Consider the following 238,540-nt stretch of genomic DNA (forward strand, 5'->3'; position numbering starts at 1 on the left):
CTTAGCTAATTACAGCTTTCATCTGCCCATCTCTATCAATATGTATAAAGGCCGGTTGCTTTCCGAAATCTGCTTTGTAATATTTTATGGGCAACTCTCATCCCTTCACGTTAACCTAAATATCATTTTCTCATTGCATGCAACATCTATATAATTGTTTTTAACTATTTTAAATTATTTTATTATTATTTATAAATAATTTATTATTATTTATTAGAATTAATCTTCGCATCAGCCCACTGTTTGCATCAGCCATAACACTTGACGTGTAGATCAGGTTCACTAACTAGTGGACCAGTTTTTTCAATTTTTCACTTCGCATCTCTCAGCCCTCATATTCGAATTCTCCCAACCCCCAAATTCGAATTCCCCCTCCCAAACCTCCTTATCCCTTCATCTTCTTCGATCTCAATCCTTGAAGCTAAGCAACCACCGACCTCAGCCCTTCCCACCATGACCTCAGCCCTCCCAAGGAGATCAGTCCCCAAGTCCTCGGTCCCTAAGTCCACCAACGTGAAGCCCTCGGTCCATTCGACGTGAAGTCACCCTTAGTCCACCGACACGAAACCTTCAAATCTGCAGGAGGGTAAATAATTTGTGATTCTAGGGTTTGGGCATATATATTTTTTTCTCTGTTTACTCTATTTGCTAGAAACTAATGGTGCGAAGCTGTAGATGTTGCCAATGTTGCCTCTCATGGCATACATTTCTCTTTTTTCTCGCTACGACAACTAGTGTTAAATTATTTATCTAGCATGTCAATGATAACCTAGGTTCTTCTGACAGCATTTTCTTTTCAAGAATTACAAATGCTTCAAACAGAATAAAAAGGAAGAATTTATTACCCGCCATCCAGGTTATTAGTTCAAGCTCCTTCATCACATACTGGAATTCTTAGGTTAGGCTTGATATTTGAAGTTTCTTAGATTCATATGTAATTCATGATAAACTGTTACTTCATTAATAAAATACAAGCACATATGGCACTTGATATGTGTAATTCTCATATATCATAATGTTTCATTTTTTTTGTCTAATTTCTAATTGTTCTTTTAGAATACGTCTTAGATCTCTGTTATGGTAGTTCTATGTTTTAATTTTTTTAGGGTTATTAGTTTGCTCATTCTCGTGGACAAAAACAGGAAAAAAAAAAAAAAAAGCTCAATCTCATTGATTACTTCTTTGTAGTACTTGATTTGGTTTTAAAAGTAAAACAAATGCATATTTGGCTAATATGTAAACTTAATTGCGATACTTTGTTTTAGCTTAACCCAAGAGTTGAACTCAAAATCCAACTATTTTCCTACACTTGCTGCTTGTCCTTTGGTAGTATGCTAGGATCCCTTTAACTATAACTTTTCTGGACTTGAATTTTGATTAGCTATTGGAATTCTACCAACTTTTGGATCTGACTAGTTTTGGTTTGCATATGTTTCGAAATTAAGTAGCACAGTTCTTGCTAAAATCATATGTATTTTTTTTTATTCTACACATACTGTCAACCCATTAATAAAAATTAGTGATAATAATGTTTAGTTTCTAATTTTGGTAAGATCAAATTTTAAAATAAAGCTCTTACATTTTGTTTTTTGTGACACTTTTGTCAAGGTAAAGTCCTTTGGGGGGTTTAGAGAAAGATTGGAAAATTTTTGAGTCTCCCTATTTTTTTTTCTTGAAAAGAGAACTGAGCTTTCAACCCAATGGTGTTTTAACAATATTTACGAATATCAAAATATAGAAATGATGTTTGATTTTATCTTTGAATTGCTTCTTAGATTATCTCTTTGATAATTAATTGCTTCTGTGATTTTTAATTGTGTATGTTTACATACTTGGTTATCATGCTCTATGCATTTTGTTCCAGTCGAGGTATAGAAAGTTGACTTTGCTTTTACTTCTTATAGCTGAAAAATGTCGGCAGCTGGTTAGGTAAGAAGCTGCTCTATGTAGCTTTGCCAGTTAATGACGAGAAGTCATATTTTCTCCATAAGTTTGTAACAATCTATTGGAAAAAGGGACTAAATTCCGAGATGAATTAGAAGTAATATATATTTGGCTTATAGTCTATACATTAATTGCTTTGTTCATCTTATCTTATCTATTACAATATAGGTCGTTGAATTTCCATGCTTATTTCTTGGTAGAATATGGTCTTCCGAGAAGAAATGACAGTACCTCGATGATGTGTGAATAGAATATGACAATAGAATAGCCTGCATTGAATTGTGTGTGTGAGTGTGTGTGGTGAAATAGATGTTGATTTTAATGTTTCTGATTTTGTTTCTATATACACATTCTATGGTTTTTTTATAATCACGAATGGCGTCATCCCAATTATCATCTTTAGTTAATGATTTTGTTATGGAATTACTAACTTGTTAGTGTGGTTTGGAAACACTACTAAAGACGTCTCACACTAAGAAAAATCTTGGAATGAGATTTTTTGCTTACCCAAAGTATCATACGGTAAAATGACTTTATATTTGTTATATTTACATATCGATTTGTAGCTTGCGGGGTGTACTTTATCATGTTAATTGGGAGTTCATACTGTGTGTAGGGAGATGCGAGATGTGAATTCTTCGTATGGACGGATATACTTCAGTTGCTAGAGGATAACTTTTTCTTAAGAGAAAATAAGGCTTAGAAGATATGGGATGATGTATTACAGCGCGAGTATGACGTTCGGAAAAAGCGAAGATAAAGTGAGAGAGAAATTGAAGAATATGAAAAAGGAAAAGCGAAAATTATTGTGTTTGTACTGAGTAATGATCTTTTATAATAGTGTTTGCTTGGTTCGGATAAATTCTATATAAAAAGCACTTTGTATGGATTATATGAGTTTTGAATGGAAATAGGTTGTGCACATGGTTTGATAAACACGTAGTATGTAAATTGTATTTTGAGGAAGCAACCTGTGTAATTAAAAGAGCATGTGCACTTCAATTGACTTTGGAATCCACGTGTTGAAATTACCACATGAAACCTCTCAAGTTCCTCCAGACAAGCAAATCACAGAACAACACCAGAACGTAGTGGTAGAATATTTTTTTGTTATAGAGTTGTTACAATGAACTGAAAAGACATATTCCTTTTTAGTTATTCTTTATTATTCTTTTATAAGGTTAAGCTTTTGTCTATATATGGCAAAGCACTTGTACATCCATGACGTGAATATACAGAATCTGCATTTCCTCATCTGCACTCTATCATTCTATTAGTGCATTGTTCACTGGCATTTTCTATTTTCTGCACCATTTCCATTATGGTATCAGAGATATGAGTCAAGATAGTCCCAAAACCAATTCAAACATGTCAAATCCTGAGAGTAATCCTCATTATCCAACAAGCCTATATTTCATTCAACCTGGTGAGGGTGCCTCTTCTCTCCTGGTTTCCGAGCTCCTAACAACAGAAAATTATGTCACCTGGGAAAGAATTATGAGACGTGTCCTCAACATAAAAAACAAGCTTGGTTTTATTGATGGTAAAGTTTCTAAACCCATTACTTCATCTAATCCTCTCTTTACTCCATGGGAACGCTGCAATGACATGATAATAGCTTGGATCCAACACTCTGTTGGTCCTGAGCATCGATCCACCATCGCTCATGCCGACGCTGTTGCTGATGTTTGGAATGACCTCCGTGAGCATTTTTCTATTCAAAATGCTCCTCACATTTTTCGACTCATGAAGGCCATTTCTTCTTTAGTTCAAGATGCTGACTCTGTAAGCATCCCCTATGCACTTGTGGCTCGGTGAAGACCCTGATGGACTATCATCATCGTGGCAAAGTGATGCAATTCTTGATGGGACTCCAGGATTCTTATGACTCTATTCAAGCATAGATCCTTCTACATGATCCACTCCCTACTTTGAATCGTGTCTTGTCTCTAATTCAACAAGAAGAACGACGCCGACAACTGCTCTCCATTCCAGCACCAATAACAATGGCCACAAGAGGACCTGACCAGCGGAACCTTCCTTCATCTCGCAAAGACAGATTGTATTGCTCTCACTGCAATATTTTTGGTCATTCCGTGGAACGATGCTTTAAAGCTAATCCGAATCTTCCTATTTGTTCTCATTGTCGAATCCCTGGTCACACCAAAGAAAAATGCTACAAATTACATAGTTTCCCTCTTGGACACAAAAACAATTTCAAAAATAAATCCCATGCTAACAATATTTTTCTTGAGCAGGTACAAGTCACCAATGGCTCACCTATCACTCATGAGTAGTACAACCAACTTCTTGCCTTGCTCAAGCCAACACCAAGTGACAACACCTCTGCTGCAGTTAAGCAACTTCAAGTCATCCAACCTGATCCAAGCACTAATCCCATGACTGGTAAAATCGTTTGTTTATCAGCACTCACACATAGCACCACTCATTCTCCATCATGGATCATAGACACAAGAGTTACAGATCACATGGTTTGTAGCCCTAAGTTCTTCACACATAATATTACCCAAGTCACTCATATGGTCAAGCTGCCCAATGGCACCAACACTGCTGCTACTCACATTGGTGATATTCACCTTTCACCTCATTTAGTCCTAACAAAAGTGCTTTGTGTTTCCTAATTTCTCTTTCAATCTTATTTCTGCAAAATCTTTAACTGCACACTCAAATTGTTGTCTAATTTTCTTCTCGGATTCTTGTTACATACATGACCTTTCCTCTTGGATGACGACTAGACAGGGTAAAGTGCACGATGGCTTGTATCATTTGCAACTCCAGAGACCTATCCCAATTGCTCTACATTCTTTTTTTATACTTTATTTCCTTCGAAATCTATCAATACTGCTGTTGTTACAAAGTTTGATGAATTTACTTTATGGCACTATCGGCTTGGACACAGCTCCATGACCCAACATGTTTTAAATGAAATTAACAAAGACTATGTTAGACCTTCGGCTATTGCAAATCTGCCCTGTGATATTTGCCCCCTTGCCAAACAACACAAACTACCTTTTCCACAATCTGTCACCAAAGCTTTTCAACTTATAGCAGTTGACATACGGGGTCCTAATTCAACGCAAGCTCATGATGGCTCAAAATACTTTCTCACCATCGTTGACCAGTTCACTAGGTGCACATGGATTTATTTGTTAAAAGCTAAGTCTGAAGCTAGAGGTTCTCTTCAAAACTTTTGTTCTCTTGTTGAAAACCAATTTGAAACTCATGTTAAAATTATTTGAACTGACAAAGGAGCAGAATTTCAAATGCCTCATTTTTATCAAAACAAAGGCATTTTCCATCAACTTACATGTGTTGCAACACCACAACAAAATGCCTTAGTCGAAAGGAAACATCAGCATATTTAAACGTGGCAAGAGCTTTAAAATTTCAATCCGGTCTTTCCATGAAGTATTGTACAGATTTTGTACAAACAATAGTTTATTTAATTAACCGAACACCAACCCCAACTCTTGATTACAAGTCACCTTTTGAAGTCCTATATCATACCAAACCCCCATATTCACATTTACGTGTATTTGGGAGTCTTTGTTTTGCATCCACTCTTAGTCATGCTCGAACAAAATTTGATCCACGAGCTCATCATTGTTTATTTCTGGGTTATCCATATGGTGTCAAAAGGATACAAACTACTAGATTTAGCCACTTATCAAATTTTCCTTTCTCGAGATGTTGTGTTCCATGAGAACATTTTCCCCTTAAAACAATCCACCAACACTACATCAGATTCTAACCAACCATTTTCTTCATCACCACATGAAATACTTCCCACTACTTTCATACCACAGATGCCTCAAGAGTGTTTTCACATTCCAATTTCACCCATAGAAAATTCCATGAACACCATTGATACCACAAACACCACCGAGACACCCCTCACCAATGACCCCTCCTCTAACATTACTCCTTCCCAAACACTTCCACGAAGATCAACCAGGACCAGAAAGATCCCTTCCTATTTAAATGACTTTCATCATGAACAAGCTGCTGCGCTAACATCCTTCCAGTTGACATCCAAGCCACAAGGTCCATTTCCTCTTTCCACCAGAAATTCACAAGTTCTTTTCCCTCTCTCTTCATCTATTTCTTATAATTTTCTTTCACCTACATTTAAAGCTTTCACTACTTCCATATCACTGCCCTGAGCCCACCTCTTATACTCAAGCAATCCAAGACCCAATTTGGAGTGAAGCAATGAGGCAAGAGCTTGCTACCCTTGAGCTTAATAGGACTTGGATCGTTGTCGACTTACCTCCTGAAAAGAAAACAGTTGATTGTAAGTGGATTTATAAATACAAGTTCAAAGCGGATGGAACAATAGAACGAGCTAAAGCTCGTTTAGTTGCAAAAGGCTATACGCAGCGTGAAGGTATCGATTTTCATGATACTTTTTCTCCTGTAGCTAAGTTGGTATCTATTCGATGTCTCCTTGCAGTAGCAGCTGTCAAAGGATGGGATCTTCAGCAGCTTGATGTGAATAACGCCTTCCTCTATGGTGAACTCGACGAAGAGATTTACATGAGATCACCCCCGAGTCATCCCTCAGCAAAGACCAACCAAGTGTGTCGATTGCAGAAAAGTATCTATGGTCTGCGACAAGCCTCACGGCAGTGGAATGCAAAATTATCATCTTCTTTGGTTGAGTTTGGATTCATCCAGTCCAAAGCTGATTACAGCTTGTTCACCAAGTCCACAACAACCTCATTTACAGCATTACTCGTGGATGATATAGTCCTGCTAAGCTCGATGCTACCTCCACTGCAACTGTAAAAGAATTTTTGGAGACCAAATTTTTAAAATCAAGGATCTCGGTAGCTTGAAATTTTTTCTTGGAATGGAGGTGGGGCGTTCAAAAACAGGAATACAACTCTCTCAAAGGAAGTACGCACTGGATATACTTGCGGAAACAGGGCTGCTGGCGTCCAAGCCATCTCACCTACCTATGGAACCCAACCTCAAACTCAGAAAAGATGAAGGAGAAATTTTCAATGATCCTTCTATGTACTGTAAATTGGTTGGCAAGCTCCTTTACCACACAAATACTCGATCAGATTTGAGCCAAAGCATGCATCTACTAAGTCAATTCATGGAAGCACCTCGCGTTCCTCACTACAATGCAGTTCTTAAAATTATAAGGTACATGAAAGGGACTCCAGGGCAGGGACTTTTCTTTCCTGTCGATTCCAAATTAGAGCTTAATGCCTACTGTGATGCAAGCTGGGCAAGTTGCCCAGACACTCGACGTTCAACTACTGGGTTTTGTGTCATTATAGGTAATTCTCTTGTTTCTTGGAAGTCAAAAAAACAAACCACAGTGTCAAGATCATCTGCAGAATCTGAGTATAGAGCAATGGCAGTCGTGGTTTGTGAACTTACGTGGCTTCGATATTTCCTCACTGACTTACGCATCATTATTTCGAAGCCAGCAACTTTGTATTGTGATAATTTAGCCACTATCCACATGGCTGCAAATCCCGTCTTCCACGAATGGACGAAGCATATTGAACTAGATTGCCATCTAGTTATTGATAAAATCTTAGACGGACAAGTAGCCACAGCTTACGTTCCTTCAAGTCTTCAATTAGCAGACCTACTAACCAAGCCTTTGCATTCTCCTGCATTCACTCAACTACTGTCCAAGATGGGAGTTATTAACATATACTCTCCATCTTGCGGGGGATGTTGAAATTACCACATGAAACCTTTCAAGTTCCTCTGGTTCCTCCAGACAAGCAAATCACATAACAAATGTCACACGACACCAGAACATAATGGTAGAATATTTTTCTGTTATAGAGTTGTTACAATGGACTGTAAAGACATATTCCTTTTTAGTTATTCTTTATTATTCTTTTGTACGGTTAAGCTTTTGTCTATATATGGCAGAGCACTTGTGCATCCAAGACGTGAATATACAGAATCTGCATTTCCTCATCTGCACTCTGTCATTCTGTTAGTGCATTGTTCACGGGCATTTTCTATTTTCTGCACCATTTCCATTAACATGAGCCAATTCGATAGTGCCTTCGGTGGTGCGGTACTGTACGTGGATCAGAGGGCTGTGAATTTGGTGGGAGAGGCGTGTACTTGGGACGGAGAAAACTATGAAAATGACAGAAAAGAAAGAACAGTAGAGACGAAGGGAGGGAAAGAGATGATCGGTTTTAGAGATCAGGATAGCCCTCTGACGAGAAGCCGTGGGAGGGAGAGAGTTTTTTTTCTTTTTTTTTTTAAAAGAGAGAAACTGGGGTGCGGGAGTTTATTCAGTACTAGGTATGACTGCCAAACAAAATCTCGATATATTTTGGTATTTGTTTCATTCTACTTTGACAGTTATACCTTGATTCATGAACTCCAAACTTCTTCGACTAATTCCCTCGGAACTCGAAATATTATTCCTTCAAGCAAAAATTGAAAAGAGAAGAAGAAGGAGGAAACAGGAAAAACTACGATTAATACCCAGTTCTTTCTTTGAACTTGGCCGCTTTTGAGACATCACGCAAGAGCGTGCTTGTCTTGGCTTGGCTGATCCATACGAAACAGGAGATGATCCAGGATAATTGACCACATTTGATACTTGCAATAAATTAACTAACTCCGCATACTTTGCAGAATAGCTGTTCTGATTGCCTGCCCAGTTTGCAATCCATCAGGAACTTTAACCACAACGTCTTGAACCATCAGCCCTTTGATGCTTGAGATGCTAGCATGACGGATTTGAAACTCAAGGTCTCTGAGTGCATCCATCAATCTTGCATGCGGGTAGTTCACGTCCGGACATTGTATTCGGATCAAGGCTTCTGATCCAACAATCTTCACCTCCACGTAAATCGCAGCTGCAGTAAAACTAGATGATGATAGCCTTGTGTGATCAACAGTGGAGGTTATGCTTCGACTGTCATACATGCCACTCAAATTACTCATGTTGGCCTCTCGGGGTTGTGCTTCAAGTTTCACCTCCAAGTTATCAATTTTGGCCTTGAGCTCATTGATGTACACGACTGCATCCGCGAGTAAAGATGCCTTGTCCATCTTTGAAACATTGGGAACCACCGAGCGGAGAGCGTAGAACCGATGGTTAAGCTTCTCTCGGCGCTGCCTCTCTGCTTCCACGTGGTTTACCGGGGAATCTCGCCCGGTCGTGGCCTTTCTCCCTCTTTTCTTCAGCAGAATGTTCTGAGTATTTTCAGAGGCAAAATTACCATCAGAATCAGAATGCCCTGAATCAGATGAGGAACGGCCAAGACCATCGCCTTGATCTTTAATTTTATCAACTTCCGGTTGCTTCTCCAGCAAGGTGCACTCCTTTTGAGCTTGTGGAAGCATTCCGATATCTAGAAAATTAGGAATATCGCGTTTGGCGGAAATTGATGGTTGACCCTGATGGCTTCCCAGCTCCCTCAACACCTGAGAACTCGCATTTCCGGCCCCAAAAAGGGACTTAACTTGTTGCACCAAGCCCCAGTCTTCTCTAATTGACTCCGAAGAACCCAGTTCCACCACCCCACGTGAAGTTGCAACACAAATTAGAGTCTGAATCCCATGCAATCGAGCTTCTCTAGCTCTGTCGCACTCATAGAATTGGAGCTCTAGATCACCTGCCAACCAAATGTACTCCCCGCAGCTATATGCTCGGCCGAGAACACCATCGCGTACAGCAAATGATCGTGTCACTGAGACGGCGTAAAACCATTCGGAGTCGGTGACCTGACCATCCAATGTTACTCCGTCTACGTCCAAGTCTTCAGCAAAAAGAGATTGGAGTACTCCTTTACTCACCCTCGTTCTGTCCAAACCGAACCCGTATCTGGGTTGGTCATCGCCTTTGTCGTTGCTCACTTTGGACACGAAGTCTCTGCTGCCACGAAAATGGCCATCGCCCCATGACAGAACAACTTGGCCATTGCTGTCTTTGGACGTCTGCCAGAAGATGGAGTAGATCCACCATTCAGGCCGGCTTTGAATAATGAACTGGAGACGTTGATGAATCGTGGGTGAGGAGGCCTCATGATAAGCGTTAACAAGAGAAGAGGAAGAAGAGGAAGAGATAATCTCGTCCATTTGCTTGATCACTTTGTTGCTTTTGATGATCTGATTGATCTTGTTAGCGTCTTTGACTAATTGATAATTAAAGCTAGCCAAGGATAGTAGTAATGAGAATGAGAAACCGCAAGGAAAAAAGATTGTGACGATGCTTTGGAATTCTTTTTTTTTTTGAAATAAACCTCAAAAACTTCATTAATCAAACTTTATGATTCTGAGCATTAAAATGCGGCCTATGAATGTGCTATAAATATTGGGTTTCCTCCACTAGTAATTTGTACGGTCAAAATGCATGTGATAAACACCTTACAGTACGTACTTTGATGCCCCAAATACAGGGGACCTTATTTTGTGGAACGCAAATCCTTTCTAGAAAGCTCTCGGTTCCGGCCGGCCATCTTTTCGGGAATTCGTAATTCTCTTTTTCCAATTACGTACAGGGACATCGCGATTAATTGGTATTTTTTTTTTTTACCTCTTTTTCATGTTGATCTTCTTCAACTAATTTGTTCTATATTTTATAATTCATTGATCCGTACGTGCTTTATTCCATGGTCGACTCACTGTCACAGAGTCCTACGTTAATACGGCCTTTTGCCTTTATGGTTGAGGATTTTTAACGTTAAAGACGAGCTACTTTTATCATAAGGCTATACTATAGGATACATGCACTACTTACCCCTGCACGTGGCGGGGTCCTCGATAAGCAGGCTAGCTGTGCCCATTGAAATCGACCATGCATGGATGTAGCTAGGCTGCTTGTAGTACCATGGTCCATGTAATTGTGTAAGTGGGATGAATTTAGGTTTAATATTTTATCATAAGGCTGTATATTGGATGCATGCACTACTTTATACCCCTGCAGTACGTCGGACCGGGGGGTCCTCGATAAGTAGGCTAGCTGTGCGCATTGAAATCGACCATGCATGTATGTAGCTAGCTGATAGGCTCAAGGCTGCTTGTAGTACCATGGTCCATGTAAAATTGTGTAAGTGGGATTAATTTAGGTTTAATATTTATATTGGAATTAAATTTCTTGGAGTTCTTACTTCTTAGGTTAGGGCATATTATATATATAGCGTGTAAGAAAGATAAATACACATGAAAGTGGATCCTATATTAATACTTATAATTGTGTCCATGGAATTTTCAGACAACATTAAATATTTAATAAATTATAATATTGTCCATGCCGTTCATGCATTTCTCTCTTTTTCACTCCATACTCTAAATTCTAAAAGGATATGATCGAATTCATTAAACATTGAAAAAAGAAAAAAAGTAACAAACAAAAGAACATGCATGATGTTGAATATGTTTCAACAAAAATACTGATCTTAAGAAACAAATTGTAATTTCTAGATCTTAAGGACCTTTGGTCGTTCTTCCTGTTCAAAGAAGAAAAAACGAGGAACAAACTGAAGTACTACATTCCCCAAGAACATGTTGTAGCTATGATTTTGATCTTGACAATTTCTTTTAAGATGATCTTGTCCTGATACGGCGCAATTTATTGATCTTATGATCTGAGAAGCTAGGGTCGATCATCACTCATCAGGATGGATTTGGACCTTTGTACGTGCATGCGTCATGTCCCACATCGTCTTCGTTTCGGATCAATTGTAAATAAGGAGTAAATAATCGGACGTACATGTTTGAATTCGATCAAAATCAGGGAGCTCCCTGATTTTATGGGACGTACATTTTAATTTCCAAGTCATGATCATCACGATCAATCATGACTAGTTAGCTTTCAGCATTAACGCGTATCGATCCTTGCTTTCGACAGACCCACATGAAACATATGCCTCTTAACGAGGAGATCAGGTTAGGATCGAACTCGTTCGTACAAGGAAGGGGACGTGAATCTCGACTTGCGAAAAACATTTTAAGAACTTGCTTTTAATTTTGCAGATCATTTTGTCTCTCCATGCAGCTGGTTGGAGATGGGGAAGTTGCTTACGGAAACCAAAATTTTTTGAAAGAAATTAGAAAGTTGCCAGGCCTGCGCGTGATTCTCTAGTATGTCATGTTTGACCCGGCTAAATTATTTTTTCCGTACAATAATTCATCCATACTGTTTTATTCATGACTTAACAGTATAAATTCCATTATTTTCACTTTTTTTTTTCCTTTTTTCAATGCTATTTTGATACTATATACTTATAATATAATATATCAATCAAAATTCAACGGGACGAATTCTTTTAATTACAAGCTAGCTAGTATGAACAATTGAATTCTTTTAATTCAACGACGTATTGCTTAGAATGACATTTTTTTTATGGTGATGATTTTTAAGGAGGGTGATGATTGAGGAAGTCATGTCAAGAAACACGACATTTTGATTTAATTAAAATGTTGCGTCACTTGTTAATAATTATGTCATTTGTCAACCATTTTATTATCAATAATTGTGCCTTTTGCCGATCAGTATTTCATGACAGTCATTGGTGTCCAATGAAGTCACTTAATTTCTTTTGTTCATACCAACTTGTGGGATAAATATTTTCATGGAAGGATCACTATATTGTCAAGTTTCCGGCTCATTCATAATTTTTGTTCTTCTTAATTTACTGTTTCCGAACATGGATGGATTGTAAGAGCAACAAAATGAACTTTGGACAAGAAGAGGTGCAACTTGCTCAGATACATGATCCCATCCAGCTTTGTCCTCTTGAGGGGAGCCGTTTAAACTATATATTATATTAATCATGTTGTATTATATATATTTCCACATGACTTCTCTATTTCCGGAGACACAAAGGCCGCAAGCACACGCATTACAATAAATAAATAACATTACGAATTATTTATAATAAAAATAATTATTTGTGACGAGAATAAAATAATAAATTTATTTTGATAAAAAATAATTATTTTTTTCAATAATAACTAGTAGCAAATAATTACAATTTTCTTATAGTTACGTACGTAGACTAGTACTACAGTACTACTATAAATGCCATTCAATGCCCCATTTCTGAATCACCTTACGTTTTTTAGTTTGAATTAAACTTCAAATCTATTTGTCACACATTCCACATGGTTAAGTATTATTTTGCTTTAAACCGAAAAATTGGAAAAATACTCCACCTTGGATTGTTCATAACTAGCTGTTTCATAAAGTAGGCCTAAAGCAATTTGCATGTGGACTTCGATCTAGGCCGAAAATTTAAGATATATATTATATATGCAAGAGTAATTTTTTCCAAAACATCACGCACCGCGTGGATCTACTTATAAGATTTGACAATATAGATTATATCGATGACGATTGCACTACTACTAGAACAATAATTTGTATTTCGTAGATCACTTTAACAACTATATCACTACAAGAAATCAGGCATTTTCCAGCGATTTTAAAATCGCCACAAAAAAATCGCTGCAAATAGATATTATTTTCGGCGATTTTAAAGTCGCCGCTCAATTTCGTATGTGAAGTTAGGAAATACAGGAATATAATTTTGGCTTGACTTTTTGCAGCGACTTTTTTATCTTTTGCAGTGACTTTTCTCGCCGTAAAAAAAGTTTTGCCTCTGTTGCGTGTTGATTTTCCATCGAAATGAAAAAATCGCTGTAATTAATGGATTTTGCGGCGAAAATTGTCGCCGTAATAAAATATGCTGCAAGTAGAACTTATTAGCGGCGAATAAAATTCGCCGAAAAAAGAACATAAATTTAAATGCCACGGGTTAGGTTTTTCTTCATTTCTTTCCCTCGCCAAACTCTCCCCGCCCCCCTGCCCCCCTCTCCCCACGTTCTTTTCCTTCAAGCCTCCGCCACGCACAGTCGCCACGCCACCGCCACCTCACCTCGACAGCCAACCGCTCCTTTTCCCCCAGCCCCCGCGCCGATCTTTTGCCTTTTCCCCAAATCTAGCCTCACCTCTCTCTCTCAGATTTCTCTATATCGCCGCCGTTGGGGGCGCTGTTCGCCACCACCCACATCTCGGCGCCGTCGACAGTCCTCCGTCGGAGCCCCCTTCTCCTCCACGCCTAGCCGAGCAGCTCGAGCCCCTCCCTCTCTCCCTTGCTCTGTTCGCAACCCACAACCACTAGCTCTCCTCAGCGCCGCCGTGCTCCTCCCGAGCCACCACTCCACGCCAAGCTACCACCCCTGGTATGGGTTTTCAAGTTAATCTTCAAGTTAATCATGATTTCAGCTTATTGTTTTATTAAAGTATATAATTTTAAAAAGTAAATTTCCTGTTTCATCTTGTAGGTTTTTGATGATTTTCTATTTGTTGTAATTTTCTTTCCATTTTGTGAATGTTGTATGATCTCTCATAGGGTGATGCCACTCTGTTAATTAATATCATATGTGTATGTATATTATGTTTATGCACACACACTTACTTTGTTCTGGGTAAAGAGAGTAAGGAATGGAAGACCAGAGCCTGGGTTAATACCTTCTATGGATGTGATGATAGTAATATCTTATACTTGTTGGGCAGTCTCTTAAGAGGGACCTAGACGATAGGGGCCAGAAGGGTTCTCTCAAAACTAGATCTATAACTTGATCTCAACACCACCAAGAATAAAATGGAACTAAATCAATAGACAGAAATAATGAACACGGTTCCATTAATCAATATATGATTGCCACCTATGACAGATTTGTCAAATCTTCTGTCACATATTAAGGCTTTACAAGTCAGAAAACTTCCCAACTTATTCTTAATAATTTCTTTTAAGCAACTAATCCTAAATTTTATTTTTACTATCTTGATTTTGTTTTCTAAGTATTAATCCTTAATGTAGATGGAACTGTATGGCTAATGTTAAGTGGAACTTCTGTTTTGGTCACTAGATTAGCTACACTATGGTCCATAGAAGTTGGGTACATATTTCTTATGTTATAAGGTTCTCCTGAGCTAGTCGTCATCTGGCTATGGTACATACTTAAAAACTGAATGAAATCTTAAGATGCCTTGATAATTCTCAATAAATTTTAACCAACTTATCATCATATTCATCACACTCTTTTGATGCCAATTTACCTTTTGATGCCAATTTTAACCAGCTTGTGTTTTGTGCATTCTACTAGCCTTTGTGACTGCATGCACTACAAACTTCATTTGTTATGTGTGGTTCTGTTTTAGTGCAGTGATGTTTTGGTGTAGTGGTATTTAATATTTTGTTTGTCTTTTTCGATTTTTTTAATCTTTATTTGCAGCATTTAATATAATTATAGAGAAAAAACAAGCTTGGTGGTTGAACATTGCCTTCTCATAGTCATGAACATTGCCTTCTCATACTCATACTCAATGTTTTAGGAATATATAGTTATCAATATGTTTTCTATATAATATTCAAGTATAAAACTGTGCTAATTAATGTATGAAGAGTTATATATAATTTGAAAAATGGAAAAAGTTTTATCATATGGTTATAAGTAGTTACTTATAAAAATAAGACATATCCTAATCTTACACTTTTCTTGCTTGCAGGTAGAACCTGCTTTTGCTGATAGGTAGAGCTCTACATGTGTTTAACATGTAGGTGATTTTAGTGCAGTGATAGGTAGAGTATGTAAATGTGGTTCATGTCATTTGTTATGTGCTTCTATTTTAGTGCAGCCATGTTTTTTAGTGCAGTGGCATTTTAGTGTAGAAGACAATTGTGGTTCCTTTTTTGTGCAGTGGCATTTTAGATCAATAGGTTTTTTTTAGGCTTCATGCCAATTTTGGTCATATTACTAGCTCAGACTTTGGATCTTTTTTGAGTATGTAAAAAGAATATTAGGGCAATCCATAGTGTAATATCTTTTTTGTAAAAATGCACAAAACTATACTGTTTTGTGTATTTTTTTTTAATTTTCTGAAACATCTTTTCCGGCGATTTTTGATCGCCGAAAATAATTTTTTATAGCAGAAATATATTTATGGCGACATGAAATCGCCAAAAATGCTTTTTGGCGGCGAAATTTACCCTTTGGAAATACTTCATAGTGGCGATGATCTTAAATCGTTGCGAAAATAATAAGCTATTTGCGGCGATTTATTAAGTTTTTGTGACGACACATATCGCCGCAAATAGTAGTTCTCAGCGATTTTAAAAGCCAATCGGAAGGTCATTTCTGTCGATTTTTTGAACATTTCCGGCAGACTAAAATCACCGGAAATAGTAAATTTTGTGACGATTTTTGCCAAATGCCGAAATTGATCAAAAATGGCTTTAGGATTGTGGCGAACCTGCAGCGATCTATAAATCGTCGAAAATGCTCAAATGCAGTGATTCTGAAAGGTATTTACGACGATTTTGAGCGCTGGGAAAGGCCAGATTTCTTGTAGTGTATTAATCTGAATGCATGGTTAATATTTTCACACTGTCTGCATAAACACGTTCTATCCTATATATAAAATCTATAATATAAGATATATCAATTATTGTAATAATATTAGAAATATGATCTATTGTCCCCCCTCCGCTTAGGCGGTGATGATGGGGTTGGTTCTCCATACTCCAATTAGTCGGGTATGGAGTTTTGTTACTTGGTTACTGTTATTTCTGTCATGAATAAAGTTGTGCAATCTCTTAGACTTAGGTTTTTAGAGATTTGTCGTCTGGATCGGACTAAACCTTGTCAATTACAAAAGTGTACTGGAAAACTACTAACGTTTGTAATTGGCTTATTTTAAGTCAACTTTATATGTCCTCTGTTAATGAATGAAATGCGATCTGTTGTAAAAAAAAAAATTAGAAGAAGAAGAAGAAAGAAGAGAGATAAAATATTTTACCTTCTATCGTTTGTTCAAATAAAGTGATCTAAAAACATGTTTGTTTTATAAAATGAATTAATGATCTCTAAGATATTCAATGGAAGGACAAAGGATACTATGCTACTTGTTTTGTATGATCAAATCCAACAAGGACGTCAATTAGTCAATATATATATATATGTGTGTGTGTGTAGATCCATGTTCATACAATAATATGCGACTAAATAAGTTGACAAGCAGCACCTGAATGATCTGTCACGTGATCGAAGTAAGTCAAGGCGCTACAATATTGATCAAGTTAATTTTCCGCTGTAAATAATTACGAGAAATGATAAGCTACGTATTTTATGAATAGTAATAATAAAATAATAATAATAGAATATTAAATAATAGTGAAGAATAATAAAAAATAAGTAAAATAATAATAATAAGAATACTCACTTATTACCAAATTATTACGGTGCCCTCTCATTCAAATCATCGGTCATGCTCCTTAGCGAGCTAGCTTGGAGAAAGTAGTTGCGGCTGGCTACTTGGTCAAATGTGGGATATTTTAATCATGTCTTACCAAAATGATTCAAATATTCCCTACTTTATATTAATTAAATAAATATTGAGGAGATCCCGATCTACTCATTCGTACCATTGTTGCAAGAGTAATTATGATGTCACGTTTGCCTCTAAAATGTAATGTCCTGTCCGTAATTCTTGTGACAGAAAAGACAGACACTAAACACGAGGTTAATTAAGCTTAATTAACAAGCTTATGATTCATTAGGTTAGTTAAACTGTCGGTACGTGCAGCTGGGGTTGGAATTTTGGTAGCAGCCACTCCCCATTATTAATTTATTAGAAAGGGTCAATTTCTAATATATAATATTATATATGAGATTTAGTCTGAATTACGGGAATATTGTTGAAATATTAAAATATGAGATCCGTTTGAATAGTAAAAATATTTTATTTTATTTTATCGTTATAATTTTTTTAAATTTTTATATAAAATATAATAAATAATTTAACTTTTTTAATTTTTAAATTTTAAATAATAATAATATTAAAAAATAATATTTTATTTTATTTTTATTTAAAATAATTTTATATCATTCATTATCATCTGAAACATATTTCCCCGACCACGACCAAGATTTTCCAGAGTCCAACCCAACATTCTCCGGCCCATTATCTTCTGGCACGAAGACTATTATTTTATTCATCAATATTTTCGTATTATTATGAAGTATATGTAAGTCCATACAGCAGAGCAGACACTGTTAATTGGAGGATACAAAATATAATTCCTAGAATTCTACAAACTCGATCAATAAGACATGATTACTGTTCCGCATTAACTTCTTTGAAATTATTTTGGATTTATTTTAATTTGCTTTGTTTTATTATTTTCTTTTGTTGTTTTCTGTTTTAGATACTTTGGGATTTTGAAGTCTTTTATTTCATAATTTCATTTGTTTTTTCTAGTACGCTTTCCATATTTTTTTCATCCATTGTATATTACTTTTTTTATATATATATATTTTTTAATTTTTTTAATAAGTCACATGACAACTCCAACTATATATACTTAGGCAGCGGGGTAGCATTTCTGGTTTAATATTCAAGTCATAGGCTAAACAATCGATGTCGCAAGTTGCGACATTTTACTTTCGATTGTTTAGCCTAGATTCGTTAGAGAATTCTTCGACGGAACTCAAGAGTCAAAATATATATGATTTGATCATGCACAGCTTGAAGCAATTGATATTCTTGAAAGAGATTGATCAATAAGAAGGAAAGAAAAACAAAAACTGAGCTTTTGATCAGACATGGATCGATCGTAATTAATTAAGCTTAATTGTCGAATTAGCTAGCTACATACGAATTAATAGGATATGATGCAGGGTGATTAAGTACCCCATGATAACAATGAATTAACTCCGCATGATCACCTGATCAAGAATAGCTATTCTCATTTCCTCGCCACTTTGTGATCCATGATCAGGAACTTTTACCACAAGGTCTTGAAGCATCAGCCCCTTCACGCTTGAGATGCTAGCATGATGAATTTGAAACTCAAGGTCTCTGACTGCATCCATCAATCTTGCATGCGGGTAGTTCACGTCCGGGCATTGTACTCGGATCAAGGCTTCTGATCCAACAATTGTCACCTCCACGTCCATCGTAGTTGCAGTATAACTTGATGATGATAGCCTTTTTTTATCAACTGTGGAGGTAGTTATGCTTCTATTCATGCCATACATACCACTCAAATTACTAATGTTGGCCTTTCGGGATTGTGCTTTGAGTTTCGCCTCCAAGTCATCAATTTTGACCTTGAGCTCATTGATGTACACGACTGCATCAGCGAGTAAAGATGCCTTGTCCATCTTTGAAACATTGGGAACCACCGAGCGGAGCTCGTAGAACCGATGGTTAAGCTTCTCTCGGCGCTTCCTCTCTGCTTCCAGGTTGTTTACCGAGCAATCTCGCCGGCTCGTTTGCGTTCTCCTTCCCTTCTTAGGCCGAATGTTCTCAGTATTTTCAGAGGCAAAATCACCTTTAGAATCAGAAGGTCCTGAGTAAGATGACGAACGGCCAAGACCAGCTGCCCCTTCATCTTCAAATATTGCATAAACTTCTGGTTGCTTGATGATCTCTTGCAAGGTGCACGCCTTTTGAGCTTGTAAAAACATTCCGATATCTAGAAAAGGAAGATCCCGCCTGGCAATTGGTGGCTGACCCTGATGGCTTCCCAGCTGCCTTAACTCCTCACGAGAACTAGCATTTCCAACACCGAAAAGGGACTTTAATTGTTGCACCAAACCCCAGTAATCTTCTTGAATTGAGTCGGAAGAACCCAGTTCAACCACCCCACTTGAAGTTGCAACACAAACTAAAGTCTGGATCCCATGCATACGAGCTTCTCTAACTCTCTCGTACTTATGGAATTGAAGCTCTTGATCACCTGACAACCAAATGTGTGCCCCGCTGCTATATGCGCGGCCAAGAACGTCACCATCGCTTACAGAAAATGATCGTGTAAATGAGACGGAGTAAAACCATTCGGAGTCGGTGACATCGTGACCATCCATTGCTTCTTTGTCTATGTCCAAGTCCTGATCGGCAAAAAGAACTTGGGCTCCTTTGCTCACGTTGAGTTTTTCCGAACTGAACCCATCTTTGTGTTGGTCATGATCATTGCTCGCTTTGGACAGAAAGTTCCTGGTGCCACGAAAATGACCATCACCCCATGATAGAACTGCATGGCCATTATTGTCTGTGGACTTTTGCCAGAAGATGGAGTAGACCCACCATTCAGGCCGGCTTTGAACTATGAACTGTAGAAGTTCCTGAATCGTTGGTGAGGTCTCATGACAAACGGGAACAAGCGGAGACGAAGAAGGGGAACAGATAATTATCTCCTCCATTTGCTTCTCTCTCCGGCCTTGCTCTTGATCTCTTTTTAAGTTAGCGTCTTTGATAAAGCTGTGATAATTAGAATGAATGAAAAGTGGCAACGAGAAAGAGAAATATCGGCATAGAAGGAAATATTGAGCGATGATGCTATAAATAGTTTTATTGTTGGCCAAAGCAATTTTGGGTAAGGTTACGTACGTACGACTGCATAGCCTGCAAGTGGTAATTTGGAAAAAAAGTTGTATCTATTATTATTATTACGTCCCTATGTCCCAGAGTCAATTTGTTTCGACGTGGGGGCTAAAAAAGGGAATCCAATCAATTTATTTCGATCTAGAAAAATAAGCTCACGAATTTAGTCTTATTTCATCAAAAATAGTACATTTTAAATTTGCACAAATAATTTTCAAAGTGTAATAAAATTTGGAGTTTTTCTTTTTACTACTCACTACAACACAAATGGTCTTTTGCATCTAAAATTTTTTTGTCGGCTCAAATTGATGCTAAAAAATATCATTTGCGGCAAAATTAAATTTAACACTAAATTTCGTTGCAAATTGTGCCATTCGGAGATTCCAATATATATATAGCATATTTTTTTATTGCAGTGAAATTTTAAGTTTTTGCGACATTTTTTTCTTGCTGCAAAATTATTACAAGAAAAATAGCTTTTTTGTGACCAATTCTTTTGTGACAATTTTAATTTGATTGAAAAAAGTCAATTTTTTCATTCCTGTCGTTTTATTTCCAACAAGTAAAAATTCATCACAAAAAATAACTTTTTGCGACCAAATTGAAATTATCGTCTCAAATAATTTAGACGAAAAAAACTAATTCCGACACCTTGATTTATTTTACGACAATAGTAATTTGCTACTAAATGGTCTATGTGGTATTTAGCTATTTGCGACGACTATTTAACTATGTGCAACGATATTATAATGCTGCAAAATGTTGATTTTAAAAACTAAAAGACGAAAGTCTTTTCTTTTTTCCCCCCGCCCCAAAGTCTGGGTCTCTATTTCTTTTTTCTCTCTCCCCCATTCTATCATTCAAATTTCATCCCGACACACACACACACACACACACACACACACACACACACACACACACACACACACACACACACACACACTCTCTCTCTCTCTCTCTCTCTCTCTCCGTCCGTGTCTCTCTTGCTCTTTCTCGATCTCTCCCCGTTTTGTGTCGCAGCTTGTCGCTGTCGCCCCCAAGCCTTGCACCACAAGCACGTCACGGTCGGTAAATTGCTCTTCATCAATGTATGTTCCTTGATTTCTCTCTTTTGAGTTCTCTCTCTCTCTCTCAGATTCGATTTTGGTTCCTTGGTTGCTCTATAATATTTGTGGTCGAGAAATTGTAGTTTGTGTACATGATTAATTTAGAGCATGGTATTTAAGTTTTAATTTTTTGTGTAGAGCATGGTTTGATTCTTAATTTTTGTGTTGCTCTATTGAGCCTTGCATTATGGTGTTATCATTGATGGGGCTTATATGGTTTGACTATTGAGGTCTTTGGTGTTCTTTTGATTTTTTATAAGTTTTCTGATAATGATAAGGTTACTACTTTGAAAAATAATTTACACACAACACTTTACACAACTATGTTTTAAATTATGGATATTTTTATAAATTACCTTATAAAAATAACATTATTTTACAAAAATACCCTCATTTTATAACATTGTTGTACAATGTGTTGTGCAATGTGTTGTGTATATATCATTATTCTACTATTTTATCGAGCTCTATTGACATGGGTCATTGGTGAATGGGTCACATATATCTTGCACGTTTACCTTAATTTAGCTTGGCCTTTTTTTCCCATTCATATCCTTGCAAGAAGGAATTAGTTCATTGATTGGAATGATTGTCATGCATAACATAGATGAGAAGTAAATTCCACTTATTTGCCAAATTCTTTGAAAAAATCTATCATTAGAAACTTTAAAAAAAAAAAAAAATCCTTATAATAAGGATCATGGGAACTTCTTTAGGGATGTGTTTGGATTTTTGTAATAGAAATTTTCAAGTATGAGTTGAATTCGAAATTGTGGTTGTTAGAACTTGAAGGTTGTAATTTTTTGGATGATTATAAAATTTTGATACAGCTGTAAAGTTCCTTAATTTCACATAAGCACATGAACTTAGAAAGTGTTATCGTTGTTACAACTGGCAAAAGTGTTATCCTTAATTTTAATTTTGGAGCAATTTGGATGTTCTAATTTGATGTTATTCGGCAAAAGATTGGCAATGCTACAAGATGTTTTGTAGGGATTGACAGAGAGCATTTTTTGAAGTTGAAAAAGTGGGTTGTCTTGAGACTCAAATCTATTTTTTAATAACTTTTGATGGAATAGGACTTATGTGTGTCTTATTTTGGATGTAGATGGAGTATGACTTAGGTTGGCCTTTTTAGTTTGTTCAAAGGTGCCAATGGACTTGAAGATTGGTAAAGTAAGAGAAGGTAAACACCATTTTTCTAGTTATAATTTATATTGATATCAACTTACAAAAAAAAATTATATTGATATCAACGTTGATTTTTTTTTCCTCCAACATCTCAATAACTGCTACTAGTCAGCATTGGTTAGAACATTATGTATATTATCTCTTAGAAATTTTTCTGGCTTTAGTTCTACATTATTTATATGGTTTACCAAACTGAAATTATGTTATGTTATCAGCATAGTTCTACATTTACTTTAGTATTATTTGTTATTTTCGGTTTATTGGACAAATTTGGGAGCAGACCACTTATAATGGTATATTGTATTATAACATTATCTATTTTCTAGACGTGCTAATTTCATTTAGTAACCTCTTTTGACATTTTGTAATCTAGTGAAGCAGATGCCATGTGCTGAGCCAGTAAAAAGTTATGTACTTTTAAATTTTCTCCATTCTCATGAGGTAAAATATTTGTTAGCTTTTTTTTCACTTTTTAAATTTATCTTCATCTATTGCGACAACAATACATGAGCTTGTGAATATTAAGCTTGGTTTGGTAATTTTTAATTCCCCAAACCTGTTGAAAGCACCACTTTGATTCTTGTATGAAACTATTCACAAATCATTTTTGCTACATTTGCTTTGAATTTGGGATGAAAAAAAATATACTACAACTGTGTACAATTAGTCTTAAAGATGATGGGGGTGTAGGAGAGTGCGTGATGATTTTCAATGACTAAACACACAAACTCTGTTGAGAACCATAAATATTTACATGTATCTCTCTTTCTTGTGCCAGGAGCATTAATTTATGCTTTGCCTTAAACTCCACAACTGTTTAAGCAAATGTTAATGGTCTTTGGTTTAATTTTTTAGCAATATTCAATGAAGTTTGTGATTCAAGGTTTTATCTCATCTCTACAGATGTTCTTGAAATGAAGTTTTCACACATCTAGATATTGAATTAATGGCTTTCACTCCTTTGGAGGACAAGATTTATGCAAGTATGTTGGACTTGATGTGTTTTGTACTTTGATGTGCCTTAAGAAGTCTAAAGTTGCACACAAATATAATGTAATTGCTTTATGCATTGTAATATAATGTAATTGCTTAGAATATAAAGCAAGCACTTTGTGTACATAATTGCTTTATGGATTGAAATACAATGTAAGATGAGTAATTTTTTTTTATGTATTTTGCGACAATAGGTTTGGAGTCGGCAATATATTTTTCCTAGCAAACTGTCTATATTTGCGACACTACTAGTTAGTCATAAATGTACTTTTTGCGTCACAAGAATAAGATATTTGAAAAGACGTCACAAATATTAAATACTTCCGGTGATACATATTTGTGACACTAAAAAATAGCTCAAGAATAATCCTTTTTTACAATGATATATTTCAATTGTGGCACAAAAATATTGGTTGTGTTTTTTTTTACCGTCAACTCACTGATGTTTTACGTCTAAATTGAAACACGTTTGTGTCGACAGAATTCGCTACAAATATTAGAGCTATTTGTGACCCACACTAGTGTCATTGCCATAAACCTTTTGAGACGCTCTAGTTGCGTTCACTTTCCGTCGATTGGATTTGGAATGAATTAATTATTTGCGGCAATTTTTGGTATTTTCGCCGCTATTTCATTTGATGCAAAAAGTCATTTCTGTTGTAGTAACTTTTGAGTATATAAGAATTTTGAGAAAACATAAGTGAAATCGTTGGAATTAAAATGTTTTATTGGGTTTTAGGAGAGGAAAGAGAAAAAAGTTAAATAAAAATATTGAAAAATTAAAATATACTTTTGACTTTATTTTTTTTTTTAATTTTGAAAAATTAGTGTTGCTTTTTGTGTTTTGTAAGACATTTTAGGTATTTATTTAAGGTGATGATGCGCATCTAGCTAGGAAGTGAAAGTTTCGTACAAATTAACTTATTCATGAAAAATAGAGACTAGCTATTAAGAATTGGATCTTTTTAATTGCTTCATTTTTTTTTTTATGAGTAGTACTATTTAATTAAAGACTTTTACACAACACACAATCCACATGATATATTTTGATTTGTAAAATCGAAATTTTAAAATTTATGTTTTAAATTAAATTATGTCACGTGGATGATATTTGGTGTAAAGGCTTTTAAATATAATTATTATTTATTTTTTATAAGCTAGTGAATCAATCAGGTGGTGTTGCCGGCCAGAAATTATTGTATTGATCAGTACTTATGGCCGTATGTATGGGACCTATTATATATGTATATTGACTAATTCCTGTGGTACTAATTGAAAGGTTTGAAAACGATTTCTAATTCAGTTAAGAGAGGAAAAACCTAAGATTCTTTAGTTTCATTGGTGGAAATTGTTGGCATCGACGTGCACCACTTCATCAAGACCAATCAGGTGCAAACACGTTTCACAATTACTGCACGTGCAATTGGATTTGGAACAATGCATGCGTGTATCATGTGTATCATGTTGTCCCCGAGAATTATTCTAATTTCAAAAGGATGAGTGTGTATTTCAAACACGCATGCATTTGCGTGTGACTGATTGTTTGTGTGTGTATATATATATACACATGAAGTGAAAAATCATTAGTGTGATCTGTGTCGTCTCAGAGAATTTTCGTTCCATTTTGACAAAACTTGAACCGATGATCATGATCAACCGGCCACGCTTTTGATATTCTAGCTAGTGGTAAGTCCGCGTAAACAAACCTGGCCTCCATATCGTTAATACAACAAGGTTTGATGTATTAAAAAAAAAAAATTTAATTTAATTAAAAGTAATACTACATACAGTTATAAAGTGCGCAACCGCCTCGCAGTCATTTTGAAAAAGTAAGGTCTACTATTATAAAATTATTATTTTTTATGTGAGTCTCATATTTACTTATTTTTTCTTAAGAAATTACGAGAAATCTCTTACAAATCAAGTCTTATCATGTTAAATATGACATAAAAGGTATGTTTTACATATCGGCCGCTTATAAGTAGAAGAACTTAATACATATTTACTAGAGGATCATTATGAAGCTTTTTTTTTTTGTCAGGAAGACCAATTTTTTTTAAAAATGTCAAATTTTCAAGACCATATCAATAATTTTCTCAACAGGGAATTAATTGATTAGGTACTTAATTAGTTAATTTAGATGACTAATGAATAACGAGGGCATGCACACAAGAAATTGGTTTTGTTTTCTTATTATTCGAAAGTGTAAACACGAACCCTTGCTACCTTGACCTTGTGATTATAAGCGTAACAGCATATATACAAGAAAGCATGCATATTGAAGGCCAATTAGGAGAAACATATCAAAGCTGGAAGTTAGGAACAGACAGCAGACAGCTTTCTGTCCTTGTTGCGTGCCAATGGATTTCGAACGTGAAAAGTGCACTCATTTTTTAGTAATGTTACATAACTTTTCATCTTTTATATATTATATTTTTAAATTTTTTTTTTAAATTAATTTAATTTTTCTATTTATAATTTATATATTTAATATTTAATAAAAAATAAAATAAAAAATATATAGTGTGTGAAAATGATATGAATAATAAAAAGTTATATAAATTTTTTGATATTTTTTCACCCCAAGACGAATGGGGGGTAGGGATGAATGATTTAATGCTAAGTCGTCGATAGTACCATGCATGTAGGGTCGCTGCCACTTGTTTCTGTCTGATAGATGTTTTCGGGGCCTCGATCCCCACCCTATGGACTACATATGCACGCGTATTTGAGTCGAGAATTTCGACCGACCGAGCATAAAATCATAATAATGACAAAAGCTTTCATATTTATTATTTCTACGCATCATACACTATATATTTTATTTTTTTATTTTTTTAATTAATTAAATTATTTTATTCATTATCTATATATCACATATTTAATAAAATTAAAAAATATAATACGTAATATATAGAAATAATGAATAGAATCTTTCTAATCACAAACAAAGATTGCATCCCCAATAAATCAAGTCTCCACATATTGAATAAGGATAATATTATTTAGTCTCATGATTTTGTACCTTCATTTTGATCGTTCGTGTGTTTTATTTTCATAATAATTAAGGAAATAATTACTAGTGAATTTGCGTAATTTTTTTAAATGTTTAAATATGTTTAAAAAATATTTAAAAGAAAAAAGGAAAAAAAAAGTTCAATTATACTGATAATAATTTTGAGGGAGCTAATTCATTAGACTGAGTAGCCAGCCCAAATAAAGAAATCGAACCTCATAGGTGGAGGAATTATTGATGAGATGGTGTTGAGTTGATCGATCTGTCATGAAGAAGGCAAACAGTCTACGAATGTTAATGATTATCATTTATTTAATAAAATATCAAAATGGAAGTTGTTTGCTCAAAATGAAGTACTAACGATCGAGAAAGTCAGTAACAAATGATGAGTACGAGATGATTAAGTTATGAACATCCCAAGTGGGCTTAGAGCCTCAGCTAGTCTTTAGGACTCAGGCCTTCGAGTTAGCTACATTCGGGCTCTGATCTTGAGGTCCACTCCCAATTATGTTGTGGGCCACGTACAATAGCCGCACGGGTGTTGGAAGGGACTGGGTTCACATCTCTTCCCCCGTGCAGACTGCTTAAAATGCATATTCCCGATTTGATTTAAGCTATGTTTGGTTGTTAAAGTATGTTTAATTCATCTCTAATTAATTATTGATAAAAATTAAATTCATCTCAACTAATTTTATATATTTAAATATATATTTCAATAACCTATTTACATTCAAACAGATATAAATGAGATTCATAAAACACAACTCTTCATAGATCAGATCATTTGAGATCACCTCAACCTCCAAATGCAGCCGATTCAGTTTTCCAAGAAAGGTATAGAAAACAGCACACGACTAGACATACCCACAAAAAAGAAAGCCGCAGTTTATTCCATCTCACTAACGTATTTTGAGTAACTGTGGTTTAGGTGGTGGATCATATACATGCGTTGGACAGCTTTCCAACGCATTTTAAGTTACAAAAGTTAAAATGAAAGGCAGTATTTGCTTTAAAGAAAGTTACTATATATACATTGAGCATGAAAACCATTGAATATGCAGCTGGTTCTAAATTTGTCTATATACTGTGAGATATTTTTGCCTACCTGGGAGGTTATGTCCAGATCAATGACTTCTCAAATTTGGAATTGGTTAACAATACAAGAAAAGTTCACACAAACACATATACTCACCAACATGATATTGAAACAAAACAACCTTGTATGTTTTTAAGCCAATCAATAGGTTTTATAGCACGACAGGTCAACAAGAATGCATTCCAAATATCCAATTTTCACAAGATTGAGCATCTTTACAGTTCCTTTCAACAAGATATATACCGTATACAGAAGTTGGCTAATGAAATGCATGACATCTAATTGGATAGCTCTTAAATAAACTTACAATAATAATAATAATAATAATAATAATAATAATAATAATACTTGGCTTTATTTAATTTTTGAGCAGCTTTTTGATCTAGACGAGTTAAGGAGACAGGACATCATGTGTTGGGAGGAGTAACACTAAGCTGACATCTTTTTTCTGTACTAGATTCCTAACAAGTAATTGAAATACTAAACAATGGGGGAATCCATGTTGTAACTGCTGATGTTGACCCAACTGCATTATGGTAAATGATTCAGAAGAGATAAGGAGTCAGGCCATTAAAGGCATTGATCAGTGTTTTCGTAAGCACTCAGCTTCAGAAATTGATGACCGAATGATGCACAACACTCCACCCAACGCCACAAAGCACTAATTAAGAGAGTAGAGACCCATCACGGACGTTGTCTTCTAATTCGGTGAAGCTTCTCTCCTTCATCTTTCAAATCACTTCATGATCTTCTCTTTCCTTTTTTATATTTCCCTCTATACAAGAAAGAGCAAATCCATCATGAAAACCGTAAGAAAACACTTGTTCATGTAACCCAGTAGTTTACTCTTTATGATCAGCACCTCAGTTTTGAAGAGAAATATTACTGTTGCGAAGAGACGTCGAAGATGTAATGTTTGTCATGACATTACATCCCACCTTTCCGGCCTCCTGTCCCGTGTCGGATCTCGTTGAAATTTGAACAAATAATTCTCGAAATTAACCATAAATACTTCAAACTTGAAATCCCAATACAGTCTAGGAAGCATAAATGATGGACTTGATATAGTAAGACTTGTAGAATACTACGCAAAAGAAGGATTGCAGAATATATACAGGGCATTCAGAAAACCAGATCTTGCTGTGTTCTTGGTCGAAGAACATGATGAACAGCTAGCTAGTAGCTACCCGTTCACAACATCTAGTTTTTAGAACATATCTTCCTCCTCTCACAGATTGCAGAATGTGGGGTTTCATTTCTAAGAAGAAAAAACAAAGAAAGAAGTTACTGTTCTGAACTGTGACATGCTCATACATAGCCACATAAATATGACAAGACTAGAAGGTCCAAGCAAAATCAGACATCCAATCTATCACATCATTGTTTTTCCTTTTCTTCTCTATTTTGTGTAAATATTACTACATCTCACCATTCGCGTTCCCATCGCTCTCAAATCTGATAAAACACCCTAGATGAAAGAAGTAGTGCAAATAATAGAGTGCTCTTGCAAATAACAAGTGGGTTGCTTCTCGAACACAACCTACTCGCACATCTGTCAGCCTTGAGAAATTATTCTTCCACCTTTCTTGAAGCAATGGATTAAGTGGTGTCAAACACACGCATTATAAAAGCTAATAACATCTTTGGATCGAAACTTGCGAAAAACATTGAGTTAAAATGATCAATGGAGATAGTAACCTAAGCATACCTCCAAAGAAACCGAGTGCTTTTGCCGTCTCTTCATCCGTGAAAAAAGCATCAAGTGACCAGACTCAGAGGTCCAAACAAAAGAAAAGCCAACAATCCACCCATCTCAGTATAACTTGCATACAAAAGATGAAACCAGATATACCCACAGAATGATATTTCGAAAACCATGATAATAATACATACAGTTTTACAAGCATGCATATTGATATCAACTATTATTATAACCATTATATATGAAAGTCCATTTGTGAAAAAACTTGCAAATAAACACAGTAAAGGAGATCTGGACTTCTCTCGGCATGAACACTGCAGTACGAATCCATCGGAGGAAAACCCTAAGCAAAAGTACCGTTTTGGTGTTGAGGCTAGGAATGGAAGTTCGAGAAGAAGCCAACTACGAAGTAGATCAGGGAAAGGGCAGAAACGGACAGAGAAGATTCTTGCGAAGCCATCATGAAAGAACCAGCCCAATGATGAACCTGAGAGTTAGAAAGACTGACAGGGAAAAACACAAGCCTGCCCGATCCATGAAATTTAGAGAAAAAAATAAAAGAGTAATGATGATCCGTTCACTCTTCTTCAGTCAGTAAAAAGGGTGGAAAAAAGCAGTCAAAATCCATCATCATTACTCCAATCTGCTCTTGCCCAACGACCATAATTTCTCTAATTACAAAAAAGCCATAGTAATATATCATGTCTATATAAAAAGATAAAAAAAAGTCCCAAAAGCTGATAAGAATATACCAATACATGGGAGAAAATCACATGAAAAAGAGGCAAGAATGCTCACCAGTAGATCAAGACAAAAAAATGAAGAACAAATTAGAGGAGATTGTGATCAGATTGAATAGAAGCAATAATTGGGGGGAATGAAGCCTGGTCCGACGTCATAAACTCACGATCACTGATATGAGCATCTCTGTCAACTGGGGATACCAAAGATCTAATTTGGAAAATCGGTGAAATTGAGATAATATCATAGATCTAGTTGGTGGCCTCGAGCCAGACAACATTCCCCTCAAAACAAAACGCTTCCTTTATCGTCTTCTTCCTTACCCTCTATTTCACAGACCCAGATATTCTAAGAAACTCTCAGGCTAGAGTATGGAGAGAGATAGAGCTGAGAGATACTGGAAGCGGAAGAGATGGGTCTGCCGTCTGTGTGATCACGATGGAATGAGATGGGTGAGTGACAACTTAAGAAGGAAGGGAGAGATAAAAAGGCCAGAAGAAGAGACGAGAGGTGAAAAGGACAAACGTAGTAATAAAAGTACGGTAAGCACATTTTGCAACCTTCCACTAGAAATTCCCTAATTCTCTTTTATAATTTGTAATTTTTAACTATTGGCAGATATATTATATAGATAACTGGTCGGGACATAATATATATATATATATGTAAAGTAAATTTATAAATTTACGTAATTTTATGAAATTTATTAGATAAAATAATAAAAATAATTTTATAATCAAACATATTATATCAAATCATATTAATTTGTGAGTTTATTTTTATGTAATATTTTTATAATTAAAATATTTTTCTAATATATATATATCATTTATCATAAAAAGTTATATCTTTTATTATATGGGGTCATATTTTAACTGACTTTCTACTAAATAATTATCTATAAAATTACCTAAAATATATCAATAAAAATAATAATTAAATATAATAAATATCGCATTATATTCATTATTCAAACAGATTCATTGGGATCTAAAATGGTACACCTTTTAACTTTCCAAAAAGTTTACAATATTATCCATCTAGGTGGGTGGAACTTGTATTAATTTTTTTAATTTACCAATCATTTTAACCGTCACATTATAATTAAAAAAAAATAATGCAAATAAATATTTAATTAGGGTTTTCCATAAAATAACATACTTACTTCTTGGGGATTATATCTCCTCAAGAATTTGAATTAATATTATCTTGATTTAATTTTTATAATTATCAAATCACTATAATATGATATTATTTTAACTTAATGTTCATAATAATTAAAATATTTACCTGATCTCATCTCTGTAATTATATATAGGGATCTATATATTCAATTATAATAAAAAAAATAACAAAGATATAACCCTAAAAAAGTCTCTCTTTTGCTCTCTCTTCTCCAACTTCAATTTGTATTATATTATATTTTCTTCTCATAGCTTTACACTCGATTATTTTTATTAATTGTGAGCCTATTTTATTGGATTTTGGTTTGAGTACTGTTTGAAATCTCATACCCATTTTTGGCCTTTTAAGTTTGATACTACAATTTACCAATGTCATATATAGTCCATTGTTGACTAAATCTTTCAGTCTAAGTGTTTGTTGGCTTTAGCCTATTATCAACTCATTATTGACCACAACTTAGATTTGATATTCTAGCTAGCAGCCACATCATTACTAACATTAATTTCTTCATTTCATTGACTATCAATCAACGTGTGTGTATATATATATGAGAAGGTAGACTCAAATTTCAAAGTTGATTTAAAGGAAGATGTCGGAGATAATATCAAATTATCGGTTCACTTTGATTTGATTTTTATAAGGAATAAAACGTTTAACTTGTTTTATCTCAATACAATTTTTTTATAAATAAAAATCTATAACTTGCATTCTATTATAATTAAAAATAACAAAAATATATCAACATCTTTCCGTTCCTCTCTCTTCTCCATCTTCAATTTTTATTATATTATATTTTCTATTATTTACGACCACATTTCTCCCTCTATTTTTCTTTAGTCTGTCTCAGTCACTTCTATCATTCATGATCTATCTAGTCGTTTCTGCCATATACTATATATATATATATATGAAATTCAGCTCCTCTTCATCTTTCTCTCACGCGCATGCAGGCTAGTTCTTTTTTTTTTTTTTTTTTTTTAATCTCTACACGTACGTTCATGTAAAACTTTAACTCATGTCGAGAGCGCCAGATCATCAATAATTCATGACCTAATCACACCATGATCACCTACATGTTTTATCCAGAATAACCCATTATATATATATCTCAACAATTCCAAAAACCCTTATCATTTACAGTGTATATATATATATATATATATATATATATATGTTTAAGTAATGCTATTACTTACAATTTTATTTATATTTTTATTTATAAGATTCATTTTATTAGTTTTTTTTTAAATTTAAATTTTATGATTTTTAACATTTTAATAACTAAAATGTGGAGAGTTAAAAAATTTTTTTCAAATATATTTAGTATTTTTCTATATGTTTTATCCCAAATAACCCTAGCAGACGTGATGATGTTGTCGATGAGGCTCAAAACGTGTGAAGTACCAAAGATGATTAGGTTGTGTTTGGATGTTAAAGTGAGTTGAGTTGAGTTGAGTTGAGATGATAAAATATTGTTAGAATATTATTTTTTAATATTATTATTATTTTAGAATTTGAAAAAGTTGAATTATTTATTATATTTTGTGTTGGGATTTAAAAAAGTTGTAATGATGAGTTGAGATGAGTTGAGAGTGGTTTAAGTTCCAAACGCACCCTTAAGACATACTGATTAAAACAATTTATTACGGACAATGTATTATTACAGGAAATTTACTTCTCTCTCTCTCTGATGCCTGTTATTTTCTTCGTAATATGCCTAAAGCCTGCATGGTACAAAAGCCTAATTTTTACGTTTTTAAGGGTACTGTAAAATTGGGTAAAGTTATAAATAATTTACGTGAAAAAAAAAAAAAAAAAAAAGGAAAACCCGTCCTCGTTCAGTGCAGCTTCACTTATTTTATTAAGGTCGCGGGGGGTTCGAGATGACGACGACAGACACATGACAGACATAAAAGAGCAGAGTCGTCAGCGACTCAGCTTATATATTTATATATATATTACTGATCTATGTTCTGTCGCTGCTGATCTCCAGTACTTAAAAAACTCAAACCCAATTCAATTCTTAACATGATCTTCCTGATCGATCTATATGTATTTTTATTCCATTAATTATGGCCACCAATAGCATAAATTTATTACTGTCTTATTTATTCTCTAATTAATTCTTTACTTTCCCAAGTTAGTTACTTTGCAGAATTTCTTATACAGAAAGGAGATCACTGTGCAGTTCAGGAATTAAATTCTGTGGGATTCTAAGCCAATTAATTCGAAGAAAATATATTGAGCCAATGTTGGAGACCGGAGTACTAAATGCTACACATAAAAAGTAGCTATATATCAATTAAATTAACTAAAAGGAAATATATTGAGCCAATGTTGTAATGTCTGACAATATATATCAATTTGTAATGTTCTCCTTAATTTGTTTTTAATGAATAAAAGATTAAGTTCAATTTTAAAACAATTTGTGGCTAAAATATTTTTTTAATAATAATAATAAGATGAGGATATTATTAGTTGGATATAGAAGATTTGAGTAATGATGCATATAAGATTTTTTTTTTTTTTTTCTATTGTGTTGCTTTTTAAATGACTATCAGTTACGTAAAATATTTGTAAATTTAAATAAAAAATAATGTTATATATAATTATAGGATGTATAAGTTTTGTGTGTGTGTTTTTTTTTTTTTTTTAAGTGAGATCTTAATCTCTCTATGACTTTGCGAAGAGAATGGTTGATTTGACTGACGGACTACGTGGGAAATACGAGATCTAGGCAAGTCGCTACTACATGTACTCCCCTCATCCTTGAACGATAGAAGAACTACTTATTTTCTCTTAGATAGAGGTCAATCGGTTCGCATCTATGGTCAATCAATAGGTCTGCCGATCTATTTTTGGTTTTCTCCCACTGATTAATTAGGTTACTTAAAATAGTTTTTCATATAAATTTTATGTTTACGTATTTTTTAAAATAGAATATATATGGTGTACACAATTTATAATTATAAAATATAATATTTTCTTAAATATAAAAAAATTTAATATTTTTTATGATTAGACATTAATTTTATATCAAAAACCCTTATCTCAAAGATTTAGCGCGCTGATGAGATGTTTAGAACCTTTTACCATGAAAGAAAACAAAAAAAAAATCCAGAAAACAAGATCAGTACTACGTAACAAGAGTAATATATTATTCTAATAGGGAAACATACCGGCACATGATGATGCTGTATGGCACAAGAATACTTTCATGACTAAAGCCATACACTAGCGCTAGTTTGTCGAGAAAAGCTTTTACCATAAAAGAAAAAAAAAAAAAAGGCATAAAACAAGTTGACCTATTTTTCGTGGTACTACAAATGCCAAAAAAGATGTGCTAGTATGTTTGCTTGTTACTTTATTCCCCTATTTTATATGATCACTTTGTTAAGAGGAGTAAAAGATAGAACTAGGAAAGATATAATGGTCAAATCTATTGCCAACCACCAATTCAATGGTGCCATGCACGTTGTAAAAGCTTTAATTTTTTTATGATTGAGATAGACCCATAATATATTATGTGTTTAATTAAAAGAAAATTTTAACAAACCCATAAAAATAAAATGGAATAAACGATAAATTCACAATTTTCTATTTATGAATGGGATCGAATGTTAAATATTATGAGATCCACATGATATATATTATATCTATCTCATTGTATATAGTTATTTATGATTTTGTCCACATAAAATTGATGAAGAGAAGAGAATCTGATCTATTGATCTCAAATGATCAGTCAAGTTTTAATGTGAGTTGGATATATATATATATATATAATATATATATCACGAATGCCAATGAACTTTATATTCTAGACGACAGTATCAAATGGAGAGATTGGAACCATGCAAACAAACAAAAATGACTGTTGAATCCGATGCGCTCCCATTGACCTCAAGTCACCCCTTTGATGACCCAAAACTTGTGAAATTAAAGCATTTCAGATTGATATCACTTTTCAAAGCAAGCAAGCGCCCTAATTTCTTGGTCATTGACCTAAGCACCTAGCTAAACCCATATCCAGACACCAAAAGATTCTCGTTCTTTCCCAACTCCCACCATAAACTTGACGGCATTGTCTCCTCTTTTTCTTAAAATTTTGGAATTCTTTAGTAAACAACGTTTCCTTTTGAAAAATATCATGTATATCATTCCATGAACAATTTATCTGCATGTCAGAGCCCCATTTCTACTGTTGATCCGTGAACCCATGCATGCAAGAGTTCATGATATATTTTATGCATGATTAATGAGTCCAGACTCCACATGCATTTCAAATTCTAAAAAAGTTTTTAAATCAGAGAATTTTATGAAATGATATTTTATCGAACTTCGGCCTTATTTTGATCAGAGTAATGCCACGTCTCGCGTGATGATCAAATTAAATTTCATCAGATAAAATTTTTACACCTTTTTTGTGGTGGGATTCCCTTTTTTAAAAAGAGTATGCGCGATCGATGCTTATATATTTAAGATTTGTACAAATCAATGCTCCTTTGATCTAATCATGATAAGATAATTCGTGAATGATCGTTTGTGACAGACAGCAAGTAATTATGATGCAAAAGCCTAAAAGATGTAAATATACTTTAATTCCTTTTAAAATAGTGAAAAGTCTTCAATATCAACCAAAGATCCCGCCCTCTTTCTCATGCAAATTACCAGCTTTAGGAAAGGAACGTGCAAGAGTGGTTGAAAAGTGAAAAAGGTTAGGAGCCAGCTTTTGTATGTATAAGTATAGGCCTTGAATCTTGATTGAGAAAATTAACAAAGATTAATTCTTTGCAAACCAGACAAACGTAGAAAAACAGAACCAAAGCTGCTAGTTTTGGTGTGTGTGTGTGTGTGTGTTTTTTTTAACTCCTCTAGTCTTTGGAAACCAAACCACGAACTCAAATATGCATAAAACGACACATTGAGTTTCGTTTCAAGTATTTGAATATGAATAGTACTGGAAAATCGTGAGGAGCAGGTCATGTGGGGGACTGTATTTTACTGGAAATATGATGAATATTATATAATATAATAATCTTTTAATTAAATCTAACAACCAGTCATGCATATTTCATTGTGTAGCTAGTAAAACAACCAGTCCAATGATTAGTTTATATATTTATATAGGAAAATATACTAGTCACAAATGGATTATACAAAAATAATTTCAAAAACTGATGCGGCATGATGTGTTTCATCAGATTGAAAAGTTATTTTTATTGTAAAATAGATTTAACGAATTACATAAAACTACATCAGTTTGTAATATTATTATTGTATAATCTCTTTATGGCTATAGCAGTACTCATTTATATATATATATATATATAAATACATATTAGTCATCGATCGAACCAGGCTTGAGGAAAACAGATCATAAACTCTGGGCTTATCAATAAGGCCCAATGTGCTTCTTAATGTACTTACGATCAAGGCTCAAAATACAATTGGGAGTGGACCTGATTAAGCAGGACGTCACCAACTTTTGTTGGGGAGGCCCGAAGCTAAAAGAGGGCCCTATTGGCTTCATTTGAGCCGAGCCCTTAAGCCCAATGAATATATATATATATATATATATATGTAGTTTATTCTTTTTGGAACTTTTGCTTTTTCAGGGGTATTTTTCTTTTTATTTTTTTAAAAGAGAAATGATACTTGTAGTTATGAGTGTGTAAATGTCATACAATCGCTTTAAAAAAATAAATAAATATAAAATTTATATAAAAAAAAATTAATTTTTTAATAATAAATTTTAATTTTTTTTAAACAATTACACAATATTTATATTTGTATATAATATTACTTGTGGAAGGGATTATCTTTTTAGCTCACGTTTCCAAATGAACTCGTGGTACATTGATGCCACGTTATGGCAGAGAGAACAAAAGTTTTTGAAGATAAAACCACGTGTGATGGACTCATGGGTAGACCATAAGCCTGGTGGTGCAATTGTATTGGTCAGGAGACTTTGTCCCAAAGGGTCATATTTCAGAAAGTGACACTTTAAGAGCAACGTGGCAATGAAACCTTGCTAGAGCAAAAGAGGACAAAGATTTTTTTTCCTTCCAAGCAGGTATTGCATTGACATGATACCCATCTTTGCTTATGTAAATATACAATGCACTCGCTAATTCTATTCTTCATATTTTCAACATGGGACAATGATTAGGGGTTATGATGGTTTCCTTGTTCTTAACCCTAATAATATTAGGTTGTTATAATTAATTGCAAAGAAATAATACTTTAATATTATTACAAGATATAATATTATTAAATATATGTATGTAATTATCATTTTTATGATACCGTAAAAGTATCGTATGTTTGAATTTTAAAATAAAAAGTATTACGATCACAAAAGTAAATCTTCATACGGGTATGATTTATTACGTTATATTATATCCATTTTATAATTTATATCTATTTTACAAATGAATTATGAATTAATTTTTGTATGATCACTAAAGCATTTTTTAAGTAATTATTTTTATTATTTTGATTTTGATCATATTTTGTCTGACTCGATCAATCAAAATCATTTTTTTTTTCAAAGATTTACATATACATTGAATTGTTGGGATGAAAATGAAAAAGCGGTCAAGGATATCATGACCCCTTTTACTCAACAAGCGTACGAACGAAGAAGCAAGTACTGAACAGCTCCTCCTCTTCCAGCGAGTACAAGGGATATTTCTCCTAGCCAGAGGCCCACAGATTCTCACACGCCTTCCCCTGCTATAAGTCCTAGAACTCTTCCTTCATTTCACACTCCCTCAAAAGACACAAATCCTCATGACTTCATTATAAGCAGTGAATGTTGGAAAAGAGCCAAAGAGTGTGAGCATCAGCAGCAGTGGTAGAGAGAGTTCTTTTTAATTTTCATGCCAGAATCTGAACTGCACAATCTCATATGTTCGAGGAAGAACAAGAACATGCGAAGGTTCAATGAAGAACAAACCAAGTCGCTGGAAGTTATGTTCGAAGCAGAGTCGAGACCAGAGGCTCAAGTAAAACAGCAGCTGGCTAACGAGCTTGGACTGCGGCCTCGCCAGGTTGCTATATGGTTCCAGAATCGGAGAGCTAGATTGAAAACTAGGCAGATTGAGCGAGAATACTGCATGTTAAAAGCAAGTTATGACAATCTGGCTTCCAATTTTGTGTCACTAAAAAGAGAGAATCATCAACTCCTGATTCAGGTACCATTTACCCTAGTAGACTAAAGATATTGAGAAAGAAGTTCAGCTAAGTTTGTTTTTGTGATTTTCAACAGTTACAGAAACTGAAAAACCTGCTGGGTAAGCAGCATGGGAACGAAAAAGGAAGTAGCAGTGCTGGCGAATCAGAGAAAGGAGATCCTATATTTGAAGCAAAAGATAAACCCAGCATGAGCATTCTACCAGAAGGTGACGACCAGAAAACAAACATGCTTCCTGGGGCTGGGGATACTAACTGCGGGAATGCTCAGTGCTCTGAGGAAGAAACTGGGATTCTAAAGACAGCACAACCAATAATAGATCATGGTTCCCAAACGTCATCAGATGATTGGTGCAATTGTTTTCCAGACGATTCAAGTGGGAATTCACAGTGGTGGGAGTTATGGTCTTCATCAATTGCACACCCATTACAATTAACATGAAGCGCTCCACACAGAAATATGATCATCATAAGAATCACCAAGTCCAGGATCTTAATAGTTCTCAGTACTGTAACTGTTGCTGCTCCACCTTACGTCCAGTTTGTGTATTTCAGTCTAAAATATTGGTTTGAAACAGAAAAATAAATAAAAAAAAGGTATTGTTTTTATGCCAAGGGAACTCGAAAGAAATTGTAGAAATAGGAAGAAACGGGATAATGGCAGATGGCAGATATGTGCTTCCATGCACGTGCTGTGAATGCACAGAGGAATGACTAGCATTGAACGTTGAAACAAACATAAATTCAAAAAAATGGAGTAAAAATCCAACTCTATCAAACATGTGGGAGAAGACGACTCCTTACTGATAATTAAGCTGGGTTAAAGCCGTAAAGAACTTCATAATTTTTAGTAGGGGAAAGTAGATTCAGATCTCTCCCCTAATGGAATTTCTTTCGATTAGATGAAGCTGTTCGGATGGATTCAGAAATGCCATACAGAACAGTCTTATTTATGGGCTCTCCTTTGGAAATGTTTCTTCTACTGCGGCCGTCCAAATACACCCCTAAATTAGGATTCCCTCGTATTGCAACAAGAATTAACAATTACTACCACGTGCTATGGCCACTGAATTTGTTGTTTCTAATAAAATCGGTAACACCAACTAAAAACCTCGGACAACATGCATCCCTCATGTATCCCACAATCCTCTCTTCAATTGAAACTATTCACTCAACATGGTGGGAATTGGATACATAACATACAAAAATTAGAAGGGTAATACAAGTTTACGCATGCATTCATGTCACGTGACTAATAAAGATGTTTGTATTTCCCAATTATAAAAAGAAGAGAGAGACAAACATATAAAATGCAAGTACATGTTCTTTACATAACTTTTTTTTCCTTTTCCACAATACATTAGTTAACAACATGTATGGTACATGAACTACTCCAAAAGGAAAAAAAAAAAACAGTATGCATGCTACAATCAAGGAGGAAAGCTGAAGTTTCACATTCCCAAACTTATGATCCTTGATCTACTGTTTTGGATCAAGGTATCCATTAGGCTTTTATCAACAACCATGTGATCACAGACAAGCTACGAGATGAACACTATTGACAAGGGGTAATACTGAAATGGGCACCTAAAGCTCGGACTTAACCTTCACATCTCCATTTGGCAAAGTGGTTTGTGCTTGTGCAAGGCGTTTCAGTTCCTGCATCAGATAAAAGCTTAAACGCTTAGGATTGTAGAAACAAAATAACAGCGCAATACCCTATTTTTGACCAGATAGGTTCCAGCTCTATCTGCTTTAAGTTCTATGCCTTTAATAAGCCAGCAAATAACTTGAATAAATTTCTAACTCAAAATTAAGGTGTCCTAATTTCTCATGCCACGCATTCAGTTAACAATCTCCATTCGATATTATGCGCATAGCATTTCTATTCTGCTTATAAGTGACTAGTGAATTGTCCTAGCTAGGGTCTTATTAAAATCATCAACAACAGAAGTTATTCCTACCGATAAATAACCATCCCTCATGAGTAACTCAAAAACAGAAGTATATGAGATGAACGTCCGGTATATTTAAGGAAGACGTGCTCCACATTCTTTGCAACAACAGGAGATAATAACCACAAAAGATTGACAAATTATGATACAAAGGGAATTGGGAGGAGGGGGTTGGGAAAAAATAAAAATGAATTGAATATAAAAGACCATTCTAAGAAACTAGAAGGCCAATGCAATATAACTTACAGCAGCAGAGGCCGCACGTATTTCTCGGTAAGATTCAACTTCATCAGGAAATGCTTGCTCAAGTTCTTCCAAAAGATGTCTGCGTAAACCCTGAAAAAAAAAATAACCAAGCCCAAAACTCAATAATAAATCTCAAACTTACTCGGAGCAATTAAATGGAAATAAATAACTATATGAATAGTGAATATGCTACATAAGAGTATATTAAGGTGACCTTGAAGGCATCAGTTTTGCCTTTGGTGATCTGATTTTTGGCAATACAGCTGTTTATGACATCCCTTGTGAATTCATCTGGATTTTTCCCATCATCAATCAAACTAACAGCAAAAGTACAGTACCAGCAATCAGAAAACATGGAAAAGCATGAAACAAGTCAGAAAGAAGGATTTGTTTTGAAGAAGCAATCATTGCAACAGACTCACTTAAGAACCTCCATAGGAACCTGAATGTTGCACTTCTCAGCTAATTTAACCATGTTGTCGAGCTCCAAAACAAGAGAATTGCTGCAGAATTGACCCACAGAAATCAAGTTCTTGGAAAAGCAAGTAACAAACAAAAGAATAGATTGTGATAAATAGGCTAGTAAAGCAGTACAGGCATTGAAGAAGAGGAAGCTGAGAGGCAGCATTGAAGGAAGATACAGTTAGGTAGAGCTGGTGAAGGAGGCCCAAAACTTTCTGGATAGAGTTGGTGACCTGGTTCAAGTTCTTCTTTGGATCGTCTACAACAGTTGTTCCCACCATGGCACTGGCCTGAGAGGTCATCATGCCATTACCTCCACCACCAGTCCCTGCTGTTGCTGCACTCTGTGATGAATCCATTGTTGCGTTTGACCTGAAAATACTATTCGAGGCTACAGAATAAGGGGAAATCACGATTTGTCACCAAGGCATCAATATAATAGGCACTGTGATAGATTATAAAGCATGTCACAGAGTAGCGTTTCAGATTGAAATATAAATAAGTAAACAGTAGCTTCCAATAAACCAAGATTTGCAGAGTTGCCCCCAAAAAAGCATTACCAAAATAATGCAAATTCGTGCATGCATGGGAATTCCAAAAGTCAATTCATATTGTACAAATAAGATTTCATGAAAAATCCATCAGAAGGTTAATTCGAAAGCAAAACTGTCCTTCAAAGCCTCTAGTGATGTCACATAAAGCGTATCCAAAATTAACAATAATACCTAAACAAGTCACAAGTGATGGTATCTATTTAATAGACCAGATTTAAAAGGAAGGTAACTGAAAGGATACTAAGCGTACTCCGACATTTCCAATCCACATCCAAGTCACACAGAGCACCTTACTTCCTCCCTATTTTCACACCTTGAGAATAAAACCCCAATCTGGACCCCTTTCTTAATCCTATGAAAACCACTAAACTCAGCTTATGTTTAGTTTAAACAAAGAAAACAATCCTAGCAAACCATATACCGCTTTTGTGGTTTGGTTTTAGCCTCATGAAATAATGATCTTGTTGTTACGCCTAGGATGAAGAATCTGAAACTAAAATGGTTGCAAGCATCAATTAGGGGCACTTAACGAAATGAAACAGTCTTAGGGTGTATTACAAGAAGAAAATTGTCAATTTCAGGAAACCACAAGTAAACTTCCCATAATCATGTTTTGATCACCAAAGACCCTAGAAGATTAGAGGATAAATTCCTACCTAATATTCCGAATACATCCATCTGACACGCCCAGAATTCAATCAACAGAATTGAGGTTAACCTATTCACAATACTTAACAAGTGACCTTCGAAATTCGGTCCCCAAAATCTTTTCCACACACCCAAACCGAAACATAAAGAACCCCAAAACTATCACTTCCTTAGAAAGTCAATCCGGTCAAATCCTTCAATTGCAAAGAAAAATCTGGAAAAATGAGAGAATGACTGAAAATTACCACAGACTCAAATCCGTGGAGACTTGCACCTGTTCTACGTAGGGTAATTCTCCAAATTCAGGCAGATATCGATGGCGCACCGGTGCGGTGGTTTGAGGCAAAATTGCGGGACTGTGGTTTCAACAAAACAGAAATCGAGAGAGAGAGAGAGGTCTCTCGGGTGGAAAATGGAATCGGAGGGAAAGAGAGAATCGGCGGGGGTTGGGCCTTGGCTGTAAAATTGGGCTGAACTGGGCCGAGTTGTTAAACCACTAAAACATATTCGAATGTCAAAACTTTAATTTGAGGTTCTACAAATTATTCCAGTTTCAAGACCGGTTACAAATCCAGGCCCAATATAATGCACATCCACCGACCCAAAGATTGGATTCAAAGAATTTGACACGATACCTAATTTGGGTACTGCGATATTCTCACAATTATTTATTATTTTATTATTATTTTTTATCTATTTTTAAATATTATTTAATATTATATTATTACTTTTTTAATAGTATTCACATAATACCTCACTTTAGCTTACCGAATTAGCTTCATCCCAAATGTTCGAAATTACACATATATATATATATGTAAAATACATTCAACTACATGCTAGACCATGAGCTTTTTATATAATATATATATATATATATATATATATATATGTTAGCAACATGAGTAACATCATGGGGCTGATATCTTTTTCAATTCTCAAAGCTTTATCCAACTTGTGATTAAGCTGGTTTTGTTTGTACATATATTAGAAATGGAGATCACCTAATCAACTTGCAGTGTATAGTACAAAATGATAAAAGCAATGTTCAACTTTACATGCAGTTTTTATTTATTTATTTATTTATTTTTATCAAAATAAAATGATCTCCTTTCCTTTTGGAGAGAGCCAGTTGTTTCCTCCAGCAACAAAATTTCATGATTTTATTTGGATGGGGACCAATATATAGTACCATTAAATACAAAAAACACACAAATAAGATGAATGAATGAACACATGATCAAAGGACGCCTAACTCTCTCTCCAGCGTTTCTCTCTTAGCCGTTTCTCTTCATTGCCTCTCTCAGAAAGATTTTTTGTTCACTAAGGGGAGGGGGGGTTGATGCTTTGGCTCCACCCACCTCCCCTCCTCGCCGGCCATGGCCTTTATTTCCGTTTATCTATGTTTTTTTCTTTTTTTTTTTTAGTTTTCTGGTAGCACTGTTTAACTTTTCCGATCTGCTACTTTTTAGCGACCTAGGGTGGACACGCGCCCTTTCTTCAGCTTCTCCAGGTGCCGATTGTCAAACTGGTGGAAGAAATCCGCCCATCGGTGCAATGCGTTCGCCTCACGCGTGGCTTATGTTGCGCATGATCCTCACACGTCGCCATGCCTCGGAGAGCATTCTGCTACCACGACAGTTTCGGGATCTACGGCTTCGGATCTTCCAGATCCGACTGTTCTCTTCACTCCAACTGTGGCGCGTGGCCTACATGTGCAGCCACCACCAGTAACACCCCCTCGTCGACGACTCATCACAGTTTTCGGTTGCTACACTATATTCCCGATTTCCCTACCCAATGATCGAGTAAAAGTGGATGTGACAATTCCTTCCAGACAATCCAGACCAACTTGTTGTAGCACACCCCTTTGTACTGCAGCTTCTAGCTGCAGTTTTATAGTCTATTCATCAGACTATTTAAAAACCGTCACCAAGCGGTCTCTCCTTGTGAGAATTAGGTGGGAGTCAATCTTTTGGCTCCTATCACCCCTTTTGTTTTTTATTTTTGTATTGTAATGTGTGTTGGAGTTGGGAAGACTGCAGGGGACTCCCACCCAGCCAAACTTGTATATTGTATTCGTTAGTTTATCTATAAATGCTTTACTTGCCGAGAAAAAAAAAAAAGAGAGAATGAATACATGATCATGAGCAGTGTACTATTGCATGCGTTCCTTCTGTGAAGCTTCTCTCTCTCTCTCTCTCTAAAATAACAATGGAAGATTTCAATATCAAGACCATGACCTATTTCTTAATATTCTTAAATTATTGGCTTTTGTTGATTTTATTTCAATTGAATGTATATATATATATATATATATATATTCACTCACGCGTGGAGGATCGTATAGTGTTGTTCCTAATCATTTAAAAGCTGAAGCATATTCTAATATTTTCTGATGATCTGCTTTGTCTTTGGAATTGATTTTGCAAACAGTATAGACCGCACTCTCTCCATTTCTACTCAATCTTTAGAATTGATTTTGCAATCAGTATAGACCGCACTCTCTCCATTAATCAGTATAGACCGCACTCTCTCCATTTCTACTCTATCTTTAGAATTGATTTTGCAATCAGTATAGACCGCACTCTCTCCATTTCTACTCTATCTCCTGCTTCTTTACCAATGTCTAATTACTGGAACCCTAATTAAACAAACAAAAAAACAATAATAAAAAAACCCCCTTTTTTTAACCAATAACCAGTCTTAGAATTGAATATTTTCGAAGAATATTTGAGAACATTTATTCCAAGTGTATGATAAGACCATGCAAATCAAACACAGTAGATAAAGTTCTTGATCACTATTGTGCTATATATACATATCAGATTGGACAATGCATGACCAAGCTTCATTTCTTACATAATATTCTAGATTGATTTATTTATCATGCAAGAAACATAAGGATTTTGGATTACAAGTACCATTATAAATCAATCCTACTTTCCCAAAAAACATTATCAAGATCTTATGCGTTTTGATCGGAAAAAGGCAACCCTAAAAGCAAAAGTTAGAAATACCCAAGAATTTAATTCTTAGAATGGAATATATGCTTCCCAAATTGATGAAAGGTTGAAAACCATAAGAATTTCCCTTGAAATGTAAATGCTTAATTAATTAATTTCTTCATGCGCATGCAACTTCCTTGGGAAAAATCAAGATCGATCATTTTGAAAAGGACGTAATGAATAATATTTAAGTGTTGGATCAAGATCATCATGTCATGTATGCATGCATGCCACACGATTTTTTTAAGGTCCTTTAGGGTCTAACAATGGTAGTTGAGTTGTCGCCATTTTTCTAGATCGTATATGTTTTCACCCTAATGGAAATTTTTTTACTGGCATCCAATATTGACCAAATAATGATTATCCAATTTGAAAAAAGAAAGGAAATATTAAGATAATAAACTAGATAGGCCAATGCATTTTTCATGGCACTAGCTACCCTTAGGGCCTAATGATATCCTTGCTCATTCGTCAAAGGAGTCATTCCAGTTTCCCACAAAGGTAATATCAATCCTCTGGATAGCATTCAATTCGTGGATATATAAATATGTTTATTATTTCTGCCCTTGACCATGGGTCAAAGACAACTTTACAGTGAATTATAAATTGAAAAATTATATATAACATACTACTATCGATTCATTTTCTTTCAACTATATAAGATATGATATATTTATCACCATTAGATGCTTCTTAGTTAGATAATTATTTATCATCCAATAATAATAAATATGTCACATCTTACATAGTAAGATGAAAATGAGATGGTGGTCATGTGGTCATGTATAGTATTAGTACTTTTATAAATTGATCCTTCCTTATATTATATTTTCATCTCACTCTCATCACATTAATTATATATAATATGAATATAAAATTATATATCTATTATTATCAAATCAAAATTCCAATTTTTTTTCAAAATAATTAATACAAAAATTAATGGATAATGTCTCACGATAAGAGCTTCATATATATTGAAAGCTAGCCTTGAGCGATTCGATCACCATCAAAAACCAACTTCATTAATTATCACTTTCATGAATTTAGAAAAAAAGAATCTCGAATTTCTAGTGGTCCTGCAACAAGGAGGAGGAGTACTAGTACTACTGATATGCCATAAGCAAGTTGTTTTGTCACCAAACAATTTAATATGTCGAATTATGAAGAAAATGACACTGGAGAGGAGATAGATGTTAACATTTCATGCATATGGTGGGAAACTTTAACCTTTCAAATTCAACATAATTAAATCAACTGAAACAATCTTTTTCCGAATCAGATCTTTTATAACAAGCATATAAATCCTCATCAATTTGATCGATGTAATTAATTCATCAGACTTAACAATTATTCAAAAAGATAGTGCTCCCCCGTAAATTATTAAGTTAAACATATATATATATATATAGTACTTTCACATGACCAATTAACAACTAATTAATCAAGGTTCCCGATTGAATTTACACCGTACATGTGGCGTGCGATCGACAGTACTATCAAAGTGCGAGAATACCAATTTTTCCAACATATCATATCTCAATCATCAAGAAGGCAAAAGAGGAAAAAGGAAAATCATTCCAAACAGTTCTGATGACGATTCTTTTTCTCTTTGTACCATTTATTCTATAAGCAACATCAAGTAATTAAAAACATTATAAATATCTTGATTCATCTATAATATTGTTATATCATAAGATTTATCCTTTTTTTAAGAGTATATTAATAATAAAAAGTAGAAGATGACGCAACCCCAACAAATTCCATATTAAAATGGTACAACAAGGTTATAAAAACAAGAGACAAATTGGAAAATGGAGTTAAATAAATGTACATTTCATCGCAAATGCAACAATTAAGAATATTACAAATCACATTGATTTGTAGATCGATTGCATGGAGATTAGGGATTAATTAATGCAAGGGTGCGGCAATATGTGAGTAATTAATTTGATGTTCAGGATAAATCATGAAGTACAACATATATATAAATATATATATATATATATATATAAAGAGCATATAAATTCTGCATGCATGGGAGCGTGTTGTATATATATATGGTAGACATCCAAAATGCACGATTGGTTAGTGATCTTCAACAAGAGAACAGAAAAAATAGTATTCTATTTGGAAATTGTAAACCGCACAATTCACGTTATTTAAATGATAATATTTAATTTGTAAGATTTAAATTTAAAAAAAAAAAATTCCAAATCAAATTTTGCTACGTAAATAGTACTTTGTTAGGTATGTTATCAATCTACCCTGAATTGTAAATAGAATTTTCAAAAGAAAAATCATTTAAAAGAAAGTAGCTTTCATGCAATAAAGGAGAAGGCCGGGAAGGTGGGAGAAGGTGGCCGGAGTCATGAATTAAAGAAAGAGCAGTTCCTTTCCTATTAATATTTTTTAAAGGACAGAGTTTTCCTCTTCCCTTTTTAACTCTATCATGATAGGCAACCGACCCGCCCACTACTCCATCAGATTGATTCATTCAAAAAGTAGTGCTCCTTTCTAAACTAATTAATTAAAAGTATATACTTTCACGCCAATTGACAGCTAATTAATCAAGGTTACTAGTTTTTAGAGTCGCATGACATTATTTAATTGTGAAATATCAAAGAGGAGCGAGCATCAAATTGGGCAACGCACAATCCATCAATCAGCAAGCAGATGATGAAATATTAGTCGACCCACGCGCATCCAAGATATATACTTCGAGGACGACCTGCATTATTAATATTGAAACAACACGATACTAATATGATCATAATTATTATCAGTTAAACCAGCAATTTTCTGAATTTCATGTTATATATATATATATATACACACACATATATTGATGAATATAATTATCAATTTGTGCACTGTTTTATGGTTGCTGAAAGATGACGCAGAGTACTAAGGGATTTCTGCAAATTAAATTGCAAGGTCGCCATGAAATTAACAAGAAAGAAAGAATCCGATCGAAGCTTAAAAGAAATATTCCATCATGTTCCAGTACTTTTGAATGGCGTCATGAGTACATGATCAGCTCTTTGATCAAACACTAATTGGTACTGTATAGATATTAGATTCTATGTATGTTTGTGGACGTGGATTTTAGTAGTTTTTAAAACATGCGCGCACCATCGGAATATTATTGTGGGTAGGTATAGCTAGCTAGCTTAGCCTACTGTTTTTTTCCTAATCATCTAATAAACAATTGTGTATTATCTCTTGGAATATTATGTTGTGCCAAGTCGGAGAAATTAAGGCTTATACAAATCATGTTGCTCAACCCACAAAACCAATAATCAAATTTAAAAAACATATGTTTGATTGATCATTCTCTGGTGGCACTAGCTCTTATTTTAGTAAATTAGATCTTTGTCAGTTTCATGCCAGATTTGCTTTCGGGATTCGTCAGTGCTATGTACCTCAATAGAAATTACAAACGTACGTACGTGTTGTTGCAGCTTTATTTTCTTTTGATCTTGAGTCGACTCGTATCGACCTTCGGCCCCTTATGGAAAGGTTCGACCCATATATGCATGCATGCATGCATGCATGCTTTGTGAAAGCTTAATTTGGTGGGCTTACACAACGAGAAAAGGCGGGCGTACGTGTGTACGTAGGCCAGCCATCCGAATTAACATGGTGTCAGCCACCACCAGGAGGGCGCTAGCTAGCTAGCAGCTAGCTCTCGGAGGGAGAATATATACGGATCTAGTATTGTCAAAATTATATATGCATGGGGGCAGGAGACGTTACCATCGATCCGCCATCGTTATTTTGTTGGTGGTCGATCGATGAGAATGGCTTGCCCTTCAATTCCTAATTATATTGGGCTTTTTGGTGGGCAGTCAAAGTCTTATCATGTCAGATCATGTAAAGTTTACCATATCAAGATCGTACCGCCTCATATATTCTCGAGGGATCTCGACATATATGTTGTATCAATTTCAGGTGATTGAAGATAGAGTAGGAGAATCTAATCAACTAAATGTTTTACGGGCATCATTCTATATATAATATATGTCGGAATAGACATAATGACAACAACTTTGAGGCCTTTTCTTCATGGACGGGATCGATGAGGGGCCTTGATCACACAGTGATCGATCTGGTGCAACTCTTGAACAATTCGTACGTTATTCCCCGAGTTTGGAAAGAACCCGAATTATTAGTTTTCTTAGGTCTAATCTCTTGGGAAATGGGAAATTATAAGCCTTCATAGTTCTTCCTAGTTAGTGTAAAAAGAATGAAAAATCTGTGGCCATTTCGGCTGGTCATGAGATACGAAGTCCTCACAGGTCTGTCGTAATTTGAGTCATCATGTAGCAATTAAGGAGCTATTTGAACGACTAACATTGTTGCTGCATAATTATAAGCTAGGAATGATTAAAAACGACCAAGTGCTAATTATATTTTAAAATCAGATTTGTGCCTTGAATCATTTCAAAAATGGATCATAAAGACATTATAATTGATGGAGTATTAGATCAGGCTAGTCCGGGAATTAAGGTCTTCAAGTAGAATCATTTGCAGCACGAACAGAAATAAATAACAAGTACGTACGATGACTTCAGCTGCCAACATGCACAAATTAAAGCATCGGTTTGACTGGATAAGGATCAAGGAATTAGGGCAAGATGTTGGATCAATGATATATGCAATGTGAACCCGGCTTTAACTAATTGAAACATGCGCGAGAACATTATATATATACATAAAGCGTTTATGTTTAATTAAATAGAAACTCTATGATTGATGTATTTGGCCAGGTAGCTATATATATTTGGAGAAAATTACTTGGATTGTACGATGAAAGCTGTAAATTGTGTTCAGGGAGAGTTATTGGACGTCTATCATTGACCTCTATGAAGATAGAATCAGTTGGAGGCCTAAGACGCAGTGGTTTACCCTGCATGTGGCGGGTTTCATCGGTTTGAGTCCATTGATTTCGAACTCATGAACTTAGTTGATACAAAGTTATATGGATTTAAGTCTTTAAAATCACAAAGTTCTATGTTTGGATCATATGTAATTAAATTGAGATTATGTGGACTAAATTTCAAATTAAATAATAATAATAAAAGAGACCCGAGATCATGACATCGATTTGAAATCTTAATTCAAATACAAATACAAATTCAAATTCAAATTCTTTAATCAAAACGCAATCTTAATGACTTAATGCAAAGCTTTTCTAGGGAGGAATACTTATCCTCCTTCAACGCACTAACCTTTGCTAGATCATGTCCATATCCCTCGATCTCTTTCTCCTTTAACTGCTCAAATCTTTCACTCTCCCTTTTCATGATCATGTCCCAACAAAGTCTAGGAGGAATCCACCAATCTTTGGTGATATGAATCCACTTGTTACCACATTTTAGTTTATTCTACTTTGTTGATTATCCTTTCCTGATTACTGTAAACAAGGATATCTTTGTGATCTTTCATATATATAAGAGGAACACAGCCAACTTATTCTTCACTTACTCAATCAACTTACTTTTAGTACCTTATTAATCCATGATTTTCATGTACATGATGAATGCTTTTGGATATATATATATATATATATATACACCATCCATAAACACGCGAATGCTTATTCATGATCGCTTCCGACTTGATCAGTGGATATGATCAAATATCCATGTTTACATTATGCTATTTACATCTCATGCAGTGAATAAATACATTACTAAATCAAAAGGTTTACTAACAGATCTTTTTATTCACGTACGTTCATCTAAAAGGCATTACACCTTTTATCTCAACATATATATATATATATGTATATGATGTTTGATCATATAATTTTTGTTGTTCTTTTTCAATGATGAATCGAACTTTATTTCAGATTGTACGTGTTGTGTGTTTGATTAGTACATATGAAAGATTGTCCTGACAGAAAAACAAAAGAGTAATTATGCAAATAACGTGTCAAATGGCATAAGAATGCGACATGATAACCGATATCCATGACATGATCACGAACGTATAGGACTGGTACTAGTCATGGGATTCCAAAGAGACCCACCTTAATTACAAGAGATAACCAATGGGGACCCAACTTGGATGGGCATCATCCTCAATTTTGGACTATCCTATGGCGTTTTATGTTGTCCTATGATCATGCTATGACAATTATGCCCTAAACACAAAAGGCCACATGATTTAAGACAAGGCTATTCTGAAACGTCAGCCTCTCCACAAATTCGAAGATCTAACCCCCCCAGGAGCTCTGGTCTTGGGAAAAAAAAAAAAAAAAAAAAGATCATTTCACACACATGGAAGGAAAGCAGACAGGCGGGGCCCGCGTGGGATCTCACTCCCTCGCGCTGTGGCCATACTACCTGACGGCTACAATCTGCCAGAAATCCATGCGGGATTTCTAAGTACCGAATGAAGGACACGATAGCATCGCCCCAGGCCCTCTGCCCGGGACGCGTGTGCACATCACACCGAAGTTGGGTCCCGCTCTAATTTTTCTTACTTTCGCTTTAAACTCGTAACGTACGTAAGAAGCAAAGAGAAATTAATTTTAAATTTATAAAGGAGGAAAACAATAAAAAAAAAAAAAAAAAAGAAAGAAAGGCTTCTTGTCTTTTAGAAAAGATTTAGACCACTCTCGAGTTGAAATGCGTGTTTTTCAACTCCCACACGAAGCATATATGATATCAGACAAACCACACATTATCTCTCTCTCTTTTTTCTTTTTCTTTTTTAAATAAAAATACATATATATAATTAATTAAAGAGAAAAAAACTGGTCTACTAGGTCAAGGAGAAAAAGGAAAGGACGCCTCTCCAGCTCCCGCTGGCTGTCCCGCTCCCGGTCCCGCTCAATGCAAAATATAGTGTTTTTTTATTTTATTTTTTTATACATGTATTTTTTTAACACTATAAAATATTTTTAAAAAATATAAAAAAATTATAATATTATTAAAAAACACTTACTTAATCATTAAGTAAAAAAAAAATATATTAAAAAAATTAAAAAAAATGTAGCGGGACCGAGAGCGGGACCAAGAGTGGTGAGAGTAGCATTATTCAAAAGGAAAATAAGTCATATTTCTCTTTCGTGATAAACCTCATCGTAACTAATGTCGCATCGTCGCGAAAATTGTACGTTTCTTTTGACTTATAATTTTGTAATTTATTTGACTTTTTACATATGCAATGTGTTTTTTTGTTCCTTTTCAACGTTTAGCTGAAAAATTAGTTAGAATGCAAACAACACGATGTCGTTATTAACGGTTACAGTAATTATCATTGGTAGTTTGATCTTTCCATTTATATATAACATCCTAGTACATTTTTTTTTTTTTTTGAAAAATAACATCCTAGTACTTGTAAACTTAAATTCAAGTTTTTTTTTTTGTCTATTTTTTCTCAAAACCTAATAGAGATAGTGGTTTCTTAACTTTCAATTAACCTGACTATATATAATTTATTGATTCAATATATGCATCTCACTAAATTGTATTTCGAAATAATATAATATATATGAAGCGTATAATTAAATATGATAAATATACTTTTAAGAAATTAGTTATACAAATATCTCAGCTAGCTACTCTAGGACGTTAATGGTATTGCTGGCATCACCCCCTGTCGTCATCCCCACTAGATGCTATTAAAAATGGGAAATGCTATGCATCAGCCCCACACCGGCACACACTTCACATCACTTTTTTTTTTTTACACTCAATAGATTGAGTGTGTGCCGGTGTGGGACAGATGCAAATATTTTTCCATTAAAAATCTATTTGTATGTTATCTTCTTTATATATATTTTTAAATAAATAATAGTTACAATCATAAGCATGCAAGTGTCACATAATTATTTTAAAAAATAAATAAATACGAGACTTATAAAAAAAAATTTAATAGTAAATTTTATTATTTTTTAAAATGACTACACGATACTTATACACTCTACGACAACATATAACATTATTTATATTTTTATAATCCCTTGCCTGGTTGTGCTACGACTTAATTGACGTGTCGCCTCCCTATTTGTCTAGTTTGGACCTTGTACTTTATAAATAATTAAGATGCTACTTAATTCGAGATTATATATATAATTATTGTATATATTGGCCCTTCCCTCTTAAAAACGATTAAAAAAATAAAAAAAATATTGGCCCTTCCCTCGTTAAAGAGATAAGGTATATGCCACGCGTTTTAAATAAGCGTGAGGGCCAGAGACCACTTCCTTTCCGTTACATATGGCCGAGGCGGCGCACGCCGTTATTTCCATAACCGCCAGCTCTTTTCCGTTATACGGTCAAAAAATACACACAATAAATTTAACGGTTAAAATCCCGAACCACACACTCTCTCTCTATATAAACCAACGCCCACTTCATGGTTTAACCCAAATAAGGAAACCCACACAAATTTTTGGCCCGCTTGTTAGCCTCTGTCTCTAATTTCCACCATGGAAACACAGGTAGATACCTTGTGGGTTTTGGTACTAGCTTGCAAATGCAAAGGTTTCTCTTCTCAAAACACCATTTTTCTCTTCGTTTTTCTCTGCGGGGCTTGGCTGTCCTTGGCTTTGTGGTACTGGGCTTATCCCGGAGGTCCTGCATGGGGGCGGTATTGGTGGAAACTATCAAACAAGACCAAGCCGAAGCCAATACCAGGGCCACGAGGGTTCCCTGTGCTGGGAAGCATGAACCTTATGGCTAACCTGGCTCACCACAAGCTCGCTGCAGCTGCAGCGTGGTTCGGGGCTAAGCGGCTGATGGCTTTTAGTCTCGGTGAAACCCGCTTCATCGTGACGTGCAACCCTGATGTAGCTAAAGAGATTCTCAACAGCTCCGTCTTCGCGGATCGTCCAGTGAAAGAAACTGCGTACAGCTTAATGTTCAATAAAGCGATAGGTTTCGCTCCTTACGGAGTTTACTGGCGAACACTGAGGAGAATCGCCGCCACTCATCTATTCTGCCCCAAACAAATCAACGCTTCTGAGACTCAGAGGTCCAAAATCGCTGCTCAAATGGTGTCCACATGTCGTTCTGGAGAGTTCTCTGTCCGCGATATACTGAAGCGAGCTTCGCTCAACAACATGATGTGCTCGGTGTTTGGACGAAACTATGACCTCGAGCCATCGGACAGAGAAAGCCACGAACTGGGTCAGCTCGTGCAAGAAGGTTACGAGCTGTTAGGAAAACTCAACTGGTCCGACCACCTTCCATGGCTTTCAGGTCTTGACCTTCAGAAAATCAGGTTCAGATGCTCCAAACTGACCCCTAAAGTGAAGCGGTTCGTGAACCGGATTATCCAAGAGCATAGAACCCAAACTGGCCAAAGAATCCATGATTTTGTGGACGTTCTTCTCTCTCTTGAAGGGCCTGATAAATTATCGGACAACGATATGGTCGCCGTGCTGTGGGTAAGCAAAAAACCTATTACAAAAACTAACATGAAACACTCGTATACGACTCTATCTGCACATTTTCTATTCCCTATAAAAAATCATGTTTGGTTTCTGAGAAAAAGAAAAGGAGGATAAACGAATTAATGATCAAATGTTTTGGAATCTACAACAGTGTGGGCCGTGTGGCTCTTTTATACGGAGTACTTTAGATTCACTCACACAGATTAAGAGACATTATAATCTTTTGAATAATATTGCTCATTCATCTTTTTCTTAATTGTGTTTTTCTATATATTAATACAGGAGATGATATTCAGAGGAACAGATACTGTAGCGGTTTTGATAGAGTGGATACTGGCGAGGATGGTACTCCACCCTGATATCCAATCGAAAGTGCAAGATGAGCTCGACCAAGTCGTCGGAAGATCACGCCCGTTGAAGGAATCGGATATTCAATCGATGGTTTACCTGCCGGCGGTGGTGAAGGAAGTTCTGAGGCTCCACCCACCGGGGCCACTCCTATCGTGGGCCCGCCTGGCCATCACGGATACTACAGTCGATGGATATGACGTGCCTCAGGGGACCACAGCGATGGTTAACATGTGGGCCATCACTAGGGACCCACAAGTATGGCAGGACCCACTCGACTTCAAGCCAGAGAGGTTCGTGTGCAAGGATCCAGGTGACGTACTGGAGTTCTCTGTGCTGGGGTCCGACCTCAGGCTGGCGCCATTCGGGTCTGGTCGTAGGATTTGCCCCGGGAAGGCATTGGGTCTGACCACGGTGACCTTCTGGGTGGCAACTTTGTTGCATGAATTCGAGTGGGCGCAATCGGATCGCAACCCGGTGGATCTCTCCGAGGTGCTGAAGCTTTCGTGTGAAATGGCAAACCCTCTTACCGCGCAACTGAAACCAAGGCGCAGATAAAGAAAGCAAAACGCAAACTTTGGACGACAGATCAAAGAAAACTTTATCGTATACATAGCAAAATAATATCTATATTGGAGTTGGTCGTACTGTATTAAATATCTTAAAATCCTAAGCTGCAGCCTCGATGTATGGGTTAGTGATCAGACTTTTGGATGTTGTTTAGTGTGGATGTGTAATCTAGTCTGTTTGCTTTCTAGCTATCAACATGATCGGTACTTCGTTTATATATGTGTGTACTGTGTAATTATCTCCCAGTAAGTTAAGGGCAATAGAAGTTACTTGAAATTAACAACATCGATCTATATATATGGCTGTGAAAGTGCTACTTCATATATAGTACCTTGTCTTGCGTTTTCCTTACTTATTTTCTTCTTTATTTTTATTTTCCCAACAATTTCAAGGCATGCATGCAACGAGTAAAGAGCTTTTATATATATATATATATATATATATATGCAAATTGCAAATATGAGAAATGCCCAACCCCTGGCTACGAAGTTTTAATTAGTGATCAGTGTGTATATAAATTAAGGAATCAACAACTATGATGTGAAGATCTCCGTCAACGAATCAAGCAATATCTGCTCCTTTCTCAGTTGTGGTTTTAAATCACATCCGATTATACTATAAATTTGACTGCAATCAGCTTCTTTTAATAGTTCTCTTCTTCACAGCTTAGTACATGTTTGAGATTGAGATGAAAAATATTCCTCATAATTTTAGGGCTTATAACTTAGTTTAAGTAATACATGTAAATTCTTCTGTGGTTACAGAAACAATAACTTTGTGAAGAGTTTTGAAACTGTGCTCAGAACTCAATATTGGGGAGGCTGTGTTTAAAGGGGATGCTTTGGAGGTTGTTAAGGCTGTAAATTATGCAGATGAAAATTGGGAGTAGAATAGTCAAGTGATAGCAGATTGCAGAGAACTGTTGGTACATAGACCTATGTGGTCAGTTACACACACATATAGAGAAGCAAACAAGATAGCACTTTTTTTAACAAATTATGCATACAATATAAATGAGAATTTAGTATGGATAGAAGATGGTCCAGAAGGCCATTTCAATTTTATACTCCAAGACAATATTGTATTGTCAACTTTTGATGAATAGAAGCAGGAATGTTTGATTTCCAAAAAAAATAAAAAATAAAAGTTAATAAGTTTTACTATTAAAAAATTATTTACTATTTGGTAACTATATATTTAAAACACTTCATAAATTCCAAAGTTTATGTTATATTTTTTTAGAAACAAAATTTTTTTTAAAAAAAACAACAAAAAAAGAACTGTTTTCTTATGTATAAATGACAAATTGACAATCATTTAATTTTTTAAAAATTATAATCATATCCTTAAAAGTTTGAAAGCTATAACTATCTGAAAGTTGTATGTATATTTTCTCTCATTGACAATCTTTTTAAAATTTGAACTACATTCCAGATTATCCAAAAAAATACGTTTGATGTTATTCCTCAAACATGTTTTTTAACTTATTTGAGATTAAAAATTATTTTAATATGTAACACTCAAACAACCTAATTTTCCATTAAAGAGCTTTTAATGTTATTTAAATATTTTTTAAAACTCCTAACCCAACCCCAAACAAGCCCTTAATCAAGAAACATGATTAATAAACAATATGATTATGTTTACTTGTACGTTTAATCCATGGTGAGGACTAACGTAACACTGATCAACATATATATATAGTTTGTAGATTACTTTTGGGAAATTACATTTTATATCTCTAAATAATTACCATTATTACTCTTTCCAATTCATATTAGAAACTACCAAAACAATCAAATAGATAGTCACACACACACACACACACACACACACACACACACACATATATATATATATATATGAAAATGTTTCGATAGTTAAAATGTACGTGATCATGGTTTGAGGGTGAAAAACATATTTTTCCCTTTGTCATTATACATCTTAATTGACAAGTACTATTAAAACGCAATTAATAATGATCCTATGCAATGAATTTATTAATCACTAATGCATGTATATTGAAAATTACAGATTCAGATACTTACAAAATGTAGAATTAAACTCATTTAAAACTAAATCCCAACTAACTTATAAGGAAAATGTGCTACACAATATGCATATGGCATTTTAACTAATTCTATCCAATTAATGCTGGTTAAAATATTATTTGTTTTCACTTATTTCCAGGGTAAAAGTCAGATTAAACTCGGTCAGAATTACTATATTTCTAATGAATGAATGTAGTACTGCAGTACCCATGATATTGACTCGGGTACGTACGATTCATAATGTGGCGGAGTTATAAGTTTTTGAATGTGAGCAATGAGCATGAAACGATCCATTGAAAACATTATGTTCCTTGCACGATGAGAAAGATCGAAAGTGAAGGACATATATATATAACATTACTCTCTAATTTTAATATCAAGATGATCTGTCTTACTCGTAGAATCATTTTCTTGAATGCTTATATATATATATATATATATATATGTATATATATACATATATATATGAGAAAAGATGTTTATAATTGTGAATTATATAACTGTTGCGTAATTGTTTTAAAAAAAATTAATAAAATATAAAATTTACATAAAAATAATAATTTTTTAATAATAGACTCTACTATTTTTCAAAAATATATATACTTAACAACTATTACGAAATTGACAAATTTTAGAAGAAACACTTTAATTAAAAAAATATTAAATATACTTAAGAAAAACTTAAAAAAAAAAAAAAAAAAACTGGCCAGTAAAACGTCATAAAAGAATCCGTAGAATATTCGAGGCATCTATAATACACAGGCCATAACTGATCATGTAACTGTACCTATCGGCTATCGAGAGAGATGGACATGAAATTCATTGTCATTAATTGTGCTAGCTAGCTAGCTAGCTCCACAATATTAAATTCTAATCCTTTCGAGGTTATGGACAAATTAATTATATTAATGCGCCGTTACACTTACATATAGATATATATATCTTATTGGGCACAAAAAAAAAAAATTATTTTTTTATTTAACACAAATTATTTAGCACAAAATTATTATTTTACCAAACATAAATTTCTTAGTTTAAAGTAGTTTAGATGTGTCTGTTGGAGTGTTGCCTCGTGGAATTCATAAAAAAGGCAAATAAAAAATAAATAAATAAATAAATCAGTCTTAGCTCAGCCTTGATCCCCATATTTAAACCTAACTTCGTTCGATCGGCCTGTTGGTCGAGGTTCAAATATTCTAATCAAGCCTCATGTGTGCCTGATTGAGAAATTAATAATATAATAACACCACTTGATTTTATTGTACACGCGTACGTGTACAAGATTTTTCCTCATGGTACTATTAATTAAAAAAGAATTATATATATTTCACCTATTATATATGAAATAAAGAATTATAGAAATATTCGTTAAATAAATGAAGAACAAAAGAAGGAAATAAAGCACGACAAAGATCGTGTTTTCAAGCGTGTGCAGTATGAAATCTAAGAATAATGTTAGAATTGAATGAAAAAGACTCGTTACGATTCGATCCTTATTTGTTTTCAATCACACTCTCGTCTCTCTCAGAACCGTTAAATTATGTACAAAAATGCATTCAATATTCTAAAATATAATTTTAAAAAGATTCTAACAAAAATTGTATCTTATCATTCTTGAGATTAATTTTTCTGACACGGTGATATAAATTTTATGGATAAAAATACACTTACAAGTTATAACTCTTTTACCACCATTAATTTATTATTCTTAGCGTAGTTTTTTTTTTCTTTTTAAGTATTTTTTTAATTTTTTAGTCATTAAATAAAATTTAAAAAATATATATAATTTTATTAATAGTCACTTTCTTAATCATTAAATAAAAGAAAATTAAAAATTAAAAAGAATAATAGGAAGGTAGTAAAAGATCAGTGATAAGACTTATATCATTATTCAAATTTTATAAGATGTTAATCCAACATATTTTCAAGAGAAAATAATCAAAATATAGTATATATATCTATATATATATATATATATATATTTATATATATAATATGACAAACAGCTTTAATGCATGCATGGCTGACACATGAACTAAAAGTTTGTACATATAGTCAAAAAGGAACATATTATTCGAAATATTCTCAAAACAAAATGAAAAGTAAAAAAAAAACCACAGGCAGAGAGATCGAGACTAGCTGCTCGACAAATTAGAGCTGCTAGCACGATCATGGTACGTGCTAGTGTTTGATTGTGGGACGATGGCTGTCTTCTTAAAGATAACTACAGTTGTGAGTTTGGCATTTTCATTTATTTTACAATTATGAGCCTTTCATACTTATCTTCCCATCGATGGAGCTTAGATACGATAATCACTTAACATGAACAAGTAGGTGAAAGAACGTGAAACGCACGTGGATGGAAAGCAACTAATGGTACTTGTAATGAAAACTCCCATACATAAGAATTTTGTCCATCTTCCCCAACATGTATAGATATTTGATCTTGCTGTCTGTTTTTGTAAGAGGCATCTTTGTTGGGTCCAATTCAAATTTCTAGGTCGGAACATTACAGAAGCTAGCTCTTTAATTGGATTCCAATAATCACGTTGTCCTTTTCATGAGCATGCATTTGTCGTAATTGCACCGTCCAATTGCAACCGTGAATCATCAAGTACGCGGTACTCTTTAATTATATAAGTATTAATGTTTCTGTTTATAATGAGATTGAGTAGTACTACTACATGCACGATATATATATACACACACGATCTTCATAGATTATTATCTATATATATTAACGCTAATCATGTTGTGGTTGCAAATTAAGAAAGATTGGTCAAGAATAAAGATACAATACTAAGTCCTATATGAAGAAAAACGTATATTTGTAATCAATTAATACGTACGTACGAAGTAATTAATATATATTATACATGAAATAATTATCATCTATATGCCCTTAATTTGGCTCTTTTTAAACCCGCCTTCTCAATTTTTGACTTTTATTGCCGAAATATACTTGTTAATACTCGAGAATATCTCTTATACTATAAAAAAATCTGATGCAACTATGCTACCATATTTATCTTTCTAATGATAGAGTCGTGCTTATAAAAAATCTGAGCCACACCAATATCTGCATTTGATGTATCTAGAATCGCTTTCTAAGATGTGCTCCCATATCATTGTGGGCCTTCATGCCCACTATGTGACTTTGTGGTTCTTAATGGATTTGGTTCGAATAAGGTTGATTATTAAGAAAAGCATGTTGCCCAAGATATATCTTAGGGATGGGCAGCAAGGCCTCGCCCCCCGTTATCTCGCTCTCGTCTACCCCACCTTGCATGAAACACCCCATGCGGGGATGGGGGGTGAATTGACCCCATAAGTAAGTCTCACACTGTTTAACTATCATTATTGTATTGTCTTGCCCTCCTATATAATGGTTGGCCTAGGAGACCAATGCAATCCAAAATAAAATTAGTCTAATGAGTTTATATTTTTTTAATTTATAAATTTCAATTTATACTTTAAATTATATTATAATTTGAGTCTAAAAAATATTTTTAGACTAAAAAAATTTGTAGACAATGGGTGGAGCGGGGGGCAAGATATGAAACCCCCCCACCCGCATGGTGCGGGGCGGGGGGCGAGGAGGGGGTGCCCCCACCCCCCACCATGCGGGTAGCACCCCTAATATATCCCATACATGGTCATGTGGAGGGAGAGTGCTCCAAAAGAATGTGAACTTTTATGAGGCCGTCTTATTGATTGATCCATATGAGCACTATGTCCTTCTGTATTTTACTTTGAGGTTGAGGTATATTGTTACCCTTTTTGGCTAATTAATTTTTTTCTCTTAAACTACAACTCAGAGGTGTTTCTTTTATATTCTAGTATTCTACATTTATTTTATATCCAAATTGAACAAATAAAAGAAAATAAGAAGTAGTTTTAAATAGACGGTCACTCTCAATTCTGAAAGTGAAAATTGCAATTCAATAATTCAATAAAACCGCATTTTGCAAATAGTTTGTATTGGCTTTAGTGTTTTTAAATTTGTGCTGCTCTAATGTTTGTATTTATTTTATATTTTGTCACTTTGTTTTAGTAACTGATCCGGTTTCTTGGTTTGATCTATGCAACAAGTTTTTAAGGTTTTGCTTTCAAACTTGTGCTACTTTGAGGATTGTATTTAACTGATTTTCTCACTTTGTTCTATTAATTGCTCAAGTTTCTCAATTTGGTCTATGTTCGATCTCTCTTGTTCTAATATAGATGTGTTCTCATTTACAAGATTCTACCTTCTTTTTAGGGGTTTTGTAATATCAATTTTTTGCTTTCCAACCTTGTCAAGAAAATAGATGGCTTCTAAGCTCGTGGAGATTATTGGACCTAATTGTTAATGCCGACAGTTAGTGTTGCTGTCTGTTCTTTGTGTTGGAAAATTAAATTTGTGGTTAGATGGTTTGTTTTATGTTTGGTTGAATTTAACATGGATTGTTAGAGAACTAAATTTTGTGGAGCTACATAACAGGGAGAAATAGATGCACAAAAGTTTTAGTAGGCTTTTTAAAAGTACTAAACTCTGTATGAATATATTGCTATGTTTAAAAATACACATTTCCTACCAGAACATTTGTGTCAACTTGTTGGTATGGTCAATTTCAATCATTGATTTAATGTCATGTTGTGATTCAGGAATAGAAAATAATGAAAATAGATTGGGTATAAAAAAACAAAAAATTGGGGGGTTAAACTCAATAAATTATAGTCAAGATTGCAAATATGGCGTTATATGTGTTTACTCATAATATCAAAGTTTATGTTCACATGTATAGACATAATATTTATCATTTAGAACTTATATTTGTATGTAGGAGATTTATCGAGTTAAAGAGCCGATGATGTCTTTGGATCCATAACAAATGATGTGCAATAAATATAATAAGAAGGATATACCCGGCTAGCTAGGGCATTGCATTTAAGAATTCATTTGCTTCAGTACGTAAAAATGATAACTTGTGCACATGCTTGATTTAGTGTACGTCATTACAAGAAAACTGTTTATTTGTGACCAGTTATTTCTTATGAAAATGAATATTTCCTGTTAAAATGAATTTGTTTTCATCGCAAATAGTCATTCTCGTTGTAAATAATCCGTCATAAATACTCTTTTTTCTTGTAATGTGTATATCTCTAAGTCTGATTAATATATTTTGGTTTTTGATTTTATGTTTTGAACTATTATATTTACACCATGATTTTAGTTTGCCTACAATGATGATGTTCACTGTAGTATAACCCCATATCAAGCATTCTTTTAATTCCTATGATTGATCTACACCAAATATTTTGTTACATGTCTTGCATTGAATGTAACAAAGGAACATGATGAAACATCTATGTTATCATGGCAAGCAAATGAGCAATTCAGAATCGCAGTATGTATCTACTATCTAAATTTTAAACCATAACTACTCACATCACAGCCTTAATATATGGTTTCTATTCACTCAAGGAAAATTACAACCAAATTCATCATTACAAGTGAACTTGAGTGATATGCATTATCTTTTCTTTTTTAATTCATCTTTTCAAAGTCTTAGCTTCTCTTACATATATGTTTGCATCATGACTTTATAGGGTGTTTCAGCTTCTTATTAAATTCAAACATGGTCGTGAGACAACTTCGTTTAGGTTTTTGATGGTCTTATGTACAAGGGTGAATATTTGTTTAAGAAAATATAGATTCTTAAGGAGCTCTTGAAGTTTAAAACTCTTGTGAAATACTGAATCTGATGATTTGGAGTGGTTTTCATAGTTTTATGGTGAACAAAAGAAGAAGCACATAATAAGAAGTGATACAGGGGTGGAAAAGGAGAATGCTGCTTAGAATTTGGTGTTCAAAATAATTTTGAACTGTATAATCTTGTTTGTTTTGGGTGAGTCCTATGCAAACTCATTTTGAACTTACACTTCAATTCACACTGATGTGAGGCTCTATTTTGTTATTCAAACAATTATACTCATTCTAAACTTTTCCTATTTCTTATATTAAAAATATAATTGGAGATGAATTCATGATGAATGTTCCATAATATGTATAGAAATTTGTCTGAAATGAAATAATTTGCTATATTCTAAGCTATTACAACTCTGATACGAATACATTTATGTTGTATGTAATAAATACATTTTTTATCATTTTGTGCTATTATATGCTTCTATATAGAACTTTTATATTTTGAAAATGTTTTTTTCTTCCAACTAGGCAAACGTGCCTGTATGTATGTATGTATGTATATATATGAGAGATTGGACCAAAAGCTTATCATGGCCGACATTGTAACCATGTCCTTTTAGTCACGTCTCTTTCTCCAATTAATATTATAATTACCTGGCCATGCATGTCTTTGATATATTACAACAGAGTTTTTTTTTTTTTTTTTACTTTTGTTGCATAATATTCTCTTAGTAGTCCTGATTTTTGAAGGAAGCAAGCCTGGAATTTAATAGAGATATCCAACAAATCTTAAGATCCAGTACTACTACTGTATATTTTGCCCTGGCCTATTAATTTTCCTGATGTTTGAAGATCATCATGGTCTCCTTTACAGCTAAGTATACTAGTTTTGCACCACTAATTGGCTTGGTCAAAGAGAATATATATTCTATCTCAAAAAAATATGGGTGGAATGGTATTCGTAGATGAATATATAATCATGTCTTCATGAGAACTTCATAATCAACAGATCAGCATCGAGAGGGATCCAGTATTTCCGAACCAAATTAATGTCTGTGAGATTTAACTTTCTTGAAAGGTACAAGCGAATTATATATGCTGCATATAGACACAGATCTAGAGAGAGAGAGAGAGAGAGAGAGAGAGGATGCCTTGATATAAAGATGAAAATGGTGGAATGATTTATTCATGATCGATTTTGATATGCGAATACTAAAAGCTGTGTCTGTCTTATGGGTGACCAATATATTGTATCATGCCCACTTTCAAATGTCAGTCAAAAGGCTAATAGTTATAATTTGGATGGAATATTCAACAGAAATCGTGCTGACCGAATAGCCATTTCAAGAGCAACAGGTTTTTTTTTCCCCCTTTAATTGGAGAATTCGTGAAGATCATGTATTAAAATGGAAAGAGTAATGGAATATACAACAGAAGTTGTATGCTGATCACTGAACGATACGATTCCTAGCTAATAAGACTAATGGATTTCTTTTGTGATGATTTATGTTTCAAAATGGAAAGGAATAAATGCACTACTGATTCTTTTACTTTCGTTTGTTTCAATTTTCTGGTGATCATCTTGGACTCAGTGGAAGAGTCAAGATGCTCTCATTAAGGTGCTTCTGCTTAATTAATTTCTTTAAACCATCAAGTGTTCCTCCACTCCCGGCCGCCCCTCCTCTTCCCTCTTCCCCCCCAAAAAAAAAAAAAAAAATCCCAAACCAAAAACCCTTAACCAAAAATTCAAAATTCTCATTAAGGTTTTTCATGAAAAACCATGCTGGTTAATTACTAATCTTCCATGCATGTACCATAGTGGTCGGTGGCATGTGTTTGTACGTACGAGTTTGAAAGTTGGAAGAGAGATCGACAAGAGAGTGAGGAAAAAACTGCCAGTTATACATTAAAATCCTCACAAATCTTAAACAACATTTGTACACAAGTTGTAACATTAAAGTGATCGTTTGAATACTAAGAATATTTTAGAATATCTGTAAATAATAGTAAAACAATTTATGTATAATAATAAAAAAAATAGTGAATAATTTGTGAAGTGGGCACCATGTCTCGGCCTTCATATGCTCATAGGTTGTGAAGTGACTTAATTAAAGCAACGTCAAGAGCTTTGATGGTTGGCCTTAAAGACCAACAATGGGTTATATTTAGAGGACTGTTATATAGCTCATCCCCCCCATTTGGATGAGGTACTTCAAGCATAAAAGTAAAAATCTCTCTCTCAAATATATTTTTCTTAGTCCTGACATTTAGATTGTGAAAAATATGAGTGTTGTCTTTGATTTTACCACACGATACATTTCACCATCGACGATGATGAATTTTGGCAAACAACAACTGTGAAAAAGTTCATGGAAATATCCAAAATTTACCATTCGAGATAATATCATTTCTGTTGTACTCTGATTTAAAATTTTTAAAACAATTTTTAAGAGATCTTCGATCAAAGAATTAAAAAAATATATATCTATTTATCGAGCATTGCATGTCACGTTTCACAATTCATATGTTAAGATCTTTCTAGTTAATAAAGGGTAACTTGGGTCGTCTGTGACTCGTTTAATAATTGTACTGTTCACTTATAACCAGACGACTGAATAATGGATCATCAGAAATATGTACGAAAAACGCATCAAAATGATCACACGTTTCACACTTTCACTATTAGAGGTTAATTAATGGACTCCCTCTCACGTGAATGGGGACCAAAGACTGACCCAGAATGCTCTCTGGGCATGCATGGGATTCAGATCCTTCAATGTTCACGCATCAGAAATCGTTTTCTTTTTTTTTTCTCCAGCCCAAATTGTCGCAGCCAATTTTCTAGGGGTATGGCCGCGAGTACAACTTGCATGTGAGAATTAGATCCCCATTCATTGGGAACACAGAACATGTTCAGATGGGCCTTCAATTTGCTGAACAAAAATACGATCGGTTGCTCGATATATATGATGGAGAATAGCTTAAAGCCTCCAAGTATACTTTTTCCAGAGCCTCGATATAATATAGTGATTAATATCATGTAAAATCATTACTTGTTTTAAAAATTTAAGATGATAAAAAAATATAGATTTTATTATTTATTTTATATCTTAACTCTAATTCTGATGTGCGGGTTAGACTATTTCTCAATAAGTAAGTCCAATACGTAAAATATTTAATTAAATAAGATTGAATATAGAGTCAATATTTAAATTCAAGACTTCTATTCTAATACTATGTAAAAGTGCCCACAATTTTGATAAAATGCACCATGCAAAATGTGTGCTTGTGTTGTATTTATAAACTATTTACGTACAATATGACAACTATAGATTCTACATAGATACCATTAAGGACTAATCATTACTGAACTTCTGGTGTTGGATTAGGACTCATTGCTATTGGACTTTTATCTTCAATGCAATCTTTATCTTTATCTTGTTTTGGAGGTAGACGTGGACTCGGGTTTAAACTCTATTCTTGCATATCAAGAGGTTGTAGAGATAGATTTGGAGTTGGACTCTCTTGTGCTGTTGATGAATACGGTTCAATAATGCACGATTTAAAACTCTTGGATTCATTTATCCAACTATTTGAAAATTCGAAGTATAGACTTATAAAGAGTTGGAAAATATTCTAGCTATAAAAGGATTACACAAAAGTAATCCTACAAACTGACGTGGCATGATGTGGTTCGTCAGATTATAAAGTTACTTGTATTATAAAGTAGATATAACAGATAAGATAAACCTACGTCAATTTGTGAGAATGTTTTTGTGTAATTTTTTATAAATGTAGCAGTACTCGAAAGAGTTCAAACTCAAACCTGTCTATAATATTCAATTACCAATTTATCCTAAAAGGTTCAACTTAATGAAAATATGAAATTTCGATCAGATTTAATGATTTAGTTTTCATTAATTCCAACAAGCAATAAAATTTAATCAGTAATAAACCTTCTTCAAGATGATGAGGTTTTAGGTTAATTATTCTCAAAACTGAATGAAAATGAATATAGCGCATATGATAACCTGGCCAGTCTTGTTATCAAACTAGCTAACAGTTGTCAGCAATTGTACAAGGCGAGTTTGATCATGTGTTTCATTTGCTGAATAATGCTATTTATTTACTTTTTTTCAAAAGAAGTGCGTCGGGTTTAAACTCATCTCTATAATTACAAATATAATTTCTCTTATATAAATTACACCACCGCGCGCAGACCTTTAACTGCTATCTTTTTATTGCTTTTGAAAATATTTCTTGCGCACAAAAGAAGTTTGGTTACAATAGAACACGATTAATGTAGCACCAGCAGAATATTACAGTGCTGCTTAACATCCACGTACAAGCGAAACAAATAGACTATAAGACTCATGCGCGCAAACATGAACAAACGACGTCCATCAGAACCCTTTAATAATGGAGGAGGGAAGGAGAAAATCATGATCAGTATTTGTTTAAGGAACCCGAGTCCTGCATTCTGGAAAGCGCCTTCTCGAGTTGGCTCCACTTCTGCTCCAATGTCCCAATATACCCAACGGAAATTCTCACCAACCCTGGTGAAATTCCAGCCAGTTCCTTCTCCTGGGTATTCATCTCACTACTGGTACTACTGCCAGAGCAGGACAGGAGGGTTTCGTAGTATCCCAGGCTAACTGCCATGAACCCAAACTGGGTGCTATTCTGCAGGTAGTGCATCAGCCTGTTAGCCTTTTCCTCGGTCTCCATGTCCACGCAGACGAGCCCTCCGTAGCCGTAGTCCTTGTTGGCAAAGGACTTCAAAAGGGTGTGCTGCGGGTGATCTTCAAGCCCAGGGTAGATTACCTTTAGCCCCAGCTTCTTCATCCTGGTGGCGAAAACCAGTGCTCGGTGGCAGTGCTCCTTCATTCTCAGGCCTAAGTGAGGAATTCTCTCGGATAGCTCAAATGCAACCTTGGCGTTCATCGTAGGCCCCAAAATCATCAGGGGCCCTTGGTGGAGGTCCATCATGGAGTTCACGAGGCTTGCTGGCCCACACACAGCTCCTGTTATTTGTCATCGTGGATATTATATTACAGTCGAATATTTAGTGCAACGTCGACACTTCAGGGCCTCAGACCGTGATCAAATTCTTGAAAATAGCATGAAAATATTATCCACAAGACATGCATAAAAAGCTGCCACGTTTCCAAATATATACCAAACCATTTTCGAGAAGACAAATTAACGCTTCAGCCTTCAACCACTTTCATAATTTACGTTATTTAAAGCTATCCAGATATTATAGTTTAACCGACAACGACAAGCGAGGAGGACCCAAAGCTAGCGATATTATAACTCTGGACAGGACACACTCCACCGTGTGATCCTAGTCGTACTGGGGAAAAACGAATGAAGTTCATCTGCCGCATAACACAAGCAATAAAGGTCCAGTGAAAAAAGAACATATAACACGTGGCATGTTTCCAAGGTGGAACTGGTAGTCTAGATTACATCATTCACTACGAGTAAGAATTAGGTTACCTTTGGATAGCTAATATATTTTAATATTTTTTAAATATTTTTATATTTTTAAACATATTTTACATATTAAACGTAATAAATTATCTTCGTATTAAAATCTTTTTAAAAATTAGTATAATATTTATCATTATTATATATAAATAAAAAATAAAATTAATAATATTTATCACTATTATATATAAATAAAAAATAAAATCATTATAATATTTATCATTATTAAATATAAATAAAAAATAAAATCACTATAATATATAAATAAAAAATAAAATTACTATAATATTTATCATTATTATATATAAATAATAAATAAAATCACTATAATATATAAATAAAAAATAACATTACTATAATATTTATCACTATTATATATAAAAAATAAAATCATTATAATATTTATCACTATTATATATAAATAATAAATAAAATCATTATAATATTTATCATTATTATATATAAAAATAAAATAAAAGCATTACAATATTTATTAATATTAAAAAATCACTATAATAAAATCACTATAATATTTATTATTAAAAATAAAATCACTATAATATTTATGGGACCTACGTCTTTTTCAACTACCTATTTAAAAGTCAACAACTTAATATATTTCACACATCTAAACAGTTCAAAATATTCTCAATGAAATCTACAAACTCATTTTAATTTCTACTTATAACTATTCACAAATATTTTCAACACTTCTAAAATATTCTCACTAGTACGCGAATCCAAAGTCTCTCGTGGAGCTAGCAAAATACATGTTTTTGTTATAAAAAAATTTATAAAATTATTTCAAATTATTTAATTTTATATAATATGTTATACCTATTTTACAATATAAATAATTTTATAATATAAAATATTATATTAAATCACGTTATGAACTTATGAATTTAATTTATTAAATTATTTTATAATTAAAGATTTTTTCCAGTAAACTCTTAAATCAATGTCACATTTTTTAACGTGTTTTTATTTTTATTCCAATCCTTTCCTTTCCTTTTCTTTTCTTTTTTAAAAAAAGAAAATACAAAAAAACACGATTACGGTAGAAAAGTTGATAGACGAAAAAATGCTTGCTTGCCTGCAATAATGTCGGCCCCACCGCTGATAAACTTGGAGATACTGTGGACCACGACGTCGACGCCGAGCCGTGCCGGCGAGACCACCATGGGAGCAAAGGTGTTGTCGACGACAACCTTGACACCCTTGTCGTGGGCTATCCGGCAAAGTTCGGGTATGTTGGCCACTTTCAGCGTGGGGTTCGCGATGGACTCGAAGTACAGCACCTTGGTTCGGTCATGGACGATGGCGTTCCTCACCGCCTCCAAATCGTCCACGTCCACGAACGTCGTAGTAATGTTGCATGCCCTGGGGAGGAAGTGGGTCATCAGGGCGTGGGTCCCGCCGTAGAGGGCCGTGGAGGCGACGACGTGGTCCCCACTGCTGACGAGATGGAGGAGAACAGAGGAGATGGCGGCCATGCCGCTGGAGGTGCAGTAGGCAGCCTCAGTGCCCTCGAGAGCCGCCATTTGACGGCTGAGATTCAACACTGTGGGGTTGAAGTGACGGCTATAGATGAAGAAGTCCCGGTCGGGGCCAAGCTCCCCGGCGAACATTCGGCTCAGCGTCTCGGGCTCCATCACTGTGAAGGTTGCCGAGGCCTCAATGGACATGTTCACGCCTCCGTGCTCGCCGAACTCGTGGCGCGCCGCCGCTAACGCTGCTGCCGGGTCCTCCCACGTCGATACCGAGGACAGCATTTGTTTCTTCACGGTGATGAGATTATCGCCGTCCAAGTCATCGGGCTCGGTTCTTTTCTTGTCGGGGAAAGCAAAGCTTTGGGTTTTGGTTTCAGCCATGTGTTCGGGGCTTGGGTGCACAATGCAAATGGCACACGGGTCCGGAGAGATTGAATGGAATGGGGAGGAGGCTTCAGATGTGAAGGTTTAAATAAAGAGAGCGACAAAAGGTTACGGGCCAGAAGTTTGATTTTTTGCTTTAATTGAGACAGATAACCAACGAATAGTAATAAATATTAATGCATAATAAATGTTACATAATAATTTATAATAATATAAATAGATATCGCGTATATAGCTTTATGTCATGTAACAAATAAATAGATAGAGATCAGAGGCTCTGTATTGATCTTGCATACTGAATGTATGTTGCCCACTTAATGGGTATATACAGCATGACTGAGCTTACGCAGAATTGCTACAAGTATGGAAATAACAAACACCACAATCTCAGCTATATATTCCTTTCCTATAATAGAGCAGACAACTAGACTATTGATGATCTTGAGTATCCTGTGTGTTAATGGTGAGTGTTCTGGAATATTGGATGCTAACTCTGTCAAGATCAAGCCCTTTTCAATTCAGCAGGACAAAAGACGCAGATCAGTGGGACGGGTTGATGCCCAGTTGCCCATGACCTATATATATAATATATATATATGATACCAAAACAGCGGAATGAAGCAGAACCAGATTGGAGAAGAAGAAAATAAAGGAATGAAGCAGAACCAGATTGGAGAAGAAGAAAATAAAGCAAAGCAGATAAATATGCACAATTAAAGGCAGGCGGTAGAACCGACCATATGCATGAATGCGATGCAAAATAAAGAAAATAAAACAGATAATAAGAAAATAAACATATTCATAAACTTTACAAAGATTACAAAGTTTATGGCACAAGGTAGAGCAGATTTGCTCTTGATATTTGAGAGTAGAAGGAAAGCAGAAAGCTTACAAGGTTGTTTTTCTAAAATTGTCTCTGCCTAAAATGCAAATGAGGTTCTCCTTTTATAGATGAAGGAGTTCCTGTTTACAAGAGAAATCCGTGAATAACAGCTGTCAAAACTGTTTGGGCACGGGTAAAAGTAAAAGTGAACAGTGTTAGTACTGTTTAACCACGGGTATCATTATTGTGTCTGGCGGCTGGATGCTGCTTTCGGCACAAAACGACAAAGCTTGTTTAAAGGAGACTGGTCAGTGGATCTGTCCATAAGTCTTCTTTGAACTCAAATAGTAGTTTTGACAGAAGTGGATCTTCTGTCTGGTAGCAAGTAGCAATTATTCTTCGTCTGTGTAAAACCCAGAGTTACCAAAGATATTGCTGTAAGAAGCCTCTGATGCAGTATCTGAGTCTTCGTCTTCAGATTTGCTTTGAGATTTTGATAATGATTCTTTTAAGATGTTGATTAAATCCTTTTTATTAAGTCCGTCAAAGATATCAGTTTTCTTTTTAGACTTAGAGGATTTTGAGGATGAACTGCCCTTTCCCCCCCCCCGGATTTTGTTGGAGAAGCAGGGGCCTGAATCAATGGATATTCAGGAGCTTTGGATGGTCCAGCCATGATCTTTGGAAATTCCTTTTTATTGTGCAGGTTGGGTGCAGTCTGAGGAAAATCTTTGATTAATAAATCAACAATCTTTTGATTATGTTCAAATTTATCCCACCATTTGGTGAAATACACTCTTGTCATTACATCACCATTTATTTCATAGTTCCATTTGAAGATCCACGGGAGGTGGTATCTCTTACAGAAATGTAAAGTATGGTGAAATTTTTTGGAGTGTTGATCCAAAGTTGGATCAACGATTTTTGAAAAATGTTGGTAGGCTTTTAAGAGCTCACCAGGAAGATTTTCAGGAATTAATCCGTATTGGTTCCACCATTGAGTGAACCAAAGAGGAAAATTTCCCTTAAATTTTTGATCAAATTTTATGAACCAGGAGTGGCTCATATCAGGGGTTTGGAAGAGCATGAAGCGCTTCCAAGCATCAATATAATCAAAGTAAGAAAAAGCAGTGTCTGTTTGGGCGAGTTTTTTGGAAGTAGATGGGGTGGATCCCCATTCTGCTTGAGTGATAACTCGGTGAATATAGGCACTGTGAAAGATTAATTTATTGGTATCAACCTTGTCATAAATAGGTTTGATAACCAATGAATTTGTTTGAATCAAAATACTGGAATAGAATTGGAGATTTTTTGAAAAATCTTCAGGAATCCAGTGAAAAAGAGTAGGAAAATAGGAAGAAGAAATTTGGAAAACATCTGTATATATCGTGCTGTTGGGCTCGATATGAAACAGATATGAAGCAAAATTTTTTCTCAAATATTCAGATTTTCCTTTTGGGAGGAAAAATTGGGGAGTAATAGGGATGGGTTTTGACTCAATTGCTTTCGCATATGGGTCAAAAGTAGTAGTTACTGCAGATGAAAAGGTCTGCGGTTGAACAGGTTTGCCAAGTGGCTGGAACCTGTTGGCAATGTCTAGTGCTGTAGATACGGCATTAGTGGTAGCAGATCCAGCCTCATTCTTGATGAGGTTTATACTGGGCATTGGTGGTGGTGGATTCACCTTTTTCTCTCTCTCTCTCGGGTTTTCTTTTTGCTGGCCATGATGGGTTTTCTGCAAAAATTCACGGGTGAGAAAGTCAGGGATTGAGTTTTGTGTGCCTTTGATGTATTCAATATCAAAATCAAAAACACTTAAAATAGCTTGCCATCGTGCAAAAATATGTTTTGATGCAATGTTTTTAACATCTTTTTCTAAAACAAATTTTGCAGACATGCAGTCAATTCTGACCAAAAACTTTTGATTTAAAAGGTCAGATTGAAATTTTGATATACATAGTACTATGGCCAAAATTTCTTTTTTGATAGTACTATATTTTTCTTGTGCAGGGTTCCAGGTTCCAGAATGGAAGCGAACAATTTGTTCGGATGAACCTGGTGAAACACATTGTTTCAGAATGCCACCATAACCGATGTCTGATGCATCTGTTTGGACGATTTTGAAAGAATCAGAAGTAGGGATACCAAGGCACGGAAGAGTTTTAACATGTGCTTTGATTTTCCTTACTAGATTTGTATGGATTTCTGTCCAAGGAGGAGGATTGGAAAGAAGCCGTTTAAACAAAGGACGACATTGTTTCCTCATATCCTTGTAGAAATCAGCAATATAATTGAGAGATCCTAAGAAGCTCTGCAATTGTTTTTTATCAAGAATGACATCAGGAAATTTGTCAGCAAATTCAATGGCTCTTTGGATTGGCCTAATTTTGCCTTCAGAGATGTCATAACCAATGAATCTAATATTGGTTTGGAACAATTTGATTTTTGTTGCCGAAACAACAAGACCATTGTATCTAATGATGTCAAGGAACGAATACAAGTGTTTCCAATGTTCATCAATAGATTTGAAAAAAACAAGAACATCGTCGATATAAACGATGGTGAAAGTAGAGAACGAATAAAAAATGTCGTTCATGATATTTTGGAATTCACTAGGAGCATTTTTGAGGCCAAAAGGCATGACGTTCCACTCGAAATGTCCAAAAAGGGTAACAAAAGCAGTCTTGTACCTATCTAACTCGGCTATTTGGATTTGCCAAAAACCGGACTTAAGGTCAAATTTGGAGAAGACCACAGCATCACTCAACCTATGAATTAAGTCTTGTTTATTGGGAATAGGGTACCTAATCCATTCTAAGACTTTGTTCAGGGGTTTGTAATTGATAACTAGACGAGGGGTACCACGTTCTAGTTCTGCATTTTTCTGGACATAAAAAGCAGGACAAGACCAGGGTGACTTGCTATTCCTGATAATGCCTTTATTTTGAAGATCAAGTATCTCCTTTTGACAATATTCCAGCGTCTTTCTATTCATCTGAACAGAATTAACTTTTGTTGGAATATTGGCTTCATTAAACCCTTTAATGTATGAGAGAGAAACTATGTGTTTCTTCCTATACCAAAAAGCATTTGGTAAATCAGAACAAATATCTGAAATCAAACGTTTGTTAAAATTTTCAATTTTTGAAATTAAAATAGAAGAGGATAATTGTTCAGAAATCCTTTTGTATTTAATTTCCTGTTGGAGGAAATTCAAATGTTTTTGTTTTGCTAAAAACAAAGATTTCTTTCCTTTATCCGTATCAATTTCAAAACGAGAGGCAAAATGGAATTTTACTTTTTGACCAAAAGGGTCGGTAGTGATACCGTCTTTCTCAGTCATGAAAGGATATAAAGAAGAGATAAAAGGGATTCCCAAAATCACTTTTTCAGACATGTTTTTGACTAAAACAGAGGGAATCCGAAAACAAATATTATCCTGGCAAACATGAGCATTATTGAGCTTATAATTAATGGTCATCTTTGAGCCATTTGCCGAAAATAATCTTTCGGTTGACTTTTCAAAATACTTGCTAGGAATGAGTCCTTCTTGAATGCAATTCAAGTCTGATCCGGAATCAATCATAGCAACAACAGAAAGTTGGAAATCATGAGCAACAATAATATTAACTCGAGAAAACCAATTGGGAGGAATGGTATGACGAATTAAACAGATCTGGTTGTCGGCAAGTAAATCCTGTTGACTAGAACCAGCCTCGGTCTGCTCATTGTCAGATGGAATGTCTTGATCAAGTTGTTTGTCAATCTTGATTAATAAAAATTATTGTCTTAAAACTTCGTTCTCAGATTTGAGATTATTTATTTCAGATCTGAGATCTAGAATTTCTTTTTTGACAGAATTTATTTCAAATTGTAAATCTGAAACAGAAATATCCTTGGATTTTTTCTTTGAAAATATTTCCAAGGTTTCTTGAAAATTAACCCTTTGATTAGAGGGTTCTGGATCCTTACGAACCATTACCTTCTTTAGCTTTAGAAGATATTCTTCTTTAAGCTCAGGGTTAGTAATTTGAAAAATCAAGGTTAGCAAAAGATTTTCCTGTTCTTCAGCCTTAGTTAAGACATTGATTGTCTTACTGTGAGGCTTACAACAAGTAGAATTATAATTGCAACCTAGCTTTAAGTCAGAGGGATCAGGGGTTGTAGGTTCAGAGTGATAATCTGAATCACTAGAACTATACTCCAGAATCTCCGATGATGAGGATGAATCTGTTTCTAGGAGTCGAAACAATTCTTCTTTATCAAGGGGATTGATATCCATCTGGCTGAGCTTCTTTTTAAAAACTTTGGCTTTTTCGGGACATTTGTTAGCAAAATGTCCAGTCTTGCCACATTTATAACATTTTTCAGAAGAATTATTTTTGAAATCTTTGAAATTCTTTTTCTTGAAAAATGGTTTAGAGGGTTTTTTGTAATTTTTCTTATAAAATTCATCACGGGGTTTTCTCCTGAAGCCACCATGAGGTTTAATATTTTTGTGCTTTCTTTTAGATAGAGCAATACTAGGAAGACCGAATTGTTCACAGAAAGTGCCAATTTCGTATTTGGCCTTCTTACTATTTCTCATCTGTTCACGAAGCATTCTTTGATCATGACACATACTAATACCAAGTTTCTTAACAACACTGAAGATATCACCATAAGTGTAATCCTCATAGTTAAGTAATCCATCAGCACTAGTAAGTTCTTCCTTGACTTTATAGGCAAATAGTCGAGGTAATCCATCAATAAATTTCTCCTTCCAGTAAGGCTTTTGACTGTCGTCACGAAGCATTACTCGAGAAATAAAAACATCTTGATACCATCTATAATTTGACATCTGATGACATCTGAGATTATTCAGCTGGTCGCTCACACGACTGGTTATATTGGATGGTGTACCAATAAAGTGTTTTAAAATAGTATAAATCAAAGTATTAATACCATCAGGATGTGCCATCCCAATAGCTTCATCAAAAATAGGTAAGCCTTCTTTATTGCATTTTACTGCATGTCGAATGGCTTCTCTAGCCTCATTGGTAAGATACTTATCCCACCAATTTCTTAAAACACCGGTAAAACCTTGTGTTAAAATCATAACAATATCTGGCTGTCTAATGTTATTGTTGATATAAGCATTAGCCACCATAGACATTTTACTCATGGTATTGATGATTTCTTGTTCAGAGAATCCATCAATATTCCATTCGTAAACTTTGTCAGCAGAGTAAGAAGATTGGTTTTGAAAAACTTTTTCTTCAAACTGTAAATCAGGAGGTGTGGGTCTGGAATACCAGTTCTTCGTTAGACTCATTGGTTTGGGTCCTTTTGAAGAGAATATGGCTATTTCCATGTTTTGAAAATTCTTTTCAATAAGATCAATATCTTTGTCTTCAGAGGATTCTTCGTTAGAAGTTTCTTCTGAAGTTTCTTCAAGAACATATTCATCACCATTACTGTTAAGAGTACTGGTAGAAGGTTGTTCTTTCTTTAGATCAGCTAACAATTGATCAATTTTTTCTAAATTTGTGGCCTGTGGATTTTTAAAATCTATTTTTGGCCTTTCTTCAGGAAGACTGATCAAAGGTTTTTCAATCTTTTTCTTTGGCTGATCTTTAGGGAAGACCAAAGGATGATCATTTTTAAAAATAGGAGGGGTAGTAAAAATAGATTTTTCAACCTTTTCTTCAATCCGATCTAACTGATCTCCGATCGTTCGAAGAGCAAGATTCGCAAAATTGTTTTGGGAAATAATCTTTTTTGCTTCTTTCAGAATCTTGTCCTTTTCTGGATCTTTTGAAACAGCAGTATCAGATAGTTTAAAAGGGGAAGCAATAACTTCCGATCCTTTAAAGGGAATAACGACTGTCTCCAAAGGAGGATAACTGGATTGAATTACAGTCCTTCATTCTTTCTTGACAAAATCATTTTTAACAACATTTAAAGTATTTTTTGAAACATAGGTGTTTTCTGCAAAATCTAGAAGAGAAATATGCTGTTGAAGCCTATTCATTTCTTCCTTCCATTTGCGTTTAACACGTTGTTTTTCCAAATCTGAAAATTTTTCAACATAGGCTTTTCGCCTTTGTTTGTTTTTAGGTGAAGCAAAATCTTTTAGTAAAGCAGGTAAATCAATTTCAAAAGGTTTGTTCAAAACATTTAAACTGTGGTGAACAGGTGCAACAGGGGCTTGCATATCTGAAACTGTTGGGGACATAGAAGAAATATCTTCATTGTCTGCTTCATCATTTATGTTCTGGTCTTTTGAAGAACCAGCAGCTCCTTGTGCTGTATAGAAAGCAGAAGCAACTTGAGAGGAAGTAGAAACTCCTTTCATCTTTAAACTGCAATAATATATATATATATATATAAATATATATATATATATATATATATTATTGCAGCATACCAGTGCTACATGTCATTGGTCTCAAAGTCCATTTACATGATCTACTTCAAGTCGTTTGTCCTCCATTGATTATACACGTGAAGAAGGACCTAACTAAGATGTCTAGAAGCTTCTATTCTTATTCTTTTATTCTCATTCCTTTTCTGTTATGATGAGTTATATAGTGATTCTTTCATTTTGCCTAGCTGTTAGTCGTGTACCCAGCATATAATATACATTCCTTTGTGTATAGAAATCTTCTCGAACAATGCAATTCACAGTAGAGCAATTTCTCTAATTTCTCTTTGTTGCAAATTGTACCACTTCCTCTTCTTTTCTTGCATGGTATCAAAGCGTAGATTGATCCTCTGATTTCGTATTTCTTTCTTTCCCCTTTGCCATGAAAGAACAATCAGCCAACATTGAGAATGATACTGCTCCAAATCCAAAACCCACTTCCCCTTTTCTCAATTTCTCTAACCCAAACAATCATTATCATGTTGATCATGGAGACAACACCACTGTTACCCTTGTTATTGAACTTCTCACCACCGACAATTATGCAACATGGTCACAAGCTATGTGTCGAGCTCTTAGAGTAAGAAATAAGCTCGATTTTATCAATGGGAGTACTGCCAAACCTACTGGCCCTAAAGACCCTTTACTCGATGCTTGTGAGAGGTGCAATGACATGATTGTATCCTGGATACATAACTCTATCAGTACTTTATGAAATCAAGTGTTGCTTTTGTTGATGATGCATGGGATGTGTGGAATGAACTCAGGGACCGCTTCACCCATGACCTCACATCTTCCAATTGAAATGGAATCTGGCTAGTCTGAGACAAGAACATGATCCAGTGAGTATGTACTATGGTAACTCAAGACTCTATGGGATGAACTTGTTGTTTATGTTCTTATACATGCTTGTACTTGTGGACAATTGACTGTTCTAAATGGTAGACATCAAATGGACAATGTCATTCAATTTCTTATGGGACTAAACGATAGGTACACCAATGCTAGAGACCAAATCATGCTCCTTGACCCTATTCCCCTTGTCAACAAAGTTTTTTCCCTCATTCAACAGCAAGAACAACATCACCAAATCATTTATGCTTCTCCAAACCCCGACATTATGGCCTTGATCACCAACACTTATTATTCCTCTTTCAAACCAAATATGAAAACTTCTATGAGTGGAAAGAAAGATAGACCATACTGCACTCATTGTCGTATACAAGGTCATACTCTTGACAATAGTTTCAAGATAGGGAATGCACAAGCTTCCATTTGCACCCACTGCAATCAGACTAGTCATGTGATTGAAAAGTGTTATAAGTTACATGGTTACCCTCAAGGGCACAAATTTTATAAGGGAAAGAATTTTGGACCATTTGTAAATTAAACCAGCTTATCAATTGATTCTAATCTAGAGGAAATTTGTGAGGATAGAGTGAGTTTTACTAAGGAGCAATATCAGCAGCTCATGAACTTGCTCTAGCATAAGTAGGGATGTAAATTCAAACCAGAAAATCGGAAAAACGGACCGGACCGGACCAGTTTTACCGGTTTTGAACCGGTCTGGTCCGGAATCGGTTTTTAAAACGTAAAAACCGGCCGGTTCCGGTCTGGTTCCGGTTTCAGGATTTTTTGAACTGGACCGGACAGGTTGATTAAAGAAAATAAAAAATAATATTTTGTATATATAAGTTTTATACAAAATATTTTATATATATATTAAATATTAATATATATAAGGTTTATATATAATGTATAATTATAAATTTTTATGTGAAATTTTATATATAACATATATATTCATATATGAAATAATTTCTTATTATAATTTATAAATTATTACATAAAATGTTAATACTAAATCACTAAAAGTTTATAACTAATACTAATATATAACTTATAACTATATCAATAGTCTAATATTAATACTATTATATAGTCTAATATATTAATAAAAGTATAAAACAGCTTTTTTTAAATCAATTTTTCTTTTTATAAACAAAATTTTAATGAAAAATTGTGAAATTTACATTTTAAAAAAACCGGAAAACCGAACCGGACCGGACCGGACCGGAAACCGGTAAAACCGGAAGTACCGATTTAGGAGGGTAACCAGTGCGTAATCGTTTTTGAAAAATACAAAACCGGTACATACCGGTTCGGTCCTAGATTTTATCCAAAATCGAACCGGACCGGTTACACCCCTAAGCATAAGTGTTTTTCAACTGCTTGCCCCTCTGCGAATCATGCACAAGTTGTTCATCAACCTTTTTCCACTAAACCTAAAGCTTCAAAGATATCTGGTATACCTTTTTGCCTTTCTTGTTTTGATTACAAACCTCTGCATTCTTCTAAAACCCCTTGGATAATAGATTCGGGTGCCACGGATCACATCAGCTATAGCACTTCTTTTTTATCATCTATTATTCCAAAAGTCTCTTATTCATTCAAATTGTCTAATGGTACTTCCATTATCATCACTCGCTTAGGCAATGTTCAGGTCACCAAGAACATTCTCCTTAAGAATGCCTTGTGTGTACCATCTTTTTCATTCAATTTGATTTTTGTCAAAAGATCACTTACAGAATCACTCACTTGTTTGTTTTTCTTGTCTAATCATTGCTTCATTCAGGACCTTTCCACGTGAACCACGATTAGGATTGGTAAAGTCAAGAGCAGTGTCTACCATCTCCTGCCAGAGTTGTTCCTCCAAATGCCCTTGTAGCAGTTTTATCATCTATATCAGCTACCTTTTCATCTATCTTTGCTTCTGTCATGAACAATAGCAATGCTTCTAAATTTTGGCATTGTTGCCTTGGTCATAATTCTAATTCTAGGCTTGTTTTAATTGATGATCTTGATGTAAAAGACATTTTCAGTTCTAGTAAAGTTACTCCTTGTTCTATTTGTCCTATTGCTAAGCAACACAAACTTTCTTTTCCTGTTAGTCATCACAAGACTCATGCTATATTTGATATGATCCATTGTGATCTTTGGGGCCCATGTTCTATACCTGTCTATGATGGAAGTAGATTTTGCTTAACCATTGTTGATGATTTTTCACGCACCACTTGGGTTTATTTACTTCATACCAAGTTTGAAACAAGAAAATGCCTTGAGTTCTTCTATAATATGATAAAAACCTAATTTGGCACTAAATTATAGTGCTTCAATGTGATAATGGGGTTGAATTCCAAATGACATAATTTTTTAAGCAAAAATGCATATTCATCAAAGGTCTTGTGTGGAAACCCCTTAACAAAATAGAATAGTTAAGAGAAAACACCAACAGATCATAAATGTAGCTAGAGCCCTATAGTTTCAATCTGGTTTACCTCTGCATTTTTTGAATGATTGCATCCTCACAGATGTCTATCTCATCAACCGAACCCCTACTCCTTTGCTTGACAATAAATCACCTATGAAGCTTTGTTTTCTATCAAACTCACATACACTCACCTTAGAGTCTTTGGATGCCTTTGTTTTGCCACAACAATTTCTCATGATCGCAAGAAATTTGATCTAAGAGACAGGTAGTGTATTTTTCTGGGTTACCCATTTGGAGTTAAGGGCTACAAACTCTTGGATCTTGAAACTCATACCACTTTTGTCTCTATAAATGTTATTTTCCATGAACAATCATTTCCTTTCTTTTTTCTTCACCTCACTGATTCTAACCCACACCATACAGATGCTTCTCTTTCTCTTGTTTTTACTTCTCCCCTACTTGATTTCCTTGATTATCCTCCTCCTACATCTTCTTCATCTTCACCTATATTTTGTCCTTCTAATGACACTCCATCACCTTCTGCCACTATACATGTTGAATCACCTTTTGATAGTGCAATTCCTTCACTTCTTGCACCTCCATCTCCTTCCATTGAGCCTACCCTCCGCAAGTCAACTAGAACTCAAACAGCCCCTCACTATCTTCAAAGACTTGCATTATCAACAGGCTGCTTTGACTCCCATTTCTCAGTCCAAGGTTCAGGTATCTCCTCTTCCTTCTACTTGTTATTTTCCATTGCAAGATTACTTGTTTTATAATAATTTTTCCCCTTCTTTTCAAGTCTTTTCTTCTTTTATTTCTACTATCTTTGAGCCCACTTGCTACAATCAAGCAATGAAAGATCCTGACTGGTGCATAGTCATGGATGCTGAATTGCATGCCTTAGAACAAAACAACACTAGCTTGGGTTCTCACATATTTACCTCCTGGAAAGGAACCTATTGATTGCAAATGTGCGTATAAGGTAAAACACAATTCAGATGGCAGTGTAGAAAGATTAAATGCTCGTTTAGTTGCAAAGGGCTACACCCAACAAAAAGGCATTGATTACACTGAAACTTTCTCACCAATGGCAAAAATTGTGACAGTTAGATGCCGCCTATTATCCATTGCTGCAGTTCGAGGTTGGCATTTGCATCAATTTGATGTCAATAATACATTCCTCCATGGTAACTCAGAAATGGAAATCTATATGACTAAACCACTTGGTTACTCCAGAGGAGGTCCTAATCAAGTTTGCAAATTGTTAAAGAGTCTTTATGGCTTGAAACAAGCATCTAGATAATGGTATGCTAAACTTACCTCCTGTTTATTGGATTTTGGCTTCTCTCAGTCCAATGCCGATTATAGTTTTTTTTGTCAAGACAACTAATGACTCTTTTACAACTCTTCTAATCTATGTTGATGGCATCATTATGGCCAGTGACTCTCATGATTCTATAGCTATCCTCTAAGTCTTCTTGAATGATCACTTCAAAATTAAAAATCTTGGTTCTCTCCGCTACTTTCTTGGTATTGAAATTGTTCGTTTTTCTCAAGTAATTCACATTTGTCAACGCAAATATGCTCTAGACATCCTTGTTGATTCTGGTAGTTTAGGTTCCAAACTTGTCAAGTTGCCAATGGACCAGAATTTGAAATTAAGCAAGGAAACTGGTTCTATGTTGAAGGACCATTCCATTTATCGTCGGTTAATAGGGAGATTATTATATCTCACTATTACTCACCCAGATATAAGTTATGTTGTTCATACATTGAGTCAATTCATGGCCACTCCTACCTCAGCTCACTTGACTGTTGCTCACAAGGTGCTCAGGTACATTAAGACAGCTCCAGCTCAAGGCATTCTATTCTCCATTGCTTCTCCTTTGCAACTCCTTGCTTATTGTGACTTGGATTGGGCTTATTGCCCTGATACTTGTCGATCTGTCACTGGATATTGTGTCCTACTAGGCAGCTCTCTCATTTCTTGGAAGTCTAATAAATAGACTGTGGTTTCACGCTCTTCAGCTGAAGCCAAGTATAAAGCCATGGCAGCAACTTGTTCCGAGCTCACTTGGCTCAGGTTTCTTCTTACTGATCTTCAAGTTCATCACCCTCAAGCTGCTCAACTCTTCTGTGATAACCAAACAGCTCTTCACATTGCTATCAATCCAGTTTTTCATGAATGAACCAAACACATCGAACTAGATTGTCACTTAATTCAAGACAAGATCCTTGATGGTTTTATTTCCACTTCTCATGTTTCTACATATCTGCAACTTGCGGATCTCCTCACTTCCATTCTCCACTCTCATTTACTCAAGATGGGAATAGTAAACTTTTATTCTCCATCTTATGAGGGGGTATTGCAACATACTAGTGCTACAAGTCGTTGTTCTCAAATTCCATCTACATCTACTACAAGTCGTTTACCCTCCACTGATTATACACGTGAAGAAGGACCTGACTAAGATGACTAGAAGCTTCTATTCTTATTCTTTTTTTCTCATTCCTTTTCTGTTATGATGAGCTGTATAGTGATTCTTTCATTTTGGCTAGATGTTAGTCGTGTACCCAGCATATATATATATATATATATATTCTTTTGTGTACAGAAATCTTCTCGATCAATGCAATTCATAGCAGAGCAATTTCTCTCATTTCTCCTTGTTGCAAGATGTTCTTCCGTCATAAGTGAGAGGTAATAAAGTTTGAGGAGGTGTTGCATGTCCTCCTTAATTTCTAATATATATAGAGAGAGAGAGAGAGAGAGAGAGAGAGAGAGAGAGAGAGTTTTGTTGCATGCAGGCTGATCAGTACTACTACTCCTACTAATTATATGGTTCGATGATGTATGATCATCTGCATGATGCATGCACACATCATGGTGATCAGTTTGTGGCTGGGCCGGATGACTCCGATGGCTTATGGGAGTGGCATGCATGTGGAGGTACATGGCTCCAAGTATATATTATATGTATGTGTGTGTGTATTCTAAATGTCATCTATACGTTGTCATCATGAAATGTGCATATCCAAATTGTTCTTATCCAAACGAAGGAATATAATATATACCTGTGAAGACAAGCGCGCTGGTACGTAATTCTAGACTATATATATATAAGCTGAAATGGTAATTAGTACGTATTGGGTTCAAATTCTCTCTTTCACCAATAAGATATATTTATATATATTGGAATTACTATTTAAAAGCCTGATCTTCTAGCTAGTTATAACAAAGTAAAAAGTAAAAAAGAGATCAGAGATGATCTATGGTTGTATTTATCGTATTCTTATTCAAATTAAGACAAATAAACATGCGCATTTATACTTCTTACGTGGGCATGCATTCGAAGCGCCTTATATATCTTGTTTTACGAAATTGACGATATTTAATAATTTTCTGCTCGCAACTAGCTAGTAAAAATATTTGTTAAAATATTGTTGCTAATAATATTGATCATTTTCTTCCTTATCGACCCACAAAACCAAAATTAATAATATATTCAACTTTAATTCGCATTGAAAATCGCCGAGTGGTTTTTGCCATCTGCCATGTATATATAAGAAAGAAAAATGATATATAGTTAATTCCCACTTCCCACTACATTTAGAAGTCATGATCGATATATATATATAGTGGGAAGTCGGAAGTGGGAACTATCATTTTTCTTTCTTTTATATATATATATATATATATATATATATATATATATATATATAGGTTTAATTAATCTTCTAAAGAAGGGAGTTGGGAAGGTGGCGACATGTTTTAATTTTTCTTTCTTATAGCTATCTTTGTACATGACATGGTCCACTATCGATGGGATAATATGCTATTGGGGCCTCCTCCTCCTCTTGTTTTGTCACACACTATTCAATATTATTTACAAATTTCTTATGTCATCTCAACACCCAAACGAGCCGTTAATCTCCCATGCATGATATAATATACATATATATTGGGTCACCCACCCCACGATTGCGTCCCTTTCTCGATTGCCATATGATCAAGGACATAATCTTCATACGTGAAACATGGGTCGACACAAGTGCTAGATGACAATGGCATTGCACATTTTATCTATGTTAAAAGCAGAATAAAGTGAGTAACAATATTCTCGATCCAGTAGTGAACCTGATCATAATTATGGTGGCATTTCCATGCCAGCTGGTTGACAAAAAGAAGATTAAATAACTTAGTGGGATCGATCATCATGAACGTCCGAAGTGTTGCGTGATGATCATCAAATTATAACTTGTGGGAAAGATCGCAACCAGATCGTGCTGATATTGAAAGCTTGTGTTGCGTACGTGTTGTACGTACGTAGATGATGCTTGTGCATGCATGTCCAGTATCATGAACATGTTTCCAAACTTGACGTGGTTTTTTTTTTAAATAATTTTGAACCTGCGCGCGGATATTAATATTGGTCACAAATATTCTTGCATATGCAATTAAATCTATTTTTTTTTTAATTCATTCGTGTTATATATATGCATCGATAATCGTCGACCGTACTCTTCGAGATCTTGCAGGCCGGGTAGAACACCTTTGGGGAACCCTAGCTCTAATTCCAAGAGCTCTATGCAGGAGTGGCGGGAGCACTCTTCCAAGCCATTCATGCACGATCGATCATGGCCCCAACTCGGTCTCGCTCGGCCTCTGGCAGTGATGTGCCGCTCTTCGCGATTTTGCGTTGGCCGAGAACAAATTGATCCGTGGTGATGATCTGTGGCGAAGAATGGAGAACTGTGCAATCAAATCTAGTATCAATGTAAGGAATCATCGAGAACGAATGAAAATAGTAAACTGAACATGCAACTCCTTTTTTTTTTTGGAGCCTTTTTTTTCTTTTTTTTTGAAATCCCTCACTTTTGGCAGAAGAAAAAATCTTATCTTTTTTTTTTATTGAAATCCTTCACTTTTGATGGAAGAAAACCGTAGTAACAAAACACTATGCCTGCAAATTACATTTTTTCATGAATCCAGAACCAGACTAAAAGGCAAAAGGCTATATATAAAAGCAAACCACTATATAACAAAAACAAACCACAACACACCCATGCATGCCAAACCAAAGCCAACAACACCAGTCCAGAGGCGTCTTAAACTAGACGAATATTGGGGAGGCCTGTCTTTTCTAGCCTCAGTATACCTTTAAGTTCCTGGGGAACATTTGTTGGAGACCCCCATTGACCACCACGCCCCTCCACACCCATCCTTGCCAAGAAATCTGCCGAAACATTCCCTTCCCTGTATATATGTGATACTGTTATCTTTAAAGACTTTGTCACCTCCAAGATTTCCTTCCAAAATTTCTCAAGGTACCAGTTTTCACATCTCTGCGCCTTAAACCATTTAACCACCACCAAGGAGTCTAATTCCACATCTAGCTGTTCAAAACCCATTTAACCCATGCAACTCCTACTCATCAATTCGCGTTGAAATTTTATTTTATAACAATAAATCTAAAAGCACTCATGCATGTCACCTTTTTAGTAATCGTACAAGGAATCGTGCAAGAACTTAAAACGAAAGTAATAATTAAGAGAACAGGTACGTACTGATCCTATTCACCCACAGGCCGCATGTGTAATTAAACAACGCTAGCTAACCAACATACACCTCGATCAGTCATTGCATGGTTAATGGTTGTTCGATCCCTTAATAACGTCTATAGTATCAGAGCGACTACCATACCACGGTTCGGAGTATCAGGAGGGCTCCCTATACACAAGTTTTAAAATGTATTGAAGTATGTTATGCATTGTTATATGTATATATATATATATATATATATTAATGCTAAATCATTAAATATATATATATTTATGCTTGTAAATGATCGGTGAAGTCTTTAAAAGAAGATGAGCTAGCTACTATTAATTGGGTCAATAGCGATAGAGTGAATCACTGTGGACGTTGATTCTGAGAGCGTGGTGAAATATTATGATCATAGAAAATAAGAATTCAACTAAATCAGCATTCAATGATCACGAAAGTATTGAAATAATAGTTAGATCCTTAACAAATTGTAATAAAAAGGGATATACAGGAGGATTATATTAGTTATTGGACTTTCTCTTATAAACTTAGTATTAATTAAATATGCAATATGAATGATATGTCATGTTAGGGATCAAGAGAGGCCAGGTACGTAACGGTAACAAGTGAGATTTAACATGTAGCTAATTAGGGAAAAAAAGAGTTGTGTATTTTTTTTTTTTTTAAGATAGATGGGGATAGGGACCAAAACCGAACCAATATGGTTTTCAGGGGACAATACTGGCCGAAACTAGTCAATGAAGGGTGGGAAAACCGGCTGGTGTAGTTTCGGCCAGTTTTCGTCGGTTCATCAGCGTTCCGATCGGTTCCTATCACATACAAATTTCTTGACCAAGTAACCAACAATCAGATTCAAACAATTTCAGTAACCAACAATCAGATCCCCTAACGCCAGAAACAAATTAAACAATACATCGTCATCACATGAGAAAGAGAGAGAGAGAGAGAGAGAGAGAGAGAAAAGGGAGATTATGAGACTTGAGAGGGAGTTGAGAGATCTGAGACCAGAGTCGACTGAGAGGGAGATGCGCGATCTGTGAGGGAGACGAGAAATCTAAAAGGGAGATGAGAGATCTGAGAGCTTGAGAAAGAGATGATAGGGTGATGAGTGGGAGATGATGAGAGAGAGAGAGAGAGAGCTGAGGGAGATGAGAACTGGAGAGTTGCGACAAAAAGAAAAGAATCGTGAAAATGAAGAGGGAAAGGGGGTTGGGGGGTTAGGGTTAAAGCCCTAACCCAAAACAACGTTGTTTGGTGTATTAAACCAAACGACTTCTTTCTTTTTTTTTGTGCAAAATGGGAACTTAAAACGACGTTGTTTCACTTAACTTAAGTGAAATGGCATCATTTATACGCATATAAATATAAAAATATATATATTATATATAACCGGCCAGTTTGCCGGTTTGAGCCGGCAACCGAACTGGCTGATCACGATTTTTGCTAATATCTACCACCGGTTGATCAGTTCCCTACTATTTTCGGCCGGTTCCATGCTCTGGCGGCCGGTCTAAATCGGTGCCAGTCGGTTTTCTCGATTCCTGTATAGCCCTATCTAGGGATCATTACAACCCGTTGGACTTGGAGGATTGACTCTTATAGCCTTCAAAGACCAACAGAGTCTATGGCCCATTCCATACGAGATGGGCCGGGCTGTCATACCTGATGCTCTAGGTGGGTTTAATTTGGTCTCTCTTATTTCCTAGAGTCTAGACCGTTCACTGCATTCCACGTCTTAATTAGGTCTTATTTGGTTAGTGAAATTGTTTCATCTCATCTTATCATCATCATAATTTTTTTAAATTTAAACATAAAATATAATAAACAATTTAATTTTTCTAAATTTCAAAACAATAATAATATTAAAAAAATAATATTTAATTTAATTTTCATCTAAAATCATCTCATTTCATCTCGTTATCCTAAGTACTGCACCTTAGAGTTAGCCTGAATTTTAGATATATATATATCCAGGTTTTGATATATTGAAGGCTCAATCCGTGTTCTATTCGTCTTTCTTTTTGGTGGATCTATAATATTTTCATTACCTAGTTTTTGTATCCAACATATTATTTTGTGTGATATATATTGTATAAATCAACGATACGAACTAATGACTAAATGAGATCAAAATTAAGTTAATTATAGCTCGGCTCGTTTTGATGAAACACGTATATGGTAGTTCGGGATTGCGAATCCGTCTCTATCTTTTTCTTCAAATAATTAAATTTTTTTTTTTCCCTCTATATTATATAACCCATTTTTTTTAGTTATTATTGAGCGTAATTATCCCATCGACTTGATAATGATCCAATGGGTATATAATTACAATGTCAATGAGAGCCCCCATTGACACACAAAATATAAAACATAAAATACTAATTAAGATGAATCGATCCTCAAGCTTCATGTGACTTCTTTTAAAATGGAGGTAAGTAAATGAGCCATGTTTTTTTTTTCCTTTTTTTTTTTTCTAAGCAACCAAGTAAACTTTGTTAGAAATTAAAAAAGATGATACATGAGAAGGAGGTGGAGTTCCCCAACAAACACTCCAAAACAATAACAAAAGCCCAAAGTGGTGGATAAAAAAGAAAAAAAAAAAGATTTTTGCGATCAATTTTTTTGTCTTCACCAATGTCCTACAAAGAGAACACCATCTTACATTACGGTAATAAGTTGTTCAAAAAAAATTTTTGAACAATGGAACCATCGCGATGATAGTGGCGGGTGTACTGTTGTTTATTGTCTTTAGATGATTTTTGGAGAGATCCGCAATTCCTTCTTCAAGATTATCGGTTAGAAAAAAAGATAACATAGCGAAAAACACGGCATCAAGTGGACTGATATGCGGCCTGTGATCATTTGCGTTCCCGCTCTCCTGTGATAGCGCATGGCAGCCATGCGTTGAAGGGATGGAGACGGGGTGGCCTAGATCTAAAAGATCTCAGTGAAACGAAGCTGCTGGGACGGTGTGTGTAGCCGTCTGTGCGCAAAGGCGCGTGAAGGCCACTCGCAACAACAAGTCGTGTGTGAGGTCCACACACAGATCATTTAGACGTGACTCCACCTCATCCCCATAGATCGGCAAATGGTAGAAGGGGTGGTGGGGCGCGTGTAGGCGGATGGCGGCCGGAGAGCAACAAATTTATTTTCCTCTCTAGCAATGACGATCTAAAATTTAACCCTTGTATTTGAGATCTTAGGACTAGTTTAGATTCTGAGATGAGATAAAATAAGATAAGATAATTTTATATAAAAAATAAAAGTTGAATAAAATATTATTAAAATATTATTTTTTAATAATATTATTATTTTAGAATTTAAAAAAATTAAATTATTTATTATATTTTGTGTAAGAATTTAGAAAAATTATAATAATGAGATTATATGAAATGAAACACTTTTTGAATCCAAACGAGACCTTAGATTATCTTATTGGATATTTGGTTATAATATTTAATGGGCTTAGGCAGTAACCTTAGGTCTAATTTAAATACAGAAACGATTTCATCTCATTTAATAATTATTTTTTAAATTTTCATATAAAATATAATAAAAATTTAATTTTTTTAAATTTTAAAATAATAATAATATTATTAAAAAATAATATTTTATTTAATTCTCAATTTTCATCTAAAATTTTTCTTTTATCTCACTATTTAAACGGGATATTAGTTGACTTTGCAAAATTTAAATTGTGATTTATCTGTTTTGGTTAGTTAAGCCCACCAAGGTGGGTCAATTTGTTAGGAAATACAGCTATATGTAATGAGCGGTTTCTGCTCTGAAAAATTATCGAAACAGTAGAAAAAAAAATTCAATTTTCTTCTTCCATCATCTTCTTTCTTTCGGAAGTACTCAGCCTCCAAGTGAGATTTTCCTTTACCCCTTGGGTGTGTTACAATTTGATTTAGTAGCTCTGCACTAATTAATGCATTCCATGGAAAGCGAGCAGAGGTCCAGATAAAGCAGTCTGTAGAGAGAGCGAGCAGAGAAGAAGAAGGGAAGATATATATAAACGAGGTGGGTGGGTTTCATTATTTTCCTTCCCGGTTATGGTGTTGAGGACGGGTAAGAGAGAAAATGGCTGCGAGGTCTTGACGGTGTCCTCGCCGTGCTTCCTCTCGTTCATTCTGTTCCTCTCCTCCGGTGGCGGCGCTGATTATAAAGGATGGATCCTGTTAGTTGAAGGCAGCGGAGGCGGCGGCGCTGGTGGAGGAAGCGGCTTCGGCTTCGCGGCTTCTGCGGCGGCTTCCAATGTCGGAATAACCATCGCCGCGACGGCCATATTCGGTCTCGCCTTGGCCGGCACCGTCGTCTACTCTCGTAGGTAAAAAAGGAAAGAAAAATCTCAAAGATCGAAATCCGAACCATAACGGAATGAAAACGAATCAAAACCAATCCCCGAATTCAGTTTCAAACCCTGGAAGAACTATATAGATAGATAAATGCTTACGGAAGAGAAACACGTAATGAGAGCCCTACGGCGAAGTCACATTTCTTCACCGTCGTCGTCAAATTCCTCTTCACCGTCAGCGTCTTCGTCTTCTTCGTCGACGTCATCTTCTTCGTGGGTTCATTTGCGATCGGTCTTGTTAGTCGTTGCTCATTCATCGTCATCGTCATCTTCGTCCTCACCAGTTTCCACTGATCGGTGAGTTCTTAATTTCCTCTTCCTATAATCCTCAGTTTTTTTCCCTTCGATTCTGTTTCCCATCAATCAATGTGATCGCATCTCTCGTAGAGTAGGGTTTTTCTCTTCAGATCCCGATCTGAAAAGTACTCAATTGTGGATTCCATTGTCCGAAAACGCCACTACTCAACTAGTTCTTATTAGTAAAACTGTCTCATCCTGTGAAATTCATGTTCTTAGCTGATCCGGTCATATGAAAATGTTGGAAATGGAATCGGCGTTTGATTATGAAATTGTTTACTGATATCCCCTCATTATAGTGGACCGTATGATTTTAAAAATTAAAATTCCTGAGTTGATTTCCTGCTGTGACTGTTATGGCAAAGTCTCTATCTTTTAGTACTTCGGAATTCGTTTCTTTTCATGCTCGTCAATTTTCGCATCAAAAGAAATGCTTGTAGAATCTAGTAGAAGCTCATTTTTGTTTTGCTCTTATATAAGTAGCGTGGTAGAAAACGTCACAACTTCATGTTCTTGTTAATTGGATTTTTTTACTACCGTTATAAGGTTTTTAAACCTCGTCTGTTTTCTGGTGCAGATCAATGCTTTATGCTACTGGGTTCCTCAGTTTCTATTTGAAGTTTCATTATCGTCAGTTTCTTTGCTATTTTCTTTTTTGTTCCCCATTGGGAGAAGTTTTTATTCCTTTTTTTTGTTTTCTTCAGGGTTGGTCTTAAATCACCTTGGTCACGCCGGAGAAGAAAACATGCCCTTCTGCCAAAACTATGGAAGAGTTTCTTTACACCAGATGGGAAGATCAGTGATGGTGGGGTCAAGTTTCTGAAGAAAGTTCGCGGTGGAGTAAGCTGTCGATTTTTCTCTGGCCTAGTTGTTTGTTCCTGTCAAATTTAATTATAATGTTATGAGTTGCTTCTGTTTTTTTCCCTATATTTGTTACTGTTTTGAAGATCTGAAATTCCCAATATCTCTGATTCAGGGTGTCGATCCAAGTCTTAGAACAGAGGTCTGGCCATTCCTTCTTGGAGTGTAAGCATGCCATCTCTACCTTTATATATTGATGACTCCACTTGTTTGTGTGTTTATATTTGCATTCTCTCTCTCTCTGTGATGAGAATTTGAGATAGATTTTGCTGCCTTTTGGACACATCTTGTTACATTGTTATTCATAGCCACAGTTTAGCCTTTGTTGTATGGATTCCTTGATCTGTGGTTGACTGTAAGGCTCAGGTGGTTTTATGTATTTATTGCTCCACTGTCGTCCATATCTTTCAATCATTCTTGTTTTAGACTCAGAGTCATTCATCTTTGTCTCTATACATTGTTAGTCATAGGCTCATAGCTGCAGGTTAGCCTTTTTGTTTTTTGGGTGGTATCCACCTTTTTTGTTTCTGAGTTGCTTCCTCAGCTTGACATGTAAGTTCAGGCTCAGTTGTAACAAGAGATACCTTTTATATGACTTTTTTTTGGCCATGCTTAATTTGTTGATGCTAGTTTGGTTAAAAGAAGCCTTAAGAAATAAGCTAACTCAATTCTATTAATGCTAGTTTGGTTGTAAGAAGCTTCCAGCAGCACCATTATGGTTGCCATGTATGTTGACTTATTGGAGAGTTTCTCTCAGAATGAGAAAGCAGGCATATAGGTTGCTATAATATTGTTTCTGGCTATATATAATTACATTTCTTGTGTTCATTGTTGCTGTTTTTTTCAAGAGCCAAATTGCTTTAGGGCATGTTTGGGTAATAAGATGTTTTATTGAGTTTTGGAAAATGAAAAAGAAAAGGCTGAATAAAAATATTATAAAGTTAAAATATTGTTAGAGTATAATTTTTTAATATAATTTTTGTTTTGAAATTTAAAAAAGTAGTATTGTCTTTTGTATTTTGTTTGGAAGTTTGAAAAGGTTGTAATGATTAGATGAAAAAATTAAATATTTGAAATTAAAAAATGTTTGTGTTTGAGCAATGTTTGGGCAGGAAATTATGAGAAGTTTTGAGATGAGATCATCTCACTTCCCAAACAAGGCCTTAGATCTGTCGTTCATGTCTTGACTGTGATTTCTCATGTGCAACAGCTATCATATTAACAGCTCTCAGAAAGAAAGGGATTTGGTCAAAATACGGAAAAGGTGGGGAATTTATCTTAGTTTGTAAATACATCCAAAATTAGGTTTTTATGTTTTGAAGCCCATATATTTGCTCGTGTTTTCCACTCCCTCCTTCCCCCTCTTTTCTTGTTCCCCTAGTCACTGTCCTTACCTGTGATGCAGAAAAGAATATGATAACCTGCGGAAGCATTGCCAGAAAATTCTAAAATGCAGCGAGAACAGGTTAAAGCTGAAGGAAACTTCTGGGAACTGCAGCAATGAGGGCAGTGGGAATTTTAGTCAGGTTCTAGATTCTCTTAGCTTAGAAGAGATGGTCAGTGCCAGTAGGTCCCTTTTTACTGAGGGAGGAATCCCATTAGCCGAGGATGGACCCTCTTTCTGTGATCATGCCCCCCAATCCTCTGATTCATTTTTGGAAGAAGATGCGCATAAGAGTGGACTGACATTTGAAGATGCCTCTGCTGGAGATACAGAGTCAACTGATTCCGACTCTTGGGAAGAATCTGATGACATGCGACCTCTACTTGCCACCAAAGTATCTGAAAAGAATGACCTTGATGAGCCTGCCAAGGATAACACATCTCCATCTGATGCAGGAAATGAGTCTCCCTCTAATGCGGAAAGTGAGTCCAAAATCCACACTGCTGAAGATTTTGCCAGTTGGCAGAGAATCATCCGTCTTGATGCTCTGAGGGCAAATGATGAATGGTTTATATACTCGCCATCTCAGGCTGCAGTGTCCGAGATGAAAGCTCGCTGGTTAGCAGAGAGTGTTGGTTTGAACGAGTATGATCACTTGGATCCATCCAGGGTTTTCCATGCTGCTCGCCTGGTTGCTATCCTGGAAGCGTATGCAGTCTATGATCCTGAGATTGGTTACTGCCAAGGTATGAGTGATCTACTTGCTCCAATAATCACAGTGTTCGAGGAGGACCATGAAGCCTTCTGGTGCTTTGTGGGTTTCATGAAAAAAGCTCGGCATAATTTCCGGCTTGATGAGGTGGGAATCCAACGGCAGCTGAAAATTGTCTCCAAGATTATCAAGGGCAAGGATATTCATCTCTACAGGCACCTGGAAAAGCTTCAAGCTGAGGATTGCTTCTTTGTGTACAGAATGGTGGTGGTTCTCTTCCGGAGGGAGTTAAGCTTTGAGCAGACGCTGTGCCTCTGGGAGGTAATATGGGCTGATCAGGCAGCAATTAGAGCAGGGATTGCCAAGTCAACCTGGGGGAGAATACGGCTGAAAGCCCCTCCTAATGATGATTTGTTGCTTTACGCTATAGCAGCCTGCGTGCTACAAAGGAGGAAGCTCATAATAGAGAAGTACAGTGGCATGGACGAAATTATGAAGGAATGCAATAGCATGGCCGGCCAACTGGATGTGTGGAAGCTTCTTGATGATGCTCATGATTTGGTGGTCACCCTCCATGACAAGGTTTAGGAAAACCTGCTCACGTCTCCTTTTCCTTATCTCCCTCCCTCCCCCCACCCAAAGAATCCCTTAGAAAATTAACTTCTAATTTATTGTTACTCCTGTTGAGGATCCCTTCAAAACCTATAAATCTTCAGGTTATTCACAATGCTTGATACCAGCGCCCAGTGGGCAATTTCCACAGTGAGTAAATTATGAGATCTATAATGTATTTGTCCTCAGGACTCATTTGAGTGATGGTGGCAACACTGCAGAATTACTTCTAACTTTGCCCTGAGTTTCTTAACCCTGTGGCTATGGTATTTATTGATGTTCTTTTTGCTTTTGTTTTCTGCTGTGATTTATTGATGCTATCATGATTCATGACCCAAATTATGTTGTTGGCTAGTGATGCTGTTATTTAATACTTGGAGGACTCTCGAGAGCAAATTCTATAATATTATATGATTTTCTTTAAAGATTTTATGTACAGATAATAAAATTAAAAGATCTAAATTCGATCTTTAAAAACTATTTCATTAAATGCAAATAGATATTTTAATAATGTTTTAGAATGTTAGAAAATACTTCATATTAGTTTTCAGTACATATTATTCTTTATATCTTAATTTTAATATAATATATATTGTATAAGTGACTACGCAAGGGTGATAATTTAAATGATAATAATAATAATAAACTATATATCATTATTTTATATTTATAAGAGGAAGATTGTGATTTCGTATTGATATAATTATATTATAATTTTTACACAATTTTTTAATAAAGTAATATTATTTTTTAAACTTCTTTTTAGTCCTAGTTTATTTTCATAATAAAATGAGATGAGTTGAAATTAAAGTTAAAAGTTGAATAAAATATTATTAGAATATATTTTTTAATATTATTTTTATTTTATGATTTGAAAAAATTTAATTATTTATTTTATTTTGTGTAGAAATTTAATAAAGTTGTAATAATTATATTAGATCAGATGAGATGAGTTTTTTTTTTTTTTTTAATACGATAGAGGAGGGGTCGAACCCATGATCTAGGAGTGAAAAAAACCGGTAAACTAGACTAGACAGAACCGATGGATTTGGTCCGATATCGAGTTTGGTCCGGTTCGATACCGGTTCCATTGTTCTCAAAATCAGTTGAAATAGGTCTGGTTTCGGTTTTCCTTGTTCTAACACCGGACCGGACCAGTTCATATATATATTTTAATTCTTTATATTGTATAAAATATTATTTATATAATTTTCAATATTATATATAATTTTTATATACAATATATATAATTATATATAAAATAATTTTATACCATATGATAAATTATTAATTAATATAATATTAAATTTTAAAATCATATATAAATAACTATACTATATGACTTTATATTATAATATACTATAATATATCACTATATTATATATAATAATATATCACTATAGTCTATAATATAATTATAACATATATTATAATATACTACAATATATTATTATTATTGTTAACACCTAAAAATGTGCAGCCCGAAAGGAAAGAAATATCTATTCATTGGACGCGTTGAGATGGGCTGGGCCTCAATCGGTATTGTTGAGAGCTCCTGTTAGTGGTCCGGTGCGGTTATATGATGTCGGTGCGTACATATGTAGTGATAAACAATATTTTAATATAGAGAAAATAAAAAGAGACGAATACACATTTATGTGGTTCGACACTAGGCCTACGTCCACAAAGGTTTAGGGAGAGGAGATTCATCTATAATATGCTTGTTTACAGTTTCTCATAGCCTCTCATTTCTCACTGTACAATCGGAGTCATAAATCTATATGCTAGAGAATATATTCTCTCTGGAGTTCTTTGTCCTGAAGTTGAAGAATAAGTTAAAGCACCCCAAAAAAAAGTCTAAAGAAGTCCCCAAAAGTCTCTGAAACCGTAGGCTCCCTATCTTTTTTATCTAACTCTTTGCTTGCGTGTCCCTCAATAGTAGTAAGGGATGTTTGTCTGGCTTGTCTGACCCTCTCTCTTTTCTATTTTTTCCTGACACCCTCACCCCTTAGTCCTTTCTTGACTCTTGTCTCATCGTCCTCTCACTCATTTTATCTTCTAATGATGGCCCTCTTTGATAGGTTGGGTCTTAAAAATTATTTTGGACCTAGTGTATTTTACTCCACACAACTATATTATTATGAAAAAAGCTAAAGACAATCGCTTTGTGTAAGTGCGGTGCAAACACCGACTGATGTGGCAAAAAATCAAAACACCCCGTTTAGTGATCCCTCCTTCCATTTCCCTCTCTCTCTTTCATTGCCCTCGAGTTCTTAGCTCTCAAAAATCTGAAAACAAAATGAAAAGAGAAAATATAGAACCAATATAGTTCTTACCTCTCTAAAGACGATCATGGAAGATTTCGAGAAGAAGGTTTCTACTACAAAACCAATGGAGGCCGAAAATACTGTAGGTTGCTCTGATTCTTCTAAAATCCTCTGTCAGCTTCGTAGGTTCCTTGCAATACAACAACGCAAAGCTGAAGCCTATGCCAACGCTCAAAAAGTACGTCTCTTTTTCTCCACTGATTTATTTCTGAGTTACTAGAAATAAGATTCTGATTATCTATTTTTTTTCCCTTCATTTCAATGTTTGTTTATTTTTTATTGTGTTTTCTGAGTATATGGATTTTTGGTAATGGGTTTTCTGGGTTTTCCTTCATTTTCATTTTGGTGCCTCCTCTACCTGCTGTAAAAAATTTGAAGACTCAAAACTTGGGACCAAGTCAGCTGGAAGCCAGATCCCAAAAAACAAGGAACCAAATGCAACCTCCAATTGACATATGTCCTAGAATATTGTCTGTTGATGAAGATAGAAAGTCTATGTCGCTGGCTCTGAAAAGAGTATTCAGTTTGCGAGAAAAGCTCCTTCTCAAGATCTGTCAAAATTAGCTAAGCTACCAATGGAAGATTTAAGAATGGAAGCAGAAAATACAAATCAAGTTGGCAACTGAAAACCCAAACGAGCAAGAAGACAAATATCCAGAGGACCCCAAGCTCTATTTCAATGTTTTTGTTTGGATTTTTTCTTTCTCATTTCGGTTTCGCGCGAGCATGGTCTTTTGTCTTTTATATATTATTTGACGTGGCCTCAGCGACTCTGCACCGTTTGCATGAACCGACTGTACGTAGAAGAATTGTATTATTATATACTATAATATATATTATAATTGGAAAAATGGGACCAAATCGGACTCAAATCAATAAAATTGAAAGTATTGATTCAAAAATATAACCGGTGTGATATCGATTCTTCAAATCTTAAAATCAATATATACCAATTTAATTTTAAAATATATTCAAAATCGGATGAAATTGGACCATACACCACCTACATAATTATCATTTTGGAGATGTGGGTCTTGTGCGGCGACATCAGGGATTTTCACTTGAGTTTTATTATATATAAGCAAGTTTGTGTACCAATTTACGTATTAATATTATTATTTTTATATTTTAAATTTAAATTAATATTATTTTTAATAAAATTTACTTTCTAACTAATTATTTTAAATAAACGTGCGTATTAATGGGTAAAATGGCCTGTGATTATATTTTTCCTTTTCACTTTCACCGCGAAATCAGTTAAAGAGAGGGGTTTAGAAATTAGGACTCCCATTTCCTTTCCTCGCTTGCGACAGTAAGAGTCTAATAGATCTGTCTGTCAACATGTCCACCACCACCCCCGAGGAACCTGAATTGCAGAACGGAGTTCAGCCAGAACCAGAATTGAAAACAGACTTAGAACTGGAACCCGAACCTGAATCATCGGAGCCTGAACCAGAAATAGAACCGGCGGTATCGGATTCCGTGCCGGAGCCTAAACTTGAGTCACCGGTGGCAGTCGATGCAGATCTTCAGCCCGAAGAACTCAAACAAAACTCGCTCCAATCTGATGAGGCCGATGACTCTGCAGCGAACGCACCCGCCCAACGTGAGCTGCGAAAAGACGAAGGAAGCCGAACTTTCACGATGAGGGAATTACTTGGTGGGTTGAAAGGCGACGAGCCAGATGAGAGCGGTCCAGATGCCCCCTCACCTTACAGGTCAGCCAGTCTACCTTTCCGCATCCAACTAATAACATTTTCTAGATCTAATTAACACCAAAGCATGCTTGAGTAACATATTTCTTGGTTGAATATAGCTCATAGGATGCGAGACGATGGGCCACGATGCATCAAATCTTACTGAAAATTAGTTTACTTTATGTAGAATCAATGAAGTTATCTCTAAGCCATGTATATAAATTCATGATCTGAATTATGTATCCAACAGTCAAGAGTGATTTGATTCTAGTCGCTGACAGAATTATTTCTAGTCGTTTTTATATATCATCAGAATCTGGAATTTGGTGGATAATTTTTCCCGTGTTTTGATTCACTTGCTTTCGCGGTTGCTCCACTGAGATTAGTCTTTGCCCGGCATATTTGATTGTAGCTGCCATTTTATAGAAGTGCATGTGTGCACTCTCTATATCCTATTGAATTTGATATGACATAACATTGCTGCTTGCAATGGCAGACGTCGTTGGGTAAAAATTTGATTCCAACCGTTTCTGTTGATGCTTAGATGTTGCCTAGCCGCATTAGACTTTGTGGCTTTCCTCATTATTCAACTTTTATGCCTAATTCTATAGGCTTATCTGTTCATATCTTAAAAGCATCGAAGCTGAACTAAAATTTTTCTGAAAGGTGATTCTGCTGGTAGGAGTAATAGCCAAACTACCCATCAATTACCAGGGTAACAATTATTTCTTATTAGGCTGTTTGCTTCTTTATTTTCACACATCGTTTTTATATTATCCATCCTAATATCCTTCTCTAACTTATATATTATCACGAGTAAGAATAACTATCTGTAATTTTCTTTTACAAAAACTTTGCTTTTTACCATGTGCTTCTCAATTGTTTAGTCAAGAAAGTCCACAACAACATGTAGACCAAAACAATGCTGCTATGGACTTAATCAATAGTGTTACGGGTGTAGATGAGGAAGGTCGGTCTCGCCAACGGATCCTTACATTTGCTGCCAGGAGGTATCATCATCCTATCCTTCATAATTATCAACTTTGCCAGTATTGTCTGTTTTGTTCCTTTCTTTTACTCTTAACAAAATCTTAATGTTGTGTTATGAACCACTTTCTTAGACTTGTAAGTTTATTAAAATACAAGATTGTAAGCTCTTTTAGAGTCCTGTTCCAATTTTTACTATATTCAAATTTTGTAGGTATGCTTCTGCCATAGACAGAAACCCAGAAGATTATGACGCACTATACAACTGGGCATTGGTTCTTCAGGTCTGAAATACTGTCTCATTTGATTCTCACAATATTAACATATGTGAATTTTATTTTTCTTTCACTCTACTAAAACTGCAATCAACTTGCTTTGGTGTTGACCTGCTTAACTGGTTGTCCGGATTTTAGGCATGATCATAATGTATTTCAAGAGTGTGTTTGAAGTACACCTTATCATAAGAAAAAGCATTTTCCTGTAGTGTGAAATTTTGATATGACGAATTCCTGCAAAGGAGAACACTGCTCAACATCATACACCAAAAACTTATGTGTAGAATGGAATGAGTTTAAGTGCTTAATATTTGATATATTGCCCTTTCATCCCATGATTACGTAAAAAGGCTTCAGTTTCTGTATTTGTTTGGATCGAATCAGTTTGTGTGATATTTAAGCACATTCTATTTACTCTAGAGGCACTGTAGTGTATTTTTTAAGTGAATTTTATTTCGTCTCATGATCCTTTGTCACTTGGCATGCAGGAAAGTGCAGATAATGTTAGCCAAGATTCTCCTTCACCTTCTAAGGATGCTTTGCTTGAGGAAGCCTGTAGGAAGTATGATGAGGCTACCCATCTTTGCCCAACACTTCATGATGTATGGACACAACTCACTATAGCTGTCAATCTTATTAAGTCTAATGGTTGATACAAATTCTTAGAAGTAAAAATTAGCTGGAAGCTTGATAGCTTCCTTGAACACCTATGCCATCTTAGGCAACTAAGGGTGGGGAGGCAGGTTGGGGGGAGAGGATCTTTAAAGTTCTATGACTGTACTTATCCCATATTCTGTGGTATTTATAACCTTTGATCTGTGGTTGGTTATATTTTAAATGCCAAGGAATTTGCAATATGATTTTTCTCTATTCCTGGCAAAATATAAGGGCATCAACATTGCTAAAATGGAGCTCTTTAAATTCTCACCTAGCAGTTCATATTATCCATGATGTATGTATCCTGAAGAATCTGTATAACTTCCATTGATAATATATATTATGTGAAAGTAACATGTTATTCTTACTTGCAGGCTTTCTATAATTGGGCTATAGCGATATCTGATCGGGCGAAAATGCGTGGTCGTACAAAGGAGGCTGAAGAACTATGGAAGCAGGTTTTATCCCAACCTATCAGTAATCAGTGGCGATTGATTTTGACTTCCATAACTTTGAAATATTTACCACCTTTTGTAGTTTTTTGCCTGCAACTTTGGTGTCCAGACGATTTTTTGCAGCCATAAATGGATATAATAGTTGAAATGGTAGAGCCTTGTAGATATAAAACAATCTACTTTGTAGTATGTAGTGGTTTGCTCTGATGATTGGAGTAGCTGAACTTTTTGACATTAAAAGACAATAATTATGCTTGATGCAAGTTCCCTCTTCCCTATTTTCACTTTTATTGTCTACCATCTAGGGTTATACAATAGATATTATGCTCTTTGCATTGACAAGTAATCAAAGCTTTTTTCAGAGAATTATAGTGCTTAAACGGTGATTCTCTTAATCTGATTTTGCAGGCTACAAAGAACTATGAAAAAGCTGTCCAACTCAATTGGAACAGTCCGCAGGTATCTTAAAAGAAATTGTTGAGTTAATTTATGATTCCATATGGTGTACTCCAGCATCTTTATTGATACTCTTCCTTCTCTTTCCATTTCTCTCCCTTTGTTCTCCCTTTCAAAAACTTATTTTGATTCATCAAAGCACATAAAAAATCATTTACATTGCATTCATTGGTAATAAGTTCATTGAAATCTGTTTCAGGCACTTAATAACTGGGGACTTGCTCTTCAGGTATTTTTAGTTACATTAACATTTCCTAGGAAATTAGCTTCTCTTTCTTATTATTTATTCCTTGTTAAATAATTTTACTCTTACTTTTGTTCCTTAGGATTACTTCAACAGTTTTTCAAATACATCTATACTTGTGTTTATGCTGGGAAGTTTAATTAATTTATGCTTTTAATATGAAATTTAGGAACTCAGCGCAATTGTTCCTGTACGAGAAAAGCAAAGAATCGTAAGAGCTGCAATCAGTAAGGTACAAAATATATTTGAAAATATTAGAGTACTTGGAATCTTGGATAGCTGTATAGGAACAACCTGCAATGTGATTTTACCTATGAGACGTCCAAAGATTTTCAATATGTACTAGTCTTATGATACGTTTTAATGGTCTTTCAATGCAGTTCCGTGCAGCAATACGGTTGCAGTTTGACTTCCATCGAGCAATTTACAACCTTGGAACTGTTTTGGTCAGTTGGTAACTTATCCTTCCATATTTGAGACGTCCAATCTTCCAGTGGTAAATTTGTAAAAATGGTGTCATTATTTGCAGTATGGATTAGCAGAGGACACATTAAGAACTGGGGGATCAGTCAGTGCTAAAGAAGTCTCACCAAATGAGTTGTATAGCCAATCTGCTATATACATTGCAGCTGCCCACGCACTGAAATCAAATTATTCAGTACGTATGATTTTATTTTGTCTGTGACAATATTAGTTGTTTTACTAATGTAACAGAGTTTTGACTCCAATATAAACATGACCAATGAAATCTGAAGTGAAATTCAAAAGTCTCACAGTAAACATATTTTCCTTTGCCCTTACTTTCTGGTGTTTTATTGGTGCATACATTGATTTCATTTTCCACTTACTATTCTAATATGTTTTATAGGTTTACAGCAGTGCCTTGCGGCTGGTGCGTTCCATGGTTAGTTGCTATGAGATCAATCACTAGCTTTTATTTCTTTTCTTAATTTGTTCTGCGCTGGGGTGAGATACAGGCCTATGAATTCTGCACGTGATTTGTTATGGCTGGCAAGTGTATGTTCTGACCTTTAGGACCCTACATCAAGCATATTCTAAGTTTAGGCTGTAAAGACATTCTTGGGTGATAAGGCCTGGTTTGTTTTCACAAACCATCTCATCTCATCTAATCATTACAACTTTTTCAAACTCCCAAATAAAATACAAAAAACAATTTAATTTTTTCAAATTCTAAAACAAAAATAATATTAAAAAATAATATTATAACAATAGTTTATTCAATTTTCAACATTTCATCTCGTCTCATCTATGTAATCAAACAAGACCTTACAATATAACATTAACCGATTGTGTCTCCTATTTATAATGAGATATTTATACTATTTTCTAGAAGTAAAGTAAGAGGCCGTATCTTGGGAGCAAAATTAGTTTGATGCCGGGGTCGAAGAATAGGTTGGGAAGTGCAGCGGCTTCGGGCCCGCTATATGACAAAGGAATGGAAATTTCTATATACTGGGCTAGGGTTTGGATATATATGCTGTAATCCTAATTTTATTGAGTACAGTAAAAAATAGTCTCTCTGTGGACATAGGTCTAATGTCAAACCACATTAAATCGATGTGTTGATTCTTCCTTCTCTATTCTCAATTCACCATGTTTGCATTAGGTCCAGTATGGCTGCATCACAGAATTGTTTCGGTGGTAAAATTCGTTGCTGGAGCTAAATAATTTACCCTGCCTTAGTTTGGGAACTCCATCCCTAAACTTATTCAACATCACTTCAACTCAGACCACCACCCTTATCCCTTTTCTCTCTCTTTCTCCCCATAGTATGTCATTGCTTCTCTTCTTGATGTTGCGATTGATTATTTTTCACAATGGAATGATACATTTGGTGCCCAAATGAAATTTAGATGAGTCCCTCAGTTCAGATGATAGCAGGGCTCTGTGTATATGTTTCAATGATGCTAGTTGAGAGAATCACTGACAGAACTCAACTCTTGACAGCTACCTTTGCCTTATCTGAAAGTTGGGTACCTGACTGCACCACCTGTAGGAATACAAGTGGCACCTCATAATGATTGGAAGCGGTCGCAATTTGTTTTAAACCATGAAGGGCTTTATCAGGTATACTTTGATTTGTTTATATTTTAAAATAATAATATTGTCTATATAATGAAAATCATGCCTTGGTTTTGATAGGCTGGTAGCCGCTTGTGGCAAATTATAATTATTTATGTAGTGGCCTCGTTTGTTTTCGCAGATGAGATGAGATAAATTGAGATGAAAGTTGAAAGTTGAATAAAATATTGTTAGAATATATATTTTTAATATTATTTTTGTTTTGGGATTTTTTTCCGATCAAAAAAATTTTTTGTTCTGGGATTTGAAAAAGTTGAATTGTTTATTTTATTTGATGTGGGAATTTGAAAAAGTTGTAATGATTAGATGAGATGAGTTGAGAAGAGTTGTGAAAACAAAGGAGGCCAATCTTCTTTCTTTGTTGCCCCTCTCATCAGGTAAACAAAGTTGAGCAAAAACAAGTGCCACAAAGCCTCTCTGGAAGATCGGGAGATGTAGTGAATATTGACAAAAGAGCCATCAGAATTGATGTTCCAGATATAGTTTCTGTATCAGCATGTGCTGATCTGACTTTACCACCTGGTGCAGGACTCTGCATTGATACAATCAATGGGCCAGTTTTCATGGTAAGCATTATCTTATTTGTTCCAAAGAGATTTTTGTTGTCCTGCATTGTAAGTCCAAACCCAATAATTCTTAGTCAGACAGAGATCAATTCTCCATTTGCATTATGGCCTGGATCTTGATTCAAATGAAAAGAGGTGGATCAGTCTACTAGATTTTTGAATTTGGAAAGTCATAAATTTAATTTTTGCTCATTGATTCTTCAGGTTGCTGACTCCTGGGAATCCCTGGATGGATGGCTTGATGCAATCCGTCTAGTTTACACAATCTATGCACGTGGTAAGAGCGATGTTCTGGCAGGTATCATAACTAGCTGATCATTTTGTTATATTTATTGGCAGTGCTATGTTTTTGTTGAGTTGATTAACAATTTGTGTAATAAAATTTGAGATACATTTGAGAAGGCCTGAAGCTCGTCCACAATCCTTATTTCTTCCTCATCTTACCGGAGAACACGTCACTCACATCGCTAGTCTGTTCCTCTTTCTTCTCTCCTCAGTTTCTCCCTTAATTTTTCTTAATTTTGGTTGGGGGGAAACCAGGGGTTCTCGAGGTGTTCCAAAAACAATAACTATCATATGAAGGTTCAGACCACTAAAAAAAAAGAAAAAGAAAACCTATGTTATTCTCTATACATTCGGAAGTATGAGGTTCTATACAACTGTGGAGCAACAACCCATGTGTGCCTGACCAAGGGAATATAAAAGTACGCATGTAAAGAAGGTTTAGTCCAATAGGGCTGTGTTTTGTTTAAATTTCGCATCTTCCTGCCCCTCTCCCCGGGCAGCCCCAAAAATAGATAGGTGATGAGCCCGACCAGAACAACAGACAACAATACAAGGTGCATTCTTATTGATGATTGAGAATGGATACAGTTTGTTTTGCACTTCCATCTAGTTGATGTTCGTTTTTTTTCTTTTGGCAACCTGGCATTGAATAATCTCAGTCAGGATTACCTTGCCCATATAATGTTATTAGCCAAGTCCCCTGAGAAATTGTTCCTAGGAAGGCAAAAATTTCATGCAGATGGGAGGATTTACTTTGGCCAAAGCTAGAACAGCAGCAGGAAGTGTCCAAAGCCCTTCCCCACAAATTAATCCAGAAGCAATTGCAGAAACCATAAACTCAGCCTTCTTGGATTTGAGCTTGTGCGACACAAACACAATCAAACTCCCAATACACATATCAATTGCAAAGTATGCCCCAACTAGAAAGGCATGGCCATGACCATCGGAAGTGGCATATATTTTCCAACCTTCTGAGGAGACATCTCTCTCACTACATTGACTCCAATTGCAAAGGCGAAAAAGCCGTGGCAGATTTGTAGGCAATGGTTAGGGAGAGCAGAGAAACCTTGAACTCCTAGAATTGCCATGTTTCTGTAAATCAACGCAAAAGGAGCTTTGAACTCTCCATCTGGGTTTCCAACATCAAATGCCTTGTAGAATAGAAAGAAGCTAAGAGGAGTTGTCACACAGCCTAATGTTGTGCCAATGACTTGGCTCAAGAACATTGCTTTTGGGGAAGTGCAAGTCAAATAGGCTGTTTTGAAATCTTGCATCAGAATGCTAGCCACAGAAACAACACTCTTGATGAGACCACACCCAATGAGCGCAGCTACCATGGGCTCATCGCGGCCAGGACGAAGAGGGCAACTTTCGCATAATTATAGGACATGTTTATATCCGTGAGGCCAACTCCATAAGCATTGCAGAATGCTAGAGATGGAGCAATAATATAGGATGAGACTACATAGTACCATTTTAATTGAGGGAACATGAATGGGATCGCGATGGTGGAGATGATGGCGAAGAGGGCGTATCCCACGGTTGCAAGCCATATGGGAATGTTCTCTCCGATGATAAATTTGGTTCTGTTTCAAAACTTCAACGGGCTTCTCTTGGCCACCCACAACTACAGGGGACAAGAAGACCAAATGTTAAAAGTAAAATAACGTAAATTATTATCTTCTTCAACACCTACAAGACTTTATTTACTGGTTTTGAGGAATTACAATTACACTCTCCTTTTAGAATTGAAGTTATCTATTGTTTGTTAATATGAAAATAATTTATACAGTTTTAAGGTGTTCAAGTTTCGCGCATTCTTTTTTAAAAAAAATAGATAATCTGAGACTCACACGACAAAATTTATATTTTTTTATGATAGTCCCTACTTTTTTGAAAAAGGTGTAAAACTTGTACATCCCAAAAGTATATCTAGTTAATAAGATGTTGTCCACTTTTAGGTTGTTTGTTATACCCATTTCGAGGTCCCTATTCTTCAATTTGCCATGAATATTGATGATTGTGCATGCCAATTTCTTCGCGAAATTGTAAAGCCCATCACCTAGGATTAAAGCAATGGATAAGAAAACCTGCCAAGAAATTAGAGTGTAAATTGGCAACCATGGATAGCAGAAGTCACATGAATTTGAGAGAGAGCAAGACCTTATAACCAAATAAGCTCTTCATGTCGCTCTCTCTCAAACTCTGAGGGAACCAATCTCCTTTATGTCTACTAATAAGCGGCCACATTAATCCATGGGAAAGCACAGCTCCAAGAATCAAAGACAAATTTACGAGGTGGGAAACAATCATCCCAGCTCCAACATATGTCATGCTAAAATCGGAGTAGAATCTGCAAAATCCAATATTCAACTGAATAGGATGATCACTAACAGCAACATGTTGAGCTCAAAAGAAGCATAAAAGAAAGAAAATACACACGTTTGCTTCCATGCTTTCAATCCAAAAATTAGGAATTGTCCGAATCCACATTGCACTTTCCCAGTCCCACAAAAGAACCACTTGAACAAAACCCCAAAAGAAACTGACTGAAAAATATTTCATGAACCCCTGCACTTGTTTCCTGCAAAAAAATGTCTCCATGTCAATTTGAGGTTTGATCTTTATATGGTTTTTGTTGATAGAAAATTATGGATACTAAAATTAAGAGATGTGCAGTTACTTGGCCATCGTATCATTCTGATTGTGGAAACCATTAATGAGAACCGCAGTTGCCAAGCCACTTGGATAAGTTTACTTGAGGTCTAAAATCATTATCTGCAAAATGAAAAATGATTCTTATACTACTGATAATTTGGCAGAAATTCATCATGGCTTTCTTGTTTTCACCGATAAGATAAGATGAGATGAGATGAAGTTAAAAGTTAAATAAAATATTATTAAAATATATATTTTTAATATTATTTTTGTTTTGAATTTTGAAAAAGTTGAATTTTTTATTTTATTTTGTGTGAGAATTTAGAAAAATTGTAATGATTAGATGAGATGAGAGGAATTATGAAAACAAATGAGGTAATTGCTCAAACATAGTAAAATGTTCTTGCAATTTTTGAAGAAAATAATGTCAAAGATAGTAGAGACCATGGAATATATGTACCTTCCTCAAAGGAATTAAGGCAAAAAGGCCAACAAAGGATACTAAATAGAGGTAGCCAGTCGTCCAACCAAGTCCAGGTTCCTTAACACTCTTTGGGGAGTTCCCCTCATTGTTGACCCCACCCAACTCATATGTCTTCTTGTTCAATGCCAAAAGATAAGAACCAAATCCACCTGCAGTTCATCAAACGAGAAACAGAAGTGCTAGATTAGATCAAAGTTCTTGAAATAAGGAAAGAAAAAGGGGAAAAAGTAGAGAATTTGATATGCAAAATTCGAGATATTAAAGCTTCAAACCTCCAGTAGCAATGCTATAGCAAGCAAATGCACCAAGTTTGTATCATGGTATTCTCTTGGCGAGTGAATGGCTTTGACACAAAACCACTCTTTTCGAGCACCTTTAACCATGTTCGGATAAATAAGAAGCCAAGAAGAGCAGCAGAGACATTTAGGTTAGGAACGACCCCGGTTGTGAGGGTCAGCTTCATGGCTATCACACTGTACATACTTCCAATCATAACGCTCACCAGAATTCCCCTCACTGTTATCTGCTTTGTCCATGGCTGGAATCTCCTCGTGTTCATCAGCTGGAAATCCCACTTCTTCTCCTTCTCCCTCAATCTCTTTCTTTTCTTTTGCTCCTAATTCCATGCTCATGGCTCCTAAAGAAATCTTCTAAAAATTTTCTATGTTAGAAGAAATTTCAGCTTGAAAATGCTATATAAATCCCAACTAGTTGGCGAAAAAAGGATATGAGAAAATTTTTGGACCGTGCATGAAACTTTGAATCAAACTTTAATAATGAGAAGAGGAAGACAGATTTATAAGAAAAAAATCTCACCGTCTCCATGTAGGGGTGGCAATATGTGACACGACCCGTTAACCCAACACGAACACGACACGATAAAAGTGGGTTAGAGTTTAGCCTTAACGGGTTCGGGTCAAAACGGGTTGACCCGTTAAGACACGATTGCTTAACGGGTCACTAACGGGTCAACCCGTTATAACCCGTTATGACCCGTTAAAAAAATTAAATTTACCTTTATACCCTTAGACCTAAAGGGTAGGGAGGACGTTCCACTTCCTTCTTCAAGTTCTAAATTTGTTTAGATCTGTGTTTTTAATTTTTTATTATATTTGAGATTGTAATATTAATATATATACATTGTATGTTTTGTCTATTACATTTGGGATGTAATTTTAATAATGAATATTATTACAAATTGTGTGGATCATATTTGTTTGGATTGTAATTTTAGACTTGTAGTTAGTTTTTTATTTTTTATAGATATTATTTATATTTAAATATTTATATAAAAATCAATTAAGTCAAACGGGTCGTGTCGTGTCGTATCGTGTATGTCCAACCCATTAACATAAACGGGTTGAAACGGAACGGGTCGTGTCGTGTTATGTCGTGTCAATTTATTTCTTATTCATTAACGGGTCATAACGGGTCGTGTCGTGTCAACCCGTTATCTTATCGTGTCGTGTTCGGGTTTGGAATTTTGACACGAAATCCTTAACGGGTCGTGTTCGTGTTGACCCGTTAAGTGTAATGTACATACATTGACACGACACGAACACGACCCGTTAACACGATTTGACACCCTTATCTCCATGTGTACACTCACCTGGGTAGTTCAGTTCTTCTAGATTCAATAATGGTTGGTGGAGTACTGCAGAACTATCATGCAAAAAGAGATCTCACAAAAATAAATTTATAAATTAACGTAATTTCATATAATATATTAAATATATTTTATAATAAAAATAATTTTACAATATAATGTATTATATTAAATCACGTCAGTTTATAAATTTATTTTTTATAAAAAAAAAATGATAGTACGACTCTTAAATATGTCCACCAAATATACTCACTTATTTTTTTTTAATGATTAAGAAAATGATTATTAATAAATTTATATTTATAATTTATTTTTTTAATGATTACAAATATTTTAAAAATACTTAAAAATTTCATTTCCACAAGCGTGCATGTTTGAGTGCATCCTATCATTGTCGTTTATGGAATCTCTCTACAGAAAAAATAGTAACGATGGGTACGTCGCGAATAAGAATTCTCGAAAACAAGTGGTTTTGAGGTGAAGCACGTGCACAAATACTCGCAACTGTGATCATGGGACTTTCATCATGTACGATTTTTGACACCACTTCTCTTTTATCGGTGGTAAGATGATCTTTGTGGGGAGCCATTCCCGTTAGATTTCATTGCTACACAGGAAACTAGCACTTTTTGACACGAAAGACAAATTGTCACCATCGAATATTAATTTGAGGCTAAAATTGGAAAATCTTCATCCAATTTCAAAAGAAATTGTCACATTATTTATTTTTTCGTCCATCATAATAATAAGTGGTCCATATATCATGATATCAAACTGTTCAAGCCTTTGCAGATTGTATTTCCACTTATAATTCTTGGTCAGGACAAAACATCAATCATAGAAAATCCTCTCTTCATTTCAGTGCAAATAGTGGTCCCGACTTCATCAATGATGTAAAAAGCCACTTTGATTTCAGAATTTCACCTCCAAACACCAAATATTTGGGTTTACCCCTTGCATTTGGTGCTGATAAAAAGAAATTCCTCACTGATCTTATTGGAAAAATCAATACCAAACTCCAAGGTTGGAAGACAAAAATTCTTTCTCAGGCCTCTAAAACTGTTCTCATTAGATCAGTGGCAAGTTCTCTTCCTTCATATGTTATGTCAACTTGTCTCTTATCTAAGAATATGGCCAGTAAAATTGACTCTCAATTGAGGAGATTTTGGTGGGGATATGATGAAAACCAAAAAAAGAAATACATCACAAAATCCTGGAAATCCATTTGTCTCCCCAAATCCATGGGAGGGTTGGGTTTAAAACAATCTTTCATGTTCAATTCTGCCCTTATTTCTAAGCTTGCTTGGACCTTCATAAATGGAACCACCAGTCTCTGGAAAGAAGTCCTTTCTAAGAAATATCTAAGATCAAAATCTTTTTTCGAGGTAACCCCCAAATCAATAGACTCTAGATTTTGGAGAAGTCTCCTTCTCCAAAGAGACTTCCTAAAATCTAGCTCTTGCTATCAGATCAACAATGGTGCCTCTATCAAAGTATGGATTGATCCTTGGATCCCCTCCCTTCCAAGCAAGAGTCCTCAAATTCATCCAAACAACACTCTTGAAAACCATTCTCTGACTGTATCTGAACTTATATTAGAAGAGCCAAGGCGTTGGAACATCCTTCTCCTAAACACTCTCTTCTCTGAAAATACAAGCAGAGAAATCCAAAAAATTCCCTTAGCTAATCACAATTTTCAGCACACTCCTGACAAGATCATCTGGATCCATCATGCCTCAGGAAAATTCTCCGTCAAATCTGCATATGCAGCCTTGGTTAATCAGACTGGTCTCCCTTCTAATAACTCTCAACACATCAATTGGAAATCTATCTGGAAAATGAAGATTCAAGATAGATTAAAACTTTTCCTTTGGAAAATCAGTCATGACATCATTCCAACAAAAGTCAAAATTAACAATGTTATCCCTCTTGATGAAGATCAAATTTGTTGTCCTCTCTGTAAAACTGAGCCTGAGAACATCTCCCATCTGTTTTTTAATTGCATCTTCTCTAGAGTAATGTGGAGACATTCAAAATGGCCAATTGATTCATCCCTGTTTGCTAATCAACCGATCTCTAACTGGATTAGTACAATTATTAATCCTGTCTCTAGCCTAAAAATTCCTGCTGAAGAGGAACATGAATTCTAGATTTTCGCATCTGTAGCAATGGATCAAATTTGGTTCACAAGAAACAAGTTAGAACATGAAAAGGTCTCCTCCTCAGTCTCCGAATATATGGATACTGTTCATAAAACCTCTCAACATCATCTTAGAGCATGGTCAGAACGAGAACATCAGATTGAGGAAAATGAAGTAAGACAACCAGCAGGTTATCAACTCATCACTTTTGATGTAGCCACAAGAAATGAAGGTTCTATCCTTGCTGCACTCTGTTGGGCAGAAAATGGTGAGCTGATTTTTGCAAAAACTGATCTAATAAGCAAGGTTAGTTCAAATGTTGGAGAAGCATCAGCAGCTTTAATGGCTGTAAAGGAAGCAGAAAAGTTGCAGTTAGAAAAAATAATCTTGGAAGGTGATTCTAAAGTCACTATTCAAGCAATCTCCAATGCATCAGAAATACAAGATTGGACCATGAGCCCTCTTATCAACGACATCAGATACAAGCTTGAGTCATTCAAAGATTGGAAGGCTAGGAAGATTCATCGATCCAAAAATCGATGTGCACATAATCTAGCGCAATGGGCAGCAGAAGTGCAAGCCTTTGACAATATCCCACTAATCCAAATTCCTCCATCGCTGCTACAATTTCACAGTGGAAAGGATCCTCCTAATTAGCTTGTATTTGTATTTTATAATTTCCAGTTTCTTAAGACTATAATGTATGCACTTTTATCGTTTAATGAAATCTTGCTTTAAAAAAAAAAAAACGATCATATCATAATAAAATGGTAATTGCAACTTCAGCGCTATCTCAAACTCATCTTCCTGTGTGCAATTCTCATGAAGTACTAGATCATGTTTCAAAGGACCCTACTAACCATCATTTCTAAACTGCATGTATGATATAAATAAGATGAAAAATTATATTCATCATTCTCATACCATACATCACATATAATTTTTTTTTTCCTTATCAAATATTTGGTGTATAGACGATGAGTAAAAGAATTCAATTAATTTGGGAGAAATAAAACTAAAAAAATCATTAAAAAATTCTAAATAAATAAAAATAAATATGATATGTGATGTATGAGATGATGAGTACCAAACCTCAAATAAGATGCATTGTATGAATATTACATCTAAAATGCTTTTGAGTACTATTTTGCTTTGTATCAAGCATTTTTTTTAGTTAGAAAATGATACTTATACAACTTTTTACACGATCTTAATTTAAAGGAAAATATTATAGACACAAAATGATTCCACACACTAATGTGGCACACTGTGAGCGTGCCATGTCTCCTCTTTTTTTTTTTCATCCTCTTGTGCGTCTCCCCTCCCTTCCTCCCCCTTTCCTGCATGGCAGCTCACTAGCTTGCCGTGCATGGGAGCTCCCATCCCGCCGCTAGACGGTGTCACTTGGACCGTTGGTGGCTTCTGCTAGCCCAGAGGTGGTCATCGACCACCATGGCAGCCATGGGGAGGCGGAGGCAGAGAGGAAAACGGAGAGGAGGGGAGAGGAGACACACGGGAGAGGCGCTGCCTCGAGGGGAGGGGAGACGATGGCGGCTTCTGCCGGCCCTAAGGTGGTCCCCGATCACTATGGCGGCCACAGAGAAGGCAGAGGCAGGCGAAGACGCCCAGGAAGGGGAGACACACAGGGAGGGGGAAAAAGAAAGAAGAAAAACAAAAGTGGGTAGACGTGGCCATATTAGTGTGTGAGATCCCTTTGTGTCTGTAACAGCCCTCTAATTTAAATGAGAAATATTTTTATAAAATAATTTATAAAAGTAGCATTATTTTTTAAAAATATCTTCAATTTATTTAAAACCTAGTTATATAAAAATTATTAAAATAATCTTACGTGATTGGCTGAGAGGTAATTTAAATGGGATTTAGTAGTAAGTCCCACATTACTTAAAGATGACTATTGTATTGCATTGGCCTCCTATATAAAGGTTGGTCTAGGAGGTCAAGGCAATCCAAAATCTAACTTTAATGAGTTTAAGTTCTTTTTATATTTATAAATTTTAATTTATTATTTAAATTATATTATAATTTGGGTTTAAAAAAAATATTTTTGGACCAATATTTTTTTTAAAACACAATGTGTTGGCCTAGGCAGGAGGCGGGGCGGATGGGATTTTTTCCGCATGGTGCGGGGGAGGGTACCCCCCGCCCCACACCATGTAGGTATCACCCCTAAATCTCTGCAATTCAAGGGTCATCTTCAGTCTGGAAAATTTCTCCTATCTCTGAAGACAAAGCTCTTATCATGTCCTCTCATACAGGATGGTGTTTTAAAAAAATGTATCGATGTCAAAATCAATTTGCGTATTCTGTGGCGCAATGCGCTACAACCAATGAAGTGATTGGTCGCATACCAATAGTTATTTTACCTTATAATAATGTACTTATTGATAGTAGAAATAACCCTCATGATGATAGTATTGTAATTTAAAACTTCTTATTTATAAATATGCAAGCTTGATTAGGGAAAAAAAAAATTATCCACCATGCAAAGAGATAATGCTTGACTGAAAGTAAATGCTTTTACTACGTATGTACCCATACACTGTAATGGACTTCACGATAATGCTTTAGGTGTCATTTGGATGTAGAGTTGAAATAAAGCGAATTGAGATGAAAATTAAAAATTAAATAAAATATTATTAGAATATTAGTTTTTAATATTATTATTATTTTAAGATTTGAAAAAATTAAATTTTTATTATATTTTGTGTAAAAATTTAAAAAAATTATAATAATAAGATAAAATACTTCTTATATCCAAATCCTGCCAACCAAATCAAGTAATTACGTACCATATTAAAGTCAACAAGTTCATCATTTTCAATAATTAAGGACCTTTTTTTTTTTTGTTTTTTTTCAACCATTGCATGCACACTCACATTAACACATCAGCTAGAGCAATGGTACCGATCTTGCATTGATTTTTACAAACACATTTTAGGAGTGGATCGCATGGTGGGGCGGGCAATCCCACTCCGTCCATGTGAGGGCAGGTCCCCTCACCCCGCATCTAGGGCCCTTAGCGGGGGCGGGTGGCGAGGAGGGCCCATTCCCATCCCGCATTTCTCCCGCCTCGCCCCCGCTTACATTTATATATATATATTATATACATATATATATAAACATAAATATATATTTATATTTTACAAATTGTGTATATATAAATATATATTACAATATGTTAGACTTGTTTACAAAATATGCTAACAAATTTAAAAATTACATAGTTTTTAAATTATAGACATATTTACAAAATTTAAATTTATAATTTGGGTCTAAAAATATATTTTTAATTACTTTTGCACTTAGAAATGCCCCGCACCCCCCAATGCAGACCATTTTAGTAAAATTGTCCATTAGAGATATTAATCCACATTAAATTGTCCATCTTAAAGTTAAAATAATAATATGATATTAGATATTTTACTAATAATTTTTTAATTTTTAAAAAAATTTTTGTAAATACACTCAATATATTAATTAATAATTTAATTTTTACTTAAAATTATTATTTTCTAACAAATTTTTTCCTCAACCTAATTATCCAACAAATACATTTTACCAACCCTTCTCACACCCAACTTACATATACAATTTTTGCCTAACCGTTCTTAGAGTAAAATATTATTTTGGAGATAAACAGTAGCTGGCCAAATTTGGAGAAAAAAATGACTTTATTGTAGCTCAAAAGTAGACCCTTAAAATTTTGACTACTCCAATACAGACTATTTTAGTAAAGTGTAGCTCAACCAAATGGCCACTTGGAAAATTGAATTAGGCCCGACCAAATGCCATTGATTTGGTTTAGCTGTTAAGGCCATTTATCCTAACTTTACTTAATAGAATGATAACACAAGATGATTAAATATACATTGTTGATATTAGAAGAGAAAAATTATATATATTTATAAAGAAATTTTTTTTTAAAAAAAAAAGTGTTTATAAAATCACCTAGGGAAAATAGATGATACGCATAAATTGATCAATATGTTTGAGAATCAGCCAAATGCTGAAAGGAACCAAAATATATTTATAAGGGAAAAAATAAATATAAAAATAAATATATATATATATATATATATATATATATATATATACACGTAGCTTCGCTTCCTTTGTTTGTTGTTCATGGTCCTTTGTTTTGTTGGAACTCAAAACAAGTACTCTCATGTTGGTTTGTCACGCGAGGCACAAAAAATGACAAGTTCCATACATTGGACGTGCCCAATGACCTCATTTACCTTCAAGACAAAGACAATATAAACAAATATCTATTCCCACTTTAGTGCTACAAAATAATTTATAAATATATATATAGAAATGAAAAATGGCTCAATTCATGTACCTCCCCAACAACCAAACGTACACCATGTCATTTCTCCAACAATATATTCCCATTATATCTTTTAGAGAAATGATACTTGCAGTCGTGAGCGTGCAGTCGCCTTCAAAAAAGTGAATAAATAAGGGACCCACATGAAAAGAAATTAATTTTTTAATAGTGGACCCCACTCTTTTTCAAAGCGACTGCACGGCGTTTGCGCATTCCACGACTGTATGTAGCATTACTCTTTTTTTTTTTATAGAATTTATTGTCAATGTTTTAGGGTCTATATTAAAAATACAGTGTTTAAATCTTATAATCTTAATTCTCTCGGATATAGATTCTTCGATTTCAATAAATATCATAAAATTTATGCATTATGTTTATTTTTGTGTAATGAATTGCAACATGATAACTATAAATATATATATATATATTATTGGCCCAAAATTCATAGTAGTATGTATTTAAATTTATTCCCTTGGAAACTCATTGGAGAATTTCCTATTCCATACTGCATGCCCAAATGGTATTTAAATTCTTTTAGGAAAATTAACAGACTTAAAACAAGAAAAACGAATATAATAACAAAATGAAATTGATTTGTACAAATCTAGGGTGCAAGTTTTGGATCCTTTGAAAAGAAGTACTATAATCCATTATAAATAAATAAACAATTTATATAGCTTTAGAGTACTATACAAGTTTTAGACTATACAAATTTCACTCATTTGATTTGAAAATGTAGAAAAAAAATCTGAAACCTATATAAAAAAAAAAAAAAAAAAAGAAAAATTGTTATAGACACAAAAAAATTATATAAAAATAAACTCATAAACTGACATAGTTTCACGTGATGCGTTAGATTTAACTTTATATTAAAAATAATTTTACAATCTGACGCACTACATCAAGTTATATTAATTTGTAAATTTATTTTTATGTAATTTTTATATAATCGTATATGACATTACTCCGTGAAAAAAAAAAAAAACCATTATTAAAAAGTTCACTTTTATGGGACCCATGCATCCACTCAGATCAAATGTCTTGGCCTGGTTTGCTTTCAAGTTCGGCTACGTTTGGATGTTGAACTGAGTTAAGTTGAGATGATAAAATATTATTATAATATTATTTTTTAATATTATTATTATTTTAATATTTAAAAATTTTGAATTGTTTATTATATTTTGTATTGAAATTTAAAAAAATTGTAATGATGAGTTGAGATAAATTGAGATGAATTTAAGAACTAAACGAAAGTGATAGTAATAATAAATGAGTAGGAATAGAACAAAAGAGAGGAAGTAATATAGAAAAGTTATATACAAGTCATCCCCCTCCCCCTTTTTTTTATTTCATTAATTTAATTTAATTTATTGATTAAAGAAAAGTTCCATAAAAACTCTCCCTTCCTTGAAATATCATGAGCAGTTTCCGTAGGTTGAACGCCAATATAGAATAACAGGAATATTTAAATAAGTTTGATTTTTTATCGAATCATAAAAATCAACTTTTTCAAAATTTTAAAAATCTTTTATTTTATTATTATAATTTTTTAAAATTTTTATATAAAATAAATAAATAATTTAATTTTTTTAAACTTTAATATAAAAATTATATTAATATTAAAAATATATTTTAATAATATTCTATTTAACATTTTAACTTTTAACTTCAATTCATCTCTTTCTTTAAACACCGGCTTTTCATATTGAATTGTGGAAAGTCGCATTCAGTCAAACTCGCAAATCCACGATGTACCGCAGTCCGCGTCGAACAGAATTTTGCGTGACGGGAAAGACGATGTATAGGTCAAACTCCCAAACTCCCTGGACAAAACATCGTCGTTGTTTTGTCCACGTCGGCATAGAGAAACCGCGTGCTTTCCCGCCCCTCGATTCAGATTTCAGACCCCGATTCCAAAACAAAGAGCTCCAACCTGCCATAGCCGCCCATAAATTCACAATTCATGAGAAACTCTCTCTCTCTCTACACACTATATTAGCCGTTTATTTTCTCTCTTCCTCATCAAGAAGATGTGTAGGTCGACTGACTTTCACGGTTATCGATCCGCCGGTCGAGATTCTCGCCTGAGAATCAGAGCGCTCTTCGTCCGGTTTTCGGGTCTAAATGATCAGAACCCGTTGCCCGAATCAATCACTCTGCTCTACCTCCCACGCATCAACGAGAACTCGCTCGTCGTCGACGGGTCGAACATAAAGCTTGATTCACCCGCGTTCGTCACTCTGCACCGGGTCGTTGCAGCGAAGACGAGGGAGGGGGAGGTGGTGTTCGGGAGCAGGGAGAGAGTTCGGGCTGGCGAAGGGGTGCAGTTCGAGGTGTACCTAAGAGAGGAGAAGGTTTTGAAGGGGATTTTCAGAAAAGAAGAGGGCGGCGAGTGGACATTGGAGTGCAAGTGCAAGATGGAAAGCGAGGTTTCAGTTTCGGAGGCGGAGGTTTGCGTGGCAGTGGAAGGGCACGTGGCGATGAAAGAGAGGGTGGATATGGCGGTGAGGAGAAGGAGCTGGAGGAGGAAGCATGACAGCAGGGTTTGTGGAGGGTTGGAGGAGATCCCAGAGGGAAGAGAGGAGGAGGAGGAGGAGGAGGATACTACTGAATCGGACGGCGGCTGCTGTTGTTCTTGTGGGGAAGAAATGGAGAATGGATCGGACGGTAGAGATGTTGGGGAAGGGGAGGACCGAGATGAAGAAGATAGTACGGATATGGCGATGGAGATGGAAGGAGTGAGATGGGCGGTTGATGTGGGGATTTGGGTAATGTGTTTGGGGGTTGGCTTCTTGGTTTCTAATGCTTCTCTGATCAACAACTTCAGACGCAGGAAAATACTTTGAGGCTCTTTTAATCGAAGTTTTACATTTTTTTAAAAAAAATCTCTGATCGGTAATTGTAAAAAGTCATGAGTTTATTTTGCAAAATTGAGAGAGACATAAACATGTCCATAAATTCTACAGAGTTAGCTAGCAACTCAACCATTGTGATACAATTTTTGTGGTGGTATACCGATTCCATCTTTATTTTTCGACTTTGATATTGTTCATATTTTAATAAAATTATATGTTTTTTTTATATATTAATAATATTTATTTTATATAACTATAACTTATATAGTTTTAAATACTAATGTGAACAGATGTACTTAAAATAATATACTTATATTATAATATAAATAGATTAAATTGACTAATAATAATTTAGTATGTGTAAATACCATACTATTACTACCATATAAAATTAATGTATAATAACATCTAATACTAATATATAATAACTAACGTATAATAACATTAAATACTAATATATTATGTATAAAGACAAATGTATAAATTTATAATACCATGTAATACTAATTTATAACAATAAAAGTTTAATAATATATACTAGTAATGTATTATAATCAATGTATAATAACATGTAACACTATGTTATCCAAAAAGAAATATGTAACACTAATGTATTAACATTAATGTATAATAGCATGTAATACTAAAATATAATAACATGTAATAGTAATGTATACTAATCAATCTATGAACATGTAATACTAATGTATAATAACATTTAATACTAAATCTAGTATATAACTAAAGTATAATAATATATAATAGTAATGTATAATAATCAATATATAATAATATGTGTACTGATTTATAATAGCACTATTGTGATAAAATATAATACTAAGTCTAGTATGTACTTAAATTATAAATAAGTTAGAGATTAATATAATAACTTGTAATCAAACACTATAGTATACGTCTATAATAGGAATAAGTTTTTTTTTTTATTGAATAATAGGAATAAGTTAAACATTAGTATAAAATATTATAATGTGTTAATATTTAATAATATGTAATACTATAGTATAATAACATGTAACTAGACACTAGTTAAATAGTAATTATACTAACAATTAAATTTAGTGATAAAAAGATTATAAAAGTCATAAATAAAAAATTTTTTGACTAAACAAAGATTAAAATTGGTTTAGGGTTTAATCTAGGGTTTAGAAAAAAAAAAAAAAGAAGGCCCAGAACGGGTTTAGGAGCCCAATAGAGCCGATACACTGCATCGGTGCAGCCTAGCTCACCCAAAATGGCCAAAGGCCTAAAACAGTCAAAACGGTGTCGTTTGACTCTGTTTAGGATCATTGGTCACAAAACGCCACACACAACACTGTTTTGGCTTATCTCCCTTATAAAGAAACTTTTCACTTCCCACTAACCAAAATGATACCCATGTTTGATTTCTTGACCATCCAAAATGGTACCCATGTTTGTGATTTTCATGTACTGATATGTCGTGTTGGTCTAAAAGTATTTTCTTTACTAATCTTGTCATATTTTTATTTTTAGGCATAACTTGAAAGTTGGAATGGAGCAGTCAATAGATTCTGTAACAATGAGACTTCTAGTAGAGCAGTCAACTAATCTTGTTACAATGGGACTTTCTTTTTTATTTTTTTCTAGTTTTTCGAAGCATGTATGTATGTTACTTGTTTTTATTTAATTGTATTTTTTGTTATGTTTTTAGTAAAATTGAAGTAAAAGTGAATTATTTAGTTTAAATTGTATTTTTTGAAAAAATTAAAATTTGAAAGTCCACATATATATTTTAAAAAAGTGGGTTAAATATGAAGTTAAAAAAAGTCCTAAAAAAATATCAAAATTTGACTCCGCTCTGACTAAGTCGGAGTCGAAGCGGAGGATGTGCATCTTAGAGTCGGAGTTGGAGGTTGAATTCAACCTCCAAAAAAATCGGAGGTAGGGCATACCAACTCCGACCTAGTCAGTGCTCAACCCTAATTATTAGTACTACGAATAAAGATAAACTTGTCACTGTATAGGATAATGATCCTTCTTGATACTTAAATCAGCTCGTTTTTTCTTATCACATAGTTAGCTAGATAATATAAATACCCACTGTCCAATGTGAATAATGACGTGTACAAATTCAATATTTACAAGTCTCGATCAAACTTTTTAGAAAAGAGTATGGAAAATTTATTTTTATACGAAGATCCTACTTTATTTTTATAAAAAGCTTGCATAAAATTTATATATTTAAATATATAATATTACTCATCCAATATTATCTTACATGGATTTTTTTTTTCTTAAAAAATACATCAAGATTGATGATGAACGCCAAATATGGTTCTTAGATTCATGTCTACATCGAATCAAGGACAGCACTACCTTTATGATAAGCTGATCGGCCCCATCCCTGTCTTGTTTTCACTATATATATGGACACAGTCACACAGCCCTCGTAGTGAAAATGGCGAATGTCGAGCGAAGAGACAAACGAACAAACCCGTAATCATCGTTGTGCTCCATCTTCCCAAGATGGACAATTCTTGCCGGTTGGTCAACCTTCCTTTCATGCTTTAATCCACTGTCAACCTGTCCTTAATTTTCTTTTGAAAGGTTATTTTAAATAAAAAACAGTAGGAAATTCAATAGAGATGATTTGAATAAATATTATTTTTATTTCATGTCATCTCATTTAATTATTATAATTTTTTTAAATTTTTATATAAAATATAATAAAAAATTTAACTTTTTTAAATTATAAAATAATATTAATATTAAAAAATAATATTTTATTTAACTTTTAAATAAATAATATCATAAATTTGCCTTCACTCAGTTTTACCGTTCATGTTTTTTAATTTTTAATTTTTAATAATTAAGAATGTGTGTATTTTTAAAAAAATATTTAAAAAATAAAAAAAAATGCACTAAAAGCCCCGATCAACTGTACATGATGGGCGGCCCTAGAATGGCATGAACAATGCCAAGTTATGGATTAACGGGTAATTAATTATAATGAGATCATTTCTGCAGGAGAGGACCAAAAAAGAACATTTTAGTTTTCCTTGTTTCCAATAAGACAACGCGTGATAAATCGAGCATATAATTTTTAGAGAAATAATTTCTACAGTTTTAAAATATATAAATGTCACATATTTTTATTAAAAAAAATTATCAAATTGTGTAAGACTTGCACACTATAAAATCGTATCTAGCACTACCTTAATTTTTATATACATAATAATAATAATAATAATAAATACTTGACTTAAAAAAAGAATTGATGAAAGAAACTTATAAAGAACTGAATATATCATATACATATACATATATATATATATATATATATATATATATATAGACACACACTTTAGAGTCTTAGACTGAAAAAGTAAGCAATCTAAATATTAAATAAAACAATCTGAACAATTAAAACATCTTATTTAGATTTTCATAACAAAGGTCAAGACACCTTCACCATAACTGAAAAAAAAAAAAAAATTATGGCAAGAGTTTTCTTTCAAACATGTTCTCAATAAAGCCACTACTTTTTAAGACCTAAATAAAACATCTTTCAATTTTTCTCACTCTAAGTTTGTTCTATCAATTTTTACAAAATCTCATAAAAATAATTTTTAAAAATAAAAGAATTCAAAATTATCTTTAAAAAAAATTTAATTATACCCATATAATATATTTCACAACACATTTTACAATAAATTTCATAACACATTTTACAACACGCGTTCTAAAATGAAAATATTTTTATAAAGTGATGTTATTTTTATAAGATATTTCATAAAATATCATTTATTTTAAAATATAATTATATAATAGAAAATTCTATACATCACACAATAATCTCACTTTTATTCTAATATGTGAGATGTGATATATTTATTATTATTTAATAATTTATTATTATTTAATAATGATAAATATTTCATATTTTATATAGTGAGATAAAAATATTGTGTATATAATTATAATTAGTCTTATATAATATGTTGTGGGAAAGCAACGTGTTTATCATCTTACGTCTAAAATATCTCGAGTCTATCTATCACTTCTCCCAATCCTACTCACACTGTTAGTCCGAACTCCGTTACAATTGTTGTTAAGGGCGATGCAAACGGGGGTCCCAGCCGTCCCTCTGTGACGGCGTACCTTCGTGTCAACATCACAAATAACCCAGCAATGCTACGACACGTCAGCAAACGCACTTCTCTCGCTCGCTCGTTCGCTCCATCTCCCATCCCAACTTCCCAGTTCCCAAGCAAGGAGTCCAGTCTCTCTCTATCTATTTACCTTCCTCTCATAGCGGTCAACGACTCCGTACTGCACCAAAACAGCCCGTGAATACTACTGAGTACTGAATTCTCAGGGCCATAGAGATCGAGAGTCTGGTTTCCCGAGGGCTGTGAAGAGCGGTTTTCGACCTGTTTAGGCGGTTTCACGAGCGGCTTTGGTTGAGGCATGGGGAGGATGGGGAATAATCAGAGGACTTATTCGGCGAATCCCAGTGACTACAAGCTTCTCGAAGAGGTTGGATACGGTGCGACCGCTACGGTTTACAGAGCAATTTATCTTCCGCTCAACGAAGTCGTGGCCGTCAAGTGCTTGGATCTCGATCGCTGCAATAGCAATCTGGTTAGCTTCCTCGTTCTTTTTCTCTCTCCTTGCTATTTTCTTTCTTTGAATCTTTCTTTTACTCAGCAAAAGCAACCTTCACCTTTAAATTTTCCAATGATGTATGCGCTTTTGAACTTGATCAGTTCGTGTCTGATGTGAAGTAATGCTATGTTAGGGGGGGAAAAAGGATTTAACTCGTGGCTAAGTGAATTTTTAGATGTCGAGATTGGATACTTGTATAGAGAGAAGTTGGATCTTTGAAATTGCAATTAGAGAGTGTGTACGATTTTAGAGGTGGGGGCTGAGTTTCGTGAAGATTGTGATTGTAGGGGGAGAAACTTATGGTTGTTCAGCGGCTGTGTAATTAATTCTTAGGACAATTGCAAACATCTATATATCTTCAGGAGTACAAGCATATATATTCGTTCTAAAACTCGTCTTTTTCATAATTTTACCAATCTTTCTGACGTTTATAATTTTTCTTGGTTGTCTCTCTCTATGTCACTTTAAGTCCTTGTAATCAATTAGAAATTAGTCAGTTCCTTTTTGGGTCAATTTCTGATTGTTCTAAATGGCGTTGTACTTGTTAATGGGTTGTATTATTTTTCAGGACGACATACGCAGGGAGGCTCAAACAATGAGTTTGATAGATCATCCAAATGTTGTTAGAGCATATTGTTCATTTGTTGTCGAACGGAACCTTTGGGTGGTCATGGCATTCATGGCAGAAGGCTCTTGTTTGCACCTCATGAAGATAGCATATCCAGATGGGTTTGAAGAAGCTGCTATTGGTTCTATACTTAAGGAAGCTTTGAAGGCTTTGGAGTACCTTCATCGACAGGGACATATTCATAGGGATGTTAAGGTCAGTTGATCTGGAACTGCAACTTTATTCTACTGTTATTTTCTCTGTCTTCTTATTTTTAAATTTATGTTTGGAGGGTTTCAAGCATGTTGGTTTTGATATTTGTGATTGCAGGCTGGAAACATATTACTTGATAGTAATGGGATGGTAAAGCTTGCCGACTTTGGTGTATCAGCTTGCATGTTTGATACAGGTGATAGACAACGTTCAAGAAATACTTTTGTAGGGACTCCATGCTGGTAAGATATCTTGTCAATGAAGTTACTTTTACACACACAACACATATATATTGGAGTTACTGTATGTTATGCTAGTTTTTTTGTTTTATCCATAAGTTTTGAGATTTCGACTTATCTTTTCTTTCCAGGATGGCACCAGAGGTGTTGCAGCCAGGAAGTGGATACAATTCCAAGTGAGTCTTACTCCATCTTGTAACTCCCAAGAAACATTGAAGAACTTTGAGGGGGCTACGTATGGAAATTGGGAATAGTCTTTTCTAGGTCAACTGCACTTGGTTACGGACAGGGTTGCATTTGGCATGGGACTTGAGGCAGGATGCTAGTATATGTACACATGCATATGTGTAGCCCTTGTAATAGACAGTTCGTTGAACTTGGTACCTCTGTGATAGGAATTCGGTTTCATTGTATATCACTGTTTATTACAATTTCTTCTTCTTGTTGTTCTTTTAATATTTTTATTGAAAATAGGATCACTTTCTTCTGATAGTTGAAAATTTGTTTGCATAAAGTGTCAAATGATTGGTTGAGAAAATTAGATCTATTTTCAGTTTTAGATATTGTCTTAACACTTCATTGTCTGCTTTATCAATCTTGTACAGGGCTGATATTTGGTCATTCGGTATAACAGCACTTGAGTTGGCCCATGGTCATGCACCATTTTCTAAATATCCTCCAATGAAGGTACTGAATTATGACGTTTCAATAAGATTGTATCATTAGATAAGGCATGAGCTTTGGGAGGCTTCCTTGGAAGTGTTTTTATCAAAATATCTGAAATATATCTGACCCATTTTTGTTCTGATAGGTTCTCCTGATGACCATACAGAATGCCCCTCCTGGTCTTGACTATGATCGTGATAAAAAGTTCTCTAAGGTACTGATGTTCTTTCTGGCTAAAGTGGTAAAATACATAAATATGTGTTTTGCACTTAGGTAGTTGCAATCATTCTCTCTCTTTCTGTTATTGAATAATATTCTAATTGGAGGATTTCCAGTTGTGATCAGTCATTTAAAGAAATGGTTGCAATGTGTCTGGTGAAAGATCAAACAAAGAGGCCAACGGTGGAGAAATTATTGAAACACTCATTTTTCAAGCAAGCAAAGCCTCCAGAACTTTCTGTGAAAAAATTATTTGCTGACTTGCCACCCCTTTGGAACCGTGTAAAAGCCCTCCAGGTTAGCCGTTATGCTGCTGTAATGAAGCTTTCATGCTTTCACTTGTCGTGGCACACTTGTCTGATGGACTTGTTAAAAGTTTGCAGCTTAAAGATGCAGCACAACTAGCTCTAAAGAAAATGCCTTCTGCAGAACAAGAGGCAATATCACAGGTCATTAGATACATTTTGCTTGTTTCTTTCATAATCTGTCCATTTGTAAGAACAGCAAGTAACATGATTCAGTAGCTATCAGTGACAAGTGCCTCCTATTTTGAATAAGTATTGATGCTTATTTATTATAGTAGAGGAATGTAAAATTGCAATCTTGTTCCTCAAAAAGAGTACCAATAATTGAAATGAAGAAAACCATCTTTTAGAGGGTGGGGTTTTCATAGAAGATGTTTCCTGTGGTGATGCATATTAGCACCTTATTGGCAATTTGCTCTTTTATTCTGCTTAGATATGTTTCCTAACTATTACAGCCATCTGATAAAGTGATATAATTAACAATAGAGCTAATTTTTTTCTTCATTTCTTTCTTTGTGGAGTTTTGTAATTCAAATCCTAGAGGCTAATATCTGTTATAACATGTATTTCGTCCCTCAAGCTAGAATTAACTTAAATAAGTTGGGAAAATGGTGCTTTTTAATATAGATAATGTGGTAAGATCTTACATTCCGTTGTCAGAGATATCTATACTTTCTCACTTATGCATGAGTAATTTGATTATTTCTTATCTTTAGTGATAATTTCTTGTTCCCACCAGAGTGAGTACCAGCGAGGAGTTAGTGCCTGGAACTTTGATGTTGAGGATTTAAAAGCACAAGCATCATTGGTAAGAAACAGGTTTTTAGTATTTATCTTGATATTCAGTATTGAGATGGTATCTTCTCAGTAACATGAAATATATTTTGATAGGTGCGAGATGATGATGATGATGATGATGATATACCGGAGATGAGGGAAGAAGACGAAAGCATAAAATATTTGGTTCGCGAGAAGGTATGAATTTTTCTAAATCACATAATACATATCATTCAGATTTTTCTTTTGAATATTTTTATCCCAAGTGAACTTATGATTTCTTGTCTTTTATGGGCAGGATTCAACTGATAGCCATTCCAATTTTGTAAACAATGAATTGGCACAGCCTGAGCACAGAGGACAAACCAGTGGTGCAGAATTACCACATGTTGACTACTTGAATGGAAAAGGAAAAAATTTGGGAAGTAATTTACTGGAATCTGGATGCGAAGAGAAAGTTGGTTCGAAGAAAAATGGTTCAAGCACCGGGGCGTCATCATCTATGTCAGAAAAGGACTTGTTACTGGCCAAGACTAAAGCTCAAATGGCGAAAAGTCGTCAAACTCAGAGTGGCCCACTCATGCATGGTACTGTGCTTAGTCATTCATTATCAGAGAGAGGGCGAAGCTCAGAAAGGTTTGTAATGATCCATTGTGATTTATTCCATGAAGACAAATCATTAGCTTCTATTTCTTCATTTGCTGGTTGGTTTAGTCATTCGGATATATATTTAGCGGTTTGGATAAGTGGCTCATGGTCAGTCAATTACTAGGAGTGAGAATGAAATTCAACCATGTACTGAGAAAGCTTACCGTGAAGTACGTCGGGCACCAAGCTTTAGCGGTCCTTTGATGCTTCCAAACCGAGCTTCAGCAAACAGTTTATCAGCTCCAATAAAGCCTTCTGGAGGTAATCAAGTTATGAAATACACAGCAAAGATCTTCATTGTCGTTGTCACTGCTGCTCTTACTGCTACAGGCTTAAAGATTTTGTGGCATTAACTATTTTCTCTTATAGGATTTAGAGATTCTTTGGATGACAAGTCAAAGGCTAATCTGGTGCAAATTAAGGGACGATTTTCAGTAACATCAGAGAATTTAGATCTTGTAAAGGTAACATTTCTAATGATGGCATTTTGTTATCCTCACCCACTTCTTTTCTCTCCCCTATTTTCATCTCTCCTCCTAATTATGTGACAGTCACTAACTTAAAAGTGTGCCCTAGGATATTCCATTAAGTACAGTTGCACGTCGGTCTTCTCAGGTAGGTGGGCAATTTTGATTGAAAAAATTCATCCAACTTTTTTTAGTTTTCGACTTCTCACCTGATGTTCTGTTTGTGTTGTTTTTAGGGTTCTCCACTAAGAAAGTCTGCTAGTGTTGGTGATTGGACGTTTGAATCTAAACAAATGGTTTGTATACTGACCTATCGATCTTAAATGGTTTGATTACTCATTTAACAATTATTTTGTTTATCACAAGCAAGATTCTGTTGGTACAGCTTCTTAAAAACACAATCAATATGATAGAACAGTTTGATTTTTTAGTTCCTTTTGTTATTTTTTAGAGAAAAAAAGACAATGTTTGATGTCTATGGGTGCGTGCAACGCTATGCAACTAATAAATTCTTCACTGCGCCAATTTATGTCTTATTTCCCATTTTGGGAGTCCCAAACTGAAAAAACATACTCAAGACATTTTCTTAAACTACCCTTGGAATCAAGACACATATTTTGGTAGAGAGGGAATATTGCTGTTCATAGATTTTCAGATTTATTGTGGTGTAATTTCCAAATTATAATATCCATATATGCGCCCACACGGACAAGCGGATACAATTAATCACTTTTTGTTGCATGTTTTTATCTTTTAAACTTTCAGGTTGTATGTATCCAACTTCTAAGTAGCAAATTATGTTGAGAAATTGTTCCCAACTTTCAAGAAGCAGAATACCTGGAATGTTGAGTCGCAGATAATGTCACTTCGATAGTATTTATCCCTTTAAATTGGTACATTGTGATTCTCTGTTTTTTCAGCCTGCTAATCAGTCACCAAAGGAGTTTAGCAACAGCAATTTACCTGCATCACTTCTTATGCCTCACCTTCAGAATCTATCTCAGCAGACTGCAATTCAACAGGTAAAATCAATCTAAAAATGAGTTCAGAATTTTATGTTTGATTTTGACTACGAAAAGATTCTTTTCCTTGATGAACCTTAATCTCTGGTCCACAAATGCATTAATTAGAATTTTTACTTGTGTCTAGGAGCTTATTATGAACTTGTTGAATAGCTTGCAACCTCCTGAGATAGCAGATGGTGAGTATGATACTTCATATTATATGTGGTTATATGGGGAAAAGAGGTACCAAACGTTTTTTTAAGGAACTCCTATTTTATTGCAGCTGCTCAAAATGGAAAGTTGCCCCCCCTGCCACGCAGTTCAGAGAACAATGGAATTGTGAGTATATTCCTGTCTAGTTGGAGACTGCTCTGAACCCATTTTCATTTTATAAAAGAATCAATGAAATTTGCAGAGAACTGGTTATTTTGAATGTACTAAGGTCTTGGCTTTTATTAGCTTTGGCTGTTAGTAGATTTTAAGCTAGTAGTACAGGCTAGAATTGTGTGATTAGATTTAAGATGTGGAGGTTCTTTTTTATTTGCCTTCGTCTTTTTAGTTTTATACACAGGAAAAAATAATTATGTAGGTTCTGAGACTGACTTCACCGAATTGAAATTCCATAGGGTGATTATTGATTATTTTTATATGTTGTGACAAGTGGTGATTGATTATTTAAATGGAGAGCACTGGTACGAGTTTTCTTCATGAAGATCTTCCATAAATTATCTCCATACAATTTAGCCTGAAAATCAAACTTGTTTGCTAATTCAGTTTTTAGGCTGAAAATCAACCTAACCATTATTTATTGTATGAGGATCCCATGGCCAAGTTTGAAAATGAGATGAGGACATGAGCGGATCAAAGTTGGCACTTTCTATCCTTTGAGTTTGTGTTGACCGACACAATTACATCAAATGTGACCAGAGCGTGTAATCATATCTGGATTGACGTTCTGCTGATTATTTTGCATGTCGGTCACTTTAAGATGATAAATTTGATTACTTGGTAGGCATAGTAGTAGATGCCAAAAATTATCAATGTGAAGGCAGAGGTAGTGATGAGGCCCATGAGAGCACCTTGATGGAACCTAGCTTCCATTATCTTGTGAATTCTAGAAAAAATAGAGTTATATATGTATATAAGAAAGATGGCTTGATTTCTTTGCTTGTCACTGAGGATAATTTGACTGTCCTGTCATGATTAATGGTTTCCTGGTTATTCTTCTCCATTTTCTCTGATCTGTACGACAGATTGAAGCAGCAGCTTCTGAGAGGGAGCGTTTACTACTTTTCAAGATCTCAGAGCTTCAAGCTAGGTTGGTCATCATAATTACTTCTGAAATCTTTTTTTTTTTTTTTTTTTTTTGCCCGCCCTTTTCATTTTTTCCTTGAGCAGGATGATCAATTTGACTGATGAGCTCACCGCTGAAAAGTTAAAACACACGCAAGTGAGTAGCTCAAGGGGGTATATATGTAGTTCTCTCATTATTTTTTGAATTACCTGTTATTTATTATGACTTTGGGCTGGGCCGAGTAAGGAGTTCTCACAACATGACAACTTACTTTAAAGTATGTTTGGCAAACATGAGAATTTTCAAAATTTCTCGTAACTTCATTCTCAAACATTCTACTCAAACACAAAACGATTTTCAATTTCAAATTTTCAATTTTTTCATTTAATCATTATTGAAACACAAAAATCAATACAAATTTTACTTGTTGGCTTTGAAAGGAATGGTTTGGCGGTTGACTTAGGATTGCTAGTAGATTAACATAACACATGGATATGTTACCTCTCGGGCTTGCTCTACATGTATCCCTCCTTTATTGTGTTGTTACCCATAGGGGGATACAATCATACGAAGAGGGTGTGTTCCCGGCGTATATGTAGGAATTAATTATTATAATCGGTTTAAGCTTACGTTGATGATTTTATTGCTCAAACAGTTGCAACAACAGCTAAGTGCTGTATCCGGTCAGGAAGAAAATGGGGACAGGAGGGAAGGGGATGTTTGAAAGTCAAAATCTCTGGTCAGTGCAAGCTAAAATAATCAAGTATATCCAGTCAAGAGCTGTAAATCATACGCAAAAAAGTGTATGCCTACCTTCTTTTGTGCGAGAAAGGGACTGTTTTGGCTGTTGACGGCCATGGGTAGAAGCGAGGTGTGGCAATCAATGTGTTTGAATCTCTTTTGCCGCCATGTTTAATAAGTTTCTTTGAAGATTTCAGCAGCCGCCAAATATGATGAGCACAACTTCTGCTCTTATTCAAATTGACACAAGCTCCTCTCCGGCAATGTCATGTCGTAGTTTGGAATTTGGCAGTTGATTCTTTTTCCTTTTCATTTCTTCCTTCCTAGTTATGGGTGCTTATTTATAATTTAAAGTTTTCGTAGTTACAATGTTCAAGTATTGATATTCAAATATTATTGTATAAACTAGATTTACGAGCTTGTAAATTTGGCGATAAATATATTATTTGTCTGTTCTTTTTTATCTTGTTGCTGCTTCGTGTATTTGTTTGTCATATATGTTGCAAGCACTGAGCAATCAATTATTTTGAGAGAGCCGCCTCCCATAATCATAAGACAAAAATGTTATAGGCAGTCGGCTAGTGCAAGTGCGGGGCTCCATTTCCCTCCCTTTCTCATTCGAAGACGAAGACCTTCCATGCAGTACGAGACACAAGAACCCACTTCACCTAAAGTTTCATGCATGGGCCAGATCAAGCACAAGAAAAAGATCAAGAAAGCTAAGCGAGCCGCGCCGCCACCTCAAGATCAGGTGAATGCTGTGTCGAATACTTATTCTCCTCATTGCCATGACATGAAGAAGCATACCTCGGCTATTAGGAGGATGTTTGGTGGTAAAACAAAACCAGGGATCACCGGAACTATTACTCGGATGAAGAGAGATCGAGAAAAGAGTGATCAAGAAGAGGAGGTCATGATTCCTTTCTCTCCACCTATATTAATGATGGGTGGAGGAGTGCCTTTGCAACCAAGAAAAGAAATTAATCTGTAGAAGAGAACAATGGATTCACCCAGACCTCTTGATTTGAACACGGTCTGGACAAATTGATATGATTTTCTCGATTTTCTTTTTCTTTTGTTCGTTTGTTTTTCTGAAGGTTTACATCGATTTATGGTGCAAATATGTGATGGAATTTGTAGAAAACTGTCATTAATTTCATATGAGCAGGAAGATGACGACTAACACAAACACGAAACCAAAAACCCAGAGGAGCAGGAAGACGAAAATCTAGACGATGCTGAGCTCTATTTCTCTTTTTCTTTCATTTTTGGTTTTGGCGGGCTTCTTTTCTTTTTCTAAATCTTTTTGTTTAAGTTTTTTAAAATATAACGTATCAACGATTGCACAACAATTGTATATAACGACTGTATATAGAAGAACTGATCATAAAATTAGACGTGGATCGAGTTTTCTTCCAGCATGTATAAGGTTAAGTTGGAGATAACGGATTTTGTCGTGCATCACCTTGGCAAAAGTCTGGTGTAGGAGGAGCACATCAGGCTTCAGCTCCGGCTTTTGTGTTGGGAACAAGATCAGAGTGGTTCCTCCCAAAGCATTGGTCCGTTTCCATTTTCCTCCTTCGACCCCCTTGCCTGGCTGCCTGACCCCTGTAAGCATATGGAGAAAGATAAACGAGCTAAGCCTAGTGCTAACAGGTGGTGCACGTTTTGTATAACCAGTTGTTCTTTTGCCTGTTTTTCTCAGCTATATCTGCAGTATTTCACATTGGATCATTTGTCTTTTCTTGAGAGAAAAACCTTGTCATCTTTCCAAAGAAAGCCTCCTCCCCCAAAACAACATTAAGGCTACGTTTGGATATTAAATTAAGTTGAGATGATAAAATATTATTAGAATATTATTATTATTTTAGAATTTGAAAAAATTGAATTATTTATGATATTTTGTATTGAAATTTAAAAAAGTTGTAATGATGAATTGAGGAAGTAAACGAAGCCTAAGAAAAAGTTTTTTTTTTGTTTTTTGTGAGTTTATTTTTATAATGGTTAAAAATTATTGGCGTTTTAATTTTTTTACTAATTATAATGGATTTCACACAAAATAGTACGCTCACATGTGAAAAATGATTAACTTACTTGTTTTTAATTTAAATCTATATTAAATTAAAGGTAATTTTATAAAATTCAATGGCATTTTTAATGAAATGGTATAATTGCTTAGAGCATTGGCAATAGTGTGGCCATTGTCAAGTCTAAAATTTGGCTAAAGTCAAAATCACTGAAGATATTAATCCACATTAGATTATTTATCTTAAAATCAAAATAATAATATAATATTATGTATTTAAATAATAATTTTTTTTATATTTTGCAAATACACTATATATTAATTAATAATTTAATTTTTATTTAAAATTATTATTTTCAAACTATTTTTTATATCAACCTAATTATCCAATATAATATAGCCTTATTTACAAAAAGATATTTTTTGAAAAATCTGGACATGATATAACCTTGTTTATCAATGAAAGTTTTAAAAAACATTTAATAAAATTTTGTTGATTATTTGTGAATAAAAATGGATTTGATTGATGAATAGTGACTCTCAAACTTTATAAATTCCTTTAGATTTAACGTAGCTCAAAGTCTAAGGCTTTTAACTAATCAAATGCAGTTAATTTATATAAAATTTGGACAGTGAGATAAGATGAGATAGTTTTAGATGAGTTGAATATAATATTATTATTATTTTAAAATGTAAAAAAATTAAATTATTTATTATATTTTATATCAAAATTTAAAAAATTATAATAATAAGATAAAAAATTATGAGTTGAATTTCTGTAGCCAAATCAACCATTAGTTATACTTTAAATTTTACTGAAATTTGACTGTTCCGGTACAAATACTCTTGCAAAATTTGCAAGAAAGTGATAGGTGTGCCATTCTTTGGGGAGAAATACAAGAGCCAGAAGGGGAAAAAAGACGAAAAAAAAAGAGAAGAGGATTGATCACTTTCCCGAAGCTTGAGAGACTCGAGGCGGGCTCTGTATCCGAGCGAGAAAAGCTCTCTACTCTCTAGATCAGCTTTCTTTTTCTAAAATTTTTTAGATGTTTCCCCGTGCCACCTCCGAGCAATGACCCCCCTCAGTCTCACAGTCACTCCGTTCTCTTCCAGCACGCGTTCCTATCTCAAGCCTACTCTCTTCCCTCCACTTACTCCCTTCCGACCTTCCCTGTCCACCCTTAAACCTCCTTCTCCCCGCACCAAACTGGTAAAACCCTAATCCCCCACTTCTATTCTCTAAACTACGACAGACTAGTTGTTGATTGCTCCTTTTTTTTTTTTTTTTAATATACTTGTTTCTTTAAAGAAGAAGAGGATCCGTTATGGGTCGTGTAGAGCGGAGTTCTCTCACGATGCACCGTTCGCTGCTGCCATCGGCGCTTGTATGCTCAACTCTCTTGTTTTTCCAGTCACCGATAAAGGTCCAGATAATGACAGTGATTCGGTGTTTGATTTGTCCGACACGAGGTTCTCGATCATGGGGATCATCAGCTTTATCCCTTACTTCAATTGGTTGGTAAAGCTCTCTCTCTCTCTCTCTCTCTCTCTCTCGACACTTTGATTTTTTTAATTTTAAAAATTTATTTACAATTCGGGTTTTTTCTTCTTTGGTTATTAGAGTTGGGTGTTTGCGTGGCTTGATAGTGGGAAGAGGCGTTATGCAGTATATGCAATTGTATACTTGGCTCCATACCTAAGGTTTATTCTAACTTCTAATACCTTAAAAAGTTTTTTTTATACGTTTTTTCCTAACTTGTATGCTTGCAAGTAATGCATATGATTTCATGTGGAGATAAACACGTGAATAAATATCCTTGTGAGTCCTCAATGTGAAGGGATGTAATAACATTTTAACCAAAAACATAAATTACTCATGTCTACCATTTAATGTGCTTTACAATCACCATCCAATGGTATTATCATTGTCATATTCCGATATGTCGTTCTCCGCTGAAATAAGTGGATTCTTGTTTGGTTTGCCGCTCTCATGCCCTTCAGAAAGCTTAAATGCTAAATATTGGAGTGATTCTTTGTTGATGGACCTGATAGACCTGATAGTCTGCATATAGAAATAGTTTCTTTCATGTTCCAGATCACAATTGAGAGCGGCCGGTATGTTTGCTTCTTGCTGCATTAGCTGTCCCACCCTGCTATACTATGTAGATAGGTAAATGGTAGCAAAACTATATACAGCCACTCATGTCTTCTTGCAGAACTGTATTTAGATAGATCATTTCAATTTTTCAATGTTTCTTGTTCCTTCTTTCATTGTGTGTGAAATCTTTGAAACGAGTCACTGAGTTTTCTTCTAATCAGCTATGAAATACTTTGGTGGTTTCTACTCTAAAAATGGTTTGGGGGGCAACATGCATGATTTTCTTGAATATGATTCCTTCACACATTTAAGTGAAGTGGGTATGGTACCTATAAGAAAAAGAAAAAATTATGCGGGTATGGAATTCAATAATTTGGAATATCTGATGTGCCTAATTTGTGGTGTTTTGTCCATTTTGGAGGCATGCGATCTGAAAAGGAAATTGTGGTTTTGCGGGCATAAATTTAAGCAGATGATTTTTTTCTCCCCTGATGTATTAGGTCAAACTTGTCATTGTCCCCTGAGGAGAGTTGGCTGCCTATTGCCAGCATTGTATTCTGCATCATTCACATTCAGGTACAAATTTTTGAAATGTTGGGTGCTTTGTTCATTAGGGATTCATAAATGAATGGTCACTTTTTTGTTCCCCTTGTCATCTAGAAAGGTCTGAACCACATACTTACTATTAAGATAAGTTATAACCCACTATGTGGAGAGACCATAGATCATTCATATATTTGGTTTTTGGCTAGGTGTCGGGCAAACTCCTGAAAAAGCCCCTTTTTGCTCTTATGTCTATATTTTATCATTTGGAGCCTTCTCTGCATTTTCAGCTGGAAGCAAGCATAAAAGATGGAGATATTCAGGGCTTTCAATTATTTAGCAAGGCTGAAAAGCACCTTTCATCAATGGCTAGAAAGAAGGATCATTCACATGGGCAAGAAGGAATTTCTGAGGAGGTATTGACCACTGAGCCACATGTAAAATATGGTGGATAAATTTTCTATTCTTGTCTGACACGGGCTTTAACTTCTAATATTAAGGGGAGAAAAACGGAGAAGACCAATCTGCTATCTGCTGAAGAGCAATCAAGAAATGACATCCCAAGGTGGGGAGTTCCCAAAAAGTCATCAGGAGATCGCGAACGCTCGAATGGAGATTGGCTTGATGATGAGAGGAAAGACTAGCAAGACAGTAACAAAGCATTACATACGTATTCGGATTTCGATTGACCGTAATGTAGACTTGGGGTGGAAGGGAGAGGGGGGGAGAGAGAGAGAGAGACTGATGCCTTCTACTCGAGAATCTGAATAAGGTTGAAGCGCTTGGTCCACCTATGTCATGCCTTTTGTGTACTGTCTTCATTGTTTATTATGTGAAATGATTTATTTACGTCGATAATATGCCGCAGTAACATTTTACTGGATGTGAGCTGGTCTTTATGGCGGCGTACTGCTAATTGTTGGTAGGCAGTTTCTGGTTTTACTCTTCATGAATCTGTTAGGAGCGTCTGTACTCTTGACAGAGAGCCCGGATCCATGTATGATTTAGGCCTCCCTTGTAGTTAAAAAGATGAATCCTATTTTGCCATCCAGAAGTACTTGCTCCCGCAGCCCATCCCAGATGTGTAATCAAATTATGGTAGCAGATAATGGAAAACATTGTTCTTTTTTTAAATCATGGCGGATTTGGAAACTGGAAAGTAGCCTACTACAGGCACAGATTCATGGGGTTTGGGGAAAGCATTGTTCAACTGATGCTGCTGCCAGGGAACGTGGAAATTTAATTTAGGAATCCAGGACAATACGTACCCGAACGTTTGAAGTGGATTCCTACCCAAGAAACATTCTCATCCTATATCCAAGCTGTAGCGTATAAGAGCATTGGCATGGATTAGCCAAATGTCAATGCAAGTCTAAACTTTATCTAGATGTAAGAAAAAACCTCCACATTAGACTAGTCAATAGTCTAAAACTTAAGACTTGATGAATAGTAAATCTTAAGTCTTCTTTAAATATGGCTAGTTACTATTCATAATAGAAAGTAATATTTAATTATTTAATCACTTCATTCTCTTTGAATGGTAAAACATGCATGGCATGCACATTATTTCTACTGATTGATAGAGTGGACACATTATTTCTACAAAGCATGAAGATCTAAAAAATATATAAATTGTATTTGTAAAAAAATAATAATAATAATATTATTATTATATTATTATTTTAACTTTTTAATGACTAGTCCAATGTAGACTCACCTAGTCAAAAATTGATATTATAGCCAAAAATTAAGATTTTAGCCAAATTTTAGACTCGACAATAGCTAGACCATTGCCAATGCTCTAATACACCAACAGTTGGGCGACAGGGCAAAATCACTGACTCAGGCGGCCTGGCCCTTGCGATTTGAGAACTTCATATTCTAGGTTCGGGTTAGACATGGATCAGGTTATTTGCAAAGAGTATCACATTTCCAGAAAGACATGAATTGCAGAGAATTCCGTATGAAAAATCACATTTCCAAATACATGAATCCGGTATATATTTGGCATTATCATATATACACATATTACCTTGAATTGGTACTTGAAACTGATTTTTTCATAGGAAAAGGACTAAGTAGCCTCGCCTTAAAACAATAGTCTAGACCAACACCAGCGAAAAGAAAGAGAAGAAGATTCTCAGACACATAAACAGCTCCATCAAAAGCGTGGGACAAGAAGCTTCCTGTATTGAGTTCCAGAGGTGGTCCGCTTCCCAGCATAGCAAGGCCTGCATTGTGAAATCATTTTTCATTTTGTAACCTGAACACCTTCCCAGTGCCTAAAGCACCCAAGTTTTTACCAAATCATAGAACTACCTAATTGGGAGGATATACTTGAGTTCTTGAACCATAAATTCCTTTCACACAACACTGAAGTAGTAAATTTCATACCTTTAACCAAGCCAAAAGCTGCAGACGTCCCAGTCTTGAGCTGAGCATTGTCCAAGTCTCTTCTTATTGTGTATCGAAATGTAACTCCGAACAGTGCGCAGCTGACAAAGTTGATTGCTATAGGAAGTATGAGCTGAGAACTGCTTGTCACCTGAGTGAAGGATATGGGCAGCCCTGCGAAGGTGCCAACAATTGCAGAAATAAAAGCTGCTTTTATGGACTCCAATCTCTCCTCATTTCTGTCCATTTCCTCGCGTTCTTTCTCCACAAAAGCATCTCCATCTTCAATCCCCTCCTCATTTAGCGTTAGAGAGCGCTCTGCTTCTTCAACCATTTCTCTTGCTTCTAGTATTTCCCTCTGACATTCTTCAATCTTAATGTTTACAAGCATTGAACATTAGCGACAAGCATATCGAGAACCCAAAACAAGGATTAAAACAAAGAACTGCTAAAGAAACAAGATATTTGTTGGATTGAAATTTGCCACATTCTCTACACCTTCTTTGGGTGCCGAAAGAGACAATTCCCCAACCATGACGAGGCCTTTCAAATCTTTGCCATTTGTGGTATATAACACAAATAAATCGTGTAAATCTAAATTGCCCAGATAATGAAAATCACCCAAAACGTTCAATTTTCTCTTCTTTAGCCATTACCGAAATAATAAAATGAACTCCATAACTTAAACGAGAAAGCATCCGCATAATTGGATTATGTAACAGACCTCGGTAGCTCTGCTCTCAAGCTGGTTAACGTAATTCCTCATCTGCTTCGCCTCAATTTCTTGTCTTTCAATCTCTGCAAGGTCTCTCTTGGCCATCTCTACCCTCTGCGACGCCTTCTCCAACCCATCAAGCAAATTCTTGTTCTCTTCTCTGTTCAGAAGTTCCTCTACTCGCTTGTCCACCATACCCGAAAGTGCATCCTTCAGATTGCCACTCTGGTCCGAGCTGTTGCCGCATTTTACGGTTAGGAACCGAGGCCTCGAAGAAGCAGCTCTGCGGGAGATTAGCGCAGCGATGGAAACCTTTCTTGAAGATAGAAGAAGAGTGTTGGCGTTTGGAGAAGGAACCAAAGTGGGGTTGATTGTGGTGGTGGGCATGGCGTTCTTCAGAAATCCTCGCTTATCCCTGATTCCTCCTTTTATGAAACGTTTCGAAGATAGAATCAATACAAATAATATCTTCTGGAGTATTAATCTTTTATCTTTATTTTTTTAACCCATCATCTCATCTGAAATGTATAATCCGAAACATTAGTCTGTTATAGTGATTTAACGTCTCTTAATTGCCAATAAATAAACAAAGAATTTTGTGAAACAATATAAAAACTTATGTTATCGAAATATCTAACAATATGAAAAAAGAGGAATAACATCCATGCATTTATTACAATATTTTGTCAAAACATATAGTATTTTCTTTTTCTTTTTTTAAAGGAAAATAGATAGTATTTTTAAGTACAAAACCAAGGTCTATGTGAGTAAATATTAAATATCACAATATTCATCTATATGTACATATATTTTTATATCAATTAAAAACTCTAAATTTAATTTTTTTTAAGAAGAGAACGAGACTCTAATTTTATTAATAACTTCACTTATAATAGAGAAATACCGTACTGGACCTAGCAAACATCTTGAAGTTACAAAACAACGAGAACCAAAATGTAAAATGAACTATGAAAAAAAAAAAAAAAAAAACACTAAAGCCTTTAACAATGAGTTCTGCGTACTTATAAAATCATAATCTATTATTTAATTACATTGTAAATCCAACAATCATATCTTATTAACTCTTGCCAAATGACATGCGGCCCCATTTTTTAAATAAAAAATCTGAATTTAAAACCCCAAACCCCCTTTGTAAAAAAAATAAAAAATAATAATAAAAAATAAAAAATAAAAAAAAATCCTACTAACTCACAAAAAACCTGTTATCTCCTTTAGGTTAGTTCAAAACTTGTCAAATTTCCCTTGGCATCTTCTTTGGCAAGAAAATAAAAAACTTAAGTGCGGTTTGAAGAGTAATGCTATACACTACACTCTCATCTTATTTTAATAATATTAAATAGTATGTGACACATTCATTATAATTAGATGATACAGAAACATACAATAAATGATCATTTAATAGTGATAAATGTGCCACATCAAATTTAGTGGGATGAAAATAGGATGGTTGTATGGTATATAGAATTTTTCATATAAAAAAGACGCATAACACTCATGCATTTATTACAATATTTTTGTGAAAATGAATAATATACTTAAGTCAGGGGTGTACAAGAACCGACCAAATCGGCCACAACCGACTGGAATCGGTTGTTGGAGTTAGGAATCGATCGGCGTGCGGCAGATATTTGCTCAAACTGAAGTTTGCCAATTCGATCCCGATTCGACCCAGTGAAAAATCGATGAACTAGCCAACCGGTTCTGCCATATTTTTTTTTTCATTTTATACCTATATAAAAACGACAATATTTTACTTAAATGAGTGAAACGGCGTCGTTTTAAACCCCCTAGTTGAAAAAAATAAATAAAGCAAACGACACTGTTTGGTCTTAACCAAACTGCGTCATTTCATGATTAGGTTAAGATCCTCATTCTCCATTCTCATTCTCATTTCTCTATGCTGTTCTCTTAGCCTCAGCTCTTTCAGATTCTCTCATCTCCCTCTCAGCTCTCTCTCTCTAATGTCATCCCTCTCTCCCTCCATCCATTTGCACCGTTTCATCCATTTGTGTTGTTTCAAGCTCCCATCTTCGATTCGTTGAGATTTGTTGATGGAGACTAGGATTCTTTTATTTTTTCTAGAGAGGATACCGATAATGTTGTGATAGTGTGATATTTGTTATGAATCATTTGATATTTGTTGTAAATCTTGTAATTTTGTGAATTTGTGATGATGAAGTTTGAGTTTACGTGTAACTTTGTGAATCTGTTTATATGTGTTAGGGACCCCACGAATGATGGAGAAAGATTGGCCAGCTGCCTTATTTAGTTTCTGCTGAATTGTTGTCTTTTCTTTTCAATAAATGTTGTCTTTCCTTTGCAATAAATGCTGCCTAAATTATTCACGTAGATGTTGCTTTCCTTGATTGAGAAATGTCTTTCATTGTAATGGCTGTTCAGCTATTTAAACGCTTGAGGCCAAGAATAAAATTATCGGATGAGTATTATCTTCAACCTTGTGTTGATTGGGAGTTGTAGTTTTCCTCGAATTAAACCAACTAAGGAGGCCTAGGATCTCTCGAAGTATCCTACAAAATTACCATCATAGGTAGAGCACGCAAGGACGATCCTTGTTCTCTACCCGTTCACAAATCCTCTACGAGGTCGCAAACTCTGGCACGTAACAACTTGGTATCGGCGCCAGGCATGTCCGACCACCGTCTTGAGCAAGTGGAGAATGAGCTTGGCTCATTGGCTGCGGGCCAAAAGGAACTACAACAAGCTATGAAGGCTAGTGAAGAGCACCTTTTGAAGCATATGGAGAGCATGTTTGCTCGTTTTTCTACGCGTGGTGGAGGACATGACAACGATGCCGAGTCTTCTCGTGGGCCCCATCGTAGCCCTTCGGGAGGAGGCTCTCTCGCACCAAAAATCACAAAGTTGGATTTTCCACGCTATAATGGCATGGATGATCCAACCGGGTGGATTTGTCGGGTGGAGCAATTTTTTGAGTTCCAAGGCACGAAAGAGGCAGAAAAACTTCCCATGGCCGGTTACCACTTGGATGGTGATGTCCAATTATGGTATCAACGTTTCAAAAATCGGAGGGAAGGTGTCAATTGGGAGGTTTTCAAGTACGAGCTGCATTTACGTTACGGGCCTTCGAGATACCAAAATTTTTTTGGGGATCTCACCAAGCTTAAACAATGGGGAAGCATCCGCGATTACCAAATGGAGTTTGATTGTTTGTTACATCGAGCTGGCCATTTGTCCGAAGAACAACAAGTTGGGTGTTTTGTGAGTGGGTTAAAAGAGGCGATACGAATTGACGTGCAAGCTTGTAATCCAACATCATTATCCGCGACTATTGGTCTTGCAAGGCTCTATGAGTCAAGAATGCATGATCAAAGGAAGGGAGGATATGCAGAACAAAGGAAGGCCCCTGTGACAGTTGGGCCACCTCCTTTGCCCTCAGCGTCTTTAACACGAGCGCGAAATCCAATTATCAAAAAATTGAGTCCCGCAGACTTACAAGAGAGGAGGACTCGTGGACTTTGTTTTAATTGCGATGAGAAATTTTCTCCGGGTCATCGCTGTAAAAAACTTTTTTTGATAGAATGGATTTTTCCTTCTTGGGAGGAGCCATTGGAGGAAGCACATGTGGAAGAGGAGGAAGAAGAGGAAATTCCTGAAATAAGTTTTCATGCCATTTCGGGAACTTCAGCTCCAGAGACCATGCGTTTATTTGAAAAAATTCGACAATCAATTGTTACAATATTGGTTGATACGGAGAGCACGCATAATTTTTTGAACTCAAAGGTGGCTGAAAAATTAGGACTCAATCCCACGAAAAAAGGAGAATTTTATGTGCAAGTGGTAGATGGATATAAAATGAAGAGTGAAGGAATTTGTGAAGGCACGTCAATCTCAGTTCAAAAAATAGAATTTCAAGTTGATTTTTTCCTCTTACAGGTGGAGGGATGTGATGCAATTTTCAGAACTCAATGGCTCAAGAAATTGGGTCCGATTACTTTAGAATTTAATGAGCTATGGATGAGATTTTTTTGGGAGGGAAGGAACGTGGAGCTATGTGGAGTCAAGGGACCTAGCAATAAAATATTAGATGGCCGTAATGTGGGGAAGCAATTAAGGAGGGGAAAAAGAGCTTTTTTATTACAACTCAATTCCTTAAATTTGGGAGAGAAGCAAGGAGTTGCGGCAACAAATTTAAATCCGGATGTAATGGCTATTCTGAATCAACATTCGGCCATTTTTCAAGAGATTCAATGCTTGCCACCTCAGCAATCTCAAGACCACAAAATCCCGTTGGAAAAGGGAGCTAATCCAATCTCAGTCAAGCCTTATCGGTATCCCCATTACCAAAAAAATGAGATTGAAAAAATGATCAAAGGGTTATTGTCATCCGATGTGGTAAGGCCTAGCACGAGTCCATACTCCTCTCTTGTGCTATTGGTTAAAAAACAGGATGGCTCATGGAGGCTTTGTGTGGATTATCGGGCGCTCAACAACATTACCATCAAGGATAAATATCCAATACCCGTTATCGATGAATTATTGGATGAATTGCATGGTGCACGATTTTTTACAAAGCTTGATTTGAGGTCGGGGTACCATCAAATCCGTATGTACCCGAAAGATGTGGAGAAAACAACTTTTCGCACGCACCAAGGCCACTACGAATTTTTAGTGATGCCATTTGGTCTCACTAATGCACCGGCAACCTTCCAAAGCGTCATGAATGAGGTATTCAAGGAATTCATTCGTAAATTCGTCTTGGTATTTTTTGACGATATTCTTATTTTTAGCAAATCTTGGGAGGATAATTTATTACATGTTGAGCGTGTGCTACATGTTTTGCAAGCTAACAAGTTTTTTTGTCAAGCGTGAAAAATGTCAATTTGGACAAGAAGAAGTAGGCTACTTGGGTCATGTGATTTCTCATCGTGGGGTAGCCATGGACCCAGAGAAAATTTCCTCCATGATAACATGGCCCAAACCAACTAGCTTGAAGGGGTTGCGAGGTTTTTTGGGCCTCACCGGTTACTACCGGAAATTCATTCACCATTACGGGATGATCGCTCAACCCTTGACAAATATGCTCAAAAAAGATTCTTTTAAATGGAGTTCTGCCGCCAAGCAAACATTTGAAGAATTAAAAATGACAATGACCTCCGGACCTGTACTTGCACTACCAGATTTTTCTCAACCATTTATTGTGGAGTGTGATGCCTTCAGCGTGGGTTTGGGTGCAGTGCTCATGCAAGGAGACCGATCAATTGCCTTTTTTAGCCAAGCTCTACATGGCAAAAATCTTGCATTATCCACATATGGAAGGAAATGTTAGCATTGGTTAAGGCCGTCCAAAAATAGCGTCCATATCTTTTAGGAGCCAAATTTATTGTCCGGACAGACAAAAAAAGCTTGCAATTTCTGTTGGGTCAAACCATCACTACGGCTGCTCAACAAAAATGGTTGGTGAAGCTCTTGGGATTTGATTTTCAAATTCACTACAAAAAAGGCAAGGAAAATTCAGCCGCAGATGCCCTTTCCCGAAAATTTGAAATTCATGCAATATCTTCTCCTATTCCTAATTGGGTAGATCCCATAAAATCAGAAATTTCATCTAATCCCCATTTGCAGGATTTGGTGGAGAAAATCAAGGAATGAGAAGCATTGGGACCATGGCTATTCAAGGAAGGATTGATTTTCTTTAAGGATCGGATTTATCTCTTGCCCACATCCGAATTGATTATTCCTATAATTAAGGAATTCCATTCCAACACGCATGAAGGGCTCCACAAATCTCTCCATAGAATGAAATCAAATTTTTATTGGAAAGGCATGAAGGGGCACGTACGAAAATTTATCCAAGAGTGTGATGTTTGTCAAAAAAATAAGGTGGACCAAGTTAAGCCAGCGGGTTTACTCAGCCCTTTTCCAATTCCGCGCCATGTGTGGACTGATATTTCCATGGATTTTGTGGATAGCTTACCAACATCTAGAGGTAACTCTACCATTTTTGTGGTCGTTGATCGATTATCCAAATATAGCCAGTTTATTCCCATTAAACACCCTTACACGGCCACCATAGTTGACCAAATATTTTTTGACTACATATTCAAGCTTCATGGCATGCCCGAGTCTATTGTGTGTGATCGTGACTTGGTATTCACAAGTTCTTTTTGGAAGAATTTATTTTTATTAAATGAAGTTAAATTCAATTTTAGCTCGGCTTATCACCCACAAACCGACGGTCAAGCTGAAGTGGTCAACAAGACATCGGTGATGTACTTGCGGTGCTTCACGAGTTCTAAGCCCAAAGAGTGGGCGATTTGGCTTCCGTGGGCGGAATATTGTTATAATACAAGCATCCACTCTTCCACCAAAAAGACACCATTTGAAATTGTCTATGGGCGTGAACCTCCCACTTTACTTGCCTATGTTCATGGCACTTCACGTGTGGAGTCCGTTGACAAATTTTTACTTGAAAGGAATGTGGTGATTAAGGATGCCAAAGCCAATTTGAAAATTGCATAGGAGCGAAAGAAGAAATATTATGATGAGAAGCGCACGGATAGGATTTTTCAAGTGGGTGAATTTGTCTACTTAAAATTGCGCCCATATTGTCAGCTTTCATTGGCTCAACGGAAAAATCTCAAGCTTAGTCCCAAATTTTTTGGCCCATTTAAAATCTTATCCAAGATTGGCACCGTTGCATATAAATTGGAGTTACCCCCCGAATCTAAATTACATCCAATTTTCCATGTTTCACTCCTAAAAAAAAGTATTGGAGATCAAAACATTGCTACTCCCACGTTGCCTCCCATAACTGAAGAGTCCACACCACATCCATTACCTCAAGCAGTTTTGGAAACTAGAAATGTCAAGGGGGTAGCCGAAATTCTTGTTCACTGGCAGACTTTATCACCTTCTGATGCCACATGGGAGAATCAAGCTGATTTCAAGGCACGATTTCCATATTTTTTCCTTGAGGACAAGGAAAATTTTAAGGGAGGAGGAGCTATTAGGGACCCCACGAATGATGGAGAAAGATTGGCCAGCTGCCTTATTTAGTTTCTGCTAAATTGTTGTCTTTTCTTTTCAATAAATGTTGTCTTTCTTTTGCAATAAATGCTGCCTAAATTATTCACGTAGATGTTGCTTTCCTTGATTGAGAAATGTATTTCAATGTAATGGATGTTCAGCTATTTAAACGCTTGAGGTCAAGAATAAAATTATCGGATGAGTATTATCTTCAATCTTGTGTTGATTGAGAGTTGTGGTTTTCCTCGAATTAAACCAACTAAGGAGGCCTAGGATCCCTTGAAGTATCCTACAAAATTACCATCATAGGTAGAGCACGCAAGGACGATCTTTGTTCTCTACCCGTTCACAAACCCTCTACGAGGTCGCAAACTCTGGCACGTAACAATATGTTTCTTATTTCTCTCTCTCTCTTCACACCACCGACGGTATCGGCAAATCGACCTAAAGAAAATGAGATCGACGTCAACGATTTTCTTCCTCTTCAACGAACAGCTTCGATCAAGATATTCTTTTTTTTTTTTAGTATTTTGGTACGGTTTTGGTTTGGACCAAAACAGCACCAAGTACTTTGGTTTTCACCCCTAACTTGAGTTCAAAAGTGTGAATAAATATGTTATATAAAAAAAAATAATAAACTGTGAATAAATATTAAATATCACAATTACATATATTTTTATATCAATTAAAAATATCCGATTTAACGTTTCTTAATTGCCAATAAATAATCAAAGAAGTGGAGGCAGAAGACGCAATCGACGGTTTTCATCCAAGGCATGTTCGCACTGACCAGAGGGTTTAACCAGAAGCTCCTCACCTTCCCCAGACATCTCACTCGTCGTCTCATGGCCACCAACGCCTCCCTTAAGCGCGTCGGCACTCACAATGGAAGTTTCCACTGCGACGAGGCGCTAGGCTGCTTCATGATTCGCCTCACCAATAGGTTCTCCAACGCCGAAATCGTTCGCACCCGTGATGCCCAGGTTCGTCCCCCGAAACGATTTATTATTTTCCGCCACCAAAAAGATATTGGTGGAAATAGATAATCAAGTAGGAAGAAAAAGTTGGTATCTTTTTTTTTTCCCCCTTCTAAAAGCTATTGTTCGAAGACGTAGTTCCTAGGATCTTCAGAAATTCTCAGTAGCTAAATGGGGAGTTTTTTTGGTTGGCGAGAGGACGGAGGAAAATCAAAGCAAGTAGAAAGAGAAGTTGGAATCCTTTTGTGGGAGCCAGTGGTTTGAATCTGCTGTTCGTAGGATTTCGTATATTTACTTGCCTTAATGTGTTTTCAGTGGCTAAATGTGTAGCCCAAAGGTTGCCGAGGAATTGTTGAATCGGTTAATGAAAAATTAAAAGTTTCGGAATTAAGTATATAATCTCTTGTTGAGGCTTCTTTCTGTGGGGGCTGTAGGGAGATTTTGTTTTAAGTGTTCCACGTGAAGGCGATATCATTTTTCCAATCGGTTCTGAGAGTTGCAGGTATTGGAGGGTCTCGATGCAGTTCTTGATGTTGGGGGTGTATATGATCCAGTTCGGGATCGGTATGATCATCACCAGAAAGGCTTTGATGAGGTTTTTGGGCACGGCTTCTACACTAAGCTCAGTAGTGCTGGTCTTGTCTACAAGGTAATCCTCTGTTAAAAAGCGCAACATTGGTAGTTTATACGTGGGAAATGGGTGTATCTGATGCAGTTTGGTTTAGTTTTATTTGACCAATGATTCAGAATTTGCATTTTCTTGATTCGAATCTAATTTGCCTCTCTGTTACATTGTTGGTGTCTAGCATTTTGGAAAGGAGATAATAGCCAAGGAGCTTCAACTCGATGAAGGGCACCCAGATGTGAATCGGTTATTTCTGGCTATATACAAGAGCTTCATGGAGGTAGGTACTAGTTACCAGTTTATACATTTTGGTATGGCCATGCATCTATGAGCAGCTTATATTCAATGAAGTTTTTACTACTTCCCGGGGTCTTTTGAATGTAGATGTTTGTTGGTTGCATAACTTCAAAATCAGCCTCATAGCTTTGGAAATATGACCATCTTACTCATCTGCAGAAAGTTTCAAATGTGTTAGATTCTTGTCATTTCTAACTGGTGGTCAGTGAAGTATTCATTGAATTTTATTTATTCTTGCAGGCAATTGATGCTATTGACAATGGGATAAATCAGTTTGATACAGAGAAACCTCCAAGATATGTGAATAATACACACTTATCTTCCAGAGTTGGAAGATTCAATTTGGATTGGATAGAACCTGATCAATCACCTGAGAGGGAGAATGAAGCCTTTCAAAGAGCAATGGCTCTGGTTGGCAGTGAGTTTTTAGATGTGAGGCTTTGACATGGTTAATGGATAAGCTTTTTCTTTTTTCTTTTTGGTAATTACCAGATACCAGCAAAGGATAGAGATTTTAAAAATGGGTCATAGCTATTGTATTTCTTTTTTGTTTCGTGTGGTACCCATGCAATATAACAACTCTTTTCAACTTTTCAGAGTGTTCGGTATCATGCAACATCATGGTTACCAGCAAGGTCAATTGTAGCTGAGTGTCTTGCAGCAAGACAGGATATTGATCCTAGTGGAGAAATTATGGTTTTGACTAGATTCTGTCCTGTAAGCTGCATTGCTTATCTTCCTCTTTGCCTGCACAATGTTGTTAGTCTAAAACTGCTTCATATCCATGTTCAATCTATCTGTGGAATGTTTCATTCCTTTAATGTTTCTTATACTCCTTTCTGTTCTTTTCTTTTCTTTATTGTAAAAAATTCTCATTCTTTGATTCTATGTCTTCTTTATTTGGTAATGGGTAGAGAGAATCAATAATTACTGCAATTGACTTGCCGTAGATTTTTCTTAAATAAAAGCATGTTGCTTAAGATACCAGTTTCTATGTTAAACAATGGTATCTACATGACTACATCAATTATGTAATTCATGTTCAGAATCTGAAAACTCATGCTGCAGAGAATATCAAGCACTATATTATGTCAAACAGCAGCATATACACAAGTGGTCTACTTGATGTTCAGAAGACCTTAACGTGGTTTTTTGCCCTGCAGTGGAAGCTTCACTTATTTGAGCTGGAGGACGAGATGAAGCTTGACCCTCCTATCAAATATGTTCTGTATCAGGTAGTTATATCCATCTTCTGCACTTGTTTTCAGTAAGAAATAAATTTTTAATTACCGATAAAAATAAATAAGTAAATAAATAAATTTTCAATTATGTGAATAGAATTTGGGGAATTTGTTTGCATGTTGCTGTCTAGCTCTTTTCCACATGTGAAGACCTTTAGTGAGTCTCCTGGTTACAATTAACTTCAAAGGAAAGGTTTCTATGATGAGTTTTAACTTTCAAGCATACCCTGTTGAATGTGGTGTTAGTTCCGAATCCCAGAGAGAGTCGATGACTTTTCAGTTATATCAAATAAATGCCATTGACCATTTTTCTAAATACCAAACTTATTTGAGTTAAGTTTGCGGTTTGCCTGTCTATCTCCTAATTGCATATTTTTTTATGGGGAGTTCTGAAAATGTTTATTGCAATTCAATCTCCAGGATGACAGGAGCAAAACCTGGAGAGTTCAGGCAATGGCAGTGTCTCCAGATAGGTTTGAGAGCAGAAAGCCTCTACCTTCTAAATGGCGAGGTTTGAGGGATGATGAACTCTCAAAGGAGGCAGGTATTCCGGGTTGCGTATTTGTCCATATGAGTGGGTTTATTGGTGGGAATCAAAGCTATGAGGGTGCTCTGGCCATGGCAAAAGCTGCTTTAAAGCTCTAATTGAAGAATAGCGATTTACATCAGCATCATTATTAGTTTGGATAGAGTAAGATAGACTTTTGTGGCATTTAAGCAGGATCTCTACTAATTTGCTTATGACCCTATCCATTTTATGTGATCTGGGCAGAAATTGTGTCGTCCCAAATGTTTTCTCAGAACTTGTTTTGGACTTGCTTTGTAAGATTTCAATCGTTGTCTTTTATTCATTTCATCTGAACACGGGTGATTTTTGTGGTCATTTTGATGAACTTTTACAGACAGAATGTTCTCTAATGTGCATTATATTAACCTAAGCTCTTCTGGAATTCACAATTTGACGATGCTGCTAAATAACTATGTCCAAGTTTGCTAGCAATTGGTTGAATTGAATTCCGTTCAAGCAATGTGGAAGCTTTTCAATGGGCTCTAAAGCCCACGTGCAAGGTGACAAATGATGTAAAAATCCTATTTGTTTTTTTCATCTACTCCTAAAATTCCTTCCTAGTAAACAGTGGGTCTAGGTCTTCCTCTGAAATCCGCTCTCCCCTCCCCGTCTTCTCGGTAAGGCTATCATTTTCCTCATTTTCCTTTAAGAAGTCGCAAACAAACTGTGGCAGCAATGGCTGCTCTCACCTATCCCGCCGCCGCCGCCGCCGCCGCCACTTCGTCGCTCTCAACCCTCAGAAGAAAGCCCTTCGCTTTCAACCCCTCCAAGTTTTTATCCTTCTCTTCCCAAACCCAAAACCCCTCCACCACCTTGAGAAGCTTAACGCCTCTTAAATCCTCTACAAACCCCACCGCCGCCACCCCAGATCTCTCCTCCATCACCTCTTCCACCACTTCCCAAAGCCTCAAATCCCGTCTCCATAGCGGTGAGACCCTCTACGGCATCTTCCTCCTCAGCTTTTCCCCAACCTTCGCCGAGATTGCCGGCCTCGCCGGCTATGACTTCGTCGTGGTCGACATGGAACACGGCCCCGGTGGCGTCACCGACGCACTCTCCTGCATCCGCGCGCTCGCCGCCACCGGTACCCCGGCGATTCTCCGATTACCGGACAACTGCCCCATCTGGGCCAAGAAAGCGCTCGATATCGGTCCACATGGGATCATGTTTCCGATGATCGAAGGCCCAAAGGCCGCCAAAAAAGCGGTCTCGTACTGTCGGTTTCCGCCCAAAGGAGTGCGGGGGTCGGCCCACACGGTGGTGAGGGCGTCGAGCTACGGGATCGACGAAGGGTATCTGGGTAATTACGAAGACGAGCTGCTGATCATGTGCCAGGTGGAGTCCGAGGAGGGGGTAAAACGAATCGAGGAGATCGCGGCCGTCGACGGGGTCGACTGCATTCAAATGGGGCCGTTAGATCTGAGCGCGAGCATGGGGTACCTCTGGGATCCGGGGAACAAGAAGGTGAAGGATATGATGAGGACGGCGGAGAAGGCCGTGCTGGCGGTGGGGCCCAAACCTACCGGCGGGAAAGGTGGGGCATACTTGTCAGGTTTTGCGATGCCATTCGATGGCCCTGATGATCTGAGGAAGCGCGGATATCACATGGTATCAGGCGCCGTCGACGTTGGGCTTTTCCGGACAGCTGCCGTGGAGGATGTCAAGAGGTTTAAGATGGGTTTGATGGACGGCTCTAATGATGATGAAGATGAGCAGCAGGATGGCGGAGACGCAGATGACAAGTACTGGAGCGAATGAGAAACCAAAAAAGAACAAAAAAAGGCCTTTTTGGAAATTTTGGCATTACTCATTGCTTTTCTGCAACTCTGAATTCTCTCATTTTCATCTTTTCTTCTTTGATCGTAAATGTAATGGGATTGTTCTGATTCTCGCACTTTTTTCTCCTGGGTCTTTTGCCAAGACACAATAATTTTGGCTTAGGCTTCATTTTTCTTCAAAAATCTTAGCAAAACAGAAAAATTATGATTTTAATTGCATGTGAAAGTATAACCAAAATGTGCAATTGTAATCTGAGAAATGTCAGAACTAACAAAAAAATAATTCTTCAAACTCATAAATTTTGAACACAATGCTTGTATCCAATGATTCCAATTGGAAAGGAATGAATAGATGGGTAAAAAAATGAGTTAGGAGGAGGAAAAGTTGACTGCTAGGATGGGTTTGCAACGACACCAGATGGGCCTGATGAGCAGAAGAAGCTTGGATTGTATGTGTGCGGTGCTGTTGAAGTGGGCTTTGGTTAGGACTGCTGCTGTTGAGGATGTCAAATGAAACTATAGCCATCATGATGGTACTACCATCACAACAGTGTAATGTCATGGCTCCAATTTGCAATAAATTATTGATAAAGAGTTTTTGAAACAATATATGTTTGATTATCCAAAAAGATTAGGAATCATTTTGTTGTGTTTTTTACTTTTTTCCATATAGATATATCATCTGACCATCCATGCTACCCATCTCTAGGATTGTCTCACAAACCACATTTCAAGATGACCATTCTCTTCTATTCTGGCTTACATTTTGTATCCATTTCTGTTTCTTTTCTATCTTTTGTTATGGCATTATGAAAGTGTTAGCGGAAATTATTCAATCAAAAAATGAAAAAAGAACATCAAGCTGGGGACACTTTGTCGGTTTCGCACTAGTTTTTTATTCAAATTGACAGAAAAGCTTGAGCCCCAGACGACCAACCATGTGAAGGGAGAGGCTGCACAGCTATCTCTAGCCTTCTCCACATGATTACAAGATTATACAAAAAAGTGAATAATGCACCTAACAGTGTTGAGAAAAGAGTGAAACATCCCCAACTCTCCCTTTCCCAGTTCCAGGACTTATTCTGAACTGCTCTCAGAGTCAGGGATGCTGACCATCCAACTGGCCCATGTGCCATTATTAGCAACATGATTGATCTATTTCCCAATTTTTACCTTCTTGAAGATCAGCTCAATTTCCGCATCTATCTAGACTCCAAAGTCTAGAGATCTTTATTCTTCATCATAAATTTCGTTCACCTTTGGACTTCTTACCTACATGGGTGTGAACATCTATTGTCAACTAGGAAGAGGAGGGGCATTCGGGTAAATCTTCTTCAATTCGTCGCCTTTTGCTAAACCAATCAGTCTGCAGATCCTCGAGCCAATAAAATTCAGCCCTCAAAGTGTCCTGATTCTGAGTCTCTGACTATCAGATTTGAGAAAGAGAGGGTGTAATATGTATGGCCGCCAATCTTAGAACAAGTAATATGTATTATCACTTCTTGTTGGCTTTCCAGTTCCTTGTTTTGCTGCAAACCAGATCAGTCTCTTGTTACCAATACAAGGTTGGAGATTTAGATGCTTGGGGAATACCCACTTCAGCAAAACCACTAGTCTACACACAATGGTCCAAGTATCATACCTTCAAGATTGGAGATTCTCTCTGTAAGTTTCTATAATCATCTCTCTCTCTTCCTTTCAGCATCCATGGTTTGTTGTTCCAAAAAAAAAAAAAAAAACTAGAAAAAAGAGTTTATCATATTGTTTTATTTTTTCGATCTTTCATAGCTTCAGAATCATCCTCATGTTCTTCTCTTTCTGTTTATTCAGTGTTTTTATACCCACCAAGTCAGGATTCAGTGATACAAGTAACGGAACAATCCTACAACAACTGCAACATTAAAGATCCAATCTTGTACATGAACAATGGAAACTCTCTTTTCAACGTCACCAAATATGGGGAATTCTACTTCACCAGTGGAGAGCAGGGCCACTGCGAGAAGAAGCAAAAGCTCCACATTTCTGTGCTTTCTGGAAATGGGTCTTCTGTAGATTCTCCTTCATATGGTCCGAGTGCATTGCCAGAAATCTCACCCTCTTACCCCACTGTTTTTGGTACGATGCCACAACCACCTTCTTCTTCTCCTCCACCAAGCTTTCCGGTATTCATGGCAGCCCTCGCTTTATTTGCTGTATCTGCACTGGTCGGTGGCATCATGTGAGGAACATCATTATTTTGTACTTTGAACCCAAGTGTGAGAGATTATCCTTTGTTCCTCTTGAAATTGATTATTTTTTTCCCTTTTATTATTGGTTCAAAGATCTGTGATCAATTTCCATATTGGTTAATATGAAGATTTTGGCAATTGGTGGTTCTTCCAAAGAAGTTAGAAATGTATCAATGAACTGTACAGAGAACAAACCCTCTTTAGCTCTTTTGCAATAAAAGATGGACACCGAGTTCATCTTTCGATGTAAAAGAACAAAAAGAAAGAAATCAATCTGTACAGGTCCAAGACAACGCAAGCCGATGTTATCGGGAGTGTACCCTGTTCCATTAAACTTAAGTTATGTATTTGGCAGCTGGAAGTGGACGTTGTCTCCTGACAGTTCATCTCTTTGGGTCACACAATATATGAATAGGAAAATAGTTCTACAGGGCAGCCGGCAACTATCATTGCATTGACACATGCAAAATTACCAATTCTTCTGTAACATGGCAACTATATAAAAGCACCCACCAAATCACCTCATATCATTAACGTGAAAGTCAAATATAGTCCATATCTTCTGTTAAAATATCTGCCAATTGTTGCATCCATTTTTAGCAAAAGAACTAAAGGATATTTTGAAACAAAAGGAAACATCTTTGTTTTGTTTTGGTGTCTCGGGCTCTGGGGAGTGTTTTATATGGTAACATCTGGTCGTGTTTGGTAACTGGTAAGTAGTTTGGGTTAGTTTTAGCCAGGTATTTCAAAAGAAAATATTTTTAGTGTGAGTTGTGAAATTTAAAAAAGAATTATTACAGACACAAAGAGATTATATAAAAATAAATTTAAAAACTAACGTGGTTTTATGTGATATATTAGATCTACTTAGTTAAAAGTAATTTTACAATTTAACAAATTACGTCAATTTATAAATTTCTTTTTGTATAATTCTTTTGTGACTAAAATATTTCTCAATTTAAAAAGAAAAGAAAATGAGAGGAATAACGTCCTGATGGTCAAGGTTTGAATTTTGAGATTGTACTAACATCCAAGAAAGAGATAATTAGGGGTAGTAATATGAGACATGACTCTTAAAACTAACATGAACACGATACAAAATTAGCATATTTGTATTTGAAGATACAAAATTTGTATACGAATACACTTGTTGCTTTCTTATACGAATACACCTGTTATATAATAGCATAGCCCCTCGTACGAGTGAAAAATACAAAATTCCCAACATTTTGAAGATACAAAGGATATTTATCCCTTGAAAGAGAGGAAGCAAGAAAATAGTTTCTCCTTGGCCTGTGTCAAAATGGGAGGAAAAAGGACCATGGGGCATGTATTTTTTTCGTCCAATCATTTTACTTGCAAGTCAATGTAAAGAACACACAATTCACATTATTAATATGACACAATTTAATTTATAACTTTTAAAATTTTAAAATTTATTACAAATCACAAATTATGCCAATAAGTAGTAAGGAAAATATGTCTTTTACACAAGCTTGCAAATAAAATTAGATTGTGTTTGAATGTTGAGTTGAACTCAACTAAATTGAGTTCTTTATGAATAATAATGAATTGAATAGTGGAGGGAGTTAATGTGAGGCTTATCTAAACTAAGTTTAAAGTGTGTTTAGATGTTAAGATGAATTTAATACTTTTTATAAAAAATTGAAAAATGTTATAGGTCTTATATATAAAAATATTTTAAGTTGAAAAAGATTGTGAGTCCCACATGTAAGAAGGTTTTGAGTTGAGATAAATTTAATAATTTGAGAATTGAGTATTTAGATGTTAGACTCAATTTAAAATTAGACTGAACTCAACTGAATTTGATAACCAAACGTGGCCTTAATGTTGTTAAGAACAAATATGGCGCATGAATTGATCTGGAAAGGTACCAAGTCGCTTGTTCATAGTCAAAACAGAAGATATTTATAGATTGCTGGACTTGATACTTGAGAGGCTATTTAAAAGCATCTTAATTTCCCACAAGTACTTATAAAGTCGGTATCACCCAGATCGACTTGATGAAACTGTTTGGAAAACAAATTTCCAAAGGCTTTATCAAAACCGTCTAAGGCAACTAGTTTTACTACTACTAGATCGTCTCAAGGAATCTCAGTAAAACTGGGCTGCCTATTGGAGAAGAGCATTTTCTTTCATAAAAATTCCGACGATACCCCATCTATCCTACATTTTGGAAAAGGAACAAAACATTGCAACAAGAAATCAACGGCTATGAGATACTTTCCTCAGATCAAATGTTAGTTTTACATGTTCTATCATATAATTTACACGTAGCTTACATATCAAAAAATAAGAATAATAATATTTAGTTTGCCCTAGCAAAAATATCTGATGGAGGGAGGATTTTGTTGTGCATTCTTCTAATACAATAAATAGGAACAAACCCTTGAACAAAAATGCTAAGGATCACAACAAGAAAAAGAAATTGCTAAGGATCATATACCCAGAGCACGTAACATTTTAAATTATCAGGTGGACAAGGGTGCATCCTCAAAATCTCTTAGAGCTAGCCATACACGAACGCGGAAAGTTAATGACTGTTACTCACTTGACCATGTCACCAGCTACGGTCATTGGCTTCTCTTCAGAAGCAGCATGTAGTGGTTATTGAGCTGCAGACTCTGTAAACTGCATGGCTGAGGACTTAGATGCATTTGCTGGAAAGGGACTCCTCATTTGAGCTCCAGGACCGGAGTCTACTTCCATGGCAGAAGCTCTAGGAGGGGAACTGGGTTGCACCTCCACATCTGGGTAAGCAGCCTTGAACCTCGCTCGCAGACCTTCGTCAACTAATCTTACTCCATTCAATTGATTACCGAGTGACATCCACCTGGTACATGACATTTCAGGAGTAATCAGGAAACCAAACAAGGAGCAAAATAAACCCCATATACCAAATATGCGAAAAACTGTATAGAATATTTCTCTATCACAAATTGGAAACCAAGATAACCCTGGATCCCCGGCCAGGCAACTCTAATTTATTCAAAATTATCTAGCCTTAAGGGCATAACAGATCCATCACAAAAAGCCCTCTAGCACCTCCATCTCATCAATTTATTGACAAAAATCTTTAAGGTTAAACAAGAATGATGCAAAGAAAATTATAATCAGCACAAGTATGAGACAAGGAAAGTAAACTACCCTGCATGAGTGTTGTGCATGCGGGCAAACAATTCGAGCTTTCTTGTCCTTGGACTTATTCTCTCCAGCATAGGGTACATCTGCAGCAATGCATTTTTATTAATTCAAGTTTGCAACCCAATCACAGGAAGCACTATGGTTAATATAAGCATACTATTAAAGGTACAAGGGAGAGCACACTAAAAAAATATAAAGATAGTCTTCTACTCACCTCATCTGGCTTACGACTTGTCTCTCGAACCTCAGCAACGATGACATCAGTATCAATGTTCCTGTTTACTTCTGGATTGCCTTTTATTCCAACAAGGCAATGCTCCTTACTGTGATTGAGCCAATGGCCTGTCCGCCCAGTTCTGATTATTCGCTGAAGTTGATTGGTCTTCACCCAAATGATCTCCTCAACACGCTTGTACCCCCAAAGTTCTAAACTGAAAAAAGGATATAGATAAGCTTGTGAGACAAGACAAATGAATAATCATATGCAGCACGTTTTAAGCTTCTCAGCCAAATACCAATAACCATCCATTCGAGGGAGTTATGAACATTATGGTAGGCAGATGGCAAAAAGTGAGAGCATACCATTCACGTCCAAGCTCCATTGCACGACCAGTGACCCATAGAAAAATTAGACCGTCAGTCTGCAATGCAGGAACATTGAGATTGCGCATTTCGTCATCAGCCATCGTCCCATAAGGCAACTCCATATGAATGTCCCATGGTGGATCTGCCATTATAACTCCAAATTGCCCTAAAATGTCCATTCTAAATGAGCGGATATCACAGTTAATCCATTGTGGTTCACCAAGTTCTACTTCTGAACAATATTCAGCACGCTTTAGTGGTTTGGGAGGAGGAAGCATGTCTGGCATTTGGTCTATCTCATAATGAACATACTTGCATGTCTGTCAAAGATATATAACTCCATGTAAACGACAAAGAAGTAAAAAAGAAATAGTGTACTAAGAACCCCAATCACAATGTTGTTTCATGTGAGAAAAACTCACCTTCATGTGCCGGCAAGTATCTAGAAAAGAACAGTCTCCTAAATCAATGTCAGTATGTGGAGCAATAATTCGCCGAAAATGAACCTGGAAAGAGTAGAAATTTCAATACAAAACGAGTTTAAGTATTCATAAGTATTAAGATCAAGGTTATGTCTGGCCATATCATATGGATTGAACAAATTATCGGCACCACCAAAAGAACCAAAATGTGAAACTAGTCAAAACAAAGTCAAAAACATTCCATGAAAAATTTCTGAAAGCCGAAGCAGACAATATAGACAGCATGCAGTGAAGATGTGAAAAATGATAAACTAGAAAGGAAAACAGTCAGATGTTTTCAACCACTTAAAATATCTAGTTGACACCCTAGTGTCAAGAATGTACTTAGGTGACGAGTGAACTCCCATCTGTACGATGAAAGCCAATGACTTGCACTGTATTGACTAGTGACATACTTAGTGTGAGCTCCAGCACTTCATAAGACCAGATGATTGAGGTTTTTAGAGATTGATTTGAGTAATAACTTTATCAAGAAATTTTATTTTATTCTCGGATTGAATCAACTCTATTCAGAATAAAATTTTGAAGCTGACAATCCTCTTTTGTTACACTGTATTCTATTTTCTTTAAAATAAAATGAACTCCCATCTTTACGATGAAATCCAATGACTTGCACTGTAACGCCCCAATGGAAGACGCAAACCACATGGCCTATATTCCAAAAGGACTAGTCAATAATACAATTGGAGCCTCATTGAAACCTTATAAAGAGCAAGAACTTCTCATTTTCAAGCAATGTGGGATCTCATACATCACCTACCCTTATCCATATCATAAAGGAGTATCACAATCTACCCCCCTTAAATTCCCAACGTCCTCGTTGAGCCTGTCCATTGTAGGTGGCACGTCTCAAGTCCCACATTTCTGATTGGTATCGTCTCTTACCATTTGTAACGTCCCAATGTAAGACCCAAACCACATGGCCTATACTCCAAAAGGACTAGTCAATGATACAATTAGAATCTCATTGGAACCTTATAAAGAGCAACAACTTCTCATTCCCAAGCAATGTGGGATCTCATACATCACCTACCCTTATCCATATCATACGGGGTATCACATGCACTGGATTGACTAGTGACATGCTTAGTGTGAGCTCCAGCACTTCATAAGACCAGATGATTGAGGTTTTTAGAGATTGATTTGAGTAATAACTTTATCAAGAAATTTTATTTTATTTTCGGATTGAATCAACTCTATTCAGAATAAAATTTGAAGCTGACAATCCTCTTTTGTTACACTGTGTTCTATTTTCTTTAAAATAGAAACAACTCTACTAACTAACCTTCTCGCATGCCATAAAGGAACCAGATTGACGCCGACAATCCTCTTTTGTAAGGGAAGAACAGTACTCCTTCAGGTTCGGCCCACCTATGGTTTTGAACTGAAAAATAAAAACGAAAAAGTAAATAGAGTAGACATTATTGCACCAGCAAAAGTATCCGTTTCCTGAGATACAACTAATGCCTGCAGATACAAGTAAACAAGGATTTTTAACGAAAAAATAAATATGGCCTTCCAGATAGCAGTATATATCAAACATAAACAATCGTATAAGAGGCTTTTCAAAAGATTGAAAAAACCTTTTCAGCGACAGCAGTTTCCCTTGCAGTAGGCCGGTGAATGAGGTCCAGAAGCTCCTCACCAGTCTTTGATTTCTGCATCTCCATAAAAGATTTCTTTTTCAACAATGCTTCGAGATCCTTCATATCATCTTCTTCAGTCCTAAGCTTCTGCATCACACCAATTGGCCTATGCATGGGATGAACACCTACCCCTCTGCCCATTCCAACCATTCCCATAACTCCTCTCGCACCCCTCGGACCCAAGGGTGGCAATCCCGGCATAAGTGGCTCGCCGGGTCCCATCCACATATCCGGCATTGGCCTCTGAGCAGGTCCACCTCCTCCCATTCCAAACAGTCCAACCCCACCATTCACATCTAGCAATGGCTGCTGTTGACTCTGATACTGATTCGCATTCCCGTCGCTACCCAAAATCGAGTGCTTGCTCTCTGGCAATTCCCTCAGAAGCCGAGTTCGGTCAATCCCCAAGACCATGACCCTGGATTTCCCACTCACTTCAAAGGCCTCCAATTCAACCCCACCATTATCCTCACCGATCGACCTCAACGCCATCTCCACCGCCAGTATCGCTCCGGACTCCCCACCCAACTCTCTCAACGCCGCTCTTTCGCCAGGCGTCGCCGTTTGGTCGTTCTCCAGCTTCCTCAACACAGTCGAAGAATCGATTGGCGCGAAAGGGACCCGACCCAACAAACACACGGCCACCATCGACCGCACCACCGAGAGGGGACTCCCGCTCTCGTCAACACCACTGGGTTCGCTCTCTGGTTGGCGTGCCGGAACGGGAGCTGGGTTCTGGGTTATGGCTGGGAACGTTGGTTTGTTAGTGGGTTTGACTAGGCTAGGGTTGGGGTTTGGGAGCGTGGGTGTGGGGGTGGGAGTGAAGGGGCGGTGGTTGAAGGAGGAGACGACCTTGAGAGAGAGATCCACGGAGGACACGATGTTAGGGACTAGGGATTGAAGAGAAGCCAGAAGGTCTAGCTGGGTCTGGTGCTGTGACTCCATGCGAGCTCGGAGTTGTTGATGGACGTCTTTGATTCTGGCTATGGTGTCTTCATTACCGTCCAATCTGGATTCCATCGTTTTCTCTCTGTCACTATGACTGGTACAGAAAATTCAGCAGATTAACCAAACAAACAAGGAAAACAAGGAAGTCTCTTTCTTTCTTCTTGGGATCCTTCCTTTCTTCTATTTCTTTCAATTTTCCCCTACTGCTGAAGAGAGGTTTTAAGGGCTGTGGGTTTAGGACTCTTTCAAAAGAAGACGATGAAACTGTGGCGAAGGTTTGCTTTGTTTTGCTCTAGATTTCGGATTTATTTTTAGATTTTAATTATAAAAGATTTAATGAAATAACATAAATTAGATGATAATAATAATAATAATAATAATAATAATAATAATAATAATAATAATAATAATAATAAAACCCGATAATTTTTAAGTTATATTCAGATGATATTACTAATATTAATTTTGAAAATTTTGAAAAAAAATCCTAGAAAATTTTGAAAATAGATTTCAGACTTCAAAAAATCTCTTTACTTTAGCATACTGCTAAAATCATGAATTGGTTGGTTTGAGAGATATTTTCAGGAGAGATTTGGAACCTAAATATTTTTTTTAAATAGTCTCTTTCTAGAGAGACGGGATGATCTATTGATGAGGGACTAAGAATGCTTAGTGACAAGAGCGGAATTGAAAAGATAGATGTTTTTTAAACCGAGACCTCCCATGGATTTGGGGAGATAAATGAATTTTCAGGTTTTGGGTGTAAATTGTTTATTCTCATTATCCTTATAATCCCACCAGAATCTACGAAAAAGAGTGTCCATTTTTTGGTTGTATGTTTTGGAAGCATGGCTGAAGACATGACATAGGAAGGGATAGAGCTAGCCACAACTCTAATGAGGATGGTTTTTGTAGTTTGAGAAATGATTTTTTTATTTCCAACCTTGGAGCTTGGATTGAATTCTCTCTATTAAGCCGGTCAGAAAATTCTTCCGAGCCATTCGAGATAGGTAAACCAAGATATTTAGAATTTGGAAGAGAGATTCTGAATTTAAAAATGTTTTGAATTTATTGAATGGAAACCCGAGTGGTGTTTTTACTGAAGTGGAGAGAAGATTTACTCTCATTAATACTTTGACCAAACCAGCTATTATAATTCTTAAGACAATCAGAAATATGTTGAGCATTATGAGCAGTGGCAGTTCCAAAAAGGAATAGATCATCAGCAAATAAAAGATGAGAGATAGGAGGTCCACCCCTAGAAAGTTTGATTCCTTTTATGCAGTTAAGCTGTTCCTTTTAAGCAAGGAGTCTTGACAGGACCTCACTTCCTAAGATAAAGAGGAAGGGAGAAAGTGGGTCACCTTGACGAAGACCCATTATTGAAAGAAAATGATCTTGAAGAGAGCTATTAATAAGGATAGAATAAGAAGAAATAACATAAATTAGATAATAATAATAATAATAACAATAATAATAATAATACCCGATAATCTTTAAGTTATATTCAAATGATATTACGAATATTAATTTTAAAAATTTTGAAAAAAAAAATCTTTCATAGAATTACCCTAGAAAGTTGCAGGATATGATCTCATTTTTTTTATTGCAATATTAAATAATATCATTTACATGTAATTTTAAATAATTCTATTTGAAGTCTTTTATACTATACACTATCTGACATAATTTGATTTAAAAGATAAATTTTAAAATTTAAGACTTACAAATCAAATTATGTAATATTTTGTATCTGAAAATAAATAAATATTCCTAGACTGCAGGATTTTCTCTTTACAGTAGCATTACAAAAAACAATAAATATAATTTTTTAAAATAATATAATCAGGGAGAAGAAAGGAAAGTGGCAGCCTTTTCAGTTGCTGTTTTATTCTAGAGGGTTTTGATGTTTGGCAACTTCTTCAAATTTCTGCGTCTGCCCCATTGTAGAGTCGTAGACCAATCGTCGTCCAGGTATTGAACCTGATCAATGGATGGTGCCGTTCACCAATCACTCTAAGCTTTTGTTTTTGTGTTTATGCTGCGAGAAACCGTGATACCAAGGGAACCATAACAGCAATTATGGTGCAAAAACAAGTTATAAACTATGTTGCAAACCGCCATTTATCGTGCACCCTTCTTAACAATATATTTTTTTTACGTGAGTCTCAGATTAATCTACTTTTTTCAAATAGAGTATGCAGAGACCGCATACTCCAGAATTGTATATACCATTACCTTGTTCATAATGACCGAGGGTGTTAATACTCGAAGAGGGAATTGAATGCCAGACAAAACAGATGAATAAATTGAAATCATCAAGGAAGTTCACCGAATCACTAGAACAGTCTTTTTCTATCAGCTTCATGGACATGACCAGATATCAAATTGATCAATACTAAGAAAAAAAAAAAAGAATCTGCAGATATTGCCCCAAAGTTACAATAAGGCAATTGTTAAGACTGAGGAAAAAGAATCGTAGCAAAAAAAGCTAGTATATCAATTTACAGAGGTTTTCTTCTTTGCCATCCACTTCCTTTTGGCATTCTCTATTGCTTCCTCCCTCATCCTCAGCAGCTCAATTAAACGTTGGTGATACTGCGTGTCAATTGAAGCCAGCTCCAGCTTTAGCTCACTGTCCTGATCCTCGTCTGCCAGAGATAGAGAACATATGCTCGACAAGCCCAAGGTTTTCGACATGCCAGATTCCCCCATGTTAGCTTCATAGCTTTTCTCATCATAAACCTCATACTCCAAATTGAACCCATACCCATTCAAACCTTTATGGTATTCATCAAGACTGAAGTAATTGGACTCTAAAACACTGTCATTACAGGCATCCAAGGCCATTGAGACACCATACTCGACCGATATATCCGAAACAGTAGATTCTTGATTGTCTTCATATTCCACGTCAGCCGATATTGGGAGAACATGGTGCTCAACAACTGCCTCGGCAGGGTCTTCTGCTGTCCCTGAATTTCCACCAGTTTGAAGTACATGAGAAAAGCCAAATGAACCATGTGCTTCAGATGAGCAGTTCTCAAATGAAGATTTCCATCGGGGTACAAGCTTGGTAATCAAGTTGTCAATTAACTCAGAAATGATGGCCACATCATCTTTTGACAGATCAAGTTGTTCAACCATCTCCTCAGCTATTGCAATTGCAGTATCAGAATCAAGATAAAATGCAAAATGGATGTTTCTCACCTGACCTATTAAAACCAAAGCAATATATGGTTAGCCATATTAGAGAATGGAAGAATATTATTCCACAGCACATTTACTTACCATGTGGATCCGCAATGCGCAGAGTTAATGAAGCTGTATTCTCGTCAAGTTTCTCCCCTCTTAACCTAAAGTCATTAGTCTCAGTAAACCTCTGAAACTCTAGAGTTGAACAGTCAGAAGTTCCATTGAATCTATTCATACTACAGCCAACAGAAAGCTTCTTGCAGTTTGAGTCTATTATGTCCATGACATGAGATTCTGGGTGTGGTGGGTTCACTAATACGGGCAAATTACTGGTTAATTGCAGCGAATCACAAATGAGATCCTTCGAACTTCCGGTTGCAAGGAATGGATCTTTCAACAGCTCCATTGCGGGCAATCTCATAGATGCTGGAACCAGACACTTCTCAATGAACTGCTTAACTTGGGGGTCATTCACTTTACTGAGAGAAGCAGGCTTTATACCCTACAGGGAAGAATACAAGAAAGATTATAACGGCCATTTTAAAAAAGGACATTAATCATATATACTGCAGGTGTTCACCAACTTACGGAGGTAACCTTCTTATATATTTGAGCTGGATTGTTGCACTCACTATATGGGTATTCACAGGTAACCATCTCTAGCATGCACATGCCAAAAGAATATACATCAACAAGATCATTGTATTCCTCCTCATAAAGCTCTGGAGCCATGAATTCAGGAGTGCCTGTGCAAAAAATAAAAAGATGACATGCCTCAATTAAAATGGTTTAGTCAAAGTCATAGCACTTCTAGAGAAAGGGATGTTAATACCAATTACACTTCGGGCAGTAGGCTGCTGCATGACAGTTGCTAACCCAAGATCTCCAATTTTAACTTCACCATTGTTTCCATTAACAAATATATTGTCGCATTTCAGGTCTCTGTGGATAATTGGAGGATTGTGGCCATGGAGATAGCTTAAACCTTGAAGAATCTGCCTTGCCCAATTCTTGATGGCTTTTATATCAACATGCTTATGCTTCTTGCGATATCTAAAACACAATAAAACCATGAAAGCTATAAATGAGCATTATATCCAACAAAAAATGAAAAAAAAAAATGGCAAACGGTCCACAGAACTTACAGTCTTAAACTCCCAGAACTGAACAACTCTGTTATAAGGTTGATGGTCTTGTTCTTATCATCTACCCATGAATAATAGAACTTGATGATGTTTTTGTGTTTCAAAGATTTCAGCAGATGAACCTCGGAATATAACCTCTCCAGCTGTTCTGGTGACTGCAATACATCATCAATGTTCACTTGGTTCCAAGCAACTTCTATTCCGTCAACTTCATCAAATGCCTTGTATCTATATTTAACAAGGGAGCCAAAACAGCGCAAGTTTAAACCAAGACAAATTTTTCTAATTTTAAAACCTTCAAACTAACTAATAAAACCTTACTTACAAAAAAAAAAAACTAACTAACTAATAAAACCACAAAGAAGAGAATTAAAAAAGATAGGTAAAAGAACCATACACATTCTTAACTGCTCCTCTCCCCAAGACTTCATCATACTGAAAGAATAAACGCAAAAGAAATAAAGACTATTTCACTAAATCCAACAAAATAAACAATTTGCCTCGACAACCAAGCAAGCATGATATTGAAAATGTTTGATAACATACGGTTATAAATAATAACAATATTCTTGCTGGGCATTCAAATTTTCGTCTTACTTATTTAAGATATATGATAATTAATGGTAAGAGATAAGTGGAATTTTCAAAATGAATTGGATTTCCAGAATTAAACTTATTCAATCTATTCAGGTTTATTTGATACAGACTACCAGCAATTAATACCAATTTGATATACCAAAGAATTGAAAAAAATTGACATAAAAAGATTAAAATGCAAATTAATGAATACCGAATCAAATTCGGCTGAATCTTCAAACGAAAAAACAATGACTAGAAACATAATGCAATGCTTGGTTAGTGAGATAATAAGGGAAAATCTTATCTACCAAAAATTGAAACAACGTAAATCAGAAAATCCATAATAATTAAATTACTTCTCTTTGACTTTTAATTTTCTCGGCAAACAAACACACGCTGAATTGAAAACCTAAAATTATCCATACCCGTACGTATCGTCCGGTGGGATCTTTCTCCACAACCTCACCAGCCAGAACCTCACATTTCAGACCCGCAACAAACTCCATTGCCAAAAAACGACGGCGAATTGCAATGAGAACAAAAAAGGAAGGAAAATCGAGAGGAAAACCGGTGAAACGCTATGAAGACAGTTTGGTTCTGAAACCAAGAAGACGAAGAAGAAGGAGAGGCTCTTCCGAGAATGCTTCACAGGCGACCAAATACGAATCGAATGCCGATTTTCGGAAACGGAATCGGCACCCGACGAAACTTGGCGACGACAGCTTCGATTCCATGGCCCAAGGTGGGTTGGCGATAGTTGCAGACGTCCTTATACAAGTCCCAGATTCGTCCATATGTCTATTATCTGCATGTTTTGCTGCACCAAACAACGCCAATCAAACCTCAGCGAGAGTCGAGACATAAAGGTGTGGCTAATAGGTATGCTGGGAATCGGACGCACAGCGCAGACTATAAGAACTCGAGGGAAAGAGCGGAAAGGAAGGAGCCTCGAGCTCAGAATCCTTATCATAATCATCAACGGACTTCTTAGCATGTTTGTTCAGTCGTAATGACCAAAGCGCGTGGGAATGACCTGAATACAAAAAACTCTTTTCAATCTTTTTTAATATTAAAAAATATTTAGATATATTTTTTAATAATATTATTATTTTATTATTTAAAATTATTTATTATATTTTATATAAAATTTTAAAAAAATTATAATAATGAGATAAGATGAAATATTTTTTAAATCCAATCTGCACCTTAATACTCTCTTTACTTTTTTCTTAAATAAATAGTATTAATTTGCTTCATTAATCTTTAAATTTTTTATTTTCTATATTTCGTAATTTTTTAATATTAGTTTATCTTTTGAATATATAGAGACATACATATTTAAAATAATAATAATAATTAATATGTGATTAACTTGTTTCAATTCTCTAGTCTAGAATTAGAGAATACAGTTTGAGTAATGCTATATACAATTGTAAAATACACAAAGGTCATACAATCACTTTAAAAAAGAGTAAAATTTATTCATAAAAATTTAATTTATTTTTATGTGGATCTCATATTTATTTATTTTTTTAAAAATGACTGCACAGTACTTACACACTTATAACTACAAATATCATTTTTCATATAGTTTATTATCCATGAGGAGGTGGGAAATATTCTTCAAACTTTCATAGGTTGACAAACAAAAATTAATTAATTAATTTATGGACTTGTGCATCGACAACACGATAAGCATGACCAAATGCCAATTTCATAGCATATTCCTTAACAAACTTTTGTTGTACCTATAAAAAAAAAATATTCCTTAAACATACTTTCATATCTTCTCATTTTTTGCGTTGTAATAATAATAATAATAAAAAAATCTTCCAACTCAATATGAGGAACATATATTAAAATTATATGAAAATTCTCTCAATTAAGACACGCATAATGAATTGCAGGAAAAAAATTATTAATTATGTATTTATATTTTTAAATATATTTATAGAAGTATATAATTAAATTCAGAATAAAAATAATTTAGCAAAAACATAGCTTGGCGGTGGAATTGGAGTGGTGTTGATTTCACTCGAGCATTGAGAGCGTGGAGCGGAGTTGACGGTGAGAGCCATGTGCAACAGAACGAAGATTCGGCTCCAGAATGTATTCCCCTTTAAAAGGAAAAGGAATACATCTTTATTTTTTATTTTTTAATTCTTTAAAATTATTTTGTTTAAAAGTTTAAAATATTATATTTTAATATTATTATTATGTTAAAATTTTTTAAAAAATAAATTATTTATTATATTTAATATAAAAATTTAAAATATATATAATAATAAAATAAAATAAAATAAAATAAAATAAAATAAAATAAAATGAGATAAAAATTTCACGCTCCATCCGAAACCTGCCAGTACGTCTCGTACCGGAAGGAACAAGCAAGAGACAACGCTAACTGGACGAGGAATTGAGCCGGGTTATATGTATGGAGTGGAGGGGGGAAACCTCCCTTCCAAAGACGTGGCCCACGCATTCTTCTCAGGTACGTATATACATATATATATATATATATATATCCGATGGGAAATAAAATATAAAAATAAATGTACGGTATAGAGTTGTTGAATATAATTTTTTAATAAATAATAATATAAATTAACCGTATAAAATAGGCTGAAAATATTAAATTATGTGGATTGTTTAGATGGATTAGGATTCTTTATCATTATCTGTTTAAGTAAATTTATTATTTTATTTTTAATTTTAGAGAAGTTGCAAGTCTATATACAAATCTAAACAATTAAATTTACATAGATTTAATGTGATATGTTAAATATATCTTATAATAAATTTATATTTTATAATATAATAAATCACATTAAACTATGCATATGTATAATTTTCTTTATATAAAATTTGTGCATGGATGTTTGGAGTATCTCAAAATTTAAAATTTAAAAATATTTTGTATTTGAATGTGAATGACATTACGAGAAGTTTTGAAAATTATATATTTGCCAAACATCCCCTGCTATTTAGTGGTTAATGGTAAGCAAAGGCGGCCGTCCCCGAATGGCAGGTAAAGTCTGATTCCCTGGCATTCATTCTCCAACCAACCACTCCCATCCTATGGTTGCATCCCATTCCCCTCCCCTCCCCTCCACCAATAACCACGTCTCTCAACTTATCAACCCCACTAACTCGCGGTCAAAACATAACCACCCATATTTTAAGCATCTCAACTCAATATGTGATTCTTATAGAATCTTCCATGAATGGATTATTCGAGTAAAATTAATTTCACGTAAGCATTTAACCTTTGATCACATCTTAACCCCTTTAGTTAAGGAGAAGCCAAAACGCACCACCAGAATATTTGAATAATGAGATGAATTAAAATTAAAATTAAAATTAAATATAATTATTTAATATTATTTTATTTTGAGATTCGAGAAGTTTTCAAAAAGCTGCCCTAAAAGAAAGAAAATGGAAAAATTTGAAAACGGGTGCTTATGCATTGTCGTTCGACATAATGCAGAGCACGGCTGCCGTCAATCACCATTGAAGTATGAATCCTACAGGCTACATCCTTGCCAAGTTACCAACCATAAGCCAGTCGACTGGAAAATTCAGGAGATTGCTACTTTCAACCCACCCAAACAAAGATCAATCATCATCTCTAAGCTCATTTGAATTTTCAATTTGATTGTCATATGTGCAAAATCAACGTCTTAATATTTCAAATGCATTTTCCACATAGGGCCATCTGCATCAGAGATTCAGAATCGAGGAAAAACAAATATCCACGTCGAGACATGGCAACCTATCTATCTGATTGCAGCGTTGCTAATCCAGTTGAAAGAGGAAAGAAAATTACAACAATCATTTCTACTTGCACTTGCAGGCCCCATCTCCGAGTACTAATAAATATATTACTTCTGAAGAAAAAGAGTTTATCTATGAGTTCAGCTCCACAAAAAGGCCGGCCTGAGGATGCAATCCTGCTTCTTTCAATGTCAAAGACAGTTTCTCTGGTCCGTAAATAACCCGGGGAAAGTTAGAGACAAGACTATAATTATCAACTTCTAAACAGCCCAAGGAATCAACATAGTCATATAGAGATTGAATTGTTGCATCACTATGAAACCTCCTCTCCTTGCGTTCTCCAGTAGGAAACCGTACTAAAACCTGGCCAAAATAAATACAGCACAAAGGTAAATCAGGGTTCAATAAAGATTTTAATTTTTATGTCCAAACTACCGACAAAAGGTATTAAATAATGATATACAGAGTGCAAATGCACTGAGCTTTGATCATAATGCCTCCATAATACCAATTCAAAACAGGGAAAAAAAATTAAAAACTGTAGCAAAGAGGCTACATAATGAAAAGTTGTTAAAATTTGCACAATGAAGTTAATAACCATATATGATGCATAAGATAAGTTTTAGTTCAAGCTCCAGGGCTTTACCTGCGTAACATTAGGTCCCTTTTCAGGTTCAGCACCAAGTGACAAGGCTTTCTCCTGCCGCATTTTCACTAATGCAGCTTCTTTCTCTGCAGCTTCACGTGCTGCTCTTTCACAAGCCTCTTCTTCCTCCTTACGTTTCCTCTCAGCTTCAGCAGCTTCTCTTTCAAGACGTTCTTGCTCTTCTCTCCTCTGGCGCTCCCTAGCCTATCATAGAATAGCAATAAGGCACATTTAAAAAAAAGAAAAGAAAAGGGACCTAGTTCTTCCCAAAACCCAACTCTTTGCTATTGTGGAGACAGGGAAGGGACTATGAGCATGCCATCTGGCCCACAGCAAACAACCCAAGAAGACAAGAAAAAACTCTTTTTAAGTTAAAATGTTGCATACTTGATCAGCTTCGAGTGCTGCTCTGTAAGCAGCATCTTGCTCCTCCCTTAATCTCGTGTTGATTCTTCTTTCTTCTGCATCAAGCCTTGCTGCAACAAGAACAGGGGCACTTTCTTCAAGCACTTTCTGTAATATCACGAGCATTTCTTCAGGTGATTTTGGTCCCTCAACCTTCATGATAAACATAAAATGGTAAGTCCACAATAGGCAAGAAAAAATTGTCCTTTTCAGAAGCGGTGAAGGGAAATGCGAGTGTAATGAATGGAACATAATGAGAAGGTCGATATCAAATATAGAGTTTGATGATACCAGAAAAGCCCAGTCATCCAACCAATTATGTAACAGAAGATCATTTATGAATATATGCCAAATCTTGAAAAGATGTTGATATTCACAGAAAAACTGTCCCTTCCGTACTAAATCTATTAATTTGGGTGTCCATATTTACAGTTAATCGTTCATAATCACCTTCAAGTAAATTATAATATGTGCAGCACAAAATAATTAAACATAGTATAACATTTTCTTTTTTCTTTTTTCTTTTTTATCAGTAAGTGCAATTATATTAATGAACATGGAGTTTAAGGCAGCATGGTTGGCTTAGACACCACAAAACAAATAACAATTAATTTTAATGCAGCCATAAAATTGTGCTTTTATTTTCCATTATATATTGGCCCCTTAAAAATAGATAAGAAAGGTTTGGCTTCCAGCAGTGGATAATGTGAAAGAAAGTTATATATGTTCAACTGTCATCCATCCATTTATTAGGAAATAATGGGCCATCAAGGCCAGAAGAAGACCAGCCATACTTCTCCATCAGATCTCCTATGTATGAAGAATAATATAAAGTATATCGACAACTGGAGAAGAGCTCTTCATTTGTGTTAAGTTTCTAACTTTTGCAGAATATCCTCTCTACATGTCACTGAACTCTTCATGCCCTTCCACCAGATACCATACAAAAACAGAACTAATTTCACTCCAAAAGGCAGACCCTGTAATCTATGTTAACGTATTCATGCAAGGAGACATTGCTTTTGCTCAATTGACTAGAAGGGCGATTAAAAAAAATCAAGACAATAATAATTCAACAAAAATATATTTTTCCCTGAATGTTTTTTTACTCTTTTCCTTTTTCCTCTTTCAAACCATATGAAACCAATGCCATATGCACCCCCATCATCTATCACTTCTCCACTTTCTCACTGCAATATCATGCTCTTCTAATCTGACAAAGTCAACCAGATGTCTTCTTTGTGCATTTTCAAATTGCATTTGACAATCCAGAATTGATCACGACTGGCATTCATGGTTAAATAGGTAACAACAGTGATTTGAACTAGACATCGGATAAACATAAAAAAAATAAAACCCTTTAACAAATAGAAAGTGGTTGCTAGAACTATAACATAATTATATTTTCTAACAACAAATATACTTTTTTCCCACGAGTCTGTTGAGCAGGTAACCCTTTCCCTTACTTAAAACCCTCCCTCCCTAGCATAGGTGAAACCTGATTTCAGATGTCCTATTCGATGGCATGAGAATTTATCAATTTGGATCAACTATCAACCATACAAAAGACTTTATTCTTCACTCCGGGGGAACTCTTTTTCAGTACACTTGGTTGTTATCATCCCAAACAATTCTAGATTTTTTGTTTTATCAGTAAACAAGAGTTTTATTAATGATATAGAGTAGGCCAAATAATTCTATGCTGAATGTGAAAGTTCAAGCTATCCTTAGACATATAGACTGTATGCAGGCTAATGCAGCCATTAGATTCAGTGGGGTCCTCAATTTCAATTTCAATTTCCACATCTGGCCTATGCGTCTAATAATTAAAATAAGAAGAGTAACAAAGAGTAATTACTTCTAAGAAAATTCGCTAGATTCACACAAAATTCCATTTGAACTTCAAAACCTCAAACCCAGAAGAGAAATATGCATGACACAGCAGTACCTGCTGGAGCAGCGCAATCCTCTGATTCGTAGCCGCCATAACCACGGCACAGAATGGAAACCGCGAAGCCTTTAAACTGTTACACATCTTGAACCCTTCGCTAGCCCTGATACTCCCTCCCCACGGCACGAAGTTCTCGTTGACGAAGTCCACCAGAAACTCCGAGCACAGAGTCCGCTCGCAGAACAAAGGCGTGTCCGGATGATCCGGTGAGTGCAAGTACACGAACATGAGCTTGAACTCGTTCCTCGACCTCTGCAGCGCGTCCATGAACCCCTCGCTCACGAAATTCGGCCTCCTGGACCCGTAATCCCTCTCGAATGCCAACACGAAGTTCATAGCCTCCGACGCCGCGGCCGACATTGGAACCAACCGGGCCGAAGCCTCCCCTGCCCGGACCGAACCCGAACCCAGGCCGATCATTCCCATCGAGTACGAGAGCACACCACCCGCGGCCCAAAATCCGAGCCCAATCGCACCGGAAATCAAGCCTAGACTGCCGGAAATTACAGAAATCGGCAACGTAACAAGCTTCCACGCCAAACCGGGACCGGAGACCCCATTCGCGGACGGTCCCGATCGTTCTGAGACTCTTCCGTGCGGCTCTAAATCGGAAGACCGCGTGCCACCGCCGCCCCCATCTACGGAGGCGGTTGTGGTTTCTCTAGTGGAATTATCAGGGGGTGTGACGTTCGTGCCGGTGAAGGAGGAGATCGCGAGCTCGAGGTCCCAGCCATGGGCGGCGAGGATCTCAGTGCACAAATCGGGATCTTCGAGGCCCGTGATTGCTTGGAAATACGTCAATTTGTCGGCTACATCAACCATATCTGTACGGAAATCGCCGCAAGAGAATGAAGTTGAAGGGTTAGGGTTTTGTCACCGAAATCGTTGACCAAAATTGTTCACAATCAGATAAATATGGAGAGAAGTCTCTCTCTCTCTCAGAGACAAAACTGAAGGGGCTGCAATTCCTACGGCGGACGGATCAATGAGGATTTTACGTACACGGACGGAGCGGATCATATAGTTTTCGGGGTCGCAATACCGGAAATAACCGTTGTTGTTTCTCAAAATAACGTAATTGCCACTAAGGTGAGTATTTGCGCATCGAAGTGTAGGGTGTAATCCGGTCGCTTCCGGTCCGGTTCGAAAGGTCTAGGATCGAAAATTTTGATTCTTTATTTTTGTCGGATGAGACTATTAACTATCTATCCGATCGGTCTATTCGGTCTGGTTTGATCTATGAATTTTTTTTATTATATGATTAATGAAATTAGACGATCTTTTTTAATATTTTATATATGGTTAATATTAAATAATTTTATTATATATATAATGAATAGTAATCTTTTAGAAGATAATGATATAATTAACTTACATAACTACTATATAAAATATTTAAATATATATATTTGATTGGTCTCGTTCTGATCTAAAAAAATACATATCGAGATCAATCAATAACACTATCAATCCGATTCGATTCAGACAGAACCAATCGGTCCGGTTGATTTTTCTGATCCGGTCCTCTTACAATCCTAAATAAATGACAAAGTACACGATCTCCTATGCTTATACAAAGACTAATTTGATCATTTTTAAATTAACTAATGAAATCTCATATTTTAATTAATCTTTTCTATTAACTATTTAAATAACGCCTATTTCAAATGTGTTAAATCACTGTAGTTAAAAATGACAATAATTTCTCAAAAAGAAAAATGACAAGAATTAAGACAGAAAAAAATATTATTAATTATAAAATATAAGCTTTCAATCTATTTCATAGTATAAAGGTTTTCATAAAATAATATATTGTGGTAAATCACATTAGTTATAAAAAGTTTTTTTTTTAAGAAAAAATTTGTAAGAGATCAAGTGATTTTCTCATGTTGGATTTCTTAAATTATATTTTCTCATATTGAAGCTTAAAAAAGTTGACTTGATATTGTAAATTATATTTATTTTACCATAGAATAAGTTTTACCATTTGATATACTATGTCAACTTAGCCTCGTTTGAGAAATGAGATAAGATAGAAATTTTATGAATAATAAATTATTTATGAATAATAATGAAATAATTTAAGCTAAGATGTTTTATTAGATTTTATCATTTTAGAAAATTAGAGGGAAAAAGTTGAAAAAATATATTATAAAATTAAAACATTATTAGAATATATTTTTTTAATATTATTTTTATTTTGAAATTTGAAAAAGTAATATTTTTTTTGTATTTTGTTTGGAACTTAGGAAAAGTTGTAATGATTAGATAATAATTAGATGAAAAATTTGAATATTTGAAATTGAAAAATGTTTGTATTTGAGTGATGTTTGGGAAGAAAATTATGAAAAATTTTAAGATGAGATGAGATGAAATGATCTCATTTCCCAAACAAGGCATATATGAAATAATATTTTTGGTATTCTCCCACTTAACTATCAAGATTCAACAATATTATTGTAAAGAATAACAAAATAGCAATACTACATTTCAATCTAAATTTATTATTTGTCACACCGATTGATGTAGCGTAGCATAAATAATTTTTATGTAAAAATTGAGGATAACAAAAATCAAAATGAAAAAAAAAAATATTGAATAAGAGAAATAATATGAGTTCTGCTATATATAATTACTTTTGTGTACTACTTGTACACTCCACTAATGTAATTGACTAAAACAGTTATTTTATATTAAAAAAAGTGATGCAGCCAATTACATTAATAGAATATACAAGTAATAATACATAAAAATGACTGCACATAAAATTTTTAAAATAAATATATACAAGTCTTAAATATATAAATTTTGGACAAATCTTTTATAAAAAAAAAAAAGATTCCACCATAAAAAAAATATGAAAAACTCAATTTTTATTAATTAAATTCACATTTTTATAAATGACCTAACATTTAAGATATGTATCTATCGTTACTTAATAAACGTTGAAGCCGCGCGCGTTTCATGAACTTGTGGGCGAAGAGGATTTCGGAGTCTGAGAAATGCTGGGCATAAGCCGGAAGCTGCAGTACACTCTTAAGAAATTTTTTTTTTCAACTCAACACTGTTGGTGTGTTGAGGATGTAAGTTGATATTTTTCATTTCCCAACCTTGAAAATGGCTGCCAAGGAAGGAAGACCCGAGCTCCACCCGACTGTTCATGCCATCACTTCCTATGAGCAAGCTTCAGCTTCCTCCTAATTTCCAAACATTCTTTATTGTTTTTGTTTTTGTCATCTCATTTCCTCGAGTAGGCTCGCGGCTTACACCTATCTCACTATGATGAGATGGCATACTCCATCGGTCATTTGATTTTTCTTTTAAAAATACGAAGAAGATCTAATGGTAGTAATACTACATTTTTACGTAGTGGGATAAAAGTAACAATACTCTTCAATGTGTTCTGTGTTCTTTGTTTGGTGAAAGGTCGGAATATTTGGCGATATTTATGATAATAATTAAAATGAAGTGCAGCTCGGGATTTACACAGAGAACTAAGAAGGAAAGGAAAAAAAAAAAAAAGGAAAACTGGGCACCTCTTAGTACTAATTAATATGAACTGCATGATCATGATCAGCTCCAGATCAATTGGTTTTGCAGAGATTGCATTGAAATGAGAAACAGTAGTTCATGAATTGAGTTCATAACTGGAGAAGTTGATGGTAGCCTTTTGTATATTATTTTTAAATGCGTCTTGGACGTTAATATTAGCATGGCAAGATTAATAGGTATTTGAATATTAGCCAAAGTAGGTAAAGCAGTTTGCTTCGTAAATGCTTTGCATATATATATATAATAGAAAACAAATGCTGCATGGATTGCTGGTGGGTGGGTGGTGGCGGCGGCACCAGGCAGTACTGCTGCACACTCATATCTGGTTATACAGATCTAAGCTTACTTTTCCATCTCACAAATATTACTTTTCATATTCTCTACAATTTTACAGAACTTGATCGTATCTTTTCTACGATATTCAGTTACACAAAGCCAAGAAAAATATATGGAACTCATGCCCCCCCTTTTTTAAAATATGCTTGGGGGTCTCATTTTCCCTTGCTTTCCTTCCTACAATCACTTGCAAGAAAAAGAAAAAGTAAATTATATGGAATTCAGATCAGTTGAAATGCCTGCATGGTTCCTTATCTTTCTGTTGATCTGTTGAAAAATGGTCACTCAGCTCCATTTTTTTGGCACTTGTCATTAATGCTTGCAGGCACAAAATTAGCCGAGTCTGCCAGCTCTTCAACAGCATCCACAATGCCATTGATCCTTAAGGAAATTTCAGTAAGTAAAGAGGCTGAAGTTACTAGTGGAATAATTTCCATGAGAGGAGGAAGTGTAACCATTGTTCTGGATGCTGCAGGCTCTATTTTCTTGTTTTCAGGAATTTCAGACTCTGAGTTTGATGGGGAAGTGAATAACTTGGGAAAGGACTTTAAGTCAGCTTGGAGCTCTTGAACTGCACTGTTCATTTCTCCAACCAAGTAGTGGATGTTAGATGATTTCTTCATGGTCTTGATTGTCACTGCTAGCTCTTTTATGACACTTGAAGAGTTGGAGCCTACTTTCGAAGAACTGTTGCTGATATGCTTCTTTATATACTCAGGTGCCTGTTGATATAAAGTGGTTAGAACTTAAAGACTTCTGCTCTTGTACCATTACCATTATTAAAAGGATGGAAATATGTAAATTTAATAATTTCAATTATATTCTAACAAGAACTCTGGCCATGTGGAGTAGTAATATTCTAGGAGCTTGGGTTACCTGATTTTCTGAACTGATGCAGCCATTGAGAGCTTCTATGCAATAAGCACAGCTGCGCATGGATGCCCCAATTTTGATGTACTGTTTCCATGGGTGCTGAAAGTTGAAGCGGCCATGGGCTGGCTCCCATCTAGCAAAATTTGCCTATATATATGCAACCAATGTCGATCATTCCTAATTTCAGTGCAAAATCATGGAACAAAGTTTTAAGGAATGAATTGCTCAGTCCTGCCACATACCATAGTTTCTTCTGTTGCCTTAGAATTCAGTGCACATTTGTAGCCTTGCAGTTTCTTCTGACATTCTTTGCCACTATCAACAAGGCTGCTGTCACCATCTTGGAAGTATTCTGCTACACAACCTGAATATATATTGTTGGAAAAATGTTAGATTCTCAACAAGAAGTGGCATAAGTATAACAATGAAATATGTATTCAATAACCTACTCACCATCTAAGGAATCTGCAAGCTTTTCCATGTTGCGAGTTATCAAAGCATAGAGCTCTTGACCAGCCCAAATGGGGCAAACAAGCATGGTTACAACAATGCAGAGTGAGGTGCCAATAATAATGGTGGATAATCTTTGATGTGCCAAATCAAACAATTTATCCACCCGATAACCTGATACTGAAACCAGGCTAAAGGTAAGGATGAATATCATGGCACCATAATCAAACCGAATTTTCACAGAAGGAATGAATCTTGAGAAGGTCGCTGCAGAAGCTGCACAGAATAGAATTATTAGGATTACTTCACTTACCTTAGATGTAACAAGTTAAGAATAAACTAGTTATAGAGTAGAAGTTTGCAGACCTAGTAGGAAAACTGAGGTTCCAATAATTACAGGTTCAAATCTTTCTCCCGATTGACTAGCAACCCAATGAACACCAATTGCAAGAAATCCAGCAAGACAAGTTCCGCACACTCTGTTCAAACTTTTGCATAGTGTTGCACCTGCAATTCAGTAAGGCAGAAGTCAAACTACAGAGCTTCAAGCAAAGTGCTTTTGTACTTGGATTTTAAGCACACAACAACTTAGGATGAAGCCAGTATCTTTTAGGCTATGGCATAATCAAGAGTCGCTGAATTGGGCAGATTCTACTTACCCACAGTGTTTTCAAATACAACCACAACTGTCATGATTGCCCACATAGCATTCCCTCCAACTCCTTCGTATAAAGGCCTCATATAGTAAAAAACTGAGACAACAGTGAGGGCCATTCCTACTTTTAGACAATGGATCACTTTTCTGGGATCATCTACTCCTAAATCCCAGGCTTTCTGCAAAAACTTCCACACTTTCAAGGCCAACCCTACAATAAACAGTTTTAGACCAAGAAAGACATTGCTGGCAGGCTTTGCTTCCGGCACCAAAATCTGTGATGTGCCATCGGCCATCTTTATCCTCCACTCCACTCCATTATTGGTTACTTCCTTCTCAGAAGCCATCACTTATGTGTTAGCCAAGAGATAAATGTATTGCCTTCCTAGATATGTTGAGGACACAGAAGCCCTGCAGGGATAGTGATAATAAAAGGTATAGCCAAAGACCCTAATGCCATGCAATTAATGGAACGATCGATTAGGCTTAGGATGATGAAGCTGGATGACTACTCATGAAGTATATATATACACATAAGGTGCACTAACACATTTCATACTGCTTTCGAAGAAAATTAAACTATTTCCAATGACACGAAGATGCTTTGTTTTTTTAATTTTTTGACCGACATTGCATGGAGATAAAAAGATAATTTCTTATATTTTCCGGGTAGGTAAGGATAGAAGTCTCTCTCCCCGTGTGCGCTCGCATACGCATTTGTCTTACTAACACAGGCAGACTGCAACCATCTCTCTTTCCTGCCCCAATTAATTAAACAGTTTGACCTCTTACACTTGTTACACCTCTCAAGGACATTCTAGCGATTGCAATATTTCATTAGGTAAAATATTTGCATATACTTCAATAATAACTATATGGAAATTCCACATGAGGAATGTTGGTCATGGAAGCACCTGGATGACCTAAAACATAACTTTGGATGAGCAGTACTACCTGACAAATACGTCCTAAAATATTATGCGCACAAAAGTAAGCATCACCGAATTATGACTCAGATTATCACAAAGCATTCTGTTCATGTGATATCTAATCATCCTTTTTTCAAAGTGGCCGAGCTTTGGTTGTTGGCTAGCTGTTTCCAAGTACCCTAACTGTAGGCTGTAGCCATGGTATTCGTCCGCCGTAAGAAAGGATTATTAATAAATAAAATTATGGGTACCATTATTTTTCTTAAAAAAAAACTAATTAGATTTAGATTCTTCTCTCATCTTTCTCCCAGCAATACGAATATTTGTGTAGATTACAACTCATGTAAGGTATAGCATTCTTATATGCTGCATGGTATCTTGCCTGGTAATGTGGCTGTTCAGGTGGTCATTCAGTGTTTGCATGGCCTCTCTTCTGCACTAAAAAGTGTGGGGAATGGATATGGTTCCCTACCGATTACAAGGACTCACTCCTCAGTGATACCATCTTTGCAGTTGTCTTATGATAAGGGCATTCGATTTTCTTATTTGTAAACATCTTTGGAACTTTTCTTCATCTAGCTGTCTACAAGATATGAGTAATATTCAACAAGGAATTGTTCCATAAATCCGATCCAATATAACATCTCATACACATGACCAGGCCAGCAAGTACACCAACACAATCTTTAAGCCTCAAAAGAGGGGGGAAGAGGAGCGGCCCGTGGCGGGGAGATGGTGATCTGATAACATTATATAATCAAATCCTCTAGAGATCAGAACCAATATCAGACGTACATTCTCACCACCAATATCAAACCTTAATCTCCCCATGGCCAGTCGTTTTCAACTTATAAAGTGGGGAACCTAATAAAGCTTTTGAAACTTTAGCATATCCTTTATTAATTTTTAATTTTTAATGCCAATCAGTGGTTCTCCTTTTCCTAGAAAATTAGGTCGTGAGCGCGCAGGACCATCCAAAGTTAACATGCAACAACATCTTTATAAACAAAAGCAGTATTGCAATAAGGTTTTAAGCTGTGCTATAGGCTAATCTGATCACTTGATTAATGGAGAAGGCACGTACTTATAATCTCCTTGAGCAATAAGGTCGAAAGGCAAACTCAACTATCAAAAAGCTACACATGATCTGATCTCTGTCGTCACTCTCTTGACATTATGATTATGATCAAATGCTTAATTAATATACATACATGAGTAATAGTACTTGTGCTAGTACCTACTCAAGTACTTTTTGAAAAGTCGTTGATCCTAATCTTTAATTAATATTGACCTCACTTACCCCTAAATGGAAGGGTTTTAATTAAATTAAATATATCATTGATGGACATGATCAAGCACATCCTCTTTGTTTCATTGAAGCATGCAATTTTAAACCTTTTTTTTTCAAGTATTTTTATCCAAACCTATAGTTCAATTAAATAGTTGGTGCAGCTGTGCACTACATGATGAGTACCATGACCCTGAAGAATTAAATTGTTGCTGATGATCATCCCCAAAGTCGGCCTCAAAGTGGAGAAAGCACCACCAGTACATGTCATATAGGATATAAATCATATAAGGTGAACAAATCATCATGCTCCCATTAAAAAAATAAAATAAAATCTTGCCCAACTTTCTAGGTTTTTATAAAATATATGTACCTAATAACTATATATCTTAATTATTAACCTAATAACAATATAGTGCATGCTGACTTGGTATATATATATATTAATTTATTAAGCATTAACCAAGTATAGTGCATGCCAATATAATAGGCATTGATATTAAGTATTAACTAAGTATATTATAATTAAAAAATAAAACATTTTACACCGCCGTTATAATCGATAATGGTGTCGCAAAATTAGACATAATAGATGTTGAAATAGTATTTGATGACGGGAAATATTGAAATTTGTGTAAATAATTAATATCCAACAAGTTGATCATCCTAAACTTATTATAAATTTTAGAAATTATTTACATCTAAGATTCAAACTTTTAGACTTGGGAGAATATATATCAAAATCAAATATCCTTACCACTTGAGCCAAATTTTAAAAATTGTTTAGGCCTCATTTGTTTATATAGATGAGATGAAAATTAAATAAAATATTATTTTTATTTTAAAATTTAAAAAAATTAAATTATTTATTATATTTTATATAAAAATTTAAAAAAATTATAATAATTAAATAAAATATGATAAGATTATAAGTTGATATCGAGAACAAATCACCCAGTGGTCTTCAGTAGATCAAATGGGAATAGTATTGGAAATGACCTCTTGTATCCGGTCTTCTAGACACTTTCTTCTCCCGTTTTTGTCTGAAAAGTTTCTGAGTAAAGAGCAATTTAGTGAAGTGCAGGATACCTAGCAGTAAAGAGCAATGTAGGCGTACAGTTCAAGTCGTGCTTACCTTTGCCTTCTCTTTTAGAAGAAAAAACAAAAGGTACGTACCTTATGACCGTTCATCGTATGGAAGCAAAATTAGTAGATGTAGGCCTCCCAAGGTGATCGATCATCTTTAGTATGTATATATATATATATATATATATGTATATATAGGGGAAACCAAACCACTATTAATTTGAATGAGTCCCATTAAACATAATATCATTCTGAAGGCCAGTTGTCGTACTCGAATGGGCTCACCATCCTAATTATGAGCAGTCAGAATTGAGAAATGTTTAGGCCAAGTAAATTTAACTCGATATAGTCCGTTAGATTATAAATTTATTTTTATTGTGAAATAAATATAATGTAGCATATAAATTCATATCAATTTGTATGTTTATTTTTATGAAATCTCTTTGTGAGTGTAACTATTCTCTTAACAATTTTATATGGCTACATAATGTTTATGAAATCAACAACAGAAAGGATTAGAAACAAATCAGCAGTTAGCCTACCATTAATTGATTTATCAGCTTCACACTATAAACAGGTTATGGTTGTAGGAGCAACCCAAATCAGAGAAATAAAAAAAGAAGAAGAAGAAGAAGAAGAAAAACCTAGTGCACCATCCCTCTCGAAATCAGGTTCATATGGAAACCCAACCTAAACTCCAGGAATAATATGATCGAGTCTGGGGCATCATTTTGCTTCTTGCCCGGCTCTCTAATCTGGATCTACTTGAGGAGAACGATTGCAATTTTCTTTGTCAGTATACCTATATAGCTAGCTAGTCTATGCATACTATGCATTACATTCCCATTTCAAAGCTAGTGGAGATGGCCACAATCCTTTTCCTTGTTCAGGTGTGGCTTTTAACTATCCAGAACACCCAACATGGCAGGCATTTGAGCAAGTGAATGCTTAAGGTACTTCTGAAACTCTCATTCATGTGCTCAATCAGCATCCGAGCGTCTCAGCCAAGGTTATGGGACACAGCATGGCTTGTTGCTGGTAATTGTCCAATAGAGAAATCCCAACTCCATCAATTGCATTACTGCGTCGATCTGTTGTATCATTCTCAGTGGTCTTTGTTTGATTTAGAAGCTGGACAAGGGACAGAAATACATCTATCCTCGTTACATGACTGCTTGCCTGCAATACAATTTGAGTACAATAAGATGATAAGAAAATAACTGAGGATCAAATCAGTTTTTATTTTGCCTTTTTTTCCTTTTAATTTTTCTGTGATGTGATTATCCTTTTTGTTATATCCTATATCCAGTTTACCTCAACAATAAATCGTGTCCAAATCTTGTCATCTCTAGCTTCCATTACTCCTTTCAAGATGTTCAGCCGCAAGCCACGTATTGCATCTGCTATCTCAAGAAAGAGTCCCTGTTCTTCACATAGCATCTGAAACAGAGAGAAGGGAATACATTGAGAGGGTTCTAATTAACAAAGCTGAAAATAGTTTCGAAGGAGCCTTTTTTATTTGCTCTCCTATACCTCAATAAGCATTTGGCCTTGGCCGGGTGGGTTAAGGTCTTCAACTATAATGGGGCAAACCATTGTTTTACTTCCAACTTCAAATGCCCATGTAGTACCACCGCTTACAACATCCATGGCATTTTCTTTGAGAACCACTCCAGTCTCCTGGCCAATCAGCTACAGAAACAATCAAGTTTTTGCATTAGACAATTATAAGCAAGCATCCAGCCTGAGCATATTAAATCTTTTCTCAGATAAAGGAAACTTCAGAACTACTCACCTTTGGCTCATCGGAATGTTTAAGCCTGTCTGCATATTTTGCAACACTTTGCAAGAAAAACATGTATTTGATGGTTCGATCCAACAGAGAATCAATGCTACACTGTTACATCATAACATCTCTTTAGTAATCATCCCCATCAAATGCAACATTAAATATCACAAGATGTTAGATAATTTAAAGTGGCAAATGGTTCCAGAAACTCCCAATTATAAGAAAAACTAGTACGATCCTCCAATGTTAAAAGGAATAATTTTTTTTCCTGAATGATCAGACACTTTGTTCCTTCTTTATCATCCTCAAAGAAAAGACTAAAATATACCTTTCCACCATGAGGGATGATCCCTCGCAATTCTTTGATGCGATCTTGGATCTGCTGCCGGTCTTTAGGCCTTGGCCGAGTACTCTCCCCTGGCCTAGCCCTTTTTCTGGTGGCCTTTGTAGGTTCCTCAGGCTTCAGAGATCGTGCTAGACCAGCAATCCCCACATTGACGCTATAGCTATCATCAATCCATAAACCTACCTGTGATTTTGGTAGAAGCTCTTTCTTGGGAACATTATTTTTCTTCTCCGGGTTGTATTCAGGTTGCATCATGTTCATGCTGCCACTGGAGCAAGCAAGACTTTCCAACTGCGATTGGTTGCTATTCACAGATGAACTATCCACTCTTCTTCTTTTGGTGGTGGATAGTTTTTCCTCAAAGCTAGATTTGGCAAAAGACTTGGAATTACTTATGCCATCCAGAAGTTCTTGAAGGCCTAATTCTGAGAATAACCCCTTCCTGGGGCTAGTCATGGAACCAATATCCAACTCTGAGACGCATTCTGACATACCCATACCAGTGGCAGCACTCATTATTGGCATTATGAGATCTTCCCAACACTCCCCAGATTGATTTGGATCGAACTCCAGTCCCAAATCATTGAACAGATCATTTTCAACAGCATGCATAATTGCAGAATTCTCTAGTCCGTTAGACTTGCATGCATTAATGATGGAACTTTGCATAGAATTTTCTGGATGTTTGATTGGAAAATGGTTAAAAATATCATCTCCAACCAGACAAGATGATGCTGAAGCAACTCCTATTGGTTGTGAAAGTTCATTACGAAATGCAGTCTCCAATCTATTGATACTATATTCTGGTGAGGGAGAAAACCACTGAGACAGATCATCCACCAGACAGAATTCGGAGACTTCTGTTGTAAAATCATCTGGCCTGAACTCCTCAGCAAATTTATGCATGTTGGTTGCTTTTTCTACAAGTTCACTTCTGGTTAAATAAGTTGGACAGACATGCTGAGACAAATCATCCCCCTGAACATTGCTTGCTCTATTTTGGCAAGAATCAAGAGTGTTTGCTTTTGGAGTAAACAGATTCGAAGAATCCTGAACTGTTGATTCAGATGCCAACAGTGGAATGAATGGAGTCAAGATAGAATCTCTGCTACTCCTTTTACAAACAGAAGGGACAGACTGTAAAGACTCTTGCTGGAACTGCGAACTAAGCTTATCAGATAGCAAGACTCGAGTGTTTGTACCACCTGTTTGTAATTGGTGATTAGGGTGAGACAAATCTATGAGTGTGGGAGCCATCATTTCATCATGAGTCCCAAAGATGGAATCAGACAGCTCATTCAAAATTGTTGCTGAGCAAGCTTCTCCCAACAGCTCCCGCCGGCAGTCATAATGTATGGCATTGAGATCCCCATCACATGAATTTCCAGATGAAATTAAGGAAGCAAATATCCCATTTCGAATATAATTTTCATCGTTCAAGGACAACGCATTTTTTTCCAATGGAATGAGAGAACAAGCATTTTCCATCTCCTGAAACAATCTTTTTGTTTGATCCAAAAATTCAGACCTCTCCAGTATCTGCAACAGCAATAACAGCACTTTCAATTAGAGGTGTTCGATCATACCCCAGCATATGATGGTAATTTACTTTATCGTCAATTCCATACCATAACGTTTAACTTAGTCAGTGGGAATATAATAAAAACATCAAAATATCCCTAGTAGAAACCACTCATATCTTGAATTGTATTTTAGTTTACTTGTAAAAGGATCTCTAAAGGTTAAGTGTTTTTATGTCAAATTCATTCTGAATGGAGATACATGTCTCAGTTTTCTTCTAATTTATATGGAGCTTGATAGAAGTTTCCATCGCTAGTAAGTTGTTTGACTCACTAGCACATAATAAAATAGCCTTTTCAAGTTAATGCATAAAGCTGAAAAGTATTTCATCTCCTTAAACTAACCTTCTGGGTGGATCCAAACTGTACCACTCCTATTGGTGCCACAGAGATCACCGCAATTGTCTGCAAATTGGAATGTATATTGTATTGTCAATGAACATGGTTAGCTTCGTATGGCCATGGAAAACAAACATCCCAAAGGATATCAAATTTCAGTAACAGACAGAGGAAATATATCATAAAATTTGCTTTGTATTCTATGCGAGTGCATAAAATAGCAGTACCTTAATTCCGGAGGAAAATTGGTTATGAAACTCAGAATCATCCTGCAGAATGAAAGGAAAATTTTATATAAGAGGATGAAAGCAAGAATCCTCCTGGACAAGTAAGTAGTCAACAACTGGAGAAGAAGAACCACTGAAATACCTGGAATATATCTTGACTTGGAAAAGAACCCCATTCCCCACCATGAGCATCTGAGAACATCCATCTATGCCTTCCAGTGAAGGCAGCTTGGCCGATTACTCTAAAATACACAATAACAATGAGATTACAACGGTCACTTTCTCTAATGCTTAAACTTACCCACTGGTAAAAAATAATCTTAATCTTGCCACAGAAATCTTGTTAAATATGGAAAATTAGGTTCAAAATCAACAGATTTTATGACAGAACAAAGGAGCTATAGTAAATAAATTAAGCATACCCTTCACCCAATATGTGGACCAGTGGAAACATTTCAACCACTGCCCCTACTTGCTCTTCATAATAGGCATCATCAAAAGTCAACAATCTGCCAGCGTATCAAAAGCACGAGTTAGACATCCATACTAATTCCAAATATGAAAAAGTTAACTACTTCAGGATTTCCAGGACTAATCAAAATGCTAAATGATCAAAATCTATTAGTTAGTTAATCGCAAAAAATACGAATTGAAAAAGGAAAGAAAATTTGATATATTTCTTAAACAAAGAATCGAAAAAAAAGTATAGCCATAATACTACCAGCTCCAGAAGATAACAAATTCAGAAATTTTTTAGAACGAAAGAAACGCTTAGCTTACAAGGAATCACGCTGGACAAAGCGCCAGAAAACCCCATAAGACCACCCATCCCTGCAACACAGACTCTTGAGCGTTTTCTTCAACACCGAACTCGCGTCAGCTTCACCCATTTCACAAATTCTCAAAAAAATCAATATATATCTAACTTGACGATCCCAAGCTCATCACTCAGACTCGGGCAGGTTGGGTCCGAGTCAACAAGCCGAACTCAGTCGCATCAAATGCCACTGGTTTTCTGTGAGAATCAAAAACGGAGGAAAACGTTTGGCTTGGGACCAGAAGCAGGGGTATGGAAGAGTCGGAAGTGGGCAGGAGAGCAAGGCGAGAAAGGATTTGTTTTTATATAAAACAGAGTCTGCAGAGACTTGTGAGAGAAAAAAAGGAAGCGGTCGGTGAGAGAGTGAATGGGAGGATTAAAAGCAGGTCCTATATTTGTATATATGTCGACAGCAAAGGTCGTAGTTTTGCGTATATGGTTCTTGTTTAGCTCCTCTCTCTTTCTCTCTCTCTCTCTCTCGCGCGCGCTCTCTCTTTCTCTCTCTCTGTAACACAATACTATGTATTGGTAGTGTTGTCTTTATGGACGAAAGATCAGAGACACTCAAGCTTGAAGGACAACAGTGAGATCTCCAGCATTTACAGTCCAGATATCTGTGTCTTTTTCCAGATTTTCTAGTTGAATTTCTCGTGAAACCCTCTCAAAATGTCGCTTGAAGGACAACAGTGAGATCTCCAGCATTTACAGTCCAGATTTCTCTGTCAACTTTCCAGATTTTCTAGTTGAATTTCTCGTGAAAACCCTCTCAAAATGTCGCGATCTATATTGTGGGGATAGAAATCGGACCCCACGCAACACCCTTATTTGATTTATTTTTTTTTAAATTGGTTTTATTTTTTAAAAACTAATTTAAGTTCTTATATTTTTTATACATACATCATACATTTGATAAAATTAAAAATTAAAAAATTAAATGTAATATGTGATATGAAAATGATAAATAAATTTTTTTTTTTAAATATTTCTTCAGAAAAATGAAAAGGGAATTGATCTCGTGTTAAAATTTAAATATGCAAGATTGTTGGGGAATATTACGGCATTGATTGGGAAATTAATTTTGAGTCATATACATTGAATATGGGTTATTATATTGGAAAGATTGGAATAATTAAGTAATTAAATTAGATAAATAATTTGTATAATTCTATGATATTCCAGTCTTACATATAGATCGAAGAAAGTGAATAAATTTAAAATTTACGTAAAAAAAAAATGCAATATTTATACATAGACTATGTCTAGCCGTACTCATTAAATTCTTATGTATTTACTAAATATACAAACAAACTTGTGTTTTTTTAATGACATTTGCTTTGTTATTTCTTTTTCTTTTTTTAATTTGCTTTGTTATTTCATCATTAGTACTATTTTCTTTAAAATTTTCCTTTTATCGTAATATAGCGTTGTTAATTTTAATTAACGAATCTCTCACTCATTTGCTCTATAAATATCTAATAATTTAATAAACTGATTCGGATATTTTTCTCGGAATCAATTTAAAAGATGTATATCTTTACTCAGGAAAGAGTCTAAAATTATTGTATAATTACTGTTTTTTTAATAATATAATTACAATTGAATGCCCCAAATGTTGGGTATATTTTGGGTTCCAATATTGTAAATGATGGTTACGGCAGATCATTAATACAGTTAAAAAAGAGATTGATACAGTTTGATAACTAATTTATAGCTGGAAGGGAAATTTCTCCAGGCCTACCCCGAAAAGTCTCGGGGCCCGAGGTCTCAAGCTATGTTGGTCTTAAATACATCTCAACATATCTCAAATTAATAGATAATGAGATTTATTATTTTTTTAATTTTTTATAAAAAGTTAAACATATATCAATCTATTTCATATATATTTAAACACATATTAATTAGACTCACAAAATATTACTATTTACAAATCAGTTCAAATCATCTAAAATCACCTCAATATCCAAACGTAGCTACTTGAGCCCAACCCGACCCAACCTACTCCTGCAAGGAAGAATCAGGTCACGACAGACACGAGCGAGGCCCCGACCCCAACCACGTGTGAGGGGGGACTGTTGAATTGAATGCGGCGACATGGTATGTGAGTGAAAATCTCAACTATTAGGATATATGTGGAGACTGGTTTTGGAATTGAAAATCAAAAATAAAGTGTTTGCTTGATGTACGCTTAACAATGCACTTGAGCGAAGTTCACTCGACGTACGCTCGACATTGGACTCGAGCGAAGTTCAAACACAAGAGTTCGCTCGAGTCCTGCGCGACAATGAGCTTGAGCGAGACAAATCTTAGTATTTGCTCAACACTCCGCTCGAGCCAATGTTGATTTAGTCCTTCGTTTGAGGTGCGTTCGACGCTCCGCTTGAGCAAAAAATGCATATTCTGCCAATTAGGGTATTCAGCGTCGTTTGTTATATATTTTGTCATATTTGATTTGTTTTGTATGATTTTCAACATATTTTAAGAGAGAACAATTGTCAAGTGAGTGCATATTATGTAAGAGAGCAAAAAGTCCTAAAGAGTGTGATTTGAGATTGAATGATTGTAATCTCCTTTGATTAATAAAATTTATACAACTCTATGGACGTAGGTAATTTTCTAAACTACATATACTGTGCATCATGTGCTTGATTGTGATTGATTTTACTTTATTTGTCATTGTTAGTGTGTGTATTTTGAGAGATAACAATTGTCAAATGAGTGCATATTGTGTGAAAGAGCAAAAAGTCCTAGAGAGTGTGAGTTGAGATTGAGTGATTGTAATCTCCTCTGATTAATAAGATTTCTACAGTTCTGTGGACGTAGGCAATTTGTCGAACCACGTATATTGTGCGTCATATGCTTGATTGTGATTGCTTTTACTTTATTTGTCATCGTTTGTATGTGTTTTGCATAACATTTCATAACAACTAGTATCAGAGCCAATATAGGATCTGAAGGAGAATGATGGCTGGAGATAAAGTGAACTCACTCAGGATCGAGAAGTTCAACGACACTGATTTTAGGTACTGAAAAATGCAGATCGAGAACTATCTCTATGGGAAAAGGCTCCACCTTCCACTATTGGGAAAGAAACCGGAGAACATGGATGATGCTAAGTAGACCCTGTTAGATCAACAAGTTTTATGGCTTGTTCGACTGACCTTATCTAGAACAGTAGCACACAATGTTAGTAAGGAGAGAACCATAGTGGATCTCATGGCAACTTTGTCATGTATGTATGAAAACCCGTCGGCGAACAATAAGGTGCACTTGATGAATAAATCGTTCAATTTGAAAATATTGGAAGGTATGTCTGTAACTCAACACTTGAATGAATTCAATACGATCACAAATCAATTGTCTTCTGTAGAAATTGAGTTTGATGATAAGATCAAAACATTGATTATGTTGGCATCGCTGCCAAATAGTTGGGAGGTCATGAGGATGGCTGTGAGTAGTTCAGTCGGCAAGATGAAATTGAACTACAATGACATACATGACATGGTCCTTGTTGAAGAGGTACGCATGAGAGACTCGGGTGAGTTATTGGGTTCAAGATTTGCCCTGAATGTTGACAATTGGGACAGAGGACATGACATGTCAAACTCCAAGAGCAGAGGGCAGAGCAATACAAGATCTGGGTAGCAGATCACGTTTTGGAGTTGTGGTAAGTCAGGCCACATCAAGAAAAATTGCAGGAATCAAGAAAGTATTGAGGATGACGTGGTGAATGTAGCGGCAGATGAAGTTTATGATATCTTACTTCTTGCAGTGCACATCCCGATTGATAATTGGGTGTTGGATTCAAAGGCTTCATTCCATAGCACCTCACATCGAGAAATCATGTAGAATTATATTGCTGGGGATTTTGGAAAGATGTATGTGGCTAATGGAGGGGCACTAGATGTAGTGGGAATGGGTGATGTGCACATCACACTTCTAAACAGGAGTGTGTGGACTTTACAGCAAGTCAGACAAGTTCTAGATCTGAAGAAAAACCTAATCTCTATGGGACAACTTGATGACAATAGTTTTGCAGTAGCATTCTTTGGATGAGTTTAGAAGATCACTAAGGGTGAGCTAGACCTAGTGCATGATAAGAGATCTAACTCATTGTATTTAGAGGTAATATTAAGGGTGTCAAATCGTGTTAACGGGTCGTGTTCGTGTCGTATCAAAATATGTATATTATACTATATAGGTCAATCCTAACCTGACCCGTTAAGTTTATGGTGTCAAAATCTCAAACCCTAACACGACTCAATAACATAACGGGTCGTGTCGTGTCAACCCGTTTTGACCTATTTATGTAAATGGATTGAAACAAACTCAAAATTAACCTCTTTAATTTAGTTAAATTTAGCATAATTTTATATAGATGTTAAAATCACAATATCTATAAAAAATATAAAACTAACTACAAGTCTAAAATTACAATCTAAATAATAAAAATATCGAAATTAAAATCCCAACAATTTTATTTTTTAGGTATAAGGGTATAATTATAACTTTAACTTTCTTAACGGGTCATAACGGGTTATAACGGTTCATAACGGGTTGACCCGTTATCAACCCATTAAGCTATCGTGTCTTAACGGGTCAACCCGTTTTGACCCGAACCCATTAAGGGTAAATCCTAACCCACTTTTATCATGTCGTGTTCGTGTTGGGTTAATGGGTCGTGTCACATATTAACACCCATAAGTAATATGGACATCCCTCTAGCCGCCCTTTCTTCCACCCTCGCAAGTCCAAGAGCGCCGTCGTTACATGGTGGCTACAAAACAAGCATTAACAATAGCATTTATAAATATTATTCACAATAATTTAGATTTTAATATTAGAATAATTATAGTTGAAGGCTTTTATATTACATATCATAATTTGATTTAAAATATTTTAATATTATAACTTTTTTCATAACGTAAGAGCAAGGAAAAAAGTTTGATTTACGAGAGAGCAATTTTCATTGAAAATTACAAACACATGACGGAAACTCATGTTTAGACACAACAAGATTAAGGGCTTGTTTGATTAGACAGATGAGATGATATGATATGAGATAAAATATAAAAATTAAATAAAATATTGTTATAATATAATTTTTATTTGAAAATTTAAATTATTTATTATATTTTATATGTAAATCTAAGAAAATTGTAATGATTATATGAAACATTTTATCTTGATAACCAAACCAGACCCCAAATTTCAAAATTTTGGTCGATATGAGGTTGCGTGTGCAACGTGTTACATAACATGACCCAATTATGAATCACACTAATATATATTCCATGATGCAGTGATTTTAATTAATTAATTAAATTGTTTAGTTTTTTCACTACCCAATGCTAACTGTTGCATCCATATATATAGCTATTTATATTCATATAACCAAACCAATCATGATGACGACCCAATTGAACTTGATTCGATTCAATGCCACTACTAATCATGACTATCATTTTAAAATAAAATAATTTATATATATATATATATATATATATTATACACACTTGAATATTAGAAAATGATTTATCCAGTTTACCTATAATATCGTACGCTCTTAATTAAATATGAAGGGGTACAATTTCTTCAAAATTTATATATATATATTTTTTAGATTCCAACTCATTTTTCCTAACTTATTTAAAAACTATTTATATATATATATATAAACCATTACCTTTATTTTATGCTATTAAAATGCGTAATTATTATTTTACAATTAAACTCGTATCTTTTGGCCGTAGGAATTAAATAAGCTGTATAAATGCTAAATAATTCTCAGAAAATGTGAAAAAATTTGATATCTACTATTATTGTCCACTAAATTAGTTTCTTTTATTACTGTTGCATTGAATACTATATATATATATAGAACCGTGGTCCTTGCAAGATTGATCAAAATCTCCAATTAATTTTTAAGTTCTCACACATCAATCAACCACCCAAACGAATTAAGAAAAGGCACAAAAATATAAAAGGAGCTACTACCTAATCAATGGCATCCATAATAATCATGATTCATGCATCTTTCCTCGTTCTCCTTAATTAACTATATATATAATATATGTGGATCCAGATGATTCATGCAGCATGCATGCTATCTATATCTAATATTGTTCGTATACTACTTGTTTTATATATGCATTAATATACGTACATGCTTGATTAGGAATCTTCTCATTATTATAAGTTCTTGAAAACAACAAACCCTAAAAATTGATGCTAATATTTCATCTATTTTAGAGTAATATTATATACCATACTCTTATCTTATGTTTTTTTATCATATTAAATAGTATGTAGTATATTCATCACTATTAGATAATAAAAAAATATATAATAAATAATTATTTAATAATAATAAATATGTCACATTTTATTTAACGAGACGAGAGTTAAATTATAGTATAATATATAGGATTTTCTTTTTATCTATCTCGAGAGCCGGTGAAGAAGACCACCACTGACCACGTACGTACGTCACTCGGCAAGATACGTACGTACAAATATAGGGGGCCGGGAGTTTTTGTTTTTTTCATTTTGGTTATAAGGAGTAGTTTTTGAGTAGAATGTATAATCAATTATTATAATTAGCTGGTTCATGCATGCATGCGTACTAGCTGCTACTTGCATGCATGGAACGTACGTACAAATATAAAGGGATGATTGGCTTTCGTTTATACAGAGATCAACTTAATTAATTTTTAATATTTAAATAAAAAACAAAAACAATAATAATGAGTTACTTAAACTAATCATAAAAAAATTTATTTAATTATTTAATTTATATTCTACAGTATAAAGATGCATGCATGGATTTTTTTATGCTTAAGAGAATAAATAATTATGACAATACGGAGATCAGATATAGACTCGTGAGATCACGATATATAATTCATGTGGTGACAATATTTATTACAAAAAATAAATTATACATATAATAAGTTCAATCATATTGCATGTATATATATAATTAGTTTTTCGAAGCAAGCAGACTGGGGGGGGAAAAAAAAATTCACGTCCGACGTTCCTATCTTAAGCTCCAACGAGTCCAAGGCTAGCTAGTACTAGTATATATATATACATAGTTGCGTGATAATTATGTTATGCATGATATCTCTTTCAGTACTCATAGTCTCATATATACATTTCTTCTTTGCACATTTTTTTTCATGCACTTTAATTTTCATGGACATACTTCATTTCTATGTAACATGAATCACACTAAATTAATAAATTGACGTAATTTTATAAGATCTGTTATATTTATTTTACAATAAAAATAATTAAACAATCTGACATACTATATCAAGTCATATCAATTTATAGTCTATTTTTATATAATCTTTTTATGATTAATATATATATATATATTGAACGCAAAAAAAAGTTAAAAAACCACTTTCTAATTTATAACCTAGGCCATATATTGGCTTGGTCCGAATCCGCCCAATCAAGTTCATCCAAGCGCACGAATGTTGCGCAGTTCCATTCATTTTAATGAAGCACATAGATATGCATATAAATTCTAAGAGATATATGGAATGATGCTTTAGCCACAAAATAGTTTTTATAAAATTAAATTTATAAATTAACGTAATTTAATATTATATGTTAGATTGTAAAGTAAATTTAATGGATTACAAAATATCAAATCAGTTATAAGTTTATTTTGTAAAAAAAAATTATGATTGTAGCACTTCTACTTATAATATAAATAAAAGATGATCTTTAAGAAGATTACGTTCTTAAGTTAAGGTGTCAACTATGGATCATGTCGCCGGGCGAAGAATATTCCGGGGAGGGGGCCGGAGGGGGGACTGAGTCTGAGATGTCTGCCGGGTCAAAAACCTAGCTAGCTAGCTAGGTACTGTAATATATTCTGCATGTATGTAAAAAAAGGTATGGTGTAGGTGGGTGGTCCGGTTCTGCAGGTTCCATACTAAAAGCATTGATGGATTTGCAGATAGATAGCTGGGGCTCATTTTCTGCTGCAACGTCCTTTCTGCCATTTATTCTTCTCCCGGCCCCTAGCTTGATTGATTCTCACCGCGAGATATATAGTTATACAAAAAATTTACACAATTTTTTATTATTTACATAATTTTTACTTATCATATTTTTTTAAATTTTTATCATTTTTTGATTTTATTAAATATTTAATATATAAATAAAAAATAAAAAAATTGAATTAATTTTAAAAAATAAACTCAAAAAAAATCTTACAAACAATATTAAAAAATTTTAAAATTTTTAAAAAAATATAATATATAGAAATTAAAAAGTTGTGTAGCATTACTCATAATTATATACATTCATAAATTTGTTTTAGCAATTAATTAAGTAAGATAATTGTTATAAATTAGTGAAAAAATGGAGAATTAAGTCGTGTTTTAATTATTTAGGATATGTCATAATTCTAGGTATATAAATATATATATATTTATATATATCTCCATCCAGCTTGATGATGTTTTGATCAGAAGGAATTTTCCAGAGAGTTTTTAATTAAGATATTTTATAACATCTTTTAAACATCAATTATTACTCTCCAAAGTAAATGATTACTACTTTTGGTTCCAACATCGACCCTTTTACGTCATAAGATCGATCAGTTAATTGTTGTTTGATCTGGTTGGCAACAAAAGTTATTAATTACCCGTTTCTCTGATGAATAAGATCAGGTATTGAATGTTAATTTGGAATTAGCGGCCAGTAATTTAATTAGCAGAGTATGTCAGTATTCTTTAATATATGAAAAAAATTACTTTACCTCCTAGAGTATACCGTTTTACTTGACCGTTCCGTAAAAAGTTTTAATTTTTTTTACTTATTCATTAAGAAAATAATTTTAAATGTATTGATATATTTTTTTAAAAAATATTTAAATATATTAAAAAATATAAATAAATAAAAAACTCAAAACAAAATACAGTCAAGTAGAATAGGCTACTCTGGGCGACAGAGTAGCCCGACTCTTAATTTATATCTAATATCATTATATCATTAGGATCATGACATGCTACTAAAATTTATCATTTCCTGTCTCATTTTTATTCTATCATTTAATTACCAAAAAAAAAAAACCTAACATTTATGATAAGTTATTTACGATAAGAATAACCATATATTTATGATAAGAATAGACTGATCATTTTGATAAAAAATAATTATTTTCATAAAAAAAAATAATTGGATACGAATAAACATTTGTATTTTTCTTGTAGTACTTTCTTCTTCTTTTTTCATTTTTTTTATATTTTTAGTGACAAGGGGTACTATTGGGGTGACTCTATTACATGCACGTCGTGTAAATCTCTGATCCCATTTACCTAAACAAATAAATTATATAGAATTATTTATCTTGGTTAATTCTTATTTACTGATTATATATACCTCTAGGTTATATATATGTATATAAATTAAAATCCTGAAGTGGTGCCTATCAAACATATTGGATTAATTTTAGAGTTTTGTTATTCATCGATCATTTATACACATCACACTTATTTTTATTTATTTTTTTAAAAATTATCTTTGGTTTTATACTTTCTAAACTAATTGAATTTCTCTACTCATCATCTATATACCACATATTTAGTAAAAGAAAAAAAATTAAAAAAATATATATAATGTGTAATTTGAAAATGATGAATAAATTTTTTCTTAATTTACTACAAGAAACAGTCATAAAATCACCATAAAAAGTCTTATTTCTTGTAGTGATTTTACGAGTAACCTAAGTACCCTAATTCGCAGGTACGTCTGATACCTTTACATGCATGAGCATGGATAAAAGAGAAGCTTGCAGCTAGCTGATAAGTCATGATCAATTAATTTATAACCTTGCCTCCCACAGTACTCCCAATAAAGAGGTGGCCAATGCGATTTTCTTCATGCATACGTACGTACATAGTTATAATGTTCTTTAGACTTTAGAGTATTTGATCGATGCATCGATCGTCCCTGGCATGGCATGGCATAGCATGTCTTGTCAACCTGCTTACAACTTGCTTTTCATTAGTTGTCTGAGGATGCTAGCTAACACAGCTAAACGGCCAGAGTGTTATCTTCAATTGCAAAGCTAGCCCTCTTTCTCTCATGCATTGTGTAGGGTATCCGAGGTCCAAAAACCTAAAAGCTTAGAGACATTCATTATAACAAAAGGAATGTCGGTCCAATACCACTAACAACATGATCTATATTATATGGGTCCCGGCCATGCAACTCCCCGCCATTTATATGGCACAATAATTATATGCTCCTATTCTAATTAGAATCTTTACTTCGCAGTACCTCATGCTATATTTTGGATCTTTCACATTGTCTGTTTTAGAACTAGCGAGGTTATAAGTAGATTTCAAATACACACTCCAATACCAACGACTCTTTCGTTTACTAGGGTTGTGATTTATAGTAAGATTGTATATAGAGAAATGTTTGAGTTACATAAGAATTTTACGAAAGTAAATGTATGTCAGATTATAAAATTATTTTTATTATAAAGTAGATAGGGTATGTTTGGATAGTGAGAACTGTTGAAAAGTGTTGAGAATGTTTGTGAATAGTAGTGAAAAAGAAATGAAAAAGTAATAATAAAATATTGAATAGTAGTAAAAAGTAGGTAAAAAGTAATGAATAGTAGAAAAGTATGTAAAAAGTAATAATAAAGTAAAGAATAGTAATGAGAGCACCTCACTTGCCAAACATAGCCTAAAATGTATCACATAAAAACATATCAGTTTGTAAGTTTATTTTTATAAAATATTTTTGTAGATGTAGAACTTTCTCTAATCTCTAGCAAAAGGACCATTCGATATTTCGTTATCTGATGATTAATGTTTCGAAAACTAATCATGCTACTGCGTAAAAAATGATTAAAAGCCAGTTCAATATGCGTGCTTTTTTTAACACATTGATGATCTTGATGTTCATTTGTTAGTCAACATTGAGAATTATAAGGTCTATCTGGCCTGGGGCACTTAACTGCTTAGCATTCCATTTTCTGTTTGTGGGTATGTGTCAGACAAAGGGGGAGATTGAAATGACCAACAAGCGATCATTTAAGACGCAAAGTTAAACCCCATTATTCTCAGCATCACAAACCCTTTCATCTTCAGTCGCGAAGCTTATAATTCTGTCTCCTATGGGCAGCACACGCTTCATCATAGCTGTTGAGAACAAAGGTCAACGGCAAAATCGCTGAAAAACTTTTTCCAATCTCTTTTTCTGCTAAAAAGTCATGTAAGTGGAGGATTAAATCCAATGTAAGATTTATGCTGCTCATTAATGTCTCTCTGCTAGCTGAATGAATCTGATCATCAACTGCTGAAACTTAGTGACAATATCAATCAAGTAATAAGAGGTCCTACCTATATATGATGATTGAAAGAACAAGAAAGATCCGCTCAAACATGCACATTAATTATAGTCGTGACATAGTGAAATGCAGCTAAATAAGCTTTATTCTCTGGCACAAAACATGCTTTGCCCTGTGAAAAAAGGGCAACGGGACCAATTTAATGGATATCGGACAGAAACTATCAATGAGAACTATCATGGCATGTTCTCTTTCTACTAGTACTCTCAGTGGCGCATGTGATTATAATTCAACTTTGCAAGTTTTTGACTAGTGATAAAGGGAATTTCAGATCTCTTTTCATACCTCGGGAATCATAATAATAATAACAATAATATTATTATTGAATATAATGTAGTAATTCGGAAAAGTTGTTCTCTTTTTCTTTTTACAAGGAGCTAGCTAGCTAGCTAGCTTTCTTTCAATCCAAACACAGGCATTATAAATAACGTCGTTGTAGCTAGTTGTCGAATTCCTTTAGTTAAGTCCATGAAGTTCTTTTCTTCTTCCTTCGCTTCGTCGTAGTAAAAAAATAATGATAAAATATTAAATAACAGTAAATAATAATAAATAATAAATAGTCATAACTGAGAATATCTCAGTACCGAAACTAGACCTTACATCTAATTTTGCAAGCACATCATGCTGAAAAAGGCCTAATTTCTTGTTAGTGTTGGTTCCAAATTAACCAAATGACCTAGCTGGATCTGAATTAATATGAGGATACCCTTTCAAAGAGTGATCAAAGGAGAGCCTATAAATGATTGCTGTCAGGTTTAATTGTGGCATTCGACAAAAGATTTCCTCAAATAACTTGGCCGTCATAATTATAATGTAGTATTAGTTTGACATGTTGGTCTCTTGGTTTCAACCTTTACAGCCGAAAACTCTCTGATCTTTATTAATCTTTATCATTAATACAATGAAAAATGAAATGGGTTCCTGCTAGCTAGCTTGTAGATTAATTAATAAATAATGTCTTGGGCTTATTTCTGTTGGGAAAAGTTTGCAAGGAATCTCACACTTTTATGGAGAGCATGCAAAAGCTGACAGTGCAATTGAGCTGCCACATAAGCTTTATACTGCCCAATAAAAGACTAGCATAAATGCTGATCTCACGGGACCTTCCCCATGCATGTTACCATGATCAGTACCCGGCCTAGAAAAAAGGGGAAGCAGCAGGATTAACATATGTACATATAGCCTGATCTGATCATACCCAATAGAAGATCATTGGCAATTTTTGAAGGTCTAAATCCCCCCTCCACAAAGCAAACACGAAGAATAGATTGCATGCTTCACTTTATATGATTACAACCGGAAATGCACACAATGTGCATGTTAAATGGCCGCTGTGCACTGCAAATACATTAGGCCAATAGAAATAACCAAGAATTTTTCAATCGAAAACATTTCTTACTGGGGACCGAATAATAGAAGTGATCAACATCGATATTCATCAGGAAAAAGCAAAACACGTTAAACTTGGAGCTATAAACCACTAATGATCCAATAATCATGCTATTTCGATCTCCTTTGTATTCCAGAAGGTACTGGTCTACTCCGCAAGCAGGGACGCAGGCAGGCCAGGCCCCCACCCAACTTTTCTAGGCTCCCTCACCAATGCATGTGGGCCCCACCCCCTCGGAAACATACCCCCACAAAAAAAAAAAAGTCTTTATCCTACACTACTACACCTCCGACAATGATTTTCCGACCTCGGCGTACTGTCCCATGCGTCCAGAGAATGTCTTCCCTCTATGTCTTGGGTCGACACCTGCATGCATATATAATAAGCAATGATTCTATGCGATCACTCCCTCCCAAAACTCTATGCGCAGCTTTATATGTATTCTCGACTCATAAAAAATTGGAGCATTATTAGGATGCGAGCTACTTTCCTAGTTTCGTCGGTTCCATGCTAGCTACTTCAACAGAGGGGTTATACTAGCCATTAACCAACATTAGATAAGTTCTACATCTTAGTTACTTCTTGATCATAGCATTATTAAAAAAGAAAATAGCGTATATATTATATATAATGTTAGGTATCATAATTCTTTATATACCCGGTTCACGAGAGAGGTTTTCCTATTATTCGCCGTTAGATGCAATCGGTAATGGAATAAGAGGAACAGCCAATGGGGCACCTATTTGCATTTTTTTATTTTGATGAGTGCTATAACTATAAAAAAAGATTTTATAAAAATAAACACACAAATTGACATAATTTTATATAGTGTATTAGATTGTATTATATCTACTTTACAATTTAACGCGTACTATATGAAATCACGTCAATTTGTGATTACTTTTATGAGTTTACAAAGAGGCCAATCTTGGTGCAATGGATTCCACCTCCTTTTGGGACCCTCAAATTAAATATTGATAGTGCTTTCAAAGGCAATCTTGATCCTTCTGGTTGTGGTGGTATCCTTAAGTCTTCTAATTGCTCCATTATTACTGTTTTTTTTTTTTTTTGGTACTAATACTCTTGCAAAATTATCAGCTCTGAAATTTGGTTTTGTTGTGTGCTATCAGTTAAGTATTTCTGAACTCATTGTTGAATCGTATTCCCTCCTTGTTGTGAATTGGTTTAATACTGAAACCAACCCCTGAAAATATTTTGATATTTGGGATGATATTTGTAGTTCAAGCATCATTTTTCTTTTAGTCTCAAGCATGTTTACAGAGAGGGTAATGCTTTAGCGGATAACCTCGTCTTATTTGGAGCCCTGGGCAACACGGTAAGTTTCTCTTCTCTAGCTCAATTGCCTGAGCATATGCTTGATTTGCATGCTCTAAATCATGCAGGTGCTCCTAGCTTTTGACATTGACTCTAGTTCTTTATTCCTTTATGGACCATTTGTAATCTTCTATTATTAATTTTCTTGTTTCATTTTCTTTAGAGGACTACTAGAGACACAAAACGATCACACACATTGATGTGATACATTGTCCGTGTGCCACGTGTCCTCTTTTTTTTTTCCTCTCTTTTTCCCCATTCTCCCCGAAATCTCTTCTCTTTTTTTTTCTTCTTCTTCTTCTTCTTCTTTTTTTTTTTTTCCCTTCCCTCTCCCCTTCTCCCCGAGCCTCTCCCCTCCTCTCCATTTCCCTTCTCCACGTGCCGTCACCGCAGTCGCCTCTAACCAAAGTCACCGCCGAAGCTTCCCACCCTCGCCGACGTCGTTGCCATATCCCTCACCTTCCTTCACTCGTTGACGTCGCCCTTCACCGTCGCCGTGCATGGTGTGGTTTCCTTGCACACATGGCCACTGCTCACAACCCCAATGGATGGGGATCGTCTTTGCGAAGCCAGAAATAACTAGCAATCCAAATGGTGATCGCCAGCGATTCAACTAGTCTAGGTGCACCTTGACGTGCATGGCGTAATTTCCTTGCGCACTGTGTGGAGCGCACATGGCCACTGTTCACAACCCCGATGGACGGGGTTCGTGGTTGCGAAGCCAAAAACCGCCGGTCGTCCAATTGGTGATCGCCGTCGGTCCAAGTCATGTTTTCATTTTCTTTAAGAGCTTGGTTTTGAGATTTTATTGTAACCTCAGGCTCCCTTTGTATACGATATTCATCCTCTATAAATTATAGTTATCAATAAAATTGAAGTACTGTAATCTTTATAAAAATATATATATTTCTTTTTTATTTTATTTTCATCACATTATATAAATATAATCTATTTTATTACTTTTGGATTATCTTTTATTGTATAAAAATTAATTTCAAGAATTAGTAACTAATATCACCTCGTTATTGTTTGACAGTTTGTAGACAACATTAAACTTTGATTGGGGGAAAAAAAGACAACATTAAACTTTTAAACATTAATGTAAGATGTACCTCGCACACAAAAAATCGTGTGGACCATATTGTGCGATGGTTGCGCGAGAACCAAGAAGCCCGAATCGTTCGCTTGTGGTGCGAAACGTCGCTAATCCTCGACGTTGATTCACGTGTCAATCAGACGATGGCGGTGATTTTTAGGGCTGACTGCCGGTGATAGAGAAGGCAGCAAAGCCGGACGGTTCAGATGCTTTTGTTTCTTCTTCTTCTTCTCACTTCACTCTCTGTCTACGACCGAGTCGTGGGGGACCACCTGATGCGATGTGGGTTGTCATTGGGTCTGGTGCTGCCACGTCATCCTCATTTTTTTCGTGGAACGATAATTGTGTCAGGGACCACGTCATCACTGTCCACTCTCTATTGTTGTTCTTTTGTTGCTTAGCTTTCCCTAGATTGATATTTTTTTATTGAGAAATTTTATTTGCAGTCTCCACTTAGGGACTGCATGTGCAGGCCCTTTATTAAATGAGAAAAATCATCATTTCAGGAGGGATAGTTTTGTAATTTTTAAAAAAATTAAAGATAAAATTGCCTAGGCTTGTATTGCAGTCCCTAAATGGGAACTGTATCTAGCATTGCTCTTTTTTATTTGAAGTTTGTAAAATCAAATATCTAAAAATTTAAGAAATTATATAAAATTGATATATTAAGATTAATAGCTTAAAACTCGATTGTATATAAAATCTGATTCGAGATTTTTAAAACTTTAGACTTTAATTCTATGACCTATATGAGATTTGAGAAAGATAATTATAGTGTATGGATTTTTGTTCTTGTTAGTCCCTTCATCAATATTAAACATATGTACTTATGTGCAAATCTTAGTTATATAAGCAACATAAAAATAATTATATAAATTAATGTGACTTGATATAAAGTGTTTTTTATTATAAAATGAATCTAGTATATCACATCAAATAACGTCAGTTTATAAATTTATTTTTATAAAATACTAATCTAACACTTCTCTTTATTAATTCATTATTTGTGATATCCCGATCTAAAAATATAATCCCAAAAAATCGTTTTCTTTGGATAATATTCACACTATGAGTTTGCTAGATTTACCTTCGTTCTGGTTCAAAAGGTTATATCATTCTCAACTACATGGTGGAGGAATACAAAGTACAAATGTGGCTAACAAAAATATAGGAAAGCTATTCCATTTAAAATACAAAATATTAATTAAGGCATCTACACCACATATCATTATACAATTTCATTTGAAAGATAAATTTTAAATTTTAAACTTTATAAATCAAATTTTATTATTTAAATAATGTGAATGATGCGTAGTATATAAGCCTTAAAATAACATTACTCTTTAAAATAGATCATTTAAAATCGATGCTTGACTTCCCGAATATGTGATTTTGAACTTTCCAGATATCCATTTATTAGCTTTTGGGCTCAGGGAGGTTTGGGCTTCTGACTACAGGTGGCTTACATGGGCCACTTCTGATCCTTCAGTTTTTTTTACTCTATTTAAGGTTCCATGTTAATAAATCACTACGGATTCTTAGGATTTCTGTCCTATTTATAAAACTTAGACTACGTTTAAACGTTGCCAAATGATCTGTAAATAGTAATAAAAATAAAAATAAATAATTTATAAATATTATGAATAATTTATCAATAATAATGAAATAGTCTGAGATGATCTGAGATCACCTCAATAATTAACCAAACATAGTCGATTTAAATAGAGATAGATCGGCCTTATAGCATCTCTTAGGATTTATGTTGTTTGACACACGAAGACATATATTGTATCTATTTCTCTTCACACTAATCGTGTAGACTGTTGGACTTCTAATTCAATTATTCTTGGTTTATAGTATATAATAATGAAGATAAATTATATTTGTAGCTCTAGAGTACGTAAGTCTTGCATATTATTTTTTAAAAAAGTAGATAAATATGAAATTCACACGAAAAAAAATTATTTTTTTAATAATAAATTCTGTTTTTTTCACTATAATTGTAGATCTAGAAAAGTTGTCTACTCACCTATGATATCATAGATAGCTAGTTTATACTACTTGAATATTCGCTGCAACATGGTTTAAAGACGAGAATGCTCGCCCATAACAATTTTTTTTTTGGGTTATTATATAAGTAAATAATTTTATTAGAACAGTGCTACTCATAAGCTTTATACCATGCACATTCATTTAAAAACATGTTATTTTATTTTTTTATCCTATTTTACTTACAAATATGTGTGGAATCATTTTCATTACGTTGGTAAAAATGTAAAATAACATATTTTTAAATGGGTGCATGGTGTGATGCTTATGTTTAAAAATTTTTATTTTATTATAATAATTTAAAATACAATAGGTAGAGGTTGAGATTCCAACAATCACTTCTAGGGGTGATACCGCATATGCGGGGCGGGGTCACCTCTTCCCAGCACCCCGCCCCCGCATATGTGGGAGGTGATGTTTTCGCCCCTGCACCCCACCCCTGGGAGACAGGGGAGGGGGTGGACATCCCATCCACCTCGAGGCGGAGGCGGGGGCGGACATCTCATCCGCCTCACCTCCCGCCCACTTCAGTCTCATTCAACCTAAATATTATTTTAAGGTCTAAAAATATTTTTTTGGACCCAAACTCAAATTATTATATAATTTAAATATTAAATAAAAATAAAAATATATAAAGATAATTTTAAAACTAATAACATAAATACTAGTTATCAATTTTTAAAGTTGTTAGACGGAGACGTTTGGATTCGAAGATGACTTGAGATGAGCTGAGATGAGTTGAGATGGATTGTGAATAGTAATGAGATTAGTTGTGAATAGTAGTGAGATTTGTGAGTTAAAGTTGCTGAATAGTAATGAATAGTAGTGAGATGAGTTGAGATGAGCTGAGATGACTTGCGAATCCAAACGTCTCCGCCAACTACTAGGTTAACTTGTTTACAATATTGCATTGGATTGGCCTTCTAGGCCAACTATTACAATACATGTACATCTTGTAAGCAAGTTTTACACTCGTGAACAAGTTTAACAAATTGTAATATATTTTTATATGTATACAATTTGTAAAATATAAATATATATAAATATTAAATATTTAAGTGGAGGCAGGGTAGGGCGGGGCCCCGCTGGGGTGGGGGGGCGAACAGGGCCGGGCCCTCGCTGCACACCCCTAAGATTCACTTCAGAGTTCTCTGACATAGTAAGTAGTAACTACACAAAGTGTCAAAAATAGTAATGATAGATATAATCATAATTTGTATAATCGTGCATTTATTTTAAAAAAATGTGGTTTATTATTAAAAAAAGTAATTTTTTTTAATGTGTCATATATATACTTATTATTTTTAAAAGAAATGCACAGTACTTACACTTTATGACTGTAAATATCATTTCTCAAATAAAATATAGGAGAGAGAAGTTGAGATTTATGTTAGCACTCCTTGAAGAGATTTGTTCAAGTTTTTCACTGGATTCGTGAGAAGACTCATCATAAAGTTATTTAAGGAGTCGTTTGGATTGAAAAACACTCAATTCAACCCATCTCATTTTATCATTATAATTTTTTTAAATTTTAATATAAAATATAATAAATAATTCAATTTTTCATATCTCAAAATAATAATAATATTAAAAAATAATATTCTAACAATATTTTATTCAATTTTCAACGTTCATCTAAAATCATCTCATCTCATCTCATTAATATTCTTTTATACTTAGGTCCCGTTTGAATACAAAAATGGTTTCATCTCATCATATCTCATTATTATAATTTTCTTAAATTCTTACATAAAATATAATAAATAATTCAACTTCTTCAAATTTTAAAATAATAATAATATTAAAAAATAATATTATGATAATATTTTATTTAACTTTCAATTTTTATAAAAAATTTATCACATTTCACTATCTAAACGGAGCTTTATTATTCTAGTACTTGAAAATAAAATAGTTTGATTTAGTATAAAGTAGTATCCAACATGACAGAGAAGGATCTTGTCACAAAATGGTTTAAGATTCGGTTAATTATCACGACATATGATTAAATATAATCTCATTCAATCCATTCTTTTTCGGCCACTTTGTCTCGAGGGCATTAAACAATTGCTTGTGCATGGCCAACTTGTGCAAATTGCAAGAAAAACAAAGCAAAGAAATTGCTACTTTTTTTCGTACTTTGAGCCTCTCATCCTCGAAGTTAGTAATCAAATGAATTTCGGTTAAACTTTCCATTTTCTTTATTCTCATATTTTTCCTTTGGACAGTGGATTTGTTTGTTTTCATAATTTTTTTTAATTTATTTTATTTCATCTCATTTAATTATTATTAATTTTTTAAAATAAAATAAAATAAAAAATTTAAAATTTTTTAAATTTCAAAATAAAATAATATTAAAAAAATATTTAACAATATTTTATTAAATTTTTTACTTTAATCTTAACTCATTTCATCTACAAAACAAATAACTTTTCTTTGCAAACTTAATAACTTAATTTCCTTTGGATAGAAAATTATATCTCTATAACTCTTTTATAATTAAATCGTTGAATACAATTAAACTGTTTCATTAAAATTAAATATTAATTTTATAAAATTATTGAAATTGTAAGATAATTATAAAAAAAAATAAAATTATAAGTCATAGTTTTGTAATCAAACACATGAACAGTTGTCTATACCAATCATTTGTCACCCACTATAAGGTAATTATACTGCCAAGTTCTATCGCCCAACTTTGCCCTTCAAGTATTTGTTATAATCACTCGGAAGTGTACAAAATTACAAATGTCTCCTATTTTATTTTAGTGTGTACCAGAAGCCAGAAGGTCACATCTGTCATTTGGAACTTTTGCCTTCTCATGTTTCTCACAGCTGAAGCTGAACCAGAGCGTCAGAGCGAGAGTCCCTAATATGTAATGAAGGCCTTCAATTGCGTTCTTGGGAATTTCAGAATCACAGGCAGATTAGCTATTAGCGGTAGAATTGTTCTCTGGGGTTAAAGCCCGGTTCACCTGAGATTTTGTGCTCTTAAGGGTTAGTAGCTTTTTTCACAGATTATCCATTTGGAAAAGTTTCGTCTTCATCTACACCCACTAATCGTTTTGATTCATGCTCCGAACGCATATTCTAGTTGGGCTTTTGATTTATTTTCCCGGATATTTTGGGGGTCTAGCCCTAGGCATATACCCATTTAATGGAGGATTTAATTCTTGTTAGGAGCTTGAGGAAAAAATGTTGGGTTTTGTTCTTCTCTGCTTGTTTAACAAAGAATCTCATTAAAAAAAAAAATACTTGTTATCATTTATCGCTTTAGTATACGATTTGTTTGGTTAGCATGAGAGTGGCGAGGAAATTTCAAATTTTTACATTGATAATGTTAAAAGTTTGTGTAGGATTTATCAGTAACAGCTTGGGGGAGGATATAGGAAAAGTGAATAAAAATTCTTGCACTATAATAGGAATGCTGAACTTTCTCGCTGGGCTTTCTCTGTTTTGCTCAACAAATGATGATTTTAATTCTCTAATGTCCGTCTTTCCTTTGAAGTGGTATGATCAAATATGGTGCATTTTTGGACAGGGAAATGAATCAGCTAAGAGGCATATTAGTTTGTGATGAGGAATAACATCATAGGAATGCACTGGAATAATTAGTGATAATTTTCTTTCCTTTCGTACATTGGTTGGAAAATAATGACTTCTGTTTTCATAGAACTTTTAGTCTTCTTGTCCCTTTTCCATGGAAATTGAGTAAATTTGTATCGGTGTCCAGAAAATCCTCGAGTCAGTTTAGTAGACAGGCATGTTCTTATGCTGTTGGAGTCTTGGAGATATGGGCAATGATGGCTATGTTTGTACTAGTTTTGGAGTCTTTTAAGTTCACGAATTAGCCATTGCGTTTTAATTCATTTAGTTTGTGACATTTCTAAAGCTTTTGTTCAAACATATGGAATCTATGTGAATTTCTATTTACTTTTCTTGTTTGTTCTACAGTTGCACTTCAATTCAAGCTTCATTCTTTAGATTGCATGAAGCATGAATTTGGCTGTATTCCTCTTCAGACATGGACAAATCCATAGCAGCCAAGACTTACAAACTTGGTGACCAGAGCACCAGTGACATTGTTATATGCTTAAAAAATAGAGAAGGAAGACCTGAATGCTTCTACTCTCACTCCTCCATCCTCATAAATAGGAGTAAATTCTTTGCCAGTCAGCTCTCCCATCCAAACTCTAGTACTTGCATTGAGATTTTCTGCTCAGAGTTTGACTATGATGATCATGTTAATCTTTTGAGGCTGCTGTATCTTCCTGGAGAGTTGGTTCTGGAGTCCTTAGGCTCTGTCAAATCTGCTATTGGTATTCTGCAAACAGCTGTTGCCTTACATTGTGAAGAGATCACCCAGAGCTGCATCCAGTACTTGGAGGCCGTTCCTTGGGAGGACAAGGAAGAGGAACAAATTTTGAAAGCAGTTACTAAATTGGGTCCAATAGCCATGCCTATATTAGCTAGAATCCAACCCGTAGATTTAACTGCCACAAAAAATGTTTTTGTTGCTGCAGTTCGCTTTGCCATGTCCATTGGTGGACCACATACTCCATTTGGAGATGAGCTAAAGACTTCTGCTAGAGAACAAGTTGAATACATGCTAGGGGAAGATGAAGAGACACCATTAGTTACAGCAGATCATGAGTTGACATCAGTGGTAAGAATTGGCCTTTCAAAGATATGTTCGTCATTTGAAAGTGAGTTATCCTCTCTGCTTTTGGAGTCTGAACTTGCGTGTGAGACAGCAGAGGATAAAATTTTGCAGACTTTATCTGATATCGAATGGACGAGTAACATACTTCCTAAGATGGATTTAATGAAGGACTTTGTGTCTAAGTGGATTGAGATCTCTGCTGGTGTTTTAGGGATGGTTGAAGATAAGAAACTCGATTGTGCCATGTGGGGTTTGAAAGTAAAGTTGATAGAAGTGACCAGTAAAGTCTTGGAAGCAGTTGGCTATGGCAGTGTGATTCTTCCAGCACCATGCCGGGTGCAATTGCTAAAGACATGGCTCCCTTACATACGGAAGATAAAGCCTCTCTTGGACTTAAAGGGCAACAAGGAGATGGGTTTTCCTTACAAGATGAGCGAAGACCTGTGCCAGAGCATCGAGGGGGCAATGGTAGCATTGATACTGGCATTGCCATCAAATGATCAGGCTGATATTTTGGGAGACTGGATGAGAACCGAGCAACCTCTGTTTCCTGATCTGAGCGAGGCTTTTGAGGTCTGGTGTTACAGAACCAAGTCTGCAAAGAGAAGGTTAGTGCAGGGATTAGACAATGTTAACAATGCCACTGTCAGCCTTTGAATTCTCTCTGTTGCAATATAATCATTTTATGAAATCTGATGAACGTGAAAATCCTATTCATGTATTTTGAAGGAACTAAGTTTTATCTTATTTTTTTTGTTTCAATTTCATTTCCATGTAATTTCCAAGCAGCTCTAATTCCCCACGTATTATTAAACCCAGGGCATGATTAATAGGTTATAAATGTCCATGTAGGTAGTTTTGGTGGATCATACAAAGATAATAAAAAAACCAATTAGATAGTTCTAAAAAAATAGACACGTAATACTCTCGCCCATTTAATAGGATATCATATGAAGAAAAATTAATGGTTATATAAATAATTTTATTATACAATCTCGTGATCGTGTGAGAATACACCTACTTCTACCAAAACTAAAACTATATTGCATGCACTTTTTTCCTGAACAAAAAGAATTAAGTAGGGAAACACCAAGCATTGTTTACCTTTACCTATCTGTTGGAAAATGCTTTACATGTTTTGGATTAGAAGTTAGAACTTTAACTGTAGGTCCCAGAACATGTTGTTTTGGGCTGGAACCTTGATCCTTGATAGCAGGTTCCATTTCAAAGAGTGTTTTTTTTCGACATAACAAGGGTAGGAGGAGATAATTGGAGTTGGAGGTGGCTTTCCAGTCTCGACTTGACTATAATAATACTCTATTTATTGAAAACCGGATAGGAAAAACTAGACAGCGAAAAGTAGCAAAAGTGCTCCTTCTCATGGAATTTAAACCATAGACGGGGAATGTCAAGGCGCCGTTTAGAAGTTGGGTTAAGTCGACATATTTATAAATAATTGTAAGTTGAGATGGTGAAGTGAATTTTATGAGACCTATTTAAGATGACTTTAGATGTATTTGAATGTTAAAATGAATTGAGATGTATTTATAAAAAGTTGAAAAAGGTTGTGAGTTTCGCCTATAAAGAGGTGTTGAGTTAAAAAAAAGTTATGAGTCTCACGTGTAAAGAAGTTTTGAGTTGAGATGAATAGTAATTTGAGAGTTAAGTATCTGGATGTTAGACTCAGTTTAAAATTAGACTGAACTGAGTCGATCTCAATCCAAGTTCCAAATGAGAAATGATATATGATATAAATCCTAAATGTAGAAGTTTTGTGCAAGCCCTTTGTAAAAAAATAGATCCTACCATGAAAAATTTATTTTTTTATGGAGTCTGGTCCATATTTTTATAAAAGGTTTGTACAAGATTTATATATAGAGTTCTTTTATATTCAATTGTTAGATATAACTGACGTGCAGTCGTCCATACCATGTCAGATTTCAAATGAATTATTCATCTCTCATCAGCTCTCTCTCTCATAAGTTCTCTCTCTCTCATCAGCTCTAGTAGCTCGATCTCTCCCTCTCAGCTCTCTCATCAGCTCGGTCTCTCTCTTATCAAATGTCTTCACGTCAGTCACGTTTGCAAGCCGTTTGCATCAGACGCTTACAACAAGCATCTTTTTTATATATATTTAAAATTTATACCTAACATTATTCAGGTTAAATACACCAATTAGCTGAAATAAAATACAGTCGTTGAAATTGGGGGTAGGCATAGACGGATAGTTTATAGTTACCTTTGCTAATAACCATTTTCCGCACGTGTCTGTCTTATGTTGCATAGCCAAGACAGGGTTTGGTACCAGCCAACCCTTCCAGCTTCTTCTTTCCAATTTGGTTGGTGCAGCCAAAATTAAATTTTGTCGGCTCCATTCGCATTGATTTGCATGGTCGGTTTGACCACGAAAAGTTATATATATAAATATATATATATATATTTATATATTCCACGAAACAACCAAAACAACCCCTACAAAGGAACAACAAGAAAAAAACAAGATCACCCCTGTAACATTCACGGTATGATGAGACAGTGATTTCATGATTTCTAAGTTTTTTTAAGATAATTCATGATTTCAGTGCTGTACGTTGCCAATAGTGATCTGGAGTTGAGATTCTAGCATTTGCCTCAATTTTTATCAAGGCTCATGCATTCAGATACTCTACATGTGTTTAACGTCTAGTTTTATACTTATAAAAAAAAAACATAATTGTGGCATTTTTTAGTTCATATATTATTTTTAACTAAATGCGTTATCGTCATATTAAGATGAGATTAAGGGTTCTTGATTATTTTTTAGGTGCTATAAATATTAGGGCGATAACACCACAATATTTAATTAATAATTTAACAAGTAAAGATTTGAAAACTCCATATATTAACTAGTTAATAAACAATAATAATTAGGATTTTAAATGAAGTCATAGTATTTGCAATGAGAAAACTACTTTGCCTCTTTCATTTGACTGCTCAAGTTGATCGCTGGTCTAATTTTTTTTTTTTTTATTTAGTGATTAAGGAAGTAATTTTAAATGTATTAGTATATTTTTTACAATATCCTTTTTCAGAATACTTGTGCTATACAAAGATTTATTCTATATATCAAATTCTCTAGTATAAATCATAAAAGAAAAATGACATAATTATTTATCATTTAATGATATTATACATTAAAATTAATATATTGACATGTCTTAATATGATATATTAAATTATAAAATTATTTTTATTATAAATTAAATCTAATAAATAATATAAAATCACGTCAATTTATTTATTTATTTTTATAAAATCTCGTATATTTGTTTTTTAATTTGTTGTCTTTTAGCTTTAAACATGTGTTATACTTCATAAAAAAGAAGTAATATTATACACATTAGCTCTGCTGACTGAAAATCCAACACTACCCTTGGACGCTCCGAAACTCCCTCTCTCCTAATTAATAACCGGTAATAATAAATAATAATAATTACTATTTACTACTCATATTTTATAAAAAATATTCTCAAAAAATAATAAAATATCTCATATTTTATAAAAAAATTATAAATATAAAGAATAATGGTAAAAGGACTGCTCCATCCGTCTGACGACTTGAGGAGTTGCGTTGTAATAAAATTCCTGGTTTTGGGATAAATTGGTCATTGTGCAGTATTGGGAGCGAGACGCAGGCGCAGAATGTACGTGAGGGCGGCGCCAACGACGGATCTGAACCGGAATACGGAGTGGTTCACATACCCTGGGGTCTGGACAACCTATATTCTCATCGTCTTCTTCTCGTGGCTCCTCGTCCTCTCCGTCTTCAATTGCTCCCCAGGCATAGCCTGGACCGTCGTCAACCTGTCCCACTTCCTCGTAACTCCTTCTCTATCTCCCTCTCTCTGTCTCTCTCCGTCTCTCTCTTATTGTTGACTGCTTGATCTGAATTTGGATTTCGATCCCGTGTTGATTGAACGCGGCGGGAAGATGTTCTTCTATCTATTTCAATTTAGTTATTTGGTTTGGTTAGTTATGAGGATTGGTTGAGGTAAAATGATTTAAAAAGCTCGGACTAAGTAAAGTTAGGTTTTGATAGAAAAAGCATGATTTCATCCGTCTGATTGATTTTTTTCCCCAAAATTCATTGATTGTTAGTTTACTTCATTACAACGAGACTAATGGAATCTTACCTCTGTTTTCAGCAGTTCTGCTGAATTATCCATATAAGCTTTATCGAATCTGGAAGAGGGTGGTATACTAATCTAAATGGTAGGATGAAAATATTATGAAATTAGGTGACAAAGTGACCAAATTTGTAGCTGGAGACTTGCATGCATACGTGAATGATATATTCTAGGCTGACTAGAATGGTTAGGAATATAATATATCAGGTTTTTTCCTTAAAAAATAATAAATAGAGCATCAACAGGGGGTCGGGTGACTCTCATCAAGAGCACTCTTCCCAACTACCAACATACTTTCTCTCATTATTCCCGCTCACCGCCAAAGTGGCTCATTGCATGGAGAAACTTCAACGTGATTTCCTTTGGGGAGGGATAAATGATGAGTTTAAATTCCACTTGATGAAATGGGCCACAATTTATTCTCCAATCAAAGAAGGAGGCTTGGGTATTCGGAATTTGAAATATTTAACACTTTGCTAGGCAAGTGGTTATGGAGATCTCACAATGAACGGGGAGGCCTTGTGGCAAACCGTCATTGCTTCAAGGCATGGAGAATCAGGGGGAGATTGGTGTTCCAATGAGGTGAGTGGACCTCATGGAGTTGGGCTATGGAAACATATTAGAAGATGTTGGGACACATATGAAGTGCATACTTGTTTCAAAGTTGGAAATGGAGTGAAGGTAAAATTTTGGCATGATTTATGGTGATCGGGCACTCAAGGAAGTTTTTCCTCAAATTTATGGCTTAGCAAGAAGAAAAGAGGTATCAATAGCGGATTTAGTTCTCATCTCCAATGGCCTTCCACAATGGAACATTACTTTCCTTAGAAGAGATGCACAAGGCTGGGAAATGGATGAATTTTCAGTGTTCTTTGACCAGGTGTACTCCACTCGTGTGTTGGGGGAAGGCGAAGACAAGATTTATTGGCGCTCTTCCAAGAAGGGAGTTTTCACATCCCGTTCTTTCTACCATTCTTTGACCATGCACACCTCAACCTGTTCCTTCCCATGGAAGAGCATATGGAGGACAAATGCACCTTTAAAGGTAGCCTTTTTTGTTTGGACAGCTTCTTTGGGGAAGATTCTTACTATAGACAACCTGAGGAAACGTGGAATCATAGTTATGGACTGGTGTTATATGTGCAAGAAGAGGGGCGAGTCCATTGACCATCTCTTACTACATTGTGAGATTGCCAAGATCTTGTGGAACGAAGTTTTTGCTCAATTGGGTTTAGCTTGGGTGATGCCAGAAAGGGTATGTGACTTTCTAGCCTCGTGGAGAGGTATTTGGGGAAACCCTAAAATTGCATCCATATGGAAAATGATACCTATATGTCTATGGTGGTGCATTTGGAGGGAGAGGAACACAAGAAGCTTTGAAGATCAAGATCGATCGATGGAAGAGTTTAGAAATTTGTTTTTCAATACCTTGCTTCATTGGTCGATTGTAATTGATTTCCATGGCATGTCTTTTCATGAATTCCTTGTATCTCTAAATTAGCACGCACAGGCGTTGCTCTTATCTATGTCCCGTATACTTGGGATTTTTGCCTCCTTTATCAATAAAATTTTGTTTACCGATAAATATATATATATATATATAAGCAAGGAATTACCCTCGTTAATTTCAAGGTGGGCATCAAAAAGAATTTTTTCGTAGTTAACAATTCAATTGGACTGCTATGGCTCTTTAGTTTTGTCGTTATCCAAACCGATTAGAGTTGGCTACATGGATCCATTTACATCACTTGGCTTAATCTAATACCATGTCCCGTTTAACCTCCAGCAATGCTCTTTCCTTCATTTCAGTGACATATAGATCGTAGACAATGCTCTTTCTAATACACTGTCGTCATCAACATCATTATGTTAATAGAATAGTCTGACTTTGATTGTGGAGGTTTTTTTTCCCTATATCGTAAATACAAATTTATCCTTATTTGGCTCTTAATCTATTATGAGTTAGTGCAATCTTACTTTGTTTCATTTTGTATGAATAATCTCTGGTCATCCATCCTTTTTTTGTGCCAGCTGGAGGGGATGCAGGAAGGTGCTACAATGTCCTTACCAGCATAGTATCAGTTAGTTATTTTTTTTTCTTCCGGTGAATGAAATTCTTTCTTCACTTCTTTTTGGTTTAACCAACATCGTGTTATTGAGTTTTGAGAACCATGTTTCTTTTCATTGGAAAATATTCTGGTGTCTGGAATGAAAATAGATGGTCACCACATGGTCTCACCGCACTTGTTTTAGCTAGGACTTGAATTTTATTGAAGTTTCCTTTTCTCCAGATTATGCTGTTCATAATCAAGCATCTACTTGGAGAAATTGCATGGTCTAACTATTTATAACATTGGGATTCCCTTTAATGATCTAGACGTGAATTACTGTGTTCATGTTCCCTTTGCATACTTGATCTTCTAGTTATCACTTTAAGTTACTTATTGTTTTCACTTTGTGATTCTGTATCTTCATTCAGGTCACTTACCATTTCTTTCATTGGAAAAAGGGAACACCATTTTCTGATGACCAAGGTATATACAACAGGTTGACTTGGTGGGAGCAGATAGATAATGGCAAGCAGCTGACTCGCAACAGAAAGTTTTTGACTGTTGTACCTGTTGTTCTGTAAGTATTTCACATCTCGTTCTTCATTAAGTGAAAAATATAAGTAAATTTATTTTGATAGCACCTATATCCTTCTGGTTGAAAAAAAAAATTGGTGCATGGGTTGGCAGATGATATCGGAGTTGGTATCTGAAGTTCTCTTCAGGGGCTATCATTTTTGGGGGTTGATATGTGTTGCAGGGACGCTGCAAGGCGTTATTGAGTGAAGTCCAATACATTGAGTTCTTTTATTCATGTGGTTCATGTCTAACTTCTAATGCCATTACTCTTTTATTTTGTTCCTTTCTTTTCGAAGACATATTGACTTGATTCATTATGCAAAGAAAGCACCTCCCTCAAGAATTTTTTGTGGGAATGTTTTGTTATAATACTGTGGATGCCTTATTCATAGGAATGGCTCAGATATCTGTGACTACAGCCAGTTCCTTACTTTTTCATGTTGTGCTCATTGCTTTTCTTGATTGCAAAAGAGAACTATTTCTAGTAAGAAAGTCTTTATTTGTAATATGTATGCACATGACCAGTACTACTAGTGTTTAAGGCAGTGCTTCTAAATACTATGTTTTTCTACTTGTAAAAAAAATACTTTGGTTTTTGTGTGCGAGACTGGTCACACTTTGATATATGGATAATCTGCATCAACAAAACAAACAATTAGTTTTTTGAAAAACATATCAAATTCTTTAGACTAATTACTGGGGATTTTGAGGATATACTGCTGCAATTACTACTACCTTATTAAGAATGATCTTTTTATTACCCTATGTTTCATTCGGCAGGTACTTGATAGCCTCACACACGACAGACTACCAGCATCCAATGCTCTTCTTTAACACGGTGGCAGTTTTTGTGCTGGTGGTTGCAAAGTTCCCACACATGCACAAAGTTCGTATATTTGGAATTAATGCTGATCAATAAACTGTGAAGAAATTCAAGTTTGGTTCACTCCGGTTTTTAGGTTGATCATTTTGACATTTGAATTGATATCCCTGCTGCACCTATGTTAAAACTGGAAAGGGTATAATATTCTTCTTTTGCAAACTGAATTTTACATATTTAGCTGCTAGTACTCACAATATTCTGGAGAAGTAGTTCGTTGTAATCTCTCTTTGTACCAGCTAATATTCATGAACACTGGTGGAGCTATGCTGTTTTTATCCATTAGCTAACAAAAAATACCTTTGAGTTTGTTTCAAAAATGAGAAAAATGCAAAGTGTGCTTTTGGTTCCTAATGAACACATGGTTTACTGCTCATTGCCCTAAAGGAATGATGCTCATGTGGAAGGTGTAATCAAAGTACTGAGATTGCAGAGCTGAGCTGAATCTCCTTACGTTAAACTCGTTTGTCCTAGTCCTTTTATTTGACGGGCAAACTGGTACAGAAACATTGAGGGCGCCTGCTAGTCAAGGCGGTTCAAATATGGATTTGGGGTTGAAAATTGTAAGATAGTATAGATGGTATGGTAATGATTCCACGAAGGTTGTTGGAGACAGCCCCATTTTGTGAGGTTGTCATGTGCACCAAAATTGGTTAGAATCTTGGCATGCATGCAGCTGCATGCCGACGATTCGATGTCTTTGTGAAGCCACGAGATGTCTTTATGGAGGGTGTAATTCTTTCAGTCTGTTGTGTTATGTTGATTTTCGATAGCTCATGTGATGACATCAACGAGTCGCTTAATTTCTAGTACTTATCTGATTGTCCCAAATCACTCATCTGCTCTGAGATCTCTACATGTGGCACTTGGCTCCACCGACCCATGATCCATAGGGCCAATATATATTAAATGCCAAGGTTGGTGAATTTAACGAGTCCTACTGCCATTTCGGATGTGCTAGCTTGTAGCAGATTAAACTTTCAATAACCAAGTTTCCTTTCATTCTTGCAACAGTTTGCTTCTTGTCTTGTATAATTAGTACTTGTGGATGCTGGAAATTAAGCTTACACAATAGAACTGATAAATTGGACAACTAGCAAAGGAATCACCTTCACCTCAATGGCAACTAGTACCGATTTTAGATGACATAAGCAAAAATCTCCATCTCTTGATAAACTGGAAAATCAAGAAAATACACCGATTTCATAATCAATATGTGTACTCTATGGTGCAATGGGCAACGACTGAAATGATTTTTAGTCGAATTTTCCTTATTAGTATTTCTAATTATATTCTATATATAGATAATGGAAAAGATTCTTCCTGAATAATGTAGTATCTTTTTCTATTAATTTATATAATGCATGCTTGATGGAAAAAAAAAAAAAAAAGAACTGACCTATTCCTCATCACACCGATTTCAGAATCAATGTGCGCACTTTATGGTGTAATAGGCAGCAACTAAAATAATTTTTAGTTGAATATTTCTTATTAGTATTTCTAATTATATTCTATATATAAATAATGGAAATAATTCTCCTGAACAATGTAGTATCTTTTTCTATTAATTTATCTAACGCATGCTTGAAGAAAAAAAAAAAAAAAAAACTGACCTATTCTCATCCTACCTAACGTAATTGAGATTAGGTACTGTAGCATCATGAATTCGTCTTACCTAAACTGTCTAGCCAACAGAACAATATTATTGCTGCTTTTATTTACAGTGAGATCAGTACTGTGTATGATGTCATCAAGAAGTACTTGCATGCTTCTCATATTATTTTTACTTCGGAGTTTTTAAGGTATAATTTTACAGATCATTATGATTATGATCAGGACAACTGATCTGAAGACTGAGATAATTATTGAGAAAATGTTTTAATCATAAAAAAAAAATATAAAAAAAAATTTATAAATTAATATGATTTGATGTTATATATTATAATATAAAATTATTTTTATTATAAAATAAATCAATTTATAAAATTTATTTTTACGGAATATCTAAATGAATGAATACAGCACTTCTCAATTATATACATAGACCCTCGTACGCAAGTAGATGCAATATTAACAATTTTGCCTTTTCACCGATCAATGATTTTATCGTTAAGTAAAGATCCTCCTTGAAGATTTGTTGTCTTACTTTTGTTATCATGATAAAGCTTCGATGATTAAAGATATATAAAAATAAATAAAAATAAAAAATAAAAAAATTTGTCGTTGCTGGAATTCAAATCTAAAGCAGCGGTACTCTCATTAGTGCGATACCGATCAGACCCTTTTTCTGTCTTGATTTTTTTAGGCACCCAGGTCACAAGTGTTTTTTCTTTGGAAAATGCTATTTTTCCTGCTGGTAGCTGCATGGGAGCTACCATTCAGCGGGAGCTACCGTTTGTGTTTATTTATTTATTTTTTATTATTATTAATTAATGATTAAGTAAGTATTTTTTAATAATATTGTGAATTTTTTTAATAATATTAGAAATAGATGGATATTTGCAAAATGGGGTAGGTTCTCCAAAATCATGATCCTTTAGATTATCTATCCAGGCAACAAATGCGCGCACAAGTTGATCTCTTCCATTTAATTCCCTAATTTCCTTTAATTTCTACTATTTTTTGCCCCATCAATAGCTATTTGTGGTCAGAAAAAAGGCTTTGAAACTGATCTAGCTGTGCGGTCCCTTGGTGCTCAAGGAATATGGTCTGTCAACTTGGACCCAAAAGTAATATTGTTTTGAGTGGCTGGATATTAATCTGGTTTTCCCCCCAACAGCCCATAGACAAAGCAAAGTAGAATTAACATGTCATTATATATACATGTACATATAAAAAAACTAAAACCCTAAAAATGGCAGGAAAAAGACCTCCATTATAGACGGTTGCAGATCTAACATTTGCTACTTATTATGCACACCGGACCCAAGTGGCTTACAGCAAAGAAAGAAACAAAAACAACAATAATATAATTTAATTATTAAATATGGATGGTACCTAGATCTGGATGGATCAGTCAGCCTAGCTAGTGCCTTAGTGGGGTGTATTATTCTTCTGCACATTTGCCAAGGAGAATGTTTGTGGGTCCCCTCGAGGACCAAGAGGGGAGGGAGGGGGGGGGTTGTGTTTGCCAGATCTTTCTCAATCTTTCAATTAGAAAAGAAAAAAAGCAAAGGGTGGCATGAAAGCAATGACAATTCTTCGTAATGGTGGCAATGTGAGGGAGTCTTCTAAACTGTTTTCATATAGAAATCATTAGGTAAGCTTTTTGGTTGAGGCAGGTTTAGTGGTTCTAATTAACGCAACGTTAGGTTGCTTTTTTTTTTTTTTTTTTTAAAGGAGTTTTTTAATACAATGTCATGTGAAAGGGGTCAGATCTCTCACCTGGCTCTCTCTTCTCTTCTTCTAGACTTCTCTAGCTAGCCCAGCGGCCCCCCCTGCAGGCCACTTACTTCTTGGAGATCTGCTTTGATGACTGGAAAAGAATCTATGCACTGTTAATGAGTGACTGATCTAAAACCTGTTTGCAAACAGCCATAGATATATAGAGCAGAATTCAATATATAGGAAGAACATGAAGATCGACGGAAGAAATCAAAGCCACAATGAAAAATACTATAAACAAAGGCTTTTTCATCAATGAAACTCCTTACAAACTTGCGCATGTACATAATTTTTTGTACCAAGCCAATGTGACACACAATATATAGTGGGTTGTTGCCCTTCTGCTCTTTTTTCTTGTGATAGAAGAAATTACATAAAATAAAGAGCATGGTGCATGCATGCCCTTCTCTACTTGTTAACCCTAAAAGAATCTGGGCATGTCTTGATCTCTCCTTCTATCCTTGTACAGTATCCCATGCCATCCTCTTCTGAAGCCGACCTAAAAATATAAGCTTCAAAATCCTACCATGCTCAAAGAGTAAACAAGAAGATTAGAAGGAAAATAGAGAACCAGAAGGAGAGAGAAACCGGTGCATCCTATATGTTAGTTATGAAGAAACCCAAACACGTAACCCACCATGAGAGATTAATAAAACCCAAAACCCACAATAAAAAAGAGAAGGAAAAAACAGAAAACCCAGACGATCTTTCATCTTCTTTACCATGATCCTCCTCCTAACATCCCAGTCCAAAATCCAGTTGAATCTCCTTGTTCTTTATTTTGCTCAATACCACTTGTGTGTGAGACCTGTTTCAAATCCTCAAATGGAAATAAAAGCCTTCCACTAGTCTCCTGAACGCCCTGGAAGCTCCCATATCCACTTGCAAACCCATCCAGAGAGAAATTCAGGTTTGGCTTGAAATCCTGCAGGGGAAACCCAGATGTATGAGCTGAGTTTGGATCTGGAATAGACATGGGCATGAAGGAATTGAAGCCCCTTGAAGTGAGTCCAGTAAGAAGCTCCAAAGCAGAAAGCTGAGCTGTGGTACTACTCGTCGTAGAAGTAGTAGAAATTTGGTTCTTGTTGCCGTTTTGAATACTGGGTAATTGAATCAATTCAGAGATAGTTCTAAAATCTTGAGTGGCTGGGAAAGCCAAATTAAGATCTTGGCCCTCACCGATCTTAGGGTTTTGAGAGGAAGACTGTGACAAGCTTTGATGTGTGACCAGATTAGGAAGCGTTCTTGAAGAAGACGAAGAAGTGGAGGAGGCTGACCTCTTGTTTTTCCTTGAAACCCCTCCCACAGGAATGTTTCTAAGGGACCCACCTTCAGTCCAGTACCTTCTACAAGTCTTGCAGAAGTACCTTGGCTGTGTGAGGCTGTAGTTGTTGTAGTAGCAGAACTTGGTGTTAGTTGAATTGCACCTTGGACAGTTAAGGGCTTGTTCTTTCTGAGGCCTTGCTTTCCTCTCTAAAGCTGCAGGCTTTGGACATGTGTTGGTGACTATCTCTTCTATTGGTTTCACCACAATCTCCTAAAGAAGCCAAAAAAAAACACAGAAGGAAATGAAAATTGAATGGACATAAAGAAACTATACTTCAAGATCAAACAAAGAAGATCAGGGTGAATTGAATAACAAACAAGCAAAACAAGTTAGCTGCTTTCACGCTTAAAAAAGAAAAAAAAGAAAGGTTTCTTTCCTTTATCAGATAAGCAAAAGAGAAAGATAAAGTGAAATATTTTGAAGAACTGATAAGAGCAAAATCCATTTAGGTGGGGACTTGCACTAGGCACTAGCCATGAACATCATCATACTTTTTACCAAAAAAGTGCTCCAATAAACAAGAAAAACAAACAAGTTGTCTAAATTATACTCATGAAAAGCCAGACCCAGAAAGAAAATCATAGCCTCATATTGAATCCAGAACCAAAAAGACCTAGTACTGATGGATGCATCTACCTGTGGCCATTGAGCCGTGTCCATGGATGCAACTGAAAGAAGAAAAGGAACAAGCAAACGATGTCTTCAGAGAGAGTAAACTGAACTCTTTTTCTCGAAACTGGTTATAATAAAAAGGAGGAAAAGGAATGTTTATGACGGTTTGGTTGGCCGTTCTATCTATGTTTCACCCTTGTCCTTTGCTTGCTTTATGTGCTGTGTGCATAGTGGGGAGGCCGAGAGAGAGAGAGAGAGAGAGAGGATATATCTAATATTATTATTCTTATTTGAGGGTATTTTAACTCAGAAACGTTCCGGGTGAATATCTGTATGCAAATTTAATAATGTGATATATGGCGTTTGGTAATTATGATATGAAACCTTTGCGGGTGGGTGCATACGTATTTCTTGTGATGCTGGCCGCAGCTTAAACTTTCTGACCAGATCGAGAAGTAGGGGAAGTACTCAGATTTCTTTCATTTTTTATCGGTCAGCCAGACTAATTCCAGTCAACCGGCTTGCCAGGTAATTAGCTTTGTCCCATTTTGTTTGAGGTCTAGACGGTACTACTACACTGCATGGATTAATTAATTAATTAATGAGCCAGCCTTCTAAATGGATGATTATTAATTAATGGTAATTTCTAGAAGGAAAAGGGCAACCAAAGAAAGATTAATATATAATCGTTCACATATATAATATATCTCTCTCTCTCTCTCATGAGCTGCGTTGATTTTGGCATCATGGAAATATTAACATTTCATTTTCGTTCTATGGGATCCTGAATTGCTACACGTGCAGAGCACGAAGATTATAAGTGATGAAATTTTTGTTTGGGTTCAAAAACGTAGATTAATAATGAAAGAAAAATAGACAAAGTATATGTTAATATAAATTTTCTTAAAGCAATATTAATTCATATTCATTAAATTGTTAAGATATAAAATAAATAATAAAATTATGAATATCTTCCTAAAACCTTAAACTTTTAGATAATTTCACATAGTATCAGAATAGAAGTTTTAAGTTCAAACCTTAACTCTAAACTCTACCTCATTAATTAATTAAATATTTCACGTGTTGGGTCATCCATTGAGAAAGAGTTTGACCCACACATGAGAGGGAGTATTAAGATATAAAATAAATAATAAAATCTACATCTTCCCATCAGGTTAAATTTTTGGGATAAGTGGTGATTTCACATAAATACTATAAGAGAAATTATATTTGTAGTCATGGAGTGCGCAAGTATCGCAAGATCATTTTGAAAAAAGTGAGTACATACGAGACCCAAATGAATAAATTAATTATTTAATGAGTAATGTTATATATAATCGCGGAGTGCGCAAGCGCCGTGCAATCGCTTTGAAAAAGAGTGAAGTCTATTATTAAAAAATTATTATTTTTTCATGTGGGTCTCATATTTATTCACTTTTTTCAAAGTGATTACACGACGTTTGCGCACTCACGACTGCAACTATCATTTCTCTTATTTAATAGTAGACCCAACTATTTTTTAAAACGATTACACAGCATTAGCTTGTGCATTCCACGATTATATATAACAATATTACTCATATTATAATTAATATGTACACATTTTTTCTCCCTCCAAAGCAAAACCCTAGCTAATTTAATTTGGCAAGAATCATGAGCAAGCTAGCTAGGAATCGATGGTCGATCTAAAAAGACCATTTAATTTGTAAAATTTGCATGTTTTTTTTTTTTCACCTTGAATATCAGACGTCGCACGTTAAACTAGGAATTATTCAGTGAAAGAATCTAAGGTTATCACTCTATATATATATATATATATATATATATATATTAATATAGCTATGATGCCGCGTGATCTTCATGATCATGCATGACATACTGAAACATGTGAATCGCTGATCTACTACTCCATCGAGATGCAACCATATTGCAGACTCCAATTATAATTCTATTATCAGTACAAACTATTTATTATGCAATTAAGAAGCATCCACAAGAATGTGTACGTGCTAGCTACCTCATCATAACAGTAGCATACATGTATGTATGTATATATAAGGTACGTAGGGGATGCATGCATGGCAGATAGAGAATTAATTGGCTACAATTTAATCACACCATTTTTGGTCATATATAATTAAGTACTTGATCTGTTAATATAGAAAGCAAGCGCGCGCACAGCTGCCTTTACGTACAGATTATAAAGTATTCCTCATTATCACAGCTTTGCATATAAATGAGATATTAGGCCATCAACATAGAAATGAGGCATCATGAAGTACGTACTCAAATCATTAAAATTAATAAATCCTAATTAATTATTAAGAGGCCCAATATCTATTATATATCACGTACGAATGGAATATATAATTCAGTAGATTTTAAGGGACTTTTAAACTTATGATCACTTTATTTTTCATGTTTATATATATATATATATATTTGAATTTTTCATGTATATTTGTTCTTATATAACTAGTCATGTTAAAATCAATAAAATGGATAACCGGTCCAAAATATAGCTGGTAAATACTTGGTATCATTTTCTATATATATATATATAGATTTTTTTCTTTCTAGTTTCAAACTTATATTTATATATTTATATATATATATATATATATGATCATCATGATGATCTGCCAATTGGAGGGAAATATAATTGATGGGCATCATGATTTATCAAACCATCTCTCTCTCTCTCTCTCTCTCTCTCTCTGGTTTCTTGCATTGCATCAAATCTTTGAATTAATTAGCTGCAAATAATGGATAGATGCAATATAGCCAAAATGAACAAAAAGAAAGTCTTGTGGAAATTAATTAAAGAGATCGATCATGCACATGATCGAAATTCGATCAAAACCAAAATCGTACAAATTAGTCACCGGTGCGCGCGGAAGATGATGATGGTGATGACGGTCATGACTGATCGATTGCACCGACAGCCAACCTCATGTTTTATCCCCATCAAAAGCTGAATAGACAAACATATACATACATATTTCTTATCATCAAGGCCAGAAAGTGACTGATGCTTATTGCTTAACATCTGCTTGGAATTAAAGCATAATATATGGCAGCCAAGTAATCAACCTCCACGTACAGTAGTATTACTACTTGTGGCCATGCATTCTGCAACAGCTAGGTCATGTGGGTCTGACTGCATATATAAAATCGGAAAATCATGTCATGAGATCAGAAAGTTAACTTTATTCTACAAATGCGAAGGATGTCTCAGTTTGCTAATTATGACATTATCTAACTCTTTTGAATTCAGTTTGCTAATTTCTAATTTAGGGATTAATAGCTAGAGACCGGAGATCACTACGTCTGTCTTTGCCTGCAGACTCGTAAATCTGGGCCAACATCAAAGCATGCAGAAAAAGAAAAATAAGTAGTAAGTGCATGTATATAGTAAATGAGTATTTTTAGTTCAGATTTGATTTAATTCAAATTATAAATAAAATCATACAATATCAACCACGTTGTACATACGTATGAGATGTGTCCTTCGTAAGTACTAATTAATTGCAAATAGAATTTTGACCATCTTGAGCTACGAATACAAAATACCAATTTTATTAAGATTGTTCACCAAAAAATAACTATTTTCAGTGAATTTTGGTATTCGTTGGGTTAAAACAGAAGTGATCAACAAATAAATGTAACGAACATGTAGCGATTTTTAAATTGCTGGGAATACTCAAATAATGCGACAATTTAAGCACTTATTGCTGCGAATTTCAAACGTCAAGAAAAATCGATTTTCTTGTAGTGAAAACAACTAAAATAGATTGTCTTAAACTAAAGCTTGACTCACGAGAATGGCTTTTTATTAAACTATAAAAGAAAATTTTCATTTATAAGTTGGTATAGATGACACACTTTCTACATTGGTATCGATGCATAACTTAATTTTCAAGAGAAATTTAGAATTCTAAATCTTACAAATCGACCAGATCTTGTTACATAAACAATGTAGATCGATATAATGTATCTCCACGCCAATTAATTACAAGTAGAAGTATTCACTACAAAACACATAACGATCATAAAATTGTTACCATGCACTCGAAAAACTATATATACATGTTGGGGATATATATATGTACCTATGACTTTAACTTATCATGTCATGATGAAATTTATGAATTAAATGTCATGTCATCATATATATATATATATATATATATATAATATACTTGGAGGCCAGGCCAGGGTATGTACGTGGGATCACATGATGAATTGAAGGGTGGCATGCAAGATATCATGGTTTATGATTGTCAACATTTTAAAAAAGCAATATTTATTAATACAACATGAAAGCTTTTATTCAAATAATATACCAAATTAATGGCACATCAATTCAAGCTCTAACACTCAAAAAGGGATTGAATGCCTGCCTGCCAATTAGTCTTTAATTAAACTTTGATAAGTACTTGATCTGCTCATATTTAGTAAGAAGCTACCAAATCTTCCACAAAATAGATCTAGCTATTTGATTAATTCATTATCACTTAAAAGGAATGCCTTTTGTCTCAAACTAATTGATTAAAGTTAAATTAGAGTTTACTTTTTTTTTTTTTTTAAATAACCTTAGAAACTTTCCATTGAAATTACGTGTTACAAATTGTATCATCAAACAGGCATCCCACAGTGAAATCTGGAAACTCTTCTATCCAAACTTGTTCTTCTCCTATCTCTAAAGCTTTCTTTGCTAAAATATGAGCTATTATGTCCTTTTTTCTACTAACAAATTGTATAAACCAATCTGTCATATTTCTAAAATGAACCTTGACATCTTCAATGATAGAACTAAAATCAAGAACAGCTTCTTCATCACTCTATACAGCCTCAATCACTCCCTTTGCATCACCCTCAAAAACAACATTTTGAATATTGAGTTCTGAGCACAATTCTACTGCTTTCCTCAAGGCAAAACTTTCTGCAACTGCTGCATTCACCACATTATTCTTGAGATCACACACAGCCACTAAAGCCTCTCCTTCTTCATCCCTTATAATGATTCCAATGCTCATTCTCTTCCTTTTTACATCCAAAGAGGCGTCCCAATTAACCTTAATAAATCCCCTTTTTGGTTTTTCCCAAGCTACCAATTGTTGCATTGGATTACTCTGTTGTGTCTCATTCTGCCTTCTTTGGTGAACTTGAATATGTGCTTTATGAAACTCTTGCAAAGCTGCCCTTGTAGCAATGAAGGAGCTCCTGGGGCATCCCAAACTCTTTTAAAAAATCCATTCATTTCTTCTAAGCTAGACCTTTCTTAGCATCACTGCCACCTCTTCCAACTGGTTCTTGTTGAGTCTGCACCTGAGTTGCTCCCAAAGTTTCAGAAAATCCAACTCTGATCTAGTCCATTTTCATAAACAAGTAGTACTTCTTGGATTTTCATCCATTCCTCAATATTTGCTCTTTCAAATAAGATGCAATCATCTGCAAAAAAAAAAAAAACAAATGATTGATACTAGTTCCTCCTCGAGCTACTTGCACCCATCTTGTGAGCTTACTCTTCTCATAATAATCAAGCAAACTACCCAGTCCCTCCGCATAGACAATAAACAGATAAGGTGACAAGATGTCACATTGTCTCAATCCTCTAGAAGGCCAAAATTTATGGCCAGGTACCCCATTGATCAAAACTGAGTATGAGACTGATTTTACACATTTCATCACCAAATCTATCCACTGATTACAGAATCCAAGTTTAATCAAAACAGCCTCTAAAAAATCACACTCCACACGATCATAGGCCTTAGACATGTCTAGCTTCATGGCCATACTTCCTACTTTTCCTTTCTTTCTACTCTTCATTGAGTGCAATATCTCATAGGTCACCATGACATTGTCATTAATCAGTCTACCAGGCAGGAAAGCACTTTGAGAGTGGGAAATAACCTCAGATAAGACATGTTTGAATCTATTAGAGATTACTTTGGAAACTATTTTATACATTACATTACACAGACTTATAGGTCTATATTCAGTAACTTTTTTGGGGTTCACAATTTTTGGGATCAAGGCTAAATATGTATAGTTAAGGCAGGGATCAATAGGATAACCATTCAAAATATCTAGTGCAGCTCTACTCACTTCTTCAAAAACTACACCCCAATGATTTTGATAGAAGCATGGGCCAAATCCATCTAGATCAAAAGCTTTTAATGTGGCCATTTGTTTCACTGCTTCCTTCACTTCTACTGATGTGAACCTTCTTGACAGCCTTTCATTGATTTCTATGGTTATCCTCTTACTCGAACCCACAAGACACCTTTCAATCTAATCCTTACTTGGATTTGTAGTTTGAAATAGCCTGCCAAAAAACATTCTAAAAGTTTCTTCCACCTTCTTGAAACCAGTAAAATTTATGTTGCTTTCATCTTCCACTTCTTTTATAAAATTCATTTTCCTTCTTTGATTGGCACAAGCATGGAAATACTTAGTATTTCTATCTCCATGCTTGTTCCAGTTTCTCTTAGCTCGTTGTTTCCACCAAAGATCCTCCTTCTCTAATGCTAGATGCAACTCTTTTGAAATCTTTCTGATTTCCTCCACATTGCTCCCATTTTCCACATCTTGTAAATTCTGTAAGATCTTGTTTTTTTTCCTCTACTTCCTTCCCATTTCTCTGCTTCTTATATTTATTCCATCTCTAAAAAGCTTTCCTGCTATTATTCAGTAAACTAGTAACATTAGGTAATTCAGTCCCTCTCCAGGCCTCTTATAAAACCACTTCACTTTGAGAGGGGGAAATAACCTCTGATAAGACATGTTTGAATCTATTAGAGATTACTTTGGAAACTATTTTATACATTACATTACATTCCTCTTCAAAAGCCCAACTAACCTCATATTTGAATCCTCTTTTTCTCTGCCTTACTGGCAACCCTGTACATGGATCCTACACATTAACATGGACTAACAATGGCTTATGATCAGAAGTTCAAACCATCATCACTTCCACCCAAGTCTCAATATAAAAATTCATCCATTGGGAACTCGATACAACTCTATCTAAATTAGAGTTTACTTGATACAACTGTTTGAAATTCCTCACACGTACGGCAATATTAATTTAGATCGAGCAATGAATTTTAAGTTTATTTAACCAACCCGACAATATATATTAATTAACCCTAATATGATCATCAAAACTTCATAACTTGGCAGGCATTCTTGTTTGGTCTAAAAACAATATCGAAACTTCATAACTTTTTCAATAATTAAGGGCTTTGGACCTTTGGTACTGATCAGGTAAAAATTGCATGTATTCAAAGTCAAAACACAAACCTCTCAAAAATATCTATTTTTATTGTCAATAATTATTTGGTTTAAAAAAATTATATAAAAGCAAAGTGATAAACTGGTGTGATTGTAGTATGTACGTCGAATTATAATTTTTTTTTTATTATAAAATAGAATTAAAATCTCGCATTAAATTACGTAAATTTATATATTTTTATAAAATCTTTTTAATAAACAGCCAGATTTTTAACGGTCGTGATATGTTTGTTAGAATTCTTGTGGTCTTGATTGATGAAATGGCCAATGGAGCCTATATATACATATCCATCAGTTGATCTGTCGGTCCCACGTTCGTGCATGGGTATCTTTCTGCACAAACTGCATGCCCTGATATTTTCGATATCATTATCATACCTAATCATGATGTTTTCTCCATTAATTGCTTCTCCAAGAATTCTGGTTGGCGCTATAATTTATAATTGCACACGTGTAGAGCATCCAATGGCTTGACTCGATCAATCATCATGTTCCCAACTTGACAAAAAAGTAAAAGCATCACATGAAGGTTGGAGTAATATTTGTACGTAAGCATCAGAAGAATTAAACGTGTGTGTGTGGCTACCAAATTGAAAGCTTATCCTCCTCGATCAACCGCATGCAGCCTTTCAGTCAACGAATCCTCTTCGAACAGAACCTTAATTTCCTAGTCCTTTTTCATTGGTATCTTTCCTGTAAAGCTAGGTGAAGAACTACTGCGCGCATTGGCTACCTCACCAATCTCTTGTATATTAGTGTTCGGCATTTTTTTATTAGCTTTATTTCCGACGTGATCCCTAAGTAAAGATCACCATGCTTCGATCCCCCACCCCCCTCCTCGATCTCTTCTTCTTACTGCATGAGCAACAGCAAAATTTATCTTCCAAACCCCCGGCGGAGAAGGCTTCCAGCAATTCTCCATCCTGCAAAGGTTTAAACCAATGCAAGGAGGACAATATTGGCCCTTGAAGTAAATACAAAAGAATCAACAGGCTAGAGGCCGGGGAGTACTTTCTCTGATCAATTCTAGCAACCGCCGGGAAGAGGAAGAACGAGTACTGTTTAACAGACTCCTCGGCCGAAAACAGATGCGGCATAGAGCGCCAATATTTTGTGTAGGAGATATCTACATACAATTTTTATATTAAAAAACAAAATTACAAACTAATGTAATTTTATTATTATTAATTATTTATTTTTATTACTATTTAATATTATACATTAATTTATTATTATTATTAATAAAATATTTTAGAATATTTCATTACTCAAACACAATTTTAATATTATAAATTTATTTTAATTATAAAATAAATCTAATATTACAACGCAACCAGTATAGAATAATAGAAATGAAATCGCCGGCAATCAGAAGCCGGCACCGAGTGGGACCCACCAAAAATGCAGCCCCCCTAACCCTACCTCCATATTGATTTCTCCAAGAAAAGAAATGCATGCGAACACAAAATGGGTGGGGCGGTGGGAGGTGGGGTTTGTGGGGTCGGCTCGTTATCGCCGCCGCAAAAAAAATAAAATAAAAAACGATTAACAAAATAAAACACAAAAGCATGCATGGGCTCCGTATGCTTTACCCCCCAACCAAGTAAGGAATCCGACCTCAGCCGTCGGATGAAAGATCGCACGGATTTTAAAGACCATACCTAAGAGGCTAAGCCGATGGCGTCACGTGGCCTGGCTTTCTCTACCATATCTCTCGCTAGTGAATGCGTGACACGTCAGCAAACATTTATTTATAGCAACTTTGGACGACTTCTGTCAACCCGGGAGTCAAAATCGTGTGAATTGATGGGATTAATAAAATTATATTTTTCAGCCGGCGTGTATAAAGTAATAATCGCTCATATAATACAATTTAATTTTTTTTAAATAAATAATTTTAAATCTCACCAATCAAATTTTATACACTACTTATAAATAAAATAATTATAAGATTAATTAACATCAATTTTTATAGAAAGGGTAATCGGTTAGGTTCCTTTAATCAATTGAGAAATACTCTTAATCTATTTTATCTTATCATTATAAATATATATACATTTTTTTTTCTAAGGATCATATTGGTATTAATAAAAGGTTACAATATAATGGGTCGCTCTGAAGAGACTATGCCAAAATTCCCAAGTGGACTTGCTTGGTTGGGCCTAAGGGCCTCGACCATGACTCGTGGTAGTGGAGTTGAGGGCAAACCAGCATCATGCGCGCGCGTGCGTGCGTGCGTGCTTGCTACAGTTTTGGAACAGATTCAATGTTGCTATTTTTCGACAGAGCCATTATAAAGAATCAATTGCTACTGTCCCAATCTGGTCCCTCCCCAATTAATGGGCCCCCAAAGCTCTCAAGGAAAACATTCTCACATGCTCCTGTACAGCCATATGGCCCATATTACACGAGTCTAGTCTAGTTGTAATAGTCTTCATCAAGGAAAATGAAATGTTTTTTCCCCTCCACAAAGTTATTGTCTGCGTTTCAACCTGTCAATTACGGCGCACCACCTTCTAGACAAGAGAAATTCTATTTGCAGTCCCCATTTAGGGACTGCATGTGCAGGTCCTTTATTAAATGAGAAAAATCATCATTTCAGGAGGGATAGTTTTGTAATTTTTAAAAAAATTAAAGATAAAATTACCTAGGCTTGTATTGCAGTCTCCAAATGGGGACTGTATCTAGCATTGCTCCTAGACAAATCACTAGTATTCAAAGTTTTCAGTTCAAAGCTCTGCTACTTTGAATAGAAAAAATTTACACATCTTATTCCTAATCATTATAATTTTTTTAAATTTATAAATAAGATATAAAAAATAATTTAATTTTTTTAAATTTTAAAATAAAAAATTATATAAAAAAATTATATTTTAATAATATTTTTTATTTAATTTTTTTCTATCTTATTTTCTAAAATCTTATAAAACATCTCGATTTAAACTATTTCATTATTATTTTCAAATCATCTCTTCTCATTATCCAAACTAAGCCTAAAAGATAAATGTTTTAGTTATAAAAATATTTCACAAAAATAATATCATAAAGTGGTGTGACTTAATATAATATATCAAATTATAAAATTATTTTTATTATAAAATAAATCTGACGTTTTATATAAAGGATTTTTTTTTTTTTTAGGAATTATATGTCTTTTAAGAATTTATATACAGTAGTATTTGGGTCAGTGGCCATCTTTGACCAACGATGGTGCTCATAAAATATGAGTAAAATCTTTAATGTCTCTCTTATTGTTTAATCTCTCCCTATTGCTCCTGATGGCCGCTTGGCGAAGGTCTCGAAAAGTTTGGTTTATTGATGATCACGGAATTTGAGCTTATCATTTCTTAATGAAAAGCCAAAATGAACATTGGGAAATGCTAGATATTGTATTCTAGTGCGTAGCAACACATGATGCATAACATGATCGTGACTCGTGAGGCAAACTAAACATTTTTGTGGCCCATTATAATATACTAGTTAGGGCTGCACGTGTGCCCAGGTGTCTACTATTAAATATTATGAGATATATAATAGATAATAAAATATGACCAACTTCAGATAGAATTATCGAGTAAAGCAAATCATCATATTATCACAAGCAGCATATGAGTAAGGATTTTTGACTAATTTTTCTTTTTATCTCATATTATAAACCCTAATATCAATGATTATATCCAATAGTGAGAATCTTGAATATTGTTAGGTAGCAAACTCAAGAATTGAATGCACTTAAATGAAATGTAACATGCATAAGCAAATTAAGATTATTTTTTTTATTAAAAATAAAATATTGTTTGGTTAAGCTTACCAAAATCTCTTGTTTAAAAGGTTAATGTTTATATAATATTAAAAAATAATATTTTAACAATATTTTATTTAACTTTTCATTTTCAATTCAACTAATCTCATCTCAATTAGAATCTAACCTATCAAAAAAATAAAAAAACCTCAGTATCCAAACTCACCTAATCGGCAAAAGAGCAAAAACATAAGAGAACCGAATTTGATTAGAAAAACAGGAAAAAAGTGAGAGAGAAATTGATAAGAACACTATTCATCCCTTACTTATTTTCAAATAAAAGTCTATTTGAAAATAGATTTTATTCTAAAATTTTCATATCATATCCCATCTCTTTTTTAAACATAACTGAAATACAAAACTTTTAAAATAATCATTACAACTTTCTTAAAATTTCAAATTTCAAATAAAATATAATTTATCTTTTTAAATTTCAAAATAAAAATAATATTATAAAATTATAATCTAAGTGTCTTATAATATTTTAATTTTATAATATTTTTTATTTAACTCTTTCTCTCTTTCAATTATTTTTTATAAAATTTCATCTCATCTAACTCCCTCCAACATTATATAAATTTTCAAAGAAGGAAAAAATTAAAAATGTTCTAATATATATTAACATATTCTAGACCATATTATTTAACACTACAAATAATGTTAAATTATTACGTTAGTTCAAAGACAGTTTAGCTCTTAATTTAATAATGCAAACCAGATCATCTTAATTTACTTCAAAAGTTTTCATAACTCTTTTTAATATTATTAAAACAAAAACACTATAAGAAATAATAATAATGAAAAATATTAATTTATTTAACATTTTCACACTTGCCTAAATAAAATAGTAATAATGACATATTATATTTTTAAATTATTAAGAAGTTATAATTTATTTCCTTATGAAAATTTGTAATTATACTAACCAACCTACTATTATTACTCTTAATAATTATAGTTGGATGCGCATGTTGTATATTTGTTATTTCCAAAATAAATATATAATGTGTCAGTTTTAAAATTCAAAATGATAGTGGTAAGTATTAAATAATTTAATCATATATTTTATAAAGTCTCATCCTTTACATTTAAAAAAAGATAATGATAGGGTTACTTCCCTATTACTATCCAATTACTATTTATAGTTAATTTCAAGTTTTTTATTTTTTTATCATTTTCTTTGAAGTATTTTTTTAACATCTTTAATCGAAAAACTTAAAAAAATATATAATTTTATTAATAATCAATTCCTTAATCATTAAATAAAATAAAAAGTTTTTTAAAAAATCAAATATAAAAAGAGTAGTAAATGAGTAGTAGGAGAGTAGTAACCCTATTATTTTCTTTTTTAAAAAATTAAATAAACTATAGTACATTAGAAATTATAGATTTACCTCAAATAGTGTAATTAATTTCAAGTTAATTAATAAACTATTCAATTTATTCAGAAATGAAAAAAAAAATATTTAAGTTTATTTTTTAATAAATCATTAAACAAAAATCATTAATAAAAGGAAAAAAATAGTAACAATTAAATTCAATATTTACATAATTTAAAATTAAAGGAAATAAAATACAATAAAACACAATAAAGACACAGCCGCCCCTATAAAAACAATTAAATTAAATTAAAAAAAATTAAAATTAATTTATAAAAAAAAAAAAAAAACGAGAGCCGCAGCTTGGATTCGTCGTGGTGGTTAACGGCGGCACGATAGGAGCTGATATTGGAAGGGGAGGAATGCCGGACGGAGGGGAAGAGAATGGATGGAGCGGTGTTAGCCACGCCGGCATGTGGCGGCGCACTAGAGGCGACGAAGAATCGGACGGGCCGCGGCTTGGATTCGCTCGTGGCGGTCAACGGCGGCACGAGAGAGGCTGATATTGGAAGAGAATGGACGCCGGCCGGAATGGAAGAGAATGAGAGCGGCAGTGTTGAGTACGACGGCGTGCGACGGCGCACCGTAGCAGATGAAGAAACGGACGGGGGAGAGGGGAGGAGGGGCTCGCGCGCGGGAGAACCAGGGGTAAAATGGGAAGAATGTCAGTGGCAAAATCGAGATTTTGGAATAAAAGTAGGGATAAAATTGAAAAAAAAATGTTAGACGAAAACACTGTTACAGACCTCTTCGCGCTTTATATATAAGTAGATAATATTGGAGAGTTGTTCCACTGCCCCACTTTTCTTTAATATATATATATATATATTTATATAAACATTAAAAATGCTTTCATTATAAAAGAATTTTATAAAAATAAATTTATTAATTAATGTAGCGGTATGTTAGATTATAAAGTTATTTTTATTGTAAAGTATATTTTATGTTATTTTATAAGTTTACTTTTATGAATAGTCTGTTTGGAGTTGCGACATAAATGTTAAAAAAATACTTAAATAGTCTTAAAAACTTTTTAGTGGAAAAATTAAGTTGTTTGGGTATTGTATATTAAAGTATTTTTAATCTCAAATAAGTTAAAAAATATATTTGAGAAAATCTCTTTGCAATTATAATTTGTAGCACTTCTCTTTAAATATTGATTTTAACTAAACTATGAGATTAGTTATAGTACTATAGTCTATTGCAACTTATATATTAGTTTAAGGATTGATTATTCAACTTTAAAGCTTAAGGAGAAGGACTATGAGATTCATTCTAATTTCTAACATATATGCTACAACTTTACGGTAATTCAAGTATTGATTATTTAAATTTAGACCCATTTGAATAGTGAGATAAAAAGATATGATTTTATATAAAAATTAAAAATTAAATAAAATATTATTATAATATTATTTTTTAATATATTATCATTATTATTATTGTATCCAAACGAACCTTTCTACGGAGACATTGTAATTGATCCTATAACTTTAATAATTAAGTCAAATGTGAAATAGGGTTTTTCTGTGGATGTGACAAAGTAATTGAGAATCAATGATATTGGAGCTAAAGTAATTTATTAACCCAATAATAGTTCTACATGCATTTAATAATTATGTACGTGTTGGGTTTTCTTATAATTAATATATATTCAAATATAGATCTTATTTAAATAATGAAAGTGTTTTACCTCATCTCATTATGATCATTTTTTCAAAATTTTTTATAAAATATAATAAATAATTTAATATTTTTAATTTTTAAATTAATAATAATATTAAAAAATAATATTTTAAAAATATGTTATTTAACTTTTATATCAATTCATCTTATCTTATTTTTATAGTGACGGCATGCACCATAATCTTTAAAAGAAAACCTAGCAAATTTGATCGAGATGACAAGAAGACGAGCATCAGATTTTCACCTACTTATAATCGGCTGTAACTACATAGTAGACAACTTTGAATTTGGTGCTACAATAAAAATAAAAGGATTTTTAACTAAGAAAGCTGACCGAGAAGTGTAAATGCGTTTTTTTATTTTTATTTCAATCATTTTTTATATATTTTAAAAAAAAATTTAAAAAAATCAATTTATTAATAATCAATTCATTAACTATTAAGTTAAAATAATAAAATAATAAAAATCACAATCGGTTAATTTTATCGGTCTAAATAGTATTTTCCTTAAAAAAATCACATAAAAACTCTTTTCAAAATTTGATTTGGATCCACTTTGCGGTGAAAAAATAAAATTTATTCAGATATTTTATAAATATTATAGAATCCATATTACAGTGCTCATTAAATATTATATGTCAATTTTATATGTTTACATCTTACTTTAGATCATCCTGAAATTTGAATTAAGACAAAGTGGTCTAAATATTTTAAACTGAGAGCGTTGAAGCTAATGTTATTAATACTGACAAGATTAAGATCGCATGAAAATGTGTAATTTTGTATAGGATTAATGTGGTTTCTTTTCATAATATTATATATGAAATTACCTAAGTACCCCTTTGTATTTATGCAGCAAAAATATTTACCAATTCACTTGACAAATTTGTTAGATTTCAATATTGCAATTATTTAATCAAACAAACATATAAAATAAATAAATAAATTACATGACACAACAATTGGTATCGAAGGGAAACCCTTTAAAGAATCATTTAATGGTAAAATCCTACGGGACAGCCAAATCTAGAAAAGTCAATTTTATTATTTGAAAATCAATTACAAGTAAAATTTAATTATAAAACCTTTGTCAATTAACATTCTTACTTGACTAGACAAATGACCCATTTGTCTTCTACCATAGTAACAGCCAGAACTTCTGACGATATTCAAACGTTGGCTTTTATCCTAGAACTCCAGTAACTGAAATTCGACCAATCAATCTTCTAACATGGAGCACAATCACACTCTTTGAGAGAAACAATATGAAAATTATCTAAGAAATTTTCTTACCAAAATATACGCTAAAAAATACTATAGAAAATATATAAATATGAATCTCTATCAATCATAACCAATAGGATCCTTTAAATAAACAATCTGAAAACAGTTTTAGTTTCCGTAGAACTTTGATGACGGGGCGAGTTTGTCACGAAGACGTCTCTTGACGGAATGTTAACACCTGCGATAACTCTTCACTGCAGTAATAGATTTTAGATCAGCCTCTTTTCTAGATAAGTACAGATTTCTTGATATTCGATTTTCTCACTCATAACTTATCTAAACAACCTCTAAAGCTTTTAAATAAATTTAATATTGTTATAGATAAAGTTAATAAATAATTTATATTTATCCAAAATTACTAATTTAATAATAAGATAAACTTTATTATTTTAATCACTTAATCCTATACAAACTTATCAATTTAATTATCTAATCCTACCAAATTTTTACATTTATAATCTCTCTTTTTGATCGATTGATGACAAAATCAATTTGTGAAATGCATTGCATCTACAATATATAATTCCATGTTGAAATTTCAAACCATCGGTTTCCTTTGCTTGGTCGTGCACTCGTGTCTGGGCCCATTGGCTAAAGAATGATCATAAATGACAATGAAAAGTTCAAAGTCAAACGCGTTGGTTGACACGCAGGAACGTATTTCCCATTAGATTTCGCCCGTAAAAGTCGTCCTTTCCTGACAACGAAAGAGACAAAAGAAGGAACGCCTACAGCTTCTGTGATATTTACAAGAGTAGGCGCGTAGTATATTATTTTCGAGAAGTACTTTATCAAAATAAAATTCACAAAATAAAATTTTGAAATTAATTTAACTTGATGTAGTATATTAAATTATAAAATTATTTTTATTATAAAAATATATGTAATATATCATATAAAATTATGTCAATTTTTAAATTTATTTTATAAAATTTCTTTATAATTATAACACATTTATATTATTTATTTCAATTCTTATTAGGTTAGTTAAAGAAACTAAGATATTAATACATGATTTTTATCACTGTGAGACTAATTCAATTGCTTGCTTATTGGGCGTGTAAAAAAAGTATTCAAAGCACAAACTTCACCATTTCATTTTATGTTAAGAGGTTCTTTCAGGCTTTGTTTGTATTTATAATTTATCTCAACTTATTTTAATCCATTTCAACTCAATTTATTTTATTTTATCATTATAATTTTATTAAATTTTTACACAAAATATAATAAATAATTCAATTTTTTTAAATTTCAAAATAAATTTTATAAATTTTTATATAAAATATAATAAATAATTTAAATTTTATTTTATTATTTACAAATCATTTCAATTTATTTTTAAATCCTAACAAATCCTTCGTTCCATCAAACCAACCAACCCCCCCCGCCTTCCTCCTTTTTCTCGGGGACCCATTCGTACAGCCCAACTCCTCTCTCTCTATCTCTCTCTCTCTCTCTCTCTAGGCTCGGGTATTGGGGTTTGGAAAAGGAGGGACCTCAGGGTGAGAGAAGAGAAAAAAGTAAAAAAAAAAAAGTTGTGACGACGGGATACGTGCCATATCCCAAGTCAGTTTATCTCTATACATTTTCTTATTATATATAGATATATTTTCTCTTATTTTAAATAAATTTTTATAAAGACCATATTTTAAATAAGGATATTTTTATGTTGTTAAATGTAAAAAAGATTGTGAATTATGAACC

The 238,540-nt window shown here is 34.9% G+C and overlaps 24 protein-coding genes and 2 pseudogenes across 34 annotated transcripts; 14 read left to right on the forward strand and 12 right to left on the reverse strand.

Annotated features, from left to right (window-relative positions):
• Positions 1 to 8,261: 8,261 nt before the first annotated feature.
• LOC108993751 (transcription factor MYC2-like) lies at positions 8,262 to 10,299 on the reverse strand. Its single transcript, XM_018968763.2, has one exon. The coding sequence runs from the start codon at positions 10,042 to 10,044 to the stop codon at positions 8,575 to 8,577; it is 1,470 nt and encodes a 489-aa protein (XP_018824308.2). The 5' UTR covers positions 10,045 to 10,299; the 3' UTR covers positions 8,262 to 8,574.
• An 8,336-nt stretch (positions 10,300 to 18,635) lies between these two features.
• Positions 18,636 to 20,205, reverse strand: LOC108993752 (transcription factor MYC1-like). The gene has a single exon (XM_018968764.2). It carries the CDS (start codon positions 20,176 to 20,178, stop codon positions 18,682 to 18,684), a length of 1,497 nt encoding a protein of 498 aa, XP_018824309.1. The 5' UTR covers positions 20,179 to 20,205; the 3' UTR covers positions 18,636 to 18,681.
• A 17,862-nt stretch (positions 20,206 to 38,067) lies between these two features.
• LOC108999469 (homeobox-leucine zipper protein ATHB-12-like) lies at positions 38,068 to 39,206 on the forward strand. The gene is made up of 2 exons (XM_035693910.1): positions 38,068 to 38,588; positions 38,663 to 39,206. Exons 1-2 carry the CDS (start codon positions 38,274 to 38,276, stop codon positions 39,026 to 39,028), a joined length of 681 nt encoding a protein of 226 aa, XP_035549803.1. The 5' UTR covers positions 38,068 to 38,273; the 3' UTR covers positions 39,029 to 39,206.
• Positions 39,207 to 39,890: 684 nt separating this feature from the next.
• On the reverse strand, positions 39,891 to 42,871 carry LOC108999470 (mediator of RNA polymerase II transcription subunit 10b-like). Of its 6 annotated transcripts, none has more exons than XM_018976365.2 (6): positions 42,697 to 42,871; positions 41,382 to 41,630; positions 41,210 to 41,290; positions 41,002 to 41,104; positions 40,788 to 40,877; positions 39,891 to 40,245 (listed from the first exon to the last, which is right to left on the reverse strand). In XM_018976365.2, the coding sequence occupies exons 2-6, from the start codon at positions 41,606 to 41,608 to the stop codon at positions 40,174 to 40,176; spliced, it is 573 nt and encodes a 190-aa protein (XP_018831910.1). In that variant the 5' UTR covers positions 41,609 to 41,630; positions 42,697 to 42,871; the 3' UTR covers positions 39,891 to 40,173. The 6 variants fall into 6 exon arrangements, with proteins under 6 accessions (XP_018831910.1, XP_018831918.1, XP_018831916.1 ...); XM_018976373.2 differs by having other exon boundaries at positions 41,382 to 41,621; positions 42,726 to 42,860; XM_018976371.2 differs by having other exon boundaries at positions 42,726 to 42,860.
• A 10,962-nt stretch (positions 42,872 to 53,833) lies between these two features.
• LOC108993766 (cytochrome P450 78A9-like) lies at positions 53,834 to 56,114 on the forward strand. Its single transcript, XM_018968777.2, has 2 exons — positions 53,834 to 54,865; positions 55,154 to 56,114. The coding sequence occupies exons 1-2, from the start codon at positions 53,906 to 53,908 to the stop codon at positions 55,775 to 55,777; spliced, it is 1,584 nt and encodes a 527-aa protein (XP_018824322.1). The 5' UTR covers positions 53,834 to 53,905; the 3' UTR covers positions 55,778 to 56,114.
• An 11,631-nt stretch (positions 56,115 to 67,745) lies between these two features.
• On the reverse strand, positions 67,746 to 70,987 carry LOC108993798 (methionine gamma-lyase). Its single transcript, XM_018968828.2, has 2 exons — positions 70,119 to 70,987; positions 67,746 to 68,553 (listed from the first exon to the last, which is right to left on the reverse strand). Exons 1-2 carry the CDS (start codon positions 70,894 to 70,896, stop codon positions 67,976 to 67,978), a joined length of 1,356 nt encoding a protein of 451 aa, XP_018824373.1. The 5' UTR covers positions 70,897 to 70,987; the 3' UTR covers positions 67,746 to 67,975.
• A 19,714-nt stretch (positions 70,988 to 90,701) lies between these two features.
• Positions 90,702 to 95,486, forward strand: LOC108993786 (small G protein signaling modulator 2). Its single transcript, XM_018968815.2, has 5 exons — positions 90,702 to 91,301; positions 92,330 to 92,465; positions 92,602 to 92,651; positions 93,697 to 93,750; positions 93,892 to 95,486. Exons 1-5 carry the CDS (start codon positions 91,027 to 91,029, stop codon positions 95,168 to 95,170), a joined length of 1,794 nt encoding a protein of 597 aa, XP_018824360.1. The 5' UTR covers positions 90,702 to 91,026; the 3' UTR covers positions 95,171 to 95,486.
• Positions 95,487 to 98,754: 3,268 nt separating this feature from the next.
• Positions 98,755 to 105,431, forward strand: LOC108993777 (protein HLB1-like). The gene is made up of 14 exons (XM_018968797.2): positions 98,755 to 99,239; positions 100,106 to 100,228; positions 100,420 to 100,489; positions 100,969 to 101,082; positions 101,512 to 101,595; positions 102,001 to 102,051; positions 102,248 to 102,277; positions 102,462 to 102,524; positions 102,673 to 102,738; positions 102,822 to 102,950; positions 103,161 to 103,196; positions 104,261 to 104,380; positions 104,773 to 104,961; positions 105,166 to 105,431. Exons 1-14 carry the CDS (start codon positions 98,863 to 98,865, stop codon positions 105,274 to 105,276), a joined length of 1,563 nt encoding a protein of 520 aa, XP_018824342.1. The 5' UTR covers positions 98,755 to 98,862; the 3' UTR covers positions 105,277 to 105,431.
• Positions 105,432 to 105,544: 113 nt separating this feature from the next.
• On the reverse strand, positions 105,545 to 109,014 carry LOC108993776 (annotated as a pseudogene).
• Positions 109,015 to 118,460: 9,446 nt separating this feature from the next.
• Positions 118,461 to 119,515, forward strand: LOC108993749. Its single transcript, XM_018968761.2, has one exon. The coding sequence runs from the start codon at positions 118,517 to 118,519 to the stop codon at positions 119,330 to 119,332; it is 816 nt and encodes a 271-aa protein (XP_018824306.2). The 5' UTR covers positions 118,461 to 118,516; the 3' UTR covers positions 119,333 to 119,515.
• Positions 119,516 to 123,536: 4,021 nt separating this feature from the next.
• Positions 123,537 to 131,631, forward strand: LOC108993778 (serine/threonine-protein kinase BLUS1-like). Of its 3 annotated transcripts, XM_035694072.1 has the most exons (21): positions 123,539 to 123,964; positions 124,557 to 124,811; positions 124,926 to 125,050; positions 125,179 to 125,223; positions 125,653 to 125,734; positions 125,859 to 125,927; positions 126,059 to 126,229; positions 126,316 to 126,381; positions 126,977 to 127,045; positions 127,129 to 127,212; positions 127,313 to 127,650; positions 127,787 to 127,923; positions 128,032 to 128,126; positions 128,239 to 128,277; positions 128,366 to 128,425; positions 129,050 to 129,151; positions 129,279 to 129,330; positions 129,417 to 129,472; positions 130,387 to 130,451; positions 130,532 to 130,583; positions 131,083 to 131,631. In XM_035694072.1, the coding sequence occupies exons 1-21, from the start codon at positions 123,791 to 123,793 to the stop codon at positions 131,149 to 131,151; spliced, it is 2,205 nt and encodes a 734-aa protein (XP_035549965.1). In that variant the 5' UTR covers positions 123,539 to 123,790; the 3' UTR covers positions 131,152 to 131,631. The 3 variants fall into 3 exon arrangements, with proteins under 3 accessions (XP_018824348.1, XP_018824347.1, XP_035549965.1); XM_018968802.2 differs by lacking the exon at positions 130,532 to 130,583 and having other exon boundaries at positions 123,538 to 123,964; XM_018968803.2 differs by lacking the exons at positions 129,279 to 129,330; positions 129,417 to 129,472; positions 130,387 to 130,451; positions 130,532 to 130,583; positions 131,083 to 131,631 and having other exon boundaries at positions 123,537 to 123,964; positions 128,895 to 129,102.
• Positions 131,284 to 132,216, forward strand: LOC108993779 (annotated as a pseudogene).
• A 1,874-nt stretch (positions 132,217 to 134,090) lies between these two features.
• On the forward strand, positions 134,091 to 136,718 carry LOC108993806. 2 transcript variants are annotated; one of them, XM_018968841.2, is made up of 6 exons: positions 134,091 to 134,404; positions 134,504 to 134,713; positions 134,816 to 134,895; positions 135,793 to 135,868; positions 136,126 to 136,251; positions 136,336 to 136,718. In XM_018968841.2, exons 1-6 carry the CDS (start codon positions 134,267 to 134,269, stop codon positions 136,477 to 136,479), a joined length of 774 nt encoding a protein of 257 aa, XP_018824386.2. In that variant the 5' UTR covers positions 134,091 to 134,266; the 3' UTR covers positions 136,480 to 136,718. The 2 variants fall into 2 exon arrangements, with proteins under 2 accessions (XP_018824386.2, XP_035550188.1); XM_035694295.1 differs by having other exon boundaries at positions 134,507 to 134,713; positions 136,126 to 136,252; positions 136,334 to 136,718.
• A 1,064-nt stretch (positions 136,719 to 137,782) lies between these two features.
• Positions 137,783 to 139,400, reverse strand: LOC108993724. Its single transcript, XM_018968733.2, has 3 exons — positions 138,954 to 139,400; positions 138,230 to 138,602; positions 137,783 to 138,066 (listed from the first exon to the last, which is right to left on the reverse strand). The coding sequence occupies exons 1-3, from the start codon at positions 139,329 to 139,331 to the stop codon at positions 137,864 to 137,866; spliced, it is 954 nt and encodes a 317-aa protein (XP_018824278.1). The 5' UTR covers positions 139,332 to 139,400; the 3' UTR covers positions 137,783 to 137,863.
• A 2,211-nt stretch (positions 139,401 to 141,611) lies between these two features.
• Positions 141,612 to 144,270, forward strand: LOC108993740. The gene is made up of 2 exons (XM_018968752.2): positions 141,612 to 143,702; positions 143,788 to 144,270. Exons 1-2 carry the CDS (start codon positions 141,612 to 141,614, stop codon positions 144,268 to 144,270), a joined length of 2,574 nt encoding a protein of 857 aa, XP_018824297.2.
• A 2,427-nt stretch (positions 144,271 to 146,697) lies between these two features.
• LOC108993775 (MYG1 protein) lies at positions 146,698 to 149,993 on the forward strand. The gene is made up of 7 exons (XM_018968796.2): positions 146,698 to 146,953; positions 147,450 to 147,596; positions 147,754 to 147,852; positions 148,110 to 148,301; positions 148,467 to 148,586; positions 149,033 to 149,104; positions 149,531 to 149,993. Exons 1-7 carry the CDS (start codon positions 146,747 to 146,749, stop codon positions 149,753 to 149,755), a joined length of 1,062 nt encoding a protein of 353 aa, XP_018824341.1. The 5' UTR covers positions 146,698 to 146,746; the 3' UTR covers positions 149,756 to 149,993.
• Positions 149,994 to 150,074: 81 nt separating this feature from the next.
• On the forward strand, positions 150,075 to 151,675 carry LOC108993774 (2-keto-3-deoxy-L-rhamnonate aldolase). Its single transcript, XM_018968795.2, has one exon. It carries the CDS (start codon positions 150,354 to 150,356, stop codon positions 151,434 to 151,436), a length of 1,083 nt encoding a protein of 360 aa, XP_018824340.2. The 5' UTR covers positions 150,075 to 150,353; the 3' UTR covers positions 151,437 to 151,675.
• A 669-nt stretch (positions 151,676 to 152,344) lies between these two features.
• Positions 152,345 to 153,847, forward strand: LOC108993741 (mavicyanin-like). Its single transcript, XM_018968753.2, has 2 exons — positions 152,345 to 153,121; positions 153,287 to 153,847. Exons 1-2 carry the CDS (start codon positions 152,917 to 152,919, stop codon positions 153,676 to 153,678), a joined length of 597 nt encoding a protein of 198 aa, XP_018824298.1. The 5' UTR covers positions 152,345 to 152,916; the 3' UTR covers positions 153,679 to 153,847.
• Positions 153,848 to 155,897: 2,050 nt separating this feature from the next.
• LOC108993781 (N6-adenosine-methyltransferase MT-A70-like) lies at positions 155,898 to 160,784 on the reverse strand. Its single transcript, XM_018968806.2, has 7 exons — positions 159,500 to 160,784; positions 159,202 to 159,300; positions 157,857 to 157,940; positions 157,432 to 157,754; positions 157,064 to 157,280; positions 156,853 to 156,932; positions 155,898 to 156,538 (listed from the first exon to the last, which is right to left on the reverse strand). The coding sequence occupies exons 1-7, from the start codon at positions 160,580 to 160,582 to the stop codon at positions 156,313 to 156,315; spliced, it is 2,112 nt and encodes a 703-aa protein (XP_018824351.1). The 5' UTR covers positions 160,583 to 160,784; the 3' UTR covers positions 155,898 to 156,312.
• A 2,011-nt stretch (positions 160,785 to 162,795) lies between these two features.
• Positions 162,796 to 166,404, reverse strand: LOC108993794 (probable serine/threonine-protein kinase WNK10). Of its 2 annotated transcripts, none has more exons than XM_035694120.1 (7): positions 165,855 to 166,404; positions 165,248 to 165,285; positions 164,851 to 165,078; positions 164,538 to 164,758; positions 164,303 to 164,451; positions 163,802 to 164,207; positions 162,796 to 163,725 (listed from the first exon to the last, which is right to left on the reverse strand). In XM_035694120.1, exons 1-7 carry the CDS (start codon positions 165,933 to 165,935, stop codon positions 163,010 to 163,012), a joined length of 1,839 nt encoding a protein of 612 aa, XP_035550013.1. In that variant the 5' UTR covers positions 165,936 to 166,404; the 3' UTR covers positions 162,796 to 163,009. The 2 variants fall into 2 exon arrangements, with proteins under 2 accessions (XP_035550013.1, XP_018824369.2); XM_018968824.2 differs by having other exon boundaries at positions 164,294 to 164,451.
• Positions 166,405 to 169,040: 2,636 nt separating this feature from the next.
• LOC108993785 (plant UBX domain-containing protein 10) lies at positions 169,041 to 173,200 on the reverse strand. Its single transcript, XM_018968814.2, has 4 exons — positions 172,203 to 173,200; positions 170,237 to 170,407; positions 169,850 to 170,053; positions 169,041 to 169,566 (listed from the first exon to the last, which is right to left on the reverse strand). The coding sequence occupies exons 1-4, from the start codon at positions 173,025 to 173,027 to the stop codon at positions 169,336 to 169,338; spliced, it is 1,431 nt and encodes a 476-aa protein (XP_018824359.1). The 5' UTR covers positions 173,028 to 173,200; the 3' UTR covers positions 169,041 to 169,335.
• Positions 173,201 to 176,374: 3,174 nt separating this feature from the next.
• Positions 176,375 to 178,418, reverse strand: LOC108993742 (aluminum-activated malate transporter 10-like). The gene is made up of 6 exons (XM_018968755.2): positions 178,076 to 178,418; positions 177,783 to 177,923; positions 177,420 to 177,692; positions 177,209 to 177,330; positions 176,970 to 177,113; positions 176,375 to 176,815 (listed from the first exon to the last, which is right to left on the reverse strand). The coding sequence occupies exons 1-6, from the start codon at positions 178,416 to 178,418 to the stop codon at positions 176,375 to 176,377; spliced, it is 1,464 nt and encodes a 487-aa protein (XP_018824300.2).
• A 3,471-nt stretch (positions 178,419 to 181,889) lies between these two features.
• On the reverse strand, positions 181,890 to 187,047 carry LOC108993727 (transcription factor bHLH155-like). The gene is made up of 10 exons (XM_018968738.2): positions 186,436 to 187,047; positions 186,078 to 186,164; positions 185,798 to 185,897; positions 185,656 to 185,697; positions 185,435 to 185,494; positions 183,492 to 185,048; positions 183,170 to 183,271; positions 182,908 to 183,066; positions 182,689 to 182,814; positions 181,890 to 182,553 (listed from the first exon to the last, which is right to left on the reverse strand). Exons 1-10 carry the CDS (start codon positions 186,543 to 186,545, stop codon positions 182,359 to 182,361), a joined length of 2,538 nt encoding a protein of 845 aa, XP_018824283.2. The 5' UTR covers positions 186,546 to 187,047; the 3' UTR covers positions 181,890 to 182,358.
• A 19,438-nt stretch (positions 187,048 to 206,485) lies between these two features.
• Positions 206,486 to 209,179, forward strand: LOC108993805 (BTB/POZ domain-containing protein At3g05675-like). Its single transcript, XM_018968840.2, has 2 exons — positions 206,486 to 206,725; positions 207,683 to 209,179. The coding sequence occupies exon 2, from the start codon at positions 207,753 to 207,755 to the stop codon at positions 209,046 to 209,048; it is 1,296 nt and encodes a 431-aa protein (XP_018824385.1). The 5' UTR covers positions 206,486 to 206,725; positions 207,683 to 207,752; the 3' UTR covers positions 209,049 to 209,179.
• A 2,794-nt stretch (positions 209,180 to 211,973) lies between these two features.
• On the forward strand, positions 211,974 to 216,384 carry LOC108993801 (ORM1-like protein 3). Its single transcript, XM_018968834.2, has 3 exons — positions 211,974 to 212,249; positions 215,037 to 215,185; positions 215,965 to 216,384. Exons 1-3 carry the CDS (start codon positions 212,073 to 212,075, stop codon positions 216,101 to 216,103), a joined length of 465 nt encoding a protein of 154 aa, XP_018824379.1. The 5' UTR covers positions 211,974 to 212,072; the 3' UTR covers positions 216,104 to 216,384.
• Positions 216,385 to 219,654: 3,270 nt separating this feature from the next.
• On the reverse strand, positions 219,655 to 221,656 carry LOC108993804 (dof zinc finger protein DOF4.6-like). Of its 2 annotated transcripts, XM_035694263.1 has the most exons (3): positions 221,412 to 221,656; positions 220,171 to 220,985; positions 219,655 to 219,947 (listed from the first exon to the last, which is right to left on the reverse strand). In XM_035694263.1, the coding sequence occupies exons 1-3, from the start codon at positions 221,433 to 221,435 to the stop codon at positions 219,857 to 219,859; spliced, it is 930 nt and encodes a 309-aa protein (XP_035550156.1). In that variant the 5' UTR covers positions 221,436 to 221,656; the 3' UTR covers positions 219,655 to 219,856. The 2 variants fall into 2 exon arrangements, with proteins under 2 accessions (XP_035550156.1, XP_018824384.1); XM_018968839.2 differs by having other exon boundaries at positions 219,655 to 220,985; positions 221,412 to 221,655.
• Positions 221,657 to 238,540: the final 16,884 nt, after the last annotated feature.

The sequence above is a fragment of the Juglans regia genome, chromosome 9, assembly GCF_001411555.2.
Source record: "Juglans regia cultivar Chandler chromosome 9, Walnut 2.0, whole genome shotgun sequence".
Taxonomy (NCBI): Eukaryota; Viridiplantae; Streptophyta; class Magnoliopsida; order Fagales; family Juglandaceae; genus Juglans; species Juglans regia.

Bases quoted from the DNA above. Each gene is read 5' to 3' on its own strand.
- LOC108993727 (XM_018968738.2), bottom strand. From the start codon at position 186,545: ATGGGTGAAGCTGACGCGAGTTCGGTGTTGAAGAAAACGCTCAAGAGT. The intron at 185,495-185,655 runs GTACTGCTATTT...TCCAATTTGCAG, and splicing joins AATTTTCCTCCGGAATTAAG to ACAATTGCGGTGATCTCTGT. The intron at 183,067-183,169 runs GTGAGTAGTTCT...TTGTTTCTGTAG, and splicing joins AACATTCCGATGAGCCAAAG to CTGATTGGCCAGGAGACTGG.
- LOC108993798 (XM_018968828.2), bottom strand. From the start codon at position 70,896: ATGGCTGAAACCAAAACCCAAAGCTTTGCTTTCCCCGACAAGAAAAGA. The intron at 68,554-70,118 runs GCAAGCAAGCAT...GACAAATAACAG, and splicing joins TGGGGCCGACATTATTGCAG to GAGCTGTGTGTGGGCCAGCA.
- LOC108993751 (XM_018968763.2), bottom strand. From the start codon at position 10,044: ATGGACGAGATTATCTCTTCCTCTTCTTCCTCTTCTCTTGTTAACGCT.
- LOC108993801 (XM_018968834.2), top strand. From the start codon at position 212,073: ATGTACGTGAGGGCGGCGCCAACGACGGATCTGAACCGGAATACGGAG. The intron at 212,250-215,036 runs GTAACTCCTTCT...ATCTTCATTCAG, and splicing joins TCAACCTGTCCCACTTCCTC to GTCACTTACCATTTCTTTCA. The intron at 215,186-215,964 runs GTAAGTATTTCA...TTCATTCGGCAG, and splicing joins ACTGTTGTACCTGTTGTTCT to GTACTTGATAGCCTCACACA.
- LOC108993777 (XM_018968797.2), top strand. From the start codon at position 98,863: ATGTCCACCACCACCCCCGAGGAACCTGAATTGCAGAACGGAGTTCAG. The intron at 102,739-102,821 runs GTCAGTTGGTAA...CATTATTTGCAG, and splicing joins ACAACCTTGGAACTGTTTTG to TATGGATTAGCAGAGGACAC. The intron at 104,381-104,772 runs GTATACTTTGAT...CCCTCTCATCAG, and splicing joins ACCATGAAGGGCTTTATCAG to GTAAACAAAGTTGAGCAAAA.
- LOC108993804 (XM_035694263.1), bottom strand. From the start codon at position 221,435: ATGGACACGGCTCAATGGCCACAG. The intron at 220,986-221,411 runs GTAGATGCATCC...TGGCTTCTTTAG, and splicing joins ACACGGCTCAATGGCCACAG to GAGATTGTGGTGAAACCAAT. The intron at 219,948-220,170 runs GTAAAGAAGATG...TTATATTTTTAG, and splicing joins ATGTTAGGAGGAGGATCATG to GTCGGCTTCAGAAGAGGATG.
- LOC108993741 (XM_018968753.2), top strand. From the start codon at position 152,917: ATGGCCGCCAATCTTAGAACAAGTAATATGTATTATCACTTCTTGTTG. The intron at 153,122-153,286 runs GTAAGTTTCTAT...CTGTTTATTCAG, and splicing joins CAAGATTGGAGATTCTCTCT to TGTTTTTATACCCACCAAGT.
- LOC108993806 (XM_018968841.2), top strand. From the start codon at position 134,267: ATGACCCCCCTCAGTCTCACAGTCACTCCGTTCTCTTCCAGCACGCGT. The intron at 134,405-134,503 runs GTAAAACCCTAA...GTTTCTTTAAAG, and splicing joins CTTCTCCCCGCACCAAACTG to AAGAAGAGGATCCGTTATGG. The intron at 134,896-135,792 runs GTTTATTCTAAC...CTGATGTATTAG, and splicing joins TACTTGGCTCCATACCTAAG to GTCAAACTTGTCATTGTCCC.
- LOC108993781 (XM_018968806.2), bottom strand. From the start codon at position 160,582: ATGGAATCCAGATTGGACGGTAATGAAGACACCATAGCCAGAATCAAA. The intron at 157,941-159,201 runs GTTAGTTAGTAG...TACTCTTTCCAG, and splicing joins CCTTTATGGCATGCGAGAAG to GTTCATTTTCGGCGAATTAT. The intron at 157,755-157,856 runs GTGAGTTTTTCT...TATCTTTGACAG, and splicing joins ATACTTGCCGGCACATGAAG to ACATGCAAGTATGTTCATTA.
- LOC108993766 (XM_018968777.2), top strand. From the start codon at position 53,906: ATGGAAACACAGGTAGATACCTTGTGGGTTTTGGTACTAGCTTGCAAA. The intron at 54,866-55,153 runs GTAAGCAAAAAA...ATATTAATACAG, and splicing joins ATATGGTCGCCGTGCTGTGG to GAGATGATATTCAGAGGAAC.
- LOC108993785 (XM_018968814.2), bottom strand. From the start codon at position 173,027: ATGGTTGATGTAGCCGACAAATTGACGTATTTCCAAGCAATCACGGGC. The intron at 170,054-170,236 runs GTATGCAACATT...ATTCTATGATAG, and splicing joins CAGCACTCGAAGCTGATCAA to GCTAGGGAGCGCCAGAGGAG. The intron at 169,567-169,849 runs GTAAAGCCCTGG...TATTTTGGCCAG, and splicing joins AGGGACCTAATGTTACGCAG to GTTTTAGTACGGTTTCCTAC.
- LOC108993742 (XM_018968755.2), bottom strand. From the start codon at position 178,418: ATGGCTTCTGAGAAGGAAGTAACCAATAATGGAGTGGAGTGGAGGATA. The intron at 177,924-178,075 runs GTAAGTAGAATC...ACTGAATTGCAG, and splicing joins TGTATTTGAAAACACTGTGG to GTGCAACACTATGCAAAAGT. The intron at 176,816-176,969 runs GTAACCCAAGCT...TTATATCAACAG, and splicing joins GCATCAGTTCAGAAAATCAG to GCACCTGAGTATATAAAGAA.
- LOC108993794 (XM_018968824.2), bottom strand. From the start codon at position 165,935: ATGGAGTTTGTTGCGGGTCTGAAATGTGAGGTTCTGGCTGGTGAGGTT. The intron at 164,759-164,850 runs GTAAGTTCTGTG...ATTGTGTTTTAG, and splicing joins AGTTCTGGGAGTTTAAGACT to ATATCGCAAGAAGCATAAGC. The intron at 163,726-163,801 runs GTAAGTAAATGT...TGGTTTTAATAG, and splicing joins GCGCATTGCGGATCCACATG to GTCAGGTGAGAAACATCCAT.
- LOC108993740 (XM_018968752.2), top strand. From the start codon at position 141,612: ATGTCCGACCACCGTCTTGAGCAAGTGGAGAATGAGCTTGGCTCATTG. The intron at 143,703-143,787 runs GTATTTTTTGAC...ATGTTTTGCAAG, and splicing joins TCATTCGTAAATTCGTCTTG to CTAACAAGTTTTTTTGTCAA.
- LOC108993775 (XM_018968796.2), top strand. From the start codon at position 146,747: ATGTTCGCACTGACCAGAGGGTTTAACCAGAAGCTCCTCACCTTCCCC. The intron at 147,853-148,109 runs GTAGGTACTAGT...TTATTCTTGCAG, and splicing joins TATACAAGAGCTTCATGGAG to GCAATTGATGCTATTGACAA. The intron at 148,302-148,466 runs GTGAGGCTTTGA...TCAACTTTTCAG, and splicing joins TTGGCAGTGAGTTTTTAGAT to AGTGTTCGGTATCATGCAAC.
- LOC108993774 (XM_018968795.2), top strand. From the start codon at position 150,354: ATGGCTGCTCTCACCTATCCCGCCGCCGCCGCCGCCGCCGCCACTTCG.
- LOC108993752 (XM_018968764.2), bottom strand. From the start codon at position 20,178: ATGGAGGAGATAATTATCTGTTCCCCTTCTTCGTCTCCGCTTGTTCCC.
- LOC108993805 (XM_018968840.2), top strand. From the start codon at position 207,753: ATGGACAAATCCATAGCAGCCAAGACTTACAAACTTGGTGACCAGAGC.
- LOC108999470 (XM_018976365.2), bottom strand. From the start codon at position 41,608: ATGGATTCATCACAGAGTGCAGCAACAGCAGGGACTGGTGGTGGAGGT. The intron at 41,291-41,381 runs GTACTGCTTTAC...TCAATTCTGCAG, and splicing joins CTTCCTCTTCTTCAATGCCT to CAATTCTCTTGTTTTGGAGC. The intron at 40,246-40,787 runs GTAAGTTATATT...TATCTGATGCAG, and splicing joins TACGTGCGGCCTCTGCTGCT to GAACTGAAACGCCTTGCACA.
- LOC108993724 (XM_018968733.2), bottom strand. From the start codon at position 139,331: ATGCCCACCACCACAATCAACCCCACTTTGGTTCCTTCTCCAAACGCC. The intron at 138,603-138,953 runs GTCTGTTACATA...GTAAACATTAAG, and splicing joins TTGAGAGCAGAGCTACCGAG to ATTGAAGAATGTCAGAGGGA. The intron at 138,067-138,229 runs GTATGAAATTTA...TTCACAATGCAG, and splicing joins AGCTTTTGGCTTGGTTAAAG to GCCTTGCTATGCTGGGAAGC.
- LOC108993749 (XM_018968761.2), top strand. From the start codon at position 118,517: ATGTGTAGGTCGACTGACTTTCACGGTTATCGATCCGCCGGTCGAGAT.
- LOC108993786 (XM_018968815.2), top strand. From the start codon at position 91,027: ATGGTGTTGAGGACGGGTAAGAGAGAAAATGGCTGCGAGGTCTTGACG. The intron at 91,302-92,329 runs GTAAAAAAGGAA...TGTTTTCTTCAG, and splicing joins ACCGTCGTCTACTCTCGTAG to GGTTGGTCTTAAATCACCTT. The intron at 92,466-92,601 runs GTAAGCTGTCGA...TCTCTGATTCAG, and splicing joins TGAAGAAAGTTCGCGGTGGA to GGTGTCGATCCAAGTCTTAG.
- LOC108993778 (XM_035694072.1), top strand. From the start codon at position 123,791: ATGGGGAGGATGGGGAATAATCAGAGGACTTATTCGGCGAATCCCAGT. The intron at 125,928-126,058 runs GTACTGATGTTC...AGTTGTGATCAG, and splicing joins GTGATAAAAAGTTCTCTAAG to TCATTTAAAGAAATGGTTGC. The intron at 127,213-127,312 runs GTATGAATTTTT...TTTTATGGGCAG, and splicing joins AATATTTGGTTCGCGAGAAG to GATTCAACTGATAGCCATTC.
- LOC108999469 (XM_035693910.1), top strand. From the start codon at position 38,274: ATGCCAGAATCTGAACTGCACAATCTCATATGTTCGAGGAAGAACAAG. The intron at 38,589-38,662 runs GTACCATTTACC...GATTTTCAACAG, and splicing joins ATCATCAACTCCTGATTCAG to TTACAGAAACTGAAAAACCT.